The following is a 288,358-nucleotide window of genomic DNA, read 5'->3' as shown; positions in this document are numbered from 1 at the left end:
TTGTGTCATCTGCAAACTTCAGTAGTTAACAGATGGATTGTAATACATAGTGAGTCACAGAGAATAATTAAAAATAAAGAAACCATTAGAGAGCATTTCACCGAGTCAGCCTTTGGCGGTGCCATCTTGGAATCTGTTCCAGTATTGCTAAGTTTTTGTATTTTCTGCTATAGTGCTATGAACTAGATAGGATATATTTATTTGCTTTCTGTTCATTTTAATAGTTCAACTGAATGTTATTTTAAGGTATAGTATTCTGGGAATTCAGCTAACTGTTTTAAATATACATACAAAAATAAGATGGAATAATGTACACACAGAAGGAAATAATAATGTTCTGTAAATCCCTTTTACATTATTGTAATTCACAGTGCCTATTATCTTCCACTCATCAGTGTACCTATGGACAGTTAAAATCATGAAATTGTTACATATGTTATTCAATTCATTCAGGTGAGTGAATTTGTATTACTATTTTATATGACTTTTTCATCTGAGTTTTGCACAGCAGCTGCCTAATTTTCTCATTATGCAGCAACCACCACATAACATTATCACAGTAAATCCTTTTAGGCATGTATGCTTTAAAGTTGCAGAGCTAAACAGTAGGCAAAAAGGCCTATTGAACATTATTATTTTTAATTTGGAATATATGTATATCAGATCGTATTATTAATCTGACATCACTTTGAATTTGTAAGCTAATGGAAAAGTTTGGCATTCTGGTTTCAAAAACACATATGAGGAATATGAATGAATATATTGTTTCTTTCAGTGGTGTAGTATCCACTTATTCCTTGCATATAAATTATGGAAATTCATGCACAGACAGCCTCTTAATTAAAGAAATTGTAATAATTTACATGATCAGATTCCTTCTTCGTCGACCTGTATTTTGGAAATATATGTCTTCAGGAAAATAATGGATGGTCTGTCTTGAGAAAAGAGAAAGAAATATGATTTGCTATATCCTGTATAAAATATCACTGAGTTGCTGTATTATTCCATTAAAAAAGAATACATAGTAAAAGGAGGGGAAATCTCCCTGAATTTCTTGTAGAAATATAAAAGAATCTCTCCATTGAATTCTTCTAGGAGTATGTTTGGGATTTTGGTTTCAGATGACTTCATGGTACGAAAATGTTACCAGTAGTAAAGTCCAGTAGTATCTGTCTTTTCTATGTATGTTTGTGTGTATATGTGTATGTGGGGTGGGGAAAAGGAGAATAAATGGATTAAAGTTGTAGTTATAGTGGTTTAAGTAAGTTTTGGCTAAGAGTTCTGTTTAAATTAGTTTTAGAAAGCCTAATACCTTTACACCTATAGCAGTTTCTTTGTAGAGAAGTTTATTATGTTCTGAAAGACCTCTTGATAGCATTAGGCTTTTAAAAACTACAAAAAAGCTCCAAGGACCTGTAGCAATTGGCTCATATGTATTGAAAAAATACTGTTAAAATATCCCATGCATTTTCTCAAAATGTGATTCATTTCTGTATTCCATTGGATGGACAGTATGGCAGATAGATGAAGTGGGAAAGTCTATAATGACTCTTGGTTGCATAATTTTTAGCTTGTCTGACATGCCTTCCAGAGATTCATAGCAGCCACCAATCTAAAACTGATCAAAGAGGGACCAGCCCATAACAATAGAGTTACAGAAAATATTCCCACTTTCAAAGTATTGATTTCAATTGAACAAAATACCATGTGCCATGTGCCTTGTTGCATATATGGAATGAGATATCAGTTGGGTCTCTACACATTATGGTAAATAATTCTTGTTTTTAAAAATGCACTTTTTTCCCCTAAGAGTAATTTAAAAGAATGCTATAAATGTTACTGTGTTTGACCGAATGGCTTCATTAAGTGTTTAGTTTAACTTTATTCAAAAAGAACAAGAAAAAGGCATATAATAGTTACATTGAAAATTCAGCCTTGATAGCACTTCCTCTAATATTCAGAATTTCTTTCTAATGTGTGTTTGTACTTAAGAAATCCTCACCACATAAAGGAGATGAATTTGATATTCTTTTCCCCTTGTTGCAAATTACTTTAATTGCCTGTGCAAAGAATAATTGTCCTAATCAGCAAAGGTTGACAGATCATCCAAGAGCATTTATTTTGCAATTTATCCATTTTAAAATATGTACTTTCAAGATATATTTTGAATAGCCTGACTTCATGGGGAGAGTGCTTGTGAGCATTTTTGAAGAGTCCTTTTGACCTCAAGGTTCAAGAATTAATACATTCATTTTGGCAATCATAGCCAAACTGAATATTAATGCAGCATTCTAATTGATGGCTTTCATGAATACAAGATGTTTGAAAATGTAGCATTCTTCTCTTTGTTTAATTTAATGAGGACATACAATACAGTCAATAAAGATGGAAAATTCTTGGCATTCTGCAGTATATTTGATACTGAAATGTTCCTTCTAGCAAGCTGTAAAATATGCCCTCTTGTTTTATTCTGAATTAATTTTTAATGCAGTAATTCTACTTTACATTTTTTACATAATCATCTAGAAGCTTATTTATAATAAAAAGATAAATTGATTATATTGTTTAAACAGGTATCTTAAAATAATGACACTGGAGAATAAGGACTTTGTGTTGTGACCGAGGCCCAAATAGTGATTACCAAACACAAATCAGTCTTGAACAAACTTATTTTATTAAAACAGCTGAGAATTAATTCATTCTCAGCATAGTCCAAAACAAATTCTTTATAAACAGCTCTTTGGCCTTATCACCAACCTTTGTTTTCTTTGGCAACCTGTCAAAGGCTTTTCTTGGCAAAACCCCCACAAAGTTCAAGAGACACTGACAAGAAGCAATGGAATTCAATGTTGCTTTTTCACAAAGAACCCAACGGCTCCTTGCTGCTCTTTTAAGCCTTATGGGAGTGGCCAATCATCTTCTGGCCTTACTCCCGAGCAAGTTGGAAGTGAGGATTGTGGTGTTGAGCAAAGCAATTATATTGATATCTTGCTTCATAACTGCTTCGCTTATAAACTGATTCTGGGCATGATTGTGGTTTTAAATTGAGAACTACCTATATTCCCTAATCTTTTAAATAATCTTCAAAAGACATACATCGTTTTTCAGAAATAATGCCTACAATCATTTATTTGTGTGTGTGTGTGTGTGTGTGTGTGTGTGTGTGTGTGTGTAGGATCAGTATTTCTGTTAGTAAATACTATACATACTTATTATGCAAAAGGTAAGGAAATGAATATATTCCAAGTCCCTTCCCTGCTTTTTTCTTCTGCTTTATTTCAGTAACTACTATATAGATATTAAAACAATATACTAGGGTACTGGCATATTGCAGTATATGAAGGTCAAGTGTTCTACACATATTTGGAAGCAATTCCTATTAAATTTTTAGTCAGAGGCATGTGATCAGGAAAAATGATCTCAAACAGGATATAAAGTGGGTCAGTATAATGGAGTATTATTCAGAAAAAGCTGTGAGATGGAATTGGAAGGAAAAAAGAAGGTGGCAGAGATAGTATGGGTCTTGGAGCGGACAAGAGCCACTGCATTACGATTTTAGCTTAATTAAATATCCTTTGGGAATCACTCTATGAAATATCAGTCCCAAGACACACTCTAAGAATAGCTTTAAAAAGAGTTTAAAAGATGCAATATGTTCCCCTTTCACTAAATGTCCATAGTTCTGGGTCAAAGTCCACTTTAGAGTTGGAAAGTTAGTAGTGAAGCACCTGGAGCAGCTTGTTTTTATAGATATAGTTGCACTTGCCAGGCAATTTAATATGACTCATTCACATCTGTCATTTCAATTTTTGAACTCCCATTAAAAATGGAGTGTCCTCTGTCAAGGAAAGAATGCAGGGATATGGTTCAGCTGTTACCTAGCTTATGGGATTTGATGATTGAACTGTATCTACTGAAGGTGTACAGAAGCAATATTTACATGTCAAAAACAAATATGGATATTAAATTAAGGTCCTAAATAATTTGACAACTACCCTTGAGACTTTGTTGCTAATTTGCTGCTCTAAAATGCAGAAATAATAAAGAATGTATTAAATGGCATTGTGATTATTTTACTGTATGAGAAACATGGAATAAATATTCTTTATAAAATCAAATGATTAGATCAAATATATGATCCAAAATATTGTCATTACACAATATATTCATGCACTAGACTTCAATATAATAGCTTATTGAAATCTGGAAATATACTCAAAGACAAGTGTGTAAAGTACAAACTTTTATTTAACCATATATATGTTTCAGAACAGAAAAATATAGATTATAGTTTACTATGTGGACCAATATATTACTTCTAACAAAGACACTGCTGACAGAAATAAAGATAAGGAATCAACTTCTGTAAAATAAGTAGTGAAAAAAGAATAACAATTTGAATGGGCATGAATAGCTTGAATTTACAAAGCTGTATTCGCTCAGAAAGCTTAAGTATTGATAGAAGATTTATTTATTTAAATCTTCCCCTCCCATCTCACAAATTTCACAAATAAATCATGGGAGGTACTAGAAAAACATATTAAAACAATACAATCCCCTCTCCCCAATAATAACATAGAAAACTATAATATACACTGAGAATAAACCCAATAAAAACTCAACCAACATCCTGACTTCTGTACCTTGGAGCACATCCACTTTTTCAGCACTTTGCAAAGGGTTGTCAGGGTTGGGGTCCATGTAATCATGGGAGATGTGGATGACAGGTGCTGTAACTTCTGTACCTTGGAGCCCCACTTCCTAGGCCCTATTAGATAGCATTCTTTAAGTGAGGGGACCCAGAGAATGCTGCTTCTGTAAGACCTAGTGGGTTGGGTAGAAACAAATTTTAGTGGGACAAGGAGATGGCCTTGAAGGACAAGAGGAAGAACTGCTATCCAGACATTGGTTAGATAAAAGGAATCTAAGTCCAGGACAGAACTGTAACCTAAGTAGAAGTCTCAGACATGACACTAGTATTCATGAAAAGGAAGGAAGGAAGGAAGGAAGGAAGGAAGGAAGGAAGGAAGGAAGGAAGGGGGAAAGCACATTCTGACCTGCCAAGAAATATTGCTCCCTTGAACTTATATTTAAAACTTGTTTCTCTAAGGATTGGAAGAAACTCACCCAGTGTTTGTTGATCTGAAGGTTCCTAATAGCTGAAAAGCAATTAACAAGCGATTCCTGAAAGTGGTTAAAAAAGAAAATATGCAACCTCAATCACCTTTTGAAAGTGCTGGGATAGCTCTTCCCTCACCTCCCTGGAGACGGCTGCCTTGGGGTTTCTTCACGAGGAGTAACTGTCTAGGCACTTGTGGGTGTTCTCAAGTGCTCTCCTTGTCCAGAGAGAAATTGCAAAAAATAAAATAAAAAAATAAAAATAAAATCAGAAATTGCAAAAAATCAGCTCTTCTTTCTACCATAGTCATCTGCCCTTTCTTCCCTTGGGACTTCCAAAAACTATTTTTTATTTGTGCGACTGTGGCATTCCATAATATCATGTAGAAGATTTTTCTGTCTTTACCGTATTTGCTCTGAGAAATCATCCAGTTTAGCCACACTGGATTTTCTTCAGTATTATTTGAAACAATAATTCAGTAGAGACAGATGACTATCCAGAAGCATAATTAATCATGATTATTTATGCCATACCTAATTATGGAGAGTCATCCCCAGGGATAGAATTTAGTTACATTCTAAAACCTTCAGACGGTAATTACTTCCCATTGTATTGTAAATATGCTTGCTCTACAATTGAAAAAATATAGAGCACATTTATAAGAGTAGGCCAAAGGATTCCATATAAGTGCCAGATAATTATGTAAAATTCATTATATTTTAAACATACATGTATCCAGATTTTGAAAATAGTACAATTTGCACCTGGAAATATAGGAAATATTTGGAAAGCAAATAAAACAAAACATAAAGAATAGGGCTTCTGAAATTCTTTCCAATCTCTTTACCAATGATAGCAGCAGGAGCCTTCTGTATTTTCTTTTGTGGAACAAAACAGCTTTCATGTGTCTGTGTTTATCATCCCCCTGTTGTGCCTGTATGCTTGGGTACATATCAAGGGTGGGTTTCACTTACTTTTGCTACTGGTTCACTCACTCATGTGCCACTTCTGCGCATGTGAAGATCATATTTGATGACGTCCGGCTGGGTGGGCAGAGCCTCCTGCCACTGCTGCTACTGGTTCTCCCAAACCAGAGCAAACTGGTAGCAACCCACCACTGGTGCATATGAACACTTGGATATATGTAGTAAATTGTATATGCTCTGCTCTTAATCACATTACTGGAAGGGAGATAAGAGGGGTGCTTAGCATGGAGTAACCACCAGTATTCTGACTTCCTTCCCAGATGCCATTTCCATGTAATGTCTTGGGATAATGATTTATTCCTCTGCTTTCTTTATTCTCTCTGGAGCTCCTGGCCAATTTCTGCCAATTTTCCTTTTGCCAGTTTTCTTACCAAATTTAATGTTTCTCCTACCAAATTTAGTATTTCTGTTCTGGTTTTGATCAACAGACAGGGAGCATCACAACTCTTTTTTCCTATCTTTTCCCTCAATATTTTGCCTTGTTAGAGAGAAATACAATGAAGTGAAATCATGTAGAAGATATTTTCTGGAATTACTCCAACACTTTAATAATGATAAAAACCTGGGTTGGAATGGAGTTTATAATATTTATTCCCGAGCTTCCTGTTCCATAGGAATTGGGAGATTTTTTGCCCCTTTTCTTTCCTATACAGCCCCTGGCTAACCTTGGCCATTTTCTTTTGTTGCTTTCTCCTCCCAGTTATAGTTCTTTTTATTCAGTTTTTGAAGCAATATCCTTTAAATAGAAAAAAACAATCAGAGAGCCAGAGCAAGTCCTGAGTCCGTTTACATAATTTCTAACAATTTCATTGGAATGGAAAGAATAAAAGGAATGTTATTTATTTTACACCTGTAGTATAACACAAGTTAAAAGTAAGATTAAATTAAATCAAAATTACAAAGTTAGTGGTTTTCAGTTAGATACTTTGAAGGGTTATATAACAATGCATTTTTGAAATATTTCCTGCCTCATACTTCTTACTCAGCTTTGTGTATAGAACAAAGCTGAGGAAAGAAAAACAACAACAAAAATATTAAAGTATATTTAATATGTAGCAAAGAGTCTTTTAAAAGTTAGTTGAACCAACACAGTGCATACTCAAATTTAAAATATTAAAGTTCAAGAAACACCTTCAAAAGACCAATTTTCATTTATTTGTTTTTTTTTTAAAAACAATGCCTTACTTTGCCATTTGCTTTTCTGGGATATGATAGACTTGAACATGGCTATAATCAATTTTTGAGGACTGGCTTGATTGGCAAAGTTGGTCTCTCCTGCAAAGATCCACTCTGTCTGGATTTATTGTATCCTTGCAGGCCATATAAGTAGGCTGACCAAGTTAGGTAGAACAAATAGCCTTCTATTAACACAGGTGGGAGCAGAGTTGTGGTAGATGCCCTGATAAAGAAGTAGATAAAATATCTGACAAAGCAACATTAACCTAGAAATAGTGCACATTTGGACAGACGGTAAAGACTTTACCATTTAAAAGTTGAAAGCAAGCAATACAAATAATTTTCTTTATTCGGAGTAACCATCCAATTAACACACCTATCAACTATGCACACCAGGAGGAAAAATACCTTTTTGTAAGGCTTCTGTGCTTTCCTTTACAGTTAATACTGACTTGATAGTTAAACCTATCCACTCCAATAAATCCTGACATGCTTCTGTCAGGCAGGCAGTTTTAGTTGTCTCCTGAGCAGATAAAATTTCCAGAGTTTAACAAAAATATTAAAGTATATTTAATATGTAGCAAAGAGTCTTTTAAAAGTTAGTTGAACCAACACAGTGCATACTCAAATTTAAAATATTAAAGTTCAAGAAACACCTTCAAAAGACCAATTTTCATTTATTTGTTTTTTTTAAAAAAACAATGCCTTACTTTGCCATTTGCTTTTCTGGGATATGATAGACTTGAACATGGCTATAATCAATTTTTGAGGACTGGCTTGATTGGCAAAGTTGGTCTCTCCTGCAAAGATCCACTCTGTCTGGATTTATTGTATCCTTGCAGGCCATATAAGTAGGCTGACCAAGTTAGGTAGAACAAATAGCCTTCTATTAACACAGGTGGGAGCAGAGTTGTGGTAGATGCCCTGATAAAGAAGTAGATAAAATATCTGACAAAGCAACATTAACCTAGAAATAGTGCACATTTGGACAGACGGTAAAGACTTTACCATTTAAAAGTTGAAAGCAAGCAATACAAATAATTTTCTTTATTCGGATAACCATCCATCTAATTAACACACCTATCAACTATGCACACCAGGAGGAAAAATACCTTTTTGTAAGGCTTCTGTGCTTTCCTTTACAGTTAATACTGACTTGATAGTTAAACCTATCCACTCCAATAAATCCTGACATGCTTCTGTCAGGCAGGCAGTTTTAGTTGTCTCCTGAGCAGATAAAATTTCCAGAGTTTAACAAAAAAATAAAAATAGATGTACCTATATTTTTGCATTATTAAACACTTCATCTCAGAAATTCTGAAAATTATAATCTCTGCAATTTACCCCCTTCTTGGCTGCCAATTATACCTTCTTTAAGCATTGGAAGCATAGATTATGAAAAGACCCTAAACAATGCCCAATTGCATGTCTCACAGCAATGTAAACTCTAAAATTGTAGTTTGCTGGCAGTAATTTAGACGCAATTTTAAGGCTTGTCCATCTGAGAGGACCAATCTCCCTGGTAACAGTATAGCAGAAATCCAGACAAGTGTTAAATGTTGTAACAGGTTGGCAGCTATCAAATTAAAATAATGTGCCAAAATGAAACAGCTTGTCAGACAGCAAGTTTCACAGGGCAAGCAGAGTGTCAGGCTGCTTCTCTTGCAGTAGCTTTTTGCCTTTCACAATGTGGTGGAAGAAACCTGCAATTCTGTGGCATGATCTTATGAAGTGATTTACAATCTGGTTTCTCTAGTATCCTTCTCCACCCCAAGGCACTCAAGACCACTGTATGGAGCATGTGAGTAAGGCAGCGTACACCCACAAAATATGTACTGTGTCCTACCCTGATTATGCTGACATCACTGTCAGTCACAAAATTGTGGATGAGCTTATCATGCCCTTCAAGCTGCTTTTCCATTTTGTTTTCATGGGAAGCCTCAGCTAACACATGGTAGGGGACCTATTCATCATTTCTACATACAGAAGTGCTTACAATGTCTGTCTTCTAGGTCCCAAAGCCCTGTGAAGGAAAAGTATGAATGGTCTTTACTTTTGTTTCATCTTACAGTAAATACATGCTTATGCCCAGATGGGAATAAAATTCCTTCAAGTAATTCTTCATATATAATTCAGGAAGGACACACTTCAGTTTATATCCAAAACAAAATACCCCCATTTAATTCCATGCATGAATGAAATCATACAAATCTTGTCTTTTCTGTTGGGCATTTATCACTCAAAATCAATGCATGGAACATTTTGTACACTCCTAGATTATGATTTTCCCAGCCCCCAACCCATTCTTTTGCAGGGAGTTCTATTTCCATTTGGCCAATGTTCTTTCCAATAGAAAGTGCTCCATTGGCTCTTTGTGTCAGAGCTCTAGTAACACCTACTGGCACTACTGCTCTGCTGGTTTCTCCTCTTACGCAGGTGTGCACAAAATGCATCCAAACTGACACTTGCCGAATAAAGAGTGAACAAAGAATGAGTGAACAAAGAACTGTGGTGTAGGAAGTCCTCTTTAGTGTTCTTCTCCTTGTTTGACCTTTATTTTATTTTTATTTTATTTTATTTATTAAATTTTTATACTGCCCTTCTCCTGAAGGACTCAGGGCGGTGTACAGCCAAGGGAAAAAACAAAGTATATACAATTAAGATAACAATTAAAACAAAGCAAATTATAAAGGCTGATAGTTAAAAATTAGATTTAAAATTTTAAAATAGTAAGAAAACCCAATTAAATTCCAACAATAGTTATGCCAGTCCCGCTTGAATGAATAAATGTATTTTGAGCTCACGACGGAGGGTCCGAAGATCAGGCACTTGACGCAGGCCAGGGGGAAGTTTGTTCCAGAGCATCACTGCCCCCACAGAGAAGGCCCTACTCCTGGGGGCCGCCAGCCGACACTTTGCCATATTTTATAATAATGTGTATTAATTAAAACCAATGGAAACTACAATTATGTATTATATTATTAATTGTAGAGAATAGATTCCTATTAAAGAAATTAATCTATAATCCAAGTACAATATATATACTAATGAATGCATAATCTCAGACCTACTCACTCAAGCAGAGGACAGATAAGTAACAAACAAACAACTGAGGAAAGTTTTGGGTTTTTTCCCCCTTGTGGCTAGCTTTTTAGAGCGGTGGGTAAAATAATAGTGGAGATGGGTGGGAAAAGTAAGAGAATAATAAGGAAAGAGAATGAAAGAACCAGAACTGGTAGAAATTCATTCAAGACAAACAAAGAGACAATTGGGATTTTAATTAGGTAGACAGATGGACAGGATAAATTAATTGATGGCTAGATTGATTGAAATTGGGAAAAGGTAGGAGTGTACACAAAAACAGACAACAGCATGAAAGCAACAAATTAGAAGTTTCTCTCTTTCTCTTTCTCTCTCTTTCTTCTTGCTATTGCAAACGAATCCTAGTAAATGGAATGAAGAGAAACAAAGCAGCAAAGACAGAAAAACAAACCTGTCCCATCCCAAAAGTGTTCTTATTGGCATTGCTTATTAAGGTGATAAAATTCATTGGCCAGCTATTTGTGTCAGTTTCATGGGCCCATCTCACATCCTGCCAAAATTTTCTATACATTCAATTAAAATTACAACATTGCATGTTTGTTAGAATATCTGAAGCAGGGTGAAAGTCTGTTTCCAACAAACTAGTTAAAATAAGAGACATTTGATTCTCAATTTTGTTACAAATGACTGATTCACATTGGTTTTTATTTAACCAAAGCTTTGAACTAAATATTGTGAATAATTTTATGCCATTGCTTCCAGCAACTCTAGGAAGAATAACATAGATTTAAAAAACAGGTGTTGATCAAACTATTCTCAAACATTTTTTAAAACTATGGCTTGAACTTCCTAAAATATCCTGTTATGTATGAAACTTGGAGTGGCAGTGATGTTCCAGCTTCAGATATTGGCAACACATCCAGTTCTTCTTAAGGGACTTGTTAAGTCTTGGATGCAATATGTAGTTGGATTATTTTAAATAGTGGGAGAAGCGTCTTCTTCATTATGTTGAAATATTGGGTAAATACCATGTTTCCCCAAAAATAAGACCCTGTCTTAAATTTTTTTTGCCACCAAAAAAAGCACCAGGTCTTATTTTCGGGGTAAATGTCGTCCACTGACTCCTCTCACTTAGGGCTTATTTTGGGGATAGGGCTTATATTGGGCACATGTGTAAAAATCAAGCTAGGTCATATTTTCAGGAAACAAAATCAGTTAATATGGGTGTAGGACTTTTGGCCCACTATAGTTCCCTCATACCTTTCATATATCCAATTATTCCATTAATTCCAGTTTCTCTTGTCTTGTCCATATGTAGTTTGTTGCAATAGCTAATTCATAAACAGATTTCCCAACATCTGGCACAAATATTGTTAATCCAGGTATTTACTGAGCTGGCATGATTCTTTTTGTGTCATTCTTATATCTGAAGTTGGCAGGTGAAGAGATTGGGATTCTTTGCTAAGGAATCCCACTGGTAAAGCAACAGTTGGGATTTGAATCTGGTCTCCCATGTCAAAGGGTGTTGCTCTAACCATTATACTATCTGGCCAGATTTATCACACACACACACACACACACTCACACTCACTCACACACACAAAAACACAAACACACACACACTTTATATATGGGTAGCAAAAATATAGGCCTACGTATATCTGATAGTCTTCTCTACATAAATTGCCACATACAATTTTTTCCTAAAATATTTTTGTCGATGGTATGGTGGTTTTTTGCTTGCTGCTCTTGAAAAAAAGTCTTCATCTGCATTAGAACTTTACACTTTCAAGGTTTTTTCATTATTTGGAATGGCATGGCCTGTCTGAACAAATACCCATTTCATATTGGGTATTTCAAGTATACACTCCTTTTTTTACAACATTACCATTTCAAAATTAAATTTAAAAAAGCAGTGTATTTATTATTAATGGGTAAGTTTTGCAAACCAAAGTAGTGCTTTGGAGTAGAGACATTGATGTATTCTCATTGTGTTCTTTTTCATTGCTTGTTTTATTGTTCAACTACATTAGAATAGAATAGAATAGAATTTATTGGCCAAGTGTGATTGGACACAAAAGGAATTTGTTTTGGTGCATATGCTCTCAGTGTACATAAAAGAAAAAGAAAAGAAAATACTTTCATCAAGGTACAACATTTACAACACAAATGATGGTCATAGGGTACAATTTAACCCTTGATAGCAACAAAAAGTTACAGTCATACAGTAATAAGTGGAAAGAGATTGATGATGGAAACGATGAGAAGATTAATAGTAGTGTAGATTTAGTAAATAGTTTGACAATGTTGAGGGAATTATTTGTTTAGCAGAGTGATGGCCTTCAGGAAAAAACTGTTCTTGTGTCTAGTTGTTCTGGTGTGCAGTGCTCTATAGTGTCGTTTTGATGGTAGGAGTTGAAGCAGTTTATGTCCAGGATGTGAGGGATCTGTAAATATTTTCAAAGCCCTCTTCTTGATTCATGCAGTATACAGGTCCTCAATGGAAGGCAGGTTGGTAGCAATTATTTTTTCTGCAGTTCTAATTATCCTCTGAAGTCTGTGTCTTTCTTGTTGGGTTGCAGAACCAAACCAGACAGTTATAGAGGTACAGATGACAGACTCAATAATTCCTCTGTACAACTGGATCAGTAGCTCCTTGGGCAGTTTGAGCCTTCTGAGTTGGCGCAGAAAGAATAATCTTTGTTGTCTTTTTTTTATGATGTTTTTGATGTTAACTGTCCATTTTAGGTCTTGCGATATGATAGAACCTAGAAATTTGAAGGTTTCTACTGTTGATACTGTGTTGTCAAGTATTGTGAGAGGTGGAAATATGGAAGGGTTTCTCCTAAAGTCTACCACCATTTCTACGGTTTTGAGTGTGTTCATTTCCAGATTGTTTCGGTCGTACCACAAGGCTAGTTGTTCAGCCTCACGTCTATATGTGGATTCGTCATTGTCTCGAATGAGACCAATCACTGTTGTATTACTTCCATTATGTTTACTCTCTTTTTATTTCTTCCTTTTCATTGTAAATTGCCTAGAGCAGCCCCATGGCAAAATAGGTAGCAAATAAATTTCACAAATAAATAAATATAGATAGAATAGAATAGAATAGAATTTTTATTGGCCAAGTGTGATTGGACACACAAAGAATTTGTCTTGGTGCATATGCTCTCAGTGTACATAAAAGAAAAGATACGTTCATCAAGGTACAACATTTACAACACAATTGATGGTCAATATATCAATATAAATTGATACATTTACATCTCTCTATTTATAGTCTGTCTGTCTGTCTGTCTGTCTATCTATCTTCTATTTATCTATTATTATTATTATTTATCTATCTTATATATTTCTATTTGCAAAATATCTCAAATGCTTCAGTTCTCTTTAGAGATGGAGACAAACTTCATTTGAATTTTAATATGAATATACACAATTAATGATTCCTGAATATATAAAATACAAGTCTCAGCTCAACTCCTAGTTATTTCAGAAAAAAATCTGCACACGTTCATTGGCACATATAATGAAAGGGACTTTCTTGTTTTTTTCCAAAATGTTTCTTGACTTCCTGGTCTAGTCTATGGCTCTGGGATCTTCTGCTGGTTTGACTTGATAATAGGGCTGGAAATGGAACAAGTTCCACTATATTTAGCTTGTATCTGAAAAAGTACTAGTATCTAGACTGCAGAAATGGGCTTCTGTTAAAAAACAACATGCAAAGTTATTGGTGATAGCTAAATTGCACAAATGTCAGTGCAATATGTTGCAATATTGTCTCTAAATTGGATGTTAAAGCTCTATTTGCACTATCCAGAGACATACAGTAGGTGCAGCTTATCGTGGTAATTCTTGTTTCATGAATAAAGTTTTCTCTGTAAATATGCTAAATACATGACATATGATTAGAATTAGGATACAGGTATTTCTAGCTAATTAGCACCTTCCTAATTGTACAGCTTTTTAAATATAATTGCTTTAATGGAAGAACTACTTTAAATGTATAAACCAGGGTCTAAATTACTGTGCAAACATTCCAATGAAATAAAACTATTTGTACTTGTCTGTTACAGGAATGGTCATATATTACATAACGATGACAGCAACTACCACCAAAATGAAACTGAATGTAATTGTAAATAGTTTTTCATATACAGAAGCTTGCTTTAATGAAATCAAATGTCTTATTCAGTACAATTATTTGCAGTTATCTAAAATAGCTTCTTGGCTCCTAGACATTCTTAGAATTCACATATTGAATTAAAGCAGAAACAGATAACATTTTTCCTACTCTGGAACCATATTATTTTTTAAATTATTGTGGTCTCAGAGCTAAAGCTAACATCATATAGTGATGAAATTAGTAAATAAGACTGAACACTTTTTCTTCTTGGTACTAGAATAGTTAATTGCAAAATAGATTTATCGAAGGCCTAATATACTGTTTTATTTATTTATAACAAATGATTATAAATCTACTCACAATATTTTGCACAAGTACCAAAACAGTGGTAAATCAAGCTTTGCCACCACAATTTGTTATCCCTCTGGGATCTACAAAGTGGAATTTGATTGCAATCAGGCCACAACTCTTAGGATGTCTACTTTGTGCGACATTTGAAGTCTTAATTTAGTTTGTATAAAACCAGTCAATTGTAGTCTCCTGAACACACAAAGAATTAGGTGCAATGTATCCATGCATATTCAATGCTTGAGGGATAAATTAGACCCCTTTCTTTGACAAAACTTTTTTGGATAAAACCTGATTTCACAATTAATTAGGAAGATTTTTTGCATTTATAGTATCGTATCGTATCGTATCGTATCACTTTTCACAGTTAAAATCTATAGGCATAGAAAGCAACATAGCATCTTTTCAAGAATTATCTAAAGCATATGTTGTGGGAGAAATACTTACTTCCAAATAGTGCCATTCCAATAATAGCATAAAAAACTTCAAAAATTGCTAGCCAAGTAAATTGTTTTTATAATAATTCTGTAAAAACATTTCTGTGAAGAAAAATTATCTTTAGCGAAACAATTTAGTCTCTGTAGAGTTTTTTTTTTCTTTTTATACAACAGGAGTGCAGAATATTTTGTAATTATAGAGAAAAGAAATATGGAAAAAGCTTTAATTTGTTTGTCCAAAGATCAGTTCATGTTTTAGTACTATACACCTTAATTTACAGTATAGTCCAATACATATTTATTCAAAAAAGTCAGATCTTTTGCATCTGAACTGTAAATCTCTGAAACATTATAAATATCACACAAAAATAATAGCAAGGGGTTCTCTGCCCAGTTGCTGGGTGGGTGTGGCCATGGTGGGCATGGCCTAGTCGGCCTCTTGCACCACGGTGTGTGTGTGTTGGGGGGGCGGGGGTTGCCCTTTTCTGGGCTCTGGAGGCTTTCTCAAACCTTTGGGAGGGCATGACCTCCCCAGGCTCCGGACGCCCTCTGGAGGCTGAGAATGGGAAGTCCGGCCTTCCCGAACTTCCGGTAAGCCCATTTTTCACCTTCCCTGAGCCTCTGCATGCACCCTGCACTTAACTGCATCCAAAACAGGCCACATGGGGACTCCTAGGAGGTGTGGGCCGGGCTAGCCAGGAGTGGGATTTGGGGGTTCTCCGAACTGCACAGAATCTTAGCTAGAGGTTCTCCCGAACCCCTGCAAACCTCCAGCAGCCCACCCCTGGTTATAGCATATCAGTAAAGAATCAGGCAGTAGTTTCTAATAGAGATAAACATTTTAATAAAAGAAACATCTTGAGAATAATTTGATTGATTATCTCTTTAAATTTATTTGGTTTAAATGAATTACTAAATGTATTAAAGTAGTGGAATCAGGTAATCTCATTGGAGTTTTGCAAACATACTTTTATTGAATTGACAACATGAATTTAGTCAATTTAACTTGAATCACTAGACTGAATCAATTATTCAACCTAGATTGACATTTTACATTTACATTTGTTATCTACATTGTGTTGTGTGGTTTTGTTATCTATCTTAGTGGAATCTTTCCATTCACCCAAGTATCCAGCCACAAAATCTAGGATACCATTTTATGATATCATTTTATGATATCAGAAGACAGAAGCTTTGTGAGCTGCAGCTCCTTGATCAGATCTATAGTCATTAAAGTGGATGCCTTTCAATAAAATCTGTTATGAGAAAAGATGCAGCAGACCCCTAATATCATATGTGGCTTTTTTGCCAATATTTTTCACACCATAACATGGCTGTCCTCTTTCAATATTTCATGGTTGGAAATACTTGTCTTCCTTTATAAGAATCTTTCACATATATCCTGGAGTTTATAATGAAACAGAATTAATGCCAGGGGAGAAGACAGCAACGTGTGATTTATATTCGGATGCTTGACAACTGACTCACATTTATTATGGTTGCAGTATCCTGTGGTCATGTGGTCAACCTTTTGTGACCTTCTGACAAACAAAGTCAATGGGAAAACCAGATTCACTTAACAACCATGTTACTAATTTAAGAAGTGCAGCGATTCACTTAACAAATGTGGCAAGAAAAGTCATAAAATGGGACAAAACTCACTTAACAAATTTCTCAGCAACATAAATTTTGAACTCAATTGTGCTCATAAGTTTAGAATTTGAGCACTTGAGGACAATGCCTGGAGGTTGTATGGACAACATCCAGGCATTGAGATAATTAGAAAGGATTTTTTTTACATGTTTATCCTTCAACTGAAATTAAGCTAATGCATAACAGATTCAGATTACTTTTTCCTTTTTTTCAGGGTCTTCACAAGCAGCCCTAATATGACCAAGTTGTTCAGATACCTTTATGTTTTACACATGCCTTTGGAAAGGACTCATCTTGGTTGTTCTTGTCCCACTAAATATTCCTTTCTTGAAATTGTCCTATGATATTTATTGTAATTTGAAAATTCACTATACAGCATGGTAAACTGTCTTAGTATGACAAGTTCAAAGAAGGGAACTTAAATATAAGAAAAAAAATATTTACAATCCCAACACTCAAGATAATAAAAATGACTATTTTACTACTAGTTAGTAAAAGAGGACCCATGGTGGCATGGGTACACTTAGAATGCTGCACGGCAGGCTAATTCAGCTCACTGCCAGGAGTTTGATCCTGACTGGCTCTGCCTTCCATCCTTCCAAGGTTGGTAAAATGAGGACCCAGATTGTTGGGGGCAATATGTTAACTCTGTAAGCTACTTAGAGAGGGCTATAAAGCACTATAAAGCAGTATATAAGTCTAAGTGCTATTGCTAGTAATAGATAAATTCATTAAAATCTCAGAGGCTCTTTTTCCTTTTTCACACATCCATGATATTTGTACACAAATCAATTACATCTGTTTAGTTTGGCTTTTTTCCCCTTGCTAGATGAATTGATCAATTGCTCACAATTACCTTTAGAAATTTATATGCTCCTGTCAATTACATATTCAAGGTAGGCAAAAATATTTTGCACATGAGATGAACACAAGTGGCAGACAAAAAAGAAAGCTGCCTCAGAATTTGCAAAGTTAATCCAAATGATTTGGAGTACAACTACCATTGCATTCTTTAACATTCCCATCTCTGATGGTTAATATGATTCAGTGTAATACATAAGGTAAGGTGGCATATATTCAGGATACGCTACCTTGCTTTTGGAACAGATTTTCTTTCTCTTTAAAAATGGGCACAGAAACTAATTAAAACTGTTTGGCTGAAACCCAATTATGCTTTTCAAAGTAAGAAAAAAAAAACATGAAATCAAAATAGCTTTCCTTGATGGCTGGATATGGCAGATAGAGGGGCAGAAAGAGAACAACCTACCAGTTTAAAAAAAATAAGGCATTCCTTTCCACATTAGCTTGTTGGTTTGTTTTTTCCCTGGTCATATATATGATGAAGAATTCTAAGACTAATATTAATCATGCTGGTGTATAGTTTTTCCTTTCTTTTTCTTTTTAATTGAAAGTGAGACTAATGCAGGTAAAATATGGTAGACTAATTCAACAAAATATTCCAGGCAGCAAAACATGCAAAATATAATTATATTTTTTCTTTGAATGATACCTTCTTCTTTTGCTGCTATTTACAGATCAGTCTGTGATTAACATGGTTATATATAATGTTTTCTAATATTAATATTACCATCAACCAGATTTTGGAATTCTTGTAACATTCTGTAGTTGTTTTAATAGCCTGAACTCATTAGCAGTTCACTTGTATTTCTTAGTTCGACCTACTTTTAGGTAGGCCACTGACCCTACAATTTTTGAAGAGTTACCACTGTTATAATTCATAGTTTTGTGGTTGGCACCTGGAGACATACCGTATTTTTTGGCATATAAGATGCACCTACCTTTTTTGGTGACAAAAACAAGAAAAAGAAATCTGACTCTGCTTCTGCCTCCCAGCAATTTTGCCTCCTTGCAGCAAACAGCAAATAGTCTGCTTTACTTTCATTTCGTTTTCAGCGTAGCTTGATTAGCACAAGAAAAAAAAATCTGCTCCCAGCAATTTACCTCCTTGCAGCAAGCAGCAGAGGCCTGCGCAGCAATAGGCAATGGCAATCCCTGCAGCTTGAAACAGCTGAGAGTCAGGAGGCTGATCCAAGGACAATCAACTTGTGCTAATCAGGCTGTGTGCTGAAGCTGAAACAGGCTTGTTTGCAGTTTGCTGCTTGGGGCAAGGAGGTAAATCGCTGGGAGGCAGAGGCCAAAGGTTAGGGGCAGTGGATGGGTGGGGCTACATTTGGTGTATAAGATGCACCTAAATTTTCATCCCCTTTTGGGTGGGGGGGAAAGGTGCGTCTTATACTTCGAAAAATACAGTACTTTGTCCTCAGATTTTTCCTGACAAAACAGTAGAATTTAATATATTTCTTTTGGCATATAGGTTGAATAAATAAGGTGGGGGAGTATGCAGCCTTATTGAACTCCCTTGCTAGTCTGAAGTAGTCCATTTCATCAAGTTCTAGTCATACTGTGCCTTTTTGATCTGTATATATGTTTCTCATGAGGACAATGAGATGTTCTGGGCACTATTTTTCTAAACACTTTCCCCAGTTTCACATGATCAATGCAATCAAAGGCTTTTCTATAATCAATAAAGCATATACTGATTACTTTTTGGTATTCCTTGGATTTCTCAATTATCCAGCGTGCATCAGCAATAATGTTTTGTGTTCTTTGGCCTTTTCTAAAGCCGGCTTGAACATTTGGCATTATTTTTGCATGCAGGGTTCTAAGCTGCATTGGAAGATCCTAGGAAATATTTTGGTAGCATGTGAAATTAGGATATTGTACAATAGTTTGTCCACTCCTTTTTTGGTATTAGTTGATTAAAGGTCCGAGGTAATAAAAAATCCTCTTGCATGTTGTTGAAAAGGCAATAAGTACCTCACTTGAGAAAACATTCTACAAAATTGGGAGATTACTAGTGAAAAATAGGACTGGGCAGCCTTTAGGATTTAAATTCCAAAAAAAAAGAATGAAAATATAGTTCTCGTCTCCATATCTTAAAGCACACACAAATTTTCCCAAAATTATACGATATCTGTTCCAGGTGTTTTTTGGCACGTTAGTGAGATGATCTGTCTACCAAAAGACACATAGCCTTTTCCTTAAGGCTATCTAGCTGTTTGGATTCAGACTTCAAAATATGCTATAAAGTGTCACGATCCTGTTCATGGAAGTTAATTTATTCAGATGCAGAGAGAAAATCAACAGTGAAATTTGTCTATATATGAAATGAGATGAGATTAAAAAAAACTATTGAGAAAGCAATTAAAAATATTCTAGTTCTCTAGGGTTTACAATTAATAATTTATTAGTGTATTCTGATTATGTTACTCTAAATATAGTCATACAACATTTGGGATGTTGCAATATTATACCAGATTGCATGGTATGGTGCTCTGTAGTTTCCTAGCAATGCTATATTCTTAAAAATAATCTATCCAATTTAGTATAAAATATAAAATCAGTTATGGGGAAAATGGTAATTTTAATTGTCTGTAATAAAAAAAGTTTTCAACTATGAAAATGTCCAATAATACACACACATATACTCTTATATACCGTGTTTCCCTGAAAATAAGCCCTTCCCAAAAATAAGCCCTCCCCAAAAATAAGTCCTCCCTAAAAACATTTAAATGCATGCTCAGCCTGTCCCCACCATTTCCTCTGATTAGGGTTAGGGAGACAGAGCTGGAAATCAGTTAAGATGGCAAGAGGAGCCCTGTCTTGCTTTATGTGCCCCAAAATAATAAAACCTTCCTGAAAATAAGGCCAAGCGCTTATTTTGGGGTTCAAAAAAATATAAGACAAGGTTTTATTTTCTGGGAAACATGGTATACACACACACACACACACACACACACACACACACACACATATACAGTATGCTAATTCACTATGGTTATTGACTTATTCTTTCATTTTGAAAAAAAAATACATTAGGCTGGTAGGTGCACAGAACACCGCTACCTTCCCACCGAAGTGGTACCTATTTATATACTTGCATTTGCCTGCTTTCAAACTGCTAGGTAGGCAGGAAATGAAGCAGGTAAGGGAGCTCATCCTATAGTGCAATGCTCAGGTCTCGAACCTGGGCTGTCAGCTTTCCAGACAACAAGCTCAATGTCTTTAAAAGGGGGCCATCTTGCCCCTTTTGCTTGTGTTGTTAAGCTCATATTTGTGGATATGAGAATGTTGTAGATGATGTACAGAAACAACCATGGCTGGTTTCATTCTGAAAGACTTCAGCCTGCCATCTTTGAGTCCAGGCTTTGATGTAACACAGATGCTCACCATGGCAGCCATGGACATGGTCAACTTATTCCTGGCCTGACTCACACATTGGATTTGCCGTGAGGAATTGGCATTTCACAAATAAAGTCATTGCACTAGGCAGATCCTCATGACTGTGAATTCAGTCACCTGAGTTTTAGGCTCATTACGTTTTTGATTGATAAAGACCTACTAGGTTAATGCCTCTTAGCGGGAGGTGATAGTATCTCTTGCCTTGAAGGAGGCATTAATATGCTCCCTTCTCAAGAGCCATCTTGTTCCCAGTCATTTTAGATACTTTTTATCCAGTCTTCAATCTTCCCTTTTGTGGAAAGGTTGTTGAGAAGGACATGACATGCAGCTTCAGAGATCTCTGGATGGAGTGGATTATATGTACATTTTTCAGTCTGGATTCAGACTGAGATATAGCATTGCTTGCTGGGAATCTTTGGTGGGCTCAAAATGAGGGCAGTGCAAACTGTCCTGCTTCTCGTGGATCTCTCAGCAGCTTTTAATATGATCAACTATGGTAGTCTTCTGGACTAGCTCCATGAGTTGGGATGGAAGGTACTGTTTTGTGGTGGTTCTCATCCTTTTTTATGGTTGGTTTGAACCACACCTCTCATTCTAAAGTAGTTGGTATGTTGAGAGAAGAGAGGTCAAACCCTAGGTTCCTAAAATATGCTGTGCCTTATGGCTTAACCATTTCACCTGTCTTTTTTAACATGTACATGAAACCACTGGGTGAAGTCATCTGACAACGTGGGGTACAGTATAATGAGTATGCTGCTAACTTAGGGTCAACTCTGGCAAGACAGAATGGCTTTGATTTTTAACCTCCAGGTACTCATGACTCTGGACAAGATTGCACTTTCCTGAACTGAAGTGTGTAATTTTGGGATCCTCCTAGAATCATGGTTCCTGCTTGATGAGTGGGTGGTTGCTGTGGCTAGGTTTTTGCAGAAATTGTTTTGTGCATCAATCATGTCTTTCCTAGACCAGGAAGCCTTTCTCACAGTCACTCACACCTTAGGTATCTCCTGGCTGGATTATTAAAATGAATTTTACCTGGGGCTGCTTTGAAAACCACCTGGAAGTTACAACTGGTCTAGAATGCAGCACTGTGCACAGTATAGGATGCCTTGTTACACCTTTGTTGCACAAGCTGCACTGGCTTCCAGATTTTTTCTGGGTGAAACTAAATCACCTTTAGTTTATTGATCATCACCTTTAAAGCTCTATATGGCATAAGAATGAGTTATTTGTGAGGCTGCCTATTCCTAAGAGTATCTGACCTTCCCACTAATTCAGATAAGGTAGGCATGCTTCAGATCCACCTCCCTCAAATTTTGCCGTCTAGTGGAACATTGGAAATGTGCCTGTTTTATGAAAGCCTTTTGGAAAGCTGTTAAGACTTGGCTTTTTATTGAGGTAATGGATTGATTGGATAGAAGGAATGGAAAAAAAGGTAGCTACCAAGGGGAAAAGGCAGTAAATTATTGCTTCCATTGCTTCTACAATCACTGCCATCTCTACATAAATTTGGAAACAAAGAGAAATTAAAGGGGAATAGAAAATATGGGTTCAGAACCAAAGTTATTAAAACTAGGCTAGTTTTATGCTATGATCTACATTTTAAAAAAAGACAATTTGTATTTAAAGTTCAAACTCCATATTTTACTTGAGATAAGTGTACGAGGTATCAGTGAACAAGTGTACGCTTGCTTTGTTACATCCCTAAGTATACTACTGTAAGTATATTTAATTTTTGTTCCACAGTTTACTATCTGCATTTTTCCTATTCAGGGATTACCACTTCCTAGAGCTACACATGAATAGTTAGGAAAACTAAATTTAAATGGATGAAAAATGTGAAGGGGGAGTGTGGATATAGATAGAATAGATTGATAGGCATATGTACATATGAACTGTGTGTGGGTAAAAATAAATGTGATGCTAGAGACAACATGACAACCATCTGTCACCACACCATCTTCAATCAGCTCTAATTTTTGCTCTAATGCTAATCATCTCACATGTTTGTTTAACTTTTTACTTCCATTCAGTACAGTTTTTTTTTCCTCCAGTGGATGCATAATTATCAGTTTGGCTGATTGTATGTGTGACCAGTTGTCCTGTAGCTGTGCATATTTGTTTCAAGTATGTTGTTGTTTGGGATACAATATCTATAGTGTTATTATTTATTTATTTCAACAAAAAAAGGAATTAGAATTTCCTGGGAACAATCAGTGGCTTTTCCCTATCAATTTAAATACCTGATCAACTGATATTCCACAACATCTAAATATTGATGATCAACTGTAGGATTCAAAGACAATTTAATTATTTCTCCCTCATTGTTGAGCTTTGTTGGTGACTGCTCCTGGCTAGTAAGGAATTCTAAAATGTTTGCATAAATCTCATAAAGATCACTAGAAAGAAAGGTAGGATTTAATAGGTCAAAATGGGTTACCAACTGTCAATCAATATACTGAAGGATTTCTCCCTTGCCCTACATTTTATTCATTATAAGACAGTGTTGCTTGATCTGACTGAAGATTTAGAAGGATAAGAGTTAGGATTACTACACACTGGTTTCTTCAGTGTAACATTTCCTAATAGCTGTTTACAAGTGAGGAATCAAAGTTGTCAGCTTCTCATAACCACTTATTAGCTTTAGCTATGGAAACATATTTCAGACTACAGAACATATGACAAAGTAGACCTAAACCTTACTGAAGGTTTCTGCAGGGAATAAATAAATATTTCTTTTGTATAAAAGTCTGTTTCCAATTACTGTACCCTGGATATTGTAACACTTATTTTTCAAATGATGCCTTGTCTATTTTCCCCTCTTTCTGAATGCCCAGCTACTTCAGTTATGCCACAAGAAAAGATAAAATGTTCTAGGGGAAGCAAAAGCAATAAAGCCATCTTATCAATTTGCTGGTTCATTCTAAAGTAGTAGCATCCTATTAAGTTTAACAGGTGAAGAATAAATATTTTCCTGTATTCCTGATTTCTAATGCATTTTAAAGAGGTTTTGCACTGAGCTGCATAAAAATAAGTTGTTTTAACCAAACAGTTGCAAAAATTGTTTATCTTTTTCCCCTGAATACTTCTCAACTTGAGGATGATCTAAAGACAAGTGAATTTCCCCACTTGGTGTGGTCCTGTGGGAAAAGATAAATATGTCCTAATGCTCATCTGTTTGCATATTTGGATATTTGTATAGTTCAGTCTTATTTATCTAATCCCATATGTTCCACAAAATTTTGGTTCGTGATTTAGATACTTTAATAAATTTAATGTATGTATGTTTAATAGATATTGTTAAAGTTGATTGAAGACTGCAAGGTTTACTTGTAATGTACTAAATATGCTTAATTTATTCCTAATTGCAATCACCCAGAATGTCAGGATTTCAAATATTAACTTTGTTTATTGAGAGTTGATCACAAAGCCATAGAAGATCAAGGTGTAAATAAACCACAATAAATTATATTGAAAAATATTGTTCTTTCACCTTTCTAGTTTAGTTGCCCTGGTTTTAATACAACCATGGGGCAGATTCCCTAAAGCACAATAGCTTTTGACAGATTATTTTTGTTTATTTTACTGATGTTTGAAGTTTTTATAAGCATATAATCTATCTGACAGCCAGTTTGCTAGAGTGGTTAAGGCAGGGGTGTCAAACACAATTTCATCGAGGGCTGCATCAAGGTTGTGTTTGACCTTGGGGAGCTGGGGTGGGTGTGGCCAGCATGGGCATGGCCAGCTCGACGTTACTCATATCGGGGGTACCTTGGATGGTCTGAGCACTCTGCTAGTGAAAATGGGCTTCCAAGCTCCATTTTGGCTGTGACAGACTCCTGCAACTCTCTGCCAGCAAAAACGGAGCTGGGAAGTGCCACCCACAGCCCTTGCAAGCTCCATTTCCAGCTGCGATGGCCTCCTGCAACCCTATGCCAGCCCTCACGCAGCCCTCCTGAGCTCCGTTTTCACTGCCAGAGGCATTATGAGCCGATCCTTCACTGTTTCCAGGACAGCCCTGTAAGCCAGTTCTAAGCACCCCAAGGGCCGGATCTAGCCCTCGGGCCTTGAGTTTGACACCCCTGGATTAAGGCATCAGGTTGGAAACCAGGAGACCATGAGTTCTAGTTCTGCTAGGACATGAAATGAGGTCGGTGAGCTTAGGTCAATCACAGTTTCTTAGCCCTAGGACGGAGGCAGTCACAACTAGTCCTGAAAAATCAGTCTCAAAAAATCATATATGATTGAATAGAAGAAGAAAAAATCTTTCTACAGATGTGCATAGCTTTGAAATGACAATAAACTAGAAAGCATATATACCTTTATAGTGCAAAATAAGAAGGGGTTAAGGGAGGGGAGAACAATATAGGCTGTGAAGAAATTGAAACATTTGATGCAAGTCAAAAAGAAGAAGGAATGATATAGACAGCCAGAAGCCAGAAATATCTACAATGTCATATTGGTTTGAGCCTTTATTGTCTTATTAAAAAACAAAAAACATGGAGAGCTGTTAGCTGATGGGACTCTAAGCATTGTTTCCTTATCTCTTATGCCTGTTGTGGGGCAAAATTACACATTATTTAACCAGCAATATGTTGCTGCTATGAATCCTAGTAAAGTAAATCCTACTTTAATGAGTGCTTTTTGATGTATTTCCTTTGGTCGTACTTTTTTTATAGTTTTCTCATAATGCAAACGTTCATTGAAAGAATGAGGAAATAAGTGAGTCAAAATTGTTCAGGTCTGGTAGGTGAAAATCAATTTTCATTTCTTTACAAAAGGAATATGTGAAATATGCTGTATGAGCAACTTTTTCTTGCATATAATAATATCTGTAAAATAAGGATTTTATGCATGTTTATGAGGTTGAGCTAAATGACTAGTTTAAACAAATATGTGTAATGATGTCTCTCTCCTTTAATAACAATAGAAATCACAACGGAAAATGTATTACATCTATGCAGATCTTCAGGAGGTTTTCAGATATGAGGAAATGGATCCATTTCCTTGGATCCATAAAGTGGTTTCCTTGGTGTTGGCTTAATGCAATGCATGGTCCCCAACCACCATGATCTATAAATCATAGTTTAGTGTTTTATATTATGTGTGGACCTATCCAATTAATACTAACCATAAAAAATATGGTTTCTTATTATCTGTGAAGGGAGATAGAAATGCTTCCTTGAGTGAAATATATTTTGAATTTTTTAAAAAAAGAGAATAACATGCTAATTAAATATAATGGATTCTAAGCATACCAATTCTAAGATTTCTAGGTAAAACAGTGCCCGATTCCTCCATACCCAGTTAGTATTCAGTAGTATAATTCCAGGAAAACGTTTATCTTGTTGTAAATGTCATAGAAAAACTCTAAGTTAAAAAATGAAAGCATTTTTGTTATTTATCCTGCTGTTATTACTTCTGTTCTATGTCATTCAGATACTCATGCAGTTGCTTATACAATATTTTGTTTAGTTGCCTAAAGGGATACATAGATTTGAAATGCCTACTACAAATGTTGCCCTGTGGCAATTCAGGTGTCCTCAAAAAGTCAACTTCCTACAAAGGAACATATAACAGCCACCTGGTTTTTTTTGGGGGGTGAGGGGTGGGGGGGAAATCAAACATGTTTTTCTAAGCAGAGCAATGGTTAGCAGAACAACAAAAAGAGTTTGTTATGGAAAGCATGTTTCCCATAATTTCCCGTCAGATAATTCTTGGAATCTTTTCCTTTCAAGAAATATTTCAATGCTTATTTAAAAAGTTAAATAAAGTCTATGATCAGTTATATAGGACACGAAATGTATTGGTTCTATTTGTGCATTTACTACATGTCAACAACAACTTGATGGCTCATCAGCATCAATTATTTGATATATATATCATCACTTTCTATTCAAACAGTTATTCAAGGAAGCTAAATATATTTAAAAACAAAATACTGAACTTGTTAAATATGGAAAAAAAGGAGGCAATGCACTATTGATCTTAAGGACCTATGTTTGCAAATGTTGCTATGTACAGCAAATTTGGATAGTGTAGAAAATAACAGAGCAACAGAATGGCAGAATGGCAGAATAACAGAATTGGAAGGGACCTTGAAGATCTTCTAGTACAACCCCCTTCTCAAGCAAGCGTGAATCTCTTCTGATACAGTTGCAGAACCAGATTTTGAAAGGCCTTTTTCAGAATGAGCTTTCCTTCTTATTCAATAATCATCCTTATTTCCTTGATTTCAAGCTAGAAATAAAGAGCCCATATTATATTCTCTCTATGTACACTTCCTGTTAGTGTCAATAGGGAAGCATTATATTGGCTTGGCTATGACTTTTGAATCATTTCACACAAATACTTTCCTGAAAACATTACTCTGTCAGTATGTTAGTGGTCCAAAGGGAATGTTCAGACTTTTTTTTTTTGGCAACAAAACGAATTCTTGCCTCGAGATATTTGTTGTTAAATGTTCATTCATTCAGAAGGGTTCTTTTACTTTTCCTCAAGGGAAGATCTTGCTGTACCAGTGTACAATTCTGTGTTACTCAAAGAATGCAATGGTTCTTAATGCTCAACTTAAATTGCCCCTGGACGTTTTGCCTCTTGGGAAGGGTATGCGGGGTATTGGAATTTTGCAATTTCCCTTGCATTATTTTCTTTTTTGTTTTCCCAACTTACATAGTCAGTCAGGAATCCTGCTGAATAGCAAAAGTCTCCACATCCATTGAACTGCAGGAAGGCAAGTTTCAATACACTCATTCCTTCATTCATGACTTTCATCTTCACAGCCAAGCAGTGGTAACATTTATGGGAGATAGAAATTCTTGCTAAATGACCAAGGATATGCATGTTTATTTTTTAAAAGTATCCATATGAAAAATGCTTCTGTCATCTGTCAGGTAATAAGGAAGTTCCATGCAAATCTATGCCAATCCACTGTGTTCCATAGTTTTCTGTATTAGCTTGTAAATAAACTTATGTTTATTTACTACTGGCTTGCATTCTCTATTCTTGATAGTATTTATCATAAGTTATCTACTAAATAATTTTGTTTAATGTATAATTGTTACCAAATAATATTTTGATATATTGGTGATTGCCATTACTATTGGACTTCAATTTTTCATAATTTGTAGTTAGCATAGCAGAAAACTACACAAGGTAAACTATAATATTTTGCTTCTGTTAAAGTATTCAAATAGGATATTGTTATACATGGAGAAACTATGTGTTAAGCAGCTACAAGTGAAGTGAGTGGGAAAAACCCCCCAAAATGGAGCAATAATTTAACTCTAGCTTTCAGTTTGTGGAACAACTAGAAAATGATTTTCAATTGTGAATTAAATAATTAAACATTTCTGAAAAGTTCAGTTTATAATGCTAAAGCATGAAAACAGAGTTCAAAGTTGGCATTTGGAAGTCATAGAATATAGATCAGAAACAGAAAAGAAGTTAGTGCAAAATTTCTGCCTGTACAATACACTTGAGAAGAAAATCTCTACTGGAATGGAATAAAAAGGGGAAGACAAAGGGAAATTCAAACTACATACAAAAACGATGTCATAAAACTCAGCAAGATAATTCACAGCTAAGTTCAAGAATGATACTGATAGAAAGATAAGATAGAGGTGCTGGTTCTAAACACATCAGGAATAGAGCAGCAACAGAAAACAAAGCTTGTAAGGGTGCTAGATTTCACCAACTTTTATCAGAATAAATTTCTTACAAACTAGCTAGCCCTTTAAATCCTAGTAGAATTTTTTTAGGATTAAATTGGAATTTATAGGATTGGAATTGGAATTTATTTGGCCATGTGCCTAACTTATTCCTTCCTTTACACATTTTCCAAGTTCATTTTACAGTAGGGCCATTGTATGACTTCATACATCAATCTGCCTAACAACAGGGATCAGATCTTCCTGGTGAGCAGCTAGAGATTACCTTGATTATTTTGAAAGAAATCCTTCCTGGTACAAAACATATTGGTTACTCTTTGATTGAGAGCCCATATTGTACAATAAATATTATTTGGTTCACATGATTTTTTATCTGATTGGCAATAGAAACTTAGCTAAACTGTTTATTTTTCAAATGTTCCCAAATTTTTGTGTCTGTTTTAAGGACTACATTCAGTTTCAATCTGAGCAAACATGTATACATGTTTACATGTCCATGGAAAATATTGCTTTTTAATAAAATGAACGAGTCTAGATTAAGAAATAAGAATGAAATCATAGCAATAGAACTACCACATATATAAGATACTTCTGAGAGGGCAGGAAACACTTTCTGATTCAGAAAAGATGACAGAGTCATAGTATCAAGGTGATTATTAGAGGATACGGTACAATGCTTTCTAATCTGTTTGTGACAAATGTACAGTAAAGCAATCAGAATGAACAAAGGTTAGATTGCTATAATTACTATCAGTTGGTTTCAATATCCTATGCTTTGATACTTGCCTAATGTATGTGTGGGTTAAAAACAAGCGATTGTGGTTTCACTTGCAAGTAATGAAAAAGGGGGCATTTTTTTTAACTTGAATTTTGCTACCAGTAAGTCATATGTTAATATAAAGCATCTGGTTTAAATTATGTATTTAAAGAATGATAAAAGAAGGACAGAGGTAGGGAGTAGCCCAGTGATGAATCCAAATTCTTTTCTACTGGTTCTGTGGGCATGGCTTGGTGGGCGTGGTATGGCTTGGTGGGTGTGGCAGGGGAAGGATACTGCAAAATCTCCATTCCCACCCACTCCAGGGGAAGGATACTACAAAATTCTTATTTCCTCCCCACTCCTGGGGGAAGGATATTGCAAAATCTCCATTCCCACCCCATTCTGGGTACAGTCAGAGGTGGTATTTGCTGGTTTTCCAAACTACTCAAAATTTCAGCTACTGGTTCTCTGAACTGCTCAAAATTTCCGCTACGGGTTCTCTAGAACCTGTCAGAACCTGCTGGATTTCACCCCTGGAGTAGCCTCTCTATAATAATCACTGACCAGCCTTTTATATCATTTTGGTAAAAGTAACAGGACTCCTTTAGATAGATAGGTATTTTCTAAACCATAGAAATAAAATGGTTCAAACGGTAAAACAGTATAAATACAAGTAATAGACTACTAAATAATCTGAATACTTAAAGCAAATAGACTAAATCATAAAACTACTTTTGAATAAAACATTACATGTAGATGGATAGGTAGTTAATGACAAACACACACACAGACAGACAGAATGAGAGAATGTTTTCCTGCAACAGACAGAAATATTCCTATTCTCCTGTAGATGTTAGGGTTTGAGTCTAAGAGCAAAAAATGAATTAATTCTTCTTCAGGATAGGTATAATTTCTGTTAGCAACCAGATTTATGAAGGAGAGTGCCAATTGCTATTGCAAGGACATTGAAGGAATACTTGTGCTAGAAGTTTAGGTTCATTCTATAGAAGGGTATTGTTATGCTTACTTGTTTTGTGGAAAGGCAGTCATTAAAGTGAACTATGGAAAGAGCACTGCAATATATCAAACAGGTGATATTGAACAAGTAATTTGCTGGGACCAGAGGTGCCCTATTTATATCCTGCCAATACGGATTGCCTAGGTTGCCCTATTCTACCTAAAGTACTCTGTCAAATGCCTGTTGCTGGATTGTGTCGCCTGCACATAATGTATTTGAGGTTGCACTGGCATAGATTAGTATGAATTCTAGTTTTCCAGAATAAACAATTACCTATAAGGATCATAGCAGGCTGGGAAATGCTGGAAATGTGAAGCTTGTGCCAGAAATAAAACCAATATATGTGGACCCTAGATTCCAGTGGGATTATCCCAATTTCTAAGCTTCCAAGCCTATGATAATATTTCCTTTTTGCAAGACCTTCTCCTGTATCTGTTAAATAGCAGATGCTTTTATTGAGCAAAAAGAATACAAGAAGTGGGAAATACTAAAGGTAGAAATATACCTTTTTTATGAAAATATTTCTTGAGGCTGATGTGTGTATGAAAACAAAATAGAGGTAAACTAAAGAAAATCCTAAATTACTTAACCCGGAGGCAGTGGTGAAATTCAATTTTTTTTACTACCGGTTCTGTGGTGTGGCTTGGTGGGTGTGGTAGGGGAAAGATACTGCAAAATCCCCATTCCTACCCCACTCCAGGGGAAGGATACTGCAAAATCCCCATTCCCACCCACTCTGGGACCAGTCAGAGGTGGTATTTGCCGGTTCTCCGAACTACTCAAAATTTCTGCTACCGATTCTCCAGAACCTGTTAGAACCTGCTGGATTTCACCCCTGCCTGGAGGGCCAGTTTGGCCTAGTGATTAGGGCACTAGGCTAGAAAGCAGAAGACGGTGAATCCTAGTTCTGCCTTAGCCATGAAAGCCAGTTGTGTGTTCTTGGGCCAGTCATTCTTTCTCAACTCAACTCACTCCACAGGATTGTTGTTGTGAGGAAAACAGAAGGAAGAAGTGTGTTTGATATGTTTGGTGCTTTGAGTTATTTGTAAGAATAATAAAGACGGGCTACAATAAATAAAAAAATAAGCCCTATCTACAATAGTCTGTAACCTGTTCTTTTTTATGGGGAGAGAACAAGTTAGTAGTGCTCTTGAATTTCACAGACCAAAGACAGAAGGAAAAGAAAACTCATCTGAGAGGGGAAGTTAACTTATGAGAATTATTAGAATATTGTTCTGATGAATAGAAGAAATGTTACTTAGAAACAGTAAGTATATTAGATAAGGACAACTGATAGAAATTTAGTGTCCCTCTTTACATCTATTGATCCTAATGGTCAAATAAGCTTATGTTTCAGGGCATGAAAAACTGAATTTCAGCACTTGTTCCGACTCTTCTCAGCTGAGAAAGCTGAGTTTATTGTATTTTTATAGACTCTTAAATTTTGCAGTAACTTTCCAGTATGAAATCAAAAGAATAGAAGCATCATCTCTTATACTGAGCAACTGAGAACTGATGTCACATTAAAGCATCTTTGAAAGCTGATGTTCCCTGCTACAGAGAAGCCAGGTTAATCCCAACATATTGATGTTGTTACTGGTGCCATCCATCGGTTTTTATTCTTCATATTGAATGTGACCAGTCATGAACTTTAAAGCATACTTGCAGGCAAAGTTATTTTGATCTCTGTATGTTTTACTTTAATATCTTTTTTAATCTCGACTTTTGTTTTTCAGGTCTTTTGGGCAAACACGATTTATTAAATAGCCCTGCAGCCTATATTTGGCAGGAAATATTGCATTTTCTTTTCTTTTCTGAAGATCTGAAGGCTTTCTTAAAGGAACTTAGGGAATGCTTAACTTGAAAATTGATGCCTAGTTATTGCTTTGAGTGATTAACGTCTCAACCACTATTTCATACAGCTGGAAGTTTTCCCGTTTTTTTGATAAAAAAACTTCAACTTCAATTGTAAGACTAAACACAATCTGTTTTTATATTTGGCCTCTACAGTTCAGTTTTCTGAATTGTAAGAAAGCAAGCCATCACATCTTCTTCTTTATTAAAAAATATTGTTATTCAAGTTTTAACAACAGTAATAAAATAAAATATAAACTAAACTCAGGAGGAGGAGAAAGTGAAAAAAAAACAAAATCAAAGTTATTTGGGAAAAAAGATTAAGAACTATGGGGCTTGGGCAGAGATGCATATCCCTTAGTTTCCAGAGCTCTAAAATCCACCAGAGATTATTATCTTGAAATGTTCTTATGGGGGCCATTATATGGGTCCTTATGGGACCTGAAGAGGTATTCTAAATTCTTGCTTTGGAGAAGAATTCAGAATTGTCAATCCATTTGCCACTTTGCTGAGGTCTTCACTGAGAGTGAAGCCATCTTCAATCTGCCATTGCCTCCCAGAAGTCAGTTTATTACTTTTTTGTGGGAGTTCTCCAGAGCAAAGCTGATTTTACTATTAGGAATTTTTTCCTACTATTCATCTGTAATCTGACTTTCTGTAACTAAAATCCATTATTCTATATCATGTCCTTCAAGATGACAGAGACCATGTTTTGACCTTCTTTTATGTGACATCATTTCAAACACTTGAAGCGTATTAAAGATTGCACTATAAATCTTCTATTCCCAAGACCAAACATTCTAAGTTGATTTAGACTGTCTTCATGGATTTAGGCTCTAATCCCCTCATCTCTTTCTAGTCCGTATTTAGTTAGCTTTAATAAATATACTAAAAGTTACTTGTGAAATATAAATAGGTTAAATCCTAAAACAGTTTACTGAAGTTACAAAACATAATGCAGCAACAATATTGCTTGGCAGATGCTACATGTTGCCTTTTAGCATCCATTAATATCTTTTTACAAACATGTCCAGGATACAAGATGCAGTATCATATGAAGCCAACTAGTTGTGACACAATTGATATACTTAGCAATCATTTTTTTTAACAACTAGTGTAGAAACCTGGGCATTTTTTATATCTGTATAATGGTTTTTGAGAGGAATGATACAAATCACAGATTTCTTTTCCTTAGAGGTTTTCTTACATTAAAATTTTAAATCTTACTTAAGTAACATTTATGATATGTTTCTAACTCTTACCACCATATCCTTATTTACCTTTGCACAAGTGGTGAAATTCAATTTTTTTTACTACCAGTTCTGTGGGTGTGGTGTGGCTTGGTGGGTATGGCAGTGGAAGGATACTGCAAAAACCCCATTCCCTCCCTACTGCTGGGGGAAGGATATTGCAAAATCTCAATTCCCACCCCACTCTGGGGCCAGCCAGAGGTGTATTTGCCAGTTCTCCAAACTACTCAAAATGTTATTTATTTATTTGTCAAACACAACAATATATATAAGTATAAGCATGAAATAACCATACGAATTGGATACAACCAAAGGAAACATTAGGACAGGAATGGTAGGCACGCTGGTGCTCTTATGCACACCCCTTACCACTACCAGTTCTCCAGAACCTGTCAGAACCTGCTGAATTTCACCCCTGCTTTGCATCTATTACTACAGTATGGTTCTTCTAAGGATACTTATGTGGAATTAGTATGAACTTTGAATTGGGGCTTCTCCATCCTCTCTCCTTTACAGGCAGGCATCGTACACCTCTGTAAAGCATTTAACCCTATCCTGCTCTCTTCGCTGAGGATTGTAGGGGAAGCTCCTTGTCTGAATTTACGGCTTTCTCTAGCCTCCCTTTAGCTTCCTTCAGTTTAGCTGGCTTTATTTCTGACTGACATTTTAGTATTTTGAGGTAATACCCTATTGAATTGTTTCAGAGATCTTAATATCTCATAGTCTTTTCCTTAGCTGGAAAGGAAAAGGTTTGTCATCAGCTGCAGCTGATTATTGATTGTCTGCATTTCTGCAGAAGTTGGCATGGATGCAAAGCTCTCTTGTTCAACTTAGCTTTCAACTGCTTATGTATCTGAATTCTGACCCCACTTTTATAGTCAATCAATGCCCCAAGCATTTCCTCCTCTCTCACCTTCAACCTGTCGAAGTAGACCAGATAATAAAACAGATATTGCAAGGATTACAGGAAAGCTATTGTACTTTAAAGGGTATAATAACCAGAATAGAAACTTCCTGGGTTTCTCTCTGTCCCAAGATATATCAAAAACATTCAAGGTAGGGGTTATATTGAATTTCTTTCTGATGACTGCCCCTGTTCCAGGACTAAGGTTTTTCCCTCCTTTCTTAACAGCTCTTGCATTCCTTCAAAGTTACTTCATATTCCTCTATCCAACGTTCTCTACTTCTGCTCCTCCTAGATTTCATATCTCTTTTCAACATACAAGTCATAGATAGTTAGATGTTAAGGCTCTTCTTTCTTATAGTAAGGGTGCTGTTTGGTTGAGACCCTCCTATTGCCTTCCAGAATGGGTGGAAAGTAGCAGAAGGAGATACAAAACTTACACTGTGCCATAAGGCTCTGCCCCCCACCTAAAACCTGCTTGAATAGGAAAAGAGAGGTTCTGTGTCCATTCAAAGTTCAAAATCACTCCATCCAAATCATTTTCAAAATAGTCACAGCCCTACTGGAGACTCTTCTACTTTTTAATGTAAACTTATCATGAACAATAAAGCATTAAAAATTAGAACTAAAAACAGAAAGCAGAAATTTATCTAAAATATTAAAAACATAGTTGGGACTATATTTTGTTCAGTTGCTAAGTCATGTCTGACTCTTTTTAAAGTCAATATCATGTCCTGTGGCTTTAAGATGTTGGACCAGGGAAGAAGTGGGTTCCTCTTTTTTGACTGAGTTCTTGTGTTCTTCAGTGCGTGCACTTATTCTTCTGTTGGTTTGTCTGATGTATGTGGTGGGGCAGGCGGTGCATGGGATTTCATATACTCCTTGATTTTCTAACTCAATTTTGTCTTTGGGGTTTCTTAGGATGGTGGATATTTTTCGGTTTGTGCAGAATGCTGTCTTGATGTTGTGTTTGTGGAGGATCTTGCTGATTAAAGCCACAGGACATGATATTGACTTTAAAAAGACTAGAACTATCGCCAAAACTGAACACTTTAACAACAGAATAATCAGAGAAGCCATCGAGATAGAAAAACGCCCACACAGCATGAACAAACGAGATGATACCTCCCGCCTACCAGCCATTTGGAAACCCGCCCTTATTGACAAACGAGTCCCTAACACGAGGAATGACACCAGACCCACACTCACGAGGTCCACACAGGATGTCACCACCACACATCCACCCAGAAAGCAGACCCAAACCCACACTGATCATGAAGCACGACCAAGGACCAGAAGCCAGACCACAGCTGCAACATTAGCCATTTCAAACCCCTCCAATCCATACATGCAGCAGACTGACACCCACTATGAAGATGTAGCACGACCACGAAGCCAAACAACAGCAATCAGTTCACCAGCTCAAATCCCCCTGCAGCACAACCAAACCCCCACCCAAACAGGACACACCTCCAGCCAATCAGAGCACAAAAAAACCCCCATCCAATCAGAGCACAGCCAAGCTCCCACCCAATCAGTTCAAACCCCCACTAGCAGTTAAAAGGAAGAAACAGCTGCGATCACACATTGCTCCCAGAAGCACGAAGCTGAAGCCTGAAGATGACGAATGAGACTTCATCGAAATGTCGCCAAGACACTTCCAATTTTACACGGGAGAAAACGTGTATATATATATATATATATCTGTCTGTTTGTCTGTCTGTCTGTCTGTCTGTCTGTCTTTGGTTATTCGGGTTTTCTCCCGCATAAAATTGAAAGTGTCTTGGCAATGTTTCGACAAAGTCTCATTTGTCATCTTCAGGCTGGTGTTTACTAGGTGCTCCTAGAAGCACGAAGCTGTAAACACCAGCCTGAAGATGAGACTTCATCGAAACGTCGCCAAGACAGTTCCAATTTTATGTGGGAGAAAACCCGAATAACCAAAGACATACATACAAACAATATGTATATTGTTGTTGTTCATTGCGAAGTCATGTCTGACCCATTGCGACCTCATGGACAATGTTCATCCAGGCCTTCCTGTTCTCTACCATCCTCTGGAGTACATTTAAGCTCATGCCTACTGCTTCAGTGACTCCATCCAGCCACCTCATTCTCTGTCGTCCCCTCCTTCTTTTGCTCTCAATCTTTCCCAGCATTAGGCTCTTCTCCAGTGAGTCCTTCCTTCTCATTAGGTGGCCAAAATATTTGAATTTCTTCAGGATCTGGCCTTCTAAATAGCAGTCAGGGTTGATCTCCTCTAGAACTGACTTGTTTGTTCGCCTTGCAGTCCAAGGGACTCACAGGAGTCTTCTCCAGCACCATAGTTCAAAGGCCTCAATTCTTTGGTGCTCAGCCTTTTTTCTGGTCCAAGTTTCACAGCCATACATTGCAACTGGGAAAACCATAGCCTTAAGTATACACACTTTTGTTGGCAGGATGATGTCTCTGCTTTTTAGTATGCTGTCATAGCTTTCCTCCCCAGGAACAAGTGTCTTTTAATCTTGGCTGCAGTCCCCATCTGCAGCCCAGGAAAATAAAATCTGATCATGGAGCCCAGGAAAATAAAATCTGTCACTACCTCCATTTCTTCCCCATCTATTTGCCACGAATTGGTAGGGTTGGATGCCATGATCCTAGTTTTCTTAATATTGAGTTTTAAGCCAATTTTTGCACTCTCGTCCTTCACCCGCATCAAGAGGCTCTTTACTTCCTCTTAACTTTCTGCCATTAGAGTGATATCATCTGCATATCTGAGGTTGTCTACCGGCAATCTTAATTCCAACTTTTGAGTCATCTAGCCCCACCTTTCTCATTATGTGCTGCATATATATTAGATAAGCAGGGTGACAGTATACAGCCTTGCCGGACTCCTTTCCCAATTTTGAACCAATCAGTGGTTCCATGTCCAGTTCTCACTGTTGCTTCTTGACCCGCATATAGGTTTCTCAAGAGACAAATAAGATGGTCTTGGACTCCCATCTTTTTAAGAACTTGCCACAATTTGTTGTGATCCACACAATCAAAGGCTTTAGCATAGTCAATGAAGCAGAAGTAGATGTTTTTCTAAAACTCCCTAGCTTTCTCCATGTTCCAGCGTATGTTGGCAATTTGATCTCTAGTTCCTCTGCCTCTTCAAAATCCTGCCTGTTCTTCTGGTAGTCCTCGATCCACATACTGCTGGAACCTAGCTTGTACGATTTTAAGCATAACCTTACTAGCTTGTAAAATGAGTGCAATGGTGCATTAGTTTGAACATTCTTTGGCATTGCCTTTCTTTGGAATTGGAATGTAAACTGACCTTTTCCAATCCTGTGGCCAGTGTTGAGTTTTCCAAATTTTCTGGCAAATTGAGTGTAGCACTTTTACTGCATCGTCTTTTAAAATTTTGAATAGCTCAGCTGGAATACTATCTCCTCCACTAGCTTTATTGTTGCTCAGATTTAGTTAAGGCCATTTGGCTTCACTTTCTATGATGTCTGACTTGAGGTCAGTGACCACTCCATCGTAGTTATCAGGGACGTTAAGCTCTTTCTTGTATAGTTCTTCTGTGTAATTTTGCTACCTCTTCTTAAGCCTCTATTAGGTCTCTGCCATTTTGGTCCTTATCATGCCCATCTTTGCATGAAACGTTCCCTTCGTATCTCTAATTTTCTTGAAGAGATCTCTGGTCCTCCCTATTCTATTGTTTTCTTCTGTTTCTTTGCACTGTTCATTTAAGAAGGTATTCTTATCTCTTCTAGCTATTCTCTAGAATTCTGCATTCAATTGGGTGTATCTTTCTCTTTCTCCCTTGCCTTTCTCTTCCCTTCTTTCCTCAGCTATTTGCAAAGCATCTTCAAACAGCCATTTTGCTTTCTTGCATTTCTTTTTTTGGGGGGGATGGTTTTAATTGCTACCTCTTGTACAATGTTGTGAACCACCGATATAGTTCTTCAGGCACTCTGTCTATCAGATCTAATTCCTTAAATCTATTTGTCACCTCTACTGTATATTCATCAGGGGTATGATTTAGTTCATGCCTGAGTGGCCCGGGGCTTTTCCCTACTTTCTTCAATTTAAGCCTAAATTTTGCAAGGAGCACAGTCAGCTCCTGGTCTTGTTTTTACTGACTGTATAGAGCTTCTCCATCTTTGGCTGCAGAGCACATAGTCAATCTGATTTCTGTATTGACTGTCTGGTGATGTCCATGTGTAGAGTTGTCTCTTGGGTTGTTGGAAAAGAGTGTTTGCTATGATTGCAAGATGATTGCTATCGTATTATCTTGACAGAATTCTATCAGCCTGTGTCCTGCTTCATTTTGTACTCCAAGGCCAAACTTGCCTGTTATTCCAATTATCTTTTGACTTCCTACTTTAGCATTCCAATCCCCCATGATGATAAGGACATCATTTTTTTTGGTGTTAATTCTATAAGGTGCTGTAGGGCTTCATAGAACTGATCAATTTCATCTTCTTCAGCACCAGTGGTTGAGGCATTGACTTGGATTACTATAATATTGAATGGTTTGCCTTGGATTCAAACTGAGCTCATTCTGTCATTTTGGAGATTGTATCCCAGTATTGCTTTTCCTACTCTTTTATTGAGTACTCAATTTCTTCTGAGGGATTCTTGCCCACAGTAGTATACCTGATGGTCATCTGAATTAAATTCACCCATTCCCATCCATTTTAGTTCGCTGATTCCTAAGATGTTAATGTTCAGTCTTGTCATCTCTTGTTTGATCATGTCCAGCTTGCCTGGATTCATGGATCTTACATTCCAGGTTCCTATGGAGAGAAAATCTTTACAGCATCAGACTTTCATTTCACCACCAGATGCATCAACTTCTGGTGTCCTTTCGGCTTTGGCCCAATTGCTTCACTCTTTCTGGTGCTACTATTACTAGTCCTCTGCTCTTCCCCAGTAGCATATTGGATACCTTCTGACCTGAGGGGCTCATCTTCCGGTGTCATATCTTTTTTCCTTTTGGTACTGTCCATGGGGTTTTCATGGTAAAGATACTGGAGTGGGTTGCCATTTACTTCTCCAGTGGATCACGTTTTGTCAGAACTCTCTCCTATTAACACACACACACACACACACACACACACACACACACACACACACACACGGATATTTTTCATACAACATGAACAATTAGATTTTAGCAAACCCTTTGGTGTATTCACACTATTCACATGTTACTGTATAATTTGTTGTGAATAAATGAATAAATAACTCTTAATTTTCATGCATTCATACAATGAGAATCACTTTCACTCACTTTGTTTGAGGCTCCATCCTGCTGCTTCTTTTCCAGGAAAGCCAAGTTGAGTTTGGGAAGCTTCCCCCCATCCTTTCTGTCAGAAACAACAAAGTTCACTTCTAAGAAGGAGGGATATTGTTAAGGGATCCTTTTTCCTGAATATCGTCAATATTTAGCTTGAGAGTTATTTGGTTGTAATTGATCTCTAATCTGGACTAGTTCATTAGTTACTGCAAAAAAATCAAAGTAATGAGATGAGAGCATAGCAGGCATTGTTTTCAAAGGAAGCTTTCATCACTTTCCCCAAGGAAGAAGCAACATTATATAAGTCCTGCTGTGACTGTACGAAAATACAGTAGGACCTTATGGGGTTATGGAAGCTGTTCTGATCCCTGTTTTAACAAAAAGCATTGCTGTTGTTTTTTTTCCCTAAATCATTCTGTTAAATAGTTCAGGCAGGGTTGAAAAATAAAACAAAACAGCTCATCTTTTCCAGTTGCTGCTACTTTCACTTAACCTCATTCAATTGGTAGCAATTTGCTGACATATGCCTCCCCCTCTCCCACATGGAACTCTGTCCTTTGCGTAAATTTTTAGTTTCATTGGGAACATTTAAACTCTTGGATGATTTTTCTGTTATCATTTCTCCACAAAATAGCTGTAGGTTCAAGGGATAGGAGTAATTCGTCCTTTTAGCATTGCCTACTGAAGGAAAATGCTTTTACTTAGATCTAATTTATAAGAAGAAGTGAAACATACATTAGTCAGAAATTTATTTACACAAGCCTGTGAGGTATAAATGAAAATGGGTGGCAAATAGATAACATATATTGCCTAGAGCTCTGCAGGGAACAAGTGCTACTTTTATTGGCATTACTCTACATAGGATACTTGCTCTGATTTCCCACAAACCCTTTAAGTTTATGGTATATTGGTGATCTTCTTTCAATTTATGTAAATTCCTTGTTTGTTATGTTTTCCTTTTGTTTTCCAAATTATAGGGATAGGAAATGGGCCTTTTTTAAAAAGTTAAGCCCCCCCACTTTTTTGTGTGGAAAAGAGGTATTTTTTTGTCTATATCTTTTTGCACAAGAGACCAGATCCAATGGTTGACAGATGCCTTGGACTAAGACAGAATGGGCAACCTGTAGATATATATCCATCGGTCTCTTTCTGTAAATCATGTCACCAAATTCTAGTAACAAATTGCTTGGGAGGAACAGCCAAGAAATATACTTTAAAAATAATATGTGCACCTTTTTGGGAAACATTTTCCCAGAAAATTCAGCCCTGAAGATTTATGCACTATCAGTACATAATAGTTCTGCCTATTAGCTGGCATAATTAAAAAATTAATGTATGTTTACTTAGAAGTGTTCCACTGCTGCTTCATGGTTCTTTTATACAATTCATTTGTTATTTACAAAGAGGCATACACCTGTACAAAAGCTGAGATAAAAGTTCCCAAAGCAGGAGTAATTATAATTTCACTTTATTCTGTGTTGGTCTGATCTCATCCTATCCTGTTCTTACTCTCTTGCTTTTCTGAAGGATTTGGAGAACTAAAACTAAAGAGGATAATTAAGGAACTAAAAATTACGTTTTGTCAGATACCCTGAGAATGTTTACCTTTGTGAACAAAAGTTTGTAGGATGGGGTGGGGTGGGGGAAATATGATAGTTCTATTCAATATCTAAATGGAGATTATAAATTATAAGAAAGGAGACTCATTGACTATTATAAAGTAACTTCCTAACCATAAGAGTAATTCAGATTATTCTTACTACAGGATTGATGATTGCCCCTTGACAAAATGTGTTCATACAGAAGTTAGGAATCCATTTGTCAATGATGTTTTAATCTGGTTTTCTACACTGGACAGGGGGGCAGACTCAGAGTTCTTAATAGTCTCTTCCAACTACCCTTTTAGGCTTGTTAAATTTATTAGAAATTATTTTTCTCATAATAATTTTCACAAAAACATTCCGAATTTCAGGATTGTATTTATTAAGTACAATGATATTCCAAACATATTGAAGAAAAAGGGAAAAGTACAGTTGATTGCTAGTTTATTTCCTTATAAATTAACAGGACATATAACATACCATATTTTTTCAGAGTATAAGACGCACCTTTCCTTCCCAAAAGAGGGTGTGTCTTATACACCAAATGTAGATCCACCCAGCCTCTGAAATGGAGGTTTCAGAAGCTGAAAAAAGCCTCTTAAAGGGAGGTTTCAGAGGTTGAAAAAAAAGTCTCTCAAACAGAGGTTTCAGAGACTGAAAAAAAAAAAGGAAGGTGCAGAGCTCACAACCAACAAACCTGTTGCTAAAGTTCACCTCTGGAAACAGCTGAATGGGAGTATTCTGGGAGGCCTATCCACCCCCAATTAGCTTTTTTCTTATTTTCCTCCCCAAAAACTAAGGTGCGTCTTATACTCTGGTGCGCCTTATAGTCCAAAAAATACGGTAAGTCATATTACTCACATAACTCCAAGAAGCTCAAGAATTATGCTCTGCTGTATTTTTCACACAAAAACAATTAATGTGAACAGAGAACTAAGAATATAGAGGGGCACACACAAGGCCACATCCCTTTTTCTCATGTAATACTATACAATCAACTGCAGCACTAAAGAGAAATTGTACTCTTGTTTATTAAAAACATGATTATATTTCTAATTGGAAATTGTGTTATTAGAATCCCGGATCACATGGATATGTGCAGTAGCATTCAGGACAATGCAAATAAATAAATATTTTTTCGAAAAAATCCACTAAAACTGAGATACTTGAAATTGATGGAAGTCAATTTTTTTCCTAATTTGAAACTCTCCTCACATACAGTATAGCTGAACAGGATTCCTTTATGTTGGATTCTGCTTTGTGTTGAAGTTCTGCTACTTCCTCAAATGCTTTTTCATTTCTCTAGAGCTTGTCCAGTAGCACAGAAGGTCAGCCACAATATATATATTACAGATATGTGAATAAGCCAAGATTTAATCTAAAATTGAAATTAGATGGCAAGATAACGTTCAAATACTAGGTTCAAGATTTGAAAGCAACCAGATTTGATTTCAACAGACATAAAATTCAATTTTATGAAATATTCAATTATAGGATACAATGGAGCAGTATCAGAAGTTCTGTTTCCCTTAAAATTCTTCTTCTTCTTCTTTTTGCAGAATGAGATATAAATGGTGGGATTTAGAAACATTTAGCTTTGCCATGTTTCAGTCAAACTGCTTTAAGAATTTCATTGCAATGCATTGTTGAGTTATTTGATGGGTAGGCAGAAGACAGCAAATTACACTCCCACTTGTTCAGCAAATATTATATGGAGGAATTTTTGTTGTTTTCCACAATCTTTTTTTTTTAAATGAATGCTTTCAGAGAGTCAGTGCATGATTAAATGAATCTATAAATTTATTGGTGTTGCTGCCTTATTTTGCAATAATAAAGAAATAAGTCTTAAGCCAACTATTTTTTTAAATTAAACACTTAAAAAAGATGTTCTTCATAAAAGAATAGTTGATCCCCTTCTATTGACTTGCAAGATACTGTTTAGCTCACTACTCATGTCAATTTTAGAATTACCATGCTATCCCTGTTTTGATCATATATGGAAGAAAAAAATTACAAGAATATTTACTGCTCAAATCATCTTTAAATAAAATAGATAGAATAGAATTTTTTATTGGCCAAGTGTGATAGGACACACAAGGAATTTGTCTTGGAGAATATGCTCTCAGTGTACATAAAATATACCTTCATCAAAGTGCAACGCTTACAACACTTAATGATAGTCATAGGGTACAAATTTAACACTTATCGATACAACACGTAATGATACTCATAGGCTACAATTAAGCAATCAGGAAACAATCAATTACAGTATAAATAATAAGGTTAAAAGCAACAAAGTTACAGTCATAAGTGGAAGGAGATGGGTGATGGGAACGATGAGAAGATTAATAGTAGTGCAGATTTAGTAAATAGTTTAGAAAATAGTAAATATTTTCAAAGCAATTTATTCATGCTGGTTTGGTTCTATAGTATCTCCACATTTTATAGATTTCCTTCAAAGCTGATTTGATTAAAACTTTCTTGAAACAATGACTTCTTCAATGTTTTACATAATTCTAATTTTTATAGTCTTCTTTTACTCTAAGGTTAAGATGATGTCCTTTTAGTTATCTTTCTTAGAGCAATTCTATGAATTATGATAGCCCCTATGTACCCAATGAGTGTCCTGGCCAAGTGGAGATATGCATCTCTCTCCAGACCCCCCAAAATATGCTTGTTACATCACACTATTTGAGATAGTACAGATAATCTTGGAAAACCAGTTAAGAATCACATTCTTTATTGTAAATATAGCTCACCTATTATTAATATTTTTGTTATTACATTCTTATTGTAGTAGCTACATTCTCTTTATCTGTACCTTTCATTTTGTACAGTACACATCTTAACCTTTGCCCTGTTGTGGAAAGCCTGTCCAATTAAATTAGGCATCAAAATTAGGCTCTGCGCATGCGCGAGGATGGCGGTTTACTAGAGGAGCTCGGATCGGCGTGGGGTGCTTTTCCTGAAATGGGGGACTCCTGATGACTTACCAGGCTGCTCCTGTCCCTCGGTGTGCTGCATCATCTACTTGGCAGCCGCAGGAGAGGTCTTTTGGCCCTCTCGGATGTGCGGCAGCCAAGAACGGGCCGAGGGAAGAGCGGCGGACCGGTTGGTGGTGGCCATTTTTGGGGACGCGAGGGAGGCGAGGGAGGCCTGCTGCTGCCTGTGCTGATTGCAGGCCTCGATTTCGGCCCGGCCCCAGCCGATTCCAGCGGCGATGAGAATTCGGCCCGATTCCAGCTGGGGCATGGATTCCGGCCCGTTCGCCTGGTCGTGGGCCCGCCAGCTCCATCGGCGCTTTGTTGCGCCTGGCGAGGCCTTGTGGGCCGCGAGGCGCCCGTCCAGCGGCGTCCAGTGTTCCGCGCCCCATCGGTTCCATCGGGCGGCGGGCGTGGTGAGGCCGTGGTCGGAGATGAGGCCGGAGGCAAGGCTATGGTTTGGCTCCCTCTTCTGGCACTTTGGCACATTACATCGTGCTTTGTTCATCTGCCTTTTGCTGTATCGCCTGCCTTCCTCCCCCCCCCGGACTTTTGACCATCAAAGCTTGTCGTCAGGTATTTATACCCACGGGTTCCTGGACTGGACTGGACTGGACTGGATTGGACTATGGACTATGAACAGACTGACGGCCATTTCTACCTTATTAAGACCTTCTGTAGAATCATTTTCCATAGGTTTACCATGGAGGCTGCCGCCTGTTTACCTGGGCTTATCATCTTCATCTGGTTCCAGCTTTATTTGTCCTCTTTGACATCTGGACATCCGTTGGAGGATCCATCTTTTAACGCCTTACCATCTGGGATGTTACCATCTTAGCACCCTCACCGATTCCATTTTTTCTATGCTACGCTGCACATGAACTCTGCGCCTGCAGGTGCCCCGCCGCAGGAATGGCCTGCCTCACTACCAAGGGCCGGCCTCAATGACGGGTCTTGGGACCCACAGAGGTGGCATGCGAAGAGGAAGAGCCTTTGGGGTTTTAGATAGGGCATTTTTAAGGGGTGGGAGGTTAGGCGGGTGTTGGGGTAGCCGTCGGGAGGGAAACCAGTCCTCGCGCGCTCGTGGCGATTATTTAGTGGGTTCGGAGGTTATGGGGGGGGAATGTGTTCCTTTTTGTGAGGGTGGTTCCATTTGCACGGTAAGTGGGAGGGGCAGATATGGCGGAAGGGGGGGATCGTATCGGTCTAGGGGGTCACGCGTTCGATGTCTGCAAGCGATCGCGTGCCCCGATCCCTCTGACTTTTCCCGTTCCCCGGATGGTCAAGACCCTCAGAGCCTGGGCCTTCGTCTGATGTTATGCAACGCACGGTCCGTGGCCAATAAGGCCCCCCTAATACACGATCTTATCCAGGGGGGCGCCGCGGATCTTATAGGCGGTACGGAGACCTGGTTGGGCACTGAAGGGGGCGTGCCCCTGGTCGAAATGTGCCCACCGGGTTTCCGTGCATTCCATCAGCCGAGGGCCCAGGGTAGGGGTGGGGGGGTGGCGGTTGCTATTAAAGAGAGTCTAGAGCCGAGGGAGACCACTGTACCTCAGATTGCCGGGTGTGAATCCCTCTTTGTGAGATGGGGTCATAGGTGTCAGATGGGCTTGCTGGTCACGTACCTGGCTCCTTGCTGCGTGACAGCTGCCCTGCCTGAGCTCCTGGAGGTGCTTGCCGGGGTGGCAGTGGAGACCCCCAAACTTTTAGTCATGGGGGACTTTAACTTGCCATCTGCCGGCTCGTCATCGACAGTGGCTCGGGAGTTCATGGCTTCCATGACGGCCTTGGACCTGACTCAAGTAGTTGATGGCCCCACTCACATCGGGGGTGGCACTCTGGATCTTATTTTTATCTCTGGTCAGTGGTTGAAGGATCTGGATTTGAGAGATGTAGTCATAGAACCTTTGTCATGGTCAGATCACTCTCTCCTTCGCCTGGACTTTCTGACCGCCACTCAACACCGCAGGGAGACGGAACCACAACGTTGGTTCCGCCCCAGGCGCCTGATGGACCCGGAGAGGTTCCGGACGGAGCTTGGGCCACTTCCTGAGGGTCTGGCTCACGGCACGGCAGAGGAACTAGCCGCAGCCTGGCAACGGGCTGCGACTGGGGCTTTAGACCGTGTCGTGCCTCTGCGGCCTCTGACCCGCGCAGATCCCAACCGCCCTTGGTTCTCCGAGGAGCTGAGGGGATGAAACGCCGGAGAAGACGCCTAGAGAGCTCCTGGAGGTCTAGCCGTTTAGAAGCTGATCGGACACTAGTTAGGTCCTATACTAGTACCTACCTAGTGGCACTGAGGGAAGCGAGGCGTTGCTACGCCTCCTCCCTCATTGCGTCGGCAGGTAACCCCCCCGCCGCCCCTTTCGGGTGACCCGCCTCCTTCACCAGGGGGAGCGGGATGACCCGTTGCAGGGACGTGCTGAGGAGTTTAACGGTTATCTATACGATAAAATCGTTCAGCTCCGAGACGGTCTAGACCAAAATTGCGGCGATTCAGATGAGGCGTCTGAGGGTGGTCTTGGTGACATTTGTTGGGATGAGTTTGACCCTGTGGCTCCCGAGGACATGGACAGGTTGTTGGGTAGGCTGAATGCCACCACGTGTTTACTGGACCCGTGCCTCCTGGCTGGTGCTGGCCACTCAGGAGGTGACACGAGGCTGGCTCCAGGCGACGAGTGCCTCCTTGTTGGAGGAGTCTTCCGCCGCCTTGAAAGAGGCGGTGGTGAGGCCCTCCTCAAGAAGCCTTCCTGGACCCGCTGTCTTAGGTAATTATCGTCCGGTCTCCAACCCGCCGGCGAAGGTTGTAGAGAGTATGGTGGCATATCAGTTTCCTCTGCACCTGGATGAAACTGTCTATCTAGACCCGTTCCAGTCCGGTTTCCGCCCGGTTACAGCACGGAGACGGCTTTGGTCGCGTTGGTGGATGATCTCTGGAGGGCCAGGGATAGGGGTTGTTCCTCTGCCCTGGTCCTATTAGACCTCTCAGCGGCTTTCGATACCATCGACCATGGTATCTTGCTGCGCGGTTGGGGATTGGGAGTGGGAGGCACCGTTTATCGGTGGTTCTCCTCCTATCTCTCCGACCGGTCGCAGACGGTGTTGACAGGGGCAGAGGTCGGCCCCGAGGCGCCTCACTTGTGGGGTGCCGCGGGGTCGATTCTCTCGCCTTCTGTTCAACATCTATATGAAACCGCTGGGTGAGATCATCAGTGGCTTCGGTGTGAGGTACCAGCTGTACGCTGATGACACCCAGCTGTACTTTTCCACACCGGGCCACCCCAATGAAGCTATCGAAGTGCTGTCCCGGTGTTTGGAGGCCGTACGGGTCTGGATGGGGAGAAACAGGCTCAAGCTCAATCCCTCCAAGACTGAGTGGCTGTGGATGCCGGCATCCCGGTACAGTCAGCTGAGTCCTCGGCTGACTGTTGGGGGCGAGTCATTGGCCCCGATGGAGAGGGTGCGCAATCTGGGCGTTCTCCTGGATGAACGGCTGTCTTTTGAAGACCATTTGACGGCCGTCTCCAGGAGAGCTTTTCACCAGGTTCGCCTGGTGCGCCAGTTGCGCCCCTTTCTAGACCGGGATGCCTTATGCACGGTCACTCACGCCCTCGTGACGTCTCGCCTGGATTACTGCAATGCTCTCTACATGGGGCTCCCTTGAGGGGCATCCGGAGGCTTCAGTTGGTCCAGAACGCGCTGCGCTGGTGATAGAGGGAGCCCTCGTGGCTCCCGTGTTACACCTATCCTGCGCAGACTGCACTGGCTACCTGTGGCCTTCCGGGTGCGCTTCAAGGTGTTGGTGACAATCTTTAAAGCGCTCCATGGCATAGGGCCGGGCTATTTACGGGACCGCCTACTGCTTCCAAATACCTCTCACCGACCCGTGCGCTCCCACAGAGAGGGACTCCTCAGGGTGCCGTCAGCTAGGCAGTGCCGTCTGGCGACACCCAGGGGAAGGGCCTTCTCTGTGGGGGCTCCCACCCTCTGGAACGAACTCCCCCCAGGACTTCGTCAACTTCCGGGCCTCCGGACCTTTCGTCATGAGCTTAAACGCACTTATTCATCTGCGCGGGACTGGATTAGATTTTAAAGTTATTGGTTTTAAGGGGTTTTTTATTATTTATATTGTTTTTAAATTAGGCAATAGAATAAGTTTTTTAATTGTTGTTTTTTAATTTGTATTTATATGTATTTTAACTGCCTGTGAACCGCCCTGAGTCCTTAGGGAGATAGGGCGGTATATAAATTTGAAAAATAAAATAAAATAAAAATAAAATAAAGTAACTGGACAGAGATATAACAAAGTATATTTCGTTGTTATCCACTATTAGAATGATCACTGAGCTCTTTGCAAAAGAGCCCAATTCCCACAAGGTTATGTGTTATATACTCTCTGAACTGATATATAGGACCTACAGAAATACAAAATTATGATACAGTCTTTACTGCAAGAATCTAGATTTTGAAAACAACATGGGGTGACCTTCTTATGGGTTGATCTGACGTTTCTTGATTCTCCTCTTCTAGAGGCTCCATGCCCACTCTTTCTATTGATATGAATACTTTCTGATATAAATAATGTCCTTTGTTGTATCTATATACTGACTCCCTTCACTAGACAGAAAAGAAAGCTGATTTTTTGTTACCTGTCTCCTCCGTTCCAAGGTCATGACGCAGCTTCAGCTTGCCTGTTCTGCCTACTATACGGTTATGTAAGGACAATATTATTATTCCTAGAGCCCAAATGGTTACAGAACCTAACACTATTTTTCCTTCGCCTACACTTTTTTATATGCAGTAAGTTTATGCTAACAAAATATCTCTTTCTTTAGTATTAGTTCAACTGTGTTTAGACTTGTAAGCATTCCAGCTAAAATATAGCACCCTTAGAGAGGGAAGAACTGTATAAACACACACAACACAGCAAAATTTAACAGCAAGAAAACCACATTACTGTCTGTTGATGAACAGTTATAAGAAAGAGGTGTTAACCTCCCAGCACTGATTTTTGTTCACACTTTCAATAGGCTTTGAATTCAAGAAAAAATAGATGAATAAATTATCAAAAGATTGTGAAGAAACCCTCTTCCTCAATAAAAGCATTGTAAATATGCTTGGACTAGCTGAGAAGCTTTTTTTTTTTTAAAGTACTGCTTTTGACATCAAGTTAACAAAAAAGTATGATACATTTCTCTGTGATAAAGGAGAAAATTGTCCAACTTCCCACAACACAAAAAAGTTTGAAATATGAATTTTCGGCTAGGTCTGAACACATGGTTTATTTGCTGTAAAGGAAAGTACTAGCTGATTCAAATTACACCATCTACCATTTGGGATTTACTTACCAGTTTTGTTCTTTTATTACTGCACAATTCAATTAAAGTACATTTTTATTTGCAATATTATTGTATCATGGGCTCTATATTTCAGGAATTTAAGAGTTATACCTTAATTTCATTTTCTTTCTAGAGTTGTTATATAACTATGAAATCATTTGTTAGTCTATAAATTATCTATGTTAAACAAGAGTTCAGTATCTGACTGTTCCTATCAGATGTTGAAAAGCTAAGGAGGGTTAAAACTGAGTGTAGAAACCAGTGGGGAAATCCAATTTTTTTTCCAATTTTTTTTTTGGTTGGTGGCTTGGTGGGTGTAGAAGGGGAAAGATACTGCAAAATCCCTATTCCCACCCTATTCTGGGGCCAGCAAGAGGTGGTATTTGCCAGTTATCAGAACTACTCAAAATTTCAGCTGCCAGTTCTCTGAACTGCTCAAAATTTCCGCTACTGGTTCTCCAGAACCTTTCAGAACCTGCTGGATTTCACTCCTGGTAGAAACATTCAGGAAAGCATGAGGCTGTAGATTAGTCTAGAAAATTGGAGGGAGAGGAAAGAATCCTAGATCTATGCCATGTAATACTAGTATATATCAGGCAAGACCTCGCTAGAATAGAATTTTCCTATCTAATCCCATCATATAGAGAGGACTTGCTAAGAACAGTCTCTTGAAAAATACATGGAGATGGAGAAGGCAGCAGGCATTCTTCATGGTAATCCCAAACTTTGGAACACAGTCTCCACAGATTGCATGGTCTATACCTTTTGAGTCTTCTGAATAGAAAGAAATGCTGTATTTTTTCAGCTTTCAGACTTCATCGCAAGTTGATTGAGGGATGATGGCTATCATATGTATTCATCTGAATATTTTTATTTATTATTATACATGTAGGTGTTGTAATTTGTGCCTCATATATATTATAATGGATTGTACGTATTACTTAGACACAAAAAAACCCAACAACTCACTTCTAGATTTCTGCCAAGAAAATTGCATGGCCACATCTATGAAGCCATGAGAAATTAAGCTTAACTCAAGGAGTCTTGAATTTCAATGTGAAGTTTTTAGCTTGAGATTTCACTGGCTTCTAACTAATCCTATAATTAAGCAAATATTTGCGAGAAGCATAAGAGTATTAACCTGGCTATAAATCTGAACAAATGTTTAAATTAGGTCCAGGACGAAATATCATTATTCATTGTTAAGTCTTTTCAAAAAAGGAACTTTTTTTTTTAAAGGAAGAATGTGTTGATTTCTAGGATTACTCACAACGGTAAAGTCAAAACAATACACCCAGTATGATGAGCATTTTGTAATATTTTTGGGGGGGATTTTTTTAATTTTCTTTTTTATACACATATTTTAAATGTACATTCTCTTATTCATAATTGATCTCTCTCTCTCTCTCTCTCACACACACACACGTATTCTAAAGAAAGCATAAAATAAAAGCATTTTTGATTACATTCGGGATTGCTCTTCTACCCTTTCTTTTCCCTCATTTTACAACAAACCTTCTTCTCCTTTTTCTTTCTTTCCCTTCCCTACCTTCTCTCCTCTCCAACTTTCTTCTTTCCTCCTCTCCTTCCTCTTCTCTACTTCCCCTTCCTTTCCCCCACTCCTCTCCTCTTTTCCCCCTTTCTAACCTTCTCTCCTACTCTTTTCCCCTAACCTTTCTTCCTCTCCTTTTCTGAGCAGCCCCAATTTTCTATTAATATATACTTTCTTTTCAGTTTCTTTTCAATTTTACCCATTACACATCTATCATCATAACTGTACATTTATATAATAACATTCTTTCTTTTTTTTCCCCATCCCCCTTTTCTCTTTACCCTGATGTCATCTGAGTTTCTATTTCCTTTTGTCTTCTCCCTCATTTATCTTTACCTTGTCTGACTTATTAATCTATCATCTTTTATTAATATTTCTTTTCTAACCATACATTGAATCTTCCCCATGTCTTGAAATTACCAATTCCTCTTTATCTTTTATTCTAAGTGTTAATCTGTTCATTTCCGCACAATCAAAAATCTTTTTTATTACTTCACCTTCTGACGGGATTTTCTCTATCTTCCAATTTTGCGCAAATACAATTCTTGCTGCTGTTATGTATATGATTAAATACGTATCTTCTTTGCTATATTTCTCTGGCAAAATGCCCAATAAAAAAATCTCTGGTTTTAATTCTATACGTTGATGTAACATTTCCTCTAACCATATCTATATTCTACACCAATAATTTTTAGCATCTTGCAATAAATTTTATGAGCCCAAAGGCTGCATTTGTTTTTGGAATACCTTCTAAGACCACAGTCTTTCCCTTTTCCAAAACCCCACTTCTATCCTAAATCTTTTTTTTAAAAAAAAATAATAGCTTGCCTTCTCTCAAGATAAGGGCTGAAATTTAAGGCGTTAGCTATTCTTTTCAAAATCTTATATGGCACATGGCCAGGTTTCTCTGAAAAAATATACTTTACCTACTATATTGGACAGGGTTGGCTCATTCCAGTCCCTCTTTCTTAAATGTTGCCATCTGATATGACCGGGGGGTGAGGGGTGGAATTCACTTATCTTCCTTACTGGTCTGCAAGTGTGTGTGCGCTGCCCACACTAACTTCACTCACTCACACACAGCATCAGTTCAGTTCAGTTCTGGGGAACACAAATGTTCAAAGCACTAGAAATTACAGATTGAGGGATTGGGATTCTCATGCCTTGAGAAGCCTGGATAGGAGGGGAAAATGGCACAATTCAATTACCAAACAGGATGTAATGGAGAAAAAAAAGTTAAGACCTCTTTATTATTGTAAGGAATATTCAGAGACATTGGAACAGGTTCAGAACAGAATGAAGATAATCAATGAAGATGATGGAGTGGACTAAAAATTTAGTCCTATGAAGAGAGATTGAAGAAGCTGGATATGTTTAACTTTGAGAAAAGAGACCTGAATGGAAGGAAAATGTTAGCACTCTTCAAAGACTTGAAAATGCACCACATATAAGGTCATAGCTAATTCTTTCTTATTTAAATGTTTAATTAATAGGTAAGCAGTTTCCAATTTAGTCTTTAAAAAAATAAGAATAGTTTGATGGCATGGAATCAATTACTCCAGAAAAGTAGTGGGATTTCCTATAGATTATTTTAAGCAGAAGGCTACAGAACCAGACAGAATTTGGATTACTACACCATGAATTAAATGATTCAACTGTGGAGGGGGTTAGTAGTACCCAGTTTCTAGGTGTGCAGCTGACAAGCAGGTAAGCTTGGTTGCTCAACAGTGAGAGACTGGTGACTTCCGGTAGTTTAAATGATTATTTGTTTTAAATGATACGTTTATAGATAGTAAAAGTTATGAAGTTAAGTTGGAAATACTATATTTGAGAGATTTTATTCGAAATGATATTTGATTGATGGAGTAGTACTGGAAGATTGGATATTAAATCTTATGACAATTGAAGAAATATATAAGTGATGAAAATTTGAATTTGAGAAGCTGGATTGTAAATTAAGAAATGGACTTATGAAATTTGAAGGAATATACAAGTGGCTGAAAAAAAAATGAACTTTAGAAGATGGACTAATTTTTAAAATGGAGTGTAAGAAGAACGGACATTAAATGTTATTGCAATTGAAGAAATATATAAGTGATAAAAATTTGAGTTCGAGAAGATGGACAGTAATTTGAGAAATGGACTTATGAAATTTGAAGGAATATACAAGTGGAAAAAAAAATTGAATTTGAGAAGATGGATTAATTTTAAAATGGACTGTAAGAAGTAATATGTGAAGTTGGTATTGCTTCTCTTCTTTTTTTTATTATTCTTTCCTATCTTTTTATTTTTATTGTGAGGGGATCTAAAGTTTTAAATTTTTAAAGGTGGGAGGTTATGTATATTTTGTATATGTTAGTTTGTGATTGTTGGTCATAATACCCGATATTTGCTCTGGGAAGTCGGCGGGGGGGAAGGGGGAGGAGGGGGGAAGGGGGGGAAATGATATATGGATTGATTATTAATGTACAGTAATTTTTGAAGATATGAAATTAAATTTTTTTAAATGATATTGGGGATGCTCGACTGCCATTTCAGGAAGAAAAGGAGAGAGGAGTAGAAGGAGGGAAGAAAGCAGGTAGGAATGAGTAGAGAAGGAGGAGGGGAATAAGAAGGTTAGATAGGGTGGAAGAAGGGAGGAGTGGAGAAGGAGGAGAGGAAGTAGTAAAGTGAAGATGAGGATGGATGGGAAAGTAGTAGAGGGTAGAGAAGGAAGTTGTGAAGAAAGGAAGTGGCAATCGAGCAGGCCTGAATCAGTAATAAATAAAAATTTAATGATTAATGATGGATAATAGTTTGTACATAAATATGATGTTGGAAAATGGAAATAAAAATTATTTATATATAAAAAAACAACAACAGTGAGAGACTGGTGAAGCAGGCACAGCAGTGCCTGCATTTTTCTGTGTAATATGAGAAAAGCACATCTTCCTTTCCCTGTCCTTACCACTCTCTATGAAGGCACAATTGAAAGCATTTCTGTCATATTGTATTATTGTGTGGTTTGGAAGTATTGCTGTTTCAGACAGTAAGGATGTGCAGAGAGTGGTGAGGATGACAGAAAATATTATTGGATGCTCACTACCTTTATTCATGGTATATAAACACTGTTTGACCAGGGTCCACAATATTGTCAGAGACACTACACATCTTCTCCATTACCAGTTTTCTTTGTTACCTTCTGGGAGGAGGCTTTGTGATAGCCAAAGCCGAACAACTACTATAGATTCTGTAATAGTGATGTACCATATAGTATCAACTTTGTTAACTCTCAAGACTCTTTTTCCCACTATGCATTAAAAATGAACTGTGATTAATGTATGTACATATGTATGTCATTATCATCATCATCATCATCATTTTATCTATTAACTATCCACTGCAGGATGAAGGCCTCTTCCACATGTTTCTAACCAACTTGTCCTGGCCTGAGCTGCCTTTTGCCAATTGGCCCTATAATACTTGCTGATGTCGTTGATCCAACTTGTTTTAAGTCTCTTTCATGGATGCTTTTTCTCAAGTGGAATCCATTCAATGACTGCCTGGGTCCACCTGCCATCAGGTTCTCCTTGCTATGTGATCAGCCATTTCCATTTCAATTCTTTTACTCTCTTGGTGATAATGTATACTTATGTTTGTTCTCTAATCCATTTACAGGTTTTTCTATCTTGTTTTATAAGGTTGACCATAATATCTTTTCAAGGCTCTTTGCCCCACTCACCACAATTGTCAGGATTGTAGGAGAACCATTTGGCTTAAAAATAAACCTGAAAAAGAGTCAGGTTATATGTTATGTATTCATGTTGTACCTTTAAATATTTGAGCGGGAAATCAGCACGTTGCTGATTGGTCGAAGCCTCCAGCAGAACTGTATAAAAGGAGAGGTTTTTGCCCCAGCCGGTTGCTGGATTCACCCTATATTAAAGAGCTGTTGTCACTACCCTGGTCTCCAGCCTCGTTACTTCCCGAACTTAACATTGGCGACGAAGGTGGGATCTCGAGGCTAAGGAGAACCAGAACCGAGCTGAAGCACGATAGACCCGAACCCAGCAAACCCAGGGCAGAAAAGCGGAGATGGCCAGTTACACTCCGCCCGCACCGTTTGACCCGGCTAAGGAGAAATGGGGAACGTATATGACCCGTTTCGAAAGCTTTCTAGAAGCCAACGAACTGCACGGAGTTCCAGATAACCGAAAGAGGGCTTATTTCCTAAGCCACTGCGGTCCGGAGGTCATCGACATCGCGGAAGCCCTGGCAGAGCCAACGCCGTTGCAGTCGGTGTCGTGGCCAACTTTACAGACTTTACTAAGAAACCACTTCGCACCAACGCCGTCCAAATATGCGGCGGTTTGAATTCGGAGGCGAAGGCAGATGGAGGCGAATCCATCGGTGACTACATGGCGCCCTAAGAAGAGCGCCCAAGGACTGCGGATACCGTGACCTAGACGAGGTGCTCCTCGAGCAACTCATCCGAGGGGTCAAAGACATCCGTTTGCGGCGACGGCTGCTGGCAAAGAGCAACCTCACGCTAGCCAACGCTCTGGACGAAGCCAGAGCACATGAAATGTCCTCCCAAGCGGCAGAGACACTGCAGAAGCCGGTCCCACAAAAGGCGAGCGCGAAGGCAACTCCGGTGCACCAGGAGGAGGTTCAGACCGAATCCGACGGTGAAGACAAGGAAGGGGTCTGCCGCACCGAGAAACGCGACAAAGGGGACCGAGACGAATGCGGAAGCTGCGGGGGTCAACACCAGCGCCAACGCTGCAAATTTAAAGACGCGACATGTCGGCGGTGTGGGAAGAAAGGGCACCTAGCTCAGGTTTGCCGAGCGGCCCAACCTTCCCGCCGAAAATTCAAATCGGCCAATCAGAGCGCGGAATCGGCAAGGCGGCCCGCGATTGGCTCAAACAAAAAAGGCGCGGATTCCAACCAAACAACTGTGGTCATAGGCCGCGCCTCGACCAAAGTGGAGAAGAAGATCTTCACCAAGCCAAAAATAGAGGGAGTACGGTGCCGGCTTGAAGTAGACACGGGATCAGCGATCACCATCATGTCCTGGGACACTTTGGCGAAGTCGCTGCCGTCCGTCGCGAAGCGCCACCTGCAAGCACAACGGCTACGAGTGCACGACTACCAGGGGAATCGCATCCCTGTTCGAGGGACCACCTCCGTCCGAGTCGAGTATGGTCCACATAAAAAGACCCTGCCCATCACGATTGTCGAAGGAACTCTGCCCAGTCTGTTGGGACTAGACTGGTTTCGTGCCTTGGGCATGGGAGTGACTGGCATCTACAGAAGTGACTGTAACCTGAAAGACATTCTCTTTAACGAGTTCGAAGATGTCTTCAAGGACTGCCTGGGCAAGTACAAGGGGACCCCTATTTCCTTCAACTTAGACCCCCAGGTAGCTCCCATTAGGCTTAAGGCGAGGAGAGTCCCTTTTGCCCTAAAACCAAAAATCGATAAGGAGCTGGATAAGCTTATTAATCAGGGGATTTTGGTGCCAGTCGACCACGCAAAGTGGGAGACGCCAATCGTCACCCCCATAAAACCGGACGGGTCAATTAGAATTTGCGCTGACTACAAGGCGACGCTTAACAAAGCCTTACAGAAAAGCGCTTACCCGGTTCCCGTGGTGCAACACTTATTGCACTCTTTGGGGCAAGGGCAAGTCTTTGCAAAGTTAGACTTGGCCCAAGCCTACCAACAACTGCCAGTAGACGCCCGCACAGCCAAGCCCAAACGATTGTGGCGCACAGGGGCCTTCAAGTGCACCGATTGCAATTTGGGGTCAGTGTGGCACCAGGGCTGTTCCAAAACCTGATGGAACGACTACTGCAGGGGCTCCCAGGGGTAGTTCCCTACTTCGATGATGTCCTAATTTCAGGGGAAAACATGGAGGAATTGGGGGAGCGGTTAAGAAAGGTCTTGAGCATTTTCCGGACAGCCGGACTAAAAGTCAAGACAAACAAATGCCAGATCGGGGTCGAATCCGTCGATTTCTTGGGCTACCGGATAGACAAGAAAGGAATTCACCCTACTGAGAGCAAGGTTAAGGCAATTAGGAAGGCTCCAGCGCCCAAAAACAAAGCAGAGCTGCAGGCATTCCTGGGATTGGTTAATTTTTACGCGGTGTTTTAAAGAACAAAGCAACCGTTGGAACCGCTGCATAGGCTCTTAGGAAAAATACTGTTTGGTCTTGGGAAAGTCAGAAAATAGGGCTTTTGAAGCAGTAAAGAACCTGCTCTCAAGTGATAGCCTGCTCATCCAATATCACGACTCATTACCCCTAGTGCTGGTTTGCGATGCCTCCCTTATGGGGTGGGGCTGTACTCAGCCATAGACTTCAAACGGCACAGAAGCCCCCATAGCGTTCTACTCTAGAACGATGTCCTCCCAGAGAGGAACTACAGCCAATTAGACAAAGAAGCACTAGCCATTGTGTCAGGGGTCAAAAATTCCACAGTATGTCTTTGGGCGGAATTTTGAAATCGTGACTGACCACAGACCGCTACTAGGGATACTGGCTGGCGACCGCCAACGCCTGTGGCACTTCGCCATGATTGACCCGTTGGACTATATTCTTAGCCGCTTACTCGTACAAGCTGCAGCATCGACCAGGAAAGAAGTGGGGCATGCAGGCGCGTTAAGCCGATGCCCACTACCAGGGGCGACCGAAGACCCCACTCCGGGACGCCCATCCTACTTATTGACTCGTTGGACTCTGGCCCAGTCACATCTAAGGAAGTGGCTCGGCATCATACCGACATTGTGTTAAGGACTGTACTCGGTTGGGTACAGAGAGGGTGGCCGCTGCGCGGGCGAATGGTTCAAAGAATTTGTTAAAAAGCGAGATGAGCTCTCGGCTCAAGGGGTGCCTGTTATGGGGTGATCGTGTAATAATTCCTGATAAGCTAAGGGAAAGGTATTGGACCTCCTCCACGAGGTCACCCAGGGATCGTAAGGATGAAGGGTTAGCTAGAAGCTATGTATGGTGGCCACTCATGGACGCAGAGATTGCTGAGAGGGTAGGGAAATGCCAAGCTTGCCAAGAGTCCAGACCTCTACCCCAACGGCCCCAGTCAGAGAATGGGAAAAGCCCCAAGGGCCCTGGTCAAGAATCCACATTGACTTTGCTGGCCCTTTTCACGGCCAAACATTCCTAGTGGTTGTGGATGCATTTTCTAAATGGTTGGAGATCATAATCATGAAATCCACTACGGCCGAAGCAGTAATCGCAACTCTGCGCCACCTATTCGCAACTCACGGGTTGCCGGGCACTCTGGGGTCCGACAATGGGGCCCAAATCACGGCAGCCCAGTTTGAAGAATACCTGGCAGAGGAAGGCATCCGACATGCCCTCTCTGCGCCTTTCCACCCTGCGTCGAATGGCCTTGCAGAGCGTTCCGTCCGGAGCGCTAAGGAGGCATTGTCCAGGCTCAAGCCAGGTGACTGGCAAACAAAAATAGACTTTTTCCTAGCCGTCCAGCACAGAACCCCAAGCACGGCCACCGGGAAAAGCCCAGCCGAGTTGCTAATGGGACGGAAACTCCGGTGCCCACTTGACCGCCTGAACCCCTATTACACACCCGAGGGTTACAAGGGGGAACTAGAAAAGACAAGGGAAATGAGCATAGGCGACCGGGTGTGGGCCCGAAACTATGGGGACGGCCCTAGTTGGTTCGCAGGACAAATAATAAAGATAACCGGCCCAAAATCGTACGTGGTAGAGCTACCAGACAACCGAGTGTGGAGGCGCCACATAGATCAGTTAAGGAAACGAATAACTGACCAAACCGAACCAAATGAAACAGATCATGACCAATACCAATTTGAATCCACAGCTGACAATGACCCGGGGGAGGCGCAAGACTTAGCTGAGGTCCCAGAGTTCCAGCGACGCCATCAGGTCCCCGAGGGAAGCAGCAGGGAAAGTTCCAAAATTAATCCAAGGCCGGATGGCCAAGAAAAAGAGTCGGCCAATAATCCGGAGCCCGTTGGCCCAGAGAAAGAGCTGGGGGGAGAAAACAGCCCCTCCGACCAGCTCAAAACACCACCCAGAACTGAACCGCGCAGGTCAGAAAGAACTAGGAGACGCCCAGGTTATTTGCGTGACTACGTCGAAAAATAACATGTAAATAAATATGTAAATAGAGGCAAAGTGTTTTCTGGGAGGGGAGGAGTGTTATGTATTCATGTTGTACCTTTAAATATTTGAGCGGGAAATCAGCACGTTGCTGATTGGTCGAAGCCTCCAGCAGAACTGTATAAAAGGAGAGGTTTTTGCCCCAGCCGGTTGCTGGATTCACCCTATATTAAAGAGCTGTTGTCACTACCCTGGTCTCCAGCCTCGTTACTTCCCGAACTTAACATTATATTTAATAAATTCACCAAAAAAGGAGGAAAAAATCTGAGAACTAGATGTAATAGATGACTACATATAACTTGGCCAATGGATCTCAATGAAAAGTGATACAATAAAGAAAATTGAATGGCATGTTAAATGTGGTTGGCAGGTGTTCAGGAAGCTAAGTATAATTTTCAAGAATAACGGCCCCCTATGCCTATGAGCATATATTTATTTTCTTTTGAGAGCAGGCATCAGAATTTCATTTTTAATGTGTGCTAGTGTGTTCACAGAAAAAAATGACAATAAAAATTGCCATATCTTATATCTTTTATAGCTTATATCTTACATATTATATCTATCCTGTCCTGTCCTGTCTTGTCCTGTCTTGTCTTACCCTACTTTACATCTCATCTCATCTCATCTCATCTCATCTGATCTCATCTCATCTCATCTCATCTCATCTCATCTCATCTCATCTCATCTCTCAGGTTAGCCTTACTTAAATTATTCCTTCCAATTCCATGATTCCAATATTAATTCTTATTATTAATCATTTCACAATATTTTGTCATAAAAATACTGCTTTTGGAAGGATACATTGGGCAAAACTTCATCCAAATGTATTAATTAAAAGAGATTACAATTTGAGTCCATGAATAATGATAAATTCTCTAAAATACAGATTCTGTATATGATTACTAGCTGGATTAACTACATGAACAGTAGTTATTTCCTTAGTCTGTGCCAGTGCAAGGTGGAAGTGGTTCATTAAAGATTCTTTAAAGGCTTACATTAGTGTAAATTATGAAGTTGAACAATGTCTTTTGCAGAGTGTGAATTTTTATTCAAGTAATAATTGCATAATTATCTTTTTTAGAAATTAAATGCATCTTATTGCACTTGATGTGCCATAAATTATACAAAAAAAGGAAACTTTCACTTGTACATCTATGCTGTTTTCAAGTAACTAGCTGTATTGCACCCTATAAACCAAAATTAAATGTATACATTATATCAGCAGGGGGGATAATGCTATTCAAAAGGGGAGACAAAAACTGTGTAGCTTGTGCTTCCAACTCAGATTAAAAAATGGACCTGGTGAGAACCAATTAGGTAATACATTAAATTATTTTTATTCCCTTTTAAGAATGTCCTGACTTTTCACTTTAGAGTTCATTTAACTGTATATTTTATATCACTAGGGATAAAATTCTAACATATTCTAGTGCAATTGGAATAGAATTTTGGAATATATTATTTTAAAGAAGAATGATAACTTACTTTATATAGTCCATTGGCTCCTGAATTTTGTAACTATTTTCACCTTATTTCTGAACTTTTGGGATGGCTGCAGAAGTCATAATTTTGCCAAACTGAATTTCAGGGGAGTCTAGTGGGAACTGATTGGTCAAAGTACTTTCACTCTTCATGTAACTTGAGAGACATGTATTTAACTGTTTTTGGACAATTTTGGATAGTGTGTTTGAATTATTTATTCATTTAGTCTGAGGTTCCTGCTTTCTACATAGAATGAGTTCAAAGAATTTTTCATCACCTTCATGACTTTAGTCTATGAACTAAGATGAAAAAGTGCACCTTTGATCTGATTGAATTTGACTATCTGAATGGCCTTATGTTCTTGAACTGAATTCTCAGATAGACCCAGTTAAAGTAGAACCCATTCTGTTTTTGGAAGATTTCCATACCATTAGGGAGATCTGGTCTTTGCTAATTTTCAGCACAATTTCTACTTTTGCTGAACTAGTCACACCTCTTACTTGTTCCACACACACACAAAAAAAGTTGTTCTTTTTATATGATAGTCTCATATTCAACAAGACAATCTTCTTGTCAATCTTCAGCCCCTTGACCACAAACCAAATGGCACTTAATCTTTTGTTATATAGACTGATGTTTTTTATTTACCTTGGGAGCTATGCTTTTTCATTCCATTCTAGAATCTGACATTAACCTCTTCTCCTGTGCATTCTTTCCCATTCAACTCCTACCTGTAAAAGCAAATGTGAGGAAATTTTGGCCACCATAAAAACCTTTCACAATTGACACCATTTTCTCAGTAAATACTACTGAAGTCCAAAATGCCACAAACATGTTGACTGGTTAGAAATTTCTCACAGACTCCAATAGCAGCTGTTTGGGAGCAAAATTGTTTTCCCTTGTAACTTTCATATGTCTTATATTTCTACCTAACAATGGATAGCTTATTGTGTAGGCCACAATATTTCTTACCCAACAGTGCACCTTCTACTTCCATTCGTTTTTAGGAAAATTACAACTCCACAATGCTTAGCCTGCATTGTGGTATCCTTGGGACTACAAAAGTAACTCCTTCTCTACCAACATTCAGCAACAGTAGGACCATATATGTAGTGTTAGACCAGCGGTTCTCAACCTGTGGGTCGGGACCCCATTGGGGGTTGAATGACGATTTGCCAGGGGTCGCCTAAGACCATCGGAAATATGGGAAGTATACTTGCGAGTCAAAGAATCGCGCTCCAATGGTTGACTCCACAAGCCAGTTGCAGGCTCTTCAAATCTCTAGCCGAATTCGGCTTCAGGTGTGATGAATTAAAAAAGAGAGAAATCTTTGCTCTGATGTCTCCCTCTCAAGCCAGCTGCAATCACTCCCAATCACTAGCCTAATCTGACTTCAGGCGCAATAAACTTAATAGGGGAGGAGTCTCCGCTTTAATGCCTCTGTCCTCAAGGCAATCGCAAGCAGTTCAGATTGCTAGCCAATATGGCTTCAGGTGCAATAAATTTAAAATGAAATTAATTTTACGGTTGGGGGTCGCCACATCGTGAGGAATTGTATTAAAGGGGTCGCCACATCATGGGGAATTGTATTAAAGGGATTGCAGCACTATAAAGGTTGAGAACCACTGTGTTAGACAGATGTTTTTCAGGGGTTTCTTATCTTGCTTCTTCCCCTTTTCTTGAGAATAAAGAGAATTGAATTGCAAAAACTTGCTTAAGAAGAGGTCTTGTAAGGATGAAGTTGTACAGTTTTTGCATATCAATTAGTTTTACATTTTAAAAACTAAGGGCCGGTTTAGCTCTGCCTGGTAAGGCCTGTTATTAAGAACACAAAGCCTGCAATTACTGCAGGTTCGAGCCCGGCCCAAGGTTGACTCAGCCTTCCATCCTTTATAAGGTAGGTAAAATGAGGACCCAGATTGTTGGGGGGGCAATAAGTTGACTTTGTAAATATATACAAATAGAATGAGACTATTGCCCTATACATTGTAAGCCGCCCTGAGTCTTCGGAGAAGGGCGGGGTATAAATGTAAACAAAAAAACAAACAAAAAAAACATTTAAGACAGCTCATTTTTTGTCTTTTATTGACCTTTTATTAGACCAGATGTCATGACTTAAATGTCCTCTTGTCACTTGTTGTCAGTCTAAGTCTCTGACCAAAAAGCCATCAGAATTGGTATATTCCCTTACAGCAAGTGCTTTGTCTCCTTAGAGCCTATTACTGACCTTGGCTTTCTTCTAAGCTAGTGCATTTCATTCCCTGTTGTAACATTACTTCTGATCATGTAATAAGTGGTTGGTTTATTCATCAAGTGGTCCAAGCTCACATTTGCCTAATCAACTAATTTATGACAAAGAGTGTCAAGGTTATTCTAAATTGTGATTCCGTTCCATATGCCATTCCTCATTTTCAACCCTGCAAAAAAAGGGAAAAAAAGAAAAAAGAAAAAACACCCCCCCCCTTTGATGAGAAAGTTGTAATGCAGTATAATTTTGTAATACAATTAACAAAATCCAGTATTGGGAACAAGTAAAGTCTGTAACTTGGATTGTTCATTTCTTCCAAATAAATCAGCAAACGGAAATTGAATATGTAAATGCTACCATCTCTTCCTTATTTTTATGTTATTACAACCAATGGCTAACAATCACTCATGAACTGAGTGCACATTATAAAAAGAGATGTATAAGAAAGGAGATTATGAACAATACATATGCAGAATCATGTTCAAATTAACTTGTTTACATGAAGCTTGTTCTATATCTGAGATTATTATAGTAGTAAAAGCTGACATATTGCTTACTATATTAAAAAATGAAAACGGAATGAAATGGAGGTCCAACATTTTCTTTGACGTTTCCATCCCATTTTATTTTCTAATTGCTTTGTTTTGTAACAGATTTTTTATCTGTTTAATCTTTCCCATTTAAAGGTACCAGTTGATGGCAAACTGGGCAGTAGAAGATTAATTCAAATACCTTGAATTTATTTATAGTAACAACTTATGTGAAAATAAACCATGAATCTGTAAGAGTGCATCAGTTGTGGGAGCATCCAGAACCAGAGGATGAAACCTCAGGCACAACAACACATCTTAAATCTCCAGAAATTCAATTCTGATTTTAGGAACTAGTTAACTTCAAAAATGTAGGTAGGCTCAACACAGAAAGTCCTTTACCAAAGACAGATTTGCAGTCAAATATTGGCAGAAGTTATGTCTACTACGGAACACAAGAATCAAGCTATGTACGGTATGCTGTATACAGTAGGTATAATAAAGCATGAGAGAGTTTTAGGCTTTACATCAGGGGTCTCCAACCTTGGCAAGTTTAAGCCTGGAGGACTTCAACTCCCAGCAAAGCTGGCTGGGGAATTCTGGGAGTTGAATCCACCAGGCTTAAAGTTGCCAAGGTTGGGGATCCCTGCTTTACATTCTAAGCCTTTTCCTTTTACCATTTTGAGTCAATGAACTTTGGGCCATTTTTTCCCCTTGCCTTGAGAATCAGAGACATTTTACAAAAAAATGGAATTCCAGAATCTTAGAAAGAGGCCAAAAAAGTGTGTTGTTATCAAAGGAGGGACAAAAGGTAGCTTCTACTATAGATCATTTATAGACCATTTTCTTCACTGAATAATGATTATAAGGTGTTTTCATTGATTTTGACCTCCCAAAACAAGCTAGAGCTTCCTAGTTAGTATTGTAGGAAACTTTAGCATAATCCAGTCAAATCTTCAGAAAGTGGTGATAAGTTTGCAGTTTTGAAGAAAATATTTTCTTCAAAACTGCAAACTTATCACCACTTTCTGAAGATTTGACTGGATTATGCTAAAGTTTCCTACAATACAAAGAATCAGGAAATGACAAGAATTTGATAGCAGGGATAGGCATTCACCATGAGTAGTCTGACTGGTGACTTATGAATAGAGACATAAACTCTAATCATACGCTGCTAAGATTTTTTTCAGTTTCCTTTAATATTTAAGTTAGCCCAAATTTATACTGGAATACCCTGATGAATGCAATTACTCTTTACAGCTTCTGAAGAAATAAAGTTCTTTCATTCTAGACCAGAACTTGACCAAGCAGCAGATTTCTTTTATACCAAACATTTATACTGTCATGATGGGGTGGATTTTTTGGTGAACACTTGTATTATCAAAGCTAGCTGTCAGAAGTCTCAAAAAAAAATTGCTGTAATTGTCCGAGTCTGTTTGTTCTGTGTCAAAAGAAAGGGTGCTTATTTTTCAGTTCCTTTAATATTTAAGTTAGCCCAAATTTATACTGGAATACCCTGATGAATGCAATTTCTATTTACAGCTTAGAATTTATAGTGAGTAAACATGATAATATGTATGCCATTCCTCATTTTCAACCCTGCAAAAAGGAAAAAGAAAAAGAAAAAGAAAAAGAAAAAGAAAAACACCCCCATTTGATGGGAAACTTGTAATGCAGTATAATTTTGTAATACAATTAACAAAATCCAGTATTGGGAACAAGTAAAGTCTGTAACTTGGATTGTTCATTTCTTCCAAATAAATCAGCAAACGGAAATTGAATATGTAAATGCTACCATCTCTTCCTTATTTTTATGTTATTAAAACCAATGGCTAACAATCACTCATGAACTGAGTGCACATTATAAAAAGAGATGTATAAGAAAGGAGATTATGAACAATACATATGCAGAATCATGTTCAAATTAACTTGTTTACATGAAGCTTGTTCTATATCTGAGATTATTATAGTAGTAAAAGCTGACATATTGCTTACTATATTAAAAAATGAAAACGGAATGAAATGGAGGTCCAACATTTTCTTTGACGTTTCCATCCCATTTTATTTTCTAATTGCTTTGTTTTGTATCAGATTTTTTATCTGTTTAATCTTTCCCATTTAAAGGTACCAGTTGATGGCAAACTGGGCAGTAGAAGATTAATTCAAATACCTTGAATTTATTTATAGTAATAACTTATGTGAAAATAAACCATGAATCTGTAAGAGTGCATCAGTTGTGGGAGCATCCAGAACCAGAGAATGAAACCTCAGGCACAACAACACATCTTAAATCTCCAGAAATTCAATTCTGATTTTAGGAACTAGTTAACTTCAAAAATGTAGGTAGGCTCAACACAGAAAGTCCTTTACCAAAGACAGATTTGCAGTCAAATATTGGCAGAAGTTATGTCTACTACGGAACACAAGAATCAAGCTATGTATGGTATGCAGTATACAGTAGGTATAATAAAGCATGAGAGAGTTTTAGGCTTTACATCAGGGGTCTCCAACCTTGGCAAGTTTAAGCCTGGAGGACTTCAACTCACAGCAAAGCTGGCTGGGGAATTCTGGGAGTTGAATCCACCAGGCTTAAAGTTGCCAAGGTGGGGATCCCTACTTTACATTCTAGGCCTTTTCCTTTTACCATTTTGAGTCAATGAACTTTGCGCCATTTTTTCCCCTTGCCTTGAGAATCAGAGACATTTTACAGAAAAATGGAATTCCAGAATCTTAGAAAGAGGCCAAAAGTGTGTTGTTATCAAAGGAGGGACAAAAGGTAGCTTCTACTATAGATCATTTATAGACCATTTTCTTCATTGAATAATGATTATAAGGTGTTTTCATTGATTTTGACCTCCCAAAACAAGCTAGAGCTTCCTAGTTAGTATTGTAGGAAACTTTAGCATAATCCAGTCAAATCTTCAGTTTTGAAGAAAATATTTTCTTCAAAACTGCAAACTTATCACCACTTTCTGAAGATTTGACTGATTATGCTAAAGTTTCCTACAATACAAAGAATCTGGAAATGCCAAGAATTTGATAGCAGGGATAGGCATTCACCATGAGTGGTCTGACTGGTGACTTATGAATAGAGACATAAACTCTAATCATACGCTGCTAAGATTTTTTTCAGTTTCCCTTAATATTTAAGTTAGCCCAAATTTATACTGGAATACCCTGATGAATGCAATTTCTATTTACAGCTTCTGATAGTTCTTCTGAAAGAAGAAATAAAGTTCTTTCATTCTAGACCAGAACTTGATCAAGCAGCAGATTTCTTTTATACCAAACATTTATACTGTCATGATGGGGTGGATTTTTTGGTGAACACTTGTATTATCAAAGCTAGCTGTCAGAAGTCTCAAAAAAAAATTGCTGTAATTGTCCGAGTCTGTTTGTTCTGTGTCAAAAGAAAGGGTGCTTATTTTTCAGTTCCTTTTGTCACTGGGAGAATTATAAGTCCTATGCTAGATTCATCTATGGGGAAATTCCCTTAGTGATCTTAAATCATTTTACAGCTTAGAATTTATAGTGAGTAAACATAATAATATGTATGCCTCCTTTCCCATCATATTTCTTAGGCAGGCTTGCAGGCAGGAGTTCAGTAACAGAAGGCTGAAGCTATTCTAGTAGTAGTTCATCTGGTTCATCTGTGTTGCAATTTTGTTCAGATATTATTGGCAATTTGATCTGGGTTAGCATGACTGCAAAAGGTGTTGTAGACATTGTTTGAATTCTGGGTGTCAGCATTCCAGAAAAAAACCCAACTCCAAGTAAAAACTCTGAAGCAAGCATTTTTCAAAGTTCTACTTACTAGAATAGGTAAACTCATATTCCATATTAGGCCAGAAGCTTCCATGCTGCCACTGGGATTGGTATGCATAGAACTGGAGGAGTGGACAGATCTTAACAGAAGGTCAGCAGTAAATCCTGATGATCCAGAAATGTTATCCTTGATTCAGTAACAAGCTAACAACAGTAAGTTTCACAGAGTCAACTCAGCTACACAAATTTATTTATTACAGATAAGCAAAAAGTCATTTAAATGCAGACCATCTGCTTGAAGGAGTACACAAAAATCAAACCCTATATGTATGCCATTCCTAGTATTTAAATCCCAGTATTTTTGCTTCTATCCTTTTAAGTCAACAGAATATTGGTCATTATTTTACCAGTCTTGAGACATGAAGACATTTGTTTCACATTTACAATCTTACTGTGACAGCACTTACACTGAGATTTTTCAAAAATGAATATGAGCCAACATAGTTTCCACTTCTCTAAAGCAGTCTATTTATAATTTTCTTGAAGCACAGTTTGGAATTCCTTCAACACTAGGCACATAATGCATTATGTCAGAAAGCAAAAGTTGATGTTGCACTTCAGCTAAAACCTTCAAATCAAAGAGCAACTCTGATGAGTAACGTATCACAAGTGAATCATAATAACATATCCAATCAAGATTCCATCTCCCTTTTCTAAAAAAAGTATTATTGCACATCACAACTATTTTCTAGTTTTATGTGAGGAATCCCCTACAAATCTACATTAAAATCTTGGTAATGTGTTTATTTCTAGGAAAGAGGGATTTATTTATTTATTTAGCATATGGTAACACATACATAGTGGTTCAAACGTTAATGTCCAGTCCACCCAGCCATTCAAGGACAGGGTGGTCTATGTTGAAAAAAACCAGACATTGGGCTGGTGTAAACTCTTGATGGACATCCAGACACAATGTGATGGATATTTTGTCAAGGAGCACCACTGTCACACTTAGGGGTAGACAAAAGACCCCACCTAAGCAATGAGTCCTGGCAGACACCATGTTGGGTACGGATCCTGTTCAGAGTTGACCAATGCTGGTGAGGAAGGTAAAAATCTGGCACCTTTTGTGTAGGGTCATCTATGTAACTGCCTATATCTGGGCATTCAGCAATCCATTTGGCTTTCCACTGTGTGTTGATATCAAAGTTATTAGACAACTGTTGAGTGAGTGCCAGAGAGGGCTTCCGGGATTTAAGCCTGACAATTGATAGATGAGGAAGATCAGCGTGCACAGGAAGAACTGGGTTTCTCAAAATTTTGTTGTACTCCTTCACTAAGGCTTCCTGCCTTTGTAGAGCTGGTGATGTGGCTCAAGATGGGGAGCCAGCAAGTAGGAGTAGATTTTATGCAGCTGCTTATGATCCTCATTGTAGCATTTAGTCTAGCATCGATCTTGTTGGTGTGGCAGCTATTAAACCAAACACGGTTGCAGTATTCAGCTGTGGAGTAGACCAACCCTAGTACTGATATTCTGAAAATAGAGGCTGAGGCTCCCCATCTTGATTTTCTTAGTTTCTGGAGTAAGTTGTTCCTGGTATTGATTTTAGCAGACATGTTCTCTCCACGTGTTTCTTATAGGAGCGAGTCTGATCCAAAGTTACTCTGAAGTATTTGGGGATAATAAGGGAGTAAGTTGTTATTCAGGTAGGCCTTTGGGGTGGATTGGTGAGTTTGTTGTTGAGATGGAAACAGGTGGTCATCGTTTTGTTGACACTGGGTTTGAATCTCCAGTCAGCAAAGAATTTTCCTAGGGACTCTGGACTAGGAAACGACTAGCAACAAGTGGCAGCCAGACTACACTGAAGAATTGGCAGTTGGCAGCCAGACATCTTTGTAGAACTCCTGGCTCTCTAAACACATGGCAACAGATAAACAAAACGGGCGTTTTCAGGTCCAAAGGACTAGACAGATTGGGGACATTGTCAGAATATACCAAATTAACATTGAAGGGCTCAGCAAATCTAAGGAAAGAGGAAAAAACCATATTAATCAAATAGATGTATGATTTTAATTCAGCTTAGTAGCAAAGCTACTACTATAATTTCATACAACTTGCAATGTCAATAGTATCAGTTTGACATCATCATGGTTTATTATGGATGTGGGTGATTCTGGTATGAAACTGTACAATAAGCCAACTTTCTAGAACTTTGGCTTTTCAGAACACACAATGCCAGAGTGAGCTGATAATATATAATTAATGATTCATAGCAAAATAAACCCATAGTTTAAAAGAATTAATTATATTTCTACTTTTTATAGAAGTACCTTTGTAAAATAAAACGGCAGTCATCTTAATAAGGCTAAACAGTTGTTATTGTGTCCATTATTCCAAAAAGATCTCACCAGAAGTTGACAAACTGTATAACTGAGATCATTTCTAATATATGACAATCAAAAGTAAAGTATTATACATTTTAGATAATATAAAATAGGGAGAATATAATAGAACAAGCTTAGGATTTAGACAATGTTAGCTAGAAAGACATGTTTCTTTTAAGTAATATTAGTCTTACCACTTAAATAATTCCTGTATAGAGTGAAATGTCTGATTTAAGACTGTTCATATATAACTTCTCCAAAATTGACAATATTTATCTTGCTTTCTTCCTTTGAACCCCATTTTTTTTCTTTAAAGTATCAGGAATGTATGTAAGGAGCTATTACTTAGATCATTTGACAGTGAACAAATAGTGAGAATGACTTTCATTTTGTTTGCTTCAGAGGGATGGATCGGGAAAGTAGAGATACAATTTTGATTAATCGTATCCCCTTCTTGATATAAAAAAAAAAGCCTTGTAGAATCCCCTTCCTTTTCTTTTTCCTTCTTGTTTTGAAAGAAACCAGGGAAATAGGTCCTGCCTAAATGAAATAACACCCATTCACAGAATTTCTCCCATACTGCACAACTAACTTTGAAATTGTGTTAATTTCAGTTTTTGTACTGAATGAAATCTAATTCTAACTCTTAATATTACTCACAATAGTCATTGTAACATTGTAACAAAATCCAGTAAGCAGGGTTAGCAACTGGCAAGCTATCACACACATAATAAATTATATTTTATGTCTTCAGTTAAAAGGGTTGCATGGTTTGGTGAATTGCTACTTAAAATATTCACATTATTTATATATAGGGATGGGCCAAAGGTCTAAAACTGCTTCTGATTGCTTACAAAAATATAATGGTGAAATATGTTCATGTATAAAACAATTGAGAAGATCAGTGGACATTACAGAGCAATTAGAAAGAATAATTATTTATTGCCTTTGAAACAATTTTCCAAATTTAGTTTGACGTAAAAAGTAAAGTACAAATGCAGTACTATCTTTCATAAAATTGCAGACTTAAAAGAGGAGATGGGAGGAAAAACCAGGTAAAGGAAGGGAAAATCTGTGCTGCAGAAGGAAAGGTTTATAATTGAATTCAATCACTAATGTCTATTTTCAATACCAAGTAACCCTTGTCAAATGACTACTGACTGTTGTAATCACTGTAACTGAGGGGAGTTATGAAGGAAAGAGATCCTTATTTTTTTAATTATATAATTAAGTGGGTTTTTTAAAAAAATTGTTCATCTTTGTAAGTATTGTTATGACTTTTTCTGAACTAATTTCTAATCTTGCCTAGCATCTGATTGTTATATGGAAAAGACCAGTTAATACATGCCGTATACTCCTTTATACTCCTAATGAACAGGGTTTTTTTAAATAGAGGTTTTGTTATTTCATATAAATGAAGTTTCTCTTTTCATAACCTCTATTTGAAAGTTGAAATTGATACCCCTGACACTACTATTATGGCAAGATTAATTAGATTATGTCACAAAGCTATAGGCAGTTTTTAAAAAATAGAGTGTGGTTTAAAACTATTACAATGAATTGATATCTTGTATTCTTTATCCTTCATGAAGTTTTGCAAAATTCATCTCATTGTTCTCAAGAATAAAAATGTTTCATTCATTTGTGATTTTCTCATATTAATATAGAGGAGAATAAATTTCCATTTAAAAATGATTTGGATCTAAACATTTAATGTGGCTGATAAATCATACAAATTCAGACCTTTCTTAAATTTTAGATCAGGCACCACAACTAGGTATTTTTTTAAGCTATGTACTACCTTGATTTATATCTTTTGTTTTTCTATTTATCTTTTGTAATTTGGCAGTGTGCTGGGTGTGGTGACTGGATCTATAGCTACCTGGTAGTGACTGTCTTTTGTCAGGATTGCATTTCTCCAGACCCAGCTGGTACACTATTTATGGATTTATGGCTCCTGGTGAAGAAGCAGAGAGCAGCTATGGGTAGGGATGGAATGGGATAACTTGGTGCAGCCAGTTCAGTGCCACCAGCTTGCCACTGCCAAGTCACCTCTGCCAACTCACTAAGTCATTGCAGGACAATTAAACAATTCAATGGCCAATTTTCCACGGAGACAACTCACCATGGGCAACTGAGTGGGTGGGCAAGTATATGAACAGAGCGCAGAGCAGTGGTGATGGCCACGGCCTTCAGAGGTGGGTTTCAGCAGGTTCTGACCAGTTCTGGAGAACCGCTAGTGGAAATTTTGAGTAGTTCGAGAAAAAAATGGAGTAAAAATTCTGACTAGCTCCACCCCCATCTATTTTCTGCCTCCCAAGTCCCAACTGATTGGGAGGGAATGGGGATTTTTGCCCTAACCTTCCCCTGGAGTGGAGTGGGAATGGAGATTTTACAGTATCCTTCCTCTGGAGTGGAGTGGGAAAGGAGATTTTACAGTATCCTTCCCCTGGAGTAGAGAGGGAATGGGGATTTTTGTCCTAACCTTCCCCTGGAGTGGAGTGGGAATGGAGATTTTACAGTATCCTTCCTCTGGAGTGGAGTGGGAAAGGAGATTTTACAGTATCCTTCCCCTGGAGTAGAGAGGGAATGGGGATTTGGCAGTATCCTTCCCTGGAGTGGGGAGGGAATGGGGATTTGGCAGTACCCTTCCCCTGTCACACCCACCAAGCCACGCCCACCAAGCAATGCCACGCCCACCAAGCCACACCCACAGAACCGGTAGTAAAAAAGTTGAAATCCACCACTGACGGGCTTCCCACTAAAGCGAGAGCCAGGCAGGCGGGTGAGTAAGCAGGTGGGCAGAACACAGAGTGGCGATGACAGCCAGGGGCTCCCCATTTTCATTCCCTGATGCCATCATGGCTCTGAGCCATTCTGAGTTTTGGCTGTTTAGCGGCAGTGGCAATGTTCAGGCCATTCAGCAGCAGCTGAAATGGGTGGGGTAGGCAGCAGGAAGGTGGCAGAGGCTGGGAGTATTCCATTTTCACATACCTCCACTGCTGCCAAATGGCCTGAACACTAATGCTGCTAAATGGTCCATGTGGTGATGGCTGGATGTGTGAAAATGGGACATATCCAGCCTCTGCTGCCTCCCTGCCACCTGTCCCATCACCACCACTGCTGCTGAATAGCCAGAACTCCAAATGGCCTGGAGAGGTTTTTCTTAATTTTTTTAATAATTTGGAAGAATGTAAGGCAATATAAATACCATATTCTACTCCTATTTTACCTTAACTCCTTTAAGTATATTGAGCCGAGAGATCATGATTAATGCAGTCACTCAATGAGCTTGTTGGTGAATATTAACCGGGATCTGTAATTAATCCTTAACCATTATATTACCTAGACTTTCAGCTGATAGAATCTGAGGAAAATCCATACTCCACACATGACTCTTACAGCCATTGTAGTTTGTGTGCTATATGTGTGTATGTGTAACATGTGTATCTCTGTGTATCTAAAAGCAAAAATACAATTTTATTTGATCTTATGAGCAACATGTGTTGGGATGGGGAGCACAAAGGAAAGACAATGGAATTTGAAAATCATTTTCATGTAGCAGAATTTTATGTATGATACCAGATGATGGAAACATCCCATCCATAGGTAAAAAGATAATTACCGCCAGACATATATTTGTTTATGGCTCTTTGGATTCTGTGGCTTTATTTTAACCTTTAAATAGTGACTATAACTTGTACCAGGAAAACACTTGTTCAAGACAATGTAAAGTCACAATCTATCTGGATAGAAACTGGTTAAAATGTAGTTAAATCATACCATCCATTAATCTAATTCAAAAGATTAAATACACAAGTGATAGCAGCATCTAAGAGTTCAAATGGGACAGCTGTTACTGAATTTGAGTTGAAAAAATTTTCATGCAAAACTTTTGTTTCATTCATTAACAATGATAAACTTGAAGAAAAGATCTCGATTTTTAAAAATTGCTCTTACTTTCATCAGATTTTCATTGGAGGTCACTGGTTGGATGGGTGGGTGGATGAGTGGATGGATGGATGATAGATAGATATATAATGGAAAGATGATAGATAGATAGCTACTTGCAACCTAGATCATAATGCATGCAAGATTGGTTACCTTCTAAGAAACACATAATTGTTACACATGTTTTCTAGTACACATGAGAAGAGAATTTGTAGATAGTGTTCAGAACAAAAAATCAAATTATCCATATATATAGATAGATATACAAACACTTTAAGAATATAATGCTTGTTCAGTTTATTATCATTACAATTACCATTACTGTTACTGTTACTGTTACAAAGAGTGGCTTGAGATAGGATTGTTAAAGGATACATGTACTTTTTCCCTGTCCTTGTTTCTGGTCTTCCTTCCACATAGAAATGAGATTGCACCTAGTTCACCAGTGCATAATAATGAGTTCATGCGTACCAATTAGTGCCTTACAAAAGAGGCAGCAATTAAAAATTTGTGAAGTAGTAAATCATCTTGGCAAATTCAGAGTGCAATGCGTTTATATTTTCTGGAAGAGAAGGAATACGTATAATATATATATTCAGGTATTTATGTAAATTGTACATTTTCTCCTCTCATTCTTTTTAAACACATATTTTGGCTGCCAAAGAATATTGTTTATTGACACAGATAACTGATGAATTAACACATTAAGAATGATAAAAGCTCAAGCAATTTTTATGCAATCATTAAAGAAGCATATTAATACACCTTTACTTCGGTGTATCATGCACAAAAACAAAAGGATGTTGACATTCGAAACCTCAAAACTCTACAGCTTATAAAAATTCCATCTGTGAAGCTAATATCCCGAAACCCGACTTCATGTAGTACCTAATGAGGTCTACAGTCGTGTCAAGTATGAAACTGATCTGATGAAAAAATTCGATGTGTGGATCAACATAAATAGGACATATTTATCTCTTTTTCCCAGTTATCAGATAAACCTGTAATGTAATTCTGTCCTAAGTTATGTATTAAATATAAGCAATTAAAGGAAAAACAACTACTACAATAAAGAGCTGTTCATTTTACATAGGAAAAGGACTGGCAGAACCAGGAGAAGGAGTAAGAAGAGGAATCAGCCTAGAATCATTATGTAGTCACAAAGAAAGTTTCCTTTGATTATTGTTGCCTTTATATCACTATAACCATGAGTTGAGAAGATTCTTGTACCTAAACTTTTAGCAATAAATCAGTTAAATTGAACCATCACTTGTGGACCTGGTATTTTGTGTCTGACATTTTTTGCTCTAATACTATTCTTCTTATGGTAATCAGTAGGATGACAATGAGCAGTAATCATGGCTATGGAGCTTTCTGTCCAACTGATGTTGGATGACAACTGGTGCCATGGTGTCAAAGACTGGCAGGTGGCAAGTTATTTTCAGTGGTAATATCTTTTGAAATATTTGCTAAGGTTGCTGATGATACTCCATTGTCCTTCTGTTATTAGTACTGAGTACAGTAGCTGATGATTATAGAAACATGGCAGGAAAAGACATAGTATTCTACTGAGTCTCCCCTTTGCAGGTTTTTTATTTTATTTATTTTGTTTTTTTTAAATTTTTGCCAGACAATGGACATGCGTGTATCCCAAGCATGTTTACACTCAGTTATTAATGACTGACCCACTATCTCTGCTGGTTCCAAGTTTCCACTACTCTTTCTGTGAATTAATAATTTCAGTTGGACGTTATACCCCAGTTGGAAGTTATACCCCTGCATTCTTGATTTTTGCTTAATGTTGAAAATACTGCCTTCTAGAATCTTAGTCAAACCCAAAATATACTGTATTTAAAGGTTTTAATCATGTAATCTCTTTCTCTTTTGTCCTCTAGAATAGGGATCTCCAACGTTGACAACTTTAAGACTTGTGAACTTCAACTCCCAGAATTCCTCAGCCAGCAAAGTTGAAGTCCACAAGTCTTAAAGTTGCCAACGTTGGAAACCCCTGTTCTAAGATACACATATTTAATTCCTCCAATCTCTCCTGATATAGACCTTTCACCATTTTTGTTGCCCATCTCTGGACTCATTCAATCTTATTAATAACTTTTTTTAAGTGAGGTCAAGAGAACTGGACATTATGGTAAAGTGGAGCAGTAAAAATACAATTTGTGTACCCCATTGGTTAAAGTAACTTTTACTCCATATCTTTTTCTATCTCATTCTATTCTTTTTATCTCTAGACTTGTTTCACATAAACATTTTCAAATTCACTATAACACATCAAGTAATCAATGCATAAATTGTGGTTGAAGGCCACAGAGTTTGGGTAGCTTCCAAGCTGTCATTTCCAAACGTTCCCAATTCAGTATTACAGAAGGAGAGAATTACTAAATATATAAGCATGTTAGATATTCAATTTTAATACAATTTAAGTTAAATCTATTTTCCCCACATTTGTAAGCAATATGTCTGGGCACACCATGCCTAGGCCAAATAGGTTGTGTACCATTACAGAAAAACAACCTTAAAAAATGTAGTCAACTACATGGACATGTCCATATATACTGGACTGGGGTGTTCCTTCTTCCCTCATTTAAGATACCTTAGGCTTCTTTTTATGGTTTCTTTCTCATAACCACAGATTATTTGGCTCCTGATTCTTCCAGCTGATGCCTTGTGTGCTTCATGTCTGGTAATTTTTACTCAAGCAGCATCTCCTGCCAAATTTAAAAGAACACCCACCTCTCCTATTTCTTCCTCCACTTTTGCTTTTGCCTCTGCCTCCTTTTCTTTTACCACTTTGAGTGGCGAAGGAGTTTTCCTGCTTTGACTAATTTGGTTTTAAAAAGGGACAGGAAATTTCATGGATGATAAGTCTCAGTAGTGGGTTTCAAATTTTTTTACTACCAGTTCTGTGGGTGTGGCTTGGTGGGCGTGGCTGGGGAAGGATACTGTAAAATCTCCATTCCCTCCCCAATCCAGGGGGAAGTTACTGCAAAATCCCCATTTCCTCCCAATCAGCTGGGACTTGGGAGGCAGAGAATACTGGTTCTCCGAACTACTCAAAATTTCTGCTACCAGTTCTCCAGAACCGGTCAGAACCTGTTGAAACTCACCCCTGATAGGTCTGTTAAGAGCCTTGATGTCTCAATGTTATATCCATGTTAGTGGTGATATGCCTTCAAATATCAACTTTATATATTTCTTCCTTTTGAGAACTGTGCCAGTTTGCAGGCAATTTTAAGGAGTTTAAACTCCCCCCCCCTTTTCTCCACAACAGCCTATGCATCTAAACTATGCTGTAAGACCGCTACAGAGAAAAACTATGACCTTGACAGTCACATTAGTTTTTCTTGTTTCAGGGCAGCTCATCCATCTGTGCTGCAAAAGTTGTCCTCACTTCCTGCAGATATCCATATATAGCTAGACTGAGCAGTCAAAATCATCCTGGAAGAAATTAGTTCAAAAAGAAGTAGGAAATGGTATGGTTATAAGAACTTAAGAAAAGCCCTGTTGGATCAAGCTTTTGACTCATGATTGTTTTTATCACAATAGTCAACCAGTTACTTCTGGTCTGACAAATTAAAATATATTTTTCTGAAATATATTTACAAAGTAAATTAGTTTAATATCATCTGAAAACTTAGGCACTGCACTGTTCATATCTATGTCAGGTTCATTTTTAAAACAGGTAAGAAAACACTGGCTTGAAAACAGAGGAATTTAACTTCTAAGTTCCATTCATGGGCGTAAATTTTCTATTTATTCCTTTGGTTTTTAATATTGGTAGGTAGCAATCCATATAAGGAATTTTTATCTCATGGATTTTAAGTTTATTTAAGCAACTTTATTACAAGCTTTCTGAAAATCCAAGTATACAATGTTGACAGGCCTATTACAATCCTTGTGGCTATTGATATTTTCAAAAAAAGCTCTAAAATGTTGCTGAGGCAGGATATACATTTGTGCTATCCATATGAGATTTCCCTGAGCAAGGTTTGTTCCTCGATTAAGCTAGCTGGCTTTCCTTTGATTAGTACTTCAACCATTTACTTTGAACATAAATTAAGCTAGCCTGCATAAATTCTCATCTTACGACTCTAGTTACAAAAATCTGCCTTTTAATTTGATTCTCTCTCTCCCTTCCTTCTCGCCTCCATCTTTGCAACGAGCCTGCTTTTACTGAAAGTACAACTTTTAGGTAAGCCAGGCCTGACAGCTTTACTCTAACTGAGATAAAACTGTTCATCATAAGACCAAGAAAATGCAATTTTAGTTTCATCAAGAAAAGTAACATTTCCCAAAGTCATTTCCCATTTTCAAATTGTTCCATTCTATTCTGTTTTGCTCACAACCACTTCAAATACTATGTCATGTTCTGGGCATGCACTTTAAGAAAGATTCAAAGAAATTGGTAGAGTTTCACAGTATGGCAATAAATATGGTCAGAGTACTAGAAACTAAGCTCTATAAAGGACAAAAGGTATGCTCAGCCTTGAGAACTGATGGGGATATATGATAGTAGGTTTCAAATATCTAAAATGATGTCATAAAACAAAGTCATAACCCATCCTTTCTCATTGCAGAGTTCAGGACACAGAATAATAATTTAAGCTATAGGAAGGCAGATTGCACTTGAATGTTAGGGAAAGCAAAAACTTTTTGACAATAAGAGCAGTTTAATAGGGTACTTACGGGACCGCCTGCTGTTACCTTATGCCTCCCATTGACCCGTACGCTCACACAGAGAGGGTCTTCTCAGGGTGCCGTCCGCCAAGCAATGTCGGCTGGCGGCCCCCAGGGGAAGGGCCTTCTCTGTTGGAGCACCTACCCTCTGAAACGAACTTCCCCCTGGTTTGTGTCAATTACCTGACCTTCGGACCTTTCGCCATGAATTGAAAATGCACTTGTTTATCCAAGCGGGACTGGCTTAATTTTTTAAACTTTTTGAATTTTAATAATTTTAATTGGGTTATTTTAATGAATTTTATGGGTCAAATTTGACGGTTTTAAATTTTTGGCCATTTATAGAATATGTTATTTTAATTTTGTTTTAATTTGTATATTGTACTGTTTTTTAATCTGGCTGTACACTGCCCTGAGTCCTTCGGGAGAAGGGCGGTATAAAAATCTAAATAATCAATCAATCAATCAATCAATCAATCAATAACTGGTGGAGTCATCTACATTTGATAGACTTCATGTGGAAGCTAGATGAGGATGCTTTAGTTAGGTTCTTATGGAGGCCAATATGAAATGCTTTAATTTGGATTTATTTACTTAGCATTGGTCTTGACAACCTAAATGTCTCCCTTCATTGCTATGATACTAAGGAAATGGCAAACTGTCTCCAAATTATTATTTATAAAAGTTTAAGGACCTATCTTGAAAAAACCCAAGACAAGTTTTCAGCATGAGTTGAATGAGACTTGACTTTACTATCAAAAACTAAGAGAAAATAATGGGTGCCATTCCAAGATTAGAAAAATGTAGGCAAAAATGAGCTTTATTATACAGATAGATTGTGAGTTTGATTAGCACAATTTATAAACTGACACCAGATAGCATTTAAAGCAAGTTAAAACTCAGAAGGTGTGAGGTTAGTGTGCATGTGATTGAGGCTACACTACATGCAGATACCATTAAGGTTTTATATGCTAAAGAAGCTCAAAAAGGAATAGGTTCATTCTGAAGAATTGCAGCAGAATACAGGAGACAGCAGGTATACTTGGGATATGGATTTTTAAAAAATTATGTCATAAAGAAACATGTAATAATGATTGTTCAAAACTATAATCACTACTTATTTCAGTAGCTGAAACCAATTATCTATTTTCCATAGAAATATCACTTTGAATACTGTAGTTCTAATTCAAATAATGTTGTCATTTAGTGGGATTCATTTAACTCTACTATTTGAGACCTACCTGTATGTGGCTACATCTCAGCTAGCCCAGTGATTTTTGGTTTACCAAGCATATGCAGTATGAAATTAATGTGCAGACATAGAGAAATGAAGAAAGGAAGGGCAATTTAAAAGATTTTTTTAAAGTCAGCTACTCTCTTTTAGGATCGATCATCAATAGAAAAGAAACCAATAATCTGAAATATTCCACAGAGTTGGTAGAAAAGCAATAAAGTCCTTGGAAAAACTAGTCAGATGCTGTGATGTGTCTATACTTGCAAATATCATTTTCCTTGTGACACTCTATGCAAGTGAAAATTGGATTTTCGGGAAGTGGGATAAAAATAGTACCGATGTTTTGGAACACTGGTGTGGGAAAGGACTCTGGAGAGTCAAGAAAAGAAACAGATGGATCACAGAACAAATTAACACAGGCTTCTCATTCAAATCTCAAATGAAGAGGTTCAAATAATCATATTTTGGACACATTACGGTAAGACATAACTCTATGGAAAAGTCTACAATGCTGGAAAAGTTTGAGGGAAAGAGGACAATTAGCAGCAAGATGGATGGAGTTACAATGTATGGCATCATTGGGAGATTGAAGAACCAAGCTGTGGTCTTTCTGAAAAAAAAACAACAACCCTTATGTGGTTGCTAAAAGTCAGCACCAACTTGATGGTACATGACCAATAATCAGTCATGAGCATGAATGCTTTTGCCAACTTAAGTGCAGGTTGATTGAATGAATATCAGTAAAGAAGATGATATTCTTTCTTGAATGCAGTGGATAAGATTGTTAGGATCATCCAAAAGTTTAAATACAACAAATCCTTTTTTATATAAAGTAGATCGATCACTAGGCCTGCTTGCTAACTCTACTCACAAAATAGCATTACAAAACTGGTCAGTATAAGAAAGTAGGAAGCAACAGAGTAGGGCAAATGTAATACAGGTAGTCCTTGATTTACGACCACAATTGGGACCACTGAGTGGTCTATCACTAAGTGAGGAGGTTGTTAAGTGAGTTGTGCCCAATTGTATGACCTTTTTTGTTGTGGTCGTTAAGGAAATCATTGAATTGTTAAGTGATTCCAACTTTCCCATTGCCTTTGCTTGTTGGGAAGCCTCCTGGGGAGGCTTTGCAGATGGCAATCATGTAGCGCCAAGATGCTGCCATAAATACATGCCAATTGCCAAGCATCTGAATTTTGATCATTTGCCTAGGGGGACACTACAGTGGTCGTATATGCAAAAATCTCATCATAAATCACTTTCTTTTAGTTTCATCGTAAGTTCAAACCTTTATTTAAAAAAAAGATTATTAGTCAAGATATATGTGTAATGGAAATTTTCTTGTCTATATTCCTGCATTAATTCATTTTAATGGTCTCAAATTATGATCCTACTTTTAGTTAGGTGCATAGGAGTTAAGAGATGCCTCAGAATCTTAACAGATAGAGTATCACTGTCACTTCCAAATTTATGAAATTACACATGTACATGTTCACAGTAAAGGTGGAGGAAAATACATTTGATCCACATTTTAATATAAACTAACTTCATTTACACCTTTTAATGAAAACCAATCTAATTTACACTTCCTGAATAAATATGCAAACTGAAACAGAATAATTCTTAAGTTTTATCACTTTTTTGAATTTTACAGTGTAATATTCTGAATAAAATGTCTACAGAAAAAAGAATCTTAATAAAAATGTATCTTAGGAAAAATATTAATAAATATATACTTAAACTGAATATAAACTTTATTTCTTTAGAAAAGTACAAAGAAATCACATTTAAACCACTGATTAAATAAAACAAGCATATTTCTCTATTAACACTTTCTACTTGATTTATTATATATCATACTTCCATAAATAATAAAAAAGAATTCTTGCTTGCAATATCAGGTTGCAATATATTGTTAAAGTTATGCAGATCTCTGATAATCTGTATTGCTGAGTTTGGAACAAATTGGGACTCTTGCAGTATGAAATAGGACAATATCTAGGCTTTAAATATGACTGACAGGAAAGATGGCAAAATTGTCAATTATAAAACTCCAAGTATAACCACGATGAGAGGTTTGTAAAGAAGATAAGAAAAGTGATGCTTAATGTTTCAAACTGATAGTAAAATGAATAGATGTCAGAAACTCACACAAAAGGGAAAAAATAGGGAAAGGACTGAGAGAAAGAGACAGAACAGAAATCCTTTTGCAAAATCCTGTTAAGGTTACAGGATGCAATGTACAGAAAGTACTTTCTTGAGCAAAGACACTTGCTTCTATACAAAGAATGAAGAAAAAGAAAAAAAATAACTGACTTCAATAGTTTAGGAAATGTTCATTAGCTTGCAAGCACAAAACACCTGGAGCATCATATTATTTGGCCTTGATAAAATCCGGATCAGCCAATTGCAAAAGAGGTATTCACTTACAGGAAGAGCATACTTACTTCCTGAGGTGATAACTTTAATATTATTAAAGAGAAATATCTGTCAATCCCAAGGCATTGGGAAGGACTCAGTAGGTAGATAAAAATGCCAAATTTTAAGCATCTGGCTGTCTGTGTGATCAGCCATATTAACAATAATACATACAGTTGATTGACTATTGGGAGTCAATGTTGAGACTTTGGAGACCCCTGTGGTAACAATGCAGAGCATTTCAGAAAGGTCTTCCCCTCTTTTGCTCCTTCTCTTGCTCTCTCTGTCTGAGGAGCTTTCCTAAAAATTTATGGAAACCTGATTTGTAGTATCTCATGCTATTCTGATACCACCATATGATTCACGCCTATTTTTTTTTTTTTAGATGAGTAGAACATCTCAGAAATGAGCCTTTTTAAATTCCTTCTACTTGTTTTAATCCAGACATTTTCAACAGTGTTACAAGTATATTTTCTTGGATTCTCAGCAGCTGTGGTTACTTTTAACATATGGTGAAACTCCTGTCATTTCATCGCTTCTAAATAAATATCCTTCATTTGCTATGTATAGTCATGGAAATTATACAACCAGGTTTCATTTCTCTCTATGAGTTCCTATTTGTTTATCAAATGTATATAGCTGCCCTTCTCACAAAGAAAAGTGACTCTGGATAGTGACATATTTTCCTTTCTGTAATGATAGTTGAACCCTATATGTTAAATATTCATGCATAGATATATATCGTGTTTCCCCAAAAATAAGACATGGTCTTATATTTGGGGGTCCTCCAAAATAAGCACTAGAGCTTATTTTCAGGAAAACATGATTTCTGGGTGATCAGCCTGGCTGGGCACCCCATCCCCAGTGCACACACAAAAGCTAGCAAGTGTGTGGGGACTGACAGTATCCAGCAGCAGCTGCAACCCATTGGTCCCTTGTATACGCACTCTGGGGCTGTGCATAGGGGAAGGCAGGCGATCCCGATGCACTGCACAGGCTGCACGCAAGCCAAGAGATGTGAAGACAAACCTCCCATGGCCGTCCGCCGCTCCTATTTTGGGGAAAACATGGTAGAGTCATGAACAGTGAATCTGCATTATTCTTAATTGTTTTTTTTTTGGGGAGTGGTTTAATAAAGTATTTACAGTCCAAAAGTGTAATTGTTTACATGTAACAATATCTCAAATATTCCTGTTTGTTGTAGTGCATTTCAGCTTCTGACTACTTTGGAGAACAAAACATGTCCCTTCAATTGATTCAGTGCTTACCATGTACTCTAAGAACTTCTATACATCCTTTTTCGAGCAGTGCTGAAATAGCACAGTAGCTGTAATATTTGCCTAACATATATAAAATTGTAAGTTGAAACCTTGTCAGATTTTTTTAATAAAAATATTACTTTTCATTAGCTAGCTAGGATTTTTCCTTGGGCTTTTTCTTTAAGTCCAATATTTTATTGGCCATCCATGTGCAGCAATTGTCTCCCTTTCTTCTTCCATGGATAAAATGATAGATAAAATATAATTCTTCAGCTTCTTCTTATATCTTTATAGCTTCTCCTGGCAGCATGTTTGTTCTGATGTGTATAAGCATGAAGAAGTATCTGTCAGTGGGCTTGATGACTTGGCAGCTGTTTTGTCTCATCCCTAATCAGTATTTTTGACAGATCGTACACTTCAAAAATCAGCAGATCAAGCCAGAACACATTAATTTCTTTTTTGATAGCATACTAATAATTACTGCAAATTTATTTGTTTTCTTTTAAGTAGCAGTTGAATCAAAACTTGCTCATGTTCATCTACTGGTTTATTAGTCTCTGTAGAAATATATTTTATCTTCTTGAAAGTTGTTGAAATGTTTGTTCTGTTTCACTATTGTGTCATCAAACTTAAAAGCTTGACCTTTTAAGGTATTTTCCCGAATAATCTTTAGCATTCTTTTGTTTCGTTGTGACAATTTCTTAATAAATAAAATAAAATAAAAATAGATAAAAACCCACAATAGAATAAATACAATGTGTCTTTAGGAAAAGTGGATTTATGTTATCAGATTTCACAAGAAGTTTGCATATTTAAGCGAGGGGTATATGAAAAGTACATGGCTGGATTTTATTAACATTCTTCCTACTTAGCTAGAAATTCATCCTTTCTTAGTTAGAAATAACTAAAAGTTATTTCTATGAAATTTTCAAAGTTATATAAAAATGAAGGTTTGGGATATCGTATCATAGTTGCCTCAGCAAAAGAACTAAAATATCTGTGTACATGGAGTTGGGATAATAAAATCACTCACTCTTAGCCCAACTCACCTCACAGAGTTGTGTGGAAAATAGAAGGAAGAAGGGTTATTATTAGATTTGTTCACCATCTTGAGTTACTGATAAAGTAATTAAGGTGGAAGAAAAATCATTAATAAAATAAACTGTACCATTAGGATGCAAGGCATCTGTTTCTGCAATCATCTTTGAAAACAAAACGGTTTCAGTTGCCCTCACAGAGATCATCACACTGCCAAATGTGAGCAGTTCACAATTTGATATTGTAATTGACGATGCTTTGTCTTAATTACATGACTATGAATGTCAAAGAAGGGTAATACACTCTGGGACAAGACAATTGTAGAGAGATAGCAAAATAATGGAGAATGCAAAAAGGTGGCAAGCAATGTGGAGAATATAAACTATTGGAAGGTGAATTTGTTTTTGTTCCCCCTTTTTCCACAAATGCCTTGCTTAATTTAAAGAGCTTGAGGTGAAATTTTGGTACATCTCTAAAAATATACTTGGAATAGCATACCTTCAAAGAAAAACTTTAAAAGCAAGAAACAGGATTATAGGACAGCAAACATACTAATTTTCAAAGCCGAAAATGTGCTTTGAAATTTCAAAGTGCTAAACATAAGTATATTATATAATTAATCATGTTTGGTGGCATAAATATTAATGCTTAATTAGTGTAATACATCAGGATGCAAATCCAAACATAGAAAGATTAAATGTAATCTCTCTATTTGTTTTGAGAAGAGCCCATGTCAAAGTATTCCATTTTGCTTATATATAGCAAGAAAACCTAAACTTGCAGCCAATTTTTGTACATTACTTTTCTTCTTGGGTATCAGCCATGGTGTATGTAGTTCTAAAGCTTTTAAAGTCATGGACTTTCTTCTTGTTCTTTGCTTGTACTAAAGCATTTTAGAGGTGTTTTTTTTTTTTTGTAAACTATGTCACAACAGAGATTCCTACTTGGGCTGCTCTGTTATTTTGTGCCTGACGAACTAGAAAGAGAAACAAAACAGAGTAGCATATTGCAGATTTACCTCTGGCCAATTCATAACAATTAATTCTAAGTTCTGAGAGCTGATACCTGCAAAGATTTCCTGAATCTCTTTCAGCTCTTTGGGAATTTATTTCCTTCAAGCCTGCAGCCAATCCTTCAGCAGCATTATGGCTTTGAAGGGCTAATTTCCCTTCCCCCTGGGCATACAATGGGAAAAGAGAATCAACCTTTTTGTGAATTTTATACAAACTGTATTCATGTCACCAGCTTCCATCAACTTCTCTGTAACCACTGGGTTATGGAAAAAGCTTGGAAGCTAGTTTAAAGACTACAGTAAATAGTGTTTCGAAGTATGCTGTGCTTATTTTTAAGTAACAAATCACAGAAATATGCCTGTACTCCATGTCGGAGCCCGAATTGGTCGCCCTCAACGACTTCCTGGACAAAAAAACTGGCCCGAGGGTTCATCCGGCCTTCGAAGTCTCCACTCTTGGCCCTGGTCCTCTTCGTGAAGAAGAAAACAGGGGACTTGCGCCTGTGCTGCGATTACCGCCGGCTAAACGCCATTACGGTGCAGAATCGCTACCCCCTGCTGCTCATCCCGGAGCTGCTGGAGAGGTTGCGGGAGGCCACGATCTTCACCAAGCTCGATGTCCGGTGTGCCTACAACCTGGTGCAGATGCGAGAGGGAGACGAATGGAAGACAGCATTCGGCACCCAATATGGACACTACGAATACACTGTCATGCCGTTTGGGTTGACCAACGCCCCCACCGTCTTCCAGCATTTCATGAACGACGTGTTCCGAGACATATTGGATCGGTTCGTGATTATCTACCTGACCGACATCCTGATTTACTCCCGGGAAAGCCACCTTCAGCACTTCGTACTGGTTCAGCAATGCTTGCGAGAGCAACAACTCAATGCGAAGCTGGAAAAATGCGTCTTCTTCCGGACTTCCATAGAATTCCTCTGGCATATCATCTTGCCTGAGAGCATAGCCGTGGACCCACACAAAGTAGAGGCTTTGTGTAGCTGGGAAGCCCCTTGTTGGGTGAAGGATGTTCAGCGCCTGCTGGGCTTCGCCAACTACTACCGGACCTTCATCCCGGGCTTCGCCACACTGACGGCTCCACTTATCTAGCTCCTCAGGAAGAAGGTCGCGTTCTGGTGGGTTCCCCCGCAGCAAGAAGCATTCACAGCCCTCAAGAAAGCCTTTGTCACAGAACCCATCCTGAGGCATCCCGACCCACTCTGGCCTTTCGTAGTGGAGACGGACGCGTGCAATGTGGCTCTTGGAGCGATGCTGCTACAGGCTTCGGCAAATGGCGGCACACTTTTTCCCTGCGCTTACTACTCCCGGAAACTCAATCCTTCTGAGCGCAACTACACCATCTGGGAAAAGGGGTTGCTGGCTATCAAGGCTGCATTCGAGGCTTGGCGACACTATCTGGAGGGGGCCCGACATCAGGTAGAGGTCCGAATGGACCATCGGAATCTCGAGCACCTCACCACAGCTCGGAAGTTGAACCAGCGGCAGATCCGGTGGTCATTGTTTTTTGCCCGGTTCAATTTCCGTGTGACCTACATTCCCAGCAGTCACAACCAAAGCGCGGACACCCTGTCCCGCAAGCCAGAGTACCTCTGCGCCAAGGACCCCCTTCCTCCATTGATGGTGCTGCCGGCAGAAGCCTTGGCCGCAGCACGGGAACCAGTGGACTTGCGGGCACAGGTGCGAGAGGCACAGCGCCAGGACACCTGGTCGCAGCAAAGGAGAGGTGGGCCCCGCATCTCCTTGGACCTTGGAGGAGGACTTACTGAAGTTTTGGGGGCGATTATATGTGCCCACAGGACCACTCCGAGCCCTCGTCATGACCCAGTGCCATGACAACCCTGCAGCAGGACATTTTGGGTTCTTCAAGACCCTCCACCTGGTGACACGAACCTTTTGGTGGCCCCGAGTGTGGCATGATGTACATGTGTATGTGACATCCTGCGTACCGTGCCGGCAAGCCAAGGCCACCACGGGGGGCCCTCCCGGGCTCCTCCAGCCCTTGCCGACACCCGACAGACCCTGGGGGGCAATCTCCATGGATTTCCTGACGGACCTGCCGCCGTCCTCTGGGTTCACCACGGTGCTGGTGGTGGTGGACATGCTCACCAAGATGGCACACTTCATCCCATGCCGCGGGCTGCCCACAGCCGTCAAAATGGCCCATCTCTTCCTTCAGCACATCTTCCGTCTCCATGGTCTGCCGGACAGGGTGGTTTCGGACCACGGAGTTCAGTTCACAGCTCGCTTCTGGATGAGCCTGATGGCCACGTTGGAGGCACAGGTGTGTCTGTCATCATCGCACAATCTGGAGACCGACGGGAATACAGAGAAGGTCATCAGTATCCTGGAACAGTATCTCCGTTGCTTTGTCAACCAGCAGCAGGACAACTGGGCCGATTACTTGTCCCTGGCGGAGCTTGCTTTTAACAACTCCAGCACACCTCTACCCAGATGACCCCATTCTTTGCCAACATGGGGTACCATCTATGGCTCTTCCCTCTGGCACCACTGGATTCTCCTGTTCCTGAAACGCAGACCTTCCTGATAGAATTGCATGTGATCCAACAGTTGTTATGTCAGCAGCTGGATCGGGCGAAGGAGGACTACAAACGGTCCGCCGACCACTCCTGACGGGTGATGCCCCCGCTGGCGGTCGGAGACTGGGTGTGGCTCTCCACCAAACACCTCCCATCCGACCGCCCGGTAAAGAATTTGGACCACCGATTCATCGGCCCGTTCCCCGTCGAGGTGGTCATCAACCCGGTAGCCTACCGAGTGACCCTGCCACTATCCATGTGGATCCACCCCATCTTTCACCAGTCCCTTCTGGTCCCTGAGGCCACACCGAGTCCCCTTTCGGTGCCCAATGGCGCCCGTCACTGTCACCGAGGACGGGTCGGAGGAATACGAAGTCCATAGCATACGAGACTCGCGCTGGCTGAAGGGTCGTTTCCAATATTTGATCGCGTGGAAGGGATACGGGACTGATTTCTCCTAGATGCCTCCGACATTCATGCCCCTGACCCAGTGCAGGCCTTCCATGAGCAGAACCAGCCCGACCGCATCCTGACCATCAGCCCTGGGGGAAGGGCCCTGTGGTGAGGGATAGTGTTGTGACCCAGGTTCCCGGACTCAGACTCCTGGAGGACGATGATTCAGAAAGTGAGGAGGAACTGGTAAGGCCTGCTTCCCCTGGGCCCTCTCCCTCCCTGGCACCCACCCAGGAAGAGGAGGAGGGGCTGGTAAGGCCTGATTCCCCCAGGCCTTCTTCTGATTTGGCAACGCCCCAAGAACAATCTTGGCTTGATGTGACTGGTGCGCACAGCAGAGGAGGCGTTAGGACAAAGTCAAAGAATGATGAGTCATGGATGAGTCACAGGGGCTATGAAGCAGGAGGTGGAACTTCCTGGCTTTTTGTCTTGGATAAAGCAGTGAATTTGCATGGGCAAACTGTTTCAATGGAGGAAAGAATATATTCGTAAGTAACTCTGGCCTTATCTATAATTTCCTAGTTATCTCCAGAGACTTGGCAGGCGCGTGGGTAGACATGGCCAGAACATCTCTGTGCCAGAGGAATCCAGCCTAATCCAGCCATTTATGTAAATAAATTTGAAAAGGAGGCCTTTGACTGACTCTTTGTTGGGAGTATTGGGAGAGGGAAACAGAACAGCTGCCTTTTTTCAAAGACCCAGAAGGAAGTAAAATATAATGAAAATAATAAAAGAACAGTACAGGTAATCCTCAATTTAGAACAGTTCATTTAGCGACCATTCAAAATTACGTTAGCACTGAAAAAAGTGACTTATAGTATAAGCAAAGTATACTAAAGTATAAGCAAATTGGTGTCAATATTTCCTCTGGCAAATGCTGGAATGGCCATTATTTGTAATCATTATCATGAGATGGGGTTGGGTGGTATATAAGTATAAATACTATTGCTATGAAATGTGGTGCTGACTATCAGTTGTCTAGCTTCAAGAAGTGTTGGAGCAATTTCAACAACTGATTCATATTTATGATGATTGCAGTGTCCCAGGGTCATATGATCACCTTTTGTGACCTTCTGACAAACAAAGTCAATGGGAAGCCAGATTCACTTAACTATCTTGTTACCAGCTTAACAACTGCAGTGATTCACTCAACAACTGTGGCAAGAAAGGTCTTAAAATGGGGCAAAACTCATTTAACAAATGTCTTACTTAACAACAGAAATTTTGGGCTCAATTGTGGTTGTAAATTGAGGATTACCTCTAAACCAAATGGAATTGGATTAAGAGAAATATTGAAGAGAAACTCAAGAATTTCTTCTCCCAAACAAGTTCTTATATGGACATTTCAGAAGTATAAGCAAATTGGTGTTATTTCTTCTGGCAAATGCTGGAATGGGCATTATTTGCAATTACCATGAGAATCTGAAGTGCTTTAAACAAGACATTTCGTGATGATGTGATGAAACTGAAAAATCCTGCATGTGGCAAAATCGTATATTCTATAGAAATTCTGACACATTCTATGGCATAAACATGCTAAGTGGTAAAGTGAAGTAGAATATTAATACAAACAGCAAAATGAACCTCCTTAGGTGGTGAAAAATATGAATTTATAAGATAGACACCAGCAAAGCAGAAATTGTATTGTTTCCAGTTAAACACATTCAGTGCATGCTGTGATTTTTAAAAGTTAACTGCATTCTTTCCACTTACTGTCCTAAAATGTCTCATTTTTGCTAAGCATGATAAATTATATTAATAGGAATAAAATTGCCCCAAAGTATGGTGTTTTATATACATTGTTAACCTAGAACATGTTTATCAATTTTTTAATGTGTCCTATTCTTTGCACTAAGGCAGGATGAGAACCCTTGAAACTCAAGAGGTACATGATTTTTTAAAAAAATCACGTGATTCAAATCAGTGATTTCTATCACTGCCCACCTCTACCATGAGGTGTTAGCTGGTGCCACATTCAAATTACACTGGGCGAATCTCAGAAAGGATAGCCTCCGCCCTCATCACCATAGGGAGGGCCTTTAGTGAGGTTTTGGTAATAGATGCCAAGTCAGCCTTTTCAATCATAATCAAGTCATGGCCTTATTTTACATTGACCTGGCTTTTAGAAGCATCAGTCAACAATCCAGGACCCTGAAGTAAGGTTGTGGTGAGGTAACACAACACATAAATAATATACATGTGACACAGATCCCAAGAATGGCCTGCTCTCATGTCTCTCATCTTTTGTCCAACTACCTTTCACTACATTGTTCATATGCAGATATCAGAAAAGCAGGTAAAGAAACTTCTATCATAACAGACAGACTTAAAGACTTCCAGGCGGGAAAATGGTGAGAATCTCTGAAAGTAAAAATATGGATAAGGAAAAGATGAGAGATTATCCATGCTCCAGATGGCTGCTCCTTATAAGGAGGCTGAAAGTTAGTGGGCTGTAAAATGCCCAGGTCTCACAGTAACAAAGTTCCATTGTTTTCAAGTTCTTTGTCCAGTAGTGCTAAAAGGAAAATAGGATAAGGAATACCATGGCTGATATGTTGTTCCAACTCATTGAAGTTGTAATTCTGAAAGATTTATTTATTTATTTATTTATTTATTTTATTTGTCAACAAATACAAGAAAACAAGTAACAGAGTAGACACAGACATGAAAAATCTTTGGCGCACACAAAAAAATAAATTGGCAACACATAGCCATAAACATTCTGGGAAGATGTATGACACAATCCATTCTATATGACTTCAATTTTCTTTAATTTCTTTTAATCAAACCACATTCAAATGTGTTGCTAAACATGGGAAATAGACTTGTTGCAAAATGAAATACCAGTCTCCAGATTCGGCTATATATCCAAGAATTCAAATTTCATATATATTTCAAGCAATAAAAATAGTGAATGCTGAATGAATGAACTGTGTTCATCTGCCCAGTAAAGGAAAAAAAAATAGAGTATTGGAAGGCACCTTGTGAGGCAGAGGAATTAACCAAGTCCTGACAAATTACTTTCTGATAATTGGAAGTTGTACAACATGTTACATTTCTAATGGGAGCCATTTTGTGAAAACAACTGCAACATCAATATTCAAAATGGGAATATGTCCATTTGCCCCAAATTATTTAAGATCTTTATTGAACAAATTGTCAAAGGGAAACATGACCCTATCACAACTTGGAAGCAAAACAAGTTTAGATCTGATAAATTAATTAGATTAGAGGCTAAGAGGAAATATCAGCATTGTAGATCAACACAGGATATTTCAAGTTCCTTCCTTCCTTCCTTCCTTCCTTCCTTCCTTCCTTCCTTCCTTCCTTCCTTCCTCCCTCCCTCCCTCCCTCCCTCCCTCCCTCCCTCATACATTAATACACAAATGATATGCAGAATTTTCTCCTTTTTAAAGTGCCAAACCAAGAGTACAGAGAATTTTCTCCTTTTTAAAGTGCCAAACCAGGAGTTCAGAGATTATAGATATCTGAATGCCTTGCATGTACAGTAGACTTCCAGTTACAAGGAGCCTTGTGTCTAAAATAAATGCAACAATTCATACTAAATATCATTACTCACTGTGCAGGTGGCATCATGAAAATATATTCTATCCTCTTCAAAAGTATCATAGAGACATTTCATTACTTAGCAGGATGTCTATTTTTATTACTGTTTTCTCTACTGAAAACTGCAGCAAGTTATAGATTAGCTAGCAGTATAAAAACCATTGTTGTTGGGCATTTTTGAGTGACTTGTTTCAACTTACTTCTAACGGTTTTATTGTGATGGACTGTGTGTCTTTACAGGCATCACTGAACTGGAAACCATGTGCAATCCTCTGAGCATAATGGGCCTGTTCTCAGTCGAAAAAGTCATTGTAGCAGAACTGGGTGTAGAATAACTACACATTTTTCACATACAATATAACCAATGGGTTCATTGATACAGGAAAATGTTTTCTTTGGACAGCTGACAAATATATTACAGGAAGCACTATTTGCCACTTCTCAGTTACAGTCAGCTTAGAGAGCAGATTGTTTTTTACTCATGCAAAGAAAATTTTAACAGTTTATTTATCCCTGCCTATAGAAAACGGGATGCTAGGAAGGTTCAAGATCAACTTGTTTCTTGATACATTATTTTCCTTTGTTCCATACATTGTTATGAACTGCTGCTCTTTGTGAATTAAATTGAATTATTTAATTCTAGAATCTGCAGAGAAATATATGACATTCTAGTGGTTAGGTGATGGAAACTCTCAATCCTTCACAAAAGTTCTTTTTTTCTGGTAAGTTTTTTTCCTTCCTTCCATTAAGAATTACAGACACTGCTGTAGACCCAGATGCTTCTCTAAAACAGAGGCTACTCTAACCCAACTACTGCCATATAGCTTTACTGTTCCGAGTCCCTTGAACTCATTCTGTGTTCTTAGCTTTTGAAAGAGCCTTAAAATGACAATTTTGACACAGTGTCAGTTCATTAACTTGCACTGCTGTCAAATGTATTCCCCTTCTTCTTCTAAAGGTGCTATAACTAGCCATCGTAACACTTACAAGTGCTTTTTTTTGTTCCTGGGGTCATATTATCTGATAAAAGTGACTTTATAGAAAAGTCAGAAAATTGTTCTACTTATGCTTCTGACCACACATATTTCCAGAGCAATCTGCATTTTTTCCCTGGATTGCTCCTGTTAACTGATGGAGCTTGATGTGCTTTTTAAAGGTTTCTACTCTGTTCTCCTGCCACATATTATGACCAATATGTAATATGATTCTCACCAAATAGCTGTTTTGGTAGACAAGCTTACTTTTAAGATGTGATCAATATAATGTAAGGTAATTAAATACATTTTCCTGAACAATTGAGAGATCCCCTGAATCAATATTGATTACACTGAGAGCTTTTGAGAAATTGAAGTGTCTTGAAAATATACTCTTCTTCATTTTGTAAAATGAATACCTGTATGAAATAGTTGAATAAAATAAAATAGTTCAGAATAATAATCCATTGGACAGTTGTCTTGCTTGCCAACTCCTGGAAATAAATAGAAGAAATGCATAGAATAGTAAGTCTTTCTCTCCCTCTCCCTCTCCGTCTCCCTCCCTCCCTCCCTCTCATACACAAATACACACAGAAAAAGGTTTAATTTATTTTTATCATATATCTACAAATGCAACCAAGAAAAGACAGGAAGGAACAGGAAGGAAAAAGAAATAGAAAAAAATGACATTTACAAGCCATATAAAATTAAATAATAATTTGCATGAAAGATGAGATTTGTAATGCATACAGACATAATTTCATAGCAATTTAATAATCTGAAACTATTTTTAAAATCAATTCAACATTAAATAACTAGCAAAGGAAGCCTTGATAAAAATTGATCAGGAAAAAAAACATTTAATAAGAATTTCTGTCTAAATCTGTTCTTACTATAAGCAATTAGGCAAAATCAAATATTTCATGAGGTAATTTGGTGTAGTGGTTCAGGAAAAAGGCTAGAAGGTAGGTCTGAGTTGGAGGCTCACTTTGGGCAAAAGCTAACTGGGTAACCTTGGGATCTTGGGTTTCTCAGCACTAGAAAGGAAGCAATTGCAAACCATTTCCGAAAAACATTGCCAAGAAAATAGCATGGACCACTCCAGTTACTACAAGTCTACTACAAAAATCACAGGGACAAAAAAAGTGCAGTTTATAATGTCTTATATTAAAAGACATCCAGCCGTCACATGTGCTAAAGGACTAGTTTCCTTGTTAAATTAAATTCAGAATCAGACTTGTTTTTGTTTAGAATAGAATAGAATAGAATAGAATAGAATAGAATAGAATAGAATAGAATAGAATTTTATTGGCCAAGTGTGATTGGACACACAAGGAATTTGTCTTGGTGCATATGCTCTCAGTGTACATAAAAGAAAAGATACATTCATCAAGGTACAACACTTGCAACACTTAATGATAGTCATAGGGTACAAATTTAACACTTAATGATACAAGACTTAATGATAGTCATAGGGTACAAATAAGCAATCAGGAAACAATCAATATCAATATAAATCATAAGGATACCAGCAACAAAGTTACAGTCATACAGTCATAAGTGGAAGGAGATGGGTGATGGGAACGATGAGAAGATTAATAGTGCAGATTTAGTAAATAGTTTGACAGTGTTGAGGGAATTATTTGTTTAGCAGAGTGATGGTGTTTGGGAAAAAACTGTTCTTGAGTCTAGTTGTTCTGGTGTGCAGTCCTCTGTAGCATCGTTTTGAGGGTAGGAGTTGAAACAGTTTATATCCAGGATGTGAGGGATCTGTAAATATTTTCACGGCCCTCTTTTTGATTTGTGCAGGTGTTTAAAATATAAATTTTTTTTTAAACATTGTTACATATTCCCTTCTAAATTTCTTCTATAGGAGAAATTCTAAAGGAGAAATTGTGTGTAATTTCCAGGAAGAAGTATTTCCAATAAGAAGTATACAATCTCTTCACAGCTGTCATTGAGTACAGAGCCAACTCTGTATGTTGGAATGCAAGTCTTAGTAATGCTTAATAGAACAGCTGGCAGGAAACAAGTCAATCTTTAAATTTTGTTTCATTCTAGAGTGAATCACCTACCAGGATTATCAAGCTTCATGACATTGCCTCCAAGAATGAAAAAATAATCCAACCTGATTATTGTAATTCATCATTTTTTAAAAAAATATGGATTTTATACTTTGACACTCAGCACTGGAGTAACATAATAATGATAAAACACCTTGCACTAATTTTCTCTGAGGAAATATTGACAGTAAATTTCATACTTATTTTTCATTGGTATTTCCAGTATTGTCCATCAATTGTCCCATTTAAATTCTGCATCCATTTAATCATAAAGTTTTTGATTTGTTTAATTTCTGAGTCATGTTTCAAATAATAATTTATAAATAAACCCTAATAGGGGTTCTGAATTTTGTGTTATAAGCATTTCAAATTTAGTCAGACTATTGAATGTCCTACCATATTTTTATAATTCTTTTCAACTATGCTAATAATTTAAAGAATAAACTCTTGAAAAGAGCTTTTTTCAGTGTGCAATTTTTAGAAAATTCCATTTTCTGAATGATTAACAGAATAACAGAGTTGGAAGGGACCTTGGAGGTCTTCTAGTCCGTGCTCAGGTAAGAGATCCAATACCATTCTGGACAAATGGCTGTCCAATCTCTTCTTGAAAACCTCTAGTGGTGGATCAGAATTCCAACTGGTTATTAACATATAGTATATTTATCCAAAATGATGATTATTGATTGATCAGCTCTATAACCAATTTTTAACGAGAAATGCTTATCTCTAGAAGGTTGCTAAAGATACATCCAAATCGGGGTGAAATGCTCCCGGTTCGGACCGGCTCGCCCGATCTGGTAGCAATGGCAGCTGCTGGTTCGGAGGATCGGTAGCAAAAATCCCTGGCCCTGCTCCCTGCCTCTGCTAAGCTGGACCATCATCAGATGACTGGGTGGGCATGGCCAATAACAATAAATAATAAAAATAATAAAGTATAAAAAACAATAAGAGGTATCAAAAACCAACTTTCACACTTTACACACACACAACATAACACAACACAACACAACTGACTCACACACAATGTAAAAGCAGCTGCACTTCACACTTCACATAGCCACAAAAAGCTCAAAAACCAACTTTCACACTTTACACACACACAACCCACAAACACACACACACACACAAAATGCCACATACAGCTTTCTGAGATTTTGTATGTTTGTGTAGTTAGAGTGAAACACTACAGAAACACACCAAATCTCAGAAAGCTGCACAAATATTTTATTTTATTATTTTATTTTATTTTATTGTGGACTTCAAATGCCAGAGTTCCTCAGCTAGCAAAGCAGGAAATCAAAGCAAGCTTTTTTTTTTCAGTAGCTGAAGAAAGCATGCAGTTGCAGCCAGAAAGGAGCAGTAATTATAGGTAAGTGAGGAGGGGGAATTGGCTGGGCATGGGTGGGGGCTCTTGTAAGTGGGGGCTGTTAAAAAGTAAGTTTAAAAGCCTGTGAGGATCAGGAAACTCCTCTGTCTATTAGGGATCACCAGAGGAGGCTTTTAAATCCTGGGTTTTTTTTTCTTTTCCTCCCCCTTCGGCTGAAGAGGTTTTTTTAAAAAAAACTTTTAAAGGGTTTTGATCTCTGCTCAGCCCTGAGGGTTGTTTTTTTTAACTTTTAAAGGCATGTTTCGACTGAAGAAAAGCTTTTAAAAGTAAAAAAAAAACCCTCTGCTGATGGTGCGGCAGGGCCAGGGATTTTTGCTACCGGTCCTCCGAACCAGCAGCTGCCATCACTACCTAATCGGGGGAACCGGAGCGAACCGGGAGCATTTCATCCCTGGCCTCCACCCATGCCCACCCAATGCCCCCTCCTCACTTACGTATAATTACTGCTCCTTTCAGGCTGGCAACACCATGCTTTACTTCAGCTACTGATTACAGCCTGCTTTGACTGTCTGCTTTGCTGAATGAGGAACTCTGGGAGTTGAAGTCCACAAACTTTAAAATTACTAAGGTTGAAGACCCCTGATCTAAAAAAATAATAAAAATAATAAAGTATAAAAAACAATAAGAGGTATCAAAAACCAACTTTCACACTTTACACACACACAACACAACACAACACAACACAACTGACTCACACACAATGTAAAAGCAGCTGCACTTCACACTTCACATAGCCACAAAAAGCTCAAAAACCAACTTTCACACTTTACACACACACAACCCACACACACACAGACACACACACACAAAATGCCACATACAGCTTTCTGAGATTTTGTATGTTTGTGTAGTTAGAGTGAAACACTACAGAAACACACCAAATCTCAGAAAGCTGCACAAATATTTTATTTTATTTTATTATTTTATTTTATTTTATTGTGGACTTCAAATGCCAGAGTTCCTCAGCTAGCAAAGCAGGAAATCAAAGCAAGCTTTTTTTTTTCAGTAGCTGAAGAAAGCATGCAGTTGCAGCCAGAAAGGAGCAGTAATTATAGGTAAGTGAGGAGGGGGAATTGGCTGGGCATGGGTGGGGGCTCTTGTAAGTGGGGGCTGTTAAAAAGTAAGTTTAAAAGCCTGTGAGGATCAGGAAACTCCTCTGTCTATTAGGGATCACCAGAGGAGGCTTTTAAATCCTGGTTTTTTTTTTCTTTTTTCCCCCCTTCGGCTGAAGAGGTTTTTTAAAAAAAAACTTTTAAAGGGTTTTGATCTCTGCTCAGCCCTGAAGGTTTTTTTTTTTTAACTTTTAAAGGCATGTTTCGACTGAAGAAAAGCTTTTAAAAGTAAAAAAAAAAACCTCTGTTGATGGTGCGGCAGGGCCAGGGATTTTTGCTACCGGTCCTCCGAACCAGCAGCTGCCATCACTACCTAATCGGGGGAACCGGAGCGAACCGGGAGCATTTCATCCCTGGCCTCCACCCATGCCCACCCAATGCCCCCTCCTCACTTACGTATAATTACTGCTCCTTTCAGGCTGGCAACGCCATGCTTTACTTCAGCTACTGATTACAGCCTGCTTTGACTGTCTGCTTTGCTGAATGAGGAACTCTGGGAGTTGAAGTCCACAAACCTTAAAATTACTAAGGTTGAAGACCCCTGATCTAAAAAAAAATAATAAATAAAATAATAAAATAAAATATTTGTGCAGCTTTCTGAGATTTGGTGTGTTTCTGTAGTGTTTCACTCTAACTACACTACACTATACAGTGTTTCACTATACAGAATATCACAAAGCTGTATGTAGCATTTTGTGTGTGTGTGTGTGTGTGTGTGTGTGTGTGAGTCATTTGTGTTGTGTGTGTGTAAAGTATCAAAGTGTGAGGTTCCTGCTTGTTGCAGGGGCCATTTTGGGTGAAGTGCAGCTGTTTTTACATTGTGTTTGAGTCAGTTGTGTTGTATTGTGTGTGTGTAAAGTGTGAAAGTTGGTTTTTGGTACCTCTTATTGTATTGTATACTTTGTTTATTATTTTTATTATTTATTGTTATTGGCCACACCCACCCAGTCATCTGACCATCAAGCCACGCCCACCAATTTAGCCATGCCCATAGAACCGGTAGGGAAATTTTTTAGATTTCATCCCGATCCAAATATTAGAATTAAAAAGCCTACAACCACACAAAAAACTTGCTTGAACACATTTTTCCTATTGAAATTATAGGTACTTGTAGAATATAGGTGTGAATTATGTCTTCACTGATTTATATTGCTGACTTGATTTGGAAAACTGGACTGCATTGCTTAATCAATTTGGATTTCCTTATTTTAAAGTATAATCAGAATAATTTTGGGCAGTTGTAATTGGAGAAAATTTCAGAAGCCTCAGTTATTCACCTTTGTATAAGTGAACTGAAATTTGCTGCACTCCTAATACATTTTAGCATTTTTATTAGTGAGCTTACTTTTACCTAGATAGACCTATTTCCATCCATATTTTCATAATTTTACTTTAAAAATAGCCAATAAATATAGTAGTTGAATTTATTTACTTCATACTTACTAATTTAATAAAACTTTTAGTTTAAGCTAGGGCTGTCCAAGTCACAGCCCACAGGCCAGATGCGCCACCTACAAAAGTCATGGTATGTCACGTGACGCCCCCATGACAATGCAAGGTTGACACCCCTGGTTTAAGCAAAAGTTAAGAGAGGAACACCTGCTTCTGTCTATTAGGTGAGTAGTTGTGTGTATTTCTTCACTCAGTTTTAGAAGATCAAATCTTTAAAACCAAAGTATCTAAAAAACCCTCTAGAATATTTTTAAAAAATCATTTATCAATCTAATGAAAATATTTATTTCTTTTTTAAAAACTGCTCCTAACCACAGCTATTTTTTCTATTAAAACAAAATGGTTGTTTAACATACACAAATCCATAAATAGATCATGTATTTTATGTGGTAATTGTTTTAGATTCAAATTTCAATAGTTATAAATAGACCTGGGAAATATATTCCCAGATATCTACAGATAAAACTATACTCACTGATAACAATGTTAAAGTTATTATGTGATGGATCATAAATCCATTAAGGTGAGAAATCATAATGGGCAGCAATATATGCAAAAAGTGTTTGGATCTTTTAGTGAATCACAAACTGAGCCTAAGCGTAATAGTTGTTCAACAATTAAATAGACTGGAATTGTTTAAGCCTAGGCCGGATGATCATCTCTTTACTCATGTGGTAGTACAGGTTCCTGCATTGAGCAGGGATCAAAGCTACCTCTAAGGTTTTTTTTCTAACATTAGCATTCTATAATTCTGATTCTGCTTAATTCTGGCAGCACTGACTTGCAGCAGGATATATATAGATGATAGAGAATGAGAGAAATAGAGAGATAGGTATATTTCCATGATTTCTCAACGATTATTGAAATGGACTCAAGATTATATTTAGGTTTTTTGGATATAACTGGTTTAGTTCTGGGATATTTAAACTTATTCATGGTAACTACATACACATTCTCTATCTCTTTCTCTATCACATTCTCTATCTCTATCTCTATCTCTATCGTGGGTCTTCTTGTCAATTGTTCTGATTAGTTTGTAATAGTAAACCCACTTTTTGTTCTCCTTGTCTTTAATGTTAATGTAGACTGGCTTTTGTTGTTGCTGTTGCTGTTGTTGTTGATGATTTTAGTGTCTTTTGCTAATCTAAGTTTCTTTGCACTTTAGATGTTCTAATTCAGGACATTTTGACAAGCTGAAGTAAAAATAATTCTTCATTTTTGATTATTTGAAACACTAAGAATAAAAATAAAATAAAATCACTGATCTACCTTGAGCCATTGTAGATCCCCCAGCAACATAAATTCTTTCTTTCTACTATTAAAAAAAATAGAAATTAAAGAAAGGGGGGAAAAAATCTTGTTTTGTTTTATGTCAGTTTTGTGTGTGTGTGTGTGTGTGTGTGTTTCTCTATGTCTGTGTCTGTTTCCTCTGTAGGTGCATAGCTGTCAAATTAGTTGACCTTATAGATCCAGGGATGCGGTGGCTCAATGGCTAAGATACTGAGCTTGTCGATTGAAAGGTCGGCAGTTCAGTGGTTCAAATCCCTAGTGCTGCGTAATGGGGTGAGTTCCCATTACTTATCCCAGCTTCTGCCAACCTATCAGTTCAAAAGCATGCAAAAAATGCAAGTAGAAAAATAGGGACCATCTTTGGTGGGAAGGTAACAGCGTTCCATGTGCCTTTGGCATTTAGTCATGCCAGCCAAATGACCAAGGAGATGTCTTTGGACAGCACTGGCTCTTCGGCTTTGAAACAGAGATAAGCACCGTCCCCTAAAGTCAGGAATGATTAGCACGTATGTGTGAGAGAACCTTATCTTTACCTTTATAGATCCAGAAACTTAAGAATTGGGAAGCCCTAAAGGGGAAGTGTGCCAGACAACAAGTAGATTCCCATGTAACTAGGAGAGCCAATTTAGACTAGTGGTTTAGATGCCAGAGAAGCGTAGTCTCAACCCAGCCATGAAAGGTCACTGGGTGGAGATTGTTAGCCTAATCTATCTCCAACCATTGTTGGGGAGCAAAACTGTTAAAATACAGAATAACAGAGTTGGACAGGACATTGGAGGTTTCTACTGTAGTCTTGCTCAAACAGGAAACCCTATATCACTTCAGACAAATAGCTATCCAATTTCTTTTTTAAAACCTCCAGTGTTGAAGCACTGGCAACTTCTGGAGGCAAATTGCTCCACTGATTAATTCTTCTACCTGTCAGGAAATTTCTCCTTAGTTTTAGGGTAATTCTGTCCTTGATTAGTTTCCATCCCCTACTTGTCCTGTCTTCAGGTGCTTTGGAGAACAGGTTGACACCCCTCTTCTTTGTAGTAGCCCCTTAGATATTGGAACACTGCTATCATGTGATCCCTGGTCCTTCTTTTCATCAAAGGAGAAGTCTATGTGCACCTGATATTCTGGGGGGGAAAAAGCAAAGTATAAATCTAACAAATAATAATCCTGAGAGATCCATACAACAAAGGATCAGTTCATAATTAATGAAAAATTGTCAAATAACAATTAAAAAGCAGACTCATAAAAATAATTAGCATCAGCATCGAACTATAACTAATAGATGATATGCAAATTTGCAGAGGGAGGGAGGGAGGGAGAGAGGAAAGAAAGAAGAAAATCACTTAATATAATTAAAATTGCTTATCAGGAAAACTTTGCTTTGATTTCAATATCTCTACAAACAATTTTCTTCCATCATAATAAAATCTTCATTCTTTATAGAGATTGGTTATTGCTATTGCAATTAATTACATGCATATTATGAAAACTAAAAAACCTTATAATTATAGAAAGAAACAATCTATAGTTCTTAGAGTTTGTTGTGTTAAACCTATATTCAGACCATTGATCCAACCTCAAAACTCTTTAATCCTTTAGTGAAAATATGAACAGTAAAGACTGAGGGAGAGTGAATAGGAGTGCAAATTCTAGCATTTTCCTTCTAAGAGATAACAATTACATATTGTTACAGAAATCAGGGTTATAACAGTCATCTAATATTACTTGTCTGGCCTATTTAGATAATGGCATCTATTATTTCAGTGGTTAGCTACTCAAAATTTGATGGTAGAATTTCTTAATGGAAAATATAAAAATAAATATAAATGTAGCATGAACACTGAGTTGTGATTTCAATGAAATTAATTTTGTTGTTTTATATTTTGCTGAAAAGTGAAGATCTGAGGCCAGTGAGGAACCATTTGAAACACATCTGGTCTACCCAGTATCAACATTTGACTAAAATATTTTGGGGAAAAAACCCCTCACAATGTTTTACTACCACAGTCAGATAACATAACAGAATAGCTAATAAATTCATGGACTATTTTAAACAATTTAACTCTCAGAATTTTGGTGAAATATATTTTATCTGAACACTTTATGTATGTCCCCTTTTTTGTAACAATATTTATTCTTGAGGAATTTTACAGCATGTATCAGAAAGCCAGAATCAGTAAAAATTAGTAGCATGGCTGAAGCCATTCAGACAGTCCTCCAAAAAGTTGGTTTGCCAGAAGCCTTGTAAAAGCAGATAAGATGCATAAACAATGTAGTGGCAAAGAGGTCAACAAACCATTAGTTGCATAGTCTGTATGGGAAGCTATACAATTCCCAGGGAAGATTTGTGATAACAGTGAATGGTCAAGGACAAGTTGCTTCCTTTTCCAAGTTAACCAATTATTATTGTTATTTTTAAATAGTTCTTCACAGAAGATTTCAGTAACCAACTTAATGAAAGTTCTCATTGACATGCACATTTTGTCTTCTCCTAAAAGGGAGTAATTTCTGGTCACAGATAAATAAAACAACTTCAAAGCATGCTTCATCTGCTTCTTTTGTGGTTATTTGAGATTGGCAAAAAAATCCTGAAAAAATAAATAGTTGTACATGTATACTGCAGCTTATATGGAATTAGTGTGATCCTTCCTTTGTTCTTTTAATATTTATTAGGTATTACCAACTTTGTTCTTGAATTGTTGCATATAGCTAAGATTACATGTGGAATGAAACTGATACATTTATTGCAACCTAAAACTACAAAAATATTTTTGGAAGCAGTCTGAGCTGCTTGTGAGAAATATTGTAAAGGAACTTAACTTACTCAGCTCAGACCATGAAGACAGCTGTCTCTCCACCTTAAAGGTGGACAGAAGGCCCTGGCTCTGCATCTGCCTCTGCTTCCTCTGTTTTGGCCCGCCAGTGGCCAGCAGAGCTGGTAGCAGATTCGGACAGTGAGGAGAGTGGGGAGGAACATAGGCCAGTCCTGGAGTCTGGGGAAGGCTTGGACGATGGCTCTGAGTCGGAGGCAGATAATGGGCCAAGGCCATCTGGTAGTTCTTTGCTGCTTCTGGAGTCTCCGGAGTCTGACATCAGCAAGGCAGAAGAACAGTGTAAGCCTGTTCCCAGTGTGTGCATGTGCAGAGCTGCCAGGAGACAGGAACAATTAAGGAAACAGGGTTGATTTGGGAGTAAGGCTTGGAAATGATAGCCCCTCCCCCCATAAGACATAAAAGAGAAGCGAGCGGGACATGAGCTTTTACAAGAAGCAGTTAGTTCATCTGGCTGATTCAAGATTTGAAAATTCTGTTTGTGACTTGGTGGCAAGTTTGGCCTTGCCCTGCATCTGGAAATTAGCTCTTTGGCAGCATTCCACATGAGATAGGTGGGGGTTGATAACCTTCCTCTGAAAGACTATTTATCAAGCCTTGCAGACTGTAAATGAAAGTTATTTACAGCCCTATGAATTAAAGAGGTTTGCCGTGTCTACGTTTGTGCTGTTTAATTTCTAAGGAAACTTAAGCCAGAACATCCTCCTTCCTCCTCAGAGCCTTCCAAAGGCTCCGAAGTTGGCCCAGGCTCCCCCTCCTCCTTATCTATCTCTGCTGCTGCTCTGCTGGCAGCTGATGGACCACAACAGTCTCTTTTTAAATGTGTGTGATGGGCACTGGTCCCTATTCTAGTTAAACTGTTGATGCTAAACCATTTTAATTTTTTTTTTGAAATTCTTTTCAAACCTTGTTGTCAATTTTCAGTGGCAAATAAAGCACTCTCTGGTTGTATAGAATATACAAAAGAGAATTGAATGCTAAGATTGATTGAAAGGCAAAAAAGTTTTTTGGTCCAAATCAACCAGGCTGCGACTAATGATCATGAGACCTGGTTATGTACTAAGTAGGTAGATCCATTAAAATCCATTTTCTTTAAGTTATTTGTAGCTAATTTTAATTGCATTTCTTTAATTCCAATTTCTTTATTTAATGGTTTTATTTCAAATGTCTAAATAAATATATTTAATTTCTTTAACTTAATAATTAATATTGGATCTTTGTTGTAACCAATGATTGACTGTAAGGAGAAAATGAAGGCTACAAATTCCAATGCAAAAATGCAAAGAAGTAATAAAATCTTTTCAAAAAGTATTTGGCAAAGAGGGTAATAATTTAGTATGCCTTGTACTGGGAATTTCATCTGTAGTAGCACTAAAAGAAACAAGAGCCCAAATAACACTGGACTGAAATCAGCATAGCATGAAATCGTATCATTTACTGGCACGTTTTATACTGACCTCTGAGACTACATGCATTCTTAAGAAATTACATAGAAGTATCATTTTCTGTGTCATGTTTCCCCATATTATGATTTAAACAGTAAAATTTCTTAGTAGGTTTTTTATTTTAATACCCTCTGGACCTTTTGTGTCATAAATAATATTATAATTATGGCGTATATATACTATAACAGTAAGTATTGTAATGACAGGTTTATAAGCATACTATTTATAATATAAAAATTTTTATAATATAAAAAATATAACTTTTGCCAGACCAATTCTTGAATACAGCTCATTTGTCTGGAACCCACACTGCATATCGGACATTAATATAATTGAACGATATTTCATAAGAAGAGTCCTCCACTCCTCTGCTCGCAACAAAATACCTTATTTCACCAGACTCGAAATTTTGGGCTTAGACAATTTAGAACTTCGCTGTCTTCGGTCTGACCTAAGCATAGTACATAAAATCATCTGCTAAAATGTCTTACCAGCCAATGAATACTTCAGCTTCAACCAAAACAATACAAGAGCACACAATAGATACAAAGCCATGGTGAACCGATCCAAACTATTCTGCAGAAAATACTTCAGTAACAGAGTTGTCATCGCCTGGAATGCACTATCTGACTCTGTGGTTTCTTCCCCAAATCCTCAATACTTTAATCTTAGACTGTCTACTGTAGACCTCTCCCCATTCCTAAGAGGTCTATAAGGGGCGTGCATAGGACTGTCCCTGTCCTAATGTTTTCTTTTATTCGTATCCTTTTCATGTATTTATAATCATGTTTACACTTGTATCTGTCATAAAATACATGCTAGATGAAATAAATAGCTCATAATTATAAATATAATTATAGTGTAGAGGAAAATAGAAGGAAAGTAAAGATCCAGGTATTTTATTTTAAAAAATAGAAAGGGTCCCAGGCAGCAATGTTCAAAGAGTCACAGACATGAATCTGACAAGAAATGGTGGTCTAAGTTCAGCAAGGCACTTTTAAATCCACTAAGGAAGTAACAGACCTCATTTAGTGCTAATGTTTTCCAATGCTTCTGTGGTATTTTATTAATCCAAAGTGAAAGAAAAACTGTGCTGACTGGGAGCAAGAAGAGACAAGTGACAAAACATGTGACATGTTGGAGTTATCAGCATAATGTCAAAGCTCTGACTAATGAACCCAAGAAAACCAGAACTCAGACTAGAATCAGAACAGAGAAAATCAAACAAAAAATCAAAAAAATCTATTTTTGATAGATATTTGATATTTAGATATTATTTAGATAGACTATTCTAGTCTATCAAAAAAGACTAGAATCAGAACATAGAAAATCAAACAAAAAAACAAAAAATCAGAGCAGAGATTAGAATCCTTTACACTATATTTCTTTTCTTTTCCCTCCTCCTCTTCTTAGTTTTTCATTACTTTTTTATTTTTCTTTGCATTTTATATTTTGAAAAACCAATAAAAAACAAGCAAGCAAGCAAGCAAAAACTCAAAGGGAAGACTGGATGGATCACTGGGTCTTTTTTTGCTGTCAGTTTTCTATATTTCTATGTTTCTAAAACCAGCATCATAGTTTTCTTGGACAATTGGATGCAGTATGTAATAATGTATGTATTTTGTGTGTCTATATAGTTCATATCTCAAAAGAAGCACATTTTAGTACAATATGTTAGCACCTTCTTAATTTTTTTTAATTTGAATTTATATCCCACCCTTCTCCCAAGAGTCAGGGCGGCTTACACAGTGTTAAGCAATAGTCTTCATCCATTTGTATATTATATACAAAGTCAACTTTTATTGCCAATCTGGGTCCTCATTTTACCTACCTTATAAAGGATGGAAGGCTGAGTCAACCTTGGGCCTGGTGGGACTTGCAGTTATTGCAAGCAGCTGTGTTAATAACAGACAGACTTAGTCTGCTGAGCCATCAGAGGCCCATTAGAATTCTATCTAATTCACCATAATTTCCACAGAAAATAAGACAATGCAAAGACCCAACCAGGAAGGGCTTTTCTCCTAGTTGGCTGAAATGAATGTATGGGTCTTTCAGTTGAAAGACTCATTTTGGTAGGAACAACTGGCTTTTATTAATACAAACTTGGACTCACTAAAAAGTAACTTTGATGACTAACTTTTGCTTGAAAACACTGAAACACTTCCTGCTTTTATTGAAGCCATGTGTCAGGTCTGGACAAGCAACATCGTCTGTGAAAGAGAGTTAAGCAATCTCAGGTTAACAAAGCTGTTAAAGTCAAGAGTGATTCTCAAGATGAACATTTCCCCCCCTCATTGCAAAGACAAATGTCTCCATCATTGTTCTCCATAAAATCCCTTCAGCCACAAAATAAATCACCACACCAAAACACACTTGTTTCTTCTAAATAAAACTAGGCTATGCTTCATAGATTACTGAACAGTTCCTCTTCCGTGGGTCAGCTCCTCTGATGTCAGTAGCAACATGAAGATTTCTGTGAAAGAGACTACAACTGCAGTTGCTAAGTTCAAGCATTCTTTATGGTTCTGGCATTTAGTTAATGGCTCCCTTAAAGATAGAGGTTTGGGTCCAATCTGCCAAATGTGAACAGAATCTTGGGAGAGCTATTTCCTGAGTATTCATAATTGGCAAATTAATGGGAATGCTATTGAACATGTGTTCACTTATAAAGACCTTTACTGGCTTTACTATCCTGGAGAGAACATTTCCTATAATGGCCAAGTGTTGCACAGCATACTTCCTTAACTATCGTGATATTTTTTCAGTCAAAGGAGCCCATTTCATTCCTTCAGCTTGCAAAGTCTTGATTGCTAAGGTCATTGCATCCCATTTTCTCTATGGTGCCAAAGTCTGTACATTTATTTATTTATCATATGGCATACAATGTCAGGGAAATCTACACATGCTAGACACAAAGCAGTTCTGACAGCCCAGATTGCTAATTCATTCTGTTCGGCGCTTGCGTGCCTATCCTTGGTGTACCACTGGGGATGAACTACTACTGCACTAACAAGATAGTGATGCTTGGGTTGCTGGCTGTTCCAGGCTGCTCTGCTGGTCTTACCTCACCTCACCTTGTGTTGCAATGTCTCAAATCCATCCAGGTCCAGCATTGGCTTCTGCTGTTCGGACACATGAATTCAGTTATTTTCGCCATCCAAGTGGTATCCATTTATCTACTTGCAATACTGCATGCTTTCAAACTGCTGGGTGGGCAGGAGCTAGGGATTGAAGAATGGGAGCTCACTCCATATCATGAAACTGGACTCAAGCCTCCAGAATGTAGACCGTTTCTTGCCTACAGTTTCAGCATCATTAAGTCACTGCATCGTCGCATCCCAATCAAGTTTGTACACTTGGAAATTTTGACATTCTTAAGCCATTCAGTCTATCAATGCTATTTTTATTAAATGTATTAAAAATGCTGCATCTTATTTAGAGATGGTTTAATACTGATGATTTCTAGAGTATGAAGTGGTATATAAGTAAGTGCTATTGCTATTGGTATCCTCTTTTATACTTTTGACTAAATATTTAATATAATATAATATAATATAATATAATATAATATAATATAATATAATATAATATAATATAATATAATATAATATAATATAATATAATATAATATAATATAATATAATATAATATAATATAATATAATTAATATAATATAATATAATATAATATAATATAATATAATATAATATAATATAATATAATATAATATAATATAAAATAATATAATATAATATAATATAATATAATATAATATAATATAATATAATATAATATAATATAATATAATATAATATAATATAATAATATAATATAATAACAACAGAGTTGGAAGGGACCTTGGAGGCCTTCTAGTCCAACCCCCTCTAGTCCAGGCAGGAAACCCTACACTATCTCAGTCAGATGGTTATCCAACATTTTCTTAAAAATTTCCAGTGTTGGAGCATTCACAACTTCTGCAGGCAAGTCATTCCACTTATTAATTGTTCTAACTGTCAGGAAATTTATCCTTAGTTCTAAGTTGCTTCTTTCCTTGATCAGTTTCCACCCATTGCTTCTTGTTCTACCTTCAGGTGCTTTGGAGAACAGCCTGACTCCCTCTTCTTTGTGGCAACCCCTGAGATATTGGAACACTGCTATCATGTCTCCCCTAGTCCTTCTTTTTATTAAACTAGACATACCGAGTTCCTGCAACCGTTCTTCATATGTTTTAGCCTCCAGTCCCCTAATCCTTTACTTTACCTGACTCTAATACTTACTTTACCTAACCCTAATATTTTACCTGACTCTGTGGTCTCTTCCCATAATCCTAAAAGTTTTATCCTAAAACTTTCTACTATTGACCTCACCCCATTCCTAAGAGGACCATAAGAGGCGTGCATAAGCACACAAATGTGCCTACCGTTCCTGTCCTATTGTTTTTCTTTTCTTCTTCCTATATATATATATATAGGCTTATACCTCCTAATATTTACTCATATATATGTTTATATACTATATAACCTTTCTGTATGATACTTACATATATTGTTGTGACAAAATAAATAAATAAATAAATAAAAATAAATAAATCATCTTTGTTGCTCTTCTCTGCACTCTTTCTAGAGTCTCAACATCCTTTTTACAACGTGGCGACCAAAACTGAATGCAATATTGAAGACATTATAAAGTGGTATTAACACTTTTTTATTATTATTATTATTTCTCTTTGTCACAACAGTATACACAAACAATTGTCATAGATAAAACAACATAATTTGAAGAAAATATACATATATGTATAAAAAAAATATGCATCAACTATATCAATTTGATATGATGAAGGGAACAATAGGACAGGAATGGTAGGCACTTTTGTGCTTTTGATTCTATCCCTCTGTTTATGCAGCCCAGAATTGTGTTGGCTTTTTTTGGCTGCTGCACACTGCTGGCTCATATCTAAATGGTTATCCACTAGGACTCCAAGATCCCTCTCACAGGCACTACTATTGAGCAAGGTACCACATATACGGTACCTGTGCATTTTGTATTTTTGGCCTAAATGTAGAACCTTACTTTTTTCACGGTTGAATTTCATTTTGTTAGATAGCGCCCAATGTTCAAGTCTGTCAAGATCTTTCTGTAACTTGAGCCTATCTTCTGGAGTGTTGGCTATTCCTGCCAGCTTGGTGTCATCTGCAAATTTGATGAGTTCTCCATCTATCCCCTCGTCCAAGTCATTGATGAAGATGTTGAAGAGTACTGGGCCTAAAACAAAGCCTTGGGGTACTCCACTGCATACTTCCCTCCATGTGGATGTAGTTCAGTTGAGGACTACACGTTGAGTGCGGTTGGTCAGCCAGTTACGAATCCATCTGGTGGTGGTGCTATCTAACCCACATTTTTCTATTTTATCTAGTAGTAGGTTATGGTCTACTTTATCAAATGCTTTTTTAATCAAATTTTTATCAGATTTGACCCCATTCATTGTCAGAAAACAAGTTAAGTTTATCTAGTTAAACAAAAATCATTGGAAAGCTTATTTGTTTATGAGTTTTGTTGGAAAGGCTTTGCCCAACTCAGTTTTGATTATCCCAGAAGAATGATTAAATAGTATATTTAGTATATTTAACAGCCTGTGCCTAGCTTCTAGTATTGTAGCACGTGGGGTCTTTTCAAATTGACATGTACTAGCTTCCTACCACTCCTCCATCACAGTTCTAAAGTTTCTCTAGGCTTTCATGTTAGCTAGGATAAATGAGGCTCAGTGGCTAAGATGCTGAGCTTGTCGATCAGAAAGTCAGCAGCTCAGCAGTTCAAATCCCTAGCGCTGCATAAGGCAGTGAGGGCCAGTTACTTGTCCCAGCTTCTGCCAACCTAGCAGTTCGAAAACATGTAAAAAATGCAAGTAGAAAAATAGGGACCACTTTGGTGGGAAGATAACAGCACTCTTTCTGCCTTCAGCATTTATTCATGCTAGCCACATGACCATGAAGATGTCTTTGGAAAACACTGGCTCTTTGGTTTAGAAACAGAGATGAACACCACCTTTAGAACTGGAAACGACTAGCAGACATGTGCAGGGGAACCTTTACCTTTAGGATGGATGAATTGCCTTTGGCCAACCTGTTTGGGATGCTATAAAATATTTCTCTTCATCAACATAGAAATCCTTGTGGAAATGCATCAATGAAATTTTTGAGCCATGTACTCCTTCTGTATTCTCTCTATAAGAATCCTGCATTACTTTTATTCTATCCTGGAGAAATTTCCTAACAGAAAGCAGAACTCTATTTGCACTTCTTCTAATGACTATTGATATTATTAGTTGTCCAATTATGTTGTTTATATGTACCATCTGCCACTTCTTATGTCTGAAAATTGTTTGAATGTTCTTTACTACTAACTTCACATTTTCATTTTACCTGTTTTACTTTTTTTATTGTTGACCATATGTACATAAATATATTTAGATTTCATTTCAATTGATATTGTATTTTAAGATATTTTCTGCTTGTTTGTTTTACCTTTCTTATTTGTCTTGAAATCCTAAAGAGAAAAGTAAAGGAAGACAAGAAAGGGCAGTAAGAAAACTTATTTTTTTACTGCTACAATAAATTATTTAATTGGACTACAGTTTCACTAGTGGGAAAAATAGTTTCTATCCAATTAAATGATGTATTGTAGGTTTAAACTTAGCTAGGGTCTCCTAGTGCTTCTCCTGAGGGCATAGCTCCCTTGATATGCTTCTATTCAACTGTATTGTATATACATCTTTTTTTAAAGAAAAAAAACTATAACAATATAATTGCTTGTGGTTGAAAAAGTTCTCTATACCTCTCAGAATTATAATGTAATAGGCATTGCAATAACCAGTATCCTACTTGTTATATTCAATTTGTGGTATTGATATTAAATAAATATATATATAAACTATGTGAAAAGATAATAAACATTATTTTTGGGATGGGATTGAAACTTGTGAGTGAAATAGGTATAGGGCTTGGACAAAATGAAAGGCCAAATTGACAGGAATTATCATAGAATATGGTAATTCTTTAGTTGGAGATGGTAATTGGGTATCTTTGGCTTTTATTTCTGTCTTCTAATAAGATGTATTTTAATTTCTTTGACACATGATGTTTTTGGTCTTTTTTTTAAATTGTAAGCTGCCTAGAGTTGCTACATAGTTAGTCAGCCTCAAAACAGATTGACAGACTGACTCAATACATAAACAATCAAATGAAACTGGGATCAAATAAAAGAAAGATACTGCTGTTTTGATGGTTTCTCTATACAGTGTCCTGAACTAATTTAATCAGAAAAGAGAACACATGGATTGAAATTTCCTTAATTTAGCTCTGCAATATACTGACCCTGTTTTCTCTACTCAAGGGATACAACATTAACTAAAATATATTTGATGGCTTTAGGTCTCCAGCTCGGTGAATTACATTCTGAAAACTGGAATAATCATTAGTATTCCTTCATTTAATGGAACTTTGAATTCTTTCCAACATTGCATTGCTATCAATCCAGCTTTATTTCAACAGATAAAAGCAATAATTAATCTAACTAATAATCATGCTGTGCCATATAATGAGCTTGCACATTTTTAGAAATCTTTTCCTGTCTCTCGTCTTCTTTCTGACTTTTATTTGCAAAATGGCAGCAGTAGCACTGTTTTAAAAAATCAATTCTGGCTTCCTTCCAATTCATAGTTGGGAATTTGAGGACAGAAAGGATTATGCTAACAGAGGAAAAATATTTCACATTTTGGTGGCCTACTTGTGAGTTAGGGCAGAGCAGTTAGGCCTGTTATCACAAAATCAAGGCTATTTTTTCTGAAGAAGAAAATAAACACAGTGCATTTTGTTTTATAAGCTATTGTGATCATAGCTTATGATCATCATAAACAAAAGTTTATTATTATTCTGAGCGATAGATGTTGTTCTCTTATACAGGAGTGTTACTTTTTAAAAAAAAAGTTTTTATTGGTTTTATTACGACGATACAACACATGACAAACATACATAACGTAAACACATAATCTGTATTTTCTTTTTACATGACGGTATTTCTATTATATTTTATTTTTACACATGATTGATTAGCATTTTAAAGATATATTTGTAACTCTGAAAGTCTTTCAGGTAATCAGGGAATGTCCCATGTTGCTGTGGCTTAGTCAGCTCATAAGACTCCATCACTTCAATAGGCTGAATCACAGTTAGATCAATCATACAATACACCAATCAGCACATGTCTATAATATTATATAGTACCTGTTTGTTAATATAATAACATTAAGTATTGCAAGCGTTAAGAACTTGGCAAAAGTTATTTGGTTCAAAAGTAAAGCCGGCCAAAAGAATCAGCTTTTCAAATAGAGTTCTCAGCAGAACACATCAGAATCAGGTTTTAGAGCACAGGAACAAAACCTGTGGGGTCTTTCAACACAGGAAAATTATGAAGCTTTCTACAGGATCTTTACACATTTTTGAACACTAATCTGTAGTAAGAAGAACAATTGGCACTTCTTTTTCTGTAACAGGTGACTCACAGCATGTATGTAGGACAGAAACAAAGCCAAGAAATCGATCAATTGGTGGCCTTAAACATCTCATCAGTACAGATGGATGGAAAGAAGTGCTCCCTGATTTTATTGCTGAAACAGAACTGTGATCAGAAAGCTGGCATAGTTCCCTGTCAGTTCATGGACTGGAGAAAAGTACTTTAGTGCTATAATCTATATATGCTGTAAGTATCTCTAAATTACAACTACAGCAGCCCCAGATGGTGAAGAATGCAGCAGAGTCTAATTCAACAATGTCTGATGGCTACAGATTTCCACAAAAAGTATTGCTAAAAGCAGTTAGCAAGAATTCAAATTCAGCTACCAAAAAGACACCAGTTCTATGGAGACTGTTAACTGTGCAATCCCTACACAATAATATTTTGGGGAGTACTTGCTTTGGTTTTTATTCCAGCTCTGTAATAATGGGAGACAGCATGGTTAAGTAGAATCCTTTTGCACTGAATTACTAGATTATTTGCTTTTACTTGCCAGAATGTGGGAAACAAACAAACAAACAAACAAACCTACTTTCAGTTTGAAGATTGAAGATGTACTGTCTCTTTTCCTTTATATGTAACTACAGTAGATACAAACCAATGTTTTGATATGTCTATTGCACACTAACATGTTAGCTTAATTGAAAAATCCCAAAATTATGTTGGCAAAACATTGTAGGTTTTCAGGGATTCAAATAGCTAAGTAAACTATAAAAGTAGTTCACTTTTATCAAATAAAAACTGCCATAAAAGCTAATACAATTGTGATATTTGAAAACTGCTGCATGTTATATGTGTATTATTGATTTCTACAAGACAGAAAGATGGACTTTCCTTCCTTCCTTCCTTCCTTCCTCCCTCCCTCCGTCCCTCCCTTCCTTCTCACAGTTTGTTCTATGCTACTCACTGAGTATCTTGCCAATTGCAAAAACAGAAAGCTGGGTGTTTTTTTGTTTTTTGTTTTTGGTGGTGGTTGTTAACTTTATAAGGTACATGTCTAGAATAGGAATGAAGTAATTTGTGCGATTGTAAATCCGTTCTACTTTTTCTGTGTCTTTGAAAAAGAAAACAAAACTTTAGTGTTTTAGGATTGAATTGCAATTCACTGCAATTCACCAGTTAAATAAATCTCTCTTTTTTTGCATATCCATAGTATAGATATAGTTCTTATTGTATTGGTTCCATTTTCTGCAATATAGAAATTTTTATACTTCTTCAGGAGCTTGTACTTTTCTAGAGTTGTCCTGGATTGTATTATGATTGACATGCATGATTTTGTTCTTCAGTCTAATTGGTGTAGAAGGGAGTCATCTTAGTTTATGTGATATATCCAGCCTCATCTCCTCACTTGCTAGTCCATTCTTCTAACTACTATCTAGGTATGCAAAGACAAAAATTACTTTATTCAACATTCAGCCTCCCAAATAATAAAGAGTTGTGGTTCCTATTACCTGGAAGATAATTGATTCAGGATACTGATCAGTTTATTTTATTTTTCTCCTTCGGGAGAAAAAACTATTTGCCATGGATCCATAACAAACCATGAGGACATCAAAACCCTTGCAGTGCCTGGAGGCTGTTAGGGGATGGATAGGGAGCAATGGATTGAAACTGAACCCTGGCAAGACTGAGTGGCTCTGGGTTTGAGCTTCTTACTTCATGGCTTAGGACCAGGTTATCTGAAGGACAGTCTCCTTTGTACCTGAGAAACAATAAGGTGTTATTAGTGTCTCAGGTTATGCACAGTAGCAGATAAGGCTAACTATTGAATTTATTTTTGTTCTGATGGCTGGAAAAACACTCCTTCATATCTCCAAAACTACCCTGAACCCTTAAAGCAGGAATATCAAACTCAAGGCCCACAAGCTGGATTTGGCTCATGGGTTGTTTAGATCTGGCCCATGGGACTGTCCTGGAAACAGCAAAAGACTAGCCTGTGGTGGCTAGTCTTTCTGCTCTGGTAAAAATGGAGCTCAGGAGGGCCGTACATTCATTCATTCATTCATTCATTCATTCATTCATTCATTCATTCATTCATTCATTCATTTATTTATTTATTTATTTATTTATTTATTTAAATTTTTATACCGCCCTTCTCTCGAAGGACTCAGGGCAGTGTACAGCCAAAGTTAAAACAATTAAATATACAAAATTAAAATATCAATTAAAATACATATTCAATAATGGCCAAATTAAAACCGTCAATTGACCCAACCTAAAATACCCCATATAAGATTTTGCTTACCACCTTTAAAGCACTCCATGGCTTAGGACCCGGGTACTTACGGGACCGCCTGCTGTTACCTTATGCCTCCCACCGACCGGTACGCTCTCACAGAGAAGGTCTCCTCAGGGTGCCGTCCGCCAAACAATGTCAGCTGGCGGCCCCCAGGAGTAGGGCCTTCTCTGTTGGAGCAGCGATGCTCTGGAATGAACTTCCCCCTGGCCTACGCCAAGTGCCTGATCTTCGGACCTTTCGCCGTGAGCTAAAAACATACTTATTTATTCAAGCTGGACTGGCATAATGGTTTTTTAACATTTTAAATTGGGTTTTATTGTGGTGGGGTTTTAAATTTTTAAAATTTAAAATTTAAATTTTTATACATTGGCCTTTTTGTAATATGCTTTATTTTAATTGGGATTTTAATTGTATATATATTGTGTTTTATTTAGGCTGTACACCGCCCTGAGTCCTTCGGGAGAAGGGCGGTATAAAAATTTGATAAATAAATAAATAAATAAATATAAAATTACAAAAAATTTAAAATTTGAAAATTTAAAAATCAAGCCAGTCCCGCTTGGATGAATAAATAAGTTTTTAATTCTCGGCGAAAGGTCCGAAGGTCAGATAGTTGGCGCAAACCGGGGGGAAGTTTGTTCCAGAGGGTAGGTGCTCCAACAGAGAAGGCCCTTCCCCTGGGGGTCGCCAGCCGGCATTGCTTGGCGGACGGCACCCTGAGAAGACCCTCTCTGTGAGAGCGTACGGGTCGGTGGGAGGCATAAGGTAACAGCAGGCGGTCCCGTAAGTACCCGGGCCCTAAGCCATGGAGCGCTTTAAAGGTGGTAACCAAAACCTTGAAGCGCACCCGAAAGACCACAGGTAGCCAGTGCAGACTGCGCAGGAGTGGTGTTACCCGGGAGCAACGTGGAGCTCCCTCAATCACCCGCGCAGCTGCATTCTGGACTAACTGGAGTCTCCGAGTGCACTTCAGGGGTAGCCCCATGTAGAGAGCATTGCAATAATCCAGACGAGAAGTGACGAGAGCATGAGTGACCGTGCATAAGGCATCCCGGTCCAGAAAGGGGCGCAACTGGCGAACCAGGCGAACCTGGTAAAAGGCTCTCCTGGAGACGGCCGCCAAATGATCTTCAAACGACAGCCGTCCATCCAGGAAAACGCCCAAGTTGCGTACCCTCTCTGTTGGGGCCAGTGACTCGCCCCCAACAGACAGCCGCGGTTGCAGCTGACTGTACCGGGGTGCCGGCATCCACAGCCACTCCGTCTTGGATGGATTGAGTCTGAGTGTGTTTCTCCCCATCCAGACCCGCACGGCCTCCAGGCAATGGGACAACACTTGGACAGCTTCGTTGGGGTGGCCCGGGGTGGAAAAGTACAGCTGAGTGTCATCAGCGTACAGCTGATAACTCACCCCAAAGCCACTGATGACCTCGCACAATGGCTTCATATAGATGTTGAACAGGAGAGGCGAGAGAATCGACCCCTGAGGCACCCCACATGTAAGGCGCCTCGCGGTCAATCTCTGCCCCCCTGTCAACACCGTCTGCGACTGGTCAGAGAGATAGGAGGAGAACCACCGATAAACGGTGCCTCCCACTCCCAAACTCCCCAACCGGCGCAGCAGGATACCATGGTCGATGGTATCAAAAGCCGATGAAAGATCTAACAGGACCAGGGCAGAGGAACAACCCCTGGCCCTCCAGAGGTCATCCACCAACGCGACCAAAGCTGTCTCCGTGCTATACCCGGACCGGAAGCCGGACTGGAACGGGTCTAGATAGACAGCTTCATCCAGGTACTGGGGAAGCTGCCATGCCACCACACTCTCTACAACCTTCGCCACAAAACGAAGGTTGGAGACTGGACGGTAATTACCCAAAATAGCTGGGTCCAGGGAAGGCTTCTTAAGGAGGGGTCTCACCACCACCTCTTTCAAGGCGGCAGGAAAGAACCCTTCCAACAAAGAAGCATTTATAATTCCCCGGAGCCAGCCTCGTGTCACCTCCTGAGTGGCCAGCACCAGCCAGGAGGGACGGGTCCAGTAAACATGTAGTGTCATGTAACCTTCCCAGCAGCCTGTCCATGTCCTCGGGAGCCACAGAATCAAACTCATCCCAAACAACATCAACAAGACGTGTCTCAGTCATCTCATCTGGATCATCACAATCTTCGTCCAAACTATCCCGAAGCTGAGCGATTTTATCGTATAGATAACCACTAAACTCCTCAGCACGTCCCTGCAAGGGATCATCCCGTCCCCCCTGGTGTAGAAGGGAACGGGTCACCCGAAACAGGGCGGCCGGGCGGTTATCTGCCGACGCAATGAGGGTGAAAACGTAGGAACGCTTCGCCACCCTCAGTGCCACTAGGTAGGCTTTCAAAAAAGACCTAACTAGTGTCCGATCAGCTTTGGAACGGCTGGACCTCCAGGTACTCTCTAGGCGTCTTCTCCGGCGTTTCATCTCTCTCAGCTCCTCAGAGAACCAAGGAGCCAATTGAGATCTACACCGGGTCAGAGGCCACAAAGGCACGACACGGTCCAAAGCCCCAGCCGCGGCCTGTTCCCAGGCCGCAACTAGTTCTTCAGTCGTGCCGTGGGCAAGATCCTCAGGAAACGGCCCAAGCTCCGTCAGGAACCTCTCGGGGCCCATCAGGCACCTGGGACGGAACCAACGCATTGGTTCCATCTCCCTGCGGTGGTGAGTGGCAGTCTGAAAGTCTAGGCGGAGGAGAAAATGATCTGTCCATGACACCGGTGTCGTCACTAAATCCCCTAATACCAGATCATTAAACCACTGTCCAGAGATATAAATCAAGTCCAGTGTGGACTCCCCCGTGTGTGTAGGGCCATCAGTTACTTGGATCAGGTCCAAGGCCGTCATGGTACATGGCTGTCCCATGCTCTGTTTTTGGCTGTGATGGCCTCCTGCAACCCTCTACCAATGAAAATGGAGCTTCCCCCACTCCCTACCCCCTGAGTTCCCTTTTCACTTGCAGAGGGTTGCAGGAGGCCGTCATGGCTGAAAACAGGGCCCAGGAGCCTATTTTCATGGTAGAGCACTTGGGCCATCAAAGGCACCTCTGATAAGTGACCTCATGCTGGCCATGCCCACCCTGGTCAAACACAACCCTGATGTGACTTTCAATGAACACAAATTTAACACCCCTGCCTTACAGTATGACATAGTATTCTGCCCCATCATCAGAACTAAAGTAAAATTGCATTGAAGACAACAAGCTAAGAGGTATCATTGCAAACAAAAAGAAAGCCTACATCTGGGAGATTTTTTCTGACCTTATAAATGCATCATGTCCATTTCCTCACTTTACATAATCATGTCAGACATAAAGAAATTATTGCTTAAGCAAAGCCCCCACAATCCTATCAATCTGAAAAGATAGGAATATTACTCATCCCAATCCAAGTTGGATGAAACTGACAATGAACAGCAGAATCCAGCCTATGTAATTGTCTGAGGCAGAGTTAATGAGGGGAAAATGCAACTATGTAGGCAAAACTATAGATGTAGAGCCAGGTACAGGCATATGCCTAATCTTATTAGTGTTCCGCCATTTGTTAACAAGAGACAGTGACTACTAGGTAGGGGTGGCGGGGTGGCGGTTGTTATTAAGGAGAGTCTAGAACCGAGGGAAATCACTGTACCTCAGATAGCTGGTTGTGAATCCCTCTTTGTGAAGTGGGGTCGTAGGATTCAGGTGGGCTTGTTGATCACGTACCTGGCTCCTTGCTGCATGACAACAGCCCTGCCCGAGCTGCTGGAGGTGCTTGCCGGGATGGCGGTTGAGACCCCTAGACTTATGGTCATGGGGGATTTCAACTTGCCATCAACCAGCGTGGCATCGACGACAGCTCGGGAGTTTATGGCCTCCATGATGGCCATGGACCTGACTCAAGTAGTTAATGGCCCTATTCACATCGGGGGAGGCACACTGGATCTGATTTTTGTCTCTGGGCAGTGGTTGAATGATTGGGAACTAGGAGATTTAGTTATTGAGCCTTTGTCATGGTCAGATCATTCTCTCCTTCGTCTGGACTTTCAGACCGCTACTCAACACCGCAGGGAGACGGGACCAATGCGTTGGTTCCGTCCCAGGTGCCTGATGGACCCGGAGAGGCTCCTGACGGAGCTTGGGCCGTTCCCTGAGGATCTAGCCCATGGCATGGCCGAAGAGCTAGTCGCAGCCTGGGAACAAGTTGCGGCCGGGGCTTTGGACCGTGTCGTGCCTTTGCGGCCTCTCACCCGGCGTAGAGCTCAACCGGCTCCTTGGTTTTCCGAGGAGCTGAGGGAGATGAAGCGCCAGAAAAGATGCCTAGAGAGTGCCTGGAGATCCAGCCATTCGGAAGCTGACCGAACACTAGTTAGGTCATATATTCAGACCTACCTAGTGGCATTGAGGGAGGCTAGGCGTTCTTACGTTTCCTCCCTCATTGCATCGGCAGATAACCACCCGGCCGCTCTGTTTTGGGTGACCTGCTCTCTTCTGCAGCAGGAGGTGCAAGATGACCCCCTACAAGGGTGTGCCAAGGATTTCAGTGCGTATCTGCACGATAAAATCGTTCAGCTTCGAGACTGGTTGGATCAAAATTGGGTAGATCCAGGAGACTCGTCTTGTTGAGACCATTTGGGATGAGTTTGATCCTGTGGCTCCTGAGGACATGGACAGGTTGCTGGGAAAGCTGAATGCCACCACATTTTTATTGGACCCGTGTCCCTCCTGGTTGGTGCTGGCCACGCAGGAGGTGACACGAGGCTGGCTCCAGGGGATTATTAATGCTTCTTTGTTGGAAGGGGTGGTTCCTTCCGCCTTGAAAGAGGCGGTGGTGAGACCCCTCCTTAAGAAGCTTTCCCTGGATCCGGCTGTTTTAGGAAATTATCGTCCTGTCTCCAACCTTCGCTTTGTGGCGAAGGTTGTAGAGAGGGTGGTGGCACATCAGTTACCCCAGTACCTGGATGAAACTGTCTATCTGGACCCGTTCCAGTCCAGCTTTCGGCCTGGGTACAGCACAGAGACAGCTTTGGTCGCATTGGTTGATGATCTCTGGAGGGCTCGGGATAGGGGTTATTCCTCTGCCCTGGTCCTGTTAGACCTCTCAGCAGCTTTTGGTATCCTGCTGCGCTGGTTGGGGAGTTTGGGAGTGGGAGGCACCGTTTTTCGGTGGTTCTCCTCCTATCTCTCTGACCGGTCGCAAATGGTGTTGGCAGGGGGGCAGAGATCGACCGCGAGGCGCCTCATGTGTGGGGTGCCGCAGAGGTCGATTCTCTCGCCTCTCCTGTTCAACATTTATATGAAGCCGCTGGGTGAGATCATCAGTGGTTTTGGTGTGAGTTACCAACTGTACACTGATGATACGCAGCTGTACTTTTCCCCCCCAGGCCACCCCAACGAAGCTGTTGAAGTGCTGTCCCGGTGTCTGGAAGCTGTACAGGTCTGGATGGGGAGAAACAGGCTCAAGCTCAACCCCTCCAAGACGGAGTGGCTGTGGATGCTGGCATCTCGGTACAGTCAGCTGCAACCGCGGCTGACTGTTAGGGGCGAGTCATTGGCCCCCATGGAGAGGGTGCGCAACTTAGGCGTTCTCCTGGATGGGCAGTTGTCTTTTGAAGAACATTTGACGACCGTCTCCAGGAGAGCTTTTCATCAGGTACACCTGATCCACCAGTTGCGCCTCTTTCTTGACCAGGATTCCCTATGCACAGTCACTCATGCTCTTGTTACCTCTCGCCTGGACTACTGCAATGCTCTACATGGGGCTCCTCTTGAAGAGCACCCGAAGGCTCCAGTTGGTCCAGAATGCAGCTGCGCGGGTGATAGAGGGAGCCACTCATGGCTCCCATATAACACCACTCCTACGCAAGCTGCACTGGCTGCCTGTGGTCTTTCGGGTGCACTTCAAGGTGTTGGTTATCACCTTTAAAGCGCTCCATGGCTTAGGACCGGGTTACTTACGGGACTGCCTACTGCCACCGTTTGCCTCAGACCGACCTGTGTGCTCTCACAGAGAGGGACTCCTCAGGGTACCGTCAGCCAAGCAATGTCAGCTGGCGGCCCCCAGGGGAAGGGCCTTCTCTGTGGGGGCTCCTACCCTCTGGAACAAACTTCACCCAGGACTTTGTCAACTTCCTGACCTTTGGACCTTCCGCCGCGAGCTGAAGACTTATCTATTTTTCCGCGCAGGACTGGCATAGAATTTTTAGAATTTTTATTATTGGGTTTTAAATTTTAATTGGGTTTTATCGTTTTAAATGTATTTTAAATTGGGGCCATATTGAATAAGTTTTTTAATTATTGATTTTATTTGTATTGTACTTATTGTTGTTTTTACTTGGCTGTGAACTGCCCTGAGTCCTTCGGCAGAAGGGCGGTATAAAAATTAAATAATAATAATAATAATAATATTATTATAATATTATAATAATAATATAATATAATAATAATAATAATAATAATAATAATAATAATAATAATAATAATAGTTGTTGTTGTTGTTGTTGTTGCTGTTATTATTATTATTACTGCCCCTAAGAAAAATGCAGTTTTCTCAATAATAAAACAGTTTCACTTGCATAGATTAAGAATAATCCAGTTTTCATTCTATTTTCATCCTAAATTCTAACAGAAAATTGCAGCTCTACAAATTCCCTCTTTATAGCTAAAAGTTCTATAAAATATTTTACTTTTCTAATATGTTCTGTTACTCTTTTCTGTAGGCTAAAAATGCAACAATTGTTCCTTTGAAAAAATGTGTGTTTTCTTCTTCCTCAGAGATATAGTCCATTTTTCACCATTTACAACAGAGGTGTAAGACAATTTATCCTTTCAAAATAATGAGCACAGATATTCAAAATAGAGTGTAGCTGCTTCATCCATAACTAGTTGACATTTACTATTTATCCATCCATCCATCCATCCATCCATCCAATCTATTCTATTCTGTTTGACTCCTCAACAAGCATACTATCTTCCAAATTATTCAGGGTTAAAAGGTAATGATTGCTCTAAAATCACCCAAGGAGCTTCCATGATTGAGAAATGTTTTGAGTCCTTCCAGTTCTAATCCAACACTGTAGAATCATGTACAACCCATTTTAGCAAATGTGCTGAATGGGCTACTGAATGACACAGTGTAGAAGACATATTTTTATTGTTGCCAAATAAAAAAACATCAGAGGGAAGGAAGGAAGAATGAGCAGTAGGGATGATTTCTCATTGAAAACATCTAGATTAAATTTCCTTATAGCATCTCTCCACCCAGTACAAATAAATCACAATCACATCTGCTTATGTACATGGTAAACATTTCCCTTCTCATGTTTATTAATTTATTAATTAAACAAAAACCATACATGATCCCTTGCAAAAGTGAGATTAAATTTCTATGACATACAAGAATGTTATTCATATTTCTTGTAGTAATTCCTTTCTATCTTACAAAATTGCTTTGCTTCTCTACTTTGGAGTACTACTACTATTGCTGCTTTATTGATAAGACTCTATCATAAAAATATTATCTTAACATTGCAGGTAATTTATCATCAACAACTTCCTTACCCACACAACTGCAGATAACCAGCAGGACATCAGTTCAAGGGTACTGGGTTTCTGTTACTTCATGATTCTTCATAAAGCAGTTTCTTCATCAGGGAAGCCATAAACTAGAATCCCCCCCCCTTTTTGTATGCCTTAATTTGAATTTTAAAAAATGCTTTCATTTTAAGGTTGATTGTCGTTGTATGTAAGAAAATTATATTTGACAAAATTCAAGGACAAAAGCAAACTTGGGTTATGTTGACTAATGTTATCTATATACTACTAATCCTAAAATTTGCTTTCATGATTTTTTTCTTTGAATGAAAACAACTTGATGTGATGGTCCAAGTGCTGGTCTGTATGGACTTCTACTTATCTAATCTCATAACCAGACAGCAATTTGAAACAGGAAGTAGAATAATGTAGAATAAAGCAGATTATCTACAATGTAATTGGCTTGATAAATATAACGGATTAGTTGCAATGGTGAAGCAAAATGGTTTTGTAAATTACACAGTAAGTTTAAGGTATAGATCTTATTTTGTAAGACCAAAAGAGCTAATAAGGTATCAGCAGTGCTGGACCAAGAGGTCTTAGTTCTCAAAAAGGAGGCTGGCTCCCCTTACTCTGAGCTGCTAGAATAAATTCTGACTCACTGACTCACTGACTCATTGACACACACTCTCAATAGCATGTCAACCAATAAAGAAAAAAGAAAGAAAACACTTCTGAAGTGATACAGGAAGGTAAATGTAAAGGTTTCCCTGTCAGTCATGCCTGACTCTAGGTTTGTTGGCCAATGAAGCCAGCATTGTCCAAGAACAATGCCAGTGGTCATGTGGGCAGCATGGTTATATGCCAAAGGTACAGAGAATGCTGTTACCTTCCCACTGAAGTGTTACTTATTGATCTACTTGCATCTGCATGCTTTCGAACAGCTAGGTGGGCAAGAGCTGGGGCAAGTAATGGGAACTCACCCCATTGCATGGAGCTTGGGTCTCAAATTCTGTGTCTTTACTGCTGAGCTATTCTGCCCCCTTGATACAGGAAGAGGGAAGGGTGAAAAAAATAGAAATTGCTTTTGGTGTCAGAAATAGTATCACCTCTACTTCTGACTTGCTTTATCGCTTTAGGACTATTTTCAGTTAAAGGCAAACATGATAAATTCAGTTCCAAGGATACATATTAATATAACTATTGTAGAATGTGTTTAAATAAAATATGTTGTGTACTAAAATATGTTGTGTACTTAAATATGTACTTAACTCCCGGGGGAAGAATTAAACATATATTAACAGGTCAAATTTACTATTTGTTATGACTATAGAAGTGCATTAAAAGTTATCCTAATATTATAAATATCTGTTCAGAACTAATTTGTATGGGTTATGTTGATAGGTTTGAAGTCTTAATACTTTTGATGAATTTGCTCCCAAACAAAGGAGTTCTGGTTGCAATCTCAAAAAAGATAAAACAAAAGAGTATGTCCCTAGCTTTCACACTTTAATTCTTCTTTTGAATTATTTAGGAAAATCTATTAAACCAGAAATTGATATAATCTACCTTCTGTTAATTGTTATTTAGATTTTCATTGCTCAGAATGTGAAAAAAAATAGCATGAGTCTGTTTTTAGTGTGAAAATATATTTAGTTTTTTGGTATTAGGGAAATCTACCCAAAATCAAAAGAGGTTTATACATTTTTTTACCATGGGAACAGATATAATGTAACCAATGAATAGTTGATCAATGTATCAATGTTATTCTGTAAGACCAACAGAGCTATTGTTTCTCATTATGGACATATGTTGGCTTTTTTTTAAAAGAAATTTTATTTTTAACAAAAAGAAGAAAAAAAAACATTCACATCAAACAATTTCAATATGCTGAAGGGGTATTTACATATCTTCCTGTGCAATCTCAAGATGAACATCTCTTTCATAAATGTATCTTTATTTTGCTAACATATTTTCCCATCTAGCCAATTATAGAATAAATCTCATATTTTATAATATTGCTTGTCTTCTTGATCTCTAATTTCAAAGGTCAATTTACTCATCTCTGCACATTCCATCATCTTCCTAATTATTTCATCCTGCAAAGGTATTTTCTCATTTTTCCAATTTTTGGCAAACACAATCCTGGCTGCTGTAATAATATTCACAACCAAATATTTTACATCTCTAGTATATATCTCAGGAATAATGATCCAGGTATCTGATGACACTGACATATGTTGGCTTTATATACTTATTGCTTACTAACTGCAATATTATTTTGAAGGGGTAAGGCCTATTCAGATTTCCTTCTGAATATGCATGTGCTAATGCTAATAGCCTGTCATTTTGAGAATAAAAAAGTTGCAAACCTTACCAACACCAATCATTATTAATAAAGTTGAAAAATCAAATCTCTGAAAACAGGATAAATAACTAAAAATAACAAATGAAGCTTTGCAGTTTGTTGGAAAGCATAATGTAGATGATTACACCAATGCTGGTGATGATGTTGACAGTGAGGATGGTAATAATCTTGAATGGGAATGGTCTGAAATGTTTCATTTTCAGAGACCTTTCTTGTACTTAACAAGAAAGCTAATTTTTTCCTGATTCTCTTGCTTTGAGTTTGATACATTTATTTTTAGGGGTGGAGTTGGGGTTAGGACAGGAAGCAGAATAGTAAAAAAAAAACCCACCACCAATTCTGTGAAGTCTATTGTTTGTTTGTTTGTTTGTCTATTTATTTATTCATTCATTTATTTATTCTTTACATTCATAATATATCTAAACATTGTTTCAGCTATTGGTAATTCTACCATCTATGTTCTACAAATACTTTTTTTTTTTGGTTTTCATTATAGCCCATGAAAGCTTATTAAAAGGTAAACATTGATGGCCACACAGATCTTCAGAGTCTTTGTCCCAAATTCTAAAACCCTGAAGAAAGTTTCAGAATGGTTTGTCACACTGTGCAAAGAAAGCAATTTGGCACTGAATATTCATGCAAAACCTTTGTAATATTATTATTCAAATAACTACGTTTGAAAGTAAATATGTGTTTATGAATAGCAAATAATCTAAAACTATAATCTTAGCTCAACCAAAAGGACATCTTTGGAAAAGAGGTAACACATAAACATGTACACTTAAAAGGGGGGAAAAGGAACATATGCATATTCATCATCCTAGTAATTTCAAAGATAATATACCTAGCTAAATTCATTTTTTTTCTTTTTCACTTAAAAGATAGACCTCTGTGAGAGAAAATGGAATATTTGTGTGACATACCAAATGACACAAATAGTCTGGTTTAAGCAACTATGAAAAGAAATGTGAATTCTTGTATTATAATTTATTACTATAATTGGAGCAGTTACAGCTGCAGGGTTTCTTTTAATGGTTCAAAGCTGGTTGCCAGAACAAAGTAAAAATATGGGTCTTTGAGGACGAATTCCTTTTAGGCCGTTGTGCCATATGAAAAGATTTTTAAACACTGATTTTTATTTTGTACTCAGCACCTACATTCCTTTTATGTTCCTGGTTCTATTACTTAGGAATGGCTATAGGTTTCTTTAATTTCTTACATGCTTCTTTACACTGTTTTACATGTTTGGGTTCAAGTGGTTCCCCCAAAAGGAACCTTAACTTTCATTGAAGTGAATTGAGAATTTTTAGTCACAGGCTACAGTTAAATTGAAATTTTACTTTCAAAATAGGGTCATTAGGAGCCAGATGCTGTTGAAAGAATAAGACTACTTAAAAGGCTGACTCTGAAACAAAGAAGTTTTTCACAATAAAGAAAACATAAATGTAACACTTGTTCTAAGGAGATTAAAATGTATCCTGCATTGTAAGAACAATTAAAAGAGCAATTTTATCTTCTCTGGAAGCAATCCAAAATAGCAAACAAGGTAACCTGCAAGAAAAATATGCCATCAGATGTCTCTCTGATATAGGCAGTTAAAAGTTCTGTTGTTGCCATTCTTCAGATCCATACAGATGTATTCCTTTTACTGGAATCACCAGTAGCATCTTCATTCCACTGATACTGAGTTGGATCCAGTGGTGAAATCCAAATTGTTTTACTACTGGTTCTGCAGGCTTGGCTTGGTGGGGGTGCTGCTGCTTGGTAGGCGTAGCTTGGTAGGCATGGCAGTGGAAGGATACTGCAAAATCTCCATTCCCGCCCCACTCCAGCAGAAAGGATATTGCAAAATTTCCATTCCCACCCCATTCTGGGGCCAGCCAGGGGTGGTATTTGCCAGTCTCTGAACTACTCAAAATTTCCGCTACCAGTTCTCCAGAACCTGTCAGAACCTGCTGGATTTCACCCCTGGTTGAACCACAGTTATGACAGCTTTTGGGACTGGGACAGGAGTTTTTTCTCTCATTATAATGAATGGAATGAGGGGGAAAAAAATCAAAAAGTGTAGTTTTCCACATTATCCCTGGCTGATGCAGACGTGCAAAGGTTTGAATTTATTTCTATCATGAAATTTTGCCTTCAACCTAGCATAGAAATACTCTATGCTTAGTAATATTATAGGGATTTCAAAATCCAGGCATACTTTTTTCAGAACAGTCATGTAAAATTATTTTTGTATGTTACTTATTTTATAGACAGCACATATAAGGTATGCTAGGCTCGCTGACCACTATCAAGATGTCCTTATCTCCTATGCTTTTTAGTTTAACCGATTTGATAGCCATCTGAGTAGTGTTTCAGGAAACTGCCTGAGGAGGAGACACAATATTACAGAGTTTCCAGGCTTTATGTACAGGTAGTTCTCAACTTACAACCATTTGTTCAGTGACCATTCAAAGTTACAATGGCACTGAAAAAAAGTGACTTACAAGCGGTCATCACACTTAAGACCATTGCAGCATCCCCACTGTCATGTGATCAAAATTCAGGCCCTTGACAACTGGCATGCTGAGCATTCTGAGGTCATGTGATCACCATTTGTGACCTTCCAAGCTGGGTTTGAACAAGCAAAATTGACTGATTCACTTAACACAGGTGTCAGCAACCTGTGGCTCTGGAGCCGCATGTGGCTCTTTGGGTCCTCTGCTGTGGCTCCCTGTTTCATCACCGGTTGGCCGTGCCCCTTGCCCTCTTCTCCCAGTCACTCCTCGGCTGGCTTTGGAAATCCGAGGGATACAGAGGGGGGAGAGAGAGGGTGGAAATAGAAAGGGAGTGGGGGAGAGGGAGTGATACACAGAGAGCGGGAGAGATGGGAAGATAGAGAGGGGGAGAGTGAGATACAAAGGGGGGGGAGAGAGAGAAAGAGATACAGGGAGGGAGGGAGGGAGGGTGGATTTTGTGGTTTCCGGTGGGTTTTTTTCTGTGGGAAACAGGTCCAAATGGCTCTTTGAATGTTTAAGGTTGCAGACCCCTTACTTAACAATAACATGTATCTGGTCAAATTTATTCAACATTCATGGCAAAAAGGGTCATTATATCAAGCACGAGCCAGTTAACAACTACCTTGTATAGCAATGAAAATTGTGGTTGTAAATCAAAGATTATCTGTATACTCCTAAAGATAAAACTGATTCTGAAGTGATTAAATATTTATTTATTTTTATTTTTATTTATTTATTTATTTTGTCACAACAGTATATATAAGCATAAGCATAAAAGTAACTATATAATATATAAACATATATATAAGCATGAGTATGTAATAACTATATTAATTGGATATAATGAAAGGAAACAATAGGACAGGAATGGTAGGCATGTTTGTGCTCTTTTGCACGCTCCTTACAGACCTCTTAGGAATGGGGTGAGGTCATGGGTGAAATGCTCCCGGATCGGATGGGATCACGCTATCCGGTAGCGATGGCGGCTGCTAGTTCGGAGGACCAGTAGCAAAAATCTCTGGCCCCGCCCCCTGCCTCTGCTGAGCTGCACCATCTGCAGAGGTTTTTTTTTTTTTACTTTTAAAAGCCGGTTTTGCTTCAGCCGAAACAGGCCTTTAAAAGTAAAAAACAGCAGAACCTTACTTGTACTCTTACTTGTAGAAAACATGTTTTCTACAAGTAGGAGTAGAGATTCTAAAGCACTTACCTGATTACTGATGAACGCATGGCTCTCTTTCCAGCCCGAAAGCAGTTTCAGTTTTAGCTAGACAGAATCAATCGCTCAGCTAATCTGTTTCCTCTGTGATCAACTGGCTGGCTTTGCTTGCTGAGGAATTCTGGGATTTGAAGTCCACAATAAAATAAAATAAAATAATAAAATAAAATATTTGTGCAGCTTTCTGAGCTTTGGTGTGTTTCTGTAGTGTTTCACTCTAACTACACAAACACACAAAATCTCAGAAAGCTGTATGTGGCATATTGTGTGTGTGTGTGTGTGTGTGTGTGTGTTAGTTGTGTGTGTAAAGTGTGAAAGTTGGTTTTTGAGCTATTTCTGGCTGTGTGAAGTGTAAAGTGCAGCTACTTTTACATTGTGTGTGAGTCAGTTGTGTTGTGTTGTGTGTGTATAAAGTGTGAAAGTTGTTTTTTGGTACCTCTTATTTTTTATACTTTATTATTTTTATTATTTATTGTTATTGGCCATGCCCACCAAGCCATCTGACCACCAAGCCATGCCCACCAATTAAGCCACGCCCACAGAACCGGTAGGGAAAATTTTTAGATTTCACCCCTGGGTGAGGCCAATAATAGACAGTTTTTGGTTAAGCTTTGGGGATTTTGAGAAAAGACCACAGAGTCAGATAGTGTGCTCCAAGCATTAACAACTCTGTTACAGAAGTCATATTTTCTGCAATCAAGATTGAAACGGTTAACATTAAGTTTAAATCTATTGTTTGCTCTTGTATTGTTGTGATTGAAGCTGAAGTAGTCTTCAACAGGAAGGACATTGTAATAGATGATTCTAGGAGTTTAACACAGGTCCTGTCGAAGGCGGTAGAGTTCTAAGTTTTCTAAACCCAAGATTTCAAGTCTGGTGGCATAAGGTATTTTGTTGTATTCAGAGGAGTAGAGAACTCTTCTTGTAAAATATTTCTGGACATGTTCAGTTGTATTGATGTCTGAAATGTGGTATGGGTTCCAGATAGGCGAGCTGTATTCAAGAATTGGTCTAGCAAATGTTTTATAAGCTCTGGTTAGTAGTGTAGTTTCTGGAGAAGAAGCTACGTAAGATTAGGTTTACAACTCTTAAAGCCTTTTTTTGCAATGTAATTGCAGTGGGCTTAGGCACTTAGATCATTGGATATGAAAACTCCAAGGTCTTTATCAGGGTGGGGGTCAACTGTAAGGTAATGTCCATCAAGTTTGTATTTAGTGTTTAGATTCTTTTTTCCAATGTGTAAGACAGAGCATTTGCTGGTTGAGATTGGAGTTGCCAAGTTTTTGACCATTCTGACACAAAGTCAAGGTCTTTTTGAAGGGTAGCTATATTGTTGGTAGTGTTAAATAGTTTGACATCATCAGTGAAAAGAACACAATTACTTTTAATATGGTCACAGAGATCATTAATGTATAATATGAAGAGTGTTGGTCCAAGAACACTGCTTTGGGGAACGCCGTTATTGACAGGAACAGGATTTGATAGGGCACTTCCTATTTTGACCACTTGTTGTCTGTTTGACAGGAACGCTGTTATCCAATTGTGGAGGGGTCCGGAGATGCCGTAGGATTTTAGTTTTAGGAGAAGTTTGTCATGTACCACTGAGTCAAACACTTTACAGAAGTTATGTAAATTGCGTTTATTGTTTCGCCTTGATCAAGATTTGTAGTCCATATGTTTTTGCAGTGAAGAAGTTGTAAGTTACATGATAATTTTTTTCTGAAACCAAATTGTTTATTAGAGAGTAGATTGTTTGTTTTTAGGTGGAGGATAATGGATTGGTTGATGATAGATTCCATAATTTTACAGGTGACGCAGCATAGAGAGATTGGTCTGTAATTTTCAACTAAGCTGGGTTCTCCTTTTTTGAAGACAGGGATGACTGTGGCTAGTGACCAAAGTTTGGGAAGGGAACTGGTCGTGAAGGCTTTTCCAAAGATTATGCTTAGGGGTTCTGCTATATTAGTGGAAAGCTTTTTTAAGAAGTATGCACATAGTCCATCAGGTCCTATAGATAGGGATGATTTCATTTTGCGAAGAGCTTTTTTAACATTTTCTTCAGTGAAATCTACATGTGTTAGGTCATTGTTGGTGCGGTTGGGGAATGTTGGGTATGAACCATTACTGTTAACAAAGACTGAGCTGAAGAATGTGTTAAAGAAGTTTGCTTTAACTGCTTCATCATTATTTTCTTTGCCGTTAGATTCTTTTAGTGGTGGGATAGATCTCGAGTATTTAAGTTTGTTGTTCACAAAATTATAAAAATCACGATTGGAATTTGTGCGCAGAAGGTCTTCTTCTTGCTTGGTGTGGTAATTGGTGCATTCAATTTTTATTTGGTTGCATATATCTCTGTATCGGTTTTTGAAATTAGCTACATGTTCCTTTTTGTTTTTTCTCCAAAGGGATTTTTTTTTGGATTGAAGCTTTTTTATTGATATGGGTAATTTGTTTTCCTTGATTTTTGTGGTGGTTTGTGGTATGTAGAGTTTAATGACTTTATTGATTTCAAGTAGGAAAACTCTGTAGTGGTCTTCAGCAGTGATACAGGATGAGAATAGATTTTGCCAGTCAAGAAATGAGAGGTGGTTGTTTATAACGTCATAGCTGGCTTTTTTGAAATTGTAGTTTGGAATACTATTATTATGACAATTTTTTTAAGGACGTATATTGAGACAAAAATCTATCATGCTGTGGTCACTGTTGGAAAAGGGTTCTTTTATTTGTAGTCCATAAATTGAGTTTGTGTTGTTGCAGAAGATGAGGTCAAGGCAGTTATTGAGTCTTGTATTGTTAGTTACTAGTTGTTCAAGACCTAGATTTGTAACAGCGTTGTATAGGGTAGTATGGATGGGTTCAGTTGTACATTTGTTTGTTATCCAGTTAATATGAGGTAGATTGAGGTCACCCAGGAAGATGAGAGGATATGGGCAAGAGGTAGCCCAAGTTAGTAGTGAGGTTAACATGTTCACATGTGCGATGTCGTAGTCAGGGGCTCTGTAGCATAGTAGGAATCGAAGTATTGGCCAATGTTTTCGAAATATTCAATGCATTTCTTCAGAATGTAAATATCTTGTTTATGAAACGGCTAGTAATTTTACATCATGCTACTGGACCATCAGTTATTTTGTTTCCTTCTTTAAAGAATTTATTATTCTAATTATTCTGATACCCATAAAAATATGCACAGAGACAATCGGAGCCAATAGTTTATAATGGTAAATGAAATTTAGTAAAGAAAAGCAAGCTAACCTGGTAATATTGTAGCCATTCCAATCATATTGGAAAACTTTTGAACACTAACCCAATCATTAAAAGATCACTACTAACATCTTGAATTAGCTCTAGAAACAATATATCCCACTGATAAATCAGTAGTTACATGCATGCATCAATTGTATTCTGCCTAGTTACACACAATCCAAAATTTCAACAAAATCAGCAAAGGCCAAGTGTGAATTATTGAATGCTTAATTAATGTTTTTCCTTTCAGAAATTAATGTTTAATTAATTGTTTCTCTTTTGGCACAGAAACTGCTTGGAACTCTTAACAAACAGCTTTACAAATGGCAAAAATTGATTCTTGATAGGGGGAAAACTTTTAATTTATGAACAGTGGAAGAAAAACTATGTGTTTTGTCAAGTCAATTTTCATCTTAGAAATTCAAGTCGGAATGGTCTCAGCAAACTTTTGAACTCAGAGTAGATATCATAATCTGAGAGTAAGCAATCTCTGTGCACTGATGGTTTATGAAATGTTATCCATTTGTTAAAGTTATGCTGTCAACTAATTAAGGAGCCTTTGGTTAATTAATTACCTGACTTTTAATTAGTGAATTGATTAGGCATAGATCAATTTGAAATCACATTTCAGAACTTCAAAAATACCAGAGGAAAAAGTCATTATAGTCCAATAAAATAGAGTATCATAATTTTACTAATGCCTTGTGTAAAATGTATTTTAATGAATCTGAAGTGGGTAAAGGGGATGATTTAGAATGAACAATAAGCTTATGCCAAAATAGACAGGTAACTGTCTTTTCTATTTTATAGAAAGGATCATTGGTGTAAGCTTCAGCAAGCATCCTATTTTCCCCCTCAGTATGAATAGTTTTGATTGGTTTTTGCTCGTTTCTTAAGGGAGAAATCCATCTAATAAAATACAGAATATTCTTTAATTTAATTTTTTTAAAAGAAATGAACATAAGTTCTTTTGTTTCCACATGGAGACTGCTTCTGAACTTTGTGCTTGATGTGGAAAAGAATGAAAAGTTGACTTTGGGTTTTACCACTTAGACTGTTAGATCTTTATAGAAATGACTTGTTCATATTATTATGAAAAAGCAAAAAGTTGTGATTTGGTGTTAATGCCTTATTTATAGTAACAGAGAGTTGGAAGTCAATGCTACTTTTTCTTCTTTTTCTTACGTTTCCTTGCTTCTTCTTTCCTTCAACCCCCCCCCAATGCTTTTCTATTTACTTTATAGTTTGTATTTTATAATACTTTATAATTCAATTAAAAATGTTGACCCAAAATATAGCATATTCTATCAACCTGATTTACAGGAATTTTTGAGATAAATAAGATATTTTATATCCCAATTTCTTATTTTTTAAATATTTTTAAAAAGAAAAAGAAAAAAATAATTTCTCTAGGGCTACTTTAATATGTGCATCAATGTAGGAATAATATAAAAAAATCTTTATTGCACCAAACTCCATAATATTTATTACAGAAATATGGAAGGTCCAAGTTCTTTTAAGCACATATAAAATTTGAAATTGGTAGAAACTATGTAGCTGAGTATTAGTTTTGTTTTATCACATAGCGATTTTCCAGTAATGTATCTAGTCTATTTTTTAAACTTATAATTTGATTGGGCATTCTTCGATTATTTGCATACAAAGTATAATTAAGGAAACATTTTAATAAGACAAACTTTTGATGGCTAAGGGCATACTTAATATTTTTGAGTAGTTGAGAACTATAATGTGAATAAAATAACATTAGATTTGGGAAAAGGGATTGCTTTCTTTAATAGTAACATCTTTCATGGCTCTGTCAACTCAAAATGGTGTGGAATTGGACTATCATCCTTCAGCAATCATGCTCAAAAGTGATAAACTATCCACCATAACTAAAATGCTCTAACGTAGACCATGAGCTATTGAGCAGTGATAGATTTGATGATTCACATCCAATAGATCTCAGTTTCAATATCTGTGTTTCCAGGATGAAAGGATGAAAAAGCTTCCTGCTTGAAATCCTTAAAAAAGGAGCTTATCTCTATTAATCAATACTAAATTAAATGAATTAATGGTTTTATTCATTACAAAGCAACTTTCTATCTTCCTATATAGGACTATTGGTAAAGGAGGCAAGTAAAGGAGGCAAGTAAAGGAGGATGAGAACTATGTACCAAGTTGTGCATCATTCAGTTATGGTTATTGTGGAGTTTTAAAAGCAAATACTGTAACTGGATGCACATATCTGGGAACTGACATGTAAAAGCTTATACTTTAAAATGCCCAAGCAGAGATTTTTGTAAACATCAGAAATTACACTGTTTACTTACAAAAAAAAAATCTATCCAAAGATTTCAGGTTTCCAAAGACCATCTGTATACAAAACACTGCACTGTACAATCATCTGTTGCCAAATATTAATTACAAAGGGTATTTTCAATTGTTTTCTTTTCCAGTTGTGGGTAGATATTAGAATAGTTTTCCTCCACAATCATTACCCAAGAGTCTGTTTCTAAGGTGAAAGATGCACCACTCATTTCAGAGAATTAAGCAACACAATAATAACAAAAGTCTAAAGAACTAGAATCTATGGAGACATATCTCTTGGTTATGAATGTTTGTTCAAATTATTGGGTTATCTTAATGAAAAGTAAAATTGCCTAGAGCTTTTCTTCCAGTTGTATGGGACATTAATTTCCTGAAAGGAAGACAAACAATTTCTGAATGCAACAAACAGAAGTGTGGTCACATTTCAAGCATTTTTCCCTGTGTTCCTATTTCCTGAGTTTTCTCTGCTTCATTTCAGAATGTCAATTATTTAAAAGGTTTACTAAAGGAAGATTCTCACTTTACTTTTGCCAACTATGGATTTGATTTATTTGATGTTGTTCTCTATTAGTGTTTCACTGGATAAATGGGCAGCCATATGAATGAGGGAATGAATGAATGAATGAATGAATGAATGAATGAATGAATGAAGTCCTTATCTAGGGTATCTTTCAACCATAAAACTCATTTGCCCAATTTCACAAGGTGGAGGCACATTAATGAAGTGTAGGACTGACTTTGGAGATTAAACGTTGTTTTATAATCCTGGAGAAAGGAGAAAGTTCTGCATAGAACTTGTTTTCCAATAACAGTAGCATTATGCATGCTAAATGAATTTTATAAAGTTAAATGCAAGTTATAAATCATAATAAATTAAGCACTGTTACTAAACCAAGTATTTTCCATTCTCTCTATATGAATTTTGACATCATATTATTCTTTGTGGAATAGTTTGCCCATGTGATAAAGTTAATGTATGGGGACAATAGGTACAGGTAGCCCTTGACTTACAATAGTTTGTTTAAATACCGAAGTTGCAACGGAATTGAAACAAAGTGACTTATGACTGTTTTTTCACATTTACAACCATTGTAGCATTCCCATGGTCACATGGTCAAAATTTGGATGCTTGGCAATTGGTTCATATTTATGATGGTTTCAGTGTCCTGGGTCATGTGATCACCTTCTGCAACCTTCTGACAAGCAAAATCAATAGGGAAGCCAGATTCACTTAAACACTATGTTACTAATTTTAACAAGTGCAGTAATTTGCTTAACAACTGTGACAAGAAAGGTCATAAAATGGGGCACAATTCACTTAACAAGTGTCTCACTTAGCAACAGAATTTTTGGGCTCAATTGTGATCATAAGTCAAGGACTATCTATATTTAAGAAAGTAGAATAAATTGCACAACAAATAAACAGAACATTCAAGTGGAAATCCTTCATTTGAAACCCTTTATTTGGAGTCCTTGGTATATTTCCTGGGCCCAGTCTCTGTAATGCTTCTTTGGCAGGCCTAACGGCTTGTTCCACCAATCCGCTACTAGACGGATGGAATGAGGCAATCAAACAATGTCTAATTCCAGCCTAGCCAGGAATGTTTCAAATACGGTGGCCGTAAATTGGGGCCCATTATCTGACACTAGTATGTCAGGTAATCCATGCGTGGCAAATATTCTCTGCAGGGTTTTAATTACGATGTCTGCTCTGGTAGAGTGCATAATAACTGCCTCCACCCACTTCGAATAAGCATCAGCCAACACTAAGAACATCTGCCTCTGCATAGGTCCTGCCAAATCGATATGCACTCGAGACTAGGGGACCCTGGGCTCCTCCCATTCCTTTGGTTGATCTTTGGGTGGCATAGATCTAGTTTCTTGGCACTTTTGTCAGGTTGAGACCCATTGAGTGATATCCCTGTCGAGATGGGGCCACCACATATAACAGTGGCCCAGGGCCTTCATCCTAACAATTCTGGGGTGGCCCTAATGTAATGTAGTCAGCACCAATTTCCTCAAAGGGGGAGGAACCACTACCAAATGACCCCATAAGAGACATCCCCGTTGAGCTGATAGCTCCATATGCCTCATTGCATATGGCTGTAACTCCAGCTTGAAGTGACCCCATGGCCAGGACTTGGGAAATTACATTATCTCAAGCCGAAAAACGGGCAATGTCGGCAGCCGATACTGGGAACAGCGAGTCGTCTATCAACAAGACTTTGGAGGCCAGTGCAGGGTCTGTCAGCAATGTTGGCAGCGGGCAATGGCTTAATGCATCGGCATGGGCCAGATGTTTTCCCGGCCAGTGGCTTAAAGTGTACAAGTACGCAGACAGGAATATTGTCCAATGAGTCATCTGCAGCGACAGAATCCGCGGGGTTTGGCTGTCACTAGATAGGATCCCTAGAAGAGAGATTGTGGTCAGTAATTAACTCAAAAGACTTTCCATATAGATAGTCGTGGAATTTCTTCATGCCAGACAACAGAGCCAAAGCCTCCTTATCCAATTGGGAGTAGTTTCTTTCAGATGGAGCCAATGTATGGGAGAAAAAAGCCACTGGAACTTCCCGTCCATTCGGCAGTTGGTGACTCAGGATGGCACCGACCCCATAGGGTCACATGCCAGTAATAAGGGCAATCGATCACAATATTGGGCTAATACAGAGTTAGAGACAAGAAGATGTTTGACGGCTATAAATGCTGCAGCCTGTTTAGTATCCCACTTCCAGGAGGCCCCACTCTCCAGAAGCTGGTGCAACAGCTCGGCCACCAATGCCTTGTGTGGCAGGAATATTGCATAAAAGTTCAAAATCCCCAAGAAAGCTTGGAGTTCTGCCTTATTGTGAGGGGTGGGGTGCATCTACAATTGCTTTTGTTTTTTTGGCTGATGGATGAATTCTGGATCTGTCAATGAGGAATCCTAGAAATTCTACTTGGGGTACTGCGACATGGCATTTCATTCTTTTGACCTTAAGCCCCACCCGTTGGAACCAACTCAGCACTTGTTGAAGTCTCTCCATCAGTTTCGATGTGCTATAGCAGAGACCAGCACATCATTGAAATATGGAACGACCCTGGGGATTCCCTAGAGCATCCACTCCATCAGGCTTTGGAAAAGCCTCGGGGCCATGCTGATGCCAAATTGGAGGTGGTGACATTGGAATGCCTCCCAGTGTGTAATAATTGTTTGAGCCTCCACTGTCTTATCGTCTAAAGGCAGCTGCTGGTATGCCTGAGCCAAATCTATTTTTGCAAACACTGATCCCTTGCACAGGGAGTGCAGAAGGTGCTGCACAACTGGGACTGGGTAGGCATGAGGTTGTAGTGCCTGGTTGAAGGTGGCCTGGTAATCCTCACATATGCAGATAGATCCATCGGGTTTAATAGGAGTAACGATTGGCGTCTCCCAAGGGGCATGGTCCACTGGTTCGAGAATGCCCTGGGAGATGAGTTTGTTTAGCTCAGCGTCAACTCGGAGGTTTTAGGGCAAATGGTATCCGGCGAGGCTTTAATCTATGCAGTGGAAACTGAGGGTCCAGGCTGAACGATACTGGAGTGCCCTTTTAGCAGCCCAGTTTTCCATCAAAAACAGTGGGGAATTCATTTATCAGAATATCCAATTCAGAAGACCTAACAGAATTTACACCTTGGACTTTTAACCCCAGAGCGTCAAACCAATTTAACCCTAATAAACTAGGCAAGGGGCCATCCACGATGACTAAAGACAATCAGCCATAGAAAATTTTAAATTGGACCCTAAATTTTCTAGTACCCATAATAGGAATTGTTTTTCCTTGATAATCCCTCAAATTTAGACCACAAGGGATTAATCATTCCTTTGAAATACTTGGCACAAGGCGTTTTAAAGTGCTCCAAGAAACGATAGATGTGGTGGAGCCTGTGTCCACCTCCATTAGACATGCCCTCCCCTCTATGTTGACTGTAAGTCTAATTTTCTGTTTTGGGGGCTGTTCAGTGTAATGTCCCATCATATTCACCACAGAGGGGCCTCCAAAATTATCCCATCTGCTACCTGTGAGTTCGATTTCCTCCCTTGCCACCGTCTCTCAGTAATGTGGGGTTCTTGGGTCGCCCTCTGCAGCTGCGCTGACCAGTAGACCCGGGTGATATGACCCCGGCAGCCACAATGGCAGCACACTGCATCCTTGAACCTGCGAACGGTTCTAAGGTGATTTCTTCCACAACCTCTGCAGTCTATCTGCACAGGCTTATTATGTGGATTTGGCTGTATTGACTCCTTCAGCCGATTTACGTCCCAATCATCATCATCATCATTTATAACCCCCTTTTCAATAAAGTGGATGGCCTCTCCCCTAGGTTTTTTTTTTTTTTTTACATTTATATCCCGCCCTTCTCTGAAGACTCAGGGCGGCTTACATTGTTTAAGGTTTGACAGAACTTTGTCCCCAGGGCAAATTAGCTTCAGAGAGTGCAGCTAATTCAGCTGCACATGCTTCGACTAAAGCCTCTTGGAATGTCAGCTCTGGTTTGGCTACCAGTTGCTACTTGCGGTGATCGTCTTGCACTCCACTAATTAATCTGTCAAGGAGATAGTCATCAAGGTTCACAAATTCACAATGCCGGGCTGCTTTCCTCAGGGTGGCCACATATTGATTAATTGATTCTCCCTCAGCGTGATCCGTATGGTAGAAATGCCAACAGTGGGCAATTTTAGATGGAGCGGGGGCATAATGTTTTTTTAACTTCTTCATGAAGTTTTCCCAGGTTCTGGAGTGAATTGACTGAGGGGCCATGAGCGTCATGGCGGTTTCAAACATTTCTGGCCCACAGAAACTCATGAAATAGGCTCTCTTGCGCTCATTAGATAAATTTGTATAGTCATTAGTGATGAGGAAACACTCGAATCTCACTACGTAAGCCTCCCAAGACTCCATTGTAGGGTTAAAGGGAATGAAATTCTGTGAGGACGCCATTTCCTGCCAAATCAGCCTTGATTCGCTAACCTGTTTGTCAGCCCTAGCAATTCCGTTGCTTATTAATTCACCTCAAATTGGCATCCCATCCTCGTCGCCATTATTATGTTGCAAGTTCACATGCCGGCAATAGGTAGGCAGGAGCAGGTAAATTACTTTATTAAACTTTAACATTGTTAACAGCAGTTAACAATACAAACGAACAAAAACTCTCTCCTCTCCATTTGACAGATCTTTTATACCGGCTGTCAAACAGCTTAGCCAATCAACAACAGAGAAGTACTATCCTTGTTCTCCACTAAGGGAACAGACCCCAGGGGGAAAAAAAGAACTTAGAACACTACACTTTGAGTTGGGTTGTTTGCTTGCAGATGTCTCATTATCCAACTAGATAACATCACAAATGGTAGAGAATGTGGTGTTTGTGCCATGTTTATATACAATAGCTTGCCCTGCAAGTGTTGGTGGGGGTATGATTTTATCCTTGATAGTTCCTTGATTAAGGTATTGATTTTTGCTTGATTGCTTGTGTTAATCCCTGTTTATCTGACAGTTGGCTGCTGGAAAGTAGTGTTCTGGGCTATTTTTTGTTTCTTTCTTATCCTTCTTAACTCTCTTTAGAATGGTGTGTAAATATGGTTTATCTCAATGTGTCTGTTGATGACTGATTTGTCAAGCTTCCAGAAATTCCCTAGGATTTTTTGGATTGAACTTGTTTTAGGATAGTTACAGTTTCCCACTGAAACTGCAATTAAGTCTGTTCATGTATTGTAAGATGAAGGATTTTTCATTGCATCATCTGACTGTTGCTGTTCATAGATAGGCTCTGCTAGTCTCTTGTCTGTTCTAGATAATGCCTGTTACAGTCCTTGTACTGTATGCTGTAAATAATGTCTGTTTTTATATTTTGGGGCTCCTGAGTCTTTTGGTTTACTTAAGACACTTTGGAAGGTAACTTTGTTTGTTACAGTGGTGCCATGGGGTTGTAATGGTCTGTTGATTGTTTCTGAGACACTTTTATGTATGGCTTACATAGCTTGTGTTGCTTGTGCTGTAGTTGGTTGAGGGGTTAGGCACTTTCTGATAAAGTTGTGTGAGTATCAACTTTTTTTAAAAAGATGTTGTATATAGGCAGTCTGTTTCCTTTTTCTGCTGTTCTGAGCTGCTGCAATGTGTTTGTATTCATCTGAATAATGCCCTTACATGACTTTTGTGGGCGGTTGGGTTGTTATTTTGGTAACTGAGCAGTGGTGGATTGTTTTTTGATAGAGTTGTGTTTCTAATCTGCTTGATGACATTATCTAGTCCAAATTTATCCATCATGTCTAGTAGGAAATTATGAGAGGTTTTTTTCAAATGCTATACAAAATCAAGATAAGCCATATCAGGTAGTCTCTTGATCAGTTTACTGTGTCATTAAAAAGCATAAGGTTAGCTTAGCATGTCAAACTCATGCTGGCTTCTGGTAATGGTAGCATTCTTTTCCACATATCCACAAGCCTACTGTTTGACATTTTAACATTTTGCCTAGTACAAATGTCAATTAACTAGACTGTTGTTTCGTAATTCTTCTTCCTTTTGTGACTCTGCTTACTCTTCTCAAGTTTCCTGGCAACTTTGCAGGAGATTTCAAAAATTCCTGTCAGTGATTCTGAGATACTTTCTGCCAGTTTCTTCACAATCCTAATATAAATTGTGTACATTAAAAAGGTCAATCAAGATTTTAAAAAATGATTCCTACCATACCTTTATTAGTTCTGAGTTATGTCCCTCTATTTCCTGAATTGTGTTGGGAAGGCTTCTCCACCTAAAAGAAAAGAGATGCAAAGAAAGAGACAGTTCTGTCTTATTTTCCATTATTATTTTTAAATCTCTTGCAGCCATCCTGCTTGCCTCTTATTTTATTCCAGACATACTCCCTAAATCCCTTGTTATATTTTGCTTTCCTTGGCATATCAAAATCATTCTAAGCTGTAGTTCTCCTGACTCAATTCCTTTAACTGAGGCTACTAATTTAGCTCTTGTCCCTTGCTTCCATTGTCTATAATCACCTGATTATTTTTTTTCCGGTTTTTGTTTTTCAGCTTGTCAGCAAGCATAAGTCCCTATAGGCCTTTTGAAACTTTTTCCTTATTTCCCTCTTGTGGGATTGTTTGTCCTTCTGCCTGCAGAGTCTAATTTTGCATTACTGTATTTCATTCCCCTTGCTTATCTTTAGAATTTTAAATCAAGGTATGATGACTGACTTCTGACTGATACATTAAAATCTACCTTCCATATGTCAGAGTATATGACTGATTTCTCTTAGTTTCTCCTTAACTTTTCACACAAGCATGAGGTGGTTGCCTTCCCCCAAGGTACTTTAGTCTACTGACCAATTCTTCTCTGATAGTAAGGTTTAGATCTAGACAGCTGACTCCCTGGGTTTTTTTCCCCACTTTCTGAAAAATGAAATTGTCAGTCAAAGAAGTCAAAATATTTGTAATAGCATTCCTAATTGAATGGTTCTTGAGAACTGGATGACTTTGTTTTTTAAAGGCATTATTCACTTCCTCAGTGTACCTAGGTATCTGTGTAACCTCTCACAATGGTAGCTCTTTACCATTTCTTATGCTGAAAGTAATAATAATAGTACAATATACACAGGACTTCATAGGAGTTGACCCTGTCTGGTTTTGTTGAACAAGTAGATAACTACATATAAAGACAATTTCCCAGATCACCAGTTTAGAGCCATCTGCCAAAGTGAAAGTGCAGTCCTTTTACACAATTTCTGCAATTTAAGCCTAAGATTTATATTTCCCACTTGTTCCATGATATGATATGGCAGTTGATTATTAAAGTATTTGATAGTCTTTCCCTGGAAAATTCTAGCTCTCAAACTATCTCCCTGTAGATAGTCAAAGAATTAAAATGATATTAAGGTTACTGTATATCAGGATTCCATTTTATGGGAAAAGGCACTGCCAAAATTCAAAGGCTTATTCAAAGAAGGCTGGGGACCACAAGAATGAAGAATTTCATAAGGCCGGTGGTTGCAACCTGCCTTTTTCTATTTTATGCATTCTTTTACTCATGTGAACAGACATTTCATCTTGTACTTTTCACAAACCAGATTAATTCTGTCAATATAGATAATTGATGAAAGAAAACCTACAGAATAATATCAAGACATCTTCTGCTAACTGCTTCAGAAGAGATAAGCCTTAAGGTCTCACATGTTCTCTCTCACATAGATTTGAGAAATATATCTCCACTCCTACTTCCTATGCATCATTCTTCCTATTCATTAGCAGAAATGAAAGCAAGTGAGTCAACAAGGAAAACGATTCATTTATCATGAGCCAAAGAACTTGATCTTGCCAAGATCATAAATGAAGTAATCAGTAGTGGTACATGCAGAGACATATATTTTCTTTCATTCATAGAAAGAAAAAAAAATGAAAATGCTTCAGCTTTCTAAATACCATCTTTATACTTAATCTCATATTTAAAATAATTAGGTTTGTTTTCTATTATGGCAGCAGCTTTGTGACTAACGTGGTATTATGTCTGTTACTTTCAAGGGTTGATATCACATTAAATTTAGTTAATACTTTAAAAATTATGACTAATCCTAAAGATCAGGATTCTAATAGTCTTTTCAACAATATTCTCTATGGGTTGTCATTATTTGTAGCAAAACTAATGCTTTTTTCAAGTGCATTAGTTTATTATTCAGTAATGGATTATATATACCATGTGCATTTTTTTAAAGCTGCAGTTTCACTTCAGTTTTCTCCAACTTGCCATATTATATCTTTTCTCTGTCTCTCTCTTCTCTCTCTCTGTCTCTGAATTCTCTCATACTTTGCTTTCTACAACTTAGAATGTATTTTCTTTTTCTCTCCCTGTGGATGAGTTGCTTTGATCCAGCTCTGTCAGGAATAGATACAACTCAAGACAGTTTGCTGCCAGAGGCAAACGACAAGTTAATATTCTGTACTCTTCTGCATGTAAAAGCCAACCCATCTGAATCTTCCTTTGATGCTGACAATGAGACAACATCTTTTTCTGCATCTTAATGTAGCAAGTCAGCTTTGGGAGTACTGGGATGCCAAATGGTACCCATCTCTATCTTCCAATGCCTTTTTTGCCATCTCCCAACAATTGCTGCCTGAGGCAACTGTCTTTCTTTGCCTAATGATAGCCCTGGCCTTGAAGAACTTCTCATATAAACCTTATTTCACATTCCTGTTTCAGTTCTCTATAAATATAGCATCCTGACCCTAGGAGGAACTAGCAAAATGTCTACCAACAAAGCACTTTACATAATCATAAAAATAACATATTATACACTTTTTGTTGGAATCTTGTCAGAATAGGCTATGCCATCTAGCCACAGGGATTGGAGATAAATATGGCCTTTATCTTTATTTTCATGTTTAATTACATAATTTTTTTGACAAAGTGGCACTGGTTAACTGAGGGCTATATGGAATAGTGCAATTTCTGATTTGACTAATTAAGTTGTTAAACAATAACTTTTCTGTTTCACACACATATTGGTGTGTGAATTAGAGATGAATAAATGGCATATGGCAGCTATGCATGGTGATGGAACCCAGTTTTACCATTACTCCCTTTTAAAATTCTGTAACTATCAGTGACATTTATAGGACAATTGGGCTTATAATAGAATAAGCTTAAATTTATTCACATTTTCATTTTCCTTCTTTTTATTTGACAATTCCTGAAAGCCAGGAGAGCTTTATGTTTTGCTAGAGCATACACTGTACTAGAGCCACTCATTTATTCTGAACAGTAGGATAAAGCTTTGCAAGATGATGAGCTCCAAATAATTGCAATAGGAAAGAAAATGGTTATCTCTTTGCTGGAGAGAAATCCACTCATTGTGATGCAGCAGCTCAGAAAAAGCAAGACCACTTTTGTATTTTTCACAAGAAAGTGAAGCTTTATAATACCTTCTAGATTATTTTGCTTTTTCAAATATGTTCCCTGTATACCATGTGGATTGTTAAAAAGAAATAGAAATGAAGTTTGTCAAGTTTCATAATGTGTTTCAAGGATATGTTAAAAAGAAAAAAGAAAAGGGGATAAATGTAACCATATTTAAATAAGAAAGAAATTATAATGGGAGGGAGAAGCTAATTTTATGAAGCACTGCTTCGTGTTTGTTAAAGCTGAAATAATGCCCTCTTATGGATTACAAACAAATAGCATTGCTTGGAAAGGTTATATTTCAGGCATGAGAAAATAAGACAATAAATTCACTAAGATCTATTCATGGAATTATATGAACAGAGAAAGGATTACCTAAAAATCTACTAAAATTTATGAGGAGAATTACTAAAAATATCTAATTTGTATGCATTGATATCAATGTATGTTTACAAAAGGAAGTGAAGCTTTATAATACCTGTCTTCTCTAACCTTTTAGAACCCTTAGACAAACACACATAAAGGTGAAGGTTCCCTTTGCACACATGTGCTACTCGTTCCCGACTCTAGGGGGTGGTGCTCATCTCCGTTTCAAAGCTGAAGAGCCAGCACTGTCCAAAGACGTCTCCATGTTCATGTGGCATGACTAAATGCCAAAGTTGCATGGAACGCTGTTACTTTCCCACCAAAGGTGATCCCTATTTTTCTACTTGTATTTTTTAACATGCTTTCAAACTGCTAGGCTGGCAGAAGCTGGAACAAGTAATGGGAGCTCACCCTGTTACACAGCACTAGGGATTCGAACCGCTAAACTTCCAACCTTTCGATCGACAAGCTCATCATCTTAGCCAATGAGCCACCGCATCCCTTACAAACACACATACACATACACAAACACAGAAAGCGGGAAATACAGATGTTCAGGGGAAAGAAATAAGATGTAAAAGAGAAGACGGAAATAATGCGCTTGCAACTTCTAAAATTAAACTATTTCTTTGAAAGCTTCTGTTTATTCTATTGTTCTCAGGGCACTTGACCATTTTTTCCCCTAAATTTGTTTTGGTGGTTTTTTTGAGGTTTCTGTTACATATTACTCTGAAACCACCCTAGCTCTGTACACTTCTTGGTCTGAACAAATTCCATGGGAGGCATTATTTTACAATTTGTACCATCAACTAAATAATAAGGGAGCAAGAGAGTTGCACTTGGCTGGAGAGAAGCTCGTGTAATAAAAGATATATCTACTATCCTCCCAGAATAGGTTACTTAACGCTTGAGAAAATCTTTTAAAAATCTTTTTCCCTATGAAATATATTTCAGAAATAATTTGTAATTTTTTAAATTAAATGGGAACTAGAAGGAAAAATGCTTAGACTTAGCGATTTTTTTTCTAAATATGAACCAGAGCAGAAAACATATGAGAATAGTGTGGGTTCATATATATCAAAGTTGGGTTATAATCTGACAATAAGAACAATGAAGCTTCTTCTAATTTATAAAGTGCATTTCTAAGATATCATAATTATCCATCTGACAATTTGTTATTTCATATTCCACGAGCAAAAGTGAACATCCATTACCCTCCAAATATTGTAGAATTCTCAAAAACTTTCACCACTGAACATCATTGAATAGGACTTATGGGAATCGGAGCTCCACATAATTTGTTGTTCAGTTTGTTATCTATCACTGTTTGCAATAAAATCAGAAATTTTACTAGAGAAATTGAGGTAGCTCATCTTACCATCTATGTAGAGTTAGCTGCAAATACACCACCATCTCCTCATAGCAGCAGCAGCTGTATTCTCTTGTTGTCTCAGCTTGCTTTTGAGAGGACGGCTGGCTAATAGGAAAACTTTTGCTTGATTGTTTCTATTATCAAAAGCTTCTCAGACTGAATATAGTTTTCAGCTTCTGTGTCATATACTGTATCTAGCTGGGTGAAACCAAGCCATCGATGTATTATTCCTAAAGTGGCATATTAATTTGCAGTGTTTAATCTCATTGCATACCAAGATATATACACAATGCACAACTTTGCCATAATTAAATAAACCGGATTTATTTTCATCATTGGAATGGTTGCTTTGAGAAGCTGTTCGTGTGGAAAATAGCTCTCCTTATCAATTATGTCACTCACTGAAATAAAGGCTTTGTTATGAGTCTACAGAGCAATGCTTGGATTTGTTTTGCAAATTGTTTTATAACCTTTGATTAACTAACACCCTAGTCATGTGAATTAGAGAACCATATAGGTATAAAAGAAAACCAAGAAGGGCTTTTCAGGAAACCAACCTCTGCATAAGGGTTGAGTTTTTGTAAAATAAGCTTCTCTCTTATGAGAGATTCTATTCTAGAAACTTAAGAGAAAATTGATCTAACCCTAACCCTATCTCTAAGATCTATCATCCATCCATCTATCCATCTATCTATCTATCTATCTATCTATCTATCTATCTATCTATCTATCTATCTATCTATCTATCTATCTATCTTCTATTTCATCATATTTATTCCTTCTCCATTTTATCCCTCTTGTGACTTGTACAAGACAAAAGACAGCTTTTCTCAAACTGGTACCTTCTGGATCATTTATGCTGTTTCATCTACCATTTTTTTTTATTGGAAGACATAAAGTTTTATTTTATTACCATCATACGTATTAAAAACATTTTAAATGTACTCCAAATTAATTGAGCCTTTTGGGAAAAATCTATATTCTTCTTTTGTTTCTTTCATAAGCTTCAAATATTCAGCAAAGTAATCTTAAATTATCATCTGCACTGGTCAGCATTTTTTATTTCAGTAACGTTGTCACAGGTAAAAGGTAAAGATAAAGAAGTCCCTTCAATTTTACTCTACTAGTTGTTTAAAGAGAGCAGTGGTCATCTCTGTTTCAAGGGTCATTGAATCAGTACTTTCTGAAGATGTTCCATGGTCATGTAGCCAGCTTGACATAAATAGAGCACTGTTACCTTCAGATCCAAGTGGTATCTATTTATTCACATTTGCATCTTTTTGTATTGGCAGGAGCTAGAATGAAAATGGAAGCTCATCCCATTGCCCAATGTTTGGGTCTTGAACCTTGGCTGTTGGCTTTCCAGGTGACATCTTAACTGCCACCCTACTATTATTACACGTGTATGGTTAGAAATTAGAATTGAACTAAAATTACATATTTAAACTACCAGTATTTTAATCATTGATATGATATTAAAAATTACCTAGTCTTGAATATATGCTATGTGAGCTAGATAAAACAGTATACTTTTGCCTATTGGGATTAAACAATTTCCGTTCTTGAATGCATGCACAAATACTAGAACTTTGTGTATTCAGTTTCTTTCAAGAATCCTTCAAAAAAAAATTTGTGATTTACTTTTGATTCCCCCAAAATTAGCAAAACAATTATTTGGTTTATCATTGACCAAACCACAAAAAAATTGCCCATATTATCTGATGGTTTCCATTTGTGATTATTAAAAGTACATAGTGATCCCTAAGACATAAAATTCTTGTTTGATAGAAAGTTAGCAAAAAGTGGCAACTTCACCCACATGCCACTTAGCATCTACTGCCAAATGTGACTTTTTAGACAGTGCATTCATGACCTGAGAACTAAGGTGGAAGACAATACAATTATTATTGTTGGGGAGAATTTCTTGATAAAAATGAATGTCTGGCTTAGAATGATGTTTTTTTTATTTCAAATAATGCCTATGTTGACAACTAATGTACCATTTAAGCAATGTTAGAAAAATATCTATAGATTTGTATGGCAAAGGAAAAAGCCAAATTTTAAACATAAAATCCTTGAAGATGCAAAGGAACAACAAAATTTAGAACTGCCTGATTTGAAATTGCATTTTGCAGCCTGCTGCTTGGTTAGATGAAACAATGGGTTCTGCAAAGAAGTATTGAAATTTTATAACTAGAAGCATTATCATGGTTTTCAGTCATACAATAAGTTAAGGTTAATGTGGGTTTTAAAAATTAAAGTATAAAAATATACTTTTGAAATTATTTTAAAAATATACAACACTTGGCTGTAGATGATAAGTGGCATGATAAGTGGCATGTGAGTGAAGTGGCCACTTTTTGCTAACTTTCTATCAAAATTACAATACTGAGAATATGGAATAGATATAAACCTTTAAAATTATGCTTAATATTCCTTTATGGCTTTAGCACAAAAAGCATTTTATAGATAAAAAACAGCAGATTAGAAAGCACAAAGAATACAGCATGACATCAAGAAATCAATTGATTGGAAAGGGATGGAGATATTTGGATTTGAACAGCACATGATAGAATTTGAAATGGAACTAGATACAAATGAAGAACATGTAATTGCTAAAATGTACAAGCTTTTGAAGCAGAAGAAGTGAAAGAGTATATGATCAAATGGGCTAAAACCTTTAAATATAATTTATTGATGGAACAATGGGAAAATATGTGCCTGAAAGGATTAAATTTACATTAAGTTATAATTTAACAGCAAACTTTTATGAAATGATATCTGATTGGTATATGAATCCAGAAAAAAAAATGTAGTACGTATGAATGTACTTCAAATTTATGTTGGAAATGTGTAAAACATGAAGGGTCATTTTATCATACCTGATGGAATTATTAAAAAAGCCAGAAAATACACACAGTGAAGCAAATAGTTTTAAACTTAATATTCAATTGAAATTAGAACTTGGATGAATGGAGAGACAATTAGAAAAGAGTTATGGAAGCATTTTTATATATAATAACTGGTATATTATTATATGCACAAAATAGAAATGCTCTGATATAACCACAATGGAGGACTAATGAAAGCGAGCAAATTAGCAGAGATGGCAAAATTAACTAATTTGATTAGAGAAAGGACAATAATTATATTTTTTGCTGACTAAAAATCTTATGGACTTTTTGCTGAAAAAAAGAAAAATGGTAAATTATAGGGTTAGGATTAGAAAGGTGAAAAGGATTATGAAAAGGAGAACATTTTGTTGTAATATTAGAAAGAGAGGGTAGTATATAAATATAGCTATAAATGTAGCTGTAGCTGCTAAGGAAATTGGAAGCTGCTTCCTTTTAATCTTTTCCTCTTCTCCCATCCTCTCCTCAATGGCTCTAGACAGTTGTAACATATTATTGAATCCTTTCAACTTTTGGAATCGTAACTGTAACATTGTATTGCATTGCATTATACTGTATTGCATTGTGTTGTGTTGTATAGAATTGCACTGTATTGTATTGTTTGCATTGAAATCAATTTAGATAGGGGTCAATCCAGGGTTACCCGATCCTCTTTGCATTTTGAAGATACACTAGTTCTGCAGATACAGAACAAGACATTTTACACATTGAACACCATCCTATAGTAGTATATGGCTCAATATAGAAAACATAATGAGGTAATGCTGATTTTGTATTAGAAGCTTGGGTCAAGCTGTTTTTAGACAGTTTGACCCAATACTTTTAGTCGAAATTATGCAACCAAGTCATCAATGCACTTATTTTATCATTTTAACTTTTGTATGATTTTGTTGTTTATGAGATCACATTGACAGGAAGCTAGAATGTAAATATGTTAAAGTGGATATATTATCTGTAATAATGTAAGTTTAGTTTAGTTTAGTAGTAGCAAGTTTCAGAGCTATGCCTTCTTTAGCTTGCTCCATGTGCCTGAATAGTAACTTCCTTATTGTTACTGATATACTCCTCCTGTACAGAATGAATGCAGTCTTTGTCCCAGACTTCCACTCTTCAAGCAGCGAAAACTCAACATTTTTCAATGGGAACACAGCTTGGTATCTCTTATTGTAAGTCATACTGAGAACACAACAACATATACCACTGGACAAAGATTTATAGAGAAAAGACAGTTGAAGGATCCTGAGTACAATGGTTTCATATATGCACATGAAAAGTAGTCAGGAAAGTTACAAAGTCTGATAACATCACTAAAATATTTCTTTTGATCACCCAGAAATCCTTTCTTGCTGCTTTTTAAGACTTAGCAGAGACTAAACTATCCCCATTCAGCACTGAGCATGGTTCTTGTTCAGGTGATGATTTGCTTGTGGGAGCCAATTGATGCTACCTCATCACATTTTAGGTATAATGCTCTTTAGTGTCTTATATCTATCATCTGTCTGTCTGTCTGTCTATCACATATGTTCCCAAGAAGCCCTTCATTTAGGGCTGTTAGGTATTAAAGAGCTGCAACCAACAGCTAACTCTTACTTTTTAAAAAATTAACACTGTGGATAATTTAATTTGTGTTTGGTTTACTTTTTATAAGCAAACATAACAGTAATAAATTGTTTGCTAACATAATTGCTAATCACTTCATAATTTTATCACTTTCTTTTAGGGACTCAAAAGTAAATAACTAAACTCATAAATATTTGTATTCATTACACATAGAGAAGGACAATATAGTTTAGTTGTTGATCACCTGTTTAATAAGTAGTTGACAGGCTGAATCCTAGGTATTTCAAATAGAATGAAAAGTTTTTTATGAAAAAACTTTTTGGAAATTTATAAATAATAATTATAAATAAATCTTCCATTCCCCATCATTTAGTCAGAACTGAAGAAGCTTCTTGGGTGAGAAGTGAAACATGTTCAAGGAAAAAACAAAGAAAGTCCAATTGCCTTTTGAAAAGCACCTTTGGGACAACCATGGCCTTGGATGAGTGAGAATATCCATAGATATTGTTTTATAATAATTTTATACTATGTCAAGCCACTAATCCATCTGTCCCAGGACTGCCCATGGTTCTTCCAAGATACTGGTTTATGACTTTCCTGATGTGGAATGAAAACACATGAGACCTTTTTATCCAGCAAATGTTTAATTAAAAATTAAATGTTTAATGCCAAAAAGGCATTAAGGGTTGTAAACCTAATCTTGCATAGCTTCTTCTCTGGCAATATTACAATACTAACCAGAGCATACAAAACATTTGCTAGACCAATTCTCGAAAACAGCTCATCTGTCTGGAATCCTCACTGCATATCGGACATTAATACAATTGAACGTGTCCAGAACTCCTTGCCAGAAGTGCCTCCAGGAACATTGACATCAGAAATATTTCACAAGAACAGTCCTCCACTCCTCTGCTCAAAACCAAATACCTTATGCCACCAGACTTGAAATTTTGGGCTTAGACAATTTAGAACTATGCCACCTTCAGTATGACCCAAGCATATCTCATAAAATCATCTGCTACAATGTCCTACCTGTCAATGACTACTTCAGCTTCAACCACAACAATACATGAGCACAAAATAGATACAAACTTAAGGTAAACCGCACTGAACTCGATTGCAGAAAATATGACTTCAGCAACAAAGTGGTCAATGCCTGGAATACCCTACCTGACTCTATGGTTTCATCCTAAAACCCCCAAAATTTTAACCTTAAACTGTCTACTGTTGACTTCACCCCATTCCTAAGAGGTCTGTAAGGGGCGTGGATAAGAGCACCAGCATGCTTACCATCCCTGGCCTAATGTTCCCTTTAATTGTATTAATTTTATGTATTCAATTCATGCTTATGCTTATATATATTATCTAATATGTACTTGACAAATAAATAGATAAAATAAAATATATAAATAAATGTTTCATGATTAGAATTGGAAAAGGAATTTTGATAGGATATGGGACAATATCCTCAGACTGACTTCAGCTCTTGCCAAACTGAAATGACTGCCACTAATGAAAACAAAAGAATAACAGTGTTGGAAAGGATTTTAAAGGTCTTCTAGTCCAACTAGGGGTGAAATCTAAAAATTTTCCCTACTGGTTCTGTGGGCGTGGCTTAATTGGTGGGTGTGGCTTGATGGTCAGGTTACTGAATGGGCATGGTCAATAATAATAAATAATAAAAATAATAAAGTATACAAAACTTGGGAGGCACCGGTCTACCTTCTTTAAAAATAGAGGCTTCAGTCTACCAATTGCCTTTTATTGAGAGGCACCAGTCTACCTTCTTTAAAAATAGAGGCCCCGGTCTACCAATTGCCTTTTACTGAGGGACCCGTCTACCTTCTTTAAAAATAAAGGCCCCGGTCTACCAGTTGCGTTTTACTGAGAGGCCCCAGTCTACCAAGTGCCTTTTTTTGGCAGGCACCGGTACTTTCTTTAAAAATAGAGGCACCGGTCTACTAGCTGCCTACAGCGCTGATCAGCTGTAGTGCAGCCCTTTGAAGTGCTGTGGCAGTCATTTAAGGCCGTTTGCAGCTATATCACCACAGAGCGCTTCAAGGACAGAGAAGAGGAACAGCGAGGCATGGGCAGTGAGGGGGGGGGAGGGATTTTTGCTATCGGTTCTCCAAACTACCTGCTCCCATCGCTACTGGATCGTGCGATCTGGTCCGAACCGGGAGCATTTCACCTCTGAGTCCAACCCTTCACTCAAGCAAGAGACCCGATACCATTGGTTACTGATTGCAAAAACAAAAACATGTGCACATACAGTTCTCAGATTTAATGTTCTATTGTGGGAACATCACATGTATGAAAATTTGGGAATTGCAGGGTTGAACATTGTAAAAATATATCAGGTTAGTATATACAGTCTAAAATTTATAAAAATACCATAGGACATTTTAAAAAAAGCAACATTCTATATTGTGGGGTAGTAAAGAGAAACAGAATTATGGTAGAAAATATTTCTAAGCCTAATATTTTATAGACACGATTCTATTTTATCAGATGACATAGATCATTATGAGCTTTGCTGGCACGGTGGTTAGAAGGTAGTACTGCAGACTACTTCTACTGATAGTTAGGCAGTTCGATTTTCACTGGCTAAAGATTGACTCAGCATTCCATCCTTCTAAGGTTGGTAAAATGAGGACCCAGATTATGCTGACTCTGTAAAAACAGCTTAGAGGGTGTTGTAAAGCACTGTAAAGCAGTATATAAGTCTGATTGCTATTGCTAATGATGTTCAGAATGGGTTTCCCCATTCATGAAGGAACAAGCCTTCATGAATGTTTTTTTTAAGAGACAGGACAAAAGAGAAATGTTTTGGTTGCTAATATTTTCTCAGAGTTAAGACTAAAATCTGAAATAGTAACAGCTCATGATGATACTAACAAGAGGTTGAGGGTTCTAGGACAATTTAATCAATAATACTAGCCTTATAAATGTAGATAGTGATCTATCAATAGAATCAGTGACAGCCTAACTGTGGGCTTTTCATTTGGCCCCTGGAAAAGTGGGATGTGGTTGGAGTATATTTCCAAGATAAGAAACCTGCGGTTTAAGAGTTATGTATAGACCTTGATCTAATTCCATACTGTTGAGAGAAGCCTACAGAAAGAAAGGGGCCGTGGAAGAAAAACATGGCAGTGAAAAAATTGGAGCAAAAGAAGGACTGGAGAACACTTTATAGTCCAATCAGTTTAAAAATTGAAAAAAACAGGCATGGGAAGATGAAATTGACTTTAGTGATAGAAGAAAGTTCTATGCACATGATAAATATATACCAGGACCTACCTAGTGGCACTGAGGGAAGCGAGATGTGGTTACGTCTCCTCCCTCATTGCGTCAGCAGATAACTGCCCGGCCGCCCTGTTTCAGGTGACTCGCTCTCTCCTTCAACAGGGGGAGCGGGATGACCCGTTGCAGGGACGTGCCGAGGAGTTTAGTGGTTATCTATACAATAAAATCGTTCAGCTTCGGGATGGTCTGGATCAAAATTGGGTGGATCCAGGTGGGAGGTCGGAGAGCTGTCTTGTTGAGACTGTTTGGGATGAGTTTGACCCTGTGGCTCCCGAGGACATGGACAGGTTATTGGGGAGGTTGAATCCCACCACATGTTTACTGGACCTGTGCCCCTCCTGGCTGGTACTGGCCTCGCAGGAGGTGACACGAGGCTGGCTCCAGGGGATTACTAATGCTTCTTTGTTGGAGGGGGTCTTCCCTGCCGCCTTGAAAGAGGCGGTGGTGAGACCTCTCCTCAAGAAGCCTTCCCTGGACCCAGCTGTTTTAGATAACTATCGTCCGGTCTCCAACCTTCGTTTTGTGGCGAAGGTTGTAGAGAGTGTGGTGGCATGTCAATTACCCTGGTACCTGGATGAAACTGTCTATCTAGACCCGTTCCAGTCCAGATTTCGGCCCGGGTACAGCACAGAGATGGCTTTGGTCGCGTTGGTTGATGATCTCTGGAGGGCCAGGGATAGGGGTTATTCCTCTGCCTTGGTCCTATTAGACCTCTCAGCGGCTTTTGATACCATCGACCATGGTATCCTGCTGCACCAGTTGGAGGGATTGGGAGTGGGAGGCACCGTTTATCAGTGGTTCTCCTCCTATCTCTCTGACCGGTCGCAGACGGTGTTGACGGGAGGGCAGAGGTCAACCCCGAGACACCTCACTTGTGGGGTGCCGCAGGGGTTGATTCTCTCACCCCTCCTGTTCAACATCTATATGAAGCCGCTGGGTGAGATCATCAGTGGTTTTGGTGTGAGGTATCAACTGTACGCTGATGATACTCAGCTGTACTTTTCCACCCCGGGCCACTCCAATGAAGCTGTTGAAGTGCTGTCCCGGTGTCTGGAAGCCGTACGGGTCTGGATGGGGAGAAACAGGCTCAAGCTCAATCCCTCCAAGACAGAGTGGCTGTGGATGCCGGCACCCCGGTACAGTCAGCTGCAGCTGCGGCTGACTGTTGGGGGCGAGTCATTGGCCCCAATGGAAAGGGTGCGCAACTTGGGTGTTCTCCTGGATGGACGGCTGTCTTTTGAAGACCATTTGACGGCTGTCTCCAGGAGAGCTTTTTACCAGGTTCGCCTGGTTCGCCAGTTGCGCCCCTTCCTAGACCGGGATGCCCTATGCACAGTCACTCATGCTCTCGTGACATCTCGCCTGGATTACTGCAATGCTCTCTACATGGGGCTTCCCTTGAGGAGCACCCGGAGGCTTCAGTTAGTCCAGAATGCGGCTGCGCGGGTGATAGAGGGAGCCCCTCGTGGCTCCCATGTGACACCTCTCCTGCGCAGACTGCACTGGCTACCTGTGGCCTTCCGGGTGCGCTTCAAGGTCTTGGTAACCATCTTTAAAGCGCTCCATGGCTTAGGGCCGGGTTACTTACGGGACCGTCTGCTGCCACCGACTGCCTCCCACCGACCCGTGCGCTCTCACAGAGAGGGACTCCTTGGGGTGCCGTCCGCCAGGCAGTGCCGACTGGCGACACCCAGGGGAAGGGCCTTCTCTGTGGGGGCTCCCACCCTCTGGAACGAACTTCCCCCGGGACTCCGTCAACTTCCCGACCTTCGAACCTTTCGCCGCGAGCTTAAGACACATTTATTTATTTGCACAGGACTGGGCTAGGATGTTAATTTTAATTCAGTTTTTAATGGGGTTTTAGTATTTTAATTATAATTTTAAATTCGGCCTTATTTAATAAGTTTTTTAATTAGTGTTTTATTTTGTATTTATATTTGTGTTTTTGTGTTTTTAATAGGCTGTAAACTGCCCTGAGTCCCTCAGGAGATAGGGCGGTATAAAAATGTGATTAAATAAATAAATAAATAAATAAAATCCTGTTCAGAGTGGATGTAGCAGTTTGTTATTTCTTAAGTCTATTGTATTTCCTCAGGTTTATGTGTCTTTGAAATGTTCAATCTAAATAGCACTCATCCAGGGGTGAAATTCAGCAGGTTTTGACAGGTTCTGAAGAACTGGTAGCGGAAATTTTTAGTAGTTCGGAGAACCGGCAAATACCACCACTGGCAGGCCTCAGAGTTGGGTAGGAATGGAGTTTTTACAGTATCCTTCCCTTGGAGTGGGGTGGAAATGCAGATTTTGCAGTATCCTCCACCTGCCATGCCCACCAAGCCACGTCACAGAACCGGTAGGGAAAACAAAATGAATTTCACCCCCTCACTCATCAACTTCTACTCTTTTTTTCCTTAATAATACAGAATTTTGTGTTTACATGGATCCCTGCTACAAATAATAAACACAGCTACAGTACATTTGAGTGTTTGTGCATTTATCGGGAATACATGTTTTCATTGTTTTCCAGGACTGCCTTTAGAACAAAGAGATTACTGTAATTATTGTGGAAATTAGAGCAGTGAAAGTACTGTGCGATGATTCCTATCTGGTGAAGCAAAAGCTGATGCAATCTTTCTGTTGACTACTTATCTAAACTGAGCTATGTTTTCTGCTGCTAACATTGCAGATGTATTGCATTCTGGCAAAGCACCCACTTTCAGCACCTTGGCTGAGATCATCCCTGAGTTAGGTGAGGGAACTGGCTGGTTACATGCCAGGCTGCCTATAGCCTGCCAGAATCAATAGATTCACTCTGTTTCATCCAAGAATAAAATATAGAGGACATTTTATCATAAACTGCAACTATCATAATTGGATTATTTGTCTGCATTCAAGTTAGTGGTAAAGCTTTCTTTGACTTGTGATCTTTCATGGGATATATGGGATATTTTTAAGCACTCTCCCTTTCTCCCTTCTTTGTTCCCCACTCTCTCTTTGTCACACAAACCCCAGCACAAACAGTTGTGTGCACATGTATACACAAGAGGGACATAGAGACACATCCACACACATTTTTACTCTATGACATGCATACATTTGTTCTTGTAATATTTGTAATGTGAATAAGGCAGTCTTTACCAAACAGACAATTGTGATTAAAGGATTCTAAGATGTGGTTGGCTAGTAGAGCTGAGTATGCATCATGATTGTATTTATATCATAAAATGATCCTCCAAAGGCCAGTTTGTGTAGTAATTAAAAGATCAGGAGACTGTAAATTCTAGTCCTGCCTCAGGCATGAAGCAAGCTGGGTGACCTTGGGTCAGTTCCTCTGTCTCAGCCCTAGGAAACAGACAATGGCAAGAAAACCTGAAAAACTTTGTTCAGAAAATTCAGGGACTGGTCCAGGCAATTGCCAGGAATCAGCAGTGAGTAACCCCCCCTCAAAAAAACCCACCTATTTGATAAAAAATTAACAACACACACACACACACACTGCACAACTTGAACATCAAGTGCCATGTGTGGCTTCTTTGTGATCTCTACAACTTGTTTGCAAAACTTTCCACTTTTTGAGAGAGATTATAAATATGGTTAATGCTAATAGCTCTATTCAAAAATATTTTTTTTTTAAATCAAAGTTTAACCGCATATTTTTGAGATTATACATCCTTGCCATGCTGTTCAAATGACCAATATGGTCATTAGCCTGGGAAAAAGTTAAATATATTTGCACAAATCATTAAATAGTTGTCCTTGTTTCTAATCAATAGTAGTTTTTAGTCAGGGGTGAAATGCTACCGGTAGATCCCTGCCCTCCCCACCCATACCCACCCAATGCCCGGTCGCCCACTTCCCCACTTGCCAGTTCTTTTAAAAAATGCTTTTAAAAGGTAAAAAAAAAGGCTCTGATGATTCCAGCTGAGATGCCTGATCAGCAGAGCCTTTTTTTTTACTTTTAAAAGCATTTTTTTACAACCTATTCAGCCGAATAGGTTGTAAAAAAAAAGGCTTCTAAAAGTAAAAAAAAAGATAATGCGCCACAGCTGATCACCCCCCCCATGCACACTGTTCTACTTACCCCATGCCTCCTTTTCGTGTGCATTGAGTGCACTCACCCCTTGCATTTGGTGCATGGTGCGCACTGCACATGCACACGCGCAGCATCTATGCGCAGCCAGCGAACTGGTAGTAAACCGGTTCAGATTTCACCACTGATTTTAGTACAGTAATTGCCATTAAAGAGACTCAGACATTGGCATCTGCAGCTAATATTTAGAATACTACTCTGTGAATATGTTGATTTTGTTACTGTTAATAGAATTAAACTAGATGGACCTATTCGTGTATTCCATGTTCAGCAATTTTTTGTATTTTGTACACATACACATACACACACACACACACACACACACCTTTTGTTGTAAAGAAAATGCATCTTATGTGCAAAGTGTACAAAATAACAAAGACGGGAAGTGGTGATATAATATATGACAAAAAGAAGTTGAGAGAATAAAATATGTATTTGTAACATTATTTATTTTCCCATGATGTAACTATCTGTACGTTTTGTAGAAGGTCCCAATACACTTCTGTACAATACCAAACCCATTCTGAAAGTAATGACCTACCCTTTTGATTGCTAGAAATGATAATAGTAGTCTCAAAGCATTTATAGCATCTCAAAGAACATCAACAATATTTGGACATAGATCTTCCATTATACCATATACATAGTTTTCTGCTGTTTCTGGTAAGAGAACAAGGCATATATAAAGTAATGCAGTTAGGAAATAATGCAAAATGTTGATATATGGAAGTCTAGTGTGTCCTGAAAGATTGTAGATTGTGTACAATGATTTTTCTATCTGGTCAATTTTGATTTCCTTCTGGTCAATGCATTGTTTATAACAGCAAACAACTGTTGTTCAAACTAAAAAAAATTACAATTCTGTGTTCACGCCTGTAGGAGCAAATTTCACTGAACTCTGGGATTTACTTAGTAGATTGGAATAGAAATGAGCCATAAAACCTGGTAAAAATGCTGAAGGCTTACATAATATTCTTGAGGGGAAAAAAAGGCAGGAGAGAACGTAAATTCTTTAGCTTTTCACTGATAAACATTGCAATATGGTTAACTGAGACCTCTTTTCAAACAAACACAAACAAATATATAAACTAAAAGCAAGTCACATACAGACATACAGGTATTTATATTTGTGTGTTTACACAAAAACAGACACACACCAGTATTAAAACTTGCTAAGATTATGTTTATTTTAAGGAATGCCAAAATTTCTTCCACCTCCTCAATACATAAAAGATGCAGCACACACAGATTTTAATAGAAATGGGCTCTTATCCTATTATGTAAAATTAGTGGTGGTACAAAATGTCATCGCTATGTATGGGAGCAGCAATCCAAAGAGAAAACACACTATTAAAAAGGTCAAAGAAATTACAGATGTCCATGTTTGTGAATTTTCAATCATTTATTCAAATTTGTAAATAATTACTATAATTTAAATAGAAATTAGTAACTCACCCACCTGTAGGAAAGGTTAAAGCCTATGTTCCTGCTCAATGTCCTTACAAAGTTTGACATTTTGATGGGCAACTTGAAGGTCCACCCTCTTCCTTCTAACACTTTCATTTTCTTCTTTGAAGTAAATTGTCAGATTTTCAAATATCTTCAAATAGAGAGTAACTTATTTAGAGTAGACTCACTATGACTCTATCCTTTGGTAGGTGCACAGTTCCCAAAATAACTTCATTATTCCAGTATGTATACTAACACCCAATCATTGACTTGTTGAATACCATAGCAACATCTATAGAGCCACATATTTCCATTCTCTAGTGTCTCCATAAACTATAAGACAAGAATTAAATCACAAAAGAAGATGAAGATGCTGAATCCCCTGGATCAAATCCAACTCTCTAAAGACTTAGAACCAACTCTCAGAGGTTCTTCAAGAGTTGTTACTGAATTGCTATTTGTTGTGATGAGAGGAACCATATTAGCTGGATAAAGCTAATTACATTTAATTTAATGACATCTTAATTAAATGTTTGTTTTAACCTGACCTCACTTTTGAAATGTGCCACCTCAAAATGAATATTACCTACAGCTTGAATAAAATTATGTAGCCCCAGTAAAACTCCTGGCTGCTACACTATTTGTTCATAATGCAAAAATATTAAAATCAGCAGTTACATATCATAAGTCCATTTGAAGTTGGAACTTTGAAAGGGGAAGATGTATTAATTTGTAGTTAGGATTTTATTGACTAATTGTGTTAGTATGTGTAGAAAGAGAACACACACTCACATGCATGCATATACATATTATAGCCTAGTCTTTTAGTTCAGTATTTCCAAGCCCAAGTCTTTATTTGGCATAGAATTAGTCTGAATTAGTGTCACCTAGCTTCGTCCAGATGGTGGGAAATATTTGCCTGCCAATGATGTAGCCTCTTGAGATGAAGAAGAAATAAACAAATGACAGAATGATGACACAGATCTCCTTTCTAACCAGCTGGTCTGTATTCAGTATCCATAGTAAAAATGACTTAACCATCTTCTAACAAACTGATTAGAAGAGAGAATATTAAACCTCACTGGTCATTTACAAAGCAGCCATGGCTTCTTAATCTCAGTACAGCCAGGCCTTGATTGATAATTATGTGGTTGATTATCATTTGTGAAGAAATTGTTATTTACCAGATTACTACCTCATGTAAAAAAAAAAAGTAAAAAAAAAAGTAAGGGAAAAGTACACATGGGGTTTCTAATGCTAATGCTTTCCAGGATTTTTTTTAAAGCTCGTTCTATACATCAACAGTTTAAGAAATTTTCTCTGTTAGAAAAGGGTAAAGGATCTCATTATAACGCATTATAATGTATAGTCAAGGCTATGGTTTTCCCAGTTGCAGTATATGCCTGTGAAAGTTGGACCATAAGAAAGGCTGAGCGCCAAAGAATAGCCTTTGAGCTATGGTTCTGGAGAAGACTCCTGTGAATCCCTTGGACTGGAAGGAAATAAAACTGGTCATCCCTAGAGGAGATCAACCCCTACTGCTCTTTAGAAGGCCAGATCCTTAAAATGAAACTCAAATAGTTTGGCCACCTAATGAGAAGGATGACTCACTGGAGAAAAGCCTAATGCTGGAAAAGATTGAGGGCAAAAGAAGAAGGGGACAACAGAGAATGAGGTGGCTGGAGGAAGTCACTGAAGCAGTAGGAGTGAGCTTAAATGGACTCCAGAGGATGGTGAGGACAGGAAGGCCTGGAGGAACATTGTCCATGGGGTCGCAATGTGGTGGACATGACTTTGCAACTAACAACAACAACAAATTAATTCAGCACAGTCTATGAATTTTTTGTGATTAAAAGACATTTCTTCAAACATGGCCTTTGTAGAAGTTGTGTTACTTTTGCAAAGAGCCAAAATGTTACCTTAAGAATTGCAACCTATGTGTGCGTGTGTGTGTGTGTGTGTGGGAATTAAGGGTTTTTAAATTGCACCATGTTTTTTGCTTTTTTAACACATTCTTGGGCTGATATTTTATAATGTTGAAAAGAAAAAAAATACTTTGCAGTTATACTAAATCTGTGATTTTGTTCACAGCATATAACACTTTATAAAGTTCCTTTTAAGGTAGAAATAATACAGTATTACCGGTGATTGAATGTTTAGTTTTTCCAACCGTGTTATATGAATTAACCCTCAAGTGTCATATAATTGTGGGGATTTCAGAGAGATATATAATCATGGAGAGGTACCAAACTCAGAAGATACTATGTACCTGTCTTGTATTAAACAGTTGTCTGAAAACCTGCCTTGAATTAAACCATCAGTGGAAACTTTATATGCAGAATGACACGTGAATGCTCCATGTCCAGTTCAGAGGTTCTGCTGTAAATTGTTTCCTAATAAAGGATGCCATTAATGATAATCAGCTTAGAAATATGACAGCTGTGTTTAGAAGCTGTGAAACTATTAGCAGAACAGTGTGTAAGATTTCAGCAACCATTAGCTGAACAGTATGCCAAAGGGGAGGAAAAAGCTTCTTTGTTTTGCAAGGGGCATTCTAAATCTGATCTAAATCTGCTGAATCTGGGGGAAATGAGACACATTAAAAGATTATTGTTGTGCAGAGGTTAGTGGGTTTCACTAGTGGAATCCCTGGAACATGAAACAAATAGTGCTCTCTAATTCTTATTTATGTCTGTATTAAGTATTTGAACATTTTTCTGGCTTTGGGAGTGTTGTGGCCTGCCAGCAGCCAGCAGAACTGGTGGCAGGCTTGGACGATGAGGAGGTTGGGAAGGAACTTGGACCAGCTCCGGAGTCTGGGGAAGGCTCTGATGGGTGCTCTGTGTTGGATGCAGAGATAGAGCCAGGGCCATCCAACATTTCCCAGCCACCAGAAAGGCAGATGCCTTTGGAGGCTGAGATAAGTGAAGAGGAAGAAGAGCTAGGGCCTGTTCCAGATGTATGTATGAACAGAGCTGTTAGGAGAGTAGAACAACTGAGGACAAGGAGTCAACCCTGAAAGCAAGGCACACATGGATGCTGAATGGCCCCTCCCTGGCTGGGGAATAAATAGAAGGAAAGGGGAGTTGTTGTCATATGAGACAACAGTTTGTAGTTCTGAAGATTTTGGCTCATTGCATTTCGTGCCACAAAGACTATTTGCCAGAATTTACTTTCCAGCCTTTCATCTGAGTGCTCAAGGCCTTGAAATTATCGCAAGGAACTGATAATGTCTGTACTGCAGTTAACTCCTTGAAGGACTAATGCCTGGACTTTTCAGTGGGTGAATGCAATTAATTCACAAGAGGAAATTAAAGAGGGATTTTTAGTGACAAGGAATCTATTTCTTGTTTTTGCTAAGCCTGGGTCAGAACAAGGAGGAAAAAAATATCATAGAACTGAAGACTGAAAGGGACTACTTTGGAGAGAATCACTAATTTGCATTTACCCATGTTTTTCTACAAAGTGAGATGCAAAATAAGCAAGCAGTACTATAATCTGAAGAACTGTGGTATATTTAAGGAATATAATCAAATGATACTGACGGTAGAAATTCTCAGGTTTAGCCTTTGGTATCTCCAGGTAAGGTTCAGAAAATTTCTGTCTAAAATTCTGGATAGACATTGCAAAATAGCTTTAATCCACACTGAGTTTTGTGACATGGTGTTCTGGCCTAATATAAAACAGTTTACTGTGCACAAATATGTCAGTAACTGTATCCTATTTGTCCTGCCTTTAATATTCAGTATAGTTCCGCCCAGAGGTGGGATTCAGCCAGTTCGCACCATTTTGGGAGAACTGATTGTTAATTTTCTGAGCAGTTTGGCAAACTGGTTGTTGGAAGAAATTATTAGCGCAGAGAACCAGTTGTTAAATTACTTGAATCCCACCACTGGTTCTGCCTCTCTCCATTCCTCCTTGTCCTTCTTTGCAGGCTCCTACAATAAATGTATTGGTATTATATGCTGTTCACTGAGATTCTGAAACCTCAACTTTTATTTCCATCTAGTGCTTGATTAAACTGCAGTGTAAATGGTTTAAAGGCTTATTTTTTTAACTGCAGAAATTCTTCCTCATGAATCAGGGCTCCCAATCTATTAAATGATCCTGGTTGTTATCACTGCTATTTTCCCACTCAATGTTTTCTAGTTAATCAATATCTCTTGTGCACTAGATAGTATTATTTCAAGTTCCAAGTTATTGCTAACATTATCATGACAATTCATTTGACTTTTTCTTCAGTGCTAGATATTATAAAACTCCTTTAAATAAGGAGGATTTCAGGCTATAAAAATGTTGGTTGTCAGGGTAAAATCAACAAAAGTCTATAACTAATTTGTCTTTGTTTTTTTTCTCTCCACTGCATCGGACAGTAAATTGCATTTGAAATCTTCCATCTTTTCAACTTTTCCAGGGTGCTTTGTGAAATAAACAGCAATGTGAAAACAATGGTCACGGCCTCCTATTTTCAGGGGAAATAAAATAAAAGTAAGTTGGAGTGATAGGAACATCCTACAGAGTGAGGCAAAATGAAAGACAGTGAACATACATGTGGAGAACTCTTAGGACAGTGATGGTGAACCTTTTGGAACTGAGTGCCGAAAAGGGAGCGCACACACATCTGGGTCGCAACCTGGAAGAGGAGCTGCCCAAATGCATGTGCATGCCCGAAAATGAACTTCCGATTTCAACTACTGAACTTCCAGTTTCAGCCAGCTACTCTTCCAGGTTTCTGATGTGCATGCACACGCGACAATCAGCTTGCTGGCGCACATCCTCATGCAGGAAAATGGAAGACCAGCTCTTCTAGTTTCTGGCACTGCCATATGCAAGAAGGCCAGCTGATCGTCATGCGTGCATGAAACCCGGAATGATCTAAGTGCCAAAGCCCACTGCAACTACATAGCAAAAAAAGCTCTAAGAGTTGTAAACCTAATTTTGCACAGCTTCTTTTCCAAAAACACCACACTACTAACCAGAGCATATAAAACATTTGCTAGACCAATTCTAGAATACAGCTCACCTGTTTGGAACCCTCACCACATCTCTGACATCAATACAATTGAACGTGTCCAGAAATATTTTACAAGAAGAGTTCTCCATTCCTCTGAAAACAACAAAATACCTTATCCCACCAGACTTGAAATCCTAGGCTTAGAAAACTTGGAACTCCGTCGCCTTCGACAAGACCTAAGTTTAACTCACAGAATCATCTATTGTAATGTCCTTCCTGTCAAAGACTACTTCAGCTTTAATTGCAATAATACAAGGGCAACCAATAGATTTAAACTTAATGTAAACCGCTTTAATCTAGATTGCAGAAAATATGACTTCTGCAACAGAATCATCAGTGCTTGGAATACTTTACCTGACTCTGTGGTCTCTTCCCATAATCCTAAAAGCTTTAACCAAAAACTTTCTACTATTGACCTCACCCCATTCCTAAGAGGACCATAAGGGGCGTGCATAAGCGCACAAACGTGCCTACCGTTCCTGTCCTATTGTTTTTCTTTTCTTCTTCCTATATATGTTTATATGTGTATATACTATATAATCTTTTTGTATGATGTTGTGACAAAATAAATAAATAAATAAATAGAGGAATGGAAGATGCCACTTCGGGCACACGTGCCATAGGTTCGCCATCACAGTCTTAGGACATCTTGTCTTACAGATGTCAGAGAAGCACTATAGGAAGTGGTGTTGTGAAATCGATGTGTCAAGCAGAGCTAACATAGTTGACCTGGTATCCTTCACATGTTCATTCAAATATTATGTGATTGTTTTATGTTGTAATTTGTTATGCTGTGATATCTGTTTTGAAAGATAGCATCCAAGCATTCAGTGACAAGAGGAAATATATTCATCTATAATATGATTTAAATACTTCTAGCAGCAAACAATATTGTCAGTCGCTTTGATTATGGACACTTTAAACTGTTTGGTAATGCTGTTGAGAGTCTTTTTCAAGAGCACATGAAAACTCATAATGAATAGAACAATGTGTTGTCTGAGGGTGTTGTCCTTGCCCCTATATCTTCATATACATTTGGCCCAGCTGATAACTTCCTGATGAGGCAGAATAAAGTAAAAATTTGAAATAAACCTTATTCATATGATAAAGGTAATAAGCACATTCTAAATGATATGACAAATGGTCAATTACCACTTGAAGCACATACTTATTCCTAATTTTCTTTTGTTTAGAATTTTGTCTATAATTTATGTTGAATTTGCCAGATCATCTGTTTTTAGAAAAAAATAAATACATTTTTCCATTGTCTTTTCTTTTAAATTCAATTTTCCTCATTTCAATATTTACATCAAACATTTCTTAAAGAAATATTAAAACTGAAGCATAATTAGGTAGTGATAAAACATCAGTACTGCAGTATCATATGCTCCATGTAAGGAAATTATTTTATTTATTTTATTTATTTATTAATTAAATTTTTATACCGCCCTTCTCCCGAAGGACTCAGGGCAGTGTACAGCCTTATTTAAAACACATAGATACACAAAAATCCAAGATTTAAAATACATTTAAAACGAAATATTTAACAGGCCAAATTTACTAAAACGGTCAATCCCGATATAAACCTTTAAAATTTTAAAATTATAAATAAATTAATACATTAAAATTTAATTAAAATTAAGTTAAAATTAAATTAAAATGCTTAAAATACTTAGGCTAGTCCCGCCCGATTAAATAATAGAGTCTTCAGTTCCCATTTGAAGATTTGGAGGTCAGGAAGTTGATGCAGCCCTGGAGGTAACTCATTCCATAGGGTCGGTGCTGCCACAGAGAAGGCTCTCCCCCTGGGGGCCACCAGCTGACACTGTTTGGCTGATGGCACCTGGAGCATGCCCACTCTGTGGGAGCGCACAGGTCGTTGGGAGGCTATCGGCGGCAGAAGGCGGTCTCGTAAATAGCCCAGTCCTAAGCCATGGAGCGCTTTAAAGGTGAGCACTAACACCTTGAATTGCACCCGGAAGGCTACCGGCAGCCAGTGCAGGCCGCGCAGGATAGGTGTTATATGGGAGCAACGTGGTGCTCCCACTATTACCCGCGCAGCCGCATTCTGGACTAGCTGGAGCCTCCCGGTGCTCTTCAAGGGGAGCCCCATGTAGAGAGCATTGCAATAGTCCAAGCGAGAGGTGATTAAGGTATTTTTTTTCTCCTTAATTGTTTTTCTGGTGTGAATCCCTGATTATCGGGGTGTAGGTGGGTGGAGGGAATATGTTTTGGTCTTTGATGGCTGATTTGTGTGAATGCTAAGTTTCCAAGAATTCCCTAACATGTTTGGATTTAACTTGGTCTAGGATGTTCATAGTTTCCCAGTTGAAACCATGCTTAAGTATTGTTAAGTCCATGTATTGTAAGAGTTTCTTTTTAATCATGTCTTCTGACTGCTAATGGATGTCCTACATAATGGCTGTTACAATCCTTACACTGTGTATTGCAGATGACTCTTTTTTTCTCCTTGGGATTCTGGGTCCACTGGTTTACTAAGGTAGTTTCTGAGGTGTGTGTGATGTAGGGCAGTCTTATCCTTTTCATCGTTTGTGTTGGTTGTGCTATAATGGGTCAAGTGGTCAAGCACTATTTGATAAAGTTGTGGGAATATCCATTTTTTTGGGAGATGTTGTATAGGCAATCTGTGTTCTTTTTCTGGTGTTTTGATATTTGTACATAAAAGCAACACTCTTTCTGAGTATAATTAGAGTATTGATTTTTCTAAGGCAATGATATAGCTTAAGATAAGGGACGTATAGCAGAAGCAATTTTATTTCTAACCTAACACATAAACACAAGCAAATAGAATTTACCAGAAGTCACCTTGAAAGATACATTTGTCTTCTCAAAGTACATGGATCTGCCAGTGGTTTAACTGATTATATGTGATAATTTACTTAACTGAATATAATTTAATTGATTATGGAGAAACATTTATTTAGAAGTATATACTGCTGAAATTCATAGAACTTATTTCGATGCATTTGAATTCAGGATTATGGTGTTTATCTCTTTTCATTTTCCTTGAGATATGAGGCATGAGGTTTTGAGGCTTCTTACTTCTGGAGGATTTCATTTCTAAATTTGATTAAGATAGCATTTCCTTAAAGTGAGTTGCTATGGAATGTTGGTTTCAGTTGCAATAGAGACTTGATTCTTGGCATCCACAGAGGTTTCAGCACATATAATGACTAACTTGTACTTTTGATGCTTATGTCAAGAATTATAGGACCTACAAGAGATGGTTTCTGTGCATTTTCAGCAAAATAGTTCCCCTAGGTTTTCCTGTTTTTGGCAGAATGAATGACTATCCTGAGGTATTTAAAAAAGGAAACCTATTCATGCCTGTGGCTATCAATGCTCCAGAATGGTTTTTGTTTTCTGATAATTGAGTTTTAGTTAGTTTTCCTTGCAGTACAGTGTGGTGTTTTCAGTGTTCTCTTAAGGCTGATAGGTGTCCTTGAAAATATTGCTGCATAGAGTAGAAAAGAGATGTTTGTTTCAGTAAGTTTTTGGATAGTGAAAATATATGTTACAGAGATGACCCAGCATTAAGGTGCTATAGAAATTGAACAAGATGGGGGTAATATACAGCTTTGCTTGATGCCTTTCTTCTAATCAGGTGGGAGAAGGCAATCTTGTGGATACCTACACTATGAACTATGCAAGGTTTTAAAGATGACAACTAGCATCTTGAATTGTATCCAGCAGCCAACTGGAAACTAGTACAATTCTCAAAGATGTTATATGGATATAATGAAGATATCCAGACTACCTGTACCACTGCAGTCTGGACAATTGTAGCTTCTGAACATTCTTCAATGACAGCATATTGCAGTAGTCCAATAAAGGGTTGATTAAGACATAAGTTATAGTAAAACAAGCCATTCCAGGAAAAGTAGCTTTGGGCATATATCTAAAGTTCAGGTTTCAAAAGTCATTTAAATCTTAGTATATCCTATTAAATACCTATTTTATTCTAATTTTTCACTATTATGCTTGTTTAACATTTTGTGCTTCTTCTCTGAGTGTTGCTGTTTGCTGTCTAGACTTTGCCAATATCAATATCAATATCAATATCAATATCTCAGAATTAATTTCTTTACAGTACAGTCAGGACTGTACTGATGCTACACTGGTACCTGCTTCACTTGATTCTGATTCCTAGCTTGTTTGTAATCTGATGTTTAATTAGTGTTACAAAGTAAAAGTAATCTAAGGATCCATTGTGTTATTAGATAGAGGCATGCTAGAAATGAGGGTAATAAATACTGATGGAGAAAGTTTATGTCACAATGTGTAATTCATTGTTATTTGGGAGAAAAACATATCCTGGAGATATTTTATTCTATTCCTTGGTCTTTCTTGTCAAAGGAAGAAAGAAGTTGTGAACTGTGAAAGAAAGAAAGAAAGAAAGAAAGAAAGAAAGAAATGTTCTTGAAAGCATGTTCTTTTGAGAGTAAAGACTGAAATTCACTCAGTGCACATTATTTTTACACGTAATGATATCATTTAAGTACAAAAGCAGTAGGAATTTTGAAGTATGCTGTGGGTTAGAAAGTTCATGCTTTTTTTCATTTTATATTTTGATGTAGTGATTTCTCTTTTTCTGACTATATTAAAATAAATAAATGAAGATTCTCTGAGAAAAAAAAGAAAGGATGTGATAAAGAAAAATAAAAATATTTAAAGAAGTGACTTTTAACTTTGATTTCAACTATAGACAAATGTAATAACTGCACTCCATATATGAAACAAACAAGAGAATCAGAACACAAAAAAAGAATCAGAACACAAAATAAAAGCTAAGTGGACATGACCTTGTCCTCACTCTCTCAAGGACCTTGGAGTGCTCATATCAAATGACGTAAGTGCCAAATTCCACTGTAATAACATCACCAAAAAGGCATTAAGAGTTGTAAACCTAATCTTGACTAGTTTCTTCTCCGGTAATATTACACTACTAACCCAGAGCATACAAAACATTTACTAGACCAATTCTCTTGGTCTAGCTCATCTGTCTGGAACCCACACTGCATATCAGACATTAATACAATTGAGCGCATCCAGAAATAAATCACAAGAAGAATCCTCCACTATGCTTGCAACAAAATACCTTATGCCACCGGACTTGAAATTCCGGGTTTAGAAAATTTAGAACTACACCGCCTTCAATATGTCCTGATCATTGCTCATAAAATCATCTGCTACAATGTCCTACCTGTCAATGACTACTTCAGCTTCAACCACAACAATACACGAGCACACAATAGATACAAACTTAAAGTGAACCGCTCCAAACTCAATTGCAGAAAATATGACTTCAGTAACAGAGTTGTTAATGGCTGGAATGCATTATCAGACTCTGTGGTCTCATTCTAAAACCCCAAAAACTTTAACCTAAGACTATCTACTGTTGACTTCACTCCATTCCTAAGAGGTCTGTAAGATTGGGTGCCATGGCAATAAACTGTCCTTTTCCAAAGCATTCTCTTGGCTTGTCATTTATAATTCCACTTTTGATACTTTTTTCTGTCTTGTCAAACAAATTTTTTTCTGTATTTTTCAATCCCTCATTAACATATTTTAGAATCAGGCATCATTACTGGCACTGATGTTGTTAATATTGTATTAACCAATTTGTATTCCATTTTTCAAAGATCTCCCTTAATACTTCCAATGTTATGATGTTTGTGTCATTTTAGTCCCAATTTACCGACACCAAAATCAGACTTGTTTCCCCCCCCCTTCTATTTTGAATCTTTAGTGTGATTTGTATTGGCAATGTAGAAGACCATTATATTTCAAGAAGCTTAGAGACATATTTTGATTTCCCCTTAATATTAAGAAAAGTCTAGAAATTTAGAACTCATTCTGAGCTTACCTACTTGTTTTTCATTCTTTCTTGCTGAATAAAAGGGGAGAAGGATTAAATCGGGTGGGCTGCTGGGAGTTCTCATGGATTCGGCAAAACCTCTAACTAAGATTCTGTGCAGTTCAGAGAACCCCCAAATCCCACTTCTGTCTGCCCCTGCCCAACCATCCCTCCCAGGAGTCCCCACATGGCCCGTTTTGGATGCAGGTAAATGCAGGTAAGTGTGGAGACTGGGGAAGGGCGAAAAATGGCCTTACCGGAAATTCGGGAAGGCTGGAAATGGGCCCATTTCAGGCCTCCAGAGGGCCCCCAGAGCCTGACGAAGCCATTTTTGCCCTTCTAGAGGCTTGATGAAAGCTTCCAGAGCCAGGGGAGGGCAAAAATGACCCACTGCCATAGGGTAGGAGGCCGACTAGGCCACGCCCACCATGCCCATGCCCATGCCCATGCAGCAACCGGGCAGAGAACCCCTTGATAAAATTTTTGAAGCCCACCCCTGGTTTAAATCATCATATAGCTGCAAAGGTTGTATTGTCTTTGAAAGTCTCAGACTTTTAGTTCCCAATAGAGAGTCATATGCCATCCAAACAAGGCTGGGTCTTGCAGTAACATGACAATAGAAGCAAGGCCATAAAATCATATTGCCAGATTTTAATAAAAACCCTACTATTGGCTTTAAGGAGGGAGCTTCTGTACAGAATCTAGCATTGAGTACTGTGGGAATTGACTGCCTATGGGGTATCCCTGCTGTCATTATGAAGGAGCTCTTGATATTCTTTTTTAAATGAGAATTTTGGTATCATCTTGTTTAGAATGCATGCTTTTTATATGCTTTTAAATCTGTTTGATTGATTTAATAATAAAGCTTGAAGTCTTTTTATTTATGGTGTGCTTATTTTCTATGGATCCAAAATAACCAATTTCCTAGTTATCTGGTCGCTACCAAAAGTAGCAACATGTATACATGAATTTTAAACATATAAATCAACTTTATAACCCTTCATAACCCTTCTAACCGTTTACTACACAATACCTTGTCATTTTCTCTAAAAATATGAAAAAAACCCTTCCCATGTCGCATATATAAACAAATCTTTAAAACCTAATCATTCAAACGTAATCAAGAAAAATTCCATTAGGGTCTACCAAAAACAACAACATATTGAAAATTATGTCCCTCAAATTAATTTATCATCTTATTTTCATCTCTTTTCTAAATTAATACCATAGCTCACAGCTTTCTCTAAAAATGCAACACAAACTCTCTTCTTCCATGACTTCTGTATAAACAAATATTTAAAGCTTCAATCAAGTGAAAGCTATTAAAAGCTAGGTAAAAAATCACATACATTTTGATCTTGATCGAATACGCCATTTTTTTAGAGGTCTTGATATTCCTTTTAAATAATATCCCACAGGTTATTTCTTTTCTTTCTTTTTTGTATTTTCTCAGGAATTCTTTCATAAGCGTAACATGTCTTTTTTGTAAATACAAAGTAAGAAAACTGTCCAAGTCACTTCTCTGAGTTAAAATCCACATATCCAAGTCACTCTTCTGCCTTATTATTTGTGTGTCCCTTTATTAAAATCTAAGCCAGTTTCATTTGTAGGTCCTGTGTAATATCTTTGTCAGCATTGTTCTTATATCCTGTCAATTATAAATCCATATCTAAAACAGCTTGATTTTCAGTGAAATCCTCTTCTAAATCTTCTTTTAAGCTCATCTTTATAATATCACACAGTCTAAAGAGAAAATTATGGGTATATTTTTTGCCAAATATACTTGAATTCTTCAAAAGTTATAATACTTTTCTCCATCTTTAGTGGATCTTCTTTAATTACAACCTTTGATTCCTTCTGGTTGCCTCTAGTAACCAGCCTCAAGGTCTCCTCTTATCATGTTTTTCCTCTCCAGAACATTTTCTCAGGGAGAGATTTCTTACACTTAAACTCAAAATCTTCATATATATTTTAATAGGATTTTAAACAAGCTACAGGAATTATAATTATTTCAAAATCTTATTTCCAGCTAATCTAGCCCCCTAGTCTGCTAAAAGCTTTCTGAAATCAACATTCCAACCACCTTTGCTACTTAGTTCCAAACAAAAAAGTTTTTTAAAAAAACTTTTAAGCTTACATAAAACTTCTTGTACTGTAGGCTGAAGGAAAATAACCCAGTGTAATAAAAATGTATACTTCTAAAGGTTCTTAAAATTCAAAAGGCAGTTTACAAGCCATTTCCAGAAAAAGTGATTAAGACAGGAATTGGGCAACCCCAATGCCCCTTTGAAAGCTTTGAACCATAGTTTTAGCAAAGCTGACTCATCTGCTCCCAGAGTTCTAAACCTGTCAGAGAATGATATATTTAGACTTGTAATAGGAAACACTGTACAGAGACCTATGGGTTTTCCCAAGTCCTCTCCTTCATCTAAAGAGGAATTCAAAGAACCACTTCATTCTTTTGCTTCTTTTTCCACTATGGTTGTTAGCCCCACTCCTTGCTGAACAATCAGGAGCCCTGGTGGTGCAGTGGTTAGAATGCAATATTTCAGGATAACTCTGCTCACAGTCTAGATTTTGATCCTGAAGGCTTAAGGTTGACTCAGCCTTCCATCCTTCTGAGATCAGTAAAATAAGTTCCCAGATTGCTGGGGGCAATATGCTGACATTGTAAATAAAGAATAAAGGATAGCACTTAGGTGTCAGTATTCCAAGTAATGCACCCATTGAAAACAGAACTCTGAGGCAGGTAGATTCCTCAAAGAGCATGTTTATTGGATACATTATATCAGCATAGCCAGTGAAAACCAACTCTAACAGTTCCCATGGTTTTCACCTAATTAAAAGAGTAAACCTCCCCCCTTCTAGGTGTCACCGGTCACATTGTCCAATGTCCTCTCCTCCTTCAACAGCCACCTGTTACAACGACCTTGGTTGCCACAGGAAAACTTTTTCTTCTGATTGTAGCCAGGCTATCTACTTGCCTTCTCCCTTCCCCCTTTCAGGCTTCATGGCAACTATGAGGCAGCACAAGATGGCTTCAGCCAGATTCACTTCAGACTTGACGTTAGGTTTCTATACTAAGTGCTATTACTATTGCTATCCTTTATTCTCCATTGTGTTTCTGGTTTCTTTTTCTAGGGAGGTGGGCATCACTTTCAAATTGCAGCAGTCTATTTATGTGTTTTTTTTTAAAGAAAGCTTGTATGGGGCTATTTGTGAGTGAAATGAATTCTTCAAAGTAAACATATTGCTAGAGGCTGAAACTTTTGCTTTGCATCATTCCAACTTTATCTGCTCCATTTTTTAAAAAAATTAAAATACTTTTTAAAAGGAGTGTTTGGGAAAAGCAAGAGTAAAGTACAGTAAACACCTATGGGCACTTTGGTACTTTTAGGTGTTGTACTAGGAACACAATCACTGAAATATCACAACAGTATTCTAATGAGGACAGAGACTACCAATTCAACATCACTACTGTTTAAAAGTTTTGGTTCTTTTTTTTTGGGAGGGGTGGGGAATAACATGAACAATATTCAATATTTATTTCCTTATTTAAAGAATGCCTATTTCAGAAATAAGGAGAGAATAACAACTCAAACACTGAGACTAGATATTCTAAGATCTTAGTATGTGGATTTTCTAGTTTTTCTTTTTCTCTTTCCAAGCTGTTTATTTCTTTCCTATCATGGCTATGAAACTACCTTGTTTTCCCAAAAGTAAGTCATCCCCTGATAATAATCCCAATCGGGATTTTGGGTGCATGCACTAAAATAAGCCCTCCCTGAAAATATTTAAACATATCCATTTAAATAGATGCATGTTTATTTTTTAATTTACAGCTGCTCTATAAAATCAAACAACAGATCAGATTAACAGTATTTCTCTGCACGATCCATCTTGAAATATAAAAATAAAGGTTACTGGCTTTAGAGACGGCTTCTCACTTTTTTCCCTGCTGAAAAATTCACCTGGCCGTTGGAATTTATATTGGGATGCCATTGAAAAAAAATGGACAAATCAGAACAAAGTAGCAGATAGATGCAAATAAAAAATAAAATTTGTTTTTTTTGTTAAATTTATAAAAGGAAGCTAAAACTAAATGAATTAAGTACAATTAATGTAAGCAAAGTTAAATAGCACTGTCTAGAATATTCCAGAGGGTCCTATGCAAAATTTTACAGGAAGTCTCACTTTCTGCACTTCTGTTTGGGATTTATAATTTGTAAAAAAGATTTTTTTTTAAAGTCTATGATTTAGCAAAAGTATTTTCAAAATATTTTCCCAATTGTTAGTCATGTGTGGATAAAATGTAATTGCAATGTAATTCATCTTGCACTGATCATTCATTATTTGGTTGATTGTGTTAATACTGTCACACCTTTTCTACCTATTTAGAACACTGTTATGTTGATAATAATTCAGTGATTAAGCCAGACCTGAAATGACTTTTATTAAAAGGAATGCATACCTTTGCACAGGGATCCTTCTTTTTGAAAACATAATTCCTCAGTGTAATCTTCTGATTGATTGGGTATGACTTTTTTCTTATCCTCCAGTGAGAACAACATTGCTAGCAAAGTTCACATGAAGTTCATCAGATAAAAACTGACAACGTGGGCTATTTTGACATGGGCATTGCTGTACAGAATGTGCTTGTGTGTGTGTATCTGTGCGTGTGTATACACCTGCACAGACATGTGTGTCTATGTGTATATTCCATATAAACTGTAGATTATATAATTCTCTTGTCATTTGATCAACTTGCAATCTGGATTTTGTTTTTCTTCAGATAAATAGGACAAGCTCTGTTGCTATCGTGTAAGTCAGTTGAGATCATCATCGTTGTCCTTTTAGATTTATTGGAGCATTTGGCAGTTACACTGAAAGGTCAGAGAGGTAACAAAGATTATATGCATTTTGATAAGAACATGGAAGCTAAACTAGACAAAGAGACGAGCAGTCCTGATAGCCTGAGAAGACTTTACATTTCTTCTCTGACTCTTATTATCAAAAGAGAATGCAACAAAAGAAATGGGTCTAGCATTTTTCACCTGATTAAGATGTGAACAATATTAATATACAATTGTCAAGCTTGTGATATAAAACATTCTGGCTATCTATTTGTATTAGTGACCAAACTTTTATTTTCTTTGGGAGGGTAAACTAAATCCCAATTTTCCTCTCAAACATTCCTACCAGGGTTTTATGGGACTAATATTGAGAACATTGAACAATAAGAATATATTTCAGTATTTAAGAGGGGGGTATGGTTTTAAACCCTATTTTCCCCAAAATAAGACATCTCCTGATAATAAGCCCAACTGGGCTTTTGAGCGCATGGCAATAAGGCCAAGTGCTTATTTCAGGGTTCAAAAAAATATAAGACAGGGTCTTATTTTCAGGAAAACACAATATGTAGTCTCATATCAATTGTATGAAAATTATATTTTGTCTTAAGCTTAACAATAGAGCAAATACTTTGAATGCAGAAGCTCCCAGATTCAATTTGTGCTTTCTCAGGTAGGACTAGAACAACTGTTAGCACCCTGCGGCTCCAGAGCCGCATGCGGCTCTTTGGGCCCTCTGCTGTGTCTCCCTGTCAGGTGATTCCACCACTGGCTGCCATCCCTCACCCTCCCCTCCCAGTCACTCCCCGCTGGCCTGAGAAGGTAAGGGTGATGGCGGATGATGGAGAAGTGGCCTGGCTGCGGCAGAGACAGAAAGATACAGAGAGAGGGGAAGAGAGAGAGACATAGAGAGATACAGAGGGGTGGAGAGACAGGAAGAGAGGGGAGAGGGAGGGAGAGAGATATGTCTGAAGGGTTTTTTGGTTCCCAGTGTTTTTTAACAACTGATTCTCTGCCCTAATGACTGGCTGGGTAGGTGTGGCTAGGGGGTCATGTGACTGGTGGAGGTGAGTGATGTTGAGTTGGCCACTCCCACCCAGGTTTTGTGGCTCCTGGTGTTTTCTTTTCTGTGGGAAATGGGTCCAAATGGCTGTTTGAGTGTTTAAGGTTGCAGACCCCTGGACTAGAAAAACATTTGCCTAAAATCCATACTGATGCTTCCAATCTACAATATAAAATAGTGAACAATACACCACTAGGTAACCTAGGTAGCCTGTATATAGTATACAGATATTATTACTAAAATTCAGAATAATAAGAATATAATACTAACAAAACTAAGGCTAGTGGTGATGTCACAGTTATTCCCCAAATGCCTTTCAGAAAAGTCAAGTTTTTAGCAGATTCCAAATGGCCAGAAAAACTATAGAAGTCATCACTAGGAAATGACAGTGACCATAATCACTTGCTCGCTCACTCACTCACTCATTCGCTCATTCACTCACAACTATGGAAGTGGGTTCCCACCTTCCTCATAGGCAGGCTGTTTCAATAGGAGAACACCAACAGAGGATATCTTTTGGTAGGTAGGAAGCTTTTAGAAAGTGTTCTCTGGCTGTCCATGTTGGCTGGATGAAATTATCTGGAATAGTAATATCTTAGAGTCCCAGGACCTGAGCCATAAAAGGTTTCAAAAGCAGCAATACCTTGAATTGCACTTGGAAGTATACTGACAGCCAGTGCAGTTCATACAGGAGCAGTCAAACAAGAATTGCAGTAGAACATGGAACAATGATTGGAGAACCAGTAATTGGTCTCCTGGCAGAACTAAGATCACAGATAATACTGTCCTTTATAGGGATTTGCTGAGATTACACTGCTGCATTGCTTTACATAAATACTCTATATAAGGAATTCACACACCCAAACAGTTCGAATAGAAAAATATTGTTTGTGTTCAGTTATATTTGCTTATAAACCAAGTGATCATGTTTGTCTACGGCATAAAACTACCATTTGAGAATTCCAGATGGTTAAATTCTTAGTGGTATGAGAAAAAACAACATCTTGTTTAAAAGGTGGTGGTAGCATATTTAAAATTTTAATTATATGAAGTAATTCCAAGTAACTGAGATATAAATTTGCCTAGTCAGGGACACCCGAAATTCAGGGTAGGCTGTCACCTCGGGAGTGGGTGAGTGGGTGGGGTGGAATCCAGACTAAAGTTTCCTGTGCCCCAGAATATATTCTATTAATATTTGATTTTATACTGTATCTCCAATCATTGATTTCGTGGAGAAACAAAGGAAGGTCACAGTTGGCAATTCAATTTTGCATTTTGCCAATTGTGCTGAAATAATCACTTCCTTATTGCTGTAGAAATTTTCAGAATGAAGATCATCAGCCATTTGCAATTTTGGTGCAAAAATTGGTGCAATTTAAAAACAATAACCATATCCACCAAAAATAAATGGTTGTGTCTGGCTTTTACTCTAACCTGCTTTGCAGTGGTATTTTCCCCCCCAGTTATGTATCTTGAAATAAAAGAGAAATTAAAAAATAAAAATTAAAAAAATCTGTCAAAACTGTCAAAAAGCATTACCTGTAGCAATAGTATCTCTTTTCCATGATGGATGACATAATCACAAAATCTGATCAATAATCTCAAAGCGCCAAGTATTTGCTTTTAGAATCCCCAACATTTCTAAATGGAAATTCCTTTTTTCAAGTTGTTTTTCTTAAGCTATGTGCTAATGAAGGTAGCTTTGCATCTTTGGCTGTCAACAAGTTCCAGGGTATGTAGCTTTGCTTCTGAAATGATGCCAATAAGTCACCTTCTAATTAGGGGAAAGAAAACAGAATTCAGACGGCCCCTTCTCCATATGTAGCCTGTATGTCTAAATAAGAAAAGATAGCATAGACTAAGATTCATATTTCATGCCCAGGCTGTAGTCCAACTGAGATCTGATTTTTAGGCATTAAGAAAGATTCAGTATAATTGTCAATTTTGCTGTTAATAAGCAGAAGCCATTTAAAAGTGCAAAGAGTCGTTATATAATGTGGTTATATATTTGAATTGTTTAACATCAAAATACAATGTTATGCAGTTCAGCCTACTGTCCCATCCTTGTTATTTAGAACAGTTACTTGTTATTTAAATTGGAGGACTGGCAAGAGATTTTGCCCAGGATGAGGAACTGAGCAGAAGGAAGGAAGATGTGCAATTTCTAATATATAGTCAGAACAGGCAAGGCAAAAGTTAGACAAGTAAGATGTAGGACAAAGACATTCCTATTTGCATTTGATTAATTTTTAATACACTATGTATTTCCCCCTAAGGCTTTATCAGAGACTGGTATCTTATTTGTTACTTTAATGATTTGTTTATTGAATAAGCATTACAGTTTATTTATGGTACTTATAATAGCTTGGTTTTTCCTTACCTTCCAATGCACACAATATCAATAATTTACAATAGACATTGCAAAATAAGTAAGAATTTGTACTTGACTATTCCCAGTCTTAGTGCAGTACTTTAGCCTTTTATATATGAGAGGTTTGATGATTTAGCTTGGATTTGTATTTAAATTGTCATCCTTTGCAGTCCTAGTTTTTTTCTTTTTGACCTAATAAAAGTGATAGACATTATTTAAAATACACTTTCTAAGATGCTGAAGTCAATTAGACAAAACATAATGATAAATCATAAATGAATTCTATTTTTAGATTTAAAGAAAAAATAATTATTTTGTCTCAGCAAATAAAAGACTATTAATGATTATTTCATTGCTATATTTCATTTTGGAAAAGTATGCAGCTGTGTGCTTATATGGTACTTAATAGTTTTATTTATTTAGGCCTCAGTGCATTCACAAATTATATAAATTTTTGATAGTTTGAATATTTGACTTATTTTTCTAACATCTTTTCCTTTCAAGGGGTTAAAAAAAGGTTTCAAAGAATTAGATATTCTTGATTCTATTACTGATTTCTATGAATAAGTAGAAAACTTATTATAATTGAGAAAGTGGAAGTAACAGGAATGTTAGAAAAAGTAATTAAAGATAAAGTTCTTGATTTTAAAGGAAATTTAAAACTGGCTGTATGTTTTCCTCTGTACCTTGATTTTAGAAACAACATATGCTTGGCACCTGATTCTATTTTGCTGTTTTTGTTGTTGTTGCTGCTGTTATTCTCAAGGATCAACAGAATTGACTATGGTTACAGTTTCATAAGAACTTAGATACAGATTAATAGGAGTCCCATTCCAAGAGACAATATGAAGAAACTTATTTCAAGAAATAACTTTTAGAACTGGTGTTGAATAACAACCTGAAACAACATATTGTCTTTTGTGTACCACATATAGTATACCAAGATCAGTTAGTACCAAATCTTCATATTTGTTTTGCATGCCAAAAAAGAATACCTTGCAGACTGAGCCCCATTAAGTAGACCAGATCAAGAAATCAAGTCTCTAGGATGGTTAAAACTACCTTTATTAAGATTGCTACAATAAAAGAATCTGATTGTGCTGTACCTTTGTCTTATAAATCATTGAACTAGGGAGGCATCTGCCTGAGTTTCTTCCAAATTTATCTCACTGTTGTGGAATTTTAAAATGTTTCAGCCCCCTTTGCCCAAATAACAACAACTGCATATTTCTGTGAAGGCCCTTGCTATTTATAGCAGTGTTGCTTTTCTTGAAGAATTCAATAATGTTGATTTTATGTATTTACTACATATATATAGAATCACTGATAAAATGGGCAGGACATAAAAATGAATGAACAAATAAACAAAGAGAGAGAGAGAGAGGGACAGGGAGAGAAGGAGAGAGAGAGAGACAGACAGTGTGGCATGGTTATTAGTTTTGTATTAGTCTTCTCTTAGGCACAGATGTTATCTAGGTCAGCACTCCCCTACCTTTCTGGCTCCATGGATCAGCAATGGTGAGCCACAGTCACCATTGGGGGAGGCTGTGGTTTTGTGTGTACAACTTGAGGATGTTAACAAAACAAAAAACTTTTATTTCATATAAGTCTTGTGAAGAATGAAAGATTACCTGTTTATACTATAAGAAGAGATCTAATTTAAAATACTGAATATAAAAACAGTGAGCTGATCTAGTCAATATGTCATATTATTACAATGCACAGAAAAAGAAGCAGGCAAGTTACTATTCACCTCATTAGCATAGTAGGAAGGATTTTCTGATTAACAACAAAGCAGAACAAAACCCCACAAAAAAAATGTTTCAAAGCCATCCTATCAGCAAATGTTTGCCTCATTAGTTTCTTTCGCTCGTTCCTACTTTCCTCCCACCAACCTTTCAGAATTCTCTGACTGCCAGGTGTGATACACCATTTTCAGTGAGTCTTTCTCTTCACATCTTTTTTGGGGGGAAATACTGCATAAAATTACATCTGTAAGTATACTGTTTTTAAAAATACTGCAGAAAGAATTAGAAAAGGGAAAAGGGTATATTCAACGTATTTTAGTTTTTTAAATGAATCACTAAAAAATGTGTTAAAAAGCTTGCTTTCTCTCACAATGCACAAATTGCATAAGAAATGTCACAATATATGACATGTTCCTCTGCCTTGCCTCTGGTAAATGTTTTTATTGCGCCACATTTATTTTCAGTGGGGATGGAGTGAAGTGAAATAAAAAATTAAAATTAAATGATAGCATTTTTGTTTTACTAACATTTTCTTTTGGCCATAGTAACCAGAATGGCCCAGGGCTGCTTTTGTCTCATTATTAACAACATGTACATACCGCAACATTCAGCATTCGGTAATGAAACCAACAATCTAGGGTAGGCGTATATGAGCCATAGGCAAGATGTCCCAATGCTGGGTTATTTTTGCCAGCCACAGAAGATATTACGAATCATTTGTAGACTGAAAAAAACAAACATTGAAAAAACTCATAGGACTGATGCATTTTCTTTTAAGTTTTTAAAATTGTGGCTTTAGATCTTGTATAATGTACAATGTATTTGTGACAGAGGAAACTGTCTGAAACATTCAAATCAGGGGTGGGTTTCATTTACCTTTGCTACGGTTCGCATGCGCAGATCACATTGGATGACATCTGGGCAGGTGGGTGGAGCCTCCCACCACCAATGCTACTGGTTCGCCCGAATCAGGATGAACCGGTAGCAACCCACCACTAATTCAAATCATACACTGGGATGATAGGCATGCACAAATACAACTTTACATTTATGTCTTAGGATATCAGGCTTCTAATTTAGATCTGAAGCCACTGTTAAATAATATGGAGTTCTATTATTACAAATTAGGCCTCCACACTAGTTTGCTCACAAGATAAGTGATATAGGGCTTTACAATTCGTTTAGGACATAAACTTTTTTGGGGGGCTAATCCAGCACTGTAAATAAAACAGTATTCACATACATTTAATATGTGAATTATAGTAGCATTATTTCTTACCTTATACTGCAATGTATAAAGTTACTACACTATGCATATAATTACCTGGCAAATAAAACAGTTCAGATTTAACTTTCTGCCAAATACTGAGGGTAATTTTATCATTCTTCCAATCTCTTTAGTCAAATGTTCTCCAATCTTAGAAAAGAAAATTACAGAAAATGGAAGTACTAATAGAGAGAGAACATACCCTACCCAATCAATTATCACTAGAAAATGATTGCTGTCTCCATCAGTATAAAGTAATAGAAAACCATCCTCACTTTTTGTGAGACTAGTGGGTGTACATGAAGTGAAATGCTGCACTCTGTCCATTGAAAAATAGGAACATAAAAGCAAAACCATTTTTCTCCCAAACAGAAAATAGTCCAGTTCTAAGACAAACTGAACATCATTGCATCAGGATAATGTAAATAAAACTGTAAACAATTCCCAATCATTTAGGAGACTCCAACCATATTATTTTACTCATAAAATGCTCAGCTACTTGAAATCCTGGCTTCCTTCCATTCTCCTCATGCCTTTCTTTTTTAAATCATCTTTTCACATTCCTATTCCATTGCCTGGTTTATTATTTCACTGCTTTTGGAGTAAGTGAGAGTGAGAAAGTAAAATATCATCTATCCCAGATTAAAATTAATATATTAATTTTAATTAATACATTAATTTAATTTAATTAATTAATTAAACTTAATGTATTAATTAATTAAAATCAATGTATTAATTAATTAAAATTAAAAGTAATGGAATCTATCATCAACCAATCCATTACCCTCAATCTAGAAACAAACAACCTACTCTCTAATAAACAATTTGGTTTCAGAAAAAAATTATCATGTAATTTACAACTTCTTTTATTTTATTAATTTTATTAATTAGATTTCTAAACCGCCCTTCTCCCGAAGGACTCAGGGCGGTGTACAGCCTTATTTAAAACACATAGGTACACAATACAAATCCCAAATTTAAAATATATTTAAAATGAAATATTTAACCGGCCAATTTAAACTAAAACGGTCAAGAGACCGATATAAAACCCTTAGAATATAAAATTATAAATAGATTAATACAATTAAAATTCAATTAAAATTAAGTTAAACTAAAATATTAAATTAAAATAATATTTAGGCTTGTCCTGCCCGACTGAATAGCAGCGTCTACAGTTCCCGTTTGAAGGTACGGAGGTTGGGAAGTTGGCATAACCCTGGCGGTAACTCATTCCATAGGGTCGGTGCTGCCACAGAGAAGGCTCTCCCCCGGGGGTCACCAGCCAGCACTGTTTGGCTGATGGCACCTGGAGCAGGCCCGCTCTGTGGGAGCGCACAGGTCGTTGGGAGGCTATCGGTAGCAGAAGGTAGTCTCATAAATAGCCCAGTCCTAAGCCATGGAGCGCTTTAAAGGTGAGCACTAGCACCTTGAATTGCACCCGGAAGGCTACCGGCAGCCAGTGCAGGCAGCGCAGGATAGGTGTTATATGGGAGCAACGTGATGCTCCCACAATTACCCACGCAGCCGCATTCTGGTCTAGCTGGAGCCTTCCGGTGCTCTTCAAGGGGAGCCCCATGTAGAGAGCACTGCAATAGTCCAGGCGAGAGGTAACGAGGGCGTGAGTGACCGTGCATAAGGAGTCCCGGTCAAGAAAGGGGTGCAACTGGCGCGTCAGGCAAACCTGATAGAATGCTCCCCTGGCGACAGCCGCCAAATGTTCTTCTAAAGACAGCCGATTGTCCAGGAGAACGCCCAAGTTGCGCACCCTTCCCCTGGGGGTCAGAACTTCACCCCCCACAGTCAGCAAAGGCGTAAGATGACTGTACCGGGACACCGGAACCCACAGCCACTCTGTCTTGGTAGGGTTGAGTTGGAGCCTGTTCCTCCCCATCCAGACCTGAACGGCCTCAAGACACCGGTCCATCATCTCGACAGCTTCGTTGGGGTGGTTCGGGGTGGAAATGTACAGCTGAGTATCATCAGTGTACAGATGATAATCCACCCCGAAATCGCGGATAACCTCACCCAGCGGCTTCATATAGATGTTGAATAGGAGAGGCGAGAGAACCGATCCCTGAGGCACCCCACAAGTGAGGGACCTAGAGGTCGATCTCTGCCCCCTTGCCAACACCGTCTGCGAATGGTCAGAGAGATAGGATGAGAACCACTGATAAACGGTGCCTCCCACTCCCAATCCCTCCAACCGCCGCGGCAGGATACCATGGTCGATGGTATCAAAAGCCGCTGAGAGATCTAACAGGACCAGGACAGAGGAACATCCCCTGTCCCGAGCCCTCCAGAGGTCATCCACCAACGCGACCAAAGCCGTCTTGGTGCTGTAACCAGGTCTGCAAAAACATATGGACTACAAATTTTGATCAGGGCAAAGCAATAGATGCAATTTACACAGACTTCTGTACAGCTTTCAACTCAGTAGTACATGATAAACTTCTCCTAAAACTAAAATCCTACTGCATCTCAGGACCCCTCCACAACAGCTTTTCTATCAAACAGACCACAAGTGGTCAAAATTGGCAATGCTTTATCAAATAGAAGATAGATAGATAGATAGAATTTATTGGCCAAGTGTGATTGGACACACAAGGAATTTGTCTTGATGCATATGCTCTCAGTGTACATAAAAGAAAAGATACGTTCATCAAGGTACAAAATCCTGTTCCTGTTAAAAGTGGCATTCTCCAAGGCAGCGTTCTTGGACCAACACTCTTCATATTATACATTAATGATCTCTGTGACCATATTACAAGTAATTGTGTTTTCTTTGCTGACAATGTCAAACTATTTAACACCACCAACAATACAGCTATCCTCTAAAAAGACCTAGACTTTTTATCTGAATGGTTTAAAACTTGGCAGCTCCAAATCTCAACCAGCAAATGCTCAGTATTACATATTGGAAAAAAGAACCTAAACACTAAGTACAAGCTTGATGGACATTACCTTACTGATGACCCCCACCCTGTTAAAGATCTTGGAGTTTTCATATCAAATGATCTAAGTGCCAAAGCCCACTGTAACTACATCACAAAAAAGGCCTTAAAAGTTGTAAATTTAATCTTGCGTAGCTTCTTCTCCAAAAATACTACACTATTAACCAGAGCATATAAAACATTTGCTAGACCAATTCTTGAATACAGTTCCACTGTATGGAACCCATACCACATTTCTGACATCAATACATTTGAACGTGTCCAGAAATATTTTACAAGAAGAGTTCTCCACTCCTCCGAATACAACAAAATACCTTATGCCACCAGACTTGAAATCCTGGGTTTAGAAAATTTAGAACTATGCTGCCTTCAACATGACCTGAGTTTAACTCATAGAATCATCTATTACAGTGTCCTTCCTGTCGAAGACTACTTCAGCTTCAATTGCAACAATACACGAGCACACAATAGACTTAAGCTTAATGTTAACCACTCCAATCTTGATTGTAGAAAATATGACTTCAGTAACAGAGTTGTTAATGCTTGGAATACACTACCTGACTCTGTGGTCTCTTCCCCAAATCCCCAAAGCTTCAACCAAAAACTATCTACCATTGACCTCACCCCATTTCTAAAAGGTCTGTAAGGGGCGTGTATAAGAGCACAAGCGTGCCTACCATTCCTGTCCTATTGTTTCCTTTCGTTATATCCAATTAATATAGTTATTACATACTCATACTCATATATATGCTTATATATTGTATAATTATTTCATGCTTATGCTTATATATAATGTGTGACAAAATAAATAAATAAAATAAAATAAAAATATATAAATATAAAATATAAATATAAAAATTTATAAAAATAAAATCATCTCTCCCAGATTATTTTTTCCCAGACAGAAAAAAGAAAGCAAGTGATCAGGAAAGAATCTGTCTCAAATTAAACTAATAACTCTTTTGAGAAGAAGGATCTCCAGATTATATAATTTAAATTTCTGATTCTGAGAGTCAACTGTAATTAAATTCTATTGTGATACAAATCAGTTTTATATATGTGTTTTAGTCAGAGCAGAAATATATCAAAATCAAATATTTTTGAATTTGCACAAAAGTCCAAACATGTATATAAGTACATTCATTTCACATTTATTTCAATGCCTGTTAATTAATTACTGGTTAAGGAAGTTGCCAGCACTATAATATAATAAAGGGCATATATACTTACAAAACGGGTTGTTTCCTTTTGTAATAAGAAGTATTATTCAGATCACATAAAAGGAGAGAGAAATACTAACTCAACAATGAAAGAAATATTCAACAATGTAATAAGTCTGAAATAAATAAATAGAGAGAAAGCAAAAAAGAAAAAAAGAACAGAAAGAAAAAAGAAAAAAGGAAAGAAAAAAGGAAAATAAAGGTAGTTAAAACTAGTTATACTACTATTAAGTTACATTCATTATCCTTCTTCATACTTTTCTTATCTTGCATGCAAAGTATCTGTACATTTATTACATCTATACAATCCTTCATACATATTTTTTTTAAATTTATTTAAACTTCCACCTGACGTTCCTTCTCTCTTTACGAACAAACCTCCTCAATATAATTCGTCTGTACTGGCCATTCATTTTTTATTCAGCATAGAATTATTCTTGACCACCTTTTACCACATAAACCTCTTAGTCATTCACACTTCATTCAACTTCATTTTAGTCAAAATATTTATTTATGATTTGATTTATTTGGATGTCCATTTTACAGAGTGATTCTGGGTGACTCACACAGTTTAAAACATCAACAATAAGCAGCAAAAATAATAAAAAGCATACAATAAAATCAGAAAAGCAGAAAATGACAGCTGAGAATGAACCCCAGAAGAATAACTTCACAGGCTCAACTAACCTTCTGGCCCCCATGTATGGACAATCTGCCAGGTCTTAAGTGTTCTATAAGGCTGGCAGGACTGGGCTAATCTAATCTCAGCTACTATGTATTCCAAAGGCCAGGCAATGCATTTTTCAACCCTCACTTCCAAATCATGAAGTGGTTAAGAGCACACATTTAATCACAAACATTTTCATTTCTTTAAAGAAAGTATAAATTCTTGCAAGTTACCAGCTAACACTCTGCCACAGTTGATATGTCTTAAAATGTATCCATCCTTTTCTCATCATACTGTACATGCTGTAGGGTATTTTTTGAATCTGTCTATAAGCTAAGATTTCTCCAAACTGCTTCTCTGTAGAAATTGAATAAGAGTGGTGCTGCACGTTGCTTCATATCTGTCTCAGCCATGAACCAGTCTGTATCTCCAAAATTATTCTGACATTGACTTCCTGGTTGTTGTAAAGGCATTTTATTAATTTAATCAAGGTTCTGGCGTAACTTTTTCCTGAGTGTTTAATGTACTCAAATGCTTTGCTATAGTCAATGAAGCATAAATATACATAAATTCACATGTTTGCTCCACAACTCATCCGACAGTGTTTGCAATGTTGTCTTAAATGCTTTCCTTCTGTGAAATCAGCCTGTACTGCAGGCAGCTCTTTTTCTATCATTGGGCCAAGTCATTGCTGTAGGTTTTTCAACAAATATCTGATAGCATGTGATATCAGGGGTGGTGGTGAGCTGTGGTGAGTCATGATGGTGCAGTGGTTAGAGTGCAATGCTGCAGGCTACTTCTGTCTGCTGCCTGAAAATTGGGCAGTTCAAATCTCACCAGGCTCAAGGTTGACTCAGTTTTTCACCCTTCCAAGGTGGCTAAAATGAGGAGCCGGATTGTTGGAGGCAATATGCTTACTCTGTAAACTGCTTAAAGAGGACTGTAAAGCACTGTAAAGCGGTATATAAGTCTAAGTGCTATTTTGAACAGTTGTGTTAACAGTTGCATGGATCATCCATCTTTGGGACTAGGATGAACATTGATGTTTCCAGCCATTCATATTTTTTGTTCTAGTTCTGGAATTTCTGTCTTGGTGCTGACTTAAGCAAGACCTACCGGTATTTTGTTCTAGGGCTTTTATTTTTAGCAGCTTTTTCTGTGCTAATGTGTCAGCCCAGCACTGAGGCTAACACTAGTTTTACTAGGAACCTAATAGTCTTTTTATTGGGAATAGCTGTAGTAACCAAACTGCAAGCCTGATCGTCTCCCTTCTTTAGACTAATGTTAATTATGGCAGTATATATCTGGCCTGCTTATAGGTATTTTCTGCTTGTTTTGGATTTAAACCATGCTTTTGTCCTGATTGTGTTGTCCCCAAAATGGGCCTTAGTCTGGTGCTGAAGTAAATAAGTCCCCCAGACATGAGGAATGACTTTTAGCTTCTTTTACTGGAGTATTCCAGTGAAAGAGTTCCAGCCTCAAAGGAGCCAAGACCAAGAGCACTGTTTTCCATTTACTTTTATACAGTTCAAAGCAAGGAAATAAGGAAATAGCATGGTTATAAAATCTCATTTGTTAAACATACATTCTTTATCTTATATGGAACCTAATAGTCTTAGATAGAACTTATATAAGTAGATAGCAATAGCACTTATATTTATATACCACTTCATAGTGCTTTACAGCCCTCTCTAAGCAGTTTACAGAGTCAGCATATTTCCCCCAACAACCTGGGTCCTCATTTTACCCCCCTCAGAAGGATGGAAGCCTGAATCAACCTTGAGCCTGGTGACATTCAATCTGCCAAACTGCTGGCAGCTGGTGATCAGCAGAAGTAGCCTGCAGTACTGCACTCTAACCACTGCGTCACTGTGGCTCAATCACCTGAGGCACCCCTACCTGGCCACGTACACAATTACACCATTCTCTAAACTTTTATTTATTAATCAATCAATCAATCCCCTTCTACTCTACCAGGCACATATCTAATCTTTTTCTGCTCTACTAAGCATAAAGCACAAATGCCCATCTCAGTATCATTGTTTTCTGAGATGTCTCCACTCTCACCAGGATGCCCCTGCTTAATTCTAGGCTAATCCATCAATTGCTTTACTAACAGGTTATCTTTACCAAGATTATTTTACTGACTTTTACATAGTGAGAGACATGCTGCTTAAACATAAACATACCATGCTCACTTTAATCAAATTCATGTATTAGTATTGTGGCTCACGATGTACCCAATATATCCATTAGTCCTTCTCTATATATTCACTTATAAATTCCTGAGTGTAATCTTTTCATTTATTTTTGATTGCTTCTAATTATTCAGTTCATTCCCATCTCTGTCCTTTATTGCTCCCTTGCCTGCAGTGAGAGATACCTTAGTTTCCTTTATCAGGGAATCATCGCCATATAAAAAGTGCATGCATATTCAGATTTTAGCCAAAATACTCCTAAGCATTCATTATACATTTATTCATAATTATATTAAAGATAGCACATTTCTGTTTTATGCTTTGATTATACTGAACTATTAACTATTCCATTTCATCTCAGACTTGCTTTTGTTAATCACACACTACTCTGCTCTCAATGTATTCAGCCACCAATCTTCATTTGACTGTTTAGTGAATGTGACCAGCTTCCTCCACATCCCAATATATATATATATATTATATATTTCCCAATATATAAAATCTTTTTTATTTGTTAATCCTATTCCTTCTTCTGAAGGCTCCTTGTTTAGCCCTTTCCACTCACTTTGAAATATTATTCTAGAAAAATTGCTCTCTATTGTGTTTGCTTCTTTTAATCTTAACTACTTACTGTTCTCTTTGATTGCATTATTTGCAACAATCTTTGAAATTATTATTTTCTATTTGTATTTTACTTCTTTTATTTTGTTTCATGTTGATTTGTTCTTGATACCATCAAGAAATTATTCATGCCTCATTCACAACTTTTCATTGTTATTTTATCCATCATTAATCTCTCATTTTTTGTCAAGATAAAATATACAATAGAACCTCTGGTCACAAACACTTCCGACCATGACCAAATTGGGTTCCGACCAAAAAATTCACATTTTTTTCCCCATGGCCAATTTCCCCTTCCACACCATTTTTTTTTTTGTAATTGCCAAATTCCCAAAATTAGGTTCAACCAAATTGGATTGCGACCAAAGTTATAGAAGGAATTATGGTTGTGACCAGAGGTTCTACTGTACTTTTAAATTTACATTCCTTTTTTGCCATATCTGTATATGTGTGTATACATGCTTAAAGCATATACAATATTTTAAATGTATCTTTTTTAAAGCAAATATTTTCATACTCTGATTCTCATTCATTCTTGGGATTTCATATGGTATAAACACTTCTTAAATATTGTTGTTGTTTTTTTGTCTTGTTCCTATTCATTGAATCTCCAAGTATCACTGAATCACATTCTTTCAGAATATTGTATAACGTTTTCTCAAAATTCATCAGTGATTCATCCATTATCATGAAGCATAACGTGAAACTCTCATAACTTATGGTTTCCAACTTTTATACCTTCCCAACAACCATAATGGTTCTTTTTCTGATATACATTCTAGCCCTTACTTAGATAATTCAATCAACACCTATATTTCCTTCTATGTGATTATCCATGCCATACGAAACCATATTTGCTCAATACACACTTAGGATGCATTAAAAGGCAATTACTATGATTGTATAATTAGAAGCTGTAAAATTATAATTATATGAAGCTGGATTAGGAAATGAAAAGCTGTTTTGATTTTCTGGACGATAGGCCATTGTCACATACAGTATTTTTTATAAGTGAAATATCTGATTCTTCTACTTTGGAAAAGCTTAGCGTAAACTGAAATACATTTGCCCCCAGAAAACCTGGATATAGTAATGTCTATCTTTCTTCTTACAAGAATTTGCCAGGAATTCTTTGGAATTTAACAAAAACAAACAGTAGCTTTAATCTCATATTAACAAAAAAATAAGCTAACATAATATAAAGCTCTTCAAGCACAATTTCCTTCAATACATTCACTTATTTAAATTAATTTTAAATCATTTTCAATGGATTATATTCATGTACATTACTTGTAATCATATTCATATAACTTTTAATTTCACCATAAAGATCAAAGGACCATTTCATTTTTCATATTTCAACATGTTCGAAAGCATAAATCTAAGAACCGGATATAACCTTGGATGAATGAATAGCATGCATAAATCTAAGAACAGGAGATATTCATGGATGAAGGAGTACTTTTCTCTTGGGGAATAATTCAACATGAATGTTTGAGAATACTTGAGAAATATGCATCTTCTATACACTATTTGACTGTCTTCAAGGAGTTCAGACCTTGGATTTATAACCAATTCCCTATGTGTGTTTATTCAGAAATAAATATCATGGCACAAAAAGAAGCTTGCTCCATAGAATATGTGCTCAGAATTGCAGGCCAAGCTGCTTTGTAAACCTGTTGTGAGAAGATCTGATTTACTCAAAACAGCCAGTAACATTCAGAATTCATTGTCAGTTGAAACTTTGTTTGCAGTATCCCAAATACTTACCTGAGGGAACTACTGAGCTACATTGCTCTCTGTAATGGAGTATAGGAAGACATTAGGAAGGAAAGAAAATAAATGCTGCCTAGGAAACAATCAGACAAGAGGAAGGGTAGTCCAGAAGGGCTTAATGGTCAGGGAAAGAAACTTAGGAAGGACCTACTGTAATGTATTTGAAATTTTGGAGGGAAATTTGGGCAGTAAAATACACGTTGCTGATTGGCTGGTGTCTCAGCCAAATACTATATAAAGAGAGGTGTTTGCCTGTTGTCTTTGCTGGGTTTCACAATAAAAACTAAAGAGCTGTTGTCACTTGCATCGTCTCCTGCCTCTTCATTGCCCAAACTTAACATTGGCGATGAAGGTGGGATATTGAAGGCAGTGAGACTAGGAAAAGAACTGAAGGAGCAACTTAGTTTCAAACCCAGCCAGTTATCAAGGACGGATACATAGCGATGTCTAGCTATACACCGCCAGCGCCATTTGACCCAGCCAAAGAAAAATGGGGGTCATACATGGCTCGCTTCGAGTGCTTCCTCGAAGCCAACGAACTGCAGGGAGTGTCGGATAATCAAAAGCGTGCTTACTTCCTGAGCCACTGCGGACCAGAAGTCTTCGATACCACCGAATCACTGTCGGAACCAATGCCAGTTCAGTCGGTACCGTGAGCCAGACCCTCAGGAAATGGCCCAAGCTCCGTCCGGAACCTCTCCGGGTCCATCAGGCGCCTGGGACGGTACCAACGTAATGGTTCCGCCTCCCGCGGTGTTGGGTAGCGGTCAGAAAGTCCAGGCGAAGGAGAGAGTGATCTGACCATGACAAAGGTTCTGTGACTATATCTCTCAAGTCCAGATCCTTCAACCACTGACCAGAGATAAAATCAGGTCCAGTGTGCCTCCCCGATGTGAGTGGGGCCATCCACTACTTGAGTCAGGTCCAAGGCCGTCATGGAAGCCATGAACTCCCGAGCCACTGTTGATGACGAGCCGGCAGATGGCAGTTAAAGTCCCCATGACTAAAAGTCTGGGGTCTCCACTGCCACCCCGCAAGCACCTCCAGGAGCTCGGGCAGGGCAGCTGTCACGCAGCAAGGAGCCAGGTACGTGACCAGCAAGCCCATCTGACACCTATGACCCCACCTCACAAAGAGGGATTCACACCGCAATCTGAGGTACAGTGGTCTCCTCGGCTCTAGACTCTCTTTAATAACAACCGCCACCCCACCCCTACCCTGGGCCTCGGCTGATGAATGCACGGAAACCCGTGGGCACATCTCAACCAGGGCACGCCTTCAGTGCCCAACCAGGTCTCCGTAACGCCTATAATATCCGGCACCCCTGAATCAGATCATGTATTAGGGGGGCCTTATTGGCCACGGACCGTGCGTTGCATAACATCAGACGAAGGCCCAGGCTCTGAGGGTCTTGACCATCCGGGGAACGGGAGAAGTCAGAGGGATCGGGGCACGCGATCGCCTGCATGCATCGAACGCGTGACCCCATAAACCGATGCGATCCACCCCTTCCGCCATATCTGCCCCTCCCACTTACCGTGCAGATGGACTCACCCTCACACAAAGGAACACACTCCCCCCCCATAACCTCCGAACCCATTAGATAGTCGCCACGAGCATGCGCTGGGGCTGGTTTCCCTCCCGACGGGCTACCCCCATCACCCGCCCTAACCCTCCCACCCCTTAAAAATACCCTGTCTAAAAAACCCCAAAGGCTCTTTCTTTTCGCATGCCACCTCTGTGGGTCCCAAGACCCGTCATTGAGGCCGGCCCTTGGTAGCGACGCGGGCCATTCCTGCGAGGCGGGGGCACCTCGCAGGCGCAAGAGTTCATGTACAGTGTAGCGCATAGAAAAGTGCGAGTCGGCGAAGGATGCTAAGATGGTAAAATCCCAGATGGTAAAAACGGTGGATCTTCCAGCGGATGTCCAGTTGGCAAGGAGGACAGATGGAGCCGGAACCAGATAACGATGACAAAGCAGGAACAGACAGGCCGGCAGTCTCCATAGTGGACCTATGGAAAACGATTCTACAATAGCTCTTAATCAAGTAGAAATGACTATCGGTCTGTCAAAGTCCATAGACCAGTCCAATCTAGTCCAATCCAGTCCAGTCCAATCCAAAACCCGCGGATGAACGTGCATGACCACCCAGTTTAGGTGACCAAAAGTCCGGTGTAGGGGCGGGGGGTGGAAGGTAAGATGGAAACAAGCCATGCCACAAAGGGCCAATAAATGGCACGCGATGTAAAATGCGATGTAACATGCCAGAAGAGGGGACAGACCTCAGCCTCGGCTCCGGCCTCCTCTCCCACCGCGGCCTCACCGCGGCCTCACCACGCCCATCACCGATGGGGCTGCCAAATACAGGACACCGCTGGACAGGCGCCTCGCAGCCCACAAGGCCTCGCCGGGCGCAGCCAAGCGCCGGTGGAACTGGCGGGCCTACCAACAGGCGAAAAAGCGGGCTGGAATCCACGCCAGCTGGAACCAGGCCGAATCCACGCCGCGAAGCCGCTGGAGCCAGGCCAGGACCGCCGATGATCTCACGCCGCTGGAGCCTGGCCGGGGTCGCCGCTGGGGCAGGGCCGAAGTTGAGGCTGGAGCCCGCAGCAAACAGCAGGCCTCCCTCGCCTCCCTCGCGTCCTCACACCCCCAAAGATGGCCGCCCTCTTCCGGCCAGTTCGGAGTTAGTGTAGCCCCTGGGTTATTCCAAAACCTCATGGAACGGCTCCTACAGGGTCTACCGGGAGTAGTCCCATATTTTGATGATGTGTTAATATTAGCCACAGATTTGGGAGAATTAAGGGCCAAATTGCGGAAGGTTTTGGAAATTTTCAGAACTGCGGGGCTTAAGGTTAAACTTAACAAATGCCATATAAGAGTTGAATCAGTAGAATTTTTGGGTTATCGGATAGATAAGGAAGTCATCCATCCCATGGAGAGCAAGGTTCAAGCCATTAGGAAGGCTCCACCCCCCAAAAACAAAGCAGAATTACAAGCATTTTTGGGGCTTGTAAACTTCTATGCGGTATTTTTAAAAAATAAGGCAATGGTAGCCGAACCACTACATAAGCTGCTAGCAAAAAACTCTGTATGGACTTGGGGCAGGGTTGAGGCTAAGGCGTTTGAAGGCGTTAAGAGACTTTTGTCCAGTGATAGCCTTTTAATTCAGTATAATGGGACATTGCCATTAGTATTGGTTTCTGATGCAAAACCCTACGGGGTAGGAGCTGTCCTCAGCCACAAGTTACCGAACGGTTCGGAAGCCCCTATCACATATTTTTCCCTCACGATGTCTGCAACAGAAAGGAACTATAGCCAACTAGACTGGGAAGTGCTTGCCATAGTCTGTGGGGTTAAAAAATTCCACGAGTATCTGTTTGGGCGGCGATTTGAAATAGTCACAGACCACAGACCTTTATTGGGACTCTTGGCGGGGGACCGTCCAACACCGGTTGCGTTATCACCCAGGCTGACCCGTTGGACTCTTTTCCTGGCAGCAAACTCATACCAACTGTCTCACTGACCGGGCAAGGACTTGGGACATGCGGACGCTTTAAGTAGATGCCCATTGCCAGAGACTGTTGAAGACCCGACCTCAGGGACACCTGTCTTGTTAATTGACTCTTTGGACTCTGGCCCGGTCACGTCAACAGAAGTGACTAGGGCATCCTACAAAGATATTATTGTCCGGACTGTAATCAGCTGGGTGCAGAGGGGATGGCCAATGGCACCGGGAGAACGATTTTGTTGTGTCCCACTCCTCCGCTGACGGCCGGGTCAGGGAAATCCGAATCAGGCGTGCCTCTGCAGCTCTGCCAAAGTCCTAGAAAAGTCCTCAAAGCAGGCAGGAGACCAGAAAGTGACTTCAGCAAGATATGTTTGACTTTGCCTGACTCAGAGAATGCCAGAAAGCAGATCCTTTATATAGGCCATGGGGTGTGGCTCCATGACTCAGCACTTATCCAGGCCTGCCCCTCCCTTCCTTCTGACGCCGCCGCCTATCAATTCTTCTGAAGCGAGGGTCACTCCAGTCGGCAGCTGTTGGTAATTGACCTCCCTCAGGCTCACATGCTGTTGGGGAGGGGGAGGGGTCTAGTTGCTCCATTTGCCTGGGCATGGAGCCAGGGCTGGGGCTGGGAGGTGCTTCCTCCTCCTCAGCCTGTCTGGGCATGGAGCCAGGGCTGGGGCTGGGAGGTGCTTCCTCCTCCTCAACCTGTCTGGGCATGGAGCCAGGGCTGGGGCCGGGAGGCATACTAAGACATTCCTCAGCGTTTGGAAGCAGATAAGAAGGCCCCGGCTGTGGTGAGAGCGGGCAAGACACAACAGATTTAAAGAGTTTACCAAAAAGTGTTCAGAACTGTCGGTACAAGGGGGCTGTTTGTTATGGGGGGACAGAGTGGTTATTCTGGAGAAATTACGAGGGCATGTTTTGGAACTATTGCATGTGGGCCACCCAGGGATTGTGAGGATGAAAAGCCTAGCGAGAAGTTATGTGTGGTGGCCACAAATGGACAAAGACATTAGCGACCGGGTAGGGAAATGCCAAGCTTTCCAGGAATCAAGGCCACTACCCCCAACAGCCCCCATAAGGGAATGGAAAAAACCCCAGGGTCTTTGGTCTAGGATTCACATAGATTTTGCCGGACCCTTCCATGGGCAAACCTTCTTAATTGTGGTAGATGCCTACTCGAAGTGGTTGGAAATTATACTCATGAAAACCACAACAGCTGAGGCCGTAATCACAGTATTGTGGCAACTATTTGTGACACACGGGCTGCCTGACACCATAGTGTCTGATAACGGCCCACAATTCACGGCCACTCAGTTTGAGGGGTACTTGGCCAGAGAGGGCATCCGACATGCCCTCTCGGCACCTTTCCACCCGGCAACGAATGGACTTGCAGAACGTTTCGTGCGCAGTGCCAAGGAAGCGTTATCCAGAATTAGCCCAGGAGACTGGCAAGCCAAAATCGATACCTTCCTGGCAGTCCAACATAGAACACCCTGTGTGGCCACCGGCCGCAGCCCATCGGAGTTATTAATGGGGAGAAGACTCCGGTGCCCCTTAGATTGGTTAAACCCAACATACTCCCCTGATGGGTACCAGAATACGGGGGACAAAACTAGAACAATGACCACGGGCGACCTGGTATGGGCACACAACTACAGTGAGGGTCCAGCTTGGTTAATGGGAACCATTGTGGGAGTAACAGGCCCAAAATCATATTTAGTGGACATGGGGGATGGCCGAGTGTGGAAACGCCACATAGATCAATTACGAAAAAGAATACAAAACAATCCAGAGACCAAACAGCCAGACCCTGACTACCAAATATTTGAACCAACAGCTAGCTCAATCTCGAGGCGATCGGAGGACTTAGCTGAATCAGAGGAAGTCCAGCAACGCCAACCGGTTCCTCCAGAGGACAGCAGGGATGACTCTGCCAATAATCCAGGGCCGGAGGGCCCAGAGGAGGAGCTGGGAGGAACAAACAGTCCCTCCGACAAGCTCGACTCCCTCCTAGGGAATGATTTGCGCAGGTCAGAAAGAGTTAGGAGACGCCCTGTCTACCTGCGTGACTACGTGGAGAAACAACATGCAAATTTATGCAAATAAGGGGCTAAATGCGTTCTGGGAGGGGAGGAGTGTAATGTATTTGAAATTTTGGAGGGAAATTTGGGCGGGAAAATACACGTTGCTGATTGGCTAGTGCCTCAGCCAAATACTATATAAAGAGAGGTGTTTGCCTGTTGTCTTTGCTGGATTTCACAATAAACTAAAGAGCTGTTGTCACTTGCATCGTCTTCTGCCTCTTCATTGCCCAAACTTAACACCTACACTTAAAACAAGGTGGGAAATTTGTACCTTCGTATTTGCAAGATTTTGTTAATGTTCATTCATGTTTACACTCTTCATTTAAGATTCATTTACATTCGCACTCTTCTTGCATATCTGCATATAGCATATTAGAAAAAACAACATGTGTGCACATCTACAACAAAGATTTTCAAAATAATCACATGATTACAGTGATATGATAATACAAATTCTGCCTGAGATTTGACACCAGTATATACAGTTTTTTCCCCTTCTGTTTAGATTCTCAGAGACTGCCTTGACAAGTCCTTCATGGCAAGGTTTTACAGAAGTAGTTTGCCATTGCCTCTTTTCAAGACCTGAGAGACAGTGACTAGACCAAGGTCACCTAGCTGGCTTTATGCCTAAGGCAAGAGTAGAACACATGGTCCCCCAGTTTCTAGTCTGATGCCAAATTGGGTCTATCTACTAGATTTTGATAATCTCCATGAATTTATTCTGTTTTTAATAATCTGATTTAATAGTCATCTCTACTTCTACTTCTAATTAATGTTATTTATATGATGAATGTATGCCATTTTTCTCTGAAATGACAATTATTTAAATCTAATTACTGTAATTTTAGTTTTGAAATTTTCTTTTTATAATATGCCATAATTATATAAATATCTGTAATCTACTTATGTTATTTTTCCTTGTCTCATTCTTTTGAATTTTTCACAGTGTATAATATTGATTGAAATTCCTTTGAAATGGATTCATCAGAATACCACTTCAGACTTCCAGCTTTGAGGTAACATTTCATCTAACAGTGTAAATTATCTTGGTTCTAGACTGAGCCACAACTGATTACTATCATGGAAAATGTTGGCTAATACATTGACTTTTCTCTTTTTCTGGAATTACACATTTTAGACCATAACAACAAAAGAGCAAAATGTATGCTACTGACTGAGCCTCTTTTTCCTAGAAAATGTCAATTACTGCTGGCTACATTCCTTAGTATTCATCAGTCTTTTTATTTTGAAATTATCTTCTGTGAAAGAGCACAGCTGGCACTTTTGTTCAGCTTGCATTCCATATGGAAATGCATCGCACACCCTATGCAACTATTTTCTATTCATTTTTTTTACTGCTATAAATGAACTGTGTTCTACAGAAATGCCTTTGATAGGACCCAGAAAGCAATGAGTATTCAGCAGTGGCTAAGAAGGAAGTGGGGAACTATACTTTTGCCCGTTGGTTGTCCTAGACTACTAGTTACTCTGTCCATGTGTGAAGATTTGGCTATGTTTTGTATTCAGATAGAGGCTTCATAATGGCAGACAAGATGTCTGCAAGATCCTAAAGTAGGTGAATAATTATGTGTACATGTGTTTCTCCCACATCAAGTTCTATATTGCAGCCTTAATATAATATATATATATATGATATATTTCATAATATATCGAATAACAAGAATGGAGAACCTTTTGTTAATGGGATATTTTATTTGACCTTTTGATGAGAAGAGGATGAAGGTACAGTAAGATGACTCTTTTTTCAGAGAAAAGAGTTCTGGCTTTCTTTGAATATGTTTGTGTATGTACATGTGAGCGTTACAAAGTCTACTTTAGATGTTACAAATGATTTCATGTGTTTCCCACTGAAAGATAGAAAAGTATGTCATGAAAAAACTTTCAACAACAGCAGGTTTAGGAAGTTTCAGCAGCTTTGGGACAAAAAAGGGGATTGGTGTGGCCTGAACATGATGCACTGAACTTCCATAAATACTATAGGTTCTGGTGTGGGATTGTCATGCCCAATATTATATAGGTGACACTGAAGTAGAAAATGTCCCTGAATGCATAAGGTGGTTCTCCTCCTATCTCTCCGACCGGTCGCAGTCGGTGTTGACAGGGGGGCAGAGGTCGGCCCCGAGGTGCCTCACTTGTGGGGTGCCGCAGGGGTCGATCCTCTCGCCCCTTCTGTTTAACATCTACATGAAGCCGCTGGGTGAGATCATCAGTGGTTTCAGTGTGAAGTACCAGCTGTATGCGGATGACACCCAGCTGTACTTTTCTACACCGGACCACCCCAACGAAGCTATCGAAGTGCTGTCCCGGTGTCTGGAGGCCGTACGGGTCTGGATGGGGAGAAACAGGCTCAAGCTCAATCCCTCCAAGACAGAGTGGCTGTGGATGCCGGCATCCCGGTACAGTCAGCTAAATCCACGGCTGACCATCGGTGGCGAGTCATTGGCCCCGATGGGAGAGGGTGCGCAACTTAGGCGTCCTCCTGGATGAACGGCTGTCCTTAGAAGATCATTTGACGGCCGTCTCCAGGAGAGCGTTCTACCAGGTTCGCCTGGTGCGCCAGTTGCGCCCCTTTCTGGACCGGGATGCCCTGTGCACGGTCACTCACGCACTCGTGACGTCTCGCCTGGATTACTGCAATGCTCTCTACATGGGGCTCCCCTTGAAGGGCATCCGGAGGCTACAGTTAGTCCAGAATGCGGCTGCGCGGGTGATAGACGGAGCCCTCGTGGCTCCCGTGATAACACCTATCCTGCGCAGACTGCACTGGCTACCTGTGGCCTTCCGGTGCGCTTCAAGGTTTTGGTGACCATCTTTAAAGCGCCCATGGCATAGGGCCGGGTTATTTACGGGACCGCCTACTGCTACCGAATACCTCTCACCGACCCGTGCGCCTCATAGAGAGGACTCCTCAGGTGCCGCCAGCGAGGCAATGTCGTCTGGCGTGCCCAGGAAGGGCCTTCTCTGTGGGGCTCCCACCCTCTGGAACGAACTACCCCCGGACTCCGTCAGCTTCCGGACCTTCGGACCTTCCATGTGAGCTTAAAACATACTTATTTAATTGCGCAGGACTGAGCTAGATTTTAAATTTATGGGTTTTTAATTGGGTTTTATTTTTTATATTTTTTAATTATTGGGCTTTTAGAATAAGTTTTTTAATTGTTTTTTATATTGTATTTATGTGTTTTTTAAGTGCCTGTAAACCGCCCTGAGTCCTTCGGGAGATAGGGCGGTATATAAATATGATCAATAAATAAATAAATAAATAAAGGCTTAAAAACTGCTGCTCTAAGCCAGGCATTATATTTCAGTGAGTACATTTTCCTTGCTAAGGCTTAATTGACTCACTACTAGTGAGTATAAAAGTTGACCCAGATATGAAATATTGTCCAAATATCATCAGACAGGTACGATACAACATGCAGCACTAAAGTGGATGCTTAATATTAATTGACCTCAGTGGGAGAATGTGAAGTTGGGCATGTCAAATATTATGCGGATCAGGGAGTAAATTAGCTAATATAGGGAAGACACAATGTTCCTAATTAGCTTGGTTTTCTTATATGCTCTAAAGAGGCGTCTGGATTTTATCCATCAGATGGTGGAAGAGGTCAATATGTTTAATTTAACCATAACTCAGAACTTTAAAAATAGCATGACACTTTGTGATTACAACATGAATATGCTCTCTTATTACAAATCAATATAAGGATGAGAAACTCATAATTGCAAATTATGAATTGGCCACATTGGATGATGACATAAACTTGATATCAGCAACTTTTCTCCTCTGCCTTCCAGTAGGACTAATCTATTGGTGTAACACATGGTAAATTGGTAGGTGAGTTAAAAGTCGAAGAACATAAGCAATTCACTCTCAACTTCCTGTTTTTTTTTTCCTCTTCCAAGTATCAGTCTGTAAGGAAGGGTCAGCTCGCTATGGTTGTGATCTAGGACAAGAGATTTGACATTAGTTTGAGGTGGCCCATCTCTGTCAGAACAGTCTTATTTTAACTTGGACTGAATAAAAATGTTATAGGATTATTTCTCATTATTAATACATACCGAGTTAAACTAGCAAAATGGACACATATTCACACAGAACAACCAGTTTTAAATACAAGTTATTTTTCTTTTTTTTCTTACTTTATAATTATTATTATTATTATTATTTATTCGATTTTTATACTGCCCTTCTCCCGAAGGACTCAGGGCGGTGTACAGCCAAAATAAAAACAGAGAATACAATATACAATTTAAAATACAAATTAAAAAACTTATTTTATAATTGGCCTAAAAAACTTTAAAATATATAAAACTAAAAACCCTTAAAATTAATAATAGAAATTTAAAATTTTTTAAAAAATTGATAAAATTTAAGCCAGCCCCGCGTGCATAAAAAGATGTATCTTCAGTTCGCGGCGGAAGGTCCGAAGTTCAGGTATTTGGCGTAAACCCGGGGGAAGTTCGTTCCAGAGTGTGGGAGCCCCCACAGAGAAGGACCTTCCCCTGGGGGCCGCCAGCCGGCATTGCTTGGCGGACGGCACCCTGAGAAGTCCCTCTCTGTGAGAGCGTACGGGTCGGTGGGAGGCATGCGGTAACAGCAGGCGGTCCCGTAAGTACCCAGGCCCTAAGCCATGGAGCGCTTTAAAGGTAGTGACCAAAACCTTAAAGTGCACCCGAAAGGCCACAGGTAGCCAGTGCAGTCTGCGCAGGAGCGGTGTTACGCGGGAGCTACGCGAAGCTCCCTCTATCACCCACGCAGCTGCATTCTGGACTAACTGAAGCCTCCGAGTGCACCTCAAGGGGAGCCCCATGTAGAGAGCATTACAATAATCCAAGCGAGAGGTAACGAGCGCATGAGTGACTGTGCACAGGGCATCCCGATCAAGGAAGGGGCGCAACTGCCGAACCAGGCGAACCTGGTGGAAGGCCCTCCTGGAGACGGCCGTCAAATGATCTTCAAACGACAGCCGTTCATCCAGGAGGACACCTAAGTTGCGCACCCTATCCTTTGGGGCCAATAACTCGCCTCCAACAGTCAGCTGCGGCTGCAGCTGACTGAATCGGGGTGCCGGCATCCACAGCCACTCCGTCTTGGAGGGATTAAGCTTGAGCCTGTTTCTCCCCATCCAGACCCGTACGACTTCCAAACACCAGGACAGCACTCCAACAGCTTCATTGGGTGGCCCGGGGTGGAAAAGTACAGCTGAGTGTCATCAGCGTACAGCTGGTATCTCACCCCAAAGCCACTGATGATCTCACCCAACGGCTTCATATAGATTTATTTTATTTATTTTTATTTTATTTTATTCAATTTTTATACCGCCCTTCTCCCGAAGGACTCAGGGCGGTGTACAGCCAAGTAAAAAATCACAATATCAATATTAAAAGAAATTAAAACAAGCATATTATAAAATGGCCAGATTTAAAACGAATTAAAATATTAAAATATAAATAACCCAATAAAATTTTAACCCAATAAAATTTTACAATCTCTGTTGGCACAGTGTCCATTTTATTTCTATAAAAAATAAGCCACGCCTTCCCTTTGTCTCAGCTTATTTGACTTTATCCAGAATCTTGTCTCCTTTTAATAGTTTCTTTAAATTTCCCAAAATTAGAGGATAGAAGGATTTGAGATGTTTCATTAAAGTCAGTGCAAAATTCTCTTTAATTCTTTTCTCACATTTCTTTTATTTCCTGAATAGTCCATTAAATCTTCTAGGGACCTCAAAACAGTTGCTTAGTTAAAAAATATTTTATTTTCTTATTTAATTAGGGCTCTTAACTTCCAATGCAAGCCCAGTCCAAACTCATTCACTTTCCAGAATGTGTATTCTTTAAATTGATCCTTCCACTTTCACTTTCCCATACAATTTAGCCATCAGTCTAAAGTTTTTTTTTCCAAAGCTTGTGCTGAATTTAAAATAGAGTTTCTTCATGAGTTAATGGTGACTCACCCGACTTCAACAATCTGTTTCTTTAGTGCTTCATCCTCCTGCCCAATCTTGTGGCCGCCGCAGCTTTGTTGCAGCTCATGGTGGCTGCATTCCTCCCCGCTGTGCCGGGGAAAAGAGATCTGGAGCTATGGGGAGTTTGCAGTATCCCCGTTCGCTCTGGTGGCTCCCCGATTCTTTGCTGCCCCTTCAAGGCAGCTATGGTCCGATCCTTGAAGTGGACGGATCCCCAGATCGGGGGGTATTTCGGTGCATACCCCAGAGACACTGGGGTTTGCAACCATCTTGCAGCGACGTTGGCCATGCCTCCCTATTCAATTCATGCTTATACTTATATATATATATATATATATATATATTATTTAATATGTATTTGACAAAATAAATAAATAAATAAATAAATATAAATAATTTTTTATTTAATTTGCTAGGTTTCATAACCCAACTTGATGATAGACAGATACTGTAATCACCCTGTTGCTACGAAATGTTTTTGAATGCAGTAAAGGTGAAAAGAAAACCTGGACAAATGCAATGAAGGTATTTTTATTTTAAAGCTCTTTGATCTCTCTGTGTCTGAATGAGTGTGTATGAATATGTGTAAAAAAACCATGCTTTTAATTTTTAACTTTGTAATCAACTGCACAGAAAGTTGGGAGGTTTAGCAGTAGGGAAACTAGGACCATGGAAGCTGACAGTAAGGCTTAACTACTGACAAGCCACTATAAAACATCCCAAACTGGATAGAACTTTCTTAATTGGTTCTGAGTCTAGCATCAACAGCATGGGATAGGTATAGGAGCCACTTAAGGGGGCAGTGTAGAAATACCCAGTATCTCCTAACACAATTAGGAAAATTAAAGGAAGTAGGAATCACATGCTACAAAATTGTAATACATGAGTAGTTGTCTTTTTTATTTTCAAAGAGAAAAAAACCATATGGAGATAGAGAGCAAATTTCATTTTATTAAAAAGAAGGAAGAAGATTTGGTACCCTGTGTTTATTTGGAAGTGGGTCATTTTTAAATGAGATATACTTTTCACAGGAAATAGAATTGCTGCTAACTCTGACTTCTTGATAAAATTAATTATGATTGTTTGATTAATTATAATGTGCACTTATATTCAAGTTAAAGTGGATTTTAGTAACATTAAAATAAACATTACAACAATGCAACAGTATTGGTATAGCAATGCAACAGTAAAAACACAAATGTTACATTTTAGGACTATTGCCACAATCTATCAATCTTCCTTCCTTCCTTCCTTCCTTCCTTCCTTCCTTCCTTCCTTCCTTCCTTCCTTCCTTCCTTCCTTCCTTCCTTCCTTCCTTCCTTCCTTCCTTCCTTCCTTCCTCAATATACAGAGATAGCTCTCATTTTTATTTTCCCTGTAACAGAGATATGACTGTAAGAGAGTGGCTAAAAGTAACCCAGTAGGTTCCAATATTGATTGAGTACTTGACCCCTGTCTCCCTGGTCTGACTTTCAAATGTTGAGGCCACACCATTTGGTTTCTTCAGATCAATGTCTATATTAAGAAACCAAATGGTTTGGCCTTAGCATTTGGGAATGAGAGCAAGTGCCATAGCCTTTCTGTTATCCTCCCTACTGACATTCATCTTATTCAAGATGCAAGTTTTGCTTAATTTAGTTCTGTTCTTTTGCTCATTCAGGGATTGCTGCTTTTAGATCACAGCAAGCTTATTTCAATAGTGCCTGTGGTTTATGCATGTCCCCTCTAATGCTTCAGAACTGAATACACTAGAGTTTTTCATCTCTCCAACATTAAATTTATTTGATGCCATGAACAGTACTTCTCTGTTGTCCATTAAGCAATCTCTCTTTTTCCAAGCTGAAAAACGTATGCTTGATTTAAGATGATTCATTAAAATCAATCCAATGGTTAAACACAGACACACACAAACACAGCCCAAGTAAATACAATTGACAGGGAATTCTCCAAGCAGTAATGAATATACATTTGTCTATATTGTCTAAAACCTTATTTGTGGCTGTATTTCAGGATTGTCAGATTGGGGTTCTAGCACCACTATAAAAATGATATGTTCAAAGACTATATACAATACTTTGACTCTGTTTATGACATTAGTACAACAATGTTGACATATGATGAACACAAATGACAAATGCTTATTTGTCTGTTGAGGCATGCATGTGCATAGTAAAATTAAATAGGGCTAATAATAATTGCTTAATAAGAGAAACTCACACAGAGAAGCATTAAAAACAGATTAAAAAAGACCCTTCAAAGCCAAGATAAGAAATCATGACTGCCACAAAATGTATTTCTCTGGTTTGTCTACCATAGTTTATTTTATTATTTTATTTTATTATATATAATGTTCTGAACATTATTCAAGAGTCAACATTCTGTGTCCATTTTTATTTTTATTAATATGTAGATAGGAATATGAACTTACCATGTGCTCCCTTTGTAAGAATGTTGTCTTTCCTTCCCAACGCAACTTTCAAATTATTATCAAAACTATTATTGGTATTTTTAAAATCCTAAATTAGTTTATAAATATAGCATATTTATAATATTACACACGTTGCATATTAAATTTCTAGAAGTATAATATACAATATAACAACAGAGTTGAAAGGGACCTTGGAGGCCTTCTAGTCCAACCCCCTGCCCAGGCAGGAAACCCTACACCATCTCAGTCAGATGGTTATCCAACATTTTCTTAAAAATTTCCAGTGTTAGAGCATTCACAACTTCTGCAGGCAAGTCGTTCCACTTATTAATTGTTCTAACTGTCAGGAAATGTTGGTTCTTGCTTGCTTGACATCCTATGAAACCTTTTCATTTTTTAGTGTGTTATTTATTTATTTATTTATTTATTTATTTACATTTATATCCCGCCCTTCTCCAAAGACTCAGGGCGGCTTACATTGTGTAAGGCAATAGTCTCATTCTATTTGTATATTTATATACAAAGTCAACTTATTGCCCCCACAACAATCTGGGTCCTCATTTTACCTACCTTATAAAGGATGGAAGGCTGAGTCAACCTTGGGCCTGGTGGGACTCGAGCCTGCAGTAATTGCATATTCTCTAGAGAAAATGCAAATATTTGAAATGCACATACACATTTCTATATGATGGAAATATGTTTTTAAAAAGTAATTCATTTTATTGGCAAAGGTTCTTCCATTCAATTATATCAAGTTTTCAAGCATATGCATAGGAACTTGGAGATACAACAGATGGCAGGACAATGATGACAAAATGGCTGAACATTTTGTTAAAGTCTCCCTGGGTTATCCTCCTTCTCCTTTTCCTTCTCTTTCTCTTTCTCTTTCTCCTTCTCCTTCTCCTTCTCCTTCTCCTTCTCCTTCTCCTTCTCCAAACTAAAGCCTTTGACTACTGTTCTCATCCTGAGATCTTTGTTCATGGATTTTGTACCTTTAGTTTGTGAAAAATTAGACTTTTAAATTTTAAATACCTAACTACTATATTTTAAATACCTAACTACTATATTTGCATGTAAGAAATAAAGGGCAACAAACAAGAGATTGGTACAAATTTCCTATGAAGAAAGATGATCATGTTTGGGTATTTTACTTTATTTTTTAAGAAGGCATAAATCAAGATAAAGAAGTATCTAATTTTAAATAAATATTTATCTTTTTAGATAACTTTTTAGTTATCTTTTTAGAGAAGTATCTAATGTATTTTTTACATAAATTTAAAAGATACCCAAAAGTTCACAACAACTTTACTGTAAACATGATCTACAGTTTGGGGGGAAAAAGCACAATGATAATACTATTTGTTTTGTTGTATTAAAATATTATCTTTTACTTATACTAGAATCTAAGTACACCCAATTAAATAGCAGTATCTTTTCATAATATAATTCATGTCTAGTCTTTTATGACACATATTTATACAGCATTCAGATGAAGTTAGGGAAATATATGGAGAAGAAATCAATGGTCACTAATCATAGTGGTTTTATATTTGAACTGACATTTCAAATTAAACTGATTCATTTACCAAATTATCCAAAAAATCTTCAAAGGCTCTGATCTAATTCAATTTCCTCACTCTATTTGGAGAGTTTATTCAATTTGGAAACTCAGTTCAATACATTTAATAAAAGTTTCATGCAGTATTACCACATAATAGATGTTAGTAAAAATATATTGGGAAGCAGACATAAGTTTTCAACTTTATATTTAAGAGTCACTTTTTGATTTCCATGTTCAATGCTTGCTGTCTGTAAAAAATGCCATGCCAAATCTAAAAGAGAATTGGTGGAGAGGAGAATGATAGAAGAAAGCTTTTAGGCTAAACATTAGCTATACTTTAACAAATGCTATTGGAGGTTATAATGCAATGAAACTGCTCAAATATTTTCCTTAATCAAACTTCACATTCTGTGACTCCAGATCACATATACTTCCTTAATGTTCTTCCATACATCAACTCAACTTTGTTGCCAAGTTATCAGTTTTAATATCATGAATAGGGAAATTGTTAAATACATGGGAGTAAACATATAAATCATAAATGCATTTACATTCTAAATACAGTCAATTAAATATTGATGTTATTGCCTTGACCCTCACTACCTTATACTAGTTCCACCTATTTTCTATAATGTAACTTTTGATATGCCTTTCAAAAACTGACTGTCTTCTTTGGCCATGTTCAAGTTTTTTACCTCAATTTTGCCCTTATTTTACTAATATCTTTACAGATATACAGTAGTTGCTCCTTTATACTGACAGATAACAGATAAACCTGTAGTTTGAGTATATAGATCCTCTTATAACATGAGAAAATATCAAAGGATGAGAATATAAAGTGAATATCCATAGATGGATCATCTCCTTTTTGTCCAATTTCCTTATCCCTCCCCCCCAAGTGAGAGTAACAAAGAATAGGTTCACCAGCCAAAGAAATATCGGATCTTTTTTAATATTAGAAAGATTAAGAAACATATATGAGGAAATTGTTAGACAAGCCTCTCATTGAAATGTCAAACCTGTATTATCTTTTAACTTTTTAAGAAAAATAGCTGCTTGATCTCATAGGCATTACAGTAATAAAAAGCTGTCATTTTAATAACAGTTTCTATCTTCTTTTCTTCTCTCAGCATTACAAAAAAAGTTTAAAATACAGTCCTTATTTATGAACTCTTAAATTGTAGCCCTTTTATTTATCTTCAGAAATGAAATTCCATTATCGCTCCAACTCAGAGCTTAGAAGAAGAAATCTTGGCTGAAAAGGAAAAAGTAAAGACAGCCTCATAGCTTTAATCAATTGCCCTTTGACATTTTTGACTTGGTGGTTAGTCTTTGCAAAGTAAATTAGCGTAATGGCCAAAATATGTATGGCAGATGGCAGGGACCCTGCAATAAAAATGGATGAAATAAAACCTGGGATCATTTGTACAGATTTATAGTTATTGATTTAACTAAAACAGATATCCTTTTTTATTCCCCCCCCCTTTTCTCCACTTTCAGAGAAGGTGTATAAAAGAAAATGCCTTCACAATCATAAATCTTAGGAAGGAAATATATAAGTTTGAAAGCTATATTCCTCTGCCTCCTTCTGAAAGAGTGGAAATCAGCATATATAAAACGAGGAAGCATTCAGCTAAAAATATTTTAAAGTGACTGAACTTAAATAAAATTTATAAGTGAGGGTTTTTTAATAGACTTTTTACATTTCTTTAAATTTCTGAAGTTTATGGGTTATGTATTTATCCTCATATGTCATAGTACATGCTGTGGTTGCAAAATGTAGAAAAACACAGGTTTGGTCACAAGTGCTGATGATCTCTGGTGAGAGTGAGATGGGGGTAGTGAAATCATTCTCGCTCTGCTTGACCTGTCAGTGGCCTTCAGTACTGTCAATTCTGGTATCCTTTTGGGTCTGCTGTATGAGTTGAGGCTGGAAGATACAGTTTTGCACTGGTTCAGCACCCATATCCAGCAATCAGTGGTCCCAATCAGTGTTGATAAGGAGTGAGAGATCTAACCCACCCACCCCAATTGCTTTCTTGCAGCATCCCACAGGACTTGTTACTCGCTATTCTTCTATTTAACATTTACATGAAGCCACTGGGTGAGATCATCTAGCATCATAGTTTGAGATATTATCAGTATGCTGATGATACTCAGTTCTACATCTCCATATCTTGTAACCCATGTGATGCTGTCTCTAACTGCGCCTGGTGCCTGGAGCTGTAGGGCAGGGGTGAAATCAGAACCAGTTTGCTATCAGTTCACTGGCCATGCATGCGTGCATGTGAGCCAAACACATGCTGCGTACGCATGCCCAGTGCACACCAAACATACGCTACACATTTAAAAAGCAGTACGCACCAAAAGGAGGCTTGGGAAGGTAAGTAGAACAGTAAGGTGGGATCAGCTGTGGCACGCAGTTTAGCTTCGCTAGAAAGCAGAAAATCCTGCTTTCTAGCAAAGCTAAACTGTGTGGCACAGGTGATTGTTGGGTCGTAGCTTTTTAAACTACCTATTCAACTGAACCAGTAGCTAACCACCAGTTTGTCTGAACCCGGGGTGAAATGCTCCCGGTTCGGACCAGATCGGGAAAGCCGGTAGCAATCACTGGCTGGCCCAAACCAGTCTGTGGCTTGGAGCCCTGCCATGCTTCCCTATCTTCCCTGTGGCCTTCCTGGTGTCCCCGTGGCCAGCTTGGGAAGTCAGGCAAGTGGAAGGCACATGGAAAACAGGAAAGCATGTCAGGGCTGCAGGGAAAGGAGCTAGCAGCCTACTCCCTTCTCTGCAGCCCTCCCATGCTTGCCTGCCTTCCATGCTTCCTTTCTGGCAGTCCCCCATGCCCGCTTGCCTTCCTCTGCATCCAGCCCATGATGGGGAACACACTGCTTCTGGGCCAGGCCCTCCACCCTTGGGTCCCTGAAGGGCAGGGTGTGCTCTGCTGCAGCTGCCGCCATCAGCACAGTAGCTGCATAGGAAAATTACCCAGTGCAGCACAGTTCTGGGCTGGCAGGGGAGCCCAGGCAAGCTCTGCCTCCACCACCACCTCCGCTGTGCTGCCGGGAGCATCCACATGGGAAAACTCCCCAGTGCAGCACAGTTCCTGGATGGCAGGGGAGCCCAGGCAAGCTCTGCGCCCACTATTACTGCTGCCACTACTGCCGAGCATGTCCGCACAGGAAAACTCCCTTGGAAGAGCTCTGTCTATGTGCCCAGACCAGGGGTGTGTGTGTGTGTGTGTGTGTGTGTGTGTGTGTGTGTTTGCATGTGAGAGAGAGAGTGAGCAAGAGAGAGAGAGAAAGAAAGAGAGAAAGAGGAAGAGAGACAAGAGAAAGAAAGAAAGAAAGATAGAAAGAAAACGTATGACAATTGTGCCCCAAATTTTGGTTGCTAAGCAAGAGCGTTGTTAAATGAGTTTCACCACATTTTACAAGTTGGCCACACCCACTGAGTCACATGCTCACCAAGCCATGCCCACAGAACCGGTAGCAAAAAAAATTAGATATCACCCCCGCCTGAACTGGTAGCTTTTTAAACGCGCAGCCAAAATTGAACCCAAAATAAAAGATCAAACAGGTGTATCGGGAGTTTTTTAAAAATGACAGTGTTACTGGAATGTACATGAATTTAGAGAAATCAGGATTTTTTTAAAAAAGTGAAACAAATTATCTAAGGCTTTCTAAAGTCCCAACAAGAATGGGCCATAGGACATGTATGAATTTCAAGGCCATTTCTTTATACCCCATTAAAATGTAAGTGTCATTGTAGTTAAACAATTGCAAAAAGTTTCCAGGCTGGCTTGCACTAATGGAAGTGCAAACTGCAAAAAACTGTTATAGATGGAATAAATCCAACTCCTCACTTGTCTATGTACCAGTGATGGGTGCCTCCAGTTCGGACTGGTTCACAAGAACCGGTAGTAAAACTGGCGGGAGGCTCCGCCCACTGACCCAGACATCATCAGGAAGTTTCTGCGCATGCGCAGAAGCATGCATGTGCATGCGAGTGAAACACACACATGCACGCAGTCCCATTGCGAACTGGTAGTAAAGGTAAGTAGAACCCACCCCTGCTATGTATCTTAGACACACAACATCCCTCATTCCATTTTAATGCAGTATAATATTGAATATTATTATTTCTTAAATAAAGCCATCATTTGTTGCCTAAGGCATTATAGCTAAAAGAACCTGAGCCCTCAAAGCTGTCAATAGACTTGAAAAACTTAGTATGCCCCTGAGATCTCCAGAACTTGTTTTCCAAATGTCATGTTTAATAATGAGAAATTAATAAATTCGTGACAGTACTATAATTGTATTAAATGTATTTAGTTGTAATTAAATTTAATTAAGTGGAAAGTAATCAAATTTAGCTTTTGTCCTGATCCCACCTATTGCTATTTGGATTGTAACAGTGTAGCATTCAAAAGCCAAGTCAATTCTCAGCTTAGAAAATCTGTACATAGGAAATCTTTTTATTAAATTTTGATTGAATTTTGAAAGGTCTTTTGTTGTCGTGAAGCTCCAACCAGAATATCAACTATGTGATGAGCCTCTAATGGGAGATAAAGACAAATAAGCCATAAAGACAAATAAGTTTCTTATTTTTTCACTCTGACAAATTTGGAAAGTGTCCATTTAAAGCAGAGGTCTTCAAACTTGGCAGCTTTAAGACTTGTGGACTTTTAGAATAGAATAGAATTTTTTATTGGCCAAGTGTGATTGGACACACAAGGAATTTGTCTTGGTGCATATGCTCTCAGTGTACATAAAAGAAAAGATACGTTCATCAAATTGATCATCAATTGTGTTGTAAATGTTGTACCTTGATGAACGTATCTTTTCTTTTATGTACACTGAGAGCATATGCACCAAGACAAATTCCTTGTGTGTCCAATCACACTTGGCCAATACAAATTCTATTCTATTCTATTCTATCAAGGTACAACATTTACAACACAAATGATGGTCAATATATCAATATAAATCATAAGGATTGCCAGCAACAAAGTTACAGTTATACAGTCATAAGTGGAAAGAGATTGATGATGAAAACGATGAGAAGATTAATAGTAGTGCAGATTTAGTAAATAGTTTGACAGTGTTGAGGGAATTATTTGTTTAGCAGAGTGATGGCCTTCGGGAAAAAACTGTTCTTGTGTCTAGTTGTTCTGGTGTGCAGTGCTCTATAGCGTCGTTTTGAGGGTAGGAGTTGAAACAGTTTATGTCCTGGATGTGAGGGATCTGTAAATATTTTCACGGCCCTCTTCTTGATTCATGCAGTATACAGGTCCTCAATGGAAGGCAGGTTGGTAGCAATTATTTTTTCTGCAGTTCTAATTATCCTCTGAAGTCTGTGTCTTTCTTGTTGGGTTGCAGAACCAAACCAGACAGTTATAGAGGTGCAAATGACAGACTCAATAATTCCTCTGTAGAATTGAATCAGCACAAGTCCATCCTAGCTGAGTTGCCTGATCATCAGAGCCTCTTTTTTAAACTTTTAAAAGCATTTTTTAGAACCTCTTCAGCTGAAGAAGTTATTAAAAAATGCTTTTAAAAGTAAAAAAAAATAGCGTGCCACAGCTGATCAGCTCCCACCCCCGCGTGCTGTTCTACTTACCCCATGCCTTTTTTGGGTATGCACTGTGTGCACGCACCTCACATTTGGTGCATGGTGCGCACTGCGCATGCACAGCCAGCGAACTGGTAGTAAACCGGTTCAGATTTCACCACTGGAAAAAAGATTGCTCTGGCAATCATTTGTGAAAGTACTTATCAAATGCACTCAAAATTCCAAATATATCAATTAGTTTTCAGAAAACCTCATCTAATTCAAATTATACAATTGCACTACTTATGGTCACTAATGGCTTGGGCTCTTCACTTATATGGGTGTGTGTAACTTTTCAACACACTAAAGCTTGATTATCTTTGTTTTCTCACAAGAAAGCAGCATTAATGACAACGGTAATTCTAATAATTAGTTTAACCAAGGAAGTACATCACTGTTTCCACAATTTCTTTTATTTGTAGTTTAGAGGATTCAGATAGCAACAATTTTAGACTTATGATCTTATGAATATTCATTACAATTGCAAAAAGTTCTGAATATAATTCTAGCAATTGCAGATAATGAAAAAGTTCTTCATGTTGACATATTAGTAGCTATCCACTTCCATGATACTAAATAGAAAAAAATGATTTAAAATCAAAGAAATGAATTCATGTCCTATATGAGCTTGTTTCAAATATTTAGATGTCTACATATTTTAAACAAAGATCAAATAAGCAATGCCTTTGTATAATTTAGGAGAAAAAGGAAAGTAAAATCTGGTTGGCTGGCTTGCTGCTCCTAAAATTAAGTCCAAAAAGTCTTTTTAAAAATTCAATTATAAGGTTTTCACCAAGAATCACTTCATTTTTAATATTCTTCAGGCCCTTTAGAGACAAGTCAGCAAATTAAAAATATGTAGCAAATGAAAATATAAAAACCAGAGAGTGACGCATTCTTTTTGTCTAGTTTAATTTAGATGTTATTATGTAAGAAATGAAGAAAAAAGTTGACATCCTATTTTAACCTAACCACACTGTTCCCTCCAAGAACAGTGATTTGAACTGTCATTGAAGTGTAATTTTTGACATGACAGAATGGGCAAATTATTATATATTCTAATAGTAATCACATGCACACATTCTTGTAATATCTCTCTCCCCTTCACTTTTTAACAGTTAGTAAAATCCATTAAAATCAAATAATTTAGAAAAAATTGTGCAGTGTATAGTTTTTGTGAGCAACTCCCTTAATTTACATTATTTTCAACCTAAATTTTGCAGCAACTCTTTTTAATGTAAATCATTCTGTTTTATCTTTTAATTGTATTTATTTTGTGATATTGCTTTTTAAAGAAAAAATTTCACAGTGTAAGCCTTTCTTTAAACTAGTGCTAGCTTTATTACCGACACTTTTAACTGATACACATATTTCAAAAAAAATATTTCTGAAAATTTTGAAAATTTTGATGCTTTTTTTTTTTTTTTGCAGAAGTGCATTTACATGTCTGTATATGAATGCTTGTGTATTTGATGGATGCTCGTGGACTCCATTTATTGCCATCATTATTTTGGCAGATCTCTTAAATCTGGTCACAAATCAAGTATGTGAGGACTGATGTGTGACAACTGAAACACAGAGAGGGGAAAGGTTACCTTTTAAAGAAGAGATAAGAAGGACATAAAGATTTGTTAAGGATGTGAGTCCTAGGTCCATTCCCCACCTCACTTCACTTTTGTAAAGAGAGTAGCATAACTGAGACAATGGACTGAAAATAAATTGAGGGGAATGACAGGAGTGAAAGATAACATGGATGCATCCTGAGTATCAAGTATTCATACCTTCAGCTTCTTTGGGATTTGAAGAGTGTCTCTTCCTCATCATTAAATAAGCATGCAGGATTAAAGTGCAGCAATTCCTGATCAGGAAACTTTTGCTTCTAGAAGTGAGTCTTGATATCACTTCCCCTTTCTCTTTGGAAATTAATCACTGATGTTGGCTGCCGTGGTCAATGACAAATGATCATTTTACGTATGCTGTACCTCTTGGCGTACCCCACAGTAACAACAATTCTCTATAAAGTGAATTCCCTACAGACAGTTTCTCAACTACATTTCCTGAGTTCAAAAACTAGGAATGTTTTTAGCATTTGATCAGGAGCATATCTTTTTCCTATTAGGTAATGTTGGATCTTGGAGTTTCAATTCCAGTCTTTGGCTTCCCATCATGATCTGGGAGTGCCTTCAATCTTTGCTATTTATAGCTTTTCCTTTACATGTCCAGAGAGAAATCAGCCTGCAAGGTGCCTATTATAATAGATAGATGGATGGATAGACAGACATACAGATATTTCATTTATCCAAAAACCTGAACTTTGGGGGGATGGGTGGGGGAAGTTTTTCTTGTAAGCATATAAACTGATAAGGAAATAAATGTGACAAGGCAGTCAATGCCACAAGGATCAGAAGATCCATGATGAATTTATAATTAATTTGCAGTCAAGCATTTACATGCATAAGTAGCAAGGAATCAGAAAAAGGCAAATTGGTGTTCTTACAAGGTAAGTACATTTCTTTAAAATTCTTTCTGTGATCTAAACAAAAGAATATATGACGTTTGCTTTGTTCTGGTTTCAAACAGGGTGATATTTTGGATGCAACAGAACAACAGTATCTCATTCAGAACTGCTAAATGCAAAATGGGAGGAACTGAATCCTTCTCTGGTCCAATCCTCTTGTTTTATCAATACATTTAGAAAACAATGATGCAATTGTGTGTGCATACATTTGCATGCATGTCTTTATTTGTTTTTTTTAAAGGGGGTGGGGTGAGGAGAAGATTAAAGGAATGGGTTTAAACTTTCCTAATCCCATATTCAGGGATCCCTATTCAGACAATTACAAGTATTTTACAATTTAGTCTTTCAATAGTATGTGATGCATTCAAAAATGTATTTGCTACTAATAAATTGTTCAAGTGCTTGTTCCGATGTCTACCGTGTATTTAATAAACAGTGAGCAGTTTTAAAGAGGGCTGATACTGAAACCTATTTATTCATTAATAAATATTTTAAAAGTTATAAGTGGCATGCCAGCACTGTGATGAACATGACTCATGTAAATCAGTAGTGCTTTTCTCTGTCTAAGGTGTCACTGAGATTTGTTAACTATGTATACAATATCATGAAATTAGTGTAGAAATTTTCTATGTCTGTATTATGTTATATTTTATTGCCTTCTATTCTTGGTACTACACTTATAAGAAGAAAAGTTTCTTCTTATTTTTATTCATAGTTATCTTTTGACTAATGATGACTCACAGACAGAGCAAACTGAGGTCTGAGCCTCAACACATGAATTCAGATAGTGCTCACATTATGATGGTAATGGAGTCTGCCCATTACAATTGTAAGCTGTAACAGTCAGAAAACCAGTTTTTTTGTGCTGTGGTTGTTAAGTGAATACCATGGTTGTTCAATGAATCCACTGTACATAGTGTGGTTATGCCGAAAACTGGAAATAAATGCTGGATTATTATTTTTTCAAAAGTTCTCATAAACTGTGATCATAAAATGGCATGCATAGCATACTGTAAATGGCTGTAAAATATGACCCTGTTGCAGAGTGCTTGAAGTGCAGACTGGAGGGATGACAATTGAAACATCAGATCTGGGTTATAAACCCCCCCTTTTTTTTGGTCAGTCTTAACTTTGAACAGTAGCTAATTGATCAGTCAGGTGGCCAGGATTATCTGTATATTACATATATTGAGCCTGATGCATAGGATGAACATTTAAGCAATAGATATAAAATGGATGGAAGTAAAATGGACTTTATATAAATAAATAGACAAGAAAGTGAGGTCATGCTTACTGTTTCCTTAAATATTCATGTGTTTACCCAAAAGTGTGAATAAATTCACATACTTTCAAATTGTATGTCTGTATTTGAATGCTCTCTAGTCAAATGGAATACAGATATCTTCAATCACATATAGTGAAACTGTGAATTTGTACCCGGAAGTTTGTACAGGTTATATCCTGGAATAGTGACACAATTATGACACAATTATGCAAATGAAGAATATGTGCATTATTGTACATTTATGTGTATTATTGTAAACTGATGTCAGTTAACGTACATGATGTCATTTGCATCATTTGTATAATAATGTTTTTATTACAATTAGATAAAACAACATGAATGACATAAAATTAATGACAACTTAATGTAAATTTAACATAAACTTCCTTGTAGGGACCATTTAGTTGCAACAAGTTCTCTGTTATTTCAAGAGCATATCTACACTGAAATTTGGTCTATTGCTTTGAAGTCCATTAAACTGAAGTTTCACTATAAATACTGGAATAAACCAAAATAAATAGGTAGCTTTTTTAAAGATTCCACATTTCTACACCTAAGTCATCATTTTTGATATTGTTGCAAGACTAATCAATCAATAAACTATCTACCTACTTGGATAGAAATGTCTAAGGTTTTAAAAGTGAACCGCAGATAAAAATCAGAACTAGAAAAAAAATCCAGCACACTATTTATTTTCCCAGTAATATACCACTTTACAGTGCTCTACAACTCTCTCTAAGTGGTTTACAGAGTCAGCATATTGCCCCCAACAATTTGAGTCCTCATTTTACCAACCTCAGAAGGATGGAAGGCTGAGTCAACCTTGTGCCTGGTGAGATTTGAACTGCTAAATTGCAAGCAGCTGGCAGTCAGCAGAAGTAGCCTGCAGTTCTGCATTCTATGATGCAGTGGTGACAGTATGTCGCCATATGTGAACATCTTTTGGGGTTTTGCTGTAACACTCATCCATGTAGGAGCTGCTTCTCTAAGTCATCAAATCCAATTTGGGTGATACACTGTGTGCTGAAAACATGGGGATAATAGATAACAATGATAAATAAGCCATGATTTCTTTTATGAGGTTTGGTCTGATAGTACCTGGTGAAATGATTTTTTTAGCAAAATTGAGAATTTTGCTCAAAATTCTCAAATTTTTTGCTCAAAATTTTGGAGCATTGAAAACCATACTTTTTGCACATTGACACAGAAAATAATCTGAGGATAATATACATCAATCATGGTTATCTAGACACCACTATTATGAGTTGCACACAGGTAGACCTTGACTTACAACCACAACTGAGCCCAAAATTTCCATTTCAAATAAGACAATTGTTAAGTGAGTTTTGCCACTCTTTATGACCTTTCTTCTAACAATTGTTAAGTGAATCATTGCTGTTGTTAAGTTAGTAACATGGTTGTCAGGTGAATCTAGCTTAACACCTTAACTTTGCTTGTTAAAAGATGGCAGAAGGTGATCACATGACCTTTGGACACTGCAATCTCATAAATATATGCCAATTGTCAAGTGGCTGAATTTTGATCACATGATGATGGAGATGTTATAATAATTGTAAATGTGAAAAACAGTCATTTTTTTCATTGCTGTTTTAACTTTAAATGGTCACTAAACAAATGGTTGTAAATTGAGGACTTAGCTATTGTACTGAGTAATTGTCAGCATCTTTTTAACTATATGCAGAGAAAGAAGAATCCCAAAAGGCTTTTAAGACGATTTGGCACTTGCACTAAGGTAAGCCACGTTTTTCTTGGAAGGATGATGAACTTGTGGCTGTCTGGATGCTGCCAAATTATAATTTACAACAGTCTAAATAAGGATATTGATCCCTTTAAAGTTTGTCTGTTTATACCAAACTAAGTCTTGTATCTTTGCTCCGCACAGTTGTCAGTGTATATGAGTTGTAGTGAAATTTGGTTTCTTCCAGGCATTTCTTCTTATGCCAGTGCACTGGAGAAATTAAACAAACTCAACTTTAAATTTTTTCCAATCTATTTTTCAACTGCTACATTTCTTTCTTAAAGGGAATTAGTGAAAGATGGAATGTGAACAATGTTTGGTATGAGTTATATTTCTGGAAGGATCTTTGTAGTATTTTTAGTTCTTTAATAGCCCATATGCAATTATTCTGTTATCAAAGATATATATTCCAAAGAGGAATTAAATCTGTTGAGATATTACATTATGACAATTTTGCCTAAGTGCTTCCTCAAAAACGTGGGCTGTTTTCTTTTCCATTTTCCTAATTGTATGAGATGGGGTATATTCTTCCTCTTAAGATAGAATATTGATGCTATGTGTCATTGGTACAAAGCACTTATGAGATCTCGTCCATAATTACAGCTTTCAAGCTCCACACAAGAACATTTTTCTGACCTACTAATTGCACTGCCCTTTATAGTCCATCTTATTGATTAAACATCTGTTAGTGTTTGGGCAAAATGAGAATGCACTTGCAATGCAATGTGTCTGGTTTATTAAATTCTGTTTAAATCAGTCCTAACTGAAAATAAGAACCACATGCATTGTATCTTCTTAATTGTATCATGGCATTTTTGTCCCATTCCTTCTCCCACCCCATGTTTGTTATTCATGCTGTTTTACCATTGTCTTCATGCCTTTTTTTCAGCAACAGAATTCTATTCCCTTAAGAATTCACTATATTGAAACCTTCTCAGGTAGCTGAAATATATCTCTGCACCACTGGATAATTTAATACAGACCTTTACCTTTCATTCATACATCTTAATCTAATTATTCAATAGTTGTGGACATCCAAAAGACTCTTATTTTAGGCCTTATTTTAGGCTGCCTTTCCCTCCCTCTCTATAAGATTTTAATTGTAAATAATTTATTTTGGAAAAGAAACCCAAAATAGGTTATAAGAGATCATTTGCTTCCATTCCCTGTAACACAAATTATTATTATTATTTTTTTGAAGGTAGTGGTATGTTGCTTTCCTTTGGGAAATTAAAGATTTCTTTTAGCAATGAGGCAACTGGGAAATGTCCTAGTGTCTTTCCTGGCTTCTTCTACAATATAATAATAAGAACAACAATACCAATATCTGCAAAAAAAAGCTAGATAAAGACAAAAAAGAACAAAGAATTGTATAATGCTAATTTGCCCTAATATGCTGCCTCTTGTATCATGAATTCCTGACAGATATTTATCAGCATTAATAACAAATGAATCTTTTCATTTGCAGCTGACTTTTATGAAAAAAAATACTATTGTTGATGTAAACGTGTAAACTTTATCTCAAGGTGTTATATTTTTCCTTAAACATAACTGATGAAAGAAACATTAATTTTTATATGTTTCTTTCATCAATTAAGTTCAAGGCAAAAAAAAAACCTTGAACTTGTGCCTGTGTGGTGTATTGATTAAGGTGTCAGGCTACAAAATGGGAGAATGGGAATTCTAGTCTCATCTTAGGAACAAAGGCAGCCAGGTGACCTTGAGACATTCCCTTTCTCTTAGCTCTTTGAAGAAGGCAATGGCAAACATTTTCTGAAAACACTTGCCAAGAAAACTGCAGGCACTTATTTTTGCACTTGCCAGGAGTCAACACGGACTGAAATGTAGAGGAGTGAGAACATATACAAAATTATTTTGAAAAAGGCCAAATGAATATGTTAAAACTTTCATATCATTTCTTAAACTTCCCTATAATTAGAGTGCTATACATGTGCAAAAGCATTGTCTTTCATTTCGATCAGACCTCATAAATCTCTTTACCCACTATTTTTAAAATAACAATTTTTCTTATCATACCATCCCCAAGTTGATAGGCATGTTCAAAATTAAGGCAGTATTTCAATCTACCAAACTTTTCTATAGATTAAAAAACATATTAATTTTAAAAAAATGTACATTTATTTATACTTATTGCTTTCTATAAAGTATAAAGCTTTTTGATATAGCTTCCCATAAGTCATTTGATGTTGTGCTTTCACTGTTTTATGTAAGTTCTCTTTATGCAGTATATACACACACATTCACACACACACACAAATGTAATTCAATTTCAGTTTCAGATACATATGGACATAATATTTTTTGTAACTTTCAGAAATATTCTTTTCAGTTAACTTTCAAAGAGAACAATAAACTGCAGCAGCTTTAAACTGTGCGTTTTTTAAATTCTAGAAAGATCTTATGCACATATTAATGTTGTTCTGTATATCACAATGTAGTTTGCAAGAAGGAGGCTTCTTTTGCAACTTACTACTGGTATTTCAGGACAAATCTGAATCACTTGGTGATTTACTGTATTCATAGAATGGTTTGGCTGATACAGAGTTCAAAGACTCTGTATTCCACAACTAGTTATGATGGAATAGCACTCAGAGTGAAACTGACCTGGTCCCACTGACTTTAGGAAATGAATTGGCCTGAAATTCAACTGCTTTGATTTATCTAATCTGGAATCACTAAGAAATCCATCTAAAAACATCAGTATAGAAAGCATGTTTTGCCATTATGCTCTGGCAGCTATCCAAACTAACTAATGCATCCATACCTCTAGCTCATTTAGCATTATCAATGCATTAAGCATTTTATATTCCTAAAACATATCCTGTGACTTGAAAAGTGATGCAGCAAAGAAGAAATCTATGGACGGAACACACTTCTGAGAAATGAATTAGAGTTGGGAACAAAAGTAAAAATCAGCAATGATGTCTGGAAAATCAATTGGGGAGGGAAGCAAAAAAAAGAAATCCATCTGAGCAGGGTTGATTCAATCAAATGCTATATATGAGAGCTTTGTAATTTTCCTGAAACATGAAGATTTTCAACTTTATAACAGTACTTCATGATTGACAGCATAAAGAATCTATCTATCTATCTATCTATCTATCTATCTATCTATCTATCTATCTATCTATCTATCTATCTATCTAAAAAAGAACACCCATCTCAAGGGACCTGACTGCCATTGACCATCCAGCTTCTGCATAGTGAATATAAATTGATGTAAGTAAAAATATTCAAGTTGCTATCTTCTAGACCTAAAAATAACTTCATAATGATCCAATAGAGCAACAGGTGTATTAGGAATGGAATCACCATCATTGCTATCTCTTTAAGTGGAATCGCATTTTGTAATTTAATATGTAAAATGTATATCAATTTGGATGATATTGTCACCTAATAAATTAATGAATATTAGTTTGATGTATGAATATTGTTTTATATTCTTTATCATTCACCACAATAAAGAACATATTTTTCTTTTTTACACAGAATTTAAATTTTATGAAGCACAATGGGCATTTTCATTTTCAGACCACTGGGATGGGTATAAATTAGCATCTGATCTTTACTACATACAGATTTAAGAAAATCAAAAAAATTTTTTGCAGTGTGCTTCTTTTGTATGAATCATGACTGACAACCAAACATTTTATTCTAAAGAAAAAATAAAATATGAAAAATGAGAATCTGACATATAAGCATCAGATCAAGGGACTATGTTGCTACCTTTTTTATTGGAATTCTACTTTATTTCCCCTCCTAGTGATTTTTTTTTTTAAACTGAAGATTCAATTCATGCTACAATCTGATTAGTCGGTATAGCCTTCAAAATACTGCCTGTCTGCACCAAATAAAAGAATAAAAACACAACAGGGAATATAGATTCCCTTTGGTCTGACTTTGGGTCACAACTCAGGAAGGAAGTTCACCAAAGACACATCAGCAGTCATGGAATACAAGGAGGTGTAACTCCCTATATGAAAATTATTTAGAAGTAGTAGGCAGGAGATAAGGGGAACAAATCTTACAATAAAAATAAATAAATTATCTCAAAGTTTTGTAGCAAGCACTGCTGTTCCTTTGCAAGGCAACAATATCAGGAAGGAGTGGAGAGTACTAATTTTTGAGATGACACTAAATTATTCAGATCAGATCAACGGAGATGGGCAATTATAGCCCCTTTATGACCTGTGGACTTCAACACCCAGAATTCCTGAGCCCACAGATTGTAAGGTGCCATAGTTGCCCAATCCTGTTCTAAACCATTTTCCAAAGTGAGATTAGACACGAAAATGGCACATGCTAATCAAGATATATAAAGTTTCAGTATGCATATGTGTTTAATATGTATGAAGTATTGCATGCCTGAAATTAAATCTCAGTTTCACATCTGAAATAGTGATAATTATCTTGTAAAGATAATTTAAGTTTATGATTTAATAAAAAAAAAATCTGCTCCAAAAGCAATGCAAGATTTTGTATTAGGGATAGTTAAATGAAGAAATACAATATTTCCTACAAAGAATTATAATGCCCTTAGATTCATACAATATGTCTTTATTTTATAATTATTTTATTTATTTCCTAAAATCTAATGTTATAAAAAAAATCTGTTTATGATTGCATCTGTGGCTCATAGTTCCGTTGGGAGACCAACCTTTGATTTAAAATGATGCTGGATAATACTATGGTTTTTCTTGTGCTGAATGAGACTAATTTTGCTGTAGAAAAGAGAATCTCCAACTCTATTTAAGAGGTGATAGGCCAGTACATTAGTCAATTGTACCATTCATAGGGTTAAAAATGATAAATTATAGTCAAAGACACTAGAGAGCACCAGCTGGATCAAGGACATCTCTGTCCATTTTAGTTCATTAGAGGTAGGACAATGAGGTCAGAACTATTAAATTTAATCACCAACCCCAAAAGATTTTTGAGAGGGTATGATAAATGGACTGCTCTGTTTTGCACTCAGTATTCTGCAGTTTTAAATATTGGCTTTTGATTTTATTTGCAACCTTTGTTTTTATTCCAATTATTATTTTTGAGGTGGCTATGATGAGAACGGCGAGAAAACATTTCTGAACCAGAATGCCTTCATTAAATAATAGCTTAATTTCATTTTTTCGGCAGGTGGGGAGAGTTATATAATGATTCTACTATATATATTGTAGTAAATATTCATAATACAGTACAGTTCCCAATTAATTATATTGGAAAACATACAGAATCCAGTTTATAAATGCATAAAATACTATATAAAAATTGCATTCAAATCCAAAATGTATAAATAATAAATTAGAACAGAAATGAAATAAAGCCAAAGTATAATTTGATATTATCTTTCTCTCCATATCACTAAATTACAAATTTACAAATCTTTTTACTGATAGTAGGTAAGGAGAGAACTTACTTAAAATGCTAGACTGGGAAAAATCCCCAGGTGCCTACAAAGTTCAGTGAATGTAAAGGAATTTTGAGTTGACTCTGGAGATAGGAAATTAAGGAGAGAAAGCAGAAAAAAAAATTACATAGTCCTGAGAAAGAAGGTTCATGAGAAATAAATTCAGAATAGCTGTACCTTGACTTTATTTAGTTTAAGATGTAACCGAAAGAAACCAGGAGAGTATTTCAAATTCTATTATTCTACTTTAAATAACATTCCTGATGTCTCTGCCATATTTATTTATTTTATTTATTTATGTTGTCAAATACATATTAAATGATATATGTAAGTATAAGCATTAATTGAATACATAAAATGAATACAACTAAAGGGAACATTAGGAAAGGAGTGATAGGCATGCTGGTGCTCTTATGCATGCCCCTATCTTTTGATATCTATCTTTTGACCTGGCCTACCTCAAAGGGTTGATGCTAAGTAACTGCTACTTTTTGGACCAGTCTATTTGGCAGCACTCTGTAGATTTTTAACCCAGCCTTAAAATATATACATATTATCAAATTTTCTATTACAGATAGTAATAGTGATATATAACCTCTTCTTAACCCAAACTTTGGATACTGTTTACCAGTAGTGGGTGTGCATGTGCGTGTGATTGCTTTGCTTGCACGCAGTGCTTCTGTGCATGCGCTGAACCTTCTGGGCATGCAAAGAGCATCTGTGATGATGTCTGGGCAGGTGAGCAGAGCCTCCTGCCGCTACCAGTTCACCTGAACCGGTAGCAGTGGCAGCAGGAGCTCCGCCCACCCTTCCGGACATCATCACGGGGCAAACTGATAGAAACCCACCACTGCTGCTTACCACTTACTAGTAATTTTAGAGAAAACACAGGAAAATGATAAAAAAACCTTGATTGTATGTGTGTCTGAAAGAGGGGAGGGTTTGGTTAAACATCCATTTTCTACTGAAAGATGACATAATAATGCCAGCTCAGAGTTAAGGAACCAGTTTTTGTATTCTGAACTACTAATGCTAAATTTCAGCAGCATTGCAGGAAAGAACCCCAAATTTGCATAGAGCTATCCTATGTCTCAAGGCTATGAACTTCTTTGCTAAGAGAATCAAGTTTGGATGAGATTCAGCTTTTTCATATGCCAGGCTTGTGCCATGCCATGAAGTATTGCTCTGGTTTCTTCTGAGAATGCTAGGGGTCCTGCCAACTCAGCAGACTGGGTTCCTAAAGGCTATGCCACTATCAAACTTTGTACAATCATAATTAGCATAAGATGAATGTTATTTTCTTTCATGTGGGGGACTAGACATATGGACAGATAATTTAGACAAGAAACTCTATTTTAATACATGACAGTTTTGCATGTGTTCAGTGTTAAGTTATTCTGTCCTAGTTTTAATTTTAAAATATTCCTACTTAATTTATATGTATTTTTATATTACTTTGTATCTATTTTGAGCTTAAAAGTAAAGCATAAAATGACAAGTAATAATATTAGAGGATAAATAGATTAGTTTCCATATGAATTGAGAAAGTGAAAATTGGATAAATATGTTGTTAAAAAAATGCGAATTGAATAAAATTGCAAGCATCCTCATGACCAATACTATTATTTGGTAAACATCCCATATTGTTACCATTCCAGGATGGACTTGCACTGAAGAATCCTGGAACAATTCTTCAGCTGCTACTGGAGTAGGCCTAGAATCAACCAGCTCATTGAATTTTATCACAAAGGGCAACATTCACATGGCATGACATACAAAGATTCCTTGGAATATTGGGCTATGTTCAGTCCTGTGTAACACCTTTTACATGATAAAAAGTAGCATCTATAAGCACAGCTTTTTTCTCCCAGAATTAAGTTAGACCATTTTTTTCTGTACTTCAGATTTGTATTCATTCTCATTCTAACCAACTGGGGAATTAGAAGTTTTCAAGTGGAATATTTTATGATTCCAAATCAGGATTTAATTTCATAAACATCATGGTCTCCAATGGGCATGTAGGATTGTAATATCGAGCTTGAAACTGGCAAGCAGAGTAATGCCTCTAGATTAGCTAAAACTGCAATAAATATTTATAGCCATTTTTTTCCCTGGCTGCATATCAGATTTCCTGCTATTCTTCCCCTGGAATTTTGACCATAGACACATTCAGAGACATATGTGTGAAAGACACTTCACCTTGAATGGTTAATTTACCTTCTGTAGTGTTCATTGAAAAAAAAAATGCTCAAAATGACAAAGCAACAAAGACAATAATTATTTCTATGCTTTTCCTTGATGTCTTTTCCACATTCCCTGTCTTGCCAAAAAAGAAGGAGGAAAAAAAAATAAGGCATAGTCATGGATAAGGCAGTGACAAGTAGGAATGGCTTTGAAGGCCTCACTGCAGTCTTATGAACAAGAACATTCAGTGAATAAGAAATTCACAGGCTTTCTTATGTACAGAACTATCAGATGATGAAAGAAGAGCTCACCAAAAATCTAGTAAGTGAATCAGCAGCAAATTTCTACTATGAATTCACAGTATCTAATTTAAAGAATCCCTGATTTGCTTATTAAAATTTGGATAAATACCAATGCTAGTAGATATGCAATGACCCGCATAATGTTGATTATAGTGGCATTGTATGAACAAGGGAATATTAAGCTTCTTTTCATATATTCAATGAATGGATCAGAAAATTAAAAGAAATCTGTCTATTTCCAATGAAGTAGCAACAAGAACATTCCTTAATATCACAAAACCATAGTCAGTTCTCCAATGATCTCCTGACAAAGAATCTGAACCCTGATTTCTCAACAAGAGTTCAATGTCTACATGATACACACACAAACACACATTTCTTCCTTCCTTCCTCCTCCTCCTCCTCCTCCTCCTCCTCCTCCTCCTCCTCCTCCTCCTCCTCCCTCCCTCCCTCCCTCCTTCCCTCCTTCCTTCCTTCCTTCCTTCCTTCCTTCCTTTCTTTCTTTCTTTCTTTCTTTCTTTCTTTCTTTCTTTCTTTCTTTCTTTCTTTCTTTTAGTTTAGAGTGTAACTTTCAAGAAGAATAATGCTTGATTTGTGTTGCAACCAACTATTATAATCTTATAAAATTGTAAGTTATCATTTCCAAAAGAAATAATAAAAATTTTTGGGAACATGATATTAAGATTACATAAATTATAATCTGTGATGAGTTGATACTCTATAGGAATTGACATTAAATTATTAAATGGAAACACTGGACCTTAAAGATAAAAATTTTAAAAAATGAAAGAAAATGTTATATCAGACCAGCATTTTTCTGTTGTTACTGAAACAAAAGGAGAAGAGAAAGGAACATAAAATGTATCCTTCTCAGTGTGGAAAAAAAAACATTCCAAAACAAACAAACAAAAAACCTAGAACTCATTACAGTATTGTTTAATATTGTTTAATTGTAAAACTTGTAAATTGTAAAAATCCTAAAAGTAATGTTAGATTTATATAAAATGAAAGAATCATTTATATAATACCTAAATTCCAAACACTTGTCTTCCTTTTTGGTTAAAAAAGAAAAAACATCTCTGTTATTATTTATTCCCTACTGGGCTTCACTTTGAGGTGGTTGTTTTGTAGGGAACTTTTCCCCCTTTTCTTCTTTAAGACAATTAGTTTTTAGTTCAACTTTTCCAAGAACTACTCTGTGAGGTAGTTCAGTGTGGTGACATACAGTACTTATGGAGGAATTTTCATTTTCATTTAACATTCGAGCTGGGATCCTGAGGCATCCATTTAATCACAAGATTTCCAGAAGAACTGGAAATGAATAACTGTAATATTTCTAGCATTTTCCTTTTCAACTAAAATGACTTTTTTTGTGTTATTGTCAATAGCTTTCTTAGTGAATGACTTCCTTGCTCTTCAGATGTGAGCAGAGAAACGCATACATACATGGGGTCAAGTCTGTTGTGAGTGACTAGGACTATTAATTTTGCTCAAACACTAGAAACATAGAGGTATTTAGGAAAATACACATAGAGGTCTAAGATGAAAGAATGAATAATGAACTGAAGGACAACTATATGAAGAGATGTGCAAGAAAGGAAAATTAACCTTACCTCAATGCATTACACTAGGCATTTTCATACAATTCTACATTTTGAAATGAACACTGACTAAAAAGAAAGCTGTCTTCATCTAATATACTTTATTGAATTGCTGATTTGAATTACAACCTACTTTTTATTAAATAGAATACTCAAAACTGCTAATATATTTAATATACAGAACAGAATACAGATGTTCAGCAACAAATTAAAAAAACAATGCTTATAAATTAGTTAAACTATAGAAAAACATTTGAACTAGCTATTTTTTCCAGAGGCAAAGATAGTCCTAGGCAAGGGATTATATTTTACATTTTAGAAACAATGCAGGAATAGGTCATCTTTAATATGCAAGATGAACAAGACTTTGATGCTAGAAGCATTTGTGAAGGAAATCATACAGAAGAATCTGAAACCATAAGGCATTTAACTGTTTAAATTTGAATGGCAGTATAAAAAGTTGTATCTAATAAGGAAATGCCAATATCTGCAGATTATTCAGGCTAGGCATAATCTGCCACAAATGACATGTATTAATTAGCACAGTTGCCATATTTTGCAGCATGCACGGCAGAGACCCGAAGACCAGCTGGCTGGCAGGAGGCGTGCACGCATGCTCAGAAGAGCTGAATTGGGATGATGGCTCATGTACCATCAGAGAGGGTGCTGTGTGCCATAGGTTCACCATCACGACCCTATTCTATTCATACCCTTCTTTCATAAAGTTTAGGTAAGAAAGTAAAAATCATTGCTATTAAAGTTTGGTTCTTTGATAAATGTATTAATGTAAACACCTTTTAACATGCCATACTATTGATGTTGTTGTTAGTTGCGAAGTCGTGTCCAATACTATTGATACCCAACTACAAAAGCAACTTATCTGAGCATTGACATTTTACATAATTAAGGCAATTTGGGCACTTGTCTCTCATGCTCCTCATGCAAGGCCTCTCTGGTTATTCCCATACGTTTTGCCTTTTCCATCAATTCAAACAAGATAAGCCTCCTTATTGGGTCCTTTGTGGACCAGAGTAGCACTGGCTGCTTTTGCTTTTTAAAATTGTTCATTACTCACTAGCTTCTGTTGTTTTGTTTTGTTTTGTTTTCTTTATTTGTTGAAGTTTGCACACATAGAGACCTTCACCCCATTTCTGGTCTTCTTGGCTCTTTTTATTATATTAGCTCTTTTATTCTTCACAATCTTCTTTGGAATCTTACATCTGAACTTGATGGGGTCTAGCCCATATACTGTGCAGATGTTCCTGTACAGAATGCCAGCTTCTTGGTTGTACTGTTCAATGTATGCTGTTCCTATCTGCATCTTACATCCTGTCACCATGTGTTGGACTGCCTTTGAGGCTTCTTTACATAGTCTGAACCTTGGGTCTATGTATCTGGTGCTTAGTCTCTGTTCTTGTACATTGATGATCAGTGCCTCAATACTGTCTTTTAATCTAGCTCTTTCCATCATTTAATACGATTTCCTAATAGCAGTCAACCCAGCTATCTGTTGATGGTACATTCCATGCATGATCTTGTCTTGCTATGTCTCTTCCTGTTCGATGTTGCTCCCATGTCTGCTGCTGCCTCAGGCATTCTTTCAGCAGCTCATCCTTGGGTGTCATTTACTGATGCATTCCTGTATGCTCGGCATTTTACCCAGGGCAACAGATCCCATCTATTCTCTTTCCAGCTAGTCTACAGTCTCTGGGGTTTGAATTTGGGACCTCAATCCATTATGAAGAGCTTCTGGATCTTCACATTGGCATTTCTGTGTCCTTTTGCACATATGACAAGTAGGCCATAGAAGGCTTGGGTTTACAGAATTGGATTGCATTTAACTACATTTTATTAATTTAATTAAATTAATAAAGGATTGGTTTTCCCAATTGTGGTACCTTTTTCTCCCTACAAAAATGAAAAATACTGTTATCATTTTCAAAACTCTTCTTTTAAAATTTTGATTTAACTAAATATGTTCACATCAGTTGCTTTTCCTCTCCTTTGATTTGCATGATCTTAAACACTTTATTAAATATGCATCTGTTTTAGTCTTTTCTACTTCAGCTATTGCAATCAACCTCGTCAACATGTTCATTTTCTTTATTCATAAAATAGTAGAAAACTCTTGTTTTGATTTAAGCTGATGAACAGAAGCTACTGCTTTTTCTCTCTCAGCAAGTGCCCATTACCAGTAACAGTATTCATCCCAGAGGAAAAAGATGTGTACTCTTAAAAGAAGATTAAAAGAACTTTATGGAAAATGTGTCAAGAAGCTGCTGTTGCTATTTAATTATGCCTTTATTTCAAGCATTTATAATCCACCTAGCCCTTTTCCTGAGAGGCTCCCAATGTGGTTTCTATAAAAATAAAAACCTAACAGTGTCTACAAAATAAGTCATACACAAATATAGATGTATGGCATACTTTAAAACAAATTGTAAGATGATGGGGGTTTTTTTGGTGGTTAAAAGCCCCCCATTGGATTTTTTTAAATCTTTGAATAATATCAGAGACCTGTATAGGAGATGATCAGGCTGATCCCAAAAGGGGAGTCAAATGTGTCACTGGTCATGAATGTTTTCACACCTACAAGAGATCTAAATCCACCCCTCTTTGAATTCCTTCTACTTTTAATTTCCTTATGTTTGCTAATTTCCATTGGCTGTTAGTAATTCATATTCTTGTAGACAACTCAAGCTTACAGTAAATCTTTATACTCATTTGAACTGTTTGGCTCTCCAAGTGGTCCTCAACTTACAATAGTTCATTTAATGACCATTCAAAGTTACAACAGTACTGACATGTGACTTATAACCATTTTTCTCAGTTACAACCTTTGTACCATCCCCATGATGATGGGATCAAAATTCAGATGCTTCGCAACTGGTTCATACTTATGACTGTTGCAGCATTCTAAGGTCATGTGATCGCCTTTTGTGACCTTCTTACAAACAATGTCAATGCAGAAGTCAGATTCACTTAATAACCGACTTCCAGATGGCTTCTGATGAGCAAATGACAGAAGCCAGATTTGCTTAATGACCGCATGATTCACTTATCAACTGCAGTGATTCACTTAACAACAGTGGCAAGAAAAGTTGTAAAATGGGGCAAAACTTATAACAAATGTTTCACTTAACAACAGAAATTTGGGGATCAATTGTGGTCACAAGTTGAGGACTACCTGTACTTACAAAAATCCATATAATCTCTAGATAGCAGCAAAGAGCTAAAAATTTCTATACCTCACTGCTGCCTTCTAATGATTGCCTGGATGTTTGTAACCCAGGTCTGGGAATCCTAGCTAAATGAATTTACATATAAACAGAAGTCACAAATGAAGAAGCCCAATCAATTGCCTTACAAATAACAAAGCACAGTTTGTATAAGTCTCAGGAGTCCAGCAACACAGATAAAAACCAGATTCAGGAAAACAGTCAGGTATAACATCAACAAAAGTCACCTGAGGACATTTATTGTTATTAAAGGGCACAAAGTTTTGGTTAAGACATCAGGGACTCTGACAGTAAACAACAAATATATATATATATATATATATATATATATATGTATATATATATATATATATATATATATATATATATATATATATATATGTATGTATGTATGTATGTATGTATGTATAATTAATACTGAAAACAAGTCATATTCTCCTACCAATCAGCTTTAAACTGTAATCAGACACCATTTCATTCCATTCCTAAAATGTATTCTTCCTTCCTGACACAGACAGCCTTTGATACTTCAGTGCCTTTTTTAAAATCTCGTTTTACATCTGAAGCTAAGAGACTGCTGATCTCAACAATGCGACTAAAATAGTTCCGTCTTTCTCAGCCAATATGCAGAGTTTCAAACTCTCCCAAGTGGCCTAAAAATAACTGAGGCCGAGAATTTCAGGTCTATGCAAATACATTAGGGCAGAGACCATGGTGAGAGCCCTCCTGGGTTTCAGCTATAATGACCCAATCAAAAGAAATATCATGGGCAATTTACAGCAGTTTCTTAATATTGGAAGCATGAAGCTGAGTAAATGCAACCAAATCTCAGATATTAAATAAGTTGTCTGTGCATTACTGAAGTTTCCAAACTAAAAATGGGAGAGGGAAGAGCCAGACATTCCGAGTAAACAATATTAATAGAAATAATTTTAAAAACATTATCTTACTAAAGGTAAAGGTTTAGGTTTCCTCTTTCCAGTTGTGTCCAACTCTAGGGGTGGTGCTCATGTCTGTTTATTAGCTGAGGGGGATAGTGTTATCTGAAGACACTTCGTCAATTGGCACAGAATGCTCTTATTTATCCGTAAATTTCTAGTCATCAAGACCACAAAACATAAGTGCATTTTTACTGTTTCATGCATAAAATCTATAAGGAGTTTCTATAAGGAGTATATATTGTTTTTTCTTTAATTGAATTAAAGCATTTATCCATTTCCCCAAGTTCCATTATCTTCATCAACCATTCCGTTGTTGGAGGTCTTGAGCATGTAATAATCTCACTGCCGTTATCTTATGAAAATGTTTCATGACTTTTTTTTTCTAGTTGTTTGTCCATTAGTCCCAAAATAAAATTCTCTGGTTTCAGTTGTACTTTAACTTTTACAGTCTTCCAAATTAATGCATGCAATTTGTAACCAAATTGTAATTACTTTTTTACAAGTCTACCAACCATGTTAAAATGTTATATATATATATATGTTATTCATAATACCATCAAAGATTTGAAGTATCTTTATACCTTCTAGATAATTGTAATTTGATACTTTTATTGTCAAATACAATGATATTTTATAAAAATTCTCTTTAAGTCTAGAGCATAATATCAATGTTAATCCTTTCAATCACAGATGTCCCCATTGGTCCATTTTTATATTATAGCCAAAATTTTAGCCCATTTTAACATATGTTCTTTCACTTGTTCTTCCATCCCATATTTCAGCAAAATTCTACTGAACTTTAAAGATAAGATGATATGAAATTATATGAGGTATGATAAGGTAAGATAGATAAGGTAAGGTAAGGTAAGGTAAGGTAAGGTAAGGTAGGGTAGGGTAGGGTAGGGTAGGGTAGGGTAGGACAGGACAGGACAGGACAGGACAAGGCAAGACAAGATTTATTGTAACATGTCATGATTAGTGCATACTTCTATTTCAATCTCAATATTACTTAATTTTTTTTCTTTTTTTTAATTTCATCTAAAATATTCTGTATTTTCTCTTGCTACTTAATTTCAGAATTATATTGTAGCAGGAAATCTCTAATAAAAGGTTTATTTGCATTCAAGTTTATTCTAGTTCTTTAATATGTTTGAAGTGAAGTTTATATATTGTCTTAAATGATGTCAGTGAAATATCATTTAGTAACAAATAATAAATGTCCATAGAAATTATTTTCATAGTTTGTTTCAGCTTCACAGCCAGTTGGTACTGGGCTGGCTCCGTCCCTCCCTCCCTTTTCTTATTTTAAAATATTTTCCCCATTGTATGCCATGCATTAATGTTTCCATGTGAAATTTGACATTGAATTTGTAGTTTGAGAACCAGAGTAAAAATAAAATTCTTCTGGGGAAACCAAAATAGTTACCTTGGCAGTAGTAGATTAATCACTACAGGGATTCTTCCAGTTTATAATACAAGAATAATACTTAAAAATGGAAGCACTGTGATCTATTTCTCTCTGATATTCACAAAGCCCATAAAGTGTTGTAGCAGATAATCTCACAATTTAGGGATATAATGCTTCTCTCTGAAAACACACACACACACACACACACACACACACACACACACACACACTCATTATCAAATGTACAGGCTAACTCAGTTTATGACCAAGCAATATTCTTAGAATAAGCAAATTCCATCCTGCTTTCTGCAATCTGTAATTATGGGGGAACAGGAGTACAACTATGATGGAAGCCTTATCATAAATTATGTTATAGGTAATATATAAGAACAGAAAAACAAAAACAGAGTTTCACGAAATAGGCGTAACTACTATTATAGTATGTGTATTAAAGAAAAGGCTTTAGATGGTTCATTTATAAGAAGAAATAGCATATAATGGGGGACCAAATTGAGATAAAAAAATAGTCAGAAAATTATGTCCATTTACTTTGTGCTATTATGTATTGTTCCATGCCCACACATACAAAAGACAGCAATTTTCCTTTTCCTCACTAACGTTTCTATAAATACAGAAGCACAGTACACATCATAATGACAAACAATTATTTTGAAAAAGGCTAACCGTAATGGACTAGTTCTTATTATTTCATTTTGTTACTTGTAACAGAAAAACCTAGGTATTAATGAATCTGTCAGGGAAAGTTATCATCACCATTCATTCATGTACATATATCTATAAGCATGTCTGTAGGCAGAGCTGGATTAAGGCACAGCCCAGCAATTATGCCCCTTGAAGGAAGTGAAACTCTCCTGTCATGAGATAGCTCTGGATGATGCCAGAACTGAAACCACTATATTCTAAAAATGTTGATAGACCAAACCCTACATCTCTCTTGTACTTTATAACATTAATCTTATTTTGACCGTTGCTGTCAATAATGATTCACCTTCTCTCTTTCGGAATAGGCCTATGTTAATGGTAAAATACAATTTTGTCTTTATCTTTGCTTTTTGCTATTATGCTCTGTCTATAAATATAATCCAAATTTGTACCAGTCCATCATGAGAATTAAAAATTTAAACCAAGATAGGCCTTTATACATTTATGTGTAAAGGCCTAGATTTCTTCATGTTTCATAATACTATAAGTTCTGATACCTTTCATGCCATTGAACCTAGAACAACACACACTTCTCCATAACAGACTTATAGATTGTCTTATTACATGTTTTAAACATGATCTATGCTTTTCCATAATGCATTTACTAAATATCTTTCAAATTTTCTTTTCTTTTGTTACTGGATCGCAGTTCTTTTCAAAAAACCCTCTTTATGTTTTATCTGCACCTGTTCGTTCTGTAACCACTTGCCAGCAAAAAAATAAATAAATCCCAACAACAACACAATCCCCTAAACAAAAATAAACAAAGAGAAAATACCACAAAGTATTTCCTCTGTTTATTCTTTTTTAAGATTAGACATAGTCAAGTAACTGTGACTTAAATTTTAGAAGAATAGAATGAACCTCTTGCTAAGGCAAAGATATTGTTACAGATGAGCCACTTTGCAAATGCAATTTTAAAAAATCTGAATAAAAGCATAAATACTACTTTTATTCTGTTTTATTATTTCATTTCATTTTATGTTTGTAAGGATCTCAACTTTCACTTTCATAGAACATCACAGGGAAAATCATTGCCTGTATGATTCTGATCCTAGCAGAAATAGACATTCTTAGCATCTTAATATCTTTTCTAAGACCTTCACTGCTATTTTATCAACTGCTAATCTGCAGTGTATCTTTGACTGCTGTGTATCTTTGACTGATCTTTGATTCTAAAAGATGGAACCTACAGTATCTTCCATTTAAATATCTTTATCATTTCTTTATTATTTCAAAGGCTGTTGGCTGTACCTGTTTTAATTATTTTGTGTTTTAAAAAATATTTAATCTTAGTCCCATTTTTATTATGGTCTTTACCTTGACTTCCATTGCTACAATTTGTACTTTTAGCAATCAGAGTAGCATTATCAGCATAATGCAGATTAGTGATGTTTCTCTTTTCAATTATAGAACCGCACTCATCTTCTGTCATTGCAGATACTCTGTCTCCCTCCCTCTCCCTCCCTCCCTCTCTCTCTTTTTCTCTCTTTTGTCTGTCTGTGTGATTTTCCACAAGAATGTATGGTATATCATGTTTATATTTATGGTATATCCTGTTTATATGTTTATGTAATCCCATCCACAAATAAGCAGAATCTCACATTTTTAACCAAAATACATGAAAAGTACTCCATCATCAGTTAAACCATTTGTGAAAATTAAAACATACAAATATTTTGAGGGCTTGTCTTAAAATATGTAGCAATAGCCCTTAGATATATCTATCGCTTCATAGTACTTACAGCACCTCTGAGTGGTTTATAAATTTCAGCATATTGGACCCAACAATCTGGGTCCTCATTTTAGTCACCTTGGAAGGATGGAAAGCTGAATCAACCTTGAGCCAATCAGGATTGATTTTTGGCATTGGGCTGAGTTAACCTATAATACTGCATTCTAACCACAGTGCCATCACAGCTCAGTGTATTTTTTCATGAGGCAAATAAAATGTTCTGGAATTTTCATTTTTCTAGGCACATTCCAAAGTTTGATAGGTTTCACACAATTGAAAAACCTTCTGTAGTCAATGAAGTACATAGTGACTTGTTTCTAGCATTCTTTGTTTTGCATTGCCTAGAGATCTATGAAAAAATCTTTAAAAAATGTATCATTGAAGAAATCAATTTTGAGCTCTTACATGTGGCACAAATGACCAGGATCAATGTTCCTACTTTGGACACCTGAAAAATCTTAGCTCTCTATAAAAAGATTTAATTCTGGGAAAGGTAAAAGGAAAGAGAATAAGATGCTGACCAACTGCAAAATGACTCAATTACAGTGGTGATGCAAGACTTGAAGGACCAAGTTAGGAAATATTTTTTCTGGAAAAAATCTATCTACGTAGTCACTAAGAGTTGACACAAAATTTATGGCACATAACCTATCAATTTATCTCCAATATTCTGTCTCTTTGTATTGATTGTGAGTTAAATAGATATTTCAGCTTATAGACAGAAATATTTGTCCAGAGCATTGATATGTATGCTGGATCAAAAATATGAAAAGCATATTATTTAACATATTTATACTATCAATCTTTTTTGACTAGAATGTTCAAATTCTGTTCCACTCAATACATGAAAAAGTAAAAAAGCTATTCCATATCTGAGAAAAAATCCAGTGCTTTTGGTGTGATATATATTTCAGTTACTATATCCAGTTATAATATCCAGTTTCTCCTCCTCCTCCTCCTCCTCCTCCTCCTCCTCCTCCTCCTCCTCCTCCTCCTCCTCCTCCTCCTCCTCCTCTGTCCATATCCGTCATCAGACATTGGCAATCAAGTTGCCAATCCTATTTTTGTCAATAGCCACATGAAAAAGTGCTGCTGAATTTTGTCCAAACTAGTCCCTTAAGTTTTGAAGCTAAGTTTAAATCCAGTTTCTAGCACAAGGAATTGCTTTTATTTTACTAATCATTGAATAAACGGACACAAATATTAGTTAACATGTCTTCCTTCTTTTTACTTCCATTCTCTGAGGTAGACCAATATCTTTGCTGATGTTATGGTTGGATAGTATGGTCATAGTCATTACACCAGTGAAAAAGGATAATGAATGTTTGCTAGCTTAATTGAACCACCTATTTATGTTATGTATTATGCCATATTTTGTAAGAAAATCCATACATTAATACATGCATACATACTCATATTTTTATTACCCTTTTAGGATAAATATTCCTTATTACACAAGGCACAAAAGGAGAGGAAGAAATATTTAAGCCCAAAATACACAAATGATATAAAACCAGACAACAAGGTGAAATATAGTTGAATCTTGTTTAAAATAGGATTTTCCCTCTAAAGAAATGTCTCCTAAATAGTGGTCTTAAAATGTGGTTATTAGTGCTTTGAATAAGGTCAAACATCTACAATCAAACAACTTTGCAACAGAACAAAATAGCAATTAGTCAGCAGCAAGCTAGAGAAAGCCATTAGCTCACTTCTGGAGGATAGAAACCAAATGGATACAGTCTTTGAAATAGGACACACGTAATCTATTTTCTATCTCAATTGTAATTACATTAGTGAAATTCTCAAGTAATTCCATATCCATTATCCTATTCACTTTGGGGATAAATAATGTTATAAAAATACAGAAAAAAGTGTAAGCAGTAGAAAAGAAGTTATGCAAGTTATGAGAGGAAAGAAAACAAAATCATACCAAATTTAGTTTACACCAACTTCATTAATTATACTTTCCCATAATTTTCTGTCTTTGCTCCATTTATAGCCATGCTTCATTCATTGCCTTTTATACCTTATCACTTCCCTCTTCATACAATTTTATAAAGTCCTTCCAACTGTAACTTTTGTGATCTTCTGTTTCCTGTTCTTTCTTCATATTCATACTCCTCAATGAGTCATACAATTTCTTTAACTTTCGTTATAGATAATGTGGGTTCCAATGAAATGACATTGTCAGCATAAAAACTACATCCATTTTTCTGATATGTTTTCCTGAAGCTTTTCTTAAAAATCTCTCCCCCTCTCCCCCTTTCCAAGAGGATAAGTGATCACCATCAGTGAGCTGTTGGACAGCATTACTTGGTCTGCTGTGTGGATGCTTGGGTAGTTTAGGCATGGGGTGGGTGGGGGTGTGTCTGGGGATTGTTATGTGTGTTGGGCTTGGTCTCTGGGTGTTATGTGAATTTTGTTGTAGGGGTATACTATGTATGTACATACAATGATAATAAACTTTATATATAAGGAATATGCACAGAATTCCTGCAGCATAGAATAAAATATAAGAATTCATGGAGGGCCTTAGGAGGGCATTAGGAATTCCAAGGTCATGAAATCCAGCACCCATGATGGAAAATAGTAGACAGGTCAACTTTAATGGTAAAAGGGAAAAACAACTAAAGAGCAAAGAAAATTGGAAGATAAAAAGATCCAAATACAGCAAAGGTTGCACAGATGCAACAGGAAATAGCTTCATCGCAATGTCTGCCAAAATCCAGTGCCCCAGTATCAGTAAATACATCAGAACTAGAACACAGTATGTTTGCATTCAACTTTCAAAATTGAAAATATGATATAGAATTATCATAGATATATTCAGAGGTGGGCTTCACATAATTTAACAACCGGTTCATCTAGTGCAGAACCAAAAATGTGAGCATGTGTGCACATGCATGCTTTGCATGTGCACACAGCTTCAAACACATGGCAATTTCATGCACATGGCTTCCAGCACATCTTCTCAGGCAGCTGCGGTGAGTAGAGCGAGTGACGCGTGGAAATCAGCTGGGTTGTGTGGGCAGGACGAGCGAGCCAGAGAGTGAGATATATAGGATGGGGTAGCACCGGGGTTGGTGGATGGACCCAGCTGGTAGTTGGAACTACCAGTACGGGAGAACTAGTCTCAACTGGCAGCAGCCCAGCTCTGGTTATAATACCTTTAAGAAATGCTGTCAATTCCTGCAAGGAAAATCCTGTAAGTCTTTCTACATTTGATAATTTCTCTGTGTTGAATATTTTAAAAAAATGAGGCATTTTGTCAGTTTGCTGATAGCCATATTCAATTGCTGTGCTTCTTCACTTTTGTGGCAGTTTGTGTTTTGTCTTGATTTGAAATTTGCTGAATAATTAGAAGAAATGTGTTTTCAAAGAGTTCTCTCATGGCTAATAATTTTGTGCATAGACACCAATTATACATAACCACTGGTATTATGATACTCTGTTAGTTGGAATGGTGCCTTTATTATGCAGGAGTTAGAGCAAAGGAATGAGTAAAGGCTAATGGGCATCTTGAGTTCAGGGTTTAGTGGCCATGGTGTAGAAAATAGTTTCTCTGATGCTTCACTGGCAACTGTGGGTGGTATTTACAGAAGAAAAATAGTCTGCTCTAGTTTCTGATTGGTGCAGGTTGCCTCTGAATATACAATTCACTGTTGCTGGTGAAATAGAGGGAACCGCTCGGAGCTCCCATATAACATCAATCCTGCGCAAGCTGCACTGGCTGCCTGTGGTCTTCCGGGTGCACTTCAAGGTGTTGGTTACCACCTTTAAAGCACTCCATGGCTTAGGACCGGGTTACTTACGGGACCACCTACTGCCACTGTTTGCCTCCCACCGACCCGTGCGCTCTCACAGAGAGGGACTCCTTAGGGTGCCATCAGCCAAACAATGGGGGGGGGCTTCTCTGTGGTGTCTCCCACCCTATGGTGGGCTCCCACCCTATGGAACGAACTTCCTCCTGGACTTCAACAGCTCCCTGACCTTCGGACCTTTCGCCGTGAACTTAAGACATACCTATTCTTCCACGCAGGCCTGACATAGAATTTTTAGATGTTTTATGGGTTTTAATTTTTAATTAGTTTTTAGGATTTTAAATGTATTTTAAAATTTGGGCCAAATTTGAATAAGTTTTTTAGCTATTGTTTTTACCTGTATTATATGTATTTGATTGTTGTTTTTATTTGGCTGTTAACTGCCCTGAGTCCTTCGGGAGAAGGGCAGTATACAAATTAAATTATTATTATTATTATTATTATTATTGTTGTTGTTGTTGTTGTTGTTGTTGTTGTTGTTGTTGTTGTTATTATTATTATAATAAATGTCATGAAATCTGGTTTTTTTTCTGCAGTCACTAAACCCTGAGATCCAACACAGTCCAACAGGTACTGGCCATGAGAGCCTATACCAATAAAAACAATTATTTCATGATTAAATGTTAATAGCTGGGGAGAAAGAAAGAGAGAGATCGACTGACCGACAGGCAGACAGAAAGCTTCGCAGCAGAATTAAGATATTAACGTTAAGCAATTCCTATGTTTCAATGTTAGCCATTCAAAGTCACTTTGAACTGTGAGAAAGTCGGAATGTAAATTTAATAAACAATGTTTGATGTTATAAAACAACTGGCTTTGCTTATGCAGATGCTTCTCAGATGCTTCATCATTCGACAGGATAAACAACTCAATTTAAGTGGAAGGTTTAAGTGCAATGCCTATGCCATCCATTTTTATGTTTTGGAAGATAGTACTGTTTGTGGGAGCAACATAGAACCTCTTATATGTATTAGCCTTTTGTAGTGACGTCCTATTCAAGCACCATAGTGAAACTTGGAAGTCTAATTTACTTCATTATGTGTATTAGTTAGTAAAGAAAATCTTGTCCTTAATATGTCTCAAGGGCAAAATTTCATGGGCCACCTCTGATGCATTCTGACCTGGATGTATAGATAGGCTGGTTTGATATAAAGTAGTTTCCTGCCTATTAAAAGAGCAACATTGGATTGCTTCACGAACTATAATGAGTGTCCTAGAAATGATCTTATAGACTTAATGTGATTAAAACTCTGAATGTCACAATCTTTTAGTCATATGGAAGCAGACAAATGACCAGCTGTTGCAGCATAAATTTCTTTCCTACCCTACATTATCTCATCTAAAGCACAAGTAATAGTGGAATTGGGCCAATGATATACTGTAGCTCTTCTCTTCCATTACTGTATAGAACTCCTTGAATATGGATACTCTGTGAAGGAAGCTAATATGAATTAGAAACTGTTTATGGAGAAAAGCAGTAATTAATTTTACTATAAAAGAGTATTATAATCTGAACACGTCTATGCAACATATCCAGAAATTCCATACAAGACTTTTTATCATGGACAAGGGACAAGGGCCAGCAAGTGACAAAACATACATCGTAATGTTGTAATTCAAGGTCAGCCCGTAATGTACTTATAGTGCAACATTACATGCTACTACAAAAGGGCAGAGCATATATCAGACATCACAATGCATTTTTTTATCATTTTCTTGTTATAATGGCTAACTGCAGGCTCAGACACTATCAAAAATCTAAATATACAGTTGACAACTAGAAAATATCTAATATTTGCTCTTAAATAGCATGCAATTGTTGAAATACTGAGTTAATAAGATCTAACTTGCAAATCTTCCTCAGATAAAAGTGCAATGTATCTGATTGAGAGATGAAAATTATGTTTTCATTGATATTTGCAGAATGTAATCAAAAGTTGGCTAATAGTTGTAATCTGTTTGTGTAACAATAAATCATGCTCTAAAGAAACAGAAGAGGGTACTTTATATATTACCTGCAACTATGATTATTATAGGCATAGGTACATATTAATGAGGTATGCATATCTTGCAATACAGTGATTTATTGGTTTATTATAAGTTCTATATCCCATCTTTATCTTGTATAATTTCAGGCAGTGTACTCAATGCCTCCACCTACTATTTTTCCCACAACACCAACCTTATGAATTTAGAAACAATGATTAACCAAAAGCGCTTGCTGTTTCCTGCTTTCTAGGCTGGCACCTTAACCATGCTCCAACTACTTTTCAGTTCATTACTTTATTTATTGCGCATTGTTACTGTACAACATAATATCAGTGGAACAATTGGAAATATCTGGAAAGGTTTTGTTAATGTGTACATGCACATAACTACCTTCCTAAGTCATAAAAATTACAATTAACTAAACTTTCCTGGAATCCAGATATTCTCATCACTTTCAGTTTGCTGTCACCCACTTATCATTTAAAAGATGTATTAGTAAGTGGAGGAATAACACTTCTCCTTGAATCATTCTGCCTACAGCAAAAAATGTCAGTCTTTCACTAAGGAAAGATTTTCTTTTATCTATTGACTCTGTCATTGAGAATTTATCCTGAAAAGAAGCTGCAAAAAGCCCCACAGCTGAAACAATCTTTTTATTTTTCTATATGTTTTGTCTTCTCCTGTTAATTAATTATCTTGCAGTAAAATCAGTTTAGCAGGATACTTGAGAAATCTTTTCACTAGGTTGATACTATCTGCTTCAACTAGATGTTTTTAATAAGGATGAAATTAACTCACAGCTCAAAAGAAGCTAATTCGTTTTCTTGTTCAGTCAATTCTGAGCAAATTCTATAGCAGATTTCTGTGATGAAGTCCCTCTTTTTCCCAAAACAGTTTTGACAAGAAAGACAACTAAAGCCACGCAATTCTGAATTCTGAATAGAATATTGTTCCTTAGACATTAGGAAAGAAATGACACTCTTGATTTAACTCTTGCTACTGTGATTTAATTGACTGAAATTTGTGAGCTACACATACCTTTAGTGCTGCTGATATTTTGATTCAGTAAATTTGCATAAGTTCATTGTAAGTTCTACAGAAGAATCATCTGGACCCAGAACATATGGAAAATGAAATAAAGGTGCTATCTAAAATTATCAAAAAAATTATTCTCATTTATTAATATCATCACACCTGAGTTTATAAAGGTCTTAAAATATCTGCATGTTATACTTCCTCAGAGATTTTCACAAGGCAATTTTACTTTGTAATTATGGAAAGAGAATACAAAAAGAAAATAACCATGGGAGTATGGATTCTGTTCCAAATGGCTACATGTTAACTTTGAATTAGGTTAGAGGGTTCTTGTTTGTTTTTAAATAGAATTCAAGTAATATGAATATAATGTGTATACATTCTAGTGAGTGAGAGAGAGAGAGAGACGTTCCCTAAGGAAGAACTCTAGCATGAATCTGAAAGCTTGCAAGACTAAATCTCTGATCCTGATAATTTTATTCAATTCTTCAGAAATTACAATAAAAGATAATACATAAAAAAGAAAGAAAAAGAAAAGAAAGAAAGAAAAATCTAAATAATAATAATAATAATATTTTAATTTGTATACCGCCCTTCTCCCGAAGGACTCAGGGCGGTGAACAAACAAATAAAATACAACCACAGATAAATACAATATTAAAAATAGCCCTTAAAAAACTTATTCAATTTGTCGAAAAAATTTAAAATACAAATTACACCCAAAGAATAAAGTATACCCTCTCCTAAGAAAGTGACTTCCTACCCCACTCACAACAATTTTAGAATCTCTTCACGCTCTCTATGAACACATACAAAACTCTTCATTCCATATCCCATTTCTTAGTAATAAATCAAATATGTAACCTCTTCTTATCAAATTGTCAGCAAAAATACCAAATAGAGCTCAGGAATATTAAAATTAATTAACAAATATAAAACTCTACTTTCCACATCTTGACTCTTAGCTAAGATGAAACTAGATATAGAAAAGAGGTGTCCTTCAATTTATTTCATGTCATTTTGGAATCTGAAGTTGTCTTGACTGTATTGATAGACAATTTGTTACAGAAGAAATGTGAACTCTCAGCCTCCCTTAGTCCCTAAGGAGGCTTTTAGCGGTATCATCAGTACATCTTTCTTGTCTGTCTTAATGGGTTAGCACTGCAGGACTACAATTCTAGTAGTTTTACATTTTCTTGAAAACTGCTCTTTCTTCCTGGGGTGATTTTTCAGCATAGTTTCTCAGATTCATTTTTTTCATATTTTTTCCCCACACTTCAAAAAATTTACAATTTAAACTGACATATGGCCAAAATATAATCAGTCTTTTAATAATATACAGCTATTGTTATTATTTCTAATAGCTTAAAAACAATATCATTGTGATGTCAAAAACACCATGGCAAAATAAAAAGGATAAGCGAGGGTTTATAAAAAACAAATAAATATGAGTTCAACTAATCAAAGGAACTAGGAGAAATAAGACAGAATTGGTGAAAATATCAAGGGATTGATATATAATACATTGGAAAGGAATAAGATTGATTAATAAATGAGGATATGGTATGGAATTAGGATTACTATGAAATGCCAGACAAAGAACTTATTTTTATGATTGCATACCTTGGGACAAATAGTAGGTAGGGAAGGAGATAAGATGAAAGTTCAAATAGTTCCTTTTTGCTCCTTATTGGTTTTAGCTATCACAAAAATTTTAGAAAGTTGATATTTATAACAGTCTAATGCTGAAATACAGGAACAAGAAAAAGAAAATATTAAAACAGGGACCCATGCTTGTCTTTTCAAATGTAATTGATATGACAAACTATAGACAGAATAATTTTAAAAAGATGTCAAAGTAATGTATGTGTGTGTGTGTGTGTGTTGGGAGAACCCAGTTCTTTACCCATAGTGATTTTAGACATATGCTAAATATGTATTGATTATGCAATACAATGTAGGGAACTTGCTTAGAAGATCACCTTGAAAGGTTATCTTTTCTAAAGTAACCCTGCCATAATTCATTTCTGCTTGGGAAGTTGTGACTAGAGTTAGTTCATCTTCATTATGGTGCCTCACTGAGAGAATGCTTTCATCTGAGAATCTCACCTAATATCAAATTTGATAGTTTGTTAATACCCTTATTTTCCAAAACATATTATTTTACAACATAACATATATTCTATAGTAATTCTATAGTATAGAATTGCAGTGGCACAGTGGTTAGAATTCAGTATTGCAGGCTGATTCTGCCAACTGCCAGCAGTTCAATTCTCACTTAAGGTTGACTTAAGGTTGACTCCGCCTTTCAAGGTTTGGAGGACCCAGGTTGTTGGGGACAATATACTGACTCTGTAAACTGCTTAGAGAGGATTGTAAACCACCACAAGCCTGTGTAAACAAGGCATTACAAACTCTAGCTGACCAAATCGTGGAGGCTGAAGCCAAACACCCTGATTCACTGGCCATTGTTTTGGGAGATCTAAACAAGGCAAACTTAAGGAAAGAGCTACCAAAATATTTCAGCATGTCAATTGTCCCGCCAGAGGCAAGAATACTCTAGACCATTGCTACACAACACTAAAAGATGCTTATCAGTCTTTACCACGTGCAGCTGTAGGACACTCTGATCATTGCATGATTCACCTTGTACCTGCTTACAGGCAAAGACTTAAAACCACAAAACCAACAATTAAATCCGTGAAGACCTGGACGGAGGAGGCAAAATTAAAGCTGCAGGCATATTTTGACTGCACTGATTGGAATATTTTTGAAGATACCTCTGCAGACCTGGATGAACTCACAGATACTGTAACATCATATGTCAGCTTCTGTGAAGACCTATGTGTATCTACAAGGAATTTGTGAATATACAGTAACAACAAACCTTGGTTCACACCTAAACTTAAGCAGCTATGACATTCCAAAGAGGAATGCACTAACAAGGGAGATCAGAGCAGCAAAAAGAAGCTACTCTGAAAAGCTAAAAGTAGAAATGCTAAAAAGTAGAAATGGTGGTAGACTTTAGGAGAAACCCTTCCATACTTCCACCTCTCACAATACTAGACAACACAGTATCAACAGTAGAAACCTTCAAATTTCTAGGTTCTATCATATCGCAAGATCTAAAATGGACAGCTAACATCAAAAACATCATTAAAAAAGGACAACAAAGAATGTTCTTTCTGCGCCAACTCAGTAAGCTCAAACTGTCCAAGGAGCTGCTGATTCAGTTCTACAGAGGAATTATTGAGTCTGTCATTTGCTCCTTATTGGTTTTAGCTATCACAAAAATTTTAGAAAGTTGATATTTATAATGGTCTAATGCTGAAATACAGGAACAAGAGAAAGAAAATATTAAAACAGGGACCCATGCTTTATCTTAGGCATAGCCTAAGAACATATCTACACAAATATTGTCTTTTCAAATGTAATTGATATGACAAACTATAGACAGAATAATTTAAAAAAGATGTCAAAGTAATGTGTGTGTGTGTGTGTGTGTGTGTGTGTTGGAAGAACCCAGTTCTTTACCCATAGTGATTTTAGACATATGCTAAATATGTATTGATTATGCAATATAATGTAGGGGACTTGCTTAGAAGATCACCTTGAAAGGTTATCTTTTCTAAAGTAACCCTGCCATAATTCATTTCTGCTTGGGAAGTTGTGACTAGAGTTAGTTCATCTTCATTATGGTGCCTCACTGAGAGAATGTTTTCATCTGAGACTCTCACCTAATATCAACTTTGACGTTTTGTTAATACCCTTATTTTCCAAAACATATTATTTTACAACATAACATATATTCTATAGTAATTCTATAGTACAGAATTGCAGTGGCACAGTAGTTAGAATTCAGTATTGCAGGCTGATTCTGCCAACTGCCAGCAGTTCAATTCTCACTGGCTTAAGGTTGACTCCGCCTTTCAAGGTTTACTGACCTTTCCAAGGTCAGTAAAATGAGGACCCAGGTTGTTGGGGACAATATACTGACTCTGTAAACTGCTTAGAGAGGATTGTAAACCACCACAAGCCTGTGTAAACAAGACATTATGAACTCTAGCTGACCAAATCATGGAGGCTGAAGCCAAACACCCTGATTCACTGGCCATTGTTTTGGGAGATCTAAACAAGGCAAACTTAAGGCAAGAGCTACCGAAATACTTTCAACATGTCAATTGTCCCACCAGAGGCAAGAATACTCTAGACCATTGCTACACAACACTAAAAGATGCTTATCGGTCTTTACCACGTGCAGCTGTAGGACACTCTGATCATTGCATGATTCACCTTGTACCTGCTTACAGGCAAAGACTTAAAACCACAAAACCAACAATTAAATCAGTGAAGACCTGGACGGAGGAGGCAAAATTAAAGCTGCAGGCATGCTTTGACTGCACTGATTGGAATATCTTTGAAGATACTTCTGTAGACCTGGATGAACTCACAGATACTGTAACATCATATGTCAGCTTCTGTGAAGACCTATGTGTACCTACAAGGAACTTGTGAATATACAGTAACAACAAACCTTGGTTCACACCTAAACTTAAGCAGCTACGACATTCCAAAGAGGAAGCCTACAGAAAAGGTGATAAAATTCTGTACAATCAGGCCAGAAATGCACTAACAAGAGAGATCAGAGCAGCAAAAAGAAGCTACTCTGAAAAGCTAAAAGTAGAAATGCTAAAAAGTAGAAATGGTGGTAGACTTTAGGAGAAACCCTTCCATACTTCCACCTCTCACAATACTAGACAACACAGTATCAACAGTAGAAACCTTCAAATTTCTAGGTTCTATCATATCGCAAGATCTAAAATGGACAGCTAACATCAAAAACATCATTAAAAAAGGACAACAAAGAATGTTCTTTCTGCGCCAACTCAGTAAGCTCAAACTGCCCAAGGAGCTGCTGATTCAGTTCTACAGAGGAATTATTGAGTCTGTCATTTGCACCTCTATAACTGTCTGGTTCGGTTCTGCAACCCAACAAGAAAAACACAGACTTCAGAGGATAATTAGAACTGCAGAAAAAATAATTGCTACCAACCTGCCTTCCATTGAGGACCTGTATACTGCACGAATCAAGAAGAGGGCCGTGAAAATATTTACAGACCCCTCGCATCCTGGACATAAACTGTTTCAACTACTACCCTCAAAACAACGCTATAGAGCACTGCACACCAGAACAACTAGACACAAGAACAGTTTTTTCCCGAAGGCCATCACTCTGCTAAACAAATAATTCCATCAACACTGTCAAACTATTTACTGAATCTGCACTACTATTAATCTTCTCATAGTTCCCATCACCAATCTCTTTCCATTTATGACTGTATGACTATAACTTGTTGCTGGCAATCCTTATGATTTATATTGATATATTGACCATCAATTGTGTTGTAAATGTTGTACCTTGATGAACGTATCTTTTCTTTTATGTACACTGAGAGCATATGCACCAAGACAAATTCTTTGTGTGTCCAATCACACTTGGCCAATAAAAATTCTATTCTATTCTATTCTATTCTAAAGAATCAGTTTTCAGCAAATGAACCAGCAAACATGTGGGAAATCTTAAAAATATCACTGGCTATGGCAAACCTTCTTCCCAGGCTGAAGGTAATCAACAACTGGCAGATAACCTGAATGAGTTTTACTGCAGGTTTGAAAGGAAACTACAGCCACCTATCTCCACAACCCCCATCTCAGACACACTAACAGCCAAGCCTCCTACAACTGACCCCATTTCATTGGGTTCACAACCCCTAGTGATCACAGAAAAGGAAGTGCAGGACCTATTTCACAGACAAAATCCAGGAAAAGCTCCAGGCCCAGACAAGATAACTCCTTCTTGCTTAAAAGTCTGTGCTGACCAATTGGCCCCCATCTTCACCCATATTTTCAATAAATCACTAGAGATGTGCTATGTTCCTTCTTGCTTCAAACGCTCTACCATCATCCCAGTGCCGAAGAAGCCCACCATCAAGGAACTGAATGACTACAGACCAGTTGCTTTAACATCTGTAGTCATGAAAACCTTTGAAAGGCTAGTGCTTTCCTACTTGAAAACCATCACAGATCCGCTGTTAGACCCTTGCAATTTGCATACCAAGCAAATAGATCAACAGATGATGCTGTTAATATGGCTCTGCACTACATCCTACAACATCTTGAGTCTCCAAAGACCTATGCAAGGGTCCTTTTTGTAGACTTTAGTTCAGCATTCAATACCATCATTCCAGACATTCTTCTAACTAAGCTAAACCAGCTACAGGTACCGGAACAGACTTGTAAGTGGATCACAAGCTTCCTAACAAACAGGAAGCAGCAGGTGAAGCTAAGCAAGATCACATCAAATACCTGTACAATTAGCACAGGGGCCCCCCAAGGCTGTGTGCTCTCCCCACTTCTCTTCTCTCTGTATACCAATGACTGCATCTCCAATGATCCATCTGTTAAGCTACTGAAGTTCGCAGATGACACAACAGTGATTGGTCTCATTCGAGACAATGACGAATCCGCATATAGGCGAGAGGTCGAACGACTAGCCTTGTGGTGCAACCAAAACAATCTGGAACTGAACACACTCAAAACTGTAGAAATGGTGGTAGACTTTAGGAGAAACCCTTCCATACTTCCACCTCTCACAATACTAGACAACACAGTATCAACAGTAGAAACCTTCAAATTTCTAGGTTCTATCATATCGCAAGATCTAAAATGGACAGCTAACATCAAAAACATCATTAAAAAAGGACAACAAAGAATGTTCTTTCTGCGCCAACTCAGTAAGCTCAAACTGCCCAAGGAGCTGCTGATTCAGTTCTACAGAGGAATTATTGAGTCTGTCATTTGCCACCTCTATAACTGTCTGGTTCGGTTCTGCAACCCAACAAGAAAAACAGACTTCAGAGGATAATCAGAACTGCAGAAAAAATAATTGCTACCAACCTGCCTTCCATTGAGGACCTGTATACCGCACGAATCAAGAAGAGGGCCGTGAAAATATTTACAGATCCCTCACATCCAGGACATAAACTGTTTCAATTCCTACCCTCAAAACGACGCTATAGAGCACTGCACACCAGAACAACTAGACACAAGAACAGTTTTTTCCCGAAGGCCATCACTCTGCTAAACAAATAATTCCATCAACACTGTCAAACTATTTACTGAATCTGCACTACTATTAGTCTTCTCATAGTTCCCATCACCAATCTCTTTCCACTTATGACTGTATGACTTTAACTTTGTTGCTGTCAATCCTTATGATTTATATTGATATATTGACCATCAATTGTGTTGTAAATGTTGTACCTTGATGAACGTATCTTTTCTTTTATGTACACTGAGAGCATATGCACCAAAACAAATTCCTTGTGTGTCCAATTACACTTGGCCAATAAAATTCTATTCTATTCTATTCTATTCTATTCTATTCTATTCTATTCTATTCTATTCTATTCTATTCTATTCTATTCTAAAGCATTGTGAAGTGGTATATAAATCTAAGTGCTATTGCTATTTGAAAACTGTGTCAGCTTTACAATTCTATAATTCTAATTTGTCTTTAGTGCTCTCTGAGCTTGGTTGTTTTCTTGCAGTCATTTCATTACGCAAATTAGGTAACATAATGACGTTACCTACTTTGGGTAATGAAACAACCACACTCAGAGAGCACCAAAGACCCCTCATTGTAAACCTGAGCTACAAATATTCTCTCTTTATTAATTCTATAATTTCAATTTCTATTATTTTATGTGTTTTAGTATTGGGTGCACTCTGACAATCCACAATACTGGAAAGAACATAATTAAATAGAGTAAATAGGATTAGGTATTAATGAGAGTCTTATTATTTTTTCTTATAATACTTTGAGGTTACATACGAAGTCAAACAGTAGTCTCTGATTGTTCACATTATAGGAATGGAGTTCACAATTGGTAATTGTTCTTTTTATGTTTGATCTGTTTTGTATTGCCCACGAGTTTCAAGATCCTCAAGATCTCCTCAAGATCTTCAAAGAAATGTTATTCTCTACTCTATACTCATATGACACTTTGTTGAAATTGTTACATTGATTTGACTAAACACTTCAGGTCAAATTTCAAACTGCTCCCAAAACCTAGCAACAGTGATTTATAATGTTTTCATCCTTCCTTACTCTTCTACAGAAGGCACGCTTTCAAAAGCCATATGCTTACTACTTGGTAAATGATGTATGTCCATATTGGTTGAACCACATTATCAGAGGGCAATTGATTCAATTACATTGCAGCCAATAGAAAGAAAGCAGCCATATGGTGAGCAATGCACCTTGAAATAAATGGCTTCATGTAACTCTTGAACTTCAACTTCTCCACTTGTGTCTTACCCTTAGAACATGTGTCTTGTGATCAACAGTTTTCTTTTGGTGAAAAGAAAAAAAATCTCAGAATTGAATCACAGAAAGGTGTTTAAAGTTAAAATGCTCAAGCTTTGCGAACTATGGTAAACTCTTCACTTGCAGGAACAGGATAATATTATTATAAATAAATAAATGAGAAAAGAGATTTACTCCCTTTTACTTCTACTATTTTTGTGAGTTTTATTTATTTATTCCCCGTATTTATTCCCCCTATTATTTTGCTAAAATTTGCATCAAAATGAAGGACATACATATTGTCCTTTCCATATATAGAGGTGCATAACTGAACTCTAACCCTAACCTTTCAGGATACTTCTAAATGTGTTACCAATTTGTATTTAGTACATGTATAATTGTAAGTTTTATCTGATAGAAATGGGAAATTATAAAATAATAGAATTAAATTCATTTAATTAAATATATGTGTAAATAAGACTAAATCTCTTTTGTTTTTGACTTGTCTTTTTTGGGAATGAAGCCATTATACTTCTGTAAGTCCAATTTGTGCCATGCACACTAGATGCTAAACTGTAGTAGGAATGAAAATACTGTAATATAAAGGCCATTTATCTATTTATTAAATTTGCTTTCCATTCATCTCACTGTGAAGTTATATGTTTGATTATTGTTGTTTTAGAATAAACTGTAGAACAACTGTAGAAAAATGGGATAGAAATTTTGAAATGACTGCCTAAAGAAAGAAGTGTTCTTGGATCTTGACTAGCCTATAAAAATGAACAATGCCTGAAAAGACCAGGGAAATGTGGAAGAGAAAGTGTAATTGGTAATACTAATTACAAAAATAACTAATATTCATGTAAATTGTATTTGGTTCAAGACTTTTATATAGTTCAAGACTATCTCCTGACCTGCCATATTTTGTACTAAGTATGTTATAGTCTTAAAATCAGTTGTCTGCAACTTAATGAAAGGTAAATTTTCATGAGATTTTGGAAGCCACATAAAATGTCAGCCATTTCAATACTGAAACAATCTTTTAAGAAAGACAGATTTGTAGTACCCATAAGACCAGAACTGATCTCATAGAAATGACTTCTTGTGTTATAGAATAGAAAGCTGCTAGGAAACTTAAAACAGTGTTGAACAAATGTTAACATGAAAATTGGGGATCTGGAGTAACAATTCTAACTCTGAAAAAAAGCCTGCAATATAGTTCAAAATATGATGGAATGAATGAATAAGTAAAAGAAAGGAAGAAAGGAAGAAGAAAAAAAAATCCTGATCCTGGATTTCAGGGTTAAGCACCAAAAGGTGACCACTCTCCAAAAATGAGAGATGCTCTGAGCTCAACTTATTTTTGTCTCCACACTAAGAATGGTGGTCAAGAAGAAAACAGGATACCTTGACTGAAGGGCAATAATGACTTCAAAAACATTTTGGACAAACTCAAAGGCATCAACCACTTGGATGAAGAAAGGAAATTTGAACATTAGTCCTGATTACTTAGCAGCATTTAGCATTTTTATTTGCTATTTTATTTCTAGTTATGTGCTTATCTATTGTACAAACTATTCTTCTCCACAACAACCTTGTGAGAAAGGTTGAACTATGTGACTGTTCTAAAATCACCCAGTAAGCCTCTTAATTAAAAGGTTAGGCTTTTAAAAAGTTAGGTACTGAAATAACACAAAAACAGTGCAACAGTGCAGGCCAACTTAATGTTTTAATCAACTGTTTAACGTTAGTTTAAAGATGCTTCATATTTTCTATTTGAGCTTTAGCTCTGCTCTTTAAAAGAAGCCTCATAGGTTTTATGACTGGAATAATTAAAATGTCATTGGCATTCATCTAGAGTTTCCAAAAGTTATAATTTGCAACATGGCAACTCATTTTTGATTATACTTAGATAGAATTCACCAAATTCATGAGCCTCAATTGCAATACACATATATGAAGCCTAGCATACTTAAGTTAAATCCTAGTTGCAATAAAGCTTTATAACACAAAGCATTAGCATGAAATGATTTTGTGGTACGAACAAAATTGGAATTACTACTTATTGATTAACAAAGAGCTGTTGGGGATTTTTTTTTTAAAAGTAATACTGATTTTCTTATTTCTAATTTCTTGTTTTGCAATGCTCTCTTTTGTGGTCTAACAAAGAAAACTGAGAATAGCTACTGCGGAAGAATTACAGTTATGACTCTGTAGGAAAAAAATGTGGTTTATCTACCTAGATTATTAAACCATTCCAATCATGTCTGTTTTCCCTTTACTGAGCATATTTGCCTCAACAAAATCAACACAAGTGTACACATCCTTGTTCTAAATTTATGTTTACTTATTACAGGAAATACTTTGAAAGTTACTAATGCTTAGATGAAAGAGTCAACAATTTAGATTGCATTGATGTATTTGGCAAAAAGAACTGACATGTGAGTTTCAAATAACAAGAGTTCCATTCTAACACAATTCTTGCTTAGAAATTAATCAAGGAGAGAACCACGTTCCTATTTCCAGATAATATTTAATGATTTAGAAAATCATTCATGATCTTCAAACACATTGAGGCTTGTTCCTCAATGTAAAGTATTTGTCACAGAGAGTTTCAAGTATGAAGGAAAAACAAGAAAAAGATGGACTGAAGATACCTCTGCAGACCTGGATGAACTCACAGATACTGTAACGTCATATGTCAGCTTCTGTGAAGACCTATGTGTACTGACAAAGAACTTGTGAATATACAGTAACAACAAACCTTGGTTCACACCTAAACTTAAGCAGCTATGTCATTCCAAAGAGGAAGCCTACAGGAAAGGTGATAAAATGCTGTACAATCAAACCAGAAATGTACTAACAAGGGAGATCAGAGCAGCAAAAAGAAACTACTCTGAAAAGCTAAAGAATCAGTTTTCAGCAAATGAACCAGCAAACATGTGGAAAACTGTTAAAAATATCACCGGCTATGGCAAACCTCCCTCCCTGGCTGAAGGAAATCAACAACTGGCAGATGACCTGAACGTGTTTTACTGCAGGTTTGAAAGGAAACTACAGCCACCTATCTCCACAACCCCCATCTCAGACACACCAACAACAGCCAAGCCTCCTACAACTGACCTCATCTCATTGGGTTCACAACCTCTAGTGATCACAGAAAAGGCTGTACAGGACCTATTTCACAGACAAAAGCCAGAAAAAGCTCCAGGCGCAAACAAGATAACTCCTTCTTGCTTAAAAGTCTGTGCTGATCAATTGGCCCCCATCTTCACCCATATTTTCAACAAATCACTAGAGATGTGCTATGTTCCTTCTTGCTTCAAATGCTCTACCATCATCCCAGTGCTGAAGAAGCCCACTATCAAGGAACTGAATGACTACACACCAGTTGCTTTAACATTTATTATTATTATTATTATTATTATTATTATTATTATTATTATTATTATTATTATTATTATTATTATTATTATTATTATTATTTTATTTGCATTTATATCCTGCCCTTCTCCAAAGACTCAGGGCAGCTTACACTATGTTAGCAATAGTCTTCATTCTATTTGTATATTTATATACAAAGTCAACTTATTGCCCAGAACAATCTGGGTCCTCATTTTACCTACCTTATAAAGGATGGAAGGATGAGTCAACCTTGGGCCTGGTGGGACTAGAACCTGCAGTAATTGCAGTCTGTTAATAACAGACTGTGGCTCAGACTGCATTAGCAGTCTGAGCCACAGAGGCTCAAACTGCTTCTGTAGTCATGAAAGCCTTTGAAAGGCTTGTGCTTTCCTACTTGAAAACCATCACGGATCCGCTGTTAGACCCTTGCAATTTGCATACCGAGCAAATAGATCAACAGATGATGCTGTTAATATGGCTCTGCACTACATCCTACAACATCTTGAATCTCCAAAGACCTATGCAAGGGTCCTTTTTGTAGGCTTTAGTTCAGCATTCAATACCATCATTCCAGACATTCTTCTAACTAAGCTAAAGCAGGTACAGGTACCGGAACAGACTTGTAAGTGGATCACAAGCTTCCTAACAAACAGGAAGCAGCAGGTGAAGCTAAGCAAGATCACATCAAATACCTGTACAATTAGCACAGGGGCTCCCCAAGGCTGTGTGCTCTCCCCACTTCTCTTCTCTCTGTATACCAATGACTGCATCTCCAACAATCCATCTGTCAAACTACTGAAGTTCGCAGATGACACAACAATGATCGGTCCCATTCAAGACAATGACGAATCCGCATATAGACGTGAGGTCGAACGACTAGCCTTGTGGTGCAACCATAACAATCTGGAACTGAACACACTCAAAACCATAGAAATGGTGGTAGACTTTAGGAGAAACCCTTCCATACTTCCACCTCTTACAATACTTGACAACACAGTATCAACAGTAGAAACCTTCAAATTTCTAGGTTCTATCATATCGCAAGATCTAAAATGGACAGTTAACATCAAAAACATCATCAAAAAAGGACAACAAAGACTGTTCTTTCTGCGCCAACTCTGAAAGCTCAAACTGCCCAAGGAGCTACAGATCAAGTTCTACAGAGGAATTATTGAGTCTGTCATTTGCACCTCTATAACTGTCTGGTTCAGTTCTGCAACTCAACAAGAAAGACACAGACTTCAGAGGATAATTAGAACTGCAGAAAAAATAATTGCTACAAACCTGTCTTCCATTAAGGACCTGTGTACTGCATCAAATGAAAGGTGAAAGGGCTGAAGATAAGCAGTTTTATTGTCAGTAACTGATATTCAGTGCTCTGTTAAGAAATAGTATACAATAGTAAACTATTGTTATCATCACCTCTAACCTGGAGAAATTGCATTATAGGGCAACCATTTTGTTGAATTAACTGGGCTAACTGATATAATTTGTCCAAAATCAAAATGCTTCATTTTTTTATGATGATGACCTGCAATCTAAACTGGTCAGAAACACAATAGCATGTTTTTTAAAAATATTTTTTTAAAAAAATTAGCAATCCAATGATTAGTCAGATTAATCATAAGAATATTCAGCTTGAAGAAAAAGTGATTCCTCAATTACCTTACTGGAACACATGGTCTCTTCAGTAGGTGTATTGCTTATGTCCTTAGTGTGGAATATCAAAAGCAGAGTTTGTCTTATTTGCACCGTTTGCTGTGGCTTGATGAAGCATCCAAGCCAAGACCTCATACTTTTTTGCAAGCTAAATATGAGATCCAAATGAAGATCCATAGTGGATTAAATTGGTATTGAAGTATTTGATCCATAGTACATAATGCAGCAGAAAATCAGCATGCTGAAAAAAATGGTACGTGTGTAAAAGGTACCTGAAGCTATTCAATGAACACACAAGTTGTGGTGATGATTCATATCCTATCTATAAGAGATGGTTTTTAGAAATAGGAGGATTTGAAGGACATCAATCAAGAAAACAGAATCAAACTATAAGAGTGGTACCCTATAATGCACAACTGTTGAAAGTGCTCAATTGTCATTTCAGTGTAAAAACATACAGCTATCAAATCCATTGAATATGTCATCAATTATATCAAGAAGGTGAAGTCAGGCAATTTTTGCATCGAACAGAGAAGTATTCACACAGTATTTGACAGACAAATATATTGGGCCCTTTGAAGCTGCTCCATTGATCCTTGGATTTCAAATTCATAAGAACGAACCAGTATATTCACCTTCAAGTATATTTTTCACAACAGCATCAAGTATTGTTTTGAAATAATAATAGAATAATGATATGGCAAGAACTAACAGAATCCTGTGCACGACTGGTGTTTAGTCATGCCAGTCACATGACCACGAAGAAGTCTTCAGACAGTGCTGGCTCTTCGGCTTTGAAACAGAGATGAGCACCATCCTTTAGAGTCAGAAACGACTAACACGTATGTGTGAGGGAGAACCTTTACCTTTAAGAACTAATTTAACTGAACGGATGGATCTTTACAAACATGATCCATTTGAAAAAATACTAATATGTGGCTGTTCCAAGATTTTACCCTTGGGCTAATAAGAAGTGGAAAAGAAAGAAGAATGAAAAAAAAGAAATCTGTGCCACAAAACGATGACCTCTACTATTTGAAACTGTTATTTGATTTCATTTTTAAGCAATGGTTAAAATGAGATGATTGGTATATTTACGGTTTTGGTGGACCTAATTAGTGCACAAATGTAGAGCAAAATTGTTTTAATTAAGTGCACCTCCATCATGGCTGTTAATTATTTTGACATGAAAAGACAATGTTTATGTTGAGGTAGTATTATTCTTTTAAATATAAATTAAATTCAGAGAATAATATACTTTTTGATTTGCCTCTTCTTACCCCAGAAGAGAACAAATATGTTTTCATATTTCATAATAAGGTGAGTGTAAAAGACAGGATTGGTGACTCGCTTGTGAAAGATAAAAAATATTCCCCAATTATCCTGTTGCTGATATTACTTCCATGCACAAAATGATCACTAGTTATATTTCTTTCAGATCTTTTTCATACAAACAAGACCAATTAGAATGTGAATTTCAAGGAACTTATATATAAAAATGTGGTGGCGCTATAAATACACTGATTCATTTGTGAAAACTTCATATACATTAAAGTTCTTATTTTTGCCCACTGCTTCCAGACAAAGGATTTCCTGTACCCCCATAATGGTCCCACACTTGGGGTATTTTTCCCCTGAGAACTCTACTTCATCTACCATCTCTCATGATCCTAAAGACAATATTTTATTAAGCTATATTGTTTTATTCATTATCTTTTTAAAATTGAATTTAATGCTTCAAGCTGTTGCAGTTTTAATTATATTTATGTTATTATTTTTAACATTTGTATTGGAAGCTTCCTTATGAGAATTGATGGAAGAAATAATATCAAATATATAAATAAGGAAGACTGCCTTTTAATCATTTTTAATATCATGCTGAAGAAAATTATTATATTTTAGCATTCTTCCATTGTAATTTTATTATTTTGCAAATATATTAACATGGCATTTTAATTGGACAATATATTGTACCATTAATGTCTGTTTATAAAAGATAGTCTGAATTTCTATTATTACATAGTTGCAGCTCCGCACTTATACAATACTTTTAAACCACAATGATTTCTTTATTCTTTATCTTAATAATATTCCACTAATAATATTGTTTTTCGGTTTGATTACCATTTCTATGAAGGCTAGAACATGAACATGAACTCTTACAGTTCTTGGTGCTTTATTGGCAGTGGGTCTTAGTGTTTCATTGAATTCCAGCATCTCAAGTCTCTATTTTTATCACATCATGAATCTGCTGCTAAACAGTACAACCTTGCTCTTAGTTATATGCATACATGACCTTACTTGAGTCAATGAGATTTATATGCCCATTAAGTATGGCTGCAGAAAAAGCCTTGAATAAGAATATGCCCTGCAAATTGTAACTACAACTCAGCAGGGCTAAGGCCAGATCTTAAAGAAACAATTTTTTTTAAATAAATAATAAACATTATTTGTCCATATAACAAGCATCATATACAGAATCTACTGTATATGTTGAAGGGAAATCAACCTGATTACCACAAACAGTGAAATTTTATAGTTTTAACAAAATGTAGAAAATAAAGAATCAGTGTAAAAGTCAAAATTCTTATATATTTATTTCCCTTATAACATACATTACTGTTAAAATGCATGCATTATCATCTATTTATCCATTACATTTTGATATACTGCAGAGGTTTGGAAGAAAACGTCACCAGCTATAATAAACAATGCATAGCAAGGTTTCAATAATACATGACATAATCAGAAGCAACAGTTCAATTTGAAGCTTGCTCTTTATCAAGATTGAACTACAGAGAATGGTTCTAATTTCTTTTATAATAAAGATCTGAATTCAAAGACTTTTTTTTTTAAAAAAAATCAAGATAGCTGGTCTTTTTTCACTATTTGTGCTCCTGGGAGTACAAATCCTTCTGTGATTTGAAGCTACAGTATTAACTGTTACTGTAAATACTAGTAGTAAATAATTAATACTGGCAGTAAATTATATAATTATAGTTTAGAGATTCAGGTTTTTCATTAAAAATTGTGTCTCTTCTCAAGACCGTAGAAAAACACACAGTTAAAATAAAATAAAATTACAATAATCAAATCAAATAATCAAATCAAATCAAATAATAAAGTAGTATAGCATAGTATAGCATAGTATAGCATAGCATAGCATAATGTAATGTAATGTAATGTAATGTAATGTAATGTAATGTAATATAATATAATATAATATAATATAATATAATATAATATAATATAATATAATATAATATAATATAATAAATAAAGCAACAGAAGTAGATATGTATATCAGCGTTGTGTTGAAGTTCAGGATCTGTACTCAGTATTTAAATATGAAGCTGCTGTGCAACTGGTCCCTTTCCGGACAAACCTTTATTTGTTCAGACTTTTGTTGCTTTGCAGTTCCCCTTTCCTCCTGTCATTTTCCAAGCCATTCCAAATCAAAACATCTCAAATCTTCTCAACAGGATGTTTAGGAGACCATGAAAGAAACATATAAATAAAAAGAGTGATCTCCCAAATAAGATTGAATTCACCATGAAAGCACATTTCTAAGTGAGGGTATTTTTTTGTGATATCTCATTTTACAAAATTCACTTTATTTCCTCAAAACAAATCATTTTCTCCCTGCAGATTGCTTTGCATTTGGTCAATAATGAGAAAATCATAATATGCGAAATATTTATAATCTGAGTGCTTAAAATATTAAGTCCATATTCCTCTTTATTATTTGCCAATGTTTCATGACTAATAAACCTAAGAGTCTAGTTTGCAATAACAAGTGTCAAGCTGTTTTATGCACCATGGAAAGAAAAAACAGATTCCTCATTATATGTAACTACATTCTGTTCACTTCATTCTCTGTAACATTACTATCAGTCAGCTGGGGTTTGAAAAAGCATTATATATATATATATATATATATATATATATATATATATATATAAATAAAACTTTATTTTCATTTATTTAGTCCTCAGAAAACATATATATATAAATATATAAATAAATAAAACTTTATTTTCATTTATTTAGTCCTCAGAAAACATATATATATATATATATATATACGTGCATGTGTGTGTGTGTATATATTTATATATATATAAATAAATATATAAATATAAATAAATAAAAACTTTATTTTTCATTTATTTAGTCCCTCAGAAAAGAAATAGGTTTCAAAATGTCAGATGAAAATTAAAGAGAAAAATAATGGAGACAACATTTTACATAAAGTGCATTTTTACTACAAAGAAACTCTTTTTTACTTGGCCCAATTTTACTGCTTTTTGGAAATGGGGAAAATATGACTGTAAAAGCATTTTGACACAGCAGGAACTTTCTCCAAACATTCTTATTAATGCTATGCTTCAATGAAACAAGAGAAAAATAAAATGCGATGGAGGGCTGAAGGAAAGTCTACAACTAATAAACTAATATGGATATGAGGGAAAAAAGAGAAGAAATACTTATACTGTATGTTGCTACATGAGTCAGAGTTTTCTTGGACATTTCACTGATTTTCTCCTTCGTTGAGTATGGCAAAAAGTGAGTTTGGGACAACCATAACCTGAGTGATTGGGAATCTCTCATAGACACAGCCTATGAGAGATTCTCAATCATCCAGGTTATGGTCTCAAAGTTACTTTTTTTCAAAAAGCAACTGGACTTTCTTTTCTTTTTCTTTGAAGATGTTTCACTTCTCATCTAAGAAGGTTCTTCAGTTCCAACTAACTGGTGGGGAATGGAAGGATTTATATTATTTGCAGTCAACCCATTGTTAGCATTCTGAGAATTGGTCATTAGCACTCTGAGAAATATTGAGACCACACAGAGATTTATTTGTATCCTCAGAGTTACCTGAATCAGAGTATAAACAGGTGTCAAATCTTTTTGGGACTACTGAAAGGACTGAGTTGTAAACAGAAAAGTGGTGTGTATCCAGGAGTGAAATTTACTTACCTTCCTTACAGGCTTGGGAGTGCACGCGCCACGCACATCACATGCGCAAAATCTCCTGCACATGTGCAGAAGGTAAAAAACACATTACTTCCTGGTTAAAACCAGGAAGTAATGATATCCAGGCAGGTGGAAAGAGCTTTGCTCTGCCATCGCCACCAGATCACTGAACTACCAGCCATGATAGCTACCGGTTCACGCGATTCGGTCCGATCCAGTAGCATTTCATCCCTGTGTGTTTCCCTCCCTCTCAGGAAGGACTGTTCAATTTTAATATAGATAGATAAATAGATATTCAGAATGAAAGCCTTGCTGTCTTCAAAGGAGTAACCCTTGTCTTTCAGCTATAGATGGACTGCTGAATCCTGTACTGATAGGTTTGTTCTCCTGTGTTGTGCCATGTTTGTGAACTGATTCTTTTGTTTCCCCAATGTACAGGTCTGCACATGTCTCACTGCATCACACAGCATATATAACATTGTTCTACCTGCATCTGGGTGTATCGTTCTTGCGGTAAATAAGCTTCTGTCTTAATGTGTTCCTGGGTTTAAAAATGTGCATGTATGTTATGTTTGTTGAAAACCATCCTGAGCTTTTCTTTTTTTTCCCCCTCTCTCTATTTCAAATTTTTATTTTATTAAAAAAAAGTTTAAAATACAAAAGATTAAAAACAAACAAACAAAACACATAGCAAACAAGACATTAAAAAAGTGCATTGGGAAAAAAATTAACACCTATAAACATATTATGCTCCCTAGTTGAATACTGATCAATTCTTTACTACAATATTAAGTGCAAAACAGGCTCAAAAGATTTTTAAACTACTGAATATATTTGCAAAATGCTAATCTGTCATCTATATACTATATTGACAAAACAGTTAACAGGAAGAACAGTAATGATATAACAAAGACAAGGTTAAGTTTTGAAACTCTCTGTTAATGAATTGTTACTGTAATCAGTTCATGAAATTTTTCACATCTTATTATCCCAAATAATCTCCACAATTGGTCTATTTTCTCAACAAAGTCTTGATGAAATTGGTTCCCAATTAAATCCATTCCCACCATCTCTTTTGTTTCTCCTAGGGAAGGCCAGTTTGTCACTTCTCCACTTAGTATAATTTATGCTATTGTAAAAGACTGCAGGCTTGAACTTCAAATAGATATCAACTGAGTTAATTCTAAACAATCCCAATTTCTTTTTGACAGATCAACTGGTTCCAAATCACATTCTTTTTGTGAATCTGATTTTCCAAAGTTAGATGCATCTGAATATTTTCCACAGACATTATTATTTCAACAACCTTTTTTTTTAAAAAAAAAATCAACCAAAGATTGGATGTTACCAAACGGTCTTTTCAGGCAACCCTGCTTATCTCTATTCCAATATATATTTGCTCTGTGTGAGAGCCAGAGGGGGAAAAAATGCTGAATCAGAATAAAGAATTAAAGGGACGTAACTTGACTTAACTTGAATTAAGTCTAAGTGTTTCATATTTGCTTAATTCTCATAATTTCATAATCTAAGAATTATGGAAAATATAGTGGGGAAAAAGCAGGGGTACTATTCAGCAGGTTTTCACAGATTCTTGAGAACCAGTAGCGGAAATTTTGTGTAGTTTGAAGAACAGGCAAATACCACCTCTGGCTGGCCCCAGAGTGGGGTGGGAATGGGGATTTTGCAATATCCTTCCCCCAGGAGTGGGGAGGGAATGGAGATTTTGCAGTATCCTTCCCCTGCCACGCCCACCAAGCCACGCCCACAGAACTGGTAGTAAAAAAAAATGAATTCCACCACTGGAATTCTGGAAAAAAATGCTCAGAAATTGTACAAGGCTCCTGAACAAAATAAATGATCTTTAAAACAGGGACAATTTATAGTGCAGGCAAGCTTCAAAGAAGCCTCTGATATTAGGAGGAACAAAACCAAGCTTGAAAAGGGACATAATACTAGGCAATACAATCAGAATCAGTAATTTAGGATTAAGTGGTTTTCTAGGACCAGACAAGAGTTAATTCTCCATCACAGAAATTCCCTAGGCGACTTTGAGCCAATCACTCTTTCTTAGCCTACCTCATAAACTGATGTTATGGAGACAAAAATCAAAACAGATATTTGTGTGTGTGTGTGTGTGTGTGTTACAAAATAATTGTATGGTTCTTAAGCTATACACCAGCTATAGTTGCTCTTTGAATAAAATAGGTAGTCTCTATATTTGAAAAATAAATAATATAAATAAATGAAATATTGAGCTTATAAAAAAAGACAGAACATAAATCCAACCAGCACATACATAAGTATAAGAGTAGTGCTTAGAAGGTATTTGAATTCAGCAGCAGAAATAACTGCTGAATATGTGTTTTCTTTACTGTTTAATCTCTTATGAAATTGCATTTCATTAAAAATTAAATAGCAAAGCTGCATGTCTATAACTAGTTAGGAACTGGAAGACATCATTATACTTTTACACAAACTATTTTGGCATTGAATTTTGATAACATATACCCTTTTTCTTACTGTGTGCACTCTGACTACTGGCTATTAAATGAAGTGAGAGAGAGAGTGGGGAAAAGAGATGGAAAGAGAGGAAAAGTGAGACTAATAGGATAGTCATATGATGTTACTTTAAATGAAATAACCAGACAAGTGCTTAGAGCAAATTATATTAGAAGAACATTTGGGTTCTTTCCTGTAAAGTTACCCTGAGAATAGAACTTAAAGATAAATGGTTTATTGGTTTAGATCAGGGGTCTTAAACTTAAGGCCTGGGAGCCAGAGCTGGCCTATGGGATGCTTAAATCTGGCCCACAGGGATGTCCTGGAACAGCAAAGAACTGGCCTGCAGTGCTTCTGTCAATGAAAATGGAGCTCGGTGTGTTGTGTCTGCTGTGGCCCCCAAGCCAGGCCTCCTGGCTGAAAGTGACTCAGACAGTGAGGGGGAAGAGCCGACAGGGCTTCCCTCTGCGGGACATTCCTCTCTGGCTCTGCTCCAGGTCTCAGAGGCAGGCCAGATGGTGGAGGAGGAGCTGGCATGGCCTCTTTCCCCTGACCCCTCCTCTTCCTCCTTGGCAGAGCTCCAAGAGCCAGCTGAGGAGAATCAATTATGGCTAGATGCAAGGCAGCGACACCGAGTGAAGCATGCGCAGCAAAAGGAAGGAAGGGGCTGGCCCAGGGAGTGCTGAGTCATGGAGACACACCCCAGAGGGTATAAAAGTGGGTGGAGCTGCCTTTGGGCTCCGTGATGGACAAAAACAGACTTTTGGGAGCTTTGGCTGTGCTATTTTGTGATTCAGACTTTGGCTTCTGTTTATTCCTGAACTGCAATTACGCTGGTCTGAGGAGAACTTGGCAGGCAATCGCAGGTTCGTTGCCAGAACTGTTATCTGTCGTCGGAGTAAATTGCTGGCAAAGATAGTCAGCACGCGTGTCTTTTCGGTTGTGGTTGGGAGGGGACAGAACATGTGGTTGGGAAAGCCACATGCTGCACTCCTGAGCTTTGTTTCAACTGGCAGAGGGTTGCAGGAGGCTGTCGCAGCCAAAGACAGAGCTCGTGATGAGCGTGGGTGGCCCTCCCAAGCTCTGTTTTTGCTGACAGAGGGTTGCAGGAGGCTGTCACAGTTGAAAACGGAGCTCGGGAGCCTGTTTTCACTGGCAGAGCACTCGGGCTACCACAGGCACCCTGACACGAGTGATGTTGAGCTGGCCATGCCCAGTCACCTCCCCTGAGGTCAAACACAATGTAGCCTCAATGAAATTGAGTTTGAATTTAGATAAATAGCTTATTTGGTTCTTTCCAAAGAGTTATTTCTTAAAAGGTACATGTGCAATTTTTTTACAAATATCACAATTATCTCAAAACAATTTCAAGCTGAATCTAAAGAAGTTTCTTTGAAATTATAAGTAGTTGTGTATTTATTTTTTAAGTAGCATTTATTTTTTTAAGCAGTCCACGACAGCTAGAGTGTATGAGATTTTTTCTACATTACTTTTTTAAAAAAATCATCCACAATAGTAATTATGGTTACTTATATAATAGATTTTCAACTGACTGACTGATTGATTGATTATGTGCCATCAAGTTACTGTTGATTCTTAGTGACCATATGAATAATTTTTTCTTCAGGATGACCTATGTCAAACTTGGTTCTTCAGACTTTCTGATGGTACAGCCATTGGAATTGTAAAAGAGTTCATCTTGCTGTTGGTCATCCTCTTCTCTTTCCTTTCTCCTTTCCCAGAATTATAGTCTTCTCTATAAAGCTAGGTCTTTATATAATGTATCCAGGCTAGGATAATTTGGGCCTGGGCATTTGTGTCTTGAATGGATTGATTTATTTGATTGTCCATTTGTTTGTTTGCCTGGCTGTCCACAGTATCCTCAGAAGTCTTCTCTAAGACTAAATATCAAAACTTTCCTATCCTGCTTCTTCAAAGCCCAAGCTTTATTTCCATAGAATGTTACAGGGTATATCAGTGCTTATACTATTGTGATCTTTATAAATACTGTGTTTTTTCTGAAATAAGCACTAGGACTTATTTTCAGGGAATGTCTTATTTTTTTCCATGTATGGGAAGCCCACTTCTTCTGCTTGGTCATAGTGGGGTAGGAGGCTGCAAAGTGTCCTGGTGCTGCTGCCATGAGGCAGGGGGTGGAGCTGCCCAACATTCCCTGCATAGGCTTACGTCAGGGCCCCTGCAGCCAGGCCACCCATGCCCCGCTTGCCTTGCCTCACAGTAGTTGTCAGCATTCCTGCAGAAAAGACTCCAAAGAAAACATCTTTCAAAGTTCTTTTACTAGCATAGGTAAACTGGCACAACTGGAGAAACTCAGAATAGAATAGAATAGAATAGAATAGAATAGAATAGAATAGAATAGAATAGAATAGAATTTTTTATTGGCCAAGTGTGATTGGACACACAAGGAATTTGTCTTGGTGCATATGCTCTCAGTGTACATAAAAGAAAAGATACGTTCATCAAGGTACAACATTTACAACACAATTGATGGTCAATATATCAATATAAATCATAAGGATTGCCAGCAACAAGTTATAGTCATACAGTCATAAGTGGAAAGAATCTGGGGATCCAGGTTTTTCCTTCAGTAAGACAAACTCGAAAGCCACCACACCTTGACCCCTCTGCTGATCACATGCTCTAATTGCCAACCATCTCATCTAGAGGCATCACTCCGACCACTCCTTCTCCAGATGTAGACTCGGCCTGACCTTGACCGGCAGGAAGAATATTATGTCTAATGGCCCCTTCTACCAAATCCCCCCTCCTACTTTCCCACACATGGGAAAGTGACAGCGCAGAAGTCTTCAGCCTAGTATGGCGTCCAAAGCTGACAGCAGTGACAGTTCTAGCAGCCCCATCCAGAAGGAACCCATGTGTCTGCCAGCCATTTCTTCAACTTGATTGCAGCCGCAAAGGAGCAGGAGGCTGAGTGACATGCCATGGTCATGAGGCAGTTGTCGGGGCATGGATGGCTTGGCTGAAGGGGCCCTGAGGTAAGCTGGTGAGGGGCACGTGGGGCAGTTCCACCTCCCCTTGCCTTGAATCGATGGCACAGTGAGCAACCAGACAGAATGGGAGGCCAGCTGTGCAGACACTTAAGTAAGACTTGTTTTTTTGGGAGAAGTAGGGCTTATATTAGGTGTATGCGTAAAACATGCTATGTCTTATTTTTGGGATAGGTCTTATTTTTGGGAAAACATATCTATCTACCATCCATCCATCCATCTATCTATCTATCTATCTATCTATCTATCTATCTATCTATCTATCTATCTATCTATCTATCTACCTACCTACCTACCTACCAACCTACCTATCATCTATCTATCTAGTAAACAATTTATATAATCACTCAAGTTGCACATAGTGACTCCCAGCAGCATACACTATTAAAAATCCACAGTTTAAAACTCCACATTACAGCATCTGAATATCTCTTCCAAAACGTTTATGGCTGCTCTTCCATGTGACTGCTTTATCTTTTTACTGATGATTGCTCCTCAAAAACAGAAGCTTTTCAATAGTATTTCAATAGCTTCATTGTAATTCTAAGGTTGATTTTTGAACCTATTGCCATTAGTTTACCATCTTAGATTTAATTTGTCCCATTTTTTCCATCTATTTGCAAGATGATATACAAGTATGCCATCTGCCAACTGCTCAACATATTTTACCTTTTGTTGCATCCTACCTTACATATTATGGCTGGACAATCTTGGTTTTTTTCCATCAAAAAGTAGACACAGTTTAATGGTGAAAGTGTTACAAGGTTGATAGTGAATAGTGAATAATCCCAAGGCTAGTGCTATTCTATTGCTTCTTATTTAGGTAGTGCTGATCACTACCATTTGAGTTGTTCACAACTCCTTGATATGTTATTGTATAAATGTTAATAGTCACTAGTCTTATTGTCCGTAATCTTAGGAGGCTATGTTACATTTCTGCTATACTGCTGTACAGATCCTTTGGTGCACACTTCATAACATTTAAAATGTTGCTATCAAATATAATTTTTAATAGGATAAAGGGAGAGCATTATCAAATACATAGGCTATAACTATACTATATTTAATAGTGCTGTGTAATGCTTTGTATTTGATTTCCCCCTGCAACTGCCACACAATTTTGGGAAAATACATGTCTATGTTAAATAGTTACAGACAGCTGCTACATTTATGCTTCTGTTATCCGAAATACCTTTGTGGAATCAAATTTGATACATTGCATAGCTGAATATTAAATGTAATACAATGAAAATAGTTATTATGCAGGATGCACCCATTTTTTTGTTCTGGAGTCAAACACTTTAGGAATTATAGAAAGGCCAAGAATAGCCTTTGAATCGGAAAAGATTGTATGTATCCAGATTAAAGGGAAAAAATAATATATTCATCCATCTTGTGTTAATAAGAAAGCATGCATATTGCACAAGGCATTCATATTAATTTTATTTGTTTAACACATTCCTGTATTAAAACTTCAAAATAAATACACAATGAAACAATAATATTTAATTAACAATGTGAAAAAGTGAAATAAATAAAGGAGTATGATTTTTTAAACATTCATATTAGAATAATGCAGAGGGAAATGTCAGATTTCATCATGCAATGAAAAGATAATAAACTATATTACATTTTTCCCAAATTTCAGAGGATAGAATATTCCAGAATATAGATGCCACTATAAAGAAGGACCATCTGCAAACAGCCACTTAGACCAAGCCAAGTCCAAAAACTAAAATTAACACTAGACCAGTGGTGGGTTGCCCCCCGTTCGGACTGGTTCTCAAGAACCAGTTGTAAAACTGATGGGAGGCTCCGCCCACCTACCTGGACAACTCAGGAAGTTTCTGAGTAGGTGCAGAAGCGGTCCCGTTACGAATCAGTAGTAAAGGTAAGTAGAACCCACCCCTGCACTACACCATCAATAAGAAACTAATTATACCCTAATCAAACAAGGTAACAGTAAGCAACAATCCAAGCAAGGAAACACCATGTCCACTCCCACCAACACTGACAGGGCAAGCCACTAGTATATAAATTGAAAGCAGCCCTACTCCCTTAATAGCACTGATGATCTTACCTAGTTTGCTTATGAAATGTCTGGAAAAATAACTAAGATCAGAAAGCACTAAGGATCTCACAATTTTGAAAATCCATTTCATTCAAATCCCAGTGTTTAAAAAGTTTTCTTTTATTTTGGTGAAGCAAGTTCTATTAATTTTGAATAAGACCATTCAATTTTATTGTTACTATCTTCAAAATATTTGTATATGCTTGCCCTTGATTCAAAAAGTATAATACACAGAAGAAGTCTTGTGATTCATAAAGCTGCTGCATTGTTTTCTAGGTTTACATGCTAGCCACGGGGAAGATTTCCACTATAGTTGCACAGTCTTTTGTGTCAAAATTTAAAACATTGTCTCGCCATAGAATTTGTTTCCTTAAGATACTCTTTTTCATCCAACTTTATATGTTACTATATAGGGGATGCTTATTTGTAGCACCAAAAGTCATCATTCTTACCCTCTGAAGCTTTATAACCATACTAGCACTGCCCTCTGGGTATCTTCAACCTTTTGTTGCTGAAGGTCCTTTTAAGTTGGCAAGGAATCCATCTCTACAGATCATATAGTTCCCTAGAAAATATTGTAAAAATATCCCCAAGATATTTCCTCTGTAGCAATTGGAAAAGTAATTTACTTGCTAAGTTAATTTGTTCAGCTAACAAAGATGCATGAAAACTCCATGGATTTGTAGTTTCAAGTTTTGGATCTGCAAGGTTCTGGTATATGGAAGAGGCTATTTTCAGTATAGTATTCATGCCAATATAAGAACAAAGAAACATTGTGCAAACATTATAATACAAAATTCAGATCTTAATTTTTTTTAAATTTGCATTTATATCCCGCCCTTCTCTGAAGACTCAAGGCGGCTTACACTATGTCAAGCAATAGTCTTTATCCATTTGTATATTATATACAAAGTCAACTTATTGCCCCCAACAATCTGGGTCCTCATTTTACCTACCTTATAAAGGATGGAAGGCTGAGTCAACCTTGGGCCTGGTGGGACTTGAACCTGCAGTAATTGCAAGCAGCTGCTGTTAATAACAGACTGTCTTAGCAGTCTGAGCCACCAGATGGAGGATATTCCTCGGTGCTTGTTGCTGCAAAGAAAATAAATGATGTATAGCATACATTGATGAAGGATTTTACAATTGGTATCCCTTGGGCAGGGGTCTAGAAAATAGATTTCTTGACATTTTGCTGTCAATCACAGCTGGCATCTTCAGAGACCAGTGGTCAGTGGTCTGCGATGCAACTGAGTAAGGGCTATCTGGAGTTCTGTCTTATAGCCAGATCTCATTAATCTCCATGATTGGCATTTAGCTGAGCTGATTTTTGATTCAGGCAGATTGATGGGGACTGCCTCTGATTGGTTTGCTGTCAGTGCCCAATCCTGGTAGGTTGTTTGGATGGTGTTGGTTTGTGATTGGTCTTTTGTTCTATTTGGACATTTTTGGAGCACTGATTTTTAATTGTTTCTGGGTTAGTGCTGAGTTTTGGTTTGTTATGCTGAGCAGTTGAGTCTAGATTGGCCAATTGTGCAACCTTGTCCAAATTTATGATTTGCTCATTTTGGGGAGATGATTCCTGGTTCGTCCTGCTTTTGGAGATATTGGTGTGGTTCAGGGCACATAATCAGACTTTGTTAGCCTTCAGACTTTCTTCTTCTCTTATTGAAGCTGTTATTATTATTATTATTATTATTATTTTTTATTAGATTTTTATACCGCCCTTCTCCCGAAGGACTCAGGGCGGTTCACAGCCAATATAAAACAATGACAATTTACAGCTAAAAACAGAAATTAAAAAACTTATCATATGTTTGGCAAAAATTTAAAACATTTAGACTGTTAAAAAACCCCTTAAAATTTATATCGAATATAAATTAAAATTCAAACCCTATTAAAATATTAAAATTTTAAATTCCTAAGCTAGTCCCGCACGAATAAACAAATATGTCTTCAGCTCACGGTGAAAGGTCCAGAGGTCAGGCAATTAACGCAAGCTAGGGGGAAGTTCGTTCCAGAGAATAGGAGCCCCCACAGAGAAGGACCTTCCCCTGGGGGCTGCCAGCTGACATTGCTTGGCGGATGGCACCCTGAGAAGTCCCTCTCTGTGTGAGCGTACGGGTCGATGGGAGGCGTGTGGTAGCAGTAGGCCCTAAGCCATGGAGCGCTTTAAAGGTAGTAACCAAAACCTTAAAGGGCACCTGAAAGACCACAGGCAGCCAGTGCAGCCTGCGCAGGAGTGGTGTTACATGGGAGCCGCGTGCGGCTCCCTCTATCACCTGCATAGCTGCATTCTGAACTAACTGGAGCCTCCGGGTGCACTTCAGGGGGAGCCTCATGTAGAGAGCATTGCAATAATCCAAGCGAGAGGTAACAAGAGCATGAGTGACCGTGCATAGGGCATCCCGGTCAAGGAAGGGGCACAACTGGCGGACCAGGCGAACCTGGTAAAAAGCTCTCCTGGAGATGGCCGTCAAGTATTCTTCAAACGACAGCCGTCCATCCAGGAGAACATCCAAGTTGCGTACCTTTTCCATTGGGGCCAATGATTCGCCCCCAACAGTCAGCTGCAGCTGCAGCTGACTGTACCGGGGTGCCAGCCTCCACAGCCATTCTGTCTTGGAGGGATTGAGCTTGAGCCTGTTTCTCCCCATCCAGACCCGTACAGCTTCCAGGCGCTGGGACAGCACTTCGACAGCTTCCTTGGGGTGGCCTGGGGTGGAAAAGTACAGCTGCGTATCGTCAGCATATAGTTGGTACCTCACCCCAAAGCCACTGATGATCTTACCCAGCGGCTTCATATAGATGTTGAACAGGAGAGGCGAGAGAATCGACCCCTGCGGCACCCCACAAGTGAGGCGCCTCGCGGTCGATCTCTGCCCCCCGATCAACACCGTCTGCGACCGGTCAGAGAGATAGGAGGAGAAACACCGATAAACGGTGCCTCCCACTGCCAAACTCCCCAACCGGTGCAGCAAGATACCATGGTCGATGGTATCAAAAGCCGCTGAAAGATCTAATAGGACCAGGGCAGAGGAACAACCCCTGTCCCTGGCCCTCCAGAGATCATCCACCAACGCGACCAAAGCTGTCTCCGTACTATCTAGAACGGGTCTAGATAGACAGCTTCATCCAGGTATTGGGGTATCTGACATGCCACCACACTCTCTACAACCTTCGCAACAAAGCAAAGGTTGGAGACCGGATGATAATTTCCCAGAACAGCTGGGTCCAGGGAAGGCTTCTTGAGGAGGGGTCTCACCACCGCCTCTTTCAAGGCGGCAGGGAAACCCCTTCCAACAAGGAAGCATTAATAATCATAACATAACATAACATAACATAACATAACATAACATAACATAACATAACAACAGAGTTGGAAGGGACCTTGGAGGCCTTCTAGTCCAACCCCCTGCCTAGGCAGGAACCCTACACCATCTCAGTCAGATGGTTATCCAACATTTTCTTAAAAATTTCCAGTGTTGGAGCATTCACAACTTCTGAAGGCAAGTCGTTCCACTTATTAATTGTTCTAACTGTCAGGAAATTTCTCCTTAGTTCTAAGTTGCTTCTTTCTTTGATCAGTTTCCACCCATTGCTTCTTGTTCTACCCTCAGGTGCTTTGGAGAACAGCCCGACTCCCTCTTCTTTGTGGCAACCCTGAGATATTGGAACACAGCTATCATGTCTCCCCTAGTCCTTCTTTTTATTAAACTAGACATACCCAGTTCCTGCAACCGTTCTTCATATGTTTTAGCCTCCAGTCCTCTAATCATCTTTGTTGCTCTTCTCTGCACTCTTTCTAGAGTCTCAACATCTTTTTTACATCGTGGCGACCAAAACTGGATGCAATATTCCAAGTGTGGCCTTACCAAGGCATTATAAAGTGGCACTAACACTTCACGTGATCTTGATTCTATCCCTCTGTTTATGCAGCCCAGAACTGTGTTGGCTTTTTTAGCAGCTGCTGCACACTGCTGGCTCATATCTAAATGGTTATCCACTAGGACTCCAAGATCCCTCTCACAGGTACTACTATTGAGCAAGGTACCACATATACGGTACCGGTGCATTTTGTTTTTTTGCCTAAATGTAGAATCTTACTTTTTCACTGTTGAATTTCATTTTGTTAGATAGCCCAATGTTCAAGTCTGTCAAGATCTTTCTGTAACTTGAGCCTATCTTCTGGAGTGTTGGCTATTCCTGCCAGCTTGGTGTCATCTGCAAATTTGATGAGTTCCCCATCTATCTCCTCGTCCAAGTCATTGATGAAGATGTTGAAGAGTACTGGGCCTAAAACAGAGCCTTGGGGTACTCCACTGCATACTTCCTCCATGTGGATGTAGTTCCGTTGAGGACTACACGTTGAGTGCGGTTGGTCAGCCAGTTACGAATCCATCTGGTGGTGGTGCTGTCTAACCCACATTTTTCTACTTTATCTAGTAGTAGGTTATGGTCTACTTTATCAAATGCTTTACTGAAGTCCAAGTAAATTATATCGACAGCATTCCTCTGGTCTACTAATTTTGTCATTTTGTCAAAGAATGCGATAAGATTAGTCTGGCATGATCTGTTTTTGACAAACCCATGTTGGCTTTTGGTTATTACTTTGTTTGCTTCTAGGTGTTTGGTGATTCGTTGCTTGATTATCTTTTCTAGAATCTTCCCCGGTATTGAGGTCAGGCTGATAGGTCTGTAGTTTCCTGGGTCTATTTTTTTTCCTTTTTTGAAGATGGGAACTACATCAGCTCTTTTCCAGTCCTCTGGCAGCTCCCCTGTGCTCCAGGATCTTTGAAAGATATAGTTCAGTGGTTCTGAGATCACGTCTGCCAGTTCCTTCAGAACCTTGGGGTGTAATCCATCCGGTCCTGGTGATTTGAACTCGTCTAGGGTAGACAGGTGTTCACTTACCATTTTCCACAATTTTCCACATTTACATTTACCACAATCCCCCGGAGCCAGCCTCGTGTCACCTCCTGTGTGGCCAGCATCAACCAGGAGGGGCACGGGTCCAGTAAACATGTGGTGGCATGCAACCTCCCCAACAACCTATCCACGTCCTCGAGAGCCACAGGGTCAAACTCATCCCAAACAATCTCAACAAGATGAGTCTCCACCCTCTCACCTGGATCATCCCAATTTTGATCCAAACCATCCCGGAGCTGAACGATTTTATCGTATAGATAACCACTAAACTCCTCGGCACGTCCCTTTAAGGGGTCATCCCGCACCTCCTGATGAAGGAGAGAGCGGGTCACCCAAAACAGGGCGGCCGGGCGGTTATCTGCCGACGCAATGAGGGAGGAAACATAAGAACGCTTTGCTTCCCTCAATAGAATAAGACCTAACTAGTGTCCGGTCAGCTTCGGAACAGCTGGATCTCCAGGTACTCTCTAGGCATCTTCTCCGGCGTTTCATCTCCCTCAGCCCTTTGGGGAACCAAGGGGCCGGTTGAGATCTACGCCGGGTCAGAGGCCACAAAGGCACGACACGGTCTAAAGCCCCAGCCACGGCCTGTTCCCAGGCCGCAACTAGTTCTTCAGCCATGCTGTGGGCCAGATTCTCAGGAAATGGCCCAAGCTCCATCAGGAACCTCTCTGGGTCCATTAGGCGCCTGGGACGGAACCACCGTGTTGGTCCCGTCTCCCTGCGGTGGTGGGTAGCGGTTCGAAAGTCCAAGTGAAGGAGAAAATGTTGAAATGTTTCTGGATTTTGATAGCCTTTCTACTATGCACATGTTCCTCTACTGATGATTTTTTTGGGCTATCTTAGTTTGCAGTACTTCTCATAATCATTGTTTTTCTAATAATTTCTGTTGTAGCCTGTCAGCTGCTGGCCCTTCCAGCAGCCGAATCAGAAGAGGCGGTGGCGTGGGAGTCAGGGTCAGCATCAAGACAACCTAAGAGCTCCAAGGGGGAAGAGGGAATGGAGCTGGCAGAGAGAGAGACAGAAGCACAGCCTGGGCCATTTGTCAGCCCTCAGATGGAGGTTCAACAGCTCCTAGGTCTGGAGATGGCTGATGAGGAAGCTGAGGAACAGCTGGGCCCAGTGCCTGATCCATGGATGCACAGAAGGCAGAGGAGAGGAAAGCAAAGGAGATCCTTGGGAAGGAAGCGCCATTGCTTCTAGCAAAGCCCCACCCTAGTTCTTGGGATAAAAGGAAGGGGACAGAGAGAATAGATGTGGCAGACAACTATTCATCTCCTGGGCAGCCAGACTTGTTAGCCTGCATTGAGAGAGAAACTTTTTGTTGGGGCTGATGATGCACCTAATAAAGGAATCTTTGAGTTAACTTCAGAGGGTTTGTCTTGTTTGGGGAGCTGGGTCAGAACAATTACATTTGGTCAGTGGCTCCCTGTATCTAGGAGAGAAATATTTTCTGTATTGGGGATGGTTTGTCCATGGACATAATTACTTATTACTATTCTCCTGCTTTGGTTGTAATGCTCACCTGATTTCTCTTATAGAATATTCATTGATTTGTAGAGCCTCATTAATATGTCTTAATTCTTAGACCGTTTCTCAGGTTTGCAGATGCTCCAGCATAGCAACCTGGTATTTTCTTCTGGCCAGGATGATGATTGAAATCTTTGTGTAGATAGTTATTCCCAGGGGTGGGTTTCTAGAATACTGTGCGACTTAGCCTTTAAGTTCTCAATTTTGATGAAATTAGGATATTTCTAATCTTTGTCTTCTTCTGAATTTTAGGTTGATATCATTCAGATGTTCTGGGAACTTTAGAAGTTGTAGGAATAGTAAAGACAAAGTGGGGAAATTTCTAGAATGACTGATTCAGTTGGATATATTGGAATGTGATCCACAGCTTAGTAGCTTCAGAATTCTGCTTTGTGTGCATGTTTGCAAATTTATAAGATAGGATTGGCTTTCTAGTTTCCAAATTTCTCAGACAAACCATTTCACTAATGGACTAGCAAGTATATGTGTAACATAATCAATGATGCAATAGACCTATAGCTATTGCATTTCTCTCATATGAATTCAGAACAATCTGGTAAATTACTTACATTATTATTGTATTTCAATTACATCCCATTTAAGATCAAATGCTCAAAAATGTCTTTGAAAGATACAGATTACTCAGTAAAGAAGTTGCTGTGTAATTTTATCTATTATTCTATCTATGTTTGTGCTTGCTGTAGGAAGAGTGGAAACAGAAATCTGCTGTCTTAGAAACAAATAACTTTTCCCCATTAATAATAAAATCATGTTTGGATATGTTTTCCATCTTGCCCTTCAGATTCTCCAGATTGTCTGGAGAATTAGTTGGGAAGTAATATTCGAATATTAGATAAAGAGGCTCTAGACTTTTATTTAATATCCTAGAAACAGCAATGGGACTTCAGAATTGAAATCTAGATATGTAATGTCAGGAAAATTGACCAAATTACTTGACTTTTTACCTCTTTCAAAAAAAGCACAATACTAATGTTGACAAGCAATATTCCAGATATGAAAGGTATGGAGATCAAGAGTGATCACAAAGGTGGCAGAAGTGAGGGGATAGGGACAAAAAAGTAAAACAAAAAACAAAAATCAAGATTGAGACTGCAATCACGTGATATGTGGATCCTGGGCTAAAGCATAGAATAAGTTGGAATGGAGAATACATTTCTACTTTTTAATTACATAGAAAGTATACAAATTAAATATAATTACCATTCTTCCTATACTTAATTTTCTTTATATCCACCTTAAAGTTTGAAATCAGGAAAGTATCAGTACTGGAAACCATACTAGGCCTTAGGTTTTCAGACGCTGCCACATTTCTCCCCTGAGGGGAAGAAGGGGGGTTGAGGGGTATGGTAACATTCTTCAAGCGGTCAAGGTCAGATTGTGTTCACATCTGCAGAAGGAGTGGCAAGAAGAGGTTTCGAATAAAGTGGAAGAACGTTAGACCATGTGACCGGCAAAGGGGTTAGGGGGATGGGACTCTTGGGGTTTTTATTATTATTATTTATTATTATTATTTAAATTTTTATACCACCCTTCTCCCGAAGGACTCAGGGCGGTTCACAGCCAGATAAAATAAACAATAATATTACAATATAAATACTATTAAAATACAATTAAAAGACTTATTCAATTGGCCAAGATTAAAAATTTAGAATAAATGATAAAAACCCATTAAAAAACCCACAAATTTAAAAACTAATCCAGTCCTGCGCAGATGAATAAGTGTGTTTTAAGCTCGCGATGGAAGGTTCGGAGGTCCGGAAGTTGACGAAGTCCTGGGGGGAGTTTGTTCCAGAGGGCGGGAGCCCCCACAGAGAAGGCCCTTCCTCTGGGTGTCGCCAGAGGACACTGTCTTGCTGACGGCACCCTGAGGAGTCCCTCCCTGTGAGAGCGCACGGGTCGTTGAGAGGTATTCGGTAGCAGTAGGCGGTCCCGTAAATAGCCTGGCCCTATGCCATGGAGCGCTTTGAAGACGTTCACCAAAACCTTGAAGCGCACCCGGAAGGCCACAGGTAGCCAGTGCAGCCTGCGCAGGATAGGTGTCACACGGGAGCCATGAGGGGCTCCCTCTATCACCCGCGCAGCCGCATTCTGGACTAACTGAGCCTCCGGATGCCCCTCAAGGGGAGCCCCATGTAGAGAGCATTGCAGTAATCCAGACGAGACGTCACGAGGGCGTGAGTGACTGTGCACAAGGCATCCCGGTCTAGAAAGGGGCGCAACTGGCGCACCAGGCGAACCTGGTGGAAAGCTCTCCTGGAGACGGCCGTCAGGTGGTCTTCAAAAGACAGCCGTTCATCCAGGAGAACGCCCAGATTGCGCACCCTCTCCATCGGGGCCAGTGACTCGCCCCCAACAGTCAGCCGAGGACTCAGCTGACTGTACCGGGATGCCGGCATCCACAGCCACTCTGTCTTGGAAGGATTGAGCTTGAGCCTGTTTCTCCCCATCCAGACCCGTACGGCTTCCAAACACCGGGACAGCACTTCGATAGCTTCATTGGGGTGGCCCGGTGTGGAAAAGTACAGCTGGGTGTCATCAGCGTACAGCTGGTACCTCACACCGAAGCCACTGATGATCTCACCCAGCGGCTTCATATAGATGTTGAACAGAAGGGGCGAGAGAATCGACCCCTGCGGCACCCCACAAGTGAGGCGCCTCGGGGCCGACCTCTGCCCCCCTGTCAACACCGTCTGCGACCGGTCGGAGAGATAGGAGGAGAACCACCGATAAACGGTGCCTTTCACTCCCAATCCCCCCAACCGGCGGAGCAGGATACCATGGTCGATGGTATCAAAAGCCGCTGAGAGGTCTAATAGGACCAGGGCAGAGGAACAACCCCTATCCCTGGCCCTCCAGAGATCATCCACCAACGCGACCAAAGCCGTCTCAGTGCTGTAACCGGGCCGGAAACCGGACTGGAACGGGTCTAGATAGACAGTTTCATCCAGGTGCAGGGGAAACTGATATGCCACCATACTCTCTACACCCTCCGCCGGGAAGGGAGGGTTGGAGACCGGACGATAATTACCTAAAACAGCCGGGTCCAGGGAAGGCTTCTTGAGGAGGGGCCTCACCACCGCCTCTTTCAAGGCGGCCGGAAAGACTCCCTCCAACAAGGAAGTGCTCGTAATCGCCTGGAGCCAGCCTCGTGTCACCTCCTGAGTGGCCAGCACCAACCAGGAGGGGCACGGGTCCAGTAAACACGTGGTGGCATTCAATCTACCCAGGAACCTGTCCATGTCCTCGGGAGCCACAGGGTCAAACTCATCCCAGACAATATCACCAAGACCGCCCTCAGACGCCCCGTCTGAATTGCCGCAATTTTGGTCCAAACCATCCCGAAGCTGAACGATTTTATCGTATAGATAACCGTTAATCTCCTCAGCACGTCCCTGCAACGGGTCATCCCGCTCCCCCTGGTGAAGGAGGGAGCGGGTCACCCGAAACAGGGCGGCTGGGCGGTTATCTGCCGACGCAATGAGGGAGGAGGCGTAGCAACGCCTCGCTTCCCTCAGTGCCACTAGGTAGGTTTGTATAACTGGGGAAAAGAATCCGGAATTCAGTTTTGGAATTTCACTCATCGTGTGCCAGTTTCCTTATGCTAGTAAAGAACTTTGAAAGACAATGGCTTCTGAGTTTTTTTTATGCAGAGGAGATTTTTCTGGAACCATGACAGAAAGAATATCTGAAGTTAGCTTTAGACTTTGGCTTCAAAATAATAAAATTAGGACAGCCATTTTAGCCATTTTTGTAGCTACTGAAATAGTTATTGCTTTTTATTGCAAAGATTTGACAAGGTTGAAAAGAAGTAATGCCTATCTCTAAAGATCTATCTGTTTTTATATTGATTAAATTACCTCCTATATAATCAACATAAATTATACAATAGCACAATATTCACTAACATTTAGATGATTTCCCTTTAAAGAAAATGCATAAACCTTAACAGAACATTTTCTACTGCATTACAGATTTGCCTTGATTTTCCAAGTAATTAAGCACTGAGTTATTTATTAATATTTGCATAGCTAACATCTCTGATGGCTTTAGGATACAAAGTGAGGTGACCTGGATAGTGCAGCAGTCTGAAGTTTTATATAAAGTTGCTGAGCTGTGGAGATGTTAGCATGTGTTCATTTCCTTTGAGAATCTGAGCTGGCATAGTTTAAAATCTCCTTGCTAGAAAAAAAAACACCTGGAAAGTGTATAACTATTCAGATTATAAAAAAATATTTCCCACTTTATGCATTTTAATTTATCAATAGATTAGGTCAGATACTAAAATCTGGACCTTCTTCAATACTTATTGAAAAAAAATCCATACAGGATGCTTCTAATCAAGTTATAGATCTGATTTAAATTCATGAAGGAAAACCCAATCAGCGAATTAGTCATGCATCTCTTCTGCCGTGTCTCTGTATTAATCTTTTTTAAAGTCTTCATAAAACTGCCATTAATAGGTAAGTGTGGGTTAAATTAAATCAAAGTTTAAATTAAATAAAAGTTGTGTATAAGTAGCATCTGCAATTGAGGAAGAGTGGTTCTGTGCAGAAAAAAAGCACTCTTCAAAGATTGAATTGATTTTTGGAAGGCTGGAAAATCCTAAAAATTAGAAATTAGTCTCCTCCTCCTCCTCCTCCTCCTCCTCACCTTCCCCCTCCTCTTCCTCCTCCTCCTCCCACCCCTCCAATCCTGTGCTGTTACTTTGCTTCTGGAATGCAGACTCTTCCGCCTGTAAATCCAGATTATATTCAAGCACAAAGGTTAGTGAAGGTGGAGAAAGAGAGCGAGAAAGAGAAAATAATTTTATGTGTGAAATATTACTGCTTCTGAGTACTTTGTAATCAAGGAAAAGCATATATTTGCACTTTAAATCCTCAAATATTTCTTTAACATTATTACTGCTTTATCTTAACAGTTATCATAACTGCTCCAGTTACACAATACTTCCAATAACTTCTATATATAATTTTTGAAAATGTTCATTTGGTTGTGGCTAATCGTTTTTGCTTATCAGGGAAAGTGGAGACCAAAAAGATTGAACATGCTATAATGAATATTTCTGGCTTCCAGAGTTGGAAGATTAAAGCAAATGGTGCTCTGTACAATAATAACATACATGACAACTTTTATTTTCTCACCCTTCAAAATAATAATAGTATTTTGAGTATTTGCTTCAAAGTAACCTGCCTGAAATTCTGTTTGGCTGCATATATAATATATATGTACATAGTCAATAAGAATTTCAAGCAGGTTGCTTTTATCTTATATCTGAGATGCTCTGTTTTCAGATTTCAGGAAGCCTATGATTTGCTGCTTGGTTCAGTGGCTTGTATTTCTTTCCCAGAACCTACAAAGAACAAAGGTTCTTTTCCTTTGGGATTCCATGTCTCTTGCTTTTTCAGAGGCTTCGTGTAGCCTGGACTTTTGTTGACTGGAATTTGTGTCACAGACTATGCTTGGGTGGAAATTCAGTAGTATGAATAAGGTCAAGACTGTGAGGTACAAATTATACTAAACTGAAAATTCCTGGAGAAAGTTGTATCTTTTTTCAGAAACTGGCTGTACTGTGGTCCTGTCCCTTAAGATATAAAGGCTGAGGCAAGCTGTTGACCAAATACAAGAACAGCAGCTAGAATATTCTTTCAGGGTTTCCTGGAGTTGATCAGCAGAACCGAAAAAGGAGTTTGCAGCACTAGATGACTTAGGTCAGAAAGTAGATGATGCATAATGTTTGTTTATCAATCACATTTTTGCACCACCCATCTCCCTCAAAGAGCAACTCTGAGTGGTGTATAATAAAATGTTAAAATATAAAACAGTATATATAAAAGTTAAAAAAATAAGTCAAGGCAAGAAATTAAAATTAGTTAAAAGGCAAAGGGAGGGCTTTCAGGAAGCTAACCAGCTCCCCAGGCAGAGGCGTGTCTGAACCCTTTTTCAGAAGGCCATAGTTTTGAAGTGTTGAAGTAACATAATGCAGTAGGCATATCACTGGCTGGGCCCAATATTCAGAATGCTGGTGAACAGGTATGTGGAGGTGGTTATTGAATAACCAAAGTTTGAATCATCCTGAACTGAGACAGTATTAAGATGTCTGTGCTTCTTGTTGAAATGTATCTTGACTGTTTGGACAGATGAGAACATGATCCCTGGACATCTCTGCTAGATGTCTTCATATGACTGGATATAATGCTCAAGTGGCACAAGCTGAAGCTGATGCTTATCAAGCAATATTGTGAAATGCTTTAGAATTTCAACAGGAGAAGCAACCCTAAAAGGGACCCACATAAAGAATGCACAATTCACTACACTAGTTCGGGTTAGCCTGGACACATTTTATCACCTTTCTCCTAATGTAAGATAGCACATTCTTAGCAGAAAATATATTTGCGGAATATTATGCATCCATACTGCATATGTTAATGAGTGAACCACATTTGCCTCAGAACTGGACTAGGGGTATCAACCTTCTTTCTAAGCAAATTTATCTTGAAGTCCCAGAAGAGTTGCCTTGGGAACTTTCTCTGATTAATAAACACATTCACACTTTTGCATTCATACTGTTCTTCTTGATAGGCATACTCTTCTTCCCCAGCCTAAAAGTTTCTGTTCTAAAACTTCTGATGTGATTGCAAACACATATGCTTGCTGAACTAAATATATTATTTTCTTGATTTTTTTATAGGATTCACTGTATTTCCCAGTATTTTCATAGTATATTTATTAAACGCAGTTACTACTGAAGATGATAATAGTGGTATTTTTTTTCATAGCTACCAAGGGAAGACTAAGATCAGAACAGTGGTAGGTTTCAATTTTTTTACTACTGGTTCTGTGGGTGTGGCTTGGTGGGCATGGCATGGCTTGGTAGGCATGGCTTGGTGGGCATTGCAGGGGAAGGATACTGTAAAATCTCCATTCCCACCCCGCTCCAGGGGAAGGATACTGTAAAATCTCCATTCCGTCCCCAATCCAAGAGAAGGTTTCTGCAAAATCTCCATTTCCTCCCTATCAGCTGGGACTCGGGAGGCAAAGAATAGATAGGGGCGGCGGCAGTCAGAATTTTTACTACCGGTTCTCTGAACTACTCAAAATTTCTACTACCAGTTCTCCAGAACTGGTCAGTACCTGCTGAAACCCACTTCTGGATCAGAAGCATTGCCATTTACAACATCCTATCCATGTGGGATATAAATGAAAATTCTTAGCTTTCATTGACCCATAATAAAATAAATATTTATTTATTTATTTATTTATAATTACATTTATATACCGCACCATCTCCCGAAGGACTCAGGGCGGTGTACAGCCAATATTAAAATACACATAACACTATGACATAAATATAATAAATAAATACTATTTAAAAACAATTTAAAAACAAATATTTAGTGGCCAAATCACTAAAACGGTCAAAGACCGATTAAAAACCCATTAAAATTTCGCTAAAATACATTCTTAGGCTAGTCCCGCTCGGTGAAATAATAAAGTCTTTAGTTCACGCTTGAAGGCCTGGAGGTCAGGTAGTTGGCGTAACCCTGGAGGTAACTCGTTCCATAGGGCTGGTGCCGCGACAGAGAAGGCCCTCTCCCTGGGGGCCGCTAACCTACATTGTTTGGTCGACGGCACCCTGAGGAGGCCCGCTCTGTGGGAGCGCACAGGTCGTTGGGAGGCAATCGGTGGCAGAAGGCGGTCTTGCAAATACCCCGTCCTAAGCCATGGAGTGCTTTAAAGGTTGTAATCAGCACCTTGAATTGCACCCGGAAAGCTACCGGCAGCCAGTGCAGGCCGCGCAGGATGGGTGTTATATGGGAGCAACGTGGTGCCCCCTCTATCACCCGCACGGCCGCATTCTGGACTAGCTGGAGCCTCCTGGTGCTCTTCAAGGGGAGCCCCATGTAGAGAGCATTGCAATAGTCCAGGCAGGAAGTGACGAGGGCATGAGTGACCATGCGTAAGGAGTCCCGATCAAGGAAGGGGCGCAACTGGCGAATCAGGTAAACCTGATAAACTGCTCCCCTGGCGATGGCTGTCAAATGTTCTTCTAAGGAGAGCCGATCGTCCAGGAGAACGCCTAAGTTGTGCACCCTTGCCCTGGGGGTCAGTATTTCCCCCCCCCCCACAGTCAGCGATGGCGTAAGCTGACTGTACCGGGACGCCGGAACCCACAGCCACTCAGTCTTGGAAGGGTTGAGCTGGAGCCTGTTCCTCCCCATCCAGACCCACACGACCTCAAGACACTGGCCCATTACCTCGACGTTTGGGGTGGAAATGTGTATGAGCTGCATATCATCAGCGTACAGATGATAATCCACCCTGAAACCACGGATAACCTCACCCAGCGGCTTCATATAGAAGTTGAATAGGAGAGGTGAGAGAACGGACCCCTGTGGCACCCCACAAGTGAGGCGCCTCGGGGTTGACCTCTGCCCCCCTGCCAACACCGTCTGCGAGCAGTTGTGTCAAAAACACCCAGATATTAGCAATCTCATCTATGACATTTCACTCAAGAATAATGAACAAGGTTTCACATATTCAGATTTTTTTATTTTATTTATTTTTGTTTAGCATATGGCAACATTTTTGCTGAACCTATACTTCTGTGTAATGTTGCAGTACAATTCTATTTAAGATTTTGGAATGCTGTGTGTGTCATGGCACCTCAGCCTGTGCATTGCCAGTTCATTGGCATAATAATTTGTGAATTATTTTTACTTTGACAAAGTGTGTGTGTAATTCTTTCACCAGAAAGACATCCTGGACTAAATTTCCATTGCTTGGTTTAGTTAATATTTCAGAATTTTGAAATAAGATAGAAGAAACCACACTCTATATAAACATTATTGTTTCATGCCGGCATAGGTGTGATTTAATGGCAAATAAGAACAGAAGGGAGAATGAAAAGTTATTGGACCATGGAAGCCACATAAAAGAGAAAGACTGATGCAGAAAAATCTCCTTCTTAAATGTCACAACATTTTGAAGTCCAGCTTAGCAATTTAGCTATATGATTCGAAGCATGACAAAGATGATTTCTTCTGATGTATTTATGTCTTCCTCACACATATTGTGACTTCTGATTAGAGATAAAAAAAAGAAGTGGCAAACAAAAGCATATTTCACATCAAGAATCATTAGGAAAAGAACTGAAACTAACACTACAAAAGTGCTTTATACAAATCTATATTGCAAGTAGACCTCAAATATATATTGCAAAAGCGCAACAACAAATGTATTATATACCTAAGTCCAGATATAAAATTGAAACTAAGGTTCATACATTTAGCTCTTGCCTTACATGAGCTATCAGAAATAACCACCAACACCTTTAATAATAATAACAACAGAGTTGGAAGGGACCTTGGAGGCAGGGGTGAAATGCTCCTGGATCGGAAGGGATCGCGCAATCCGGTAACTATGGCAGCTGCCCCCCTGCCTCTGCTGAGCCGCACCATCTGCAGAGGTTTTTGTTTTTTTTACTTTTAAAAGCCGGTTTTGCTTCAGCCGAAACAGGCCTTTAAAAGTAAAAAAAAAAAACCTTTGAGGATCCCGCCCCTCAGCTGAGATCGGCAAAGACTTTAAACTTTTAAAAAATAAAATAAAGTCTCCTATGGTGATCTCACCTGAGTTCCTCATCAGCAGAACCTTACTTGTACTCCTACTTGTAGAAAATATGTTTTCTACAAGTAAGAATAGAGATTCTAAGGCACTTACCTGATTGCTGATGAACGCATGGCTCTCTTTCCAGCCCCAAAACAGTTTCAGTTTCAGCCAGACAGAATCAATTGCTCAGCTAATCTATTTCCTCAGTGATCAACTGGCTGGCTTTGCTGGCTGAGGAACTCTGGGATTTGAAGTCCACAATAAAATAAAATAAAATAATAAAATAAAATATTTGTGCAGCTTTCTGAGCTTTGGTGTGTTTCTGTAGTGTTTCACTCTAACTACACAAACACACAAAATCTCAGAAAGCTGTATGTGGCATATTGTGTATGTGTGTGTATTAGTTGTGTGTGTGTAAAGTGTGAAAGTTGGTTTTTGGTACCTCTTATTGTTTTTTATACTTTGTTTATTATTTTTATTATTTATTGTTATTGGCCATGCCCATCAAGCCATCTGACCACCAAGCCACGCCCACAGAACCGATAGGGAAAATTTTTAGATTTCATCCCTGCTTGGAGGCCTTCTAGTCCAACCCCTTGCCCAGGTAGGAAACCCTACACCATCTCAAACAGATGGTTATCCAACATTTTCTTAAAAATTTCCAGTGTTGGAGCATTCACAACTTCTGCAGGCAAGTCGTTCCACTTATTAATTGTTCTAACTGTCAGGAAATTTCTCCTTAGTTCTAAGTTGCTTCTTTCCTTGATCAGTTTCCACCCATTGCTTCTTGTTCTACCCTCAGAACAGCCCGACTCCCTCTTCTTTGTGGCAACCCCTGAGATATTGGAATACTGCTATCATGTCTCCCCTAGTCCTTCTTTTTATTAAACTAGACATACCAAGTTCCTGCAACCGTTCATCATATGTTTTAGCCTCCAGTCCCCTAATCATCTTTGTTGCTCTTCTCTGCACTCTTTCTAGAGTCTCAGCATCTTTTTTATATTGTATTATATTTTATATTGTAGAACTTGAAACGATGCCAAATATGACACTCAACATAATCAAGGAACTAGTACAACTCCACTATGAGGATAAGTTACAATATTTAGCACTCTAAATGCTAAATAGGAATCCTTCTGAAAAAGTAATTAAAGGAAAACAAGAGATATAAAATATTTTTTTATGTAGGCATTTTTACATATATCTTCAGGAAGCAGTTGCAACGCAGTATCACAAAATAAATTCTGTCCCTTTTCTACTTGCTTCATAATGTCACATACAAGTATAAGAGGGCAGAGATCACATTTTGACATCATGATGTGAATTTCATCATTTTGATGAAAAGTTAGTTTGCTGCAGCTACAGCTGTATTCAGTATGCTGAAAATGAGGTTTTTTTTCTCTTGCTTTTCAAAGTGCTAAAATTTATCACAAAACAGGATTGTGGAAGACTCAGGACAGATAAAAATAATTGGATATTTTTACAATGTATAGTTAAGCTAAGGAATTTATAGCCACAGCATATTGATAATTACCAACTAGTACAATTTAAAAGGGAATTAGACATATGCATGCACCATGAAACTCAATAGCTATTAATGATTATGTATCTTTATTACTCTAGTAACACAGGCAGTAAGTTTCTTGATACCAATTGCTAAGGAAAATAAATTTAATGGCACTGTCATTTATTCTGCTTGTGGACTTCCCCAAGGTATCCAATTAATCACTGTAGGAACAAAGTGTTGGACAAAATGTTCACCTGATTCAACACAGATCTTATATGGATTTTCTATGTCTCTGTTCTTATACATTTCAAAATATATCCAAAATTGCAGACATGTGCAAGAATACACTCAGAGAAAGCAATAGTTCCACTTATGGTTCCACATATGGTCACTTATGCTGACCATATGCCTGGATGACTTTGGTTGAACTAAAAACTAAGCAAATTTGGGCCTAATTAATGCTTATTCTTTGAAAAATCCAGACTGGACTAAATTGGAAGTGAAAAAAAAATCCAGAATACAGTAATGTACTGAATTGTACATTGTACATTGCAAAGAATGCTAGAAAGATTCCTTCTTGGTTTGAGGACTTTACTTTTTATTGACTGAAGATGCATTGTTGATTTAAGGCTATATATTGCATAAAGAATGATCCTACTTGTGTAGCCTCATCTCTTAGTCTCTTTATGTATCTAGTTGCGAGGACTGAAAAGGAGGGACATTCATGTTGGCTCAAATGTGAGATCATCACTCTCTACAATGTACTCTGAAGTCAGTAATTCATCTCCTGATCACCACACAGTTGAACTACTGCAACCTGCTTCATGTAGTTCATGTAACTCCAATCTGGAGTTACCTCAGAAGCTTCATTGTCATTGTCAGATATTCTGTTCTGTCTCCGTCCTCACTTTGGAGTAACGAGCTGGCCTACAGCCAGTGGGTTCACAGCTCCTATCAGTCCTGCCAAAAAGTTCAAACAGATTAAGACTTCAGCTCACTTCAACACGGTTCAGCTAATTTGGTTCCCATGGAACTGAGAGCAGTCCCAAAGCTCCTTATATATCCTGTGGGGTGGGGCTCCTGCCCCACCCTTCCCTTTGATGCCACTGCCTCTCTAATCTTCTGAAGTGCGGGTCGATCCAGGCTTGATTATTATGATTATCAGCTGCATCTGAAGGCGTAGCCCGAGGAAGGGAGGAATCAGGGGATGTCAGCCTCATTACATCCTCCAACTGGCCTGGTCCTGGCTCCTGGAGCTGGGCCAAAGGAATTGGTGCTTCTGAGGTAAGGCTTACCGGCCCTTCCCCCTCACTCTCAGAGTCACTTTTGGGTATGGGGCCAGGTTTGGGGGCTGGAGCCACAACATATTCATCATGCCCTTGGCTATTGTATGGATCAGCAGTCTCCTTCAGATCTGCCTTGGTCATCCCAGTGTCATCCTTTATAGCAATGATGGCTAACCTTTTTGCTGCCACATGCCAAAAGGGGGGATGCATGAGGGGGTGTCACGTGTGCATGCCCACACCCATAATCCTGCCCCGGTGCATGTGCACATGACCCCCCATGCTCCTCCCACTTTTGGCACACAATGGCCCAGTAGGCTAAGTAGGCCCATTTTTTACCCTCCCCAGGCTCCAGGGGCTTTCGTGGAGCCTGGGAAGGATGAAAACGAACTTCTCCACACACACATCCCGAGGCCCTCCAGAGGCTGGAAACGGCCCATTTCTTAACTTCCAGTGGGCCCAGACAACCCAAAAATCAGCTGCCTGTCGCATGCATGCACACTGGAGGTGAGATACAGCAATGCTCACGTGCCCACACATATGGCTCCATGTGCCATTTGTGGCACTCATGCCATAGGTTCACCATCATGGCTTTATAGTGTCCAGCCAACAGTTACTAGATATTCCCTTATCCTTTTTCTGTTGATTACTTCCAACATGAATGATCTTTCAAGTAAATCCACTCACATGATATGGCCGAAGTATGATAGCTTTTGTTTGGTGATCTTGGCTGCAAGTGATATTTTTGGTGAGATTCGGTCACGTATTTTTTTCTTTGTGATTTTTGCTATCCATGGGATGCATAATAGCTGTCTTCAGCACTATAATTCAAATACGTCCACCCTTCTCCTGTCTTTTTCACAATCCAAGTTTTGCAATCATAATTAGCAATTGGAAGAATTATTTTGTTAACTAACCTGTATTTGATTGATAGACTGATATCTTTACTCTTCCAAGTGTAATTTATGCTGGACACTGCCACTCTTCTAAGTGATCTCAGGGCTGAGGTCACCACCTTGATCAATTTTAGAGCTCAGAAAGATGAATGCCTTTATTGTTTCAATTGTCTCATTGTAAATC

The sequence above is a fragment of the Ahaetulla prasina genome, chromosome 5 (assembly GCF_028640845.1).
Source record: "Ahaetulla prasina isolate Xishuangbanna chromosome 5, ASM2864084v1, whole genome shotgun sequence".
NCBI classification, from domain to species: Eukaryota; Metazoa; Chordata; class Lepidosauria; order Squamata; family Colubridae; genus Ahaetulla; species Ahaetulla prasina.
The sequence above is the reverse complement of the archived record's forward strand: the minus strand, read 5'-3'. Positions refer to the sequence as shown.